We start from the raw sequence: 268,323 nt of genomic DNA, 5'->3' as shown, positions 1-268,323 counted from the left end.
TTTTGAATTTTGTATTTCAAAAAACCCTTTTTTGGCTTTTCTTTACTAGTGCCTTTAAGATATATCATAATGGATATTTAATATTAGGGAAAATCATACTTTTTCACCGTAAACTATTACCCTGATTATATATAACCTCCCAAATTATCAAAATGCACTGTCATCCTCCTAATTAAAAAAAAAAAAAAGTTACACTTAAACCATTATATACTATTTGTTTTGTTGTTAAGTTCAATGAAATTTAGCACTAAAATACTCAGTTGTCTGTTTTACAGAGAAGAATAAATTAGTTTTTAAATACTAAATTTAATTTGTCATACTTAACACTAAAATAGATGGTATAGAGACATTAAAATAGAGTTATAATTTTTGAGGGTCAATTGTATGTTTCAATAGTCTAAAGAGTTAAGTGTAATCAGGGTAAAAAAAAAGGATAAAAAGTTTAATTTTCCCTTAATACTAGATTTTCCAATAAATAATGTCAAGCTATGTATAAATATTAAAAAAAAAAACGTACAACTACACTTTTGCTTGCAAATCAATAAACTATTGATAAGTATATATATATATATTTTTTATAAAAAACAGTGTATTACTGCTCATAGTTAAACTTTTATTAATTCTTAACACGTGTCGTTGGAACATTGCTAACATGACTCTTCTTTGTAGCCACCTGGAAGTGTGGAATATATATTTTTTTGCTAAATTGGGAGTATGGAATATTTAACCACACTTTCATTGATGTAGTTTATTTTTAACAAATTTAATTGCAAGGGTCACCTTCGAATAAAGCCATGGTTCTCGAGTATATGTACCCATTTGCCACTTCCCGTAACTTCAGAAGGCAAATAGCTCGACTTCAATTGGAGGACATTAGCAAATCATTGGTGTTTAAAAGCGAACACGATCTAAAAGCTCCCACTTCCGTTTATATATATATATATATATATATATGTCAAAGTGTGACAATTAATTTTGCTACTTTTTCATTGTGCCACATTATCTAACTATTTTTAACCATTTCTTTCTTATTTTTAATTCTTATTTTTCTTATTAATTTCTCAATTTATTGTTTCACATTCTCCAACATTTTTAACTCTTTTTACATTTTTATCTACCCACTATTCTCTACCTTAACAACATTTTTTCTCTATCCATTTATCTTAATTTATTTTAGCTCTTTTTTTTTCAAATTCTTTTACTATAAATTTGTTATTCTGTTTCATTCTATGCATAATTTTTCCCACAAAAAATGTTCTCTCTCTCTCTCTCTCTCACACACACACACACATTTTTTTTTTTCATTTTTTGGTGGATATTTTTTTCTTGCATCTCTACTTTGCATCTCCCTCTTATAGTTTTGGTTGATTTTTGTTTGAGTTAATACCTGAGCATTCACAACAAGGTTACTAAAAAATATAGCTTTTAGCAACTTAAAATACTACTTTATCTATTTTAGCACCCCACTTTATAATACATCCAATATCGAATGATTTATTTTAGCATTCAACACATTAAAATAATATAAACAACACAATAAGATAATATATCCAACACAATAAACAACAACCACAACCATTACCATATTAAAATAATATATATATATATATATATATACTTTTTTTTTATAACTTTGGAGCTACAATAAAGTGTCAAAGATGACACTTTACTGTAGCTTAGTAGTCAAAAGTTTTAGGTTTGGCAACTTTGATAAAGATGATTTTTTTTTTTTTGGGTGCTAGAATGACAATATAGCAATTTTCACACCTTTGGTGTGAATGCTCTAAATTTATTTTGGAAGTGAGAATTTGAATTTATATTAAAACACAATCTTGGTTATGAATTTGAATGTGCCTATCAATTATTTAAGTAATATCTAATTTAATTTTATTATGAGTTTTGATTATCATGATAATCTCCTTTAAGAGAATGAGAAATTTGAATAATTTATTTGAGATTTAAAAAGTTTAGTTGTATAAAAAAAATAGCACTAAATATTCTTTTACTAAAATTTTTTTCTCTATCCGTTTATCTTCCTTTATTTTGGCTCTTTTTATTCAAATTCTTTTACTATAAAATTTTCATTCTCTCTCATTCTATGCATAGTTTTCCCCACAAAAAATGTTATCTCTCTCTCTCTCACACACACAATTTTTTATTTTTTATTTCATTTTTTGGTGGATTTTTTTTCCTTACATCTCTACTTTATGTTGATGAAAATTTTGTATTATTTAGAACTCTACTTTGGGTTGATGTGATTTAGTTTTGTGTTTTTAAGTTATTCTCTTTTTTCTTTTCTTTGATGTTAGATGTTATCCTATTGCATTATAATGATAGTATATAAGAATATAATGTTATTCTATTACATAGCATGACTTGGATAATTTGATATTTATTATTGTATCTTTTATTTTTAATCTTTTTCTTCTCATCTTATTTTCTTTAAATTTGCTATTATCTCTCTCACTCTCCCATGAAAAATTGGCTAATCTCTCTTTCTCTCTTAATATTTTATTCTTTTTTGCATCTCTACTTTACGTTGACGAATATTCATTATATTTTTGAAAACTCGGGTTAATACATTTTGGTATTGTGTTTTTGAGTTCCCCCATCACAAGTAGTATCTCTCCCTCTTATAGTTTTGGTTGATTTTTGTTTGAGTTAATACTTGAGCATTCACAACAAGGTTGCTAAAAAATATAGCTTTTAGCAACTTAAACTACTACTTTATCTATTTTAGCACCTCACTTTATAATATACCCAGCATCAAAGGATTTATTTTAGCATTTAATACATTAAAATAATATAAATAACACAATAAAATAATATATCTAACACAATAAACAACAACCACAACCATTACCATATTAAAATAATATATATTTTATATAGGTTTGGCAACTTTGATAAAGATGATTTTTTTTTTCTTAATTTGTGGTTTTGGTGCTAAAATGACAATATAGCAATTTTCACACCTTTGGTGCGAATGCTCTAAAGTTATTTTGAAAGTGAGAATTTGAATTTATATTAAAACACAATCTTGGTTATGAATTTGAATATGCCAATCAATTATTTAAGTAATATCTAATTTAATTTTATTATGATTTTTTATTATCATGATAATCTCCTTTAAGAGAATGAGAAATTTGAATAATTTATTTGAGATTTAAAAAGTTTAGCTGAAAAAAAAATAGCACCATAACATAATTTCGAAAAATATGGACAACTTCAAAAAAGAATGATATCAATTAAACGTACCAAAAATAATAGAATAATATATTGATTGAGATAAAAAGATGAAAAATAATTTTAGAAATTGTTTAATTTTTAAGAAAAACAAATTATTTTCAACAAATTTTAAAAAATAAATTATACATTATCCTACAATTACAAAACAATTATTTATTCTCACACATTTCATAAGTATACAACTAGTAACAATTAAAACAAGAATGATTATTTTTATATCCCTTCGTTTAAAAAGTTTTCTGGTGCAAAGATATTACTTGGAGTGGTTGGCAATAGTACCCTCCTTTTTTTTTTTTTTTTGCTGTGCCTATCGGCAATAGTACTAGTGCACTCAGAAGCTGTCTTTATCATAAATCAATCACCAACATAAAGTTACCAACATCATGCATGTGCTAATTAATCTGGTCCGTAAAATGATCATGTGGTTTTTTAGACTCATCCTTTTAACACAATATTTTTATTTATAAAAACTTTGGGATGCTTTGTAAAATAGTGTATAGCAATGGCATAACATAAGGTGACATTTTCTTTAAGGTGAGTGGCAGTTATTGGTCTTGAATCTTGTTCAGTGAGCAGGCAAGGAAGATGAATTGCAAACCCAAGAAAGAACAAATACAGTATAATATGTTTGATTGCTTAGTTTTATAGTTCCATTACTTCTGTCCCATTCAAATCGTACTAATCAAGAATATCCCTTAGGCCTTAAATTAACAATTTTTTTGGCCACTTTAGTTGAATCACCAAATTACAGAGAAGATGGCACGCCCTGACCAAGAAAGTGGAATTCCATTGGATAAGCCTATCTTTTTCAGATGTTTCTTTTTTATTTTCCCCCTATGCACCATTGATTTAAACTTTTCAAAGGGTGTGTAATGTGTTGTCTTTCCACTGATTAGTGTGTGGTGGAATTTCTCTTTATACTTTGTTTTCGTTTTGACACATTATTATAATTTATAACCTAAGTTTCACTGTCATGATCAAGTAGGTTTTATTTGCACTTGTGCCCGACGCGTGTTGTTTATTAAAACTATAAGCCAAAAGAAGAATATATTAAGAAAGCCAAGCATGGGATTGGCTAACAAAAACATTAACCTAGTTCGTAGATTATGAAAGAGAATGCTTGGAAACCGTAACCTGTCACTTACAATTATGCACTGATTCTTTATTTCAGATTGGTTACACAATTTTTAGAACTTGATTAGGACTTTTCATACCTACTAGTCACTAATTTTGGGATACAAATTAGTATATTCCTAGATTGCTTCTAATGGGAAATTGAGAACATGCTTATTGGGGTCCCCTCCTTTTTTATTTCTTTTAAATCAAGGGTCAAGAGCTTTTGAAGGTTTTAATGTCACAAGATTGCTCATCTAATCTGAATGCGGTGGACCTCAAAAAAACATACCCAAGTATGTTTTTCAAGTGCAAAGCATTATAATATCTTTTGTTTAAAGCATCTACAAATGCAAAAGTCACTAGGCCTGTGATTACAAATGAAGCCATCAACATCAGCACGAGGTGGATTGTGGAGACAATGATGTAGAATATATTCATTCTATATATTATAGGCAATAAAATAAATTCATTTATAATTCATTCCAAAAAAAAAAAAAAAAAAACCTGATTGAATGGTGATATATATATGTTGTATTACTTATTGGGTTGACATCATTTGGCTCTGTGACAGTAAAGAATAGGAAATTCTTCGGGTTGCGTCATTGACCACGTTTGTATTGAGAGGAATTGTGAGAATTCATGCCAGGAAATTTAGAACTAAATATAGATGTGTACCAAGATGTTAGATTTTGATCGTGCTTGTGTAAGAATGTAAAAAATACTGTTCACAATGAAATTTTGGGTAGCTTGTGGAGAATGCTTCTTTTCTGTTTTTTGAGAAAAAATTGGTTGTCTTTTGTGCTAAGCTGCTTGTTGTACTGGTGTTTTTGGTGTTTGCATAACTTTCTGCAAATTTTTTAAAGTGCATTATTCTTGAAGGAAAATTATTCAATACTCCAAAACAGTATTTAATCCTTCATATGATTAATTTTACTCGTATAAAACCCATTGTTAAATGATAGGAGGGTTATTATTTCCTGTGTACCAAGTAATTACTCATAAATCTTGGGTCCAAGACCAGTCCTCGCTTTTGATAATAAATAAATAACTACAGAGTAATTGCACTAATAATAATCATCACTACGTCCAACATACAAGTTTTATAGTTACTTTTAGATTAAAATAAATTTTGGGTCTTCATCACAAATAAATCTTGTGTAATTTATTACTTCTGATAACAACTACAGAGTATCCCATCCCCCCCCCCCCCCCCCCCCCCCAAAAAAAAAAAAAAAAAAAAAAAACAATGGTGTAATTGCACTGTAATAATCATCACTTTGTCCAGCATATGAGTTTGATATTTACTTTTTTAATGAGAAATTTTATACTATTTACTTTATTTTTATGGGTTTATACTATTTACTTGATTACATATGACATGTTAGAATGAGTGCCGATGGTTATAATTTAATCAATTGAATAGTGGCGTGTGATTCATTCTTATGCATTGACATATAGGCAAATTACAATTTACCCATATGTGGTTTGGACGAAATTTAAGTTATTTATCGATTGTTTGAAACTTAACACTTTACTCACAAGAAGTTTGACTGAAATTTAAGTTGTCTACTTGTAGTTTGAAATCTTATGATGCAAGTGTTCTACTAGATTTTTTTTGATCTTATTTAATCTTGTATTTTTATGTTTTTTGTGATTTTGGAGGAGAGAGACATAAAAGTGGATCAAAATTACATATTTAGTCATATTTTTAACAAAGTTACGTTACAAAATTTTAACTGAGCTAACCTTAGGTAGGTAAAGTATCAAATTTTAAACCTTAGGTAGGTAACTTAAATTTCGGCTAAATCACAGATGAGTAAGTTGTAATTTGCCCTTGACATATTGAAAAGCAAATAAATTTGTATTCAAACATTGTCTTAGAAAATATATTTCACAAAAATAAGAATTTTATAATTAAATGACCATAACCATTTTGAAAGATGAATTCAAATTCTTTTAAAAGACAATTATTAATAGGAAAAACGATTTGTTTACTTGAAATCATTTGATTTTGTGCTCATTGATTATATATATATATATATATATATATATATATATATACTATTTCAAAATACTCATTCAAAGAATTGCTTCATTTTAGTAAGAAGAAGAGTATTTTGTTAATCTATTTATATACTTAGTTTTATTTCTTAACATTAGTTTTGTATTATGTGAAAATGAATTTAAATTTTTTAAATATATATATATATTTAAAAAAATATATTTAATTTTAGTCATACTAAAATTTTTATTTTTTTTAAGAAGTGTTACGTCTACAACATTTTCACAATATTTTTACAATAAATCATAGGTGATAAGTTGTTGTTGGTTCTAATTTGAATCCACAACTTAAATTACTTTTTTGTCCAACCATAAAAATCAGTAACAACCTATCACTTAAGATTTGTAACGAAAATATTGTGAATATAACATTTTTTTTAAACATGATATTGCTGATAATTTTTTATTGAAGTGTCTACTTAAGTAAAATATAAATTTAAAATAATTTTAATTAGCTTTAAACAAGCTTAAAGTAGTTGTAAATGAATTAGAAATAGTTTCCAATTATAAGGATACTCGATATAAAAATAAAATTGATTAAAATTTAAGTTGAAATACTTGGCACAAAACTATAATATATATAAATTAGATTAATCCCTTTTTTTGGGAGTAAATATATATATATATATATATATATATATATTAATTCATGTTGTTATAAAGAGTGAAAAATAGAGGATTTTAACCATGATTTTTTTTTTTTTTTTTTGGGTTGAGAAGAGAACCATGATTCTCAGTCGTATAAAATGATTTGTTCCTTATTCCACACACCCCAACACACCCCCCCCCCCCCCCCCCCCCCCCCAAAAAAAAGATTCGTTCCTTTGGCAAAAGAAAAAGTACTATATTCATGTATATGTTTTAGTTGTTACTTGGATTCGAATCAATCAAGATCTTCAATTTTTGTTTAGATTAATAGAATGTCCCTTCATCAAATTAGGATCTAAAAATAGATTCTAAGCATTAGCATTGGAAAATTCCAATGCTACTCTATTTTACAATTCTAAAAAGCCACTTTATCATTATACCATACTATTTTACAATACCTCCACATCCCAAACTTCCATTCTCCTCTTTTACTCATTAAAATAATATATCTACATAATAAAATAATATATCTCAAAGTTATATCTTTTCTCTCCCATCTCTCTCCTCTCTCTCATTTTCAGCTCTCTTCCATCTGTAACTTCCACCGGAGCCTTCATTTTCGACAAGGTGGTGAAATAGTCCAACAATAACCCATCAACTCAAACACCCAAAACTTCATAAATCAACCAAAAATGCATCAATCAACAAAACCCACAAACAAAAAATCCTAAATTTCACAACTCGGCTTCAATAAAACCCAAAACTTCATTCGCTCCATGACGAGCTCATACTCGCACTGCTTCGGTTGTGGATTGCGAATTCGTGATATGGGTTTCGCCATGCTTGATGGTTGTGATCAGTGGATCGCGAATTCGTGATATGGCGTCGTCGTGTTGGTTTCGCCACGCTCGATGGCGTGATATGGTGCTGGGTTGGTTGTGCTCTATGGTGCTAGGTTGTGGGTGGCTGTTTCGGTTTTTGGGTTGGCGTGATATGGTGCTGGCTGTTTCACCGTGATATGGTTTTTGGGTTCAGCGATGGAGAGATAGAGGAGAGAGAGTCAGATAAAATATTATTATTTTTTTACAATACTTGTTACAGTGCAATTCTATGTTTAGAATTCCAAATTCTCTTAGATTTGGCATTAGCATTCCCCAATGCTAATGCTCCGCAGAATCAGATTAGACTGATATTATACTGAATCCACGCTCGACAGCCATGGGTTATTTATCTGCGCAATCGCGCACTATGTTTGGATGTAGTAGTAGTGACTGTACTGTAGTAGTGTAGTGTCAAGCTATTAGCACACGTTAGGGACCACTTGCCTAAGCCCAATTTAATTCTTTAAGGTGGATAAAGCTATTTCCACATCTTTTGTTAACTACTTTTCTTTTGATTTTTTTTGTTTTGTTTTTAGATTATATATAATACTTTTTTTATCTCTATCGTTAATTTCTTTTATGAGGAAAGATCAAGTTACACCTAATTTTTTATTAATTTTACACTACATGATTATTGAATTAAGTTTGCATTGAGATAATATTACTAAAATTTTCACTTTTATATTACATGTTTTTTCTCGCATATTTAATTTTGTGTTAAAACATTAATTAAGTTTTTTTTTTCAAAGAATATTAGTTTTAAAATATAATGCATCTAATGATGACCAAATACTATTTTGTTAATGAAATGATGAGGAGGAATATGGTGGCAAAAAATGTTATCCCTTGCTCCATAATTTGCCTAGCATGCATTTTCCATGCCTTTAAGAGGGGGACATGATGAGATATGCTTTGTCTACTTTGCTCCATTTTGTCTTGCCTATAATATTTAAATTATTTTTATACATATATTTAATATATTTTTTATTCTATTTATAATTTATTTTTTAAGTGCATATTCTATTATTATCCTTAAAACGCTTATTTCTTTGTATTTCGAAATACCTTAATATTGCTCTCTCTTTTCTATTTCATCTCTATCTTAATTGGCGACGTTCCGCCACTTCTACCCTGATTCGCCCCTCTCGTCTCGTAGAGGTTCTTTCTCACCCCCAAAGAAGGGAAAAGACACCCATAATTTGACTTGCCACTTGACTTCGTTCCATTGTCATCCCAAAGAGATTGAATCTATATATATAAAAACCCACAAAAGTAAAAGGGAAAGCAAGAACGCAATATTTGCTATATAAGCGAAATATGCCACCGATGGCATTAAAGTTATGGTGGTTGCATGGGTCACACCCATGCAGAAAATTGTAGTGGCATATAAAAAGTCGACCTCAGAGTCCAAAATTTCCCTTTCAATCGTCAAAATAACTGTTATAATTAATAATCTACCAACAACGTTATTATACAATAATCATTATCATTGGAATGGTTTGGAGCATGTTGTCCTGTAAGGAATGCGATAAATTAAATAATTAGAGCCTTTGAATTGGAACTACTTTAAGCCGCGAACGTTGATCATCATCAACCTGCTGGCTTCACACCAAGACAGAAAAGACTCGGTACTTTTTTTGGTTGCATGGCTTTACTTATCTTCAATGGCATTGGATACAAGAAGTTTGTTGCGTCTTTGTGAGCTATGGGTGCTTCATAATCTCACTAGCTACCACAAAGAATATACCATAAGAAATCGAGTAGAGCAGCAGATCATGACAGAAAGTAATTAAGAATCATCGTTATGTTATCAAATATCAGCATTATAGTATTACGCATTCCTGTTTTCCTCCAAAGTTTTGAGAATAAAATATATACTGATTCGATAACAAAAGTGCAGGAAGAAATGAAGCTTTCGGAGCTAGTTATGGCAGCATATCTAGGTCAACGGCAGAGTCTAGAATTTTTATTTGGGACTTGAACTATGAAGCAAATGTGCGAATTCGGGTTTGGGTGCGGGTGCGGGTGCAGTGTGGCAACTTGGAAATTTTTTAAAAAGTAGAGTGCGGGTGCGGCAGGCTACCTTTTTAAAAAATTATTAAAAATATTTATATTTATATTTTCTATATATTGCTAAGAATATTTTTTTATAAAATTGTAAAAATATACCAATTTAAGAACAATAGTAGATAATAATTAAAACATGATATTCATAAATTAGAATACAACCCATAAGTTTGAAACTAAAACATTCCGTGATGTTCGGAAATTATAATACAACTCACAAGTTTGAAACTAAAACAAAACAAAAGATAAGTGTTCAAGACAATCAAATACAACTGTCATCCTCATTGTCATCAATAGCTTCATTTTGAACTTCACTTTCACTAGTAGTAACACTAGTGCTAGCATTCCTAATAATCATGGCCTCCAACTTTGGCTTATCAAGTGTAAGGGTAGCATTCTCAAGAATTCCAGTTCCTTTATATATGTCACTTTCATTCCAAGAGTCTCCTGCAATATCCTACATCTTTGTTGCTGCATTTACGTATTCCTCATTGTGTCTTGACAAGAGTCGAAGATTAGAATGCATATATACCAAATCCTCAACAAGTGCAAGAGCCATTTTGTTTCTTTTTAAGGAATGAATGAATTTGTATGTGCTCCATTTCCTCTCAGCACATGAGGATGAACAAGGTTGTCCAAGAAGTTTAAAGGCAAGGGTTTAAAGTGTTGGTAATGAAGAGCCATGGTATTGCTACCAAATCAAAGGTTGTAAGACCCACTTATCTGTCAAGACATCTGATGAAGGAAACCTCCCCCCTGAAAATGTAGCAAACTCAACTTTCACCATCCTTAATTCATACTCACCTTCAAAGTATCGCTCCAAACTCTTGCTCCTTTCTATAAAAATTTCATGATCCTGATGTGGAGGGACGCGTTTTGGATTCTTTAAAAGCCATTCAATGGAGTAATACCTAGTTAAAAAACAAAAACAAAAAACAAATATAGATGGTGAAGCGTGTGTTTTACTAAAAGGGGGAACTAAGGAAAATAGAAAATGAAATTACTTATTTAGGATTTAAGGAATGAGCCAAGCAATGTAGTGATGTACAATTTTTAGTCCATCGATCAATGAGTATATCATACACCACATTAAAAAATGAGCTATACTCATCTGCTTCCAAGCCTTCATGCCGATATATTATTGCTTTCACCTTCTCTATCATTGAATCCCACATTTTGTACACAAGATGAAGACAAGGTCTATTTGTGTCAGCTTCTTGTAGCATATCATAAATAGGTGCTGTGAATTCGATGATATAATCAACAACATCCTTCCAATGATCACTTAGAATCAAATCTTTCACTTTTTGAGCTTTTCCAACATCATCCTCTCTATAAGAAGCCCATTGGTCACTAATAGCAATGGCTTGAAGGCATCTTTTTATCAACTTCAACCTTTTTAGCATAACAATAACCGAATCAAATCTAGTATCAGCAACTTGGAGTAGTTTTAATGGACAAAATTCATTAAACATTGCCAACCTTATTGAATGGTTCATGATAAAAACATGTATGAAGGATGCATCATCAGCAATACGTGTAATCCAACTACATTCCTCATATGTAACTTCATTCTTTTAAGTGTTTTTTGCTGCACAAATATCTTCAAAACTAGATTGAGAGTGTGGAAAACACATGGTGTCAAAAATATTTTGGGAAACTCACCTTCAATAAGAGCTCCAGCAGCCTTCATTACATTAGCATTATTAGTGATGAGTTGGACAACTTTTTCATGTATAATCTCTTTTATAGCATCCTTCAACACCCCGACAATAAAATGTTTGTCTTTGAACTCACCTGACCCATCAATTGCCTTTATAAACATTGGATCCCCATCTGATGCAGCCATAATATTAATAAGAGGCCTCCTTTATGAATCTAACCATCCATCGGAAACTATACTAACACCATTTGCAAGCCAAGAGTCCTTAACTGTTTTCAAAAGTCTTTCAACATTAGCTCTTTCTTTTTGCAAAAGTGTTGTTCTTAGGGCATTGTATCCAAGAGGAACATGACCTGGAATGTTATGGGTAGCAGCATATGCATAAGAATTATGATAATTTGGTTCCTTGCAAAGTGAAATGGAAGCCCACCAGTATAAAACATCCTAGCAATTCTACTATCCAATTCAGCTCTAGCACTATTCTGGAATGCTCTCTCCAAAGGAGAATTCGCAATCACCTTCCTCCTCTTACCATCAACCACTACATCTGTACTACCATTCCCTTCCTATCTTTAGACCAAGGGAATAGGCCCATGCAGAGGTGGGGGTAAGGGAATTCGACTTCTGCGTTCTCGCTCTAACTTATCCTTCTTAACCTGATCATGCACTCTTTGCATTTCCAATCTATGGCCCGGTGTCACATTCTTACATGCTCTAATACCTTTACCACTTTGTAATAAATGAGCCTTAACCCTAGAATAGGATCCCGCAAAAATTCTATCATAATAGTTGCACTTAAAATGTGTGTTTCCACCTGATTTAGAAGTAGAACTAGGAGGTTTTTCCAATTTAGTTACATATTGCCAAAAAGGACCATCTGATGAAAGTTCTGTGCTAGTAGCTTCATCCATTGAAAATTCAATAATTTCCATTTAAGTTGTTTAACCTACAAATAAATTGGCAAATATATAATAAGTAAATATGAAATCAAGTGATCAACCCAAGTCTCAACATTACAGCTTACATAAAAAATAAAAAAATAAAAAAAATCAGATAATAGATATAGATTGAGGGACAGATATAGAATGAGCAATAGAGCATGTGAGAGTATAATGGAGATTGGAGGGTGAGAATGAAAGCGAAATACTTGAGTGAGCTTGGGACTTGGGTCAGTGTCAGTGAAAGTTGAGCTTGAGACCAAGAGATGGAGATATTGAGATTGAGAGATGGAGAGATTGAGACTGAGAGAGCTTGGGCAGTGAGGCAAAGGAAAGTTTCTGAATTCTAAGTGAGTGGCGCCATGGGTTAGGGAGTGAGAGACGGGAGATGGAGAGTGAGAAAAAGAGAGAGGTAGAGAGGAATTGAGAGGGATTACGGATTAGGGTTTTTTTGTTTGTTTAAAGTTTGCTTCAAAGTTCAAAACAGTGAGTTTTGCTTTTGCATATATATATATTTTTATTTTATTTTTACTAGAATTTCAGCTTGAGCCAAAACCGGTTTTGGCCTGATTCGGTTGATATAGTTTGATTCGACTCGAATCGGTGCGAGTCAGCACAAATTTGAATACGAAAAAAAAAAAAAAACCGATGCGGCACGAATGCGCGGTCAGCGATGTTGCGCACTGCACGCCACGTCGGTGCGCGTCGAGTGCGAGTGCGGGGCCCTGGAGTTGCACTCATGCTTTCTAGGAATTAAATAATAATATTTATTTATTTTAATATATAAGAGAGAATTTGAAAATAATTTTATTTACTTTGTGATAAGTGCTCTTTATCAAAAGTCAAGATACCAACTTTTTAGTTCAAACGAGATTGATTCCAAGTCAATCTTTAATTCGACAAAAAACATTCCTGTTAAGCTATTTGAAATCCATTAAATTATAGTGTATTTTTTTTATAAGCATTAAATTATATTATTGACATACTAGCCAAGACAAATTCAAAGTATTTATATATATAAATATATGCACACACAGACACAAAAAGTGTACAAATATTAGTTTGCTAATACTAAAATGAGTCATAACCACTGTTTTCAGACCCGGACCAGACTGGGAGGTTGGACTGTGAAAATCGGGAACCGAATTGAAATCTGGTTTTTTAAGAATAAAGAATTGGGCATATGTGGCAATTCTTTGAACCCCTAAAACCGGGGTTGGACCGCACAGTTCATGCAAAACCAGTGGCAAGAACCATGCGGTCCAACCCCTTAGCAATTATTTATTTATTTTTTATAAAAACAACTTAACACAATTTTATTCTACTTAATTTAATTATCCATCTCTTACAAGGAATAAAAAAAAATTATAATTAAAATCCTTCAAAGATATTCAACTTTACTTCAAAAATTAATCATAAATTTTAATGTTTTCATAGTTATTATTTTATTTTATTAACTTTCTTATTTATATGCTTGAAAATCGTTAAATTTCCCTCACATATATAGATATATTAGTCAATTTTTTTAGTTTTATAAATTTAATATCTATATTTAGGCTTTAATTAATTATGATATCATCACGGTTCGATCCCGGTTCAACCTTAGTTCAACCTCAAAAACCTTGAACCTTTCATTTTTACGGTTAAATGAATGGTCCGGGTTTCAAAACCATGGTCATCACCTCAAAAGAAAACCTTTATAACTTATAAATATACTTTAGAATAATTTGCCAACTTTGATACATTATTATCTTCTTAAATAGTGATTGGTATAAAAAATTTGTTCATACCATTTAGAATACTTTAAATTACCATTATCAAATAGTGTCTGTGTTTGTATATATATTAAATCTCCATTATTACTTCAAACACTAATAGTCTATCATTTGTAGCATTAACATGTTCCTATTCAACTACTTCTTTAACCACAATAATGAATTTATCATTTCTCGTCTCAATTTAACATTGACACACATATACACTTAGATTAGGGTAGAGTAGAAACTCTATCTTATATAAAAAAAAAAAAAAAAAAAAAAAAATTGACAAACAATGGAAAAGTTAATCAACTAAATATATTTCCATAATTACAAGTTCAAAGATCAAACACATTACTCATAAGTCAAAAGGGAATTGAAAAAAAAAAAATTCCAATGGAACAAATGAAGTACTTAAATTTAAAAATGATTCAAAACTTAAATGCAAGAGCAAATTGTATTGCAAAAAAAAAAATCTAGAAAAAAAAAAGATGGAAAAAAAAAACTTGTTTTCAATTTTCATGCATAAAATTGAAAATGTTCAATTTCTGTCTCTTAAAATATCATTAAACTTATTTTTTGGTCCAAAACTTAAGAGAAATGTAAGGAGGGATGAAGTGATTTTTTTTTTTTTTTTTAAATTTTCCCTGAAAAAAGTAGAATTTTTAAAATTTTAAGGATGATAATAGACGTCAAGCCATACGCACAAAAATAATATTTTAGCAAAAAAAAAACTCTTGGGCTTTTTTTTTTTTTTTTGGGGGGGGGGGGGGGGGGGGGGGGGGGCATACAGCCAAATGAAATTCTTGAAAGGACCAACTCTTTTTTTTAAGGGCATCCTAAAAATAGGGGGACCATTGAATGTGCCTTTGCAATTTTTATTTTATGTTACAGGTATATATAATGTGATGTATATCGATGATACCAAATCCTCGTGACTTTGCCACTATATTAGGCTTTTACAATTTTCAAAAGTTTCTCACTCTTACTTTTAGGGGCAACCTTTGTTTGGTATTGATTATTATCTAGCTTAATTTTTTAGTTGGCAAGGTACAACTTTTTAAAATCCCCCTTATTATAGGTATATATAATAGATATCAATACTTTTATATATTTTATTAACAAAATAAACCAATTAAAATAAATTATAGTAGAGACACGCTTCACTTTAGCCCTTATTGTCTACTGGCAATTTCATAGAATCCGATTCATGTCATTGGTTCTATACAGATAAACAAATTCTCACTAAAATTAAGGACACGTTGAAGATGAAATTCAACATTTGCACATTGACAAGTGAGAACACTGGATATTTACAAAGATGTCAAAGTAGAAGACTAGACTACAAAATTTGAAAAGCAAATGGAGAGAGAGAGAGAGAGAGAGAGAGCTCTTTAGTCTAAATTGACAATTTGTGACTGAAAATCTCTCTCACGCAAAGCCTGCCTTCCTGCCCAACCTTAGTGCTCCAAAAGCTCTTGAAAATTACTAGTTGCTTTCATTTTTTTTTTTTTTTTTGCTTGGACCTGTCCTAACTCCTAATTGCAAATTTAAAAGTCAATTATTGACAAACTGAAATTCAAATTTTGACCAAACAAAGGTCCAAATTGACAGCCAATTTTGTGTTTTCCACTTTTCCTAATACAAAGTATAGAATCAATGCATGTTTGCCTTTCCACAATGACCTGTACCAAACTTCCTAGCACAAAGTATAAGCATGAATGCAATTATGCAAGTTTGTCTTTTCAAAGAGACTTGTGCATTTGGTACACTTAATTTTTTTTATTTTTTTTATAACTTTTTAAAAATTAGCTGTTTATATATATATATATATATATATATATATAAAATATCATTAAAAAGTTGTTCTTAAAAAAAAAAAAAGATTTCAAAGTGTAAAACCATTGAACCAAAATCTACTGATCCAACAAGACTGATATCCTACTACTCTTCCATTCGGCCTATTTTTACTACATTTATAGATCACATGGCCCAAAAAATAGATAGGGCCACAAAGGCCCAAACCAAAACTAATTCCAATCCAGCAGCAAATTCACATACAAACTCCAAAACACTGCTAGAACCAAGCCCAGGATTACCGGGTCAACTTCATAGATCCAGACCCAAATCCCAACCCGATAAGACCAAAATCAAAAGGCCCACAAAAAACAAACGAAAAAAAAAAAAGACTCAAATAATCGTTCTTCTTGAATTCTTCTTCATCATCATCCATGGCTACCTCATCCTCTTCTCTCTTCAACTTCCTCTCCTTTCTCTTACCCTCAAAACCACCCAAAACCCCACCACCCCAGCTCACTCCTTTTCAGACCCACAAACCCAGAGATGGGTTGGTTTCACTTGTAGCCCAGGAGGACCCACACACTTCATCTTCTTTACCTTCTTCATTGTCCTCTGTGATATGTCCCTCTCTGGCCTATTCCAACACTCTCTACTTCAGCTCAGCATACAATGTGCAAGTGATAGTAGATGACAATGAGCCCGAGGAGAGGCTTCTGGGTCGGTTCAGAAGAGAGGTGATGAGGGCTGGTGTTATTCAAGAGTGTAAGCGCAGAAGGTTCTTCGAGAACAAACAGGACGAGAAGAAGCGCAGGACACGTGACGCTGCTAAGCGAAATAAAAGAAGGTTTGGCCTTTTTTTTTTTCCTGAGGAAATGGAAAAGAGTATAATTTTTTATTTTTTTTTACTTTGCTAATTAGTCTTAATTGAAACAATCACATGGTACTGTTTGACTTAAGCTTATTTCTTAGTATTTTCTGTATTTGTGGTTGCTGATGATGTTAAAGGTTGATAAAATTTTGGTCTTTTTTGGGTTCAATTTAGTTGGTGTCCTTAGTTTGGTTGTTTTTTTTTTGCTAATTCTTTGGTAGTTGGTGTTTATATGTGGGATTTGGGGTTCTGTCTCCTTGTGCAGCTATCTGTAAATAATACTCAACCAATGTTGATGTTTGGTTGTCTGGTTGACATTAGGATTAAAACAATTGTGTCTTACACATAGAGTAATAGTGAGAGTTCTTCATTTATGGGGCCTCGGAGACATTTGTAGTATTGACAGTTTGGGGATAAGTTTTTCGGGGGTCTTGTGAAATGCCACCAGTTTCAGAGTTTCACCATTATATGATAGAAAGCAAGAACACTTCATTTAGGGTGCTGTCCCATGTTGTATTCATGTTATACCGGTGTTGTATCGGCTGTTTCATGTTATATTTTTTCAGAAGTTGCTTATGTTGCCGCGTCATACACATACCCATGTTCGTGTCTCGGTGTCTGTGTTTCCTAGATTATATGTGTGATAGTGTGAAACATTTTTCTGTGACTCTATTAGTGTGATAGGTTTGCACATTTATTTATAATACAATGAGGCAGTTCAATTTCCATTAGAAATCTTTTTTCTTTTCATAAGGAAGAGCAGTAGATATATTTGCAGTTTCTTTTGAAGTACATAATTAATATTTTGAGCTTATTGTTTCAAATTCACATCTCTCATGTCAAAGTGCAAAAAGGCTTCATCGATTGTGCTTTGATTTTAGGGTGTCCATGTTTAAAGCTTTTTATCTTTGGCTATCTTAGTTGGTGTGGGATGATTTTTGTGATTGTAGTGCATATTCTTATGGTTTTGTTTTTTTAGATCCTACAGAATAGAATATACTAACCTCTGATTAAACACCTCACCTACAAGCAAGCCATGAAGTGTTTCTTCTGTTAAATCTCTCCCTTGATAATGATTATTCACTGCTCATCTGTCTCATTCTATAGCAGGCGCCCTTTTTCAAGAACTCCACCACCGAACAGCCAGGAAGTCTCAAAAAACAAGAAGGAAGATGATGAAGAAGATAATTGGGATCTACCTGCTGGAGACATTCCCTATTAAATATTAACTGCGTTTCAACTTGCCTTTAATTTGTAGAACTCTTCACCTTTGAGTGTGAGAGGCTTTTGGTCCATGTAAGTTCATTATGTGAATCGTGTTCTTTAGTTGACTTGGTGCATTTATCCCTTTTTCATTTTATCAATCTAAAGTAATGATTTTTCATCTCGAGTCCATTTGAAGGCAATTTATGTGTTTATCTACCACAAATGAGAAGATAATTAATGTCAAATAAGGAGGGAGATTTCTTTGGACAGTAATAATTTCTTTTTCCTTGCTCAACTGAAAAGTAGAAGGTAACCTATGTCCAGAATGGGTGAGGCACTGCCATTTGACCCTATTTTAAGGTTCATCAAGTAATGAGAGATACTCAACTTGGGAGTCTGATGTTACTATTGATGGACTTCAAATGCTTTTTGAGAGTTATATGTTCTTCCATAATGTTATTGTATGTCCTTCTCTGTGTTTGTTAGCTATTTTTGGTCTTAGTCACACGCGCACTTGTCTGCTGGGGCTCAAGGTAAATTGAAGATTAGTCTCTTTCACATCCCAGTTGTTGCACTGGCAAGGAATTGATGAAAACATACTTGCGTCACAGATGACAAGTCTCAATGTTTCCAAATTATCTCTTATGGTAAAATAAAATGGAAATGAAGCAAGAACATTGCTGCTGACTTATCAAAATAATCTTGCATAAATTTTGAGAAAGTTGATTGATATTGCAGAATAACGAGTAGTGGAGAGCCTTCTACCAATTGCTCATCCGATGAACCTTCTATACAGTCAGGTAACAAATACTAATAGTAAGTAGTATATTGTTAAGAGTTTATGCAATTAATTAAGTTAGAAAAAAGCTAATAGGAGTATTAGGGAATAATATATTAATAAAAAATTATTACAGTATAACTACTCTTTCGGACAAACTCTTGGGATTGGTTATTACCCAAATGTCTGAGTTTGATAAGATTGTGATGATGTTAGATTAGAATCACAAGAAATAAAAATATCTTGATAGCAGCTAGGTGGGTCTGCCGCTTAACAAGCATTGAGAAACAAGGTATAGGTGTTTGAAGAAATTTTGGTTGTTTTTGGAGAGGAAGGGGTAAATTGTTTACACATCAAATAGAGAGAATTTTCATCTGGATGGCTCAATGAGAGGCATTGGAGAAGTTTTGACACTTTTTCTGAAGGGGGGAAGTTGTAAACTGCCTACTGAAGAAGGAAATTTTTGTAATTGGCTTCCGAGTAGCTCATACAGGGTATTGGAAAAGTAGTAACTAGCAGCAGAATGTATGTTGGTAATCACTGACCACAAAATTGTTTCCTGAAGCATGTTTAATGGAAGAAAAGTTGAAGCAGAAAGGAGGCTCGGATGAGCTTCTAGTGCTCCAAACAAAGGTTCTGTGTCACTGCACACAGAAATCTAATGAAGTAAGGATGGATTGCTAAAGCATGCATAATTTATTAATTTGCCACTTATTCAAACATAGCTGAATGTTTGTACGTCACCATTTTTTATTATATAAAGACGAAAGAAAATTTTCATAGATAAGGTCTGCAACTTAGCCTTAAGGAGAAATTTCAAGTTTCTGATCTAGACAAACTACCAAAATAAAAGGCAATAGTACTCATGATCAATAAGTTGCTACGTACTATGTTTTGCACAAGTAGATTTTAGAAGCTACCTGCTTGGAGTTCCAGAATAAAACTACCCGACTACAAATAGTTATGAGCTTCTTTAGAACGGCAACGTCCTTTGTTTATGAACTACATGGCGGAAAGCCCTTTTAGGCAAATGTTAACAAGCACCGTGCGGTGCTTGTTAAGTTTAAAATAATGTGGATTCCACATAATCAAAAAATTGGATAAATTGGAGAAAAAGAAAGACATGGTATAAAATTGACCCTACAATCTAAAAGGCTGGCAAAAATACTGACATAAAGTTGGGTGTTAACGGGCACTGTCAACAAAAATATTGACAAAAAGCTAAGTGTTAACGGACACTTTATGATATCCGTTAACACAACCCTAGTTTATTCTGCCTTTCAAGTTGACCTCATAATTAATGTTACAAGCAACAGAATAAGATCCTCTCAATTTTACTTTGCTATTATTGCAAGGCAACTTCATAGGGCTAAATTTAGGTATAAGCATTTTTTTTTATCCCGTGCATTTCTTCGGAGCTCTCCATGTAAAAGAGGATGGCTCCATGTTAGCATTAGTTGAAGTTTGTGCCGTGAAGTTGATCCAGTCATCAAGAACAAGCCTTAGGTCATGGACTTTACCTCTTGTCACAGCAGGTTGATTGCATAGTATAAACCTTACTCATATTCTTACTTGGCTCAGAAAATCCTCCAAAATAACCCGTGTCCATATATTTAGCGTGCACATCATTCTTGTGAGCGATATTGCTTGTTGTCATCTCACAGAGATTTGTACAGATACATGGGGTATAGAAACCTTTCAAAATGCTAGTGTTTTAAGAATTGGATGGCTATTGGACCAGATTTCATGTCTTTGCTTTAATGGCATCGAAGTGTTCAAATGGATCCCTAAGCCACATGATATCTGCTTCCTGCAACCAAAAATTAACATGCATATAGAATTATCAACCTTAAATTATATCATAACCATCATCTTAAATTACTTGAACAAAAAAAAAAAAAAAAATCTTACCGTGAAAGCAATATTGTAACCAAGTTCAAGCACTTCTAGCAAAAGGTCATATTTCTTCTTATCAAGCATGAGGTGATCCAGGCTTGTGAATTCCTTTCTTGTAGCTAGTTTGGATGCAAATGGTTTGAGTTGGAAGCAATGGGGATGTATGGAAGTGCAATATTGACATGCTTGATTATCGAAAGCAACAATCACTAGGTGATTCAAGACTTCAAGTACCGTTGGGTCCCTTGGCCAATTCGGAAGCTCTCTAGGAAGAGATCAAGGTCAGACTAAATAGCCTGGACTTGCCAATGTTTCATCAAGAATGGTCATCAGTATGACTATCCTGTCTTGCATCGATGCGCTGTTCAGCACTTGCAACAGCTCTCTGGATTCTAAATTCTAAAAACAAAAGCAGAAAATATCAAACATTATTAGATTTAGTTTATTTTGTTTAGCAAGATTTATAATGTTATCTTGAGAATTTGTCACATGAGATAAAGCCTAAAAGCCCGAGGTGGTGGCATAATATCTTGAGTGAACTTAATTTGCCAGGTGCAGCTATAATCTAAATACAATATTCTTCCATAGCCAAAATTAGAAAAATGAGTTTGTCTACTTTCAATAAGGCATTTCTATTTTTCTCCTTTCAATTACAAAAGTGAATTTGTCTACACAACATATTTCTCAATTTCCTTTACCCTGAACAGGAAAAGAGGTTTCGAGTTTTTGACTCAAAACCTCTTTTCTAGGATCACAACCAATTCTACACCTATTTTCACAACTATCTTATTTGGCATACTATAACTGGCTTCCTATCACTTTTTACATAGACCCACTATTTTTTTTTCTTTGTTGAGAAATACTATCTTCATAACATTTTCACAACAAATTCTAAGTGGTGGATTGTTATTAGTTGTTATGAGTGGGTAAAAAAGTAATTTAAGTTATAGATTCAAGTTAGAACCAATAACAATTTACCACTTATGATTTGTTGTGAAAATATTATGGACATAGCACTCCTATTTTTTTTCCCCAATATTCACAGTTAGTCATATGAAAATATGTGTGGAATTAGGTGTATTCATATAATTTTTTATTAATATTATAAAAAAAAATTTTTGAGAAAATTTTATAAAAATTGGTTGTATAGATCAAGGCCCATGAATATGTTTCCTAGTCTATAACAAGAAATTTTTTGGGATCATGGTTAAGACACTTACCTCTCATAAAATGCAAATACTAATTAATAATTACTATAGTTAAATTTTTAATACTTCCATATGAAAACAAAATCATAATAAATACTTATTAATATTTACCATAATTAAATATTTAATAATTCCATATAAAAACACATTCATAGTAATTACATATTAACAACTATCATAATTATCAAATATTTTATACAGATACATAATAAATGAGAGAAAATTATTTTTTTGAGATAAAATTGCATTTTAAATTACTAAAACATTGCCTAAAAAATATTGCCACTCTCCTATTGATTTTCAAATTGCTTTATTCATTTATAAATTAGATTCTCAAAATAAAAATTATATATATATATATATAAAATAAAACCACATTTTTTTTCTTCTATAAAAAAAGCCTTATCACACACATGAAGTGCGTGTGATGAGACTAGTATATATGTGTGTGTGTATGATTTACTTAACTATTCTTTCTCTTGCGTTCAAAAAAAATTCTTTAGTATATATATATATATATATATGTGTGTATAATTTACTCAACTATTCTTTGTGTTCAAAAAAAATTCTTTAGTATATATATGTGTGTGTGATTTACTCAACTATTCTTTCTCTTGCATTCAAAAAAAATTCTTTCTATTTGGCAGAAAATATGCATCACTGCATATTTTCTGTCCATAAACATTAAAAGATTAAACACGCGAAACAAAGGCACATGCAAGAATACTCAAAATAAAAGAAATAACATATATATAGCTATGAAGCACGGGTGCGTTTCTGGATTCGTGTGCGGGTGCAAGACTTGGTAATTTTTAAAAGGCGTAAATGCACTTTTAGTCCCTACATTTTGGGGTCATTTCTATTTTGGTCCATATATTTTCATTTTACCATTTTTAGTCCCTAAACAATTAACGCGTGACATTTAAGTCCTTAACGTCACTCAACTAACAGAAAAAACTGATGTGACTGACGGCATATTAAAATAATAATTAAAAAAAATCTATTTTGACATTAAAAAATGCCACATCAGCATTTAAATTAAAAAAATTAATTTATTAATTTTAATTAAAAAAAATTAAAAACAAGAACATCAAACCCATAATTAAATCCAACAATGACATCAAACCCAGAAATAAATCCAGCAATGACATCAAACCAAGAATCAAAGAGCAAACCCAGAATAAAAGAACATGAACATCAAACCTAAAGGAAAAAAAAAAAAAAACATGAACACCATCAAATCAAAAAGCATGAACAAGAGCAAAAGCGAAAGCGAAAGCTCAAGGACAACATCGAAGCTCGCCTCTAATACCCTAACCAGCCCGACCGATTCGCCGACTTCGAAATCGACCTCCACGACGACCTCCACAAGCTCAGCATCCTCGCCGGAGCTCCTAAGCTATATCCGGATCTCGTCAATCTCAATGCGATTCCTTCGATTTTGAACCTCCTTGCTCATGATAACACCGATATCGCGGTCGATGTGGTTTAGTTGCTTCAGGATCTGACGAATCCTGATGTGTTTGAGGACGATGAGGAGAGTGATGAGCCGGCTAGGGTTTTGGTTGACGCGCTGGTGGAGAACAATGTGCTCGAGTTACTTGTTCAGAATCTGCAATGGTTGAACAATTTCGATCTCGATGAGATGGTTGCGGTGTATAGCATGCTCATGACGATGGAGAATCTGGTGGAGGTGAAGCCTAAGGTGGCGGAGATGGTGTGTGAGAGGAGATTTTGGCGATTTTGTTGCAAAATAGTGCGGCGAATCAAAGGAGGGTAGGGCAGATGAACGGCGTGGATGTGGTGCTTTTGGCCGTTGTGGTGATGTTCATGCCGCATCCGGTGCATTGTCTACTATTTAAGAAGTGTGGTGGTCGGGTTCTGGGTTTCAATGTGAATTTGGTGATTGAAGAAGTGTGGGTTGTGGCTTCTAGGATTTGATGATTTTTTGGTTTTGAACTTTTTGGGCTTATGGCTTGGGGATTTGATGATTTTGTTGGGTTGAAAGTGAGGGCTTTGAGATTTATGATTTTGTTTTTGAGCTGAATTTTTTGGGTTTTTTTTTTTTTTTTTTTGTGTTTCTTTCTCAAGAAAATTTCTGGGGATGAACCCAAGGAACATGAACATGTTCTTCACAAAAAAAAATAATAATAATAATGAAAGAAATAAATTTTTTTAATTTAATTTAATTATCTTATTTTATTTTAAAAAAATTTAGAAAAAAGCAATGAAAATGTCTTTTATTATTATTATTTTATGCTGACTTGGCATTTATTAAATAATAAATACATTTTTTTATTATTTTATTCGCCACGTCAGCATTTACTATGTCAACAGTACACTCCGTTTGCCACGTTAGTTTTTTCTGTTAGTTGGGTGACGGTAAGGACTTAAATGTTACGCGTTAATTGGTTTAGGGACTAAAAGTGGTAAAATAAAAATGTAGGGACTAAAAGTGCATTTACACCGTTTTGAAAAAGTAGGGTGCGGGTGCGGCGGGGTGCATCGATTAAAAAATTATTAAAAAAATCTTTATTTATATTTTCTATATATTGCTAAGCATAATTTTTCACATTATATAAATATATATCAAATTTAAGCGTAATAGTAGGTAATAACTAAAACATGATGTTCATAAATTAAATACAACCCACAAGTGAGTGAGTGGCTGTGGAGAGATTAAGACCAAGAGATGGAGAGATTGAGACCTTGAGTGAGTGGCCGTGGCTTCTAAGGGAGTGAGAAAGGGGAGATGGAGAGTGAGTGAGCGAGCGAGCGAGAGAGCAGAGAGGCAGGGAGGCAAAGACCAAAGAGCAATTGGTGATAAGAGAAGGAGAGATTTTAGGGTTTTTTTTTTGGGTTTAAAGATGCTTCAAGTTCAAATGGTGCGTTTTGCACTCATTTTTTTAAAATTAATTTTTACTTGAATTTCGGCCTGATTTAAAGTCGATTTCAGCCTAAATCGGTCAATTTTGGCTTGAATCGGCTTGTTTCGACTAATACGATCCGATTCAACCCGAATTGGTGCGAATCAGCCTGAGTTGGCGCGTATCCGAAAATGAAAAAAAAAAAAAAAATTCCGACGCGGCACTGACGCGCGGGCAGCAGCGTTGCCCACCGCACCCTATGTCGGGCTGCATTGGATGTGGGTGCGGCACCCCTATAGCCGCTTCGGTATATATGTGTCAAAAGAAGAAAAATATTACTAAAAATCATATGATCAACTCCCAAAAAAAGGTTCCAAGATATGACTTATAATTAAAGTAATACTAAAGCCCTATAAATAAAGATTACGAAGAAAAGATTCTTACAGACTAAAAATTGAGAAGCCTTTTTTTTTTTTTTTTTTCCTGTCATTGCTGCTGGTATAGAAGATTGATACAACAGCAAGCATACCATACGAAAACGATTAAGAAAGCTACTACAGGCTTTATCAGTCTCGACGCTCCCATCTCTCTCAATGAGTGAACATTTCTCTGAACTTCTTGTGAAACAGGAGGAGTCTTCATGGTTTTTACAATCATAAGGAAGAAATTAATATAAAAGGAAATAGTACTCATGATCACTAAGTTGCTACGTACGTACTATATGTTCTGCACAAGTACATATTGGAAGCTACCTGTTTGAAATTCTAGAATAAAACTTCCCCGACTATATATAAATACTAGTTATGAACTTCTTTATAATAACAACAACCTCTGTTTATTTGGGATGTCACAAATAGTCCAATATGTACTATTTTACACGGTGCAAAGTCCTTTCAGTTTTTTTTTTTCCTTTCAAATTGACCTCGTGAATGTTCATCTCCATTTTACTTTGCTATTATCTGCAAGGCAACTTCATAGAACAAAATTTAGGTATAAGCAATTTTTTTTCTCATGCATTTCTTTGGAGCTCTCCATGAAAAAGAGGATAGCCCCATACTAGGCTTACTAGCATTAGTTGACATTCGTGCTGTGAAGTTGATCCAGTCATCAAGAACAAGCCTGAGGTCATGTACTTTACTCTTTATATTGTCACAGCATGTTGATTGCATGGTATAAACCTTACTTATATTATTACTTGGCTCACAAAATCCACCAAAATAACCAGTGTCCACATATTTAGTGTGCCCTTGAAGCTTGTGAACTGCCATCTCACAAAAAGAACGGTCTAGATACGTGGGGAATAGAACCCTCTTAAACTGCAAGAATTTTAAGAATTTGATGGCTTCTGCACTAGATTTCATGTAGAGGAGTCCCTTATCTTGGATTTTGGTTCCCCTTAAAGCACATGAAATTGTTACACGTGCACCGGGATCGAAGAGTACAAATGGATCCCTAAGCCACATGACATCTGCTTCCTGCAACAAAAAATTAACGTGCACATATATGGAATTATCAACATTAAATGTTAATGCTCAATTGCTCATAACCATCCTCTTAATTATTAGACCAAAAAAAAAAAAAAAAAGGAAGAAAAAACCTTACCGTGAAAACGATATTGTAACCTAGTTTAATCACTTCAAGCAAAAGGTCATATTTAATTTTTTTTAGCATAAGGTGATCTGGGCTTGTTGATCCCTTTCTTTTAGCAAGTTTGGATGTAACTGGTGTGAGCTGGAAGCAATGGGGATGTATAGAAGTGCAATATCGATATGTTTGATTATCCAAAGCAGCAACCACTAAGTGATTCAAGAACCGTTGGGTCTTTTGGCCAATTCGAAAGCTCTCTAGGAAGAGATCAAGAACAGAGCCTGGACTTCCCCATGTTCCATCAAGAATGGTCAGTATGACTGTTCTATCTTCCATGGATGCACTCCTCATCACTTGGAGCAACTTTCTGGATTCTGAATTCTAGTAACAAAAGTTGAAATTATCAAACACGTTTACATTTTCTTTAGCAAGACTCATAATGTCTTCCCGCGAATTCGTCACATGACCTAAAGCTCGAGGTGGTGGCATGATATCTTTATTACTAATGGTTTTGTAGGATTTTTTTAAGGCAGCTGTGGGTGAACTCTGTGATGTCTTTGAAAGACATGTTCTTTTTAATGCGATTTCAGTTGAGATTGTAAGAACATACTAGTATTTATCAAACTCCGAAGACCCAACTGTTGAGTCAGGAGCTTCTCTAGCATATGTTTGGGTCGAAAAGGAAGAGGGGTGTATATACAGGTTTGGACATAAACAATAAACACCCAAAACAAAGGTATAATAATTCTCGAAATCATTTAAATATACTAAAAAATCATATGTTCAACACCCAGAAATATGTTCCAAGATAAGACTTACAATTAAAGTAATACTAAAACCTTATAAATAAAGATTAAGAAGAAAAGATTCTTACATATTGAAAATTGAGAAGCCTTTTATTTCCTGTCACTCCTGTTGGTATAGAAGGTCTATAGAACAACCAGCTTACAACGAAAACGATTAAGAATGCTACTACAGGCTTTATCAGTCTCAACGCTCCCATCTCTCTCAATGAATGGACTTTTCTCTAAACCTGTTGTGAGAAAGGTGGAACCTTTATGGTATATACATTCATAAGGAAGAAATGAATCGCATCCATTACAAAAGGAGAAAGAATAATTTGAAAGGATACATGCCATTTATGTACAATCTAAAAGGCAAGTTGAAGTAAATGCTTTCTCATCCATGCACTTGAGATATATATATATATATATATATATATATATATATATATATATATTTATATTTTTTTTAAACCATTAGATTTAAGTAGATCCAACAATCAAAAAAAGACCATCATTAATACTAATAATTTGATTGATCTCATTTATTATCCCTATTTAATACATATATCCCATACTTATTTCTACACCCAAAAAAATTCAAACGTTCTCTCTCCATTGCACGTCTCTCTCTCTTTGCACAGCTCTTCCTCTATCTCCTCCAAGGCCAGGTCACCGCCAGCAATAAAAAAAAAAACCACAGCCTACCGTACTTTGTTGAATAACACAAATATTGCTGCTGTGTTGTTCTCTATCTCCACGTTTCTAACCAAATTAAATCAATGCGGTTTGATGCTTAAGAGAAAAGGGAAGGGAAAGGGGAGGAGTTCAAATTGGCAGTGAAAAGGAATACGATTTAATTTCAATCTAATTTGAACATGGATTTGATAAGGCTTGTTCAAATGCACAATCTCCATGTGAAAAGCCAATAAATTACAACTATACATAATACAAAGATAGAAACAACAAAACTCAAAATTTTAAGAAGCAAGGCCATAATGGCTTTCAATCGTCCTCCTAGCCATTATCCTTATGCAGTAATTATTGCTAAGACCTAAGTTGTGGAAATTCCATCTAAAAGTTGATGATCCAGTTACTCTTACGTCATTGGACAATGCTCAGGGGAAATAATGGAAAGACAATTTGAAAGCAGGTTTGGCTTTTTTTGAGGTAGGGTAGGAAGGAAATCACATGACTATTGTGAGTGTAAAAAATGAGCAGGTCAAATAAATATTATATATTTTTTACATTTATCATTCAATTAAAATTTTGCTATATAGTCTCCAAATGAAAATTTTGTTACATTTCTCATGTATAGGATTCAAGACAATTAAGTTCAAAAACAACACACAACCGTTCATAAAATAAAATAAAAACAGCACATAACCTATTATAATTTTAAAAGTATGGTTAAATTCAATCTCTTAGAATCGAAGAGAACCAAGGACCAAAAACATGGAGATCAGAACAACACGGCAGCAATATTTGTGTTATTCAACAAAGTATGGCAGGCTGTGGCTTTTTTTTTTTTTTTTTTTTTTTTTTTGCTACCGGTGATCTGGCCGTGGAGGAGATAAAGGAAAAGCCGTGCAAAGAGAAAGAGAGAGAAACATGTAGTGGAGAGAGAACATATAAATTTTTTTGGGTTTAGAAGTAAGTATGAAATGTATAAAATAAGGGATAATAAATGAGATCTGTAGGGGCGGGCTGTAGCTCTTAGGTTCAAAAGATGAATGGATTAAGGCCCAAAGAGCCCAGTATAATAAATTTGTAGAGAGTGGATTGAAAAACTAGATTTCAATGAAATGGACAACGCCTTTAATGGGCTAAGGATGGTAAGAGAATAAGGAAAAGCAATAAATAGACAAATGTGACACACAGAAATTCTTCCTCGGCAATGTCCAAGGGGAGTAGTTCTGGAATATATTTCTTTTAGCTTTGATTAAAGTTACTTTTCTTAATACTACAATGTTTTCACTACAGATTTTTTCCCCCGGCCTTTGGAGGGTCTCTCATATTATATAGCTCCCTTCAGGCAATCTTAGCCATCTATTTGTTGATTATCCAGTACACCACTTGAGTACTTGTCCCATTAGATACATTCCCAAGTTGCGGCGGCCATGACAACATTGTTCAGAGGTATTCTCTACATAAATGCAGCCATAGGGTTTGGTGGAATGCATTAAATGTGGGGCAGCCACCAACCCTTCAGTCATGTCAGGGCTAGCCCCGTTTTGAAGCTTTTTCTCAATAGTAGGACCTCCTCTGGTAATGTGCCACTGATGTGGCCTTATTGTCCGAGCGTGTGGCCGCCTCAACTTGGCAATGGATATGACACGTGGCACAAGTGCCTTATTTAAATTTTTCTACCCCACAAGATCAATTAGAATATTAGTATTAATGACCGTTGGATCTACTTAAATCCAATGGTATAAAAAATGTGTAACTCTTTAAAGTTACACCATATGTAACTTAAAACCATCTCTCTCTCTCTCTCTCTCTCTCTCTCTCTCTCTCTCTCTCTCTCTCTCTCTCTCTCTCTCTCTCTCTCTCTCTCTCTCTCTCTATATATATATATATATATATATATTAATAAAGTTTGGCTCTAAATATATTTGAAACATTAAACTCCAACCACCAATAAAAATATGATATTCATTCTTGTCACGCGGAATGCACATGACTCAATTAACTCAACAAACTAAGTGAATCATGTGCATTGTACATGACAGAATACATGTTATCCTCCTATTGGTGGTTGGAGTCCAAAACTCTCAACATGCTTAGAGTCAAATATTTTTCTCTTTTTTATAGGGTAGGTATAGTTGAACTGATGAAGTCTTACTCACTCTTGCGTTAAGAAAGGAAAAAGTTTAACTCCAAACTAGTTTTAAGCTATCTTGCTCCAACTTATAATATGTGGTTTTAGCCATATGAATTTTTTAATAATTTATGAGACTTATTTAAATAATAAACATTGATAGCATTATAAAATGCCACATAATGAGTTGGAAAATAAGGCTCTAAACTCCAAAAAAAGAGAAGCATTATCTTTAATTAGCTAGACCTTTATTTTTCCCATAAAATTTTAAGGAGTGGTGTCAATAGCTTTGTAGCTCAACTGGTTGGATCTCCTGATGTTTTTAATGAAAACTTTCAGGGTTTAAATCTCTCCTTCCTTAACTATTGAATTATAATAAAAAAATAAAAAAGTTGCAAGGAGTGGGAAAAATGAGATTTAAATACAGGTTCTCTTCATGAGAGACATACTAATGACATTGAACATAAGATTGTTTGAATAAGTTGTATTTGAAAAAAAGATTAATATCTTTGCATCTAGTTAATGGTGTAAAGATTTTGTGTTGTGTAATGTAGATTTGAAGTTATCGCTTAATTTATGAGGAACCCAAATCAAAGAAGCAATCAATAAGTAGTTTTTGGATTGTGATAAACGTACTATGCCTATTTGGGGTAAATAGTTGTAATTTTTCACTGCTCACACAAATCTAATTGCTAAGGATGGATTGCTAAAGCAGGCATAATTGATTAATTTGTCACCTATTCAAACATACCTGAATGTTTTGTACAAGGTTGTTTCTCAGGCCTCCAAGATATCAAGGAATTTTCCAAGAACACAATACCCAGTTAGAGATTTTCTAGTATCAGCTGGGCATCCTGCCCAATTTGCATCACAGAATGCTTTGAGCTACAAATCTGACTTTGCTGAGAAATAAATCCCTTGACCTGGTTTTCCTTTTATATATTGAAGAACTCTAAGTGCTGCTTTCATGTGAGTACAACACCATCTTATCTTATAAATAAAAATGTGGACAAAAAACAAAAACAAAAATCATAAATTAATAAGGTCTGCAACTTAGCCTTAAGGAGAAATTTGTGATCTAGACAAACTTCCAAAATGAAAGGCAATAGTACTCATGATCACTAAGTAGATATTGGAAGCTACCTGTTTGGAGTTCCAGAACAAAACTTCCCTACCTATATATAAATAGTTATGATCTTATTTGGGATGCCACAAATAATCCAATATATACAGTTTTACACGGTGCAAAGTCCTTTTAGTAAAAATTTTTCCTTTCAAGTTGACTTCGTGATTAATGTTACAAGCAAACGGAATAAGACCCTCTCCATTTTACTTTGCTATCTACGAGGCAACTTCATGGGACTAAATTTTGACATAAGCATTTTTTTTTTATCCCACGCATTTCTTCGGAGCTCTCCATGTAAAAGGGGTCGTCCCCGTACTAGCATTAGTTGACACTTGTGCTGTGAAGTTGATCCAGTCATCAAGAACAAGCCTGAGGTCATGGACTTTACTCTTTACATTGTCGCAGCAGGTTGATTGCATAGTATAAACCTTGCTCACATTTTTACTTGGCTCACAAAATCCACCAAAATAAGTTATGTCCAGATGTTTAACACTGTACCCTTTAAGCTTGTGAGTTACCATCTCACAAATCGAATTGTCTAGATAGTTGGGGAATAGAACCCTCTCAAAACGCAAAATTTTTAAGAATTCAAAGGATATTTCATCAGCTTTCATGAAGAAGAGTCCCTTATCTATCATGGTACTGTTACCCCCTTGTGGATTGGAACCACAGGCAAGTGTTATTGTTTTAACATTGTCGAAATGTTCAAATGGATTCCTAAGCCACATGACATCTGCTTCCTGCAACCAAAAATTAACGTGCATATATATGGAATTATCAACATTAAATAATGATCATAACCATCCTCTTAATTACTAGAACCGAAAAAAAACAAAATACCGTGAAAGCGAAATTGTAACCTAGTTTAACCACTTCAAGGAAAAGGTCAAATCTCATTATTTTTAGCGTAAGGTGATCTGGGCTTGTGGATCCCTTTCTTTTTGCAAGTTTGGATGTAACTGATGTAAATTGGAAGCAATGGGGATGTATAGAAATGCAATATTGATATGCTTGATTATCCACAGCAACAACAACTATGTGATTCAAGAACTGTTGAGTCTTTTGTCCAATTCGAAAGCTCTCTAGGAAGAGATCAAGAACAGAGCCTGGGCTTGCCAATGTTTCATCAAGAATGGTCAGTATGACTGTTCTAGCTTCCGTGGATGCACTCCTCAGCACTTGCGACAAATCATTGGATTCTGAGTTCTAGTAACAAAAGTAGACACTATCAAACATAAGAAGGATAAATGTCATCTTTTGGCTAAATTTCAAAGCCAAAATTAGAAAAATGAAGTGAATTTCATTTCTTACCATTAAAAATATAAGAGATTTTATCAATTAAGTTAACTGAAACTCCACTAAATAAAATGAATTTATTTTTTCACCATCAAAGTAAGAAATTTTATGCTTATTAATTTATTTGCCTATCAATCTATCATATTGACGTAGGAGACAATATATAAATTAATTTATTATTATTATTATTTTGTCGTAATTTTTGGAATTTCCTTTCACAGGGGTTTAAGTCCTTTCTTTGGAGAGTGGAGAGTCGAGAGTGATGTGATTGAATAGTGGGATAACATGATACAAGAGGATAAAGTGCATCAAGCATGATATTCGTTATTGGTAAAGAATGAAAAATATGTTGACTAATTTTCTTTTTCTCCGTAATTATTATGATGTATTCAATTATACAACTATTGATTATAAATATTTAAATTAGATTTATATGCAAAATATTATCAACCAATCAGTATTTGACATGTTCAAATACATTACATTTCAGCATTTCAAGCCAATCTTCATTGATGATCAAAATAAAGCATCAAGATTCCATCAATATATATAATATAAATTTATCATTTCTTCATCTAGCATCAAAACATAAAATGCGTCAATTAAAGCATAAACACACAATTGTCTACTTCCAACTTTGAGTTCAGCCCACAGTTTCCACAAACTCAAATCTATGCAACATCCAAGTATCCAACCAGGTCATCCAATCTCATTAATAAAGTAAAGGGCAAATTTTAGATACAGTATCTTAGGTGCAGTTCTTTAGATACCCTTCTTAAATTTTAGACATTTATCCATTTTAAACATCTCTCCAAACGGCGTTAAAGACATTTTTTTCCTATTTTTCTCAGTCTCTGGCTTGCTTTAGTTCTCTCTCTCTCTCTTTCTCAAAAAACCCAATGGCTTCAGATCTGGGCCATTGCAAGCGAAATCTACCAGGCCTTCCAACTCGTTGACTACATCAGCAATTCCTTCATTTCTTACAGCAATCTCAATCAGCAAATATAATAGTGAAAGACATCCATGAGAGGTGGTAATACAATTTTTGTGATAGTTTCTCTTTTGGCATCAATGGGAGCTTCTAGTGTTGAAATTGTCGGTCCAAAGAGAGAATTAGGCATTCAAGGTCTTGGAAGTTTTTGTACAACAAAGTTCATCTCTCCAACCAATAAATCCATTTTAAATGAAAATTGAAGTCAATGTGTTTCATAATTTCGAAAACAACCTATGGATTATGGATTTTGCTGAAGAAGTTTTTCTTCAGATTGGGTGTGAGAAGTCCGAAGAAATCTGGTCATTGGGTTTTTCAGTTTTTGTGAGATAGGAAGAAAAAATAAAAAATAAAAAAGTAAATAGATAGAGAGGATTTTAATGTTGTTTGGAGAGATGTTTAAAATGGACAGATATCTAAAATTTAAGAGGGATACTTAAGGAATTGTACCTGAGGTACTGTATCTAAGTTTTGCCCTAAAATATAATCTACCAAATTGCAAATATCAAGAATTAAAAAAAAAAATTATTACAAGGATAAATAACATGTAACCATTTATCTAGGGGTGCGCATAGGTGAGTTCGGGCTAACCCACAACCAATCCAATGAACTCACTAGGCTGAATTGGATTGAGTTAGTTTTGGTAGATTTAATGAATTGATTGCATAGTGCACACCCCTACATTTATCTACAGATCTTTCATAATCTGTTTATACTTGGGCATGGTGTAGTTCTAGAGAATCCAACTTCTTCTTGATCAACTGATTTTCTTTGGTTAATTTTTTTTTTTTTTTTTATTGTATTTATGAAGCCTTGCTTGGGTTATATTTCGAAGACATGTCCTTTATCATGCGATTTCGGTTAACTAATAAGAACATAGTATTTATCAAACTCAGAAAACCCAACTGTTGAGTGTGGAGTTCTCTAGCATATGTTTGGGTAGAACAATGGGTGTATATATACAGGGTTTGGATATAAACATTAAAACCCAAAACAAAGGTACAATTATACTCAAAATCATAGAAATAACATAAATAAATATAAGAGTTAAAAACAAGAAAAATATTACATAAATATATACTAAAATCAAATGTTCAATACCCAGAATAAGGTTCCAAGAAATGACTTACAATTAAAGAAATACTAAAAACCCTATAAATAAAGAGTAAGAAGAAAAGATTCTTACAGATCGAAAATTGAGAAGCCATTTTTTTCCTGTCACTCCCGTTGATAAAGAAGATCGATAAAACAGCAAGCATACAACGAAAACGATTAAGAAAGCTACTACAGGCTTTATTAGTCTAGACCCTCCCATCTCTTTCTCTCTTTCTCTCAATGAATGGACTTTTCTCTAAACTTGTTTTGAGAAATTAAGGTGAAGACTTAATGGTTTTATAATCATAAGAAAAAAATAAGTTGCATCCATTACACGGAGTAATCTAAAAAGATACTTGCCATATATATACATAATACATAGTATATGATGGAAAATTATTAGGTACTTCCCGAGTACTATAAATGCATAGTCTCATCTCTCACATAAATGATGGGTCCCACCACGAATTTAATTAGTGGGACCTATCATTCATGTAAGAGGAGGGATTATACATTTATAGTACTTTGGGAGTACACAATAATTTCCCATATATGACATACCCATCTAAAAGGGAGGTTGAAGCTAATTAATGCTTTCACATTCATGCAATTTTTTCTTTTTAAAATTATTTTTTGGGGCTAAGTTTTCTTTTAGAATCGGGTTAGTTGAAGTCTTGCATGTAAAAAATAGTACGCTTTCAAAGTTTAAAAGTTCAAACCCTTTTCTCATTGCTGGCTTTTTAAAATCCTCTCCCAGTCTCCCTTATATTTATTAATAATGTTTTTAAAAGAAAAGTACTTATTGGCCCTCCTTCTTATTTTAAAAAATTGTAAAAAAAACTCATCTAAAATGTTAATTTCTCATTCCTTCTAATATTCACTTTTGTGTCATGTATAACTCATTAATTGTAGAAGTATTTAAAGCATATGTTAAAAAGAAAATACATATAAGTATTGATGACCCCTTTCATATTAAATTAAAAAAAAAAAAAAACTGTACAAACACTCATTTAAAGGAAAATCAAGCAAAAAAAAGTATAATTATTAATGTCACATTTTTTTCTTCTATTATTCACTTTTTTTTTTTTTTTTTTTCATGTATAAATCATTTATTTTAGGATTATTTAAAGCATATGTTCATGAAAATATATTATCTAGGTAAACTCTCTAGTAAAAAAAAAAAAACCCTACTCTCTCTAGTCTGACTTTTTTTTTCCCCTAACAAATTGCAACAAGCGGGAAAAATGAGATTGAAATATTCAGGTTCTCTTTCATGAGATTGACTAAGAAATGTCATCAAGCCATTTTTGAATTAAAGTTGTATAGGATTTATATCCTTGCATGTAGTTAATTGTGTAGGGATTTTGTGTTGTGTAGTGCAGATTTGAGGTCATTGTTTAATTTATGAGGAACCCAAATCAAAGAGCCAATCAACAAACAGTTTTTGCTATAACTATACTGGGGTAAATAGTTGTAATTTTTTATTGGATAAAACCTGCCTTTAAATTGGATTGAAAGGAGATTCCTCCAACTTATTATGTGATTTAATTCTTAATTTATAAGATTATTCATATGTATTTTAATTATATATATTATTAAATAGTGTATTAAATCACATTAATATATAGTAAGTCATTTAATTAAAAGTATATGTAAATGTTCATTTAAATCACCATGAAGTTGGTTCAAAGAACTTTTCTTCAAACTTTATTATACTAGTCAACAACATGTGCTGAACACAAGAAAATTCTATAAAAAATTTTAAAAAAAGTTTCTCTCTCTTTTATTTTGTATTTAAACATTAAATTTGATAATTATAATAGTTATTAGGAGACATTTATTTTATTTGTGTTTGTATATGAAATATGAAATATAATAATTATGATGATTATTAATGGGAACTTATTATGATTGTGTTTTTATATATAACTCTTAAATATATCATTATGATAAAGATAATTACTAATAAATAATTATTATGACTGTGTTTTTATATGAAATTATTAAATCCCAAGGGAAAAGGAGCACACTAAAGTTGACTCCATGGTGGACAAATCTAAACTAACCACATCCCACCAAATTAAGCACGAAAGCCAGGATCTTTTAGAAAATGGAAGAGTGCATAACCGCATGGATTCCACCCTAGCCAATCACAACATACATTTCATAAAATTAAAAAAAAAAAAAAAAATCATAACGTACATTCAATCACTTTAATGCGTCAACTCGGTTACAAGCTAGTAAGCTCACGTTACTAAGCTCGGCTAAATTTCATTTCAATAAAATGTTATTTACTATTTAATCTACAAACTTATTTTTCATACATAAAAAAAAAAACTCAATACAGACGACTCCTCATTCTGTAACCTTAGGCTAGCAGGGGAAGGAGGCCTCCTTTTAGATAGTGAAGGTAATTGACTAAGGAATTTCTCTAGATCAATTGGTTCTGTCACGAGTTTTATAAGTGAATTATGGGCATCGAGAGGTGGGTTTACTTTGGTAGATGAATGTGGAGCCACAAACTTGCATTTAGAATTAGATGCAAAAGTGTGATAAATTTGCTGCAAGAAGTACTAACCTTTTAATGGCACACCTTCTTACTGATTGCATATATAACCTATAGAAAAGTGTCAGCAGAAACCAATTTTTAATAAAGCTTGGTCTTTATTAATGTTTACAAGTTACTTCAAATGAAACTTAACGTGAAAACCCAACTCAAAGTGGAATCTGACATCATAGAATAGGGTTTGGGGTTAGAAATGCCCCAATTAAGATGACTTTTTATTGCAATGCAGGTTACAAAGGAATATGAAAAACCAATTAAAGTGATTACAATTCCTTAGAAATTAAGTTCTAATTCATAAGTCCGTGTTATTTCCGGTGTCACTTATTCGAAGTGAATTATCAATAAACAAACTAACTCGAAGCACAATTATTCAAAGTAAGTTAGATCAAAGTGAATTGATTTGAAGTAAACTAATTCGAAGTAAAACCCAATAAGATCAAATCCTAAGCCATTAAATAGTTTAAAAAATGAGTTTATTGTAATAAAATTTGGAAATAATATAACATCATAATTTGATATTGTTTTCGAGTTAAGTTCTAGGGTTTTAGTGTTTTAGATGCCCAAATGGTTAATATATATGGATTTAATTATTATAATTTAACCATTTTATGAGTTTAACATAAGTGACATAAGTTGTAATTAACATTTATCAAATCACTAAAACTAATTATGTGAGAATTATAAGTGAAATTTGGCTATAAAAACAATATAACATGGCTTATTCATGTGAAAAAAAGAATATTGGGTGCCCTATTTGACATTTGACTCTTACATATGAAAAAAAACTACGAATATGTTTGGTAACTATTTTTTTTCCCCTTATTTTCTGTTTTTAAAAACAATTTTCTATTTTTGAAATTAAAAAACTTGTTTGGCAACCCAAAATGGATAGAAAATAAAAATTGTTCTCAAAACTCAATTTGTGAAAAAACTGGAAACATGCAAAAGACTGCTGTAGGGCCGGGGAGCTTACGATCCGGCCCACGCTCTATCCGGGCTCAGGGCTCATGCCGAGGAGGTAGTGTGCCGAGGACGAATGATCAAAGGCCGAGGGGTTAAGGGGAACAGCTGAGGACGACCCTATCCTCGGCACTCCAAGACTTTGATGAGAAGCGCAACTTCATAGTGAAGGTCATCCCCAAATAGTCCCCTGAAGGGGATGTGAGTGGAATAGGGCCCACATGGAGGTACGGTACAAAATAGGTTCAAGAAAAATACGTCCCCTCCGCATTAAATGCACCAGCCAACGTCCTGATCATGTTAATGAAAAAAGACGCTTGGACGGTGTAACTTTGATCCTCGCAACTAACAGAAAGTAAGAGGAGACAGCTGATGGGATAAGTACAGAAGTGAGCACCTGCCTGACCAACAAGTGGAGGGTCAGGATCAACCAAGAAGGACTATATAATGTAAAAGTTAGTGTGCAAAAAGGAGGCTGGGAAAAATGGCCAAAAACCAGAGCCTCCCAGCCCGCCTCCAGGAGAAAGACTCCAGGGGCGAAGACGACTTAATCATGTACGGATATCGCGAAAAACCCACCGCCTGGTGACCAAGGCCTAACCTTTCAAACCCATGCTCTACAAATGATATTGTTTGGGCCTTTTTACGAGCGAGCCCAACACTGTTGTGGTTTGTTACGAATCGTGTCCTTACAATTGGCGCCGTCTGTGGGAAGGGCTTGTGTGTTGGCATAGGCGGTAGGTCGAGAGAGTTCCTTTGTCATTTCTAACAGCTGGTTATAGAGTTCTAGTGTTAAGTTCCGCTAGGGGCTATGATTCCTGACTAGGGGCTACGCTTGGTAGCGTCAATCGCATGGATGGTTCTAGGGGCTTGGCCGAGGAGCTAATTCCCCTAAAGCCAAGGTCCCACGCCAAAAAAACCGAGTTTTGGACAGAACCAAGGTATTGTATGGTCCTCGAACTCAAGCCTATGGGGAAACCAACTACTTAGATGTGAAAACTGAGTTTTAGACAGAACCAAGACATTGCATGGTCCTCGGACTCAAGCCTATGGGGAAACCAACTACTTAGATGAGAAAACTGAGTTTTGGACAGAACCAAGGTATTGTATGGTCCTCGGACTCAAGCCTATGGGGAAACCAACTACTTAGATGTGAAAACTGAGTTTTGGACAGAACCAAGGCATTGCATGGTCCTCGGACTCAAGCCTATGGGGAAACCAACTACTTAGATGAGAAAACTGAGTTTTGGACAGAACCAAGGTATTGTAAACCAACTACTTAGATGAGAAAACTGAGTTTTGGACAGAACTATGGCATTGCATGGTCCTCGGACTCGAGCCTATGGGGAAACCAACTACTTAGATGAGAAAACTGAGTTTTGGACAGAACCAAGGTATTGCATGGTCCTCGGACTCCAACCTATGGGGAAACCAACTACTTAGATGAGAAAACTGAGTTTTGGACAGAACCAAGGTATTGCATGGTCCTCGGACTCAAGGCTATGGGGAAACCAACTACTTAGATGAGAAAACTGAGTTTTGGATAGAACCAAGGTATTGTATGGTCCTCGGACTCAAACTTATGGGGAAACCAACTACTTAGATGAGAAAACTGAGTTTTGGACAGAACCAAGGTAGTTTTGGACAGAACCAAGGTATTGTATGGTTCTCGGACTCAAACCTATGGGGAAACCAACTACTTAGATGAGAAAACTGAGTTTTGGACAGAACCAAGGTATTGTATGGTCCTCGGACTCGAGCCTATAGGGAAACCAACTACTTAGATGAGAAAACTGAGTTTTGGACAGAACCAAGATATTGCATGGTCCTCGGACTCAAACCTATGGGGAAACCAACTACTTAGATGAGAAAACTGAGTTTTGGACAGAACCAAAGTATTGTATGGTCCTCGGACTCAAGCTTATGGGGAAACCAACTACTTAGATAAGAAAACTGAGTTTTTGACAGAACCAAGGTATTGTATGGTCCTCGGACTCAAGCCTATGGGGAAATCAACAACTTAGATGAGAAAACTGAGTTTTGGACAGAACCAAGGTATTGTATGGTCCTCGGACTCAAACCTATGGGGAAACCAACTACTTAGATGAGAAAACTGAGTTTTGGACAGAATCAAGGTATTGTATGGTCCTCGGACTCAAACCTATGGGGAAACCAACTACTTAGATGAGAAAACTGAGTTTTGGACAGAACCAAGGTATTGTATGGTCCTCGGACTCAAACCTATGGGGAAACCAACTACTTAGATGAGAAAACTGAGTTTTGGACAGAACCAAGGCATTGCATGGTCCTCGGACTCGAGCCTATGCGGAAACCAATTACTTTAAAGAAACCTGGGCTCTAGGTAGGGAACTTACATAAAAGAGGAAAAGCGCTTCGGATAGGTTTTTTGTGCTGGAGATAGACTCGAATTTGGACGAAAATTCAGATGAACCCAGAATGTACGCGTTAGAACTCTTAAGTGTAAAACTGAAGAGGCAGATTCGTTCCAAAAAATCTCTTATACTTTCTAGGGTAACTGCATAAATTTTCCCGCCCATAAAGACCAAGGGATCACAACCGTTCGATTTTCATCGTGCCGTAGAACGTGGGAGACACAAAGCCGCCCGTATTTAATGAGGCCACGTTTCGCCTTCCAAAGGGCTCTAGGAACGTATCTAGGGCAGATAAAAAGCCTCGGGAACCGACAGGTGACAAGGATGGACAGGCATTGGCAGATATATGATGTCATCAAAACCGTCCTATCCGTCCAAGGAGTCGAATAGCAGGATTTTGAGGGGCTATTGTAGGGCCGGGGAGCTTACGATCCGGCCCACGCTCTATCCGGGCTCAGGGCTCGTGCCGAGGAGGTAGTGTGCCGAGGACGAATGATCAAAGGCCGAGGGGTTAAGGGGAACAGCTGAGGACGACCCTATCCTCGGCACTCCAAGACTTTGATGAGAAGCGTAACGTCTTAGTGAAGGCCATCCCCAAATAGTCCCCTGAAGGGGATGTGCGTGGAATAGGGCCCACATGGAGGTACGGTACAAAATAGGTTCAAGAAAAATACGTCCCCTCCGCATTAAATGCACCAACCAACGTCCTAATCATGTTAATGAGAAAAGACGCTTGGACGGTGTAACTTTGATCCTCGCAACTAACAGAAAGTAAGAGGGGACAGCTGATGGGACAAGTACAAAAGTGAGCACCTGCCTGACCAACAAGTGGAGGGCCAGGATCAACCAAGAAGGACTATATAATGTAAAAGTTAGTGTGCAAAAAGGAGGCTGGGAAAAATGGCCAAAAACCAGAGCCTCCCAGCCCGCCTCCAGGAGAAAGACTCCAGGGGCGAAGATGACTTAATCATGTACGGATATCGCGAAAAACCCACCGCCTGGTGACCAAGGCCTAGCCTTTCAAACCCATGCTCTACAAATGATATTGTTTGAGCCTTTTTACGAGCGAGCCCAACACTGTTGTGGTTCGTTACGAATCGTGTCCTTACAACTGCTTTTAGTTTCTAATTTTCAAAAGTCAATAAAAATATGCATTTAATTTAATGAATCTGTCTCTTTTAATAAGTTAGCATTAGAGTTCAAATCCTAACAATAACATATTTTAGTATTTTCTATTTTTTTCTTCAAAATTTTTTTTTTTTAATTTCAACTAATCAAACATGTTTTTAATTTCAAAAATACAAGAAAATTGTTTTTTTTTTCTTTATATTCCTCAAAAAAAGTTTTTGAAAATAGAAAATAACAACGGTTACCAAATATAACCACTTTTTTCAACTAATATGCTCACAGTTTTTTCCCACAATTTTCTTTTTTAACGAAAAAGCCATTGAACTCTTTTTTTTTTTTTTTGGGTGAAAAAGGAAATTCATTAAACTAAACAAAAGACAAAGTCTAAGGGCAACGCCTGTTAACATACAATCCGGAATTATCAAATTCTAAATTAGACTGAAGTTCCTGAGGGGAATCTTCACATAAATAGAAGTCTACAAGCTGCTGCTCTCCCATTCAGGCTAGCTTGTCTGCGCAACGGTTCACCTCTTTGTAGCAGTGCCTAACTCTGAGCTGAGGAACTTGGACCATCATCTGCCTGCAGTCATTAAGAATGGCAGATATGATATTGTTAGACTGGTTCGGGATGGTAAGCACATCAAAGATACTTTTAGCATCCAACTCTAACACTACATCAAGGAAGTTTCTATGCAAGTAGAGGGATAGTCCCTCCCTCACAACCCATAATTCTACCACAGAACTCGTGGTAATCCTGATTTTCCTAGAGAACCCAAGCAACCAATCTCCATTATCATCATGAAGAATCCCACCACACCCTGCCGGTCCTGGATTCCCTAAAGATGACTCGTCTGTATTTAGCTTTACCCACCCTCTGTTAGGCCTCTCCCAACGAATGGCTCTAAGGACCTGTCTGTGTTCAGTCACCGCATTAATGCCATAGTGAATAAATTCTCGAGCTCTTTGGATAATCTCAACATGCGTGTTGGGAGACACGGGTTTGTTTTGGAATAAAACCAGATTCCTTCTTTGCCATAATATCCAAATGCCAAATAGAAAAATGGTATCCCAGTGAAGTGGAAGGGTTGCCTTGACATTCTTAGTCATCCATAGTTTCAGCTCCCCATTGAAAAACTCTGTATCATTCCTCGCTACACCTAAATTGAACCACACTTCTCTCACTGTCCTGCAATCCCAAAGAGCATGGACAATGGTTTCCACCTCCAATTCACACAGAGGACATAACATGTTTGTACTCATCCCCCTTTTTGTGAGGCAGGCTTTGACCCTGACACTGTTGTGCATGCATTTCCAGGCAAAGAATTTGATTTTAGGTAGAACTTTCTCCTTCCAAATCCACTCCCCATCAAATTGGCAAGGCTCATTATCAGTGGCTAGACTATAGGCAGATTTGAGATCAGACTCCGCAGGGATTCGAAGACCATGAAAGTTTATCTTCAGTAGGTGCAATCATGGCAAAGGGAGTTGCTTGGATTTTCATCTTCAAATTCGTTGGCACTCCATGGTAATCTTAGTCCAATCCCAACTACCATAAATCAGTATATCCTTCACCTTCAACCTTTCGATGTCAGGTTCAATGGGGCCTTGAATGACACTTCACAGCAAGGTTTTCATACCCGGACCGTTCAAAGAACCGGAGAAGGGAGATGTTTAAGGTTTTTAAGGTCGGACCGAGGTCCAACCGAGGTCGAACCGTGATGACGTCAAAATTAATTTAATATTAATTAAAATACAAATAAATGTATTAAATGTGTAAAAATATGAAAATTTACCCTTAAAAAAATATTAAGCAATTAAAATAACTTTCAAATGTATTTTCGTTATTTTTATAAATTGAATAGAAAATAATAAATATAAACAAGCTTTAACAAATTGTATTTATTATTCTTTCAAATAAAAAAATGCATTTTAATTTAAAATAAAATCATTTTTAACATAAATTTACAATTTTCATATTCATATTTATTGATGTGAAAGAATAATCTTGAACCAAAAAAAAAAAAATTAGAAAATACTATTAAGTAAATAGTGATAAAATTAAATCCAAAACTATTAATCTTGTAGAATTAAAATAAATAAAATATAAGTTTCAAGGAGGACACAAGGAAGCCTAGTAGTTTAGTGGTTAGCGTGTTGGACAAAGGTCTAAATTCTTAGGAGATCGCTGGTTCTATTCCTGAAGCGTGCGTTTTTCCCAATTAAATTCAGAACTGACTTTCACTTGCTAAAGAACCGAGTTAGGACTCGGGTCATGGGTAATCGGGTCGGACCGTCGGGTCTGGTCCAGATTTCACAACCTTGCTTCATAGAGGACCCAGGTCTAACCACGAGTCACTCCAAAAATTCAGGTTGTCCACAGAGCATCTTGCTCCACAAGCAGTCTCCAGTTCAGTTTGGCTAATAAAGCGGTATTCCGACCTTTCGCTGTTTGAAATCCCAATCCTCCCTCTTTCTTAGACTTGGTGACTTTTTTCCAACCAATCCAATGGATCCTCCTACTCGAATCTGAAGTACCCCATAAAAAATTCCTATTCACCCTATCTATACCACTCAAAATCCGTTTTTCCCAATTAATTTCAGAACCGGCTTTCACTTGCTAAAGAACCGAGTTAGGACCTGGGCACGGGTAATCGAGTTGGACCATTCGGTCCGGTCTAGATTTCACAACCTTGCTTCACAGAGGACCCAGGTCTAACCACGAGTCACTCCAAAAATTCAGGTTGTCCACAGAGCATCTTGCTCCGCAAGTAGTCTCCAGTTCAGTTTGGCTAATAAAGCGGTATTCCGACCTTTCACTGTTTGAAATCCCAATCCTCCCTCTTTCTTAGACTTGGTGACTTTTTTCCTGCCAATCCAATGGATACTCCTACTCGAATCTGAAGTGCCCCATAAAAAATTCCTATTCACCCTATCTATGCCACTCAAAATCCTTTCTAGCAGATGGGCACACTGCATTACATAGGTAGGAATAGTGGATAGGGAAGACTGAATAAAAACGGCAGTCTCCAGTTCAGTTTGGCTAATAAAGCGGTATTCCAACCTTTCGCTGTTTGAAATCCCAATCCTCCCTCTTTCTTAGACTTGGTGACTTTTTGCCAGCCAATCCAATGGATCCTCCTACTCGAATCTGAAGTGCCCCATAAAAAATTCCTATTCACCCTATTTATGCCACTCAAAATCCTTTCTGGTAGATGGGCACACTACATTACATAGGTAGGAATAGTGGATAGGGAAGACTGAATGAGAATGGCCCTCCCTGCCATTGACAATAAATTAGCTTTCCAGCCAGCTAGCTTCTGCTTCATTCGGTCCAAGATGAAGTCAAAATCATGAGAAGAGGATCCGGGGTGCCTAATGGGAATACCAAGGTACTTACCAAGTGACCGGGTGGACTGGAATCCGAGGATGTCCGAAAGGGACTCTCTAGTGTCCCTATCTACATTTGGGGAGAAAAACACCCTAGATTTAGCTTCGCTCACTGATTGCCCTGCTTTTTCACAAAACTCATCGAGTACATCTCTAATGGTGGAGCAATTAACTTGATTTGCTTTGGCAAATAACACCAAGTCATCGGCGAAGAATAGGTGGGAGAAGGATGGACCACTTTTTGAGGACTTAACCGGGTTCCATAGTTTCTCAGCACATTTTCCTTCTATGAGCTGCCCCAGCCAATCCATGCACAAAATAAAGAAAAAGGGTGAGAGTGGATCTCCCTGCTTGATACCTCGAGAAAGGGTAATCGGGTCTATAGTCCCCCCATTGAATAAAATGGTAGTGGTCACTGATGAGATGCAGCTTATGATCAAGTCAATGAGGTCCGTGGGGAGATTAATATGGAAGAGTCGCTCCTGATAAAGCTTCATTCAAGCTTGTCATAAGCTTTTTCAAGATTAATTTTTATCGCCTTGTAACCTTCTTTACCTTTAGCTTTGAACTCTCATTTTGATAAAAATAATAATTCCAAAAAGTTTTTTTGATATTCTGTTTTCATTCTCACATTATTTTTTTGATATTATTGAAAATGAAAATGAAAATTTTCCCCCAAATCACAAATTCTGAATTCCTGACTCGGTCATTGTCTACAATTTACCACTTTTCACTATATTTCAAATGTGAAGATTATCCTTCTACGTTTTAATATGTGTGAATTAAACTCTGCATGCAATTGTTAATAAATATTGTGTGTCAAAAAAGAAAAAGAATAAAAACAGTGTGATAAAATATTTATGGCAGAGTTTAGTCTCAATAAGCCGTTAGTACACTACCCAAATCCCTGTGTTCTAACTTAACAACTAATTCATCTCAAAAAAAAAAAAAAAAAAAAATATTTATGGCAGAGTTCTATATATATATATATATATATATATAGATATTTATTTTAGCAAAAAAAAAAAAAATATATATATATATATAAATATATATATATATATATAGATATTTATATTTTTCACAGTCTGCACGCGGAGAGAGACACAGTCACCCAAGGTCATCAAACCAAACCCAAAACTCAAAAAACTATAAAACTATTTGATCGTTTCTGAATATGTTGCAGACCACTTGCTAACGTTTCCAACACTTCGATCTCTCATATTCACACTCCATTTATATCTTTCTCTTTCATTTTTTGGGTTTGTTTGCACTTTGCACAGAGAGAGAGAGAGAGAGAGAGGAATCGAGTTTGTGGGATTTGGAGATAAAACGATGGCTGCACCACCAGCAAAGGCTCGTGCTGACTACGATTACCTCATCAAGCTTCTCCTTATTGGCGACAGTGGTTAGTCTTCTTTTTCTTTTGTGAGATAGGAACTCTGAGATCTTTTTTTTTTTTTTTTTTTTTTTTTTATAATCTTTTTGTTCTTATAGATTTTAAATTTTGGTATGGGTGCATTACTGCATATGATTTGGTCTGTCAACAAATGGGTATTTGATCTCATTTTCTATTTGATTGGTTTTAGGCTGTTGGTTTCAATTAGATGGCTGTGATTTTTATGGGATTTTTTTTCCCTGATATCTTTGAGAAATGGGTTTGCTTGATTTTTGGTTTTCTCCAGCTTTGTACTATAATTTCCTACATGCTTTATAAGTAGATGGCAAAAAAAAAAAAAAAAAAAAACAAATAAATGGAGGTGAAATCATAATGGAAGCAAGGCTTGCTAAATCTGTGGGGCTAAATTTTGATGGGTTTGCTCTGGACAAATTTTTTTTTTTTTTTTTGGTTGAGAGAGATTGCTATGAACATCTCTATTGTGTTGTGCAGCCAAATGTGATGTATGATGAGTTATGTACAAGTTTGTTGGCATCATGTGTATGATATCTTCTTCTGCAGAATTGGAAAATATGATCAGCTCCATGTTTGTTTTCATATCTTTGCTTTTCATTTCCAGTGGATATTAGTGATGTTAAAAGCTTGAGGATTATTTGTTTGTATTGTCTTCTTCTTTTTAAACTCCTTAATCATGCAAAAGCCTTCTCTTGTTAAATTACCAAATCTTGTTTTGCGGGTTCTTGGTTTTTCCTTTTGTTACTCGGTTGCAGGTTGAGTGTCATGGATCCCTAGTCTTGATCTTTTGATTATGGACTCACCCAATGTAACAGAATCTCTAAATATATTATTCATTTTTATCACACGTATTTGACTTTAGGTCATGTTACTTGACATTTCTACCATTCTAGACAATGCATACTTGACTTAGCATCATATCTGCACACAAGATTTTAGCTAGTGTTTAAATTTAAGGATGGTCTCTGTTCTACATGCCTCCTTTTTAAGCTGGTCATGGGCACTTGAATATTATGTTAAAACAAAGCACTTCAAATTGCCAGTGGCCTAGTAGCATCTGCTGAGTTTCTCATGGAGGTTGCCAGGGTTCAAACTCCTAGAGGGATAGGTTGTACGTAATTGAAGGGCTTTGAGGGCATCTGGCCTATGGCCTTAAGTAGGCAACCTATATATCTAATAGACCCCCCTCCCAAAAAATATATATATACAGCCAAAAAAGAGGACTTCAAATTCCTGAAAATGGCCAAACGTAACATGATAGTTTTTTTTTTTTTTTTTTTGTTTGTTTTTGTTTTTGTTTTTGTTTTTGTTTTTTTGTTTTTTTGTTTTTTGTCTTGGTTATTTGACATTCTTATCAAATCTCTGCAGGTGTGGGCAAGAGTTGTTTGCTTTTGCGCTTTTCTGATGGTTCCTTCACAACCAGTTTTATTACCACCATTGGGTTTGTATCCCTTGGAACTTCAGTATTTATCCAATTATTAATTTTGCAAATTTGCACCTAGCAAAAACTGATACCAAGATGAGGATCGTGGGTAACTAATTGTGGCACCTCTTATGTGATTAGGGAAAAAATTAAGGACACTTGAATGATTGTTGGCCTTTAGATTCATTCTATTTATATTACAACATAAAAGACTTCAATAAATTGATGAAATGGTCTCAAAATTTCAGATGCTCTATAATCAATTGCTCATGCTCATAATTATTCTAGACACCTCTTTTGTTGAGGGTCATGACTTACATGCACCTTGCTGTGATGGCTTGAGGTTGAGAACTTGCATATATATGCATTTATATCTGTCTTGGTATTTCTTGTGATTTCAATATTAAATTTTCACAACAGCATAGATTTTAAGATAAGAACCATTGAGCTTGATGGCAAACGAATTAAATTGCAAATCTGGGATACAGCTGGTCAGGAGCGGTTTCGAACTATCACAACAGGTTTGTGTTTTGGATTTTTGTTTTTTGTGTCTTTGATTTCAACGTGGGTAGATTGTTGCTAGTTTGTCTCCTCATTATTTGCAGATGAGTGTTTCCTTGGACAATTGAAGCATTGTCCATATTCCAGCCTTGACATTGTAAACCCACCCAGCTGTTGAGCTTTTCAATTAGAGAATTAAGAAAGGTTGCATTTGGATTTTTGGTTTTAAAATCAAGGGATTTTTAAGAAAAATAACTAATATAAAATGCTTGATATAAATTTAACAACACATGATGATGTGAATTTTAGAGATTTTGCTCAAACAAAAACAGTTGTGACATGATGGATTTGAAATGATATCTTAAACCTAATTATTTCAAACCCACATATTAATAAAGCTCCAAGCCCTCCACAAATTTCATCAATTGGAAAATTTTGTTTGGCATTTCATACTCTATTCAAGTCATTTAAACTGAAAATTCAAATTCAAATCCTTCTCTATAAATACCTCTATCCAAATGAACCAAAAAGCATAGTTTCTTAAACCCTTTTTATTTTTTTGATCATTAAGATTTTATTTATTTAATTTTTTTTTTTTTGGATAAGTAATAAGAATATATTAAAAAGAAGAGGGGTGTCACCTGAGTATACAGGAAGTATACATCAAGGACAAATACAATCAAGTGCCAAAAGTACAAAAGTCCATGAAACCATGGACTAAAGAAAAAGAACAAAAACCAAACACTGTAACCCAATCCAGAAGAGTCTTAAGGAAGAAGAGTTTAAGATCTGCAATTGATCTCTCTAAGTCCTCAAAATGCCGGTTATTCCTCTCCCTCCAAATGCACCACATCAAACAATGGGGCACAGTCATCCAAATAGCTGAATTCAGATGCCTCCCCAACTTTCCTTGCCAACAAGCCAACAGATCCACCACTGTTTTCGGCATGACCCAATGAATGCCAAATAGAGTAAACACCATAGACCATAAATCAAAAGCAATAGGGCAATGGATAAGGAGGTGGTCAACAGATTCCCCATTTCTTTTACACATACAATACCAATCCAAAATCAAAATCTGCCGTTTCCTAAGATTATCAATAGTCAAAATATTCCCTGAAGCTGCAGTCCACACAAAAAAAGCAACTCTAGAGGGTACCTTAGACTTCCAAACAATCTTCCAAGGGAAAGACTGATCGACACTATTAGTCAGTTCCTGGTAATAGGAATGAACAATAAAACCTTTACCCCCAGCAGGATTCCAACACATCTTAGCGTCCCCAACTCCTTTCAAAGAAGCTCCATAAATCCTAGACATTAAACTGTAGAAGGATTCCAAATCCCAATCTTTGTTGTATCTTCTAAAAGTTAGATCCCAAAAGAGAACACCATTTGGGAACTTCATCAACTCAGCCACAGAGGCCTCCTTATTTCGACTTAACGAAAAAAGTCTTGAGTAGAGCACACACAAAGAAGCGTCCCCACACCAAATATACTGCCAAAATCTAACAGTAAAACCGGCCCCAACCTCAAATTGGATGTGACGAACAAAAGATGGCCAACCACGACTAATAGACTTCCACAAGCTTACACCATGAGGGCCAATAACAGGAAGAGTGCACCAACCTCCCCCTTCAAACCTTTGATGAAGTCCCACCATGTATTTGGTTCCTAAACATTTGTGCTTGCTGGCATATAAAATGGGAGGTCTGATATATACTTGTAAGGATGGTTCATTTTTATTTGAACTGCATCTTGCATTATCTTTAGATTGTAGAGGAGTTTTCTTATGTTATTTGTATCTTTTGCAGCTTACTACCGAGGAGCCATGGGTATTTTGCTGGTGTATGATGTTACTGATGAGTCATCTTTTAACAGTAACTTCTCTTCCTTTCTCTTCCTGTTTTAGTCTCAGCATTTGGAATTTGCATGGCAATTGCTAAGTTTGATAAGTTTATAGTATTTGTAGTTTGACGGATTTATCAGCCAATCTTGTGGGATATTTACTATAATGTGCATGTATAGTTTCATCTTTTGTACTTATCATTAAAAAAAAAAAGAAGTATAGTTTCACCTTTGTTGTGGTCATAGAGTAAAATTTCTTTTGTATATTTTCATTTAGGGTTGGTTGTTGTGCCAGTTGTGGTGCCTTTTTCTTTTTTGAGCTATTGCAATTAATTCTACCTCTTTCAATTCTATATGGAGCTGACCCATCTCTTTCTGTTCAGACATTAAGAACTGGATTCGCAACATTGAACAACATGCATCTGACAATGTTAACAAGATACTGGTGGGAAATAAGGCTGACATGGATGAAAGCAAAAGGGTAGGTGTTTTGTGATTAATCAACTTGCAGCAAATTCTGCCTTTTCACATGGTGGGCTGGATGCCAAGTTCATTGATGGGCTTTTCTATTGCATGACTTGCATAACTGGTGCAGTATATGCCATCCTGCATGCAATCACCTTAAAAGTATGAGAGAAGGATGACTTGTGGATCAATATGTGAGTCTGTAGCCTTAAAAGCTTGGGTGCTGACTGGGCTTGTATATGATCCTCTCCTCATTCTCTCTATCTCTGTCTGTATTTGTGTGCGTGACCATGTGTTCTATGATGTTAACTATAATGTTTTCCTTTCTTTCTCTAGGCTGTGCCTACCTCTAAGGGTCAGGCTCTTGCTGATGAGTATGGCATCAAGTTCTTTGAAACTGTAAGTCACAATATACTATCAAGATGTAATCTACTTTTGAAATACCAGTTGTTCTGTTCTGCTCATACCAAAAGAAATATTCTGCAGAGTGCAAAGACAAATTTGAATGTGGAGGAGGTTTTCTTTTCAATAGCAAGGGATATTAAGCGAAGGCTTGCAGAAACTGATTCCAAAGTTGAGGTATGTTTTGTGTGTGGGGTTCCAAATCCCTTTTTGACCCTGTGATCTATTCTTTTTCTCTTCTTAAAAAGCAGTAGATTTGTGCCATCAAACATGGTTATTTCATTTTCTTTTCTTAAAAAATATTAAATTCTAATAGACTTTTTATCTTGTCTGGTGCTTTCAGCCTCAAACTCTCAAGATTAACAAGCCAGACCAGACACAGAATGGTGGTCAAGCTACACAGAAGTCAAGTTGCTGTGGTTCATAACGAAGAATATTGGGAATTTTCTGATAGTGGCACTCATTTAGGTGTATTAGCGATTCTGATGACATTATGTAGGGTTCGTGTATCTGTCCTGTTATTTTTCTAATGTACCAACCTGTGTGGGTGTGTGTGTATTTTTTTCACTGAAGTGGAGTCCAAAATATGCCATGCTAAAAAGAAAAATGTTGTTTTGCCACAAGAGTAGTGTTCTTTATCTGAAGAGGAGGATGTAATGGCAGTATATTTATTCATACTCCCTCTTAGAATATTACTTCTTTTTAAGTAAAATTCATCAAGAAACTTATAAACAAGTCCAAGTAAAACTGAACTTGCAATCCATGTCTCCAGAACTACTCTGAACTTCTTTTATTTGTTGCAAAAGTGACAAATACAACTCTTCAAAGTTGGATGGTCTTTAATATGCAAAATTTGGTTGGCCTTCTTTGCCAGGTTGAAAACTATCTTCTTTCCTTTTATGATTCTTTGAAAAGCCAAATTGGACATAGCAATATCTGTTTCTGACTAACCAGTCTTAGTCTTTGTTGTGATACTGGATGTATGGTTGAATATAACAATTACTTCAATTTTTTCCCTAATAAAAAATTGAACAACATATTTACAACACTCTTTAAGTTATGGTGGGTCGCAGTATGATTTACTTTATTTTATTTTGACGTTTTAAACCGTGAGAATTTTTTGTCCATAGAACAATTCATAAAAAAGTTTGAACAGGTTTGACCTTCTCATTCAACATCGGAATTTGGTATACGCCATCTCACACATGCTACCTACTATCAAAAAAGAAATGCAATTTGCCCAGAGCTTTGTAGCTCAAAGCCTCAAATGATTAGCATCTCTTAGTATTTCTAACAAAAACATTTAGGATTCAAAAATATAATAGGAAAGAAATTCAAATTTTAATATAAGATGGGAAAAGAAGATTAATTAACAAACCCATAAAACATTAACATTTAAGAATTTTGGGCGTGCGCGAGGCGCTCGCACCGGGGGCGGGGGGGGGGGGGGGGTGTGTTCTAGCTCTACTATAGTATCAAACCCATGATAAACTCTTCTACAGATATAAGAATTTGCATAACATTTTTACAACAAGCTAAAGTGTGAACCCATTATAGGTGAAAGTAAAATAAAATAAGATACTCAAACTCATCACAACTCAAAACAAGGGTATTATAAAAGTATTGTGAGATTTTATTATACCCTTAAACTTTCACTATTTCGATTGGAATATAGTTGAGTGAAGTAATTTTTCTACAAATCAATTATGTTGTAGGAAAATTCAATCTCATAGAGAAATTCTATCCTAGAAGATTAGAGGAATTATCTGCAACCCATTGGTGGGCGTCTATGTTATTATTATTATTTTGCCTGATAAGATGGTTTCTTGATTTTGTAAGTCTTACTTGTCACTAAAAGGTTATGATGATCTTTGCAATTGTTCAATTGCTTTGTTGACTAACTGGAAAAATCCGTATTGAGTTTTCACCACTTCAAAGGATGGTAATCATATTAGGCTTGGGATGGAAACTTTGGAACCATGACGATTGAAGGACTCCACAACCTTTTTGAAACAAACTTCAAGAAATGAGGCTTTTACCACCCTACTCCTGAAAAAAGAAAAAAATTTCTCTGCAACCATATATGTTAAATACCATAGGAAATATGTACTTCTAAGGAAAGTGAAATCTACGGAAAGGAAGCCATTCCGATACGGCAAGTAAAAGGGACTAGCCAAGGGGCCAAGAATTCCCATCCTAGTCCAAAAGTATACTGTTGTGCAAATAACACCTCAGGATTCAAATTAATAATAGTAAATAAGTGGAATTTAAATAACTAGTACATACAAATAATACAAGAATTTACGTGGTTCAGTAAACTACTTACTTTCACGGCAACGACGGAGAAATTTCACTATAAAAAATAAGGAGATACAATAGTACACAAAAACACTCTCTATAAACTCAAATCTCAATTACACCCTAACACTCTCTCACAGAAACAATTAAGAATAGAAGCTGACTACCTCTCTTTTCTCTATTTTCTCTTATGCGGCTGCACTTACTAAGTTAATAGAATTCTCAAATTCTCTCTATATATTTGCCGTTTATCACAAACCTAATATATATATATATATATATATGTTATAGGTCGGCAATTACTAGGAATTATATTCCTAGTTGAATTCGGTCATACTTGACCAACATACAAATACTGGGCTTGTGGGCTTTATTGGCAATTCAAGCCACCCACGTCAACAGATACAAAAGAACAATCCTGCAGTACACATGTTGAATTAATTGTTTATATATATATATATATATATATATATATATATATATGGAAAATGTTAATGATTATCCTTAGAGTATTGATTAATAATCTATTTTAGAAAAAGTTTTAACATCACTTTTATGAAAAATAAAAAAAACTGTCAAAATATTAAAAAAAAAAATTTATCATAAAACCTTTCTTTAATTGGATTGTTAACCAATGCCTAAGGGTACTCATTTGCATAACCCTATATATATATATATATATATATATATATATATATATATATTTATATATGTACATACCAACAAAGAGGATAAGTAGCAGAAAGATTGAAGCATCTTGAACCGAAAACTTGACAAACCGGGACATTATTGTAAGCATATCCAAAGACAAAAAAAAAAATTAGATTCCAGGTGTTGCTTCCAAACCTAGCATCCATATTTAGTAGAGAAATGATATGTCTATAATATTTTTACAACAAGTCCTAAATGGTAGGTTGTTACTGGTTGTTATTGTTAGGGCAAAAAAGTAATCTTAGTGTTAGTATCAAATTTGAACCAATAACAACTAGCCACTTGTGATTTGTTGTAAAAATATTGTAGACGTAGCATCTCCCTATTCAGTAGTAGTGTATTGATACAAAAGATGAGACATTCTTCAATAAGTAAAGTTGGTCCACTTTTGAGTTCAGTTCACACTAATACTGCAGGTAGATATGCCTTTGTTTGGTTTGGGAGTCACTACTAGTCTACTACAAGTCTAGCGCCATGATTGGTTTCACAAGTGGTAGCACGCACTAATCTTTGACAAGATGCCATGATGGTCACCCAATTTTTGCTCATACCTAAAGTCAGGGGCGGAGCTACATGTTAGGGTGGGGGGCCATGGCCCGCCCGCCCCCCCACCCCCCCCCCCCCCCCCAAATTTTGAAATTTTTTTTTTACTATATAGAAATATTTAACATTTTAATAATTAGCCCTAAAAAATAGGACTTGGCCCCCCCAATTATTTGAATTGGTCCAATAATGTTCTTAAAAAAAATTGTCTAATTTGTCTAGTAGTTATAGAGAACATATTGTTTCTCAAATTCATTTTTTATGGTAAAATGTGTTCTCGTATTTTTTAAAGTTTTGGACCATTTATGTCTTTGAACACTTTATTAATTCAATTGAAATTTTTTTACCCACAATTGTAGACAATTTGGTAACTTATATTGAAAATGAAAATTGTAAAGATTTCACTATGGAAGATGGTGAAAGATTAATTTCATTCTATGAAACATTTAATTTTAAGGATTCATTATGAAATATACTAATTTTTTGTGTGTGTATAGAGACATGTGTTTGTGTATGTGTATAAAAATTTGTATAGACTAATAAATTAGCAACACAAATCGACCCCCTCAAATGAAAATTTCTGGCTCCGCCCCTGCCTAAAGGTAACTGTAAGTAGCTCATGATGAAAGGGTGAGTTGGATTTTTGTTACATACTTATTCAAACTACTTAGGGGTTCACCATACTCTTTTTGCTGTGGTTTAGGGGTTCACACAGTCTTCGAAGGGTATGCTTGCAACTGATGGTTTCATCAACTTTTTTTTTTCTTTTCCTTTTTTAACTTAATAAAAAAAAATAGTGGATGAATAAGTAAGTAGTCATTCTCATTTTAAGACTGACCAACACTTCTAGGCACTTTTGTAATTAAAAAAAGAAAAGGTAATATTTGAGTTCGATAACATTGCTTAAGGGTATTTTGCAAGTCTCAATGTGGCTATCACATTAAAATTCGGCTACTACCATACGTGAAACGCCAAGGTTTCACAAAAGTTGCAAGAGAAAAGATACAACGAATATATATGATTCCAAAATTGCTACAGGTCTCTTTTAGTTTGTGGTTATCAAAAAGTTGTGCTTAAGAGTATATGCCAAGAAGATCCTCCAACCAACCCCACTCTTTTCTACACCTACAAAAGGCCACTAAGTTTTTTCAACTTTAATTCTAAGGCTTCAAAAAATTGTCTTCCATAATGTCCCTTCACTTTGACATATATCCACTGTAATTCTTATAGGGATCCTATGGATTTGGAGCCTGCAGGAAGTAGCAGTGACAGTGAGGATGATGCCGATGATGATGACGACGACGACAATAAAAGAGACTCATCCTGGAAGTTAGCTCGTGACAGGAAGGAAACTTGCACGACGAGGGCAACTACTATCTTTGGCAATGTCATATGTAACTCTCACTTGAGATTATAATAATCTTAAATGTGCTCAACCCATCTTGAAGGTGGATATGTCATATTTACTATATCTTCTAATGGCCTCAAAATATATCTCAGAGAAATCTACTTCATGTACTCTTTATCATGTGAGTTTTGGATTTTAATGTTTATATATTTAACTTGTTTAAATGTTACCGTTGCTATCATATCTTTTATCCCTTCATTTTTAAAGCATTCACATCTGATTTGAAAAAGTTTAGCCAAATTTTACAAAAGCAACTTATTTTTTTTAATTTAGAATTTTCAATTGACCTTGCATATATTTCAATCTTCATTTTATTATAAATCCAATTAAAATAACACAAAATAATTTATTTATTTTTTCCACAACACCCACCATGCTCAACTCAACCCATGTCATATAGGGGCTAAATTAGCTCATACCCAACCTCATCGTAGTTACTGTAGAAATTAGCTACCTAGAATTAGATTAGTATCATCGTGCCACATAGTAATAACTTGACAGAACCAATCAACCCACAACAGAAATTTGACGAGAAGACAACACCAAATTGGCCACTACAGAAGATGTTCCACGACAATGATTCACAACCGCCTACGTTGGCACCTAACAACCACCGCTCATGAGAGAGAGAGAGAGAGAGAGAGAGAGAGATCTAACTTCTAAGAATCAAAGGTAAGAGGAGTTGAAGAGTATGGAATTGAAAAAGAATAAAAGGTAATTAACAAATGGATGAAAGATCTACAATAACTCATTTTAGCAATTTAAAAAAACAAAAACAAAAGAAATAAAAAGTTGTAGATATGATGTAGAACCAATTTTGTATATATATGACTATAATTTGATTAAAAAATGATATTAAGATTATTGCTATTAATACAATAATATGATTGATTAGAAATTTTATGGACAAAATTTTCTTGCAAACCAAATTGCCAAATATGTAAAAGTTAAAAATCTGGTCTCGTATCAACAAACACACAAATTTAATGCAATCGAATGTTGTTATTAAAGATAGAGTTGTTTTAAATGATGATCTGGTGATTATTCTTTAATTGGAACGGCTGGGATCTAATCAAAATAAAAGATTTTTAGAGAAAAAGAGAGGGAATGAGTTAAATTTTTTGATAATTCGATAATTATGATGAGGAAGGAGTTAAAGGTAAATTGGAACAGCTGGGATCTAATCAAAATAAAAAAAATTTAGAGAAAAAGAGAGGAAATGAGTTAAATTTTTTGATAATTCGATAATTATGATGAGGAAGGAGTTAAAGGTAAATTGGAACAGCTGGGATCTAATCAAAATAAAAAAAATTTAGAGAAAAAGAGAGGAAATGAGTTAAATTTTTTGATAATTCGATAATTATGATGAGGAAGGAGTTAAAGGTAACGAGAGAAATAAGTTAAAAAGGTAATGAGAGAACTCATCAGTGTAGCTTTGGATCAACTTTTCTCAACCCGCTTAAAAGAAATCCATGTAAAATAGAGCTTATGCCCAAACACCAATTATGACTAGAAATTATGTGAGGCTACTCAATTATAGCTAGTTTAGGGTTTGAAAGTATAAAATAGTCAATGTCGCTGATGCTTTTCAATTTTGTTGTTGGACGAAGTTAAAGTAACTTGATCTAATGGGCAATTTAATACGTTAAAAAATTACAAATCTAATTCAAGATTCCTTCAACACAGGAGCGAAAGAACTTCCAACGTAAAATATTCAAGCAAATTCTAACAGGGGAAAACCATCTTGGAAATACAAGGATGTTTTGTTTTGATATAGTAAAAAGTATTATAGAAGCAAATAGGATAACTAATGTCAATTGTTTTTAAATTTAAACCTAGTTTTAGGTATGCAGTAACCTTTTGGTCTACAAAGTGGTTTAAATGGGATAAGATACAAAACCAAAATAAAAAATAAAAAATAAAAAAGTTCTAATAAATTTACTTCAAAATTGAGCATTTAAATTTTTGGTGTTTCCATCTTCCCCTTGGAATTTTATTTGAAATTTTCACATGTATGAACTAAAATTGGTTCTGATTTGATTTTAGACAAACTTGATAAATAAGATTACTTAAAAAATAAACTGATTTATCATTTTAGTTCAGTTTGAATTCTGTAGCTTGCCCATCACTCACATAGAGGAAAACGATGACATAATTCATAGTTTCATACAATGACCAGGCCAAGTGGATACTTCAGTGATTTGGCCTTAAAAATTGCAGTAAATTGTGATTCATATATGATATAACCCGACTGAACGATAATCAAATATGTAGTCTCTTTAACGGTGAGAGACTGAGAGCAAATGAAAGGCAACATTACAGTCTTCATAAAATGTGGGTACACAAATTGCCACTCACACACACATCATATGAAACATAGAACCATTCTATATTAACCGAGTTGGAAATACACCCAAAAATTCCTCTCAAGCAGAAACTTAGAGATCAGTCTTGAAATTAAGCCTAGTAAAAAAATCCAAGCACTTTACCACCAACATTCTTTCTCCTAGCCTCTTCGTGATCCATGATACCAGCAGAAGTTGTCAACACAATATATCCAAACTGCAGTTTTCAGAAATATATCACTCAGGAAAAAAAAAATGGCAATCTGTATAACCGAATAAAATTAAAGAGATGTAATGCAGATCAAAGTCCATTTTAAAAAATATATATTTAAGTCATAGAGGTTCAATAAAAACGAGCAAGATAAAGTGCCATCCTAATACACAGGGCATATTAAAAGCATAGCAAAGAAAAGCAAAAAGGGGCAAGGAGAGAAAAAGACATAAACAGCTGATAACAACAACAATAACAGATTTGATCTCCTTAACCTATCCCAATTTTTTTGGGATCGGTTATGGATCCTCAACAGATTTGGCCATCCTTAACAAATTAGTCAAATGAGGCCATTAATTTACATTTAACATTCTTCATAAATTTAATCGTCAGTATCAGCCAATCATCTGAAGATTAAATTCACCCTAAACCAAACATTTAATGAAAAAGGAAATGGCATAATCATATTAAGGTAAAAAACATATCAGGAGACATCTGGCTTGAAGGCTTGCAGTAATAAAGAAACAGCAAATTTCCTGAAAATGACTTTACAAGAAGCATGTGGTGCTAACCTGTCTTGAGGGGAGCAGCCTTGCAGTCCAACCTTCAATCTCTTTGACACCCACATCAAAACGAGGACTAATGACCCCACATTTGTTGAGCCTCCCATTCAGTTCGACAACAATTTTGCCAGCCCTGTGGTCATCAACATACTCAAACTCTCCAATGTAACCTATAGAGTAACACCAAATATATTAAAAGAGAACTTAAAATGTCTATGAGTAAACAAAAAAAAAAAAAAAAATGAAGGTAACTTATGATAGTATACCATGCTTCTGCATAACCAGGAGAAATTTAATGATGACTTTTGAGGATGGCCTGATCATGACCTGGCGCTTCCCCCGTTTCTCCGCATTGTACATGCTCTTAAGAGCATCATTCAAAACACTCACTCGCACCATTGCTGCCGCTACATATTTTAATAACCATGTCAATGACTAAAACAAGGCTGTGGCACACAAAGCAAATATGCAAAAAGAAGTAGAGACATACACACAAAAAAGGAAAAAAGGATTTCTGAATCAAGTATGAAACATTCCATATACTTTTTGCCCTGGCCCTATATTTTTTTTGGGGGAAAAAATAAAAAGAAAAGAAATGACGAGTATTCATGTCAATGTAAAATATCACAACCACATTACCTTTAACCAATGAATCCTTCATCTTACATATATCTACCCAAAAATGAAAATAAAACCACAGTTCAAAGAAGTTTTAGCCATTAAGAACAAATCAACTATAACCTAGTCTTGTGGCCAATCATATACATCATATAGCAAAACTCGAAATCTCAGAATTGTTACAAAAGCCACTAGCTTTACATCATATGGCAAACCCAGAATCATGAAATCATCCAATTTAACAACCGTACCCAGAACGATGCAAAACCAATTATATAACACACATCTAGTTGCTAACAGAACATACAAACTCAAAGAATAAATGGAAGCAAATGTTTCTATTATGTATGCTTCAGAAAAAAAAAAAAAACCCATTTGCCTAAATCAGTTGTGCTCTAACCCCCACTGATCACCAATCCATTTTTAGATTGAAAAATTCAAACAGGCACGCACATATTATTAACTAAAAATCTAAAACCAAAAACCCAGAAACAAGAAGCGAGCACAAAAGCCAAAATGAAACAAAACCATACGACACACACAGATATATATATATATATATATATATATATATAATGAAACAAACAGATCGAATATCGAAATATTGAAAGTTTGAAACAGAAATCCTTAAACGCATCGTCGAAGTTTGAGGATTTTGTTTTGTTGGGTTTGTTGTTCTTACCGTAGGTATAGAAGTAGAGAGAGAGAGAGAGAGAGAGCTGAGCAGAGGCGCCTCCGAGAGAGAGAAAAGCTTAATAGAGTCTTCCTTCCAAATTCCTATATTTGGTTTTGGAAAAGAAAGACATTGATTTACCAATATGCTCTTCACCTCAGCTAGGGCTCCAATGGGCTTTTAAAAGTACTGGTGGTTTACCAGTGTGTGTTGGTCCAAGCTCGTCTTAATGCAGAAGCAATCCATAAGACTTTATAATGGGCCCAATTAAATGTTTGGAATTGGCTCAACTCACTATTTCTCTTAATTTGCATTATAATAATAAAATATAAAATAAAAACCAATTATCTTTTTTCTTTATTCAATTTTCTTATCTTTTTTATTTTTTTATTTTTAATAATTCAATAATTAGGAGATAAAAGATTTGAAATTTTGAACCACATCAGAAGAAGCTAACTGGTTGAGGCATAAAGCTCTTAACATATTCTTAGTTAATTTATAATTAGATTGTGAAGACAAAAAACTATACAACGAATGATAACCAGCTTTTTTTTCTTCCCCTTTGAGGCATTTCTATGCCAAACATATGATGACACATTTTGGGTTCAGGTAAATTTTTTGGGGGAATATGAAGTTTTGTATTGCTTGAAATACTAAAAGTAGAAAATTCTACTCATGGCTTCATTAGGTATCTTGCAACATTAGTATTTTAATTTTTAGCTTCATTCAGGGTCTTCCAAGCAATTAGAAAGTTGTGATGTGTGGATGTTAATTTCCAATAGGGATCTTGATGGTTGTTTTCCAATAAATGATATTTCTTGCAGGGCTCAATGGAATATCATTTGAATGTTAGAGAATTTATTGATTTTGTTACTTATGATAGTTTTTTTTTTTTTTTTTTTTTTGAGAAACAAAGAGTTCATATTTTGTAAAATCACATTGTGTTTTGGTATTGTAGACATGTGGGATTAAATTATTGGTATGGTGAATTTTGTGTTTTTTTTTTTTCATTTTTTTTATGGGCCAAAAATATTTGAAAAATTTTCTAGAAGTAATCAAATATTAGAAATTTGTTTTTAATTGATATTTTATTAACGGTCTTATAAGGTCTCTCTCTCATAACTTGTGAGACCTACATGTGTTGTGAGAGAGGTTCTCACATTACACCATTTTCAAAGATTTAAAAAAAAAATTAAATTAAATGCATTATTTTTCCCAAAAGCCCAAGATGAGAGGACGAACGACTAACAAATTCAAAAGAACGACGTGTCGTTCATTGTCGTGTAAGACGACAGTTCCTTCGAGAAGAATAAGATAAGGTTGCCCAGTACACACTCTCTTCTCTGTGTGAATCATTTTGGTTGAGAGAGAGAGAGTAAGAAAGAAAAATGGCGGCCATGTCCGTGACTATGAGCTTGAACTTAGCTGGGGCATTCAGAGGGCTAAGCTTAGCTTCAAGCTCATCTTCGTCCTCTTTCTTCAGAGGCGACTATGGTGGGTCCTTACAAATGGGTCCCACAAAGCTGGTGCCGGTCCCACGGAGAATTCCGCTGACCATTCAGAATGCTCACAAGAAAGGTGCCGGAAGCACCAAGAATGGCCGAGATTCCAAAGGTCAAAGACTCGGCGTCAAGATTTACGGTGACCAGCTCGCCAAGCCTGGCTCCATTATCGTTCGCCAGCGAGGTACCAAGGTATTTGTATTTATCATTATCACTGCCTCTAAATTTTTTGGAGCTTTATATTTTTGTGCTTGTGGGGTTTCATTATAATCACTAGTAATATTGCATATGAAAACTAAAACATTGTTACTTATTATATAATTTCACAAATTTAATATAAGGTCTTATAATTTCATGTTGAAGGATTTTTCATGTTCATATAGGTTTTGGTTATGACTTATGTGAATTTCTAATTGAGGGTGCAAATTGAAACAATTGAACAAATTTGTGGTCTTAATCCTAAACTTTTTAAAAAGCTCAGGTTTTAATTTGAAAGCACCCTAAATTATAAGAAAATTAGGTAATTTACCTAAGCTTTTAATAAATTTTAGCCACTTGGTGCAAGAAGAGTGTAACCACTTGTTGTAGAAAGAAGATAACCATTTGGCGTAATTACGGCTCCTAGAACTCAAATTTTATTATGTAGTATAGTATAGTATATGATATGATATGTGGGTTTGTGTCCAATTCGGTTTACCAACACTTGATTTGAAAATTTACACATGCCAATGAGTTCTAGCGCAAACGGGATTAGAATCCTGTACATGTCCTAGTGTGATTATCATGGAGTTTTGAAAATCTTATCCATCTATTTTGAAATGAACAGATTGTATTTTGCCATGTCATCAACTCTTAAATAAACGAGTGTCACCATTTGATATATATTTAAATTATTAATGTTGTGCTAAAATCTAATTTACTTCTATCAAAATGGATGGATAGGATTTTAGGAACTCCATGGTGGAGTTGCCCTAATAACTTTGGAGGATCGTTATGCAGCTCAAATGGCACCTTGTCCCCTCCCTATAGAAAGTGTGGACAGTATAGTTGTGGATTCAAATTTCACTCACTGGTGTGTGTGTGTACTTACCATTTTTTTTTTTTTTTTTAAGTAACACTTTCTGTGTGCATGAATTTTAATTGTATTTTCAATTGGTTAATGAATTTAATATATTGAGATTTTAATGAAGCTGTTATTTTGTTTACTTTTCAAAGAAAGTGATTTGAGTATATGATTTTTTAAAGATTTTGCGCTAATTTTGTTTGAGGATTTATTTTCACCTGTGTAAGTGCAACTTTAAAACCACAGGATGACAAATTGAATCTATCTCAAATTAGAGCTGTGTATGTGTAATTATCCCCCACTTTGGTTAGCAATATGCCAATATGAGAGGTACTTATTTTGCATGTGTTGGAGAAGGGCTAAAAGTAATAACGGTACTTCCTAAGTGCTACCTAAATTGCTGCCTTGGTTGATGTATTGGGAAATACCACCCCAATTGAATGTCTGGTGTTTAGAACTGTTTTGTTATAATTATTTTTCAATCATGATTTTTCTTGAAGTCGGCACGCTCATAAATAATTTAAGTTGCCACAGCTAATTCAGTTGTGCCTGGTTAGCTCTTGTTGAAACTGTATATACACGGGCATAGTTACTAGGCGCCCCTTTGACACTCATAGGTTATTAAGGTATTCATTTTTCATTGTTCTTGTGAGATTACTCATGAATATAGTTAAGAACAGGAAGTTACTGAGGCTAGCTGCGATGGCTAGCTAGGCAGGTTGTAAATAAGTAAAGGAATTGAAATTGCTAACAAGGGGAAAGGAATGCAAACAACACATGTTGATATTATAAGATTTGATACCACTTCACAAACTACTATGAGATTACACCAAGGGATTGATACAAACAACAAAGTTCAAATCCTTCCCTTGGAATTTATTAAGTCTGATCTGAATGCAGTTCTGTAGTATATACTGTATACACAGAAAATTTTAGATGTTATGCCTGTCTTTACCAGAGAAATTGCTGTGGTAAAAGAAGCTTGGTCCTAACCTAGTGCTCCTTGTGGGTCTTTGGTAGTTCCATTTATTCTCAGCTAGGATATGATACTCCATGGTTATGTAATCAGGACAAAGTACTCAAGTTATGTTCCTTTGGAATTGCATAGGTCCTTGTAAGCTGAAATTCATGAGGCTTACAATCTACAGGTCAGGTAGAGGATAGAACTAGTTTATGAGGGCTTCTTAGGAAAATTAAGGTATTTTGGTCTAAATTTTGCTTCCATCATTTGGTGATATTATGAGTTAGGATACTCTTTCTATTTGAGTTTGGCTTGACTGACAATAATTGGAACCATTTGAGAAAACAGATTGTTTCATACTCAACATTCACAGGTAGGTTTTGGGTTGCAAACCAGTTTGGTACTGAAAGCTACATTTTAGAGATAGATGTTTGAGGGATGCTTAACCCTTTACGGTACTAAAGAGCTTTTGGCATTATGGCTTCACCCCTTAGAATGGCTATTCTTATAAGTAGTGGGGGTAAAAATGAGGACAACATTTCTATGAAGAATATCCCTTGTTTGGGCGAGTTTGATACTTTGATTATGGAGGCTACATGATGTGCAGCTTTCAGTCTTAATTTGTGTCTGCTGATGATCGTGCAATTATATGCCAAGAGCCTTGCAGCTCAATTAGTAGCTCTTGGTGTTTCCAACTGTGACATTCAAGGTTCAAATCCATTCTCTCCTATTGTAACTCTCATAAAAGATGATTGTGCAATTATATAGAAATTAGAAAAGCAGTACTGCTTAGAACACAATGAATCACATGAATTTCCTTAGTAGAGATAAAAATCTCCATTCTTGTGATTGGCCAGCCGCCAGCATCATGTTCATCAAACTCAGTAGATTGATAATTAAATATAGAGGTTTAGTGGGGAAATTTGCGTATAACCTCTGTATAATTTTTAAAGTAATTCTCCACTTTCTTTACACAAAATAATTTCAAGCTTCTCTATTAGTATTTAGAAATTCCAAGGAGTTTATTTATCCCAAGAAAAGAAAAAGTACTTGTTATTAACAGTTCCTCATCCCTCAACGTTTTGTCTTCCAATGACACCTAAATGTTTTCTTTGCAACAATTCAGTTCCATGCAGGGAACAATGTGGGGCTTGGCAAGGACCACACGATATTCTCCTTGATAGATGGACTAGTTAAATTTGAGAAGTTTGGGCCCGACAGGAAGAAGGTTAACTTTAAAGTTATTAAACCGTACAGTTCTTGTTTTGAATAATTACATTTTAAATGGTGACTTAGACAATGAAACTCTATAATTGACAGATCAGTGTTTATCCGCGAGAACTACAGCCGGAGAACCCTAACAGTTACAAAGCAAGAAAGAGAGAAAACTTCAGGTTGCAACGTGAACGCAAGAAAGCAAGAAAGGAAGCTTATTTTGCCGAACCCCAACTAGTTATGGCTTCGGCTGTTGATGCCCAAGATAGCCATCCCATTTGCTAATTATGGCCGGCGTCTCTCTATCCTAATCTCTTTGCTTTGCATATAGATTTGAATCATTGGTTGTTATTTTTTGTTGTCCAGTAATTGTTGATATTCTTATTGAGAAGTGTCACTGGAAACATTTGCATCATATTTGCAGATTTGAGCTCCGATTTGTTTTTATTCTCTCTCCTTTTTGGAGAAGTGGTTCATAGTTTCTGGTACTCAGTTCAGGTGTCTGCAACGTTAAAGGTCTCTAAAAGTTATCATTACCTCTAGACTTTTGACAAATGGTTGGTCGTTAAAAGGTTGTCTCTTAAATTAATAAGTAAAGCTTTGCACCGAAAAAATTCATGACTCGGAACTCGGAAGTAAACAAAAGAAAAATAGCATAATTATATGGAATTGTTCCATTACATCTTCGAGGTGGGAATTATTCATATGCAGTGTAGGCGAATGTGCAATCTCATTTCCTTTTAGATAATCAACTGATAACCCATTGGCCTGTTGACACCATTAATTGGTGTAAAACCAACTAATTCACAAATACTTGGTGAGAGAACATATGATGTGTAGGATATACAAGTCACATAGTGAGGTAGACCATATTGTTGTCGGATATGGTTATTGTTCAAGTGATAGTCCAATAATAATGGTATTCTTTGTGATGCCCATTTCTTTTTTTATTTTTTGACTAAATGGAATAGAATAAAAGAGAGGAGCTACAGAGTTATGGCACTGCGCCTACCAAAAAAAAAAAAAAAGTGCCCAAGGCATCAAGCCTAAGCTTATTAAAATACAATCAGGGGGAGAATCAAAAACAACAAAATCTGGAAAACATATTAGTTCCACGATTAGCTATGTTGTCAGCACATCCATTGGCCTCCCTGTTATCATTATTCGGCAGATTTACAATAAAATAGGCATTTATTTCAACAATTAGAAATTGAATCTGAAGATGGATGCAAAGACTTAAGGCCATCTCTTAGAGCTCATAATTCAGCAACAACGCTAGAAGCAATTCCTATTGATCTAGCAAAGCCCCTTACCCAGTTAACATGCTGGTTTCTAATGATTCCTCCTCCTCCAGCTTTACCAGGATTACCAATGGAGGATCCATCAATATTCAACTTGAACCAATTCAAATCTGGTTTTTCCCAATTGATCCCCCTAGTACTGTCATTACCACGAGATAACATAGGAGAAACAATGATAAAAAAAATCCATGGCTATGTTATGGACCTCGGGATTAAAAGAGGGATTAGGTTTGGTATGCTTGAAAACCCTATTGTTTCTCTTAAGCCAAAGATACCAAATACCATAAAGAAAAAACAATTTCCAAAGGAATGAGCCACTGGGGTAAAGAAAGTTAGAGTAACTATTTTTATATGGAGCCAACTTTTTAAGTCAGGATCAAAGAATTCTGAAAAGGTACCTGGTAGACCACTTCTCAGCCAAAAGTTTCTAGCCACAGTACAATCACGAAGGACGTGTAAAATAGATCCATCAGATGTAGAGCAAGCATGGCAACCAGTATCAACATTCATGCCTCTATGAGCAAGATTATAGCTAAACAGGGAGACAGTTTAGCCAACATTTCTATGGCTCTACTCCCCCAGCATTTACTTATCTTAAAACTCGTTGCTTCAATTGAATCTGCACCATACATGCTGCTAGAGGTGGTGCTAGTGAAATATATGTAATAGAAAACTAAAGGCGGGGAAGCTTCTTTGAGGAACAAAATTCACAGGACTTATCTATGTTTCAGATTTTCCTTTTGATTTGGTTCAGTCCTTATAAAGTGTATGCCCATACACATAACTTATCATTATCTATTATTTATTTGTTAATTTCTAAATTAAAGCCAACAAGGATGATTAATTAATTATTATGGAGAAAACTACACAAGAAGAAGAAAGCATTTGTCCAAAAGTGCAAGGCTGACAAGTCAACAAACTTGTATTCCATCCTGACAAATTAAAGGGTTATAGACTTGGAATGAAACTTGCAATATAAACCAGCTCAATTTAACTCAAAAGTCTAATCTGAAAAGAAGACAATGTACTCAGATAATGTATTAAAAAATACAGAATACAGATCTTTGCTCTTCCCCGTGTGCTGTGACTACTCTACTGAGAACTTCCATCCTTCATGTTAGCCCTGCAATCTAGACTGACCAGCACATTTAACAAACATTTAGAAACTTACTTTCACCAAAAGAGCAAAAAAAGTACAAGCACACATTATATATATACACAATCAAATCCCTAGATTCTCTCTCCAAAGAAAAGAAAGAAAAAATGAAAATATATTTATCCAATTATCTTCAGAGTAGTGCCATTGTGTTAAAACAAAGCAAAGAGGGTTTGAAAAGTTCATAAACTTCAATCAGACTTATACAGTCCCAGTCAATCAAGTCATTCACAAACTTATAATAGAGAAAAAGGATTGTTTAGCACTTCCCATCTGATAAGAAATTCAGTGACAAGAGACAACCGTTAAATTGTACAAAATACCCAACCTCAGCTACAACACCAAACTGATAATCTATAGTTGATTAAAGCAATATTCTATTTCAAGGCTTAGAGATTAAGACTAGGCAACCAATTTACCGACCATAATTATAAACATATATGTAAACAAGTTTCATCAATAATGCTGTAATTAAAACTTAACGATGGTATCATTTGTCAAAATGCCACATTTCGTCCAATAAACATGGCAACAAAATGAGATGAAAGCTCCACAATATGATAATACAAAAAGGCCAATATCATATGTTGAACAACCTTAACAGAATATGATGATGATGACAACAACAACAAAATACATAATTTCTCATGTTGTAGAAAACAAGAAGCACTCATTCCATAGATATAAATACCACTCTGAGAATACACAAACAATGAAATCCTAATCTTATAAAGTTCCATAGGTTCTCAAAAATGAGTCAAACATTCATCATGGATACAATTTTTACAGCTTGTTTGCAACGTTGGAAAGGATTTAAAGACATTTTAAGGAATATTCTATCTATATTCCTGTTATGAAATTTGGTGTTAAGGAATAGAATGGCTATGAGGGGATGCAGAATGTGAATGCCCATTCCATTCCCTCTAAGCATTCCTCACAAAAGTGGGAGGAACACTCAGAAACAGAGCTGAAATATCAATTTTGAACATATAAAAGATAAAAGACATACTAGTAAATTTATGTTATTTCTTTCCATTCCGACCTTTATAAACTTTCGAACACGCTAGAGTCTAGAGAAAATACAACACCGTATTGCTTTCCATTCCATTCCATTCCATTACATAATTATATAAACTCCCAAATATAAGAAGATTAGTAAAGAATAAAGATTCAAAATCCAAACTTTCTATTCTTCTCTGGCATCAAATCAGCAAGAAAACAAATCATAAACTCAAAACCCGAATCTCATTAAAGTTAAACATCACAATGGACCAATGCATGAATTTTCCAAATTATTGATATAATAATATGTTATAATTCAACCATAAAGGTTCACAAACAAACAAACAGAAATCCAGAACTTAAGCTACACCCACCAAAAGGCAAGCTATTTTTTAAGTTTTAACCATGACAAAAATAAGTAGATACAGAAAAAAAGGAGAGAGATTGAGAGAAAGAAAGAAGCTGACACGTACATCAAGAGGAGCCAACGATGATGTTGTTGATGGGGATGAAGATGAGCTTGACGAAGAAGCCAACGAACCCCATAACCACGAACCCGATGGCCGTACGGAACGCCACCTTGGTGAACTCTACAGTAACAGTAACAGTAACACAACACATCAGATCAAACGTTAGGAATTAGAAAAGTCCAATATTTCGAGATCCAACATCGGATCCAAAAAACAAAGAGGTGGGTTTTGAATATGATTAGATAGATACCTTTGCGGTCGGGTTTGTGGCAGCGTTTGACGAGGCGGACGCTGTCCTTGGCGAATTCTCTGAGTGGATCGAACACTGAGTCTATGGCCTCCATCTCTCCCTTCTTTCTTCTCTTTTGATATCACAATCACAAACAAATTTTATTGATTTCGACGATATGAGATTGAGGATTTATTGAGGTGAGGATACTTACTATTATAATAGCTAAAACCCTTCAAGATCGTGGTGCGACACCGTTTTGTGAGATGTTGATGTTTTTGTTTTTGTTTTTGTTTTTTAAAGTAATAAAAGTTTTGTATGACGTGTAAGTGGTGTAACAATAGAGAGCCTGATGTGATCAACTTGCTCATCAGCTGATCCCCCTTGGGAAATTTTGTCGATCATCATTGATATTCGTAGCTTAATCCCTTGCTCCTCGGTTGTAAAATTTTCTTTTTGTTATTGTTCTTGTAATGAACTCGCCCATATGCTAGCTCGTTGGGCTTTTCTTTTTTTTTTTTTCAAATTGGAGATCCCAATTCACCTCTCCCACCTCTTAACAGGTCTTTTGTAAAGAAGTTGATAAGTCGGTTCTCCCATTTTGTTTTAATAATAATTTCTTACCTAAAAAAAAAAAGCGAAAAACACATTTTGGTCCTTATATTTTCAGTCAATTCCCGTTTTAGTCCTTAAGTTTTTTTTTTACCGCTTTTAGTTCCTCTCCTGAAAAACGCTTCCGCTTTGGTCCCTGCCGTTACTCATTTAACAGAAATATCCTACGTGGCAAACGGTCCAACAGTAAATGCTGACGTGTCTATTAAAATAATATTAAAAAAATATATTTGTATTTTTAAAAATGCCATGTCAGCAATTTAATTTTTGAAAAAAGCCACATCAGATAAAAATAATATAAAAATTTCTAACCTAATTATTTTTTTTAAAAAAGAAAAGAAATTAGTTAAATTAATTTTTTTTCCTTTTTTTTGGAAGAACATGAAGAACGTGTTCTTCATTTTTCTTCCCCAACTACGCTTGCCCAGAAAATTAAAAATTAAAAATTTTCTTTTCTTTTCTTGCATTTTCTTAGCCAATGTAATTAAGGAATCTAATGTATTACATTTTCTTCATTTGTATCGCATTACAAATTTATTTTTAGACTACACCATTCTTGGAGACCAAATAAAAATAGAGCAAAGATTCAAATTTTAACAATCACTTCTGGTGTTCTCTTTTCAGTCAAGTTATCAAAATAGCAAAAGAGTAAGCACAAATAGAACACAGAGCATTTCCATATCAGATCTGATGCAAAACCCAAAAGATAAACTAGATCTAGAACTTAAATCAAATCAAAATCTTATCTAAAAAAGACAAACACAGATCTAAACGAAAGATACGAATTCAAGCCGCCGTCACTGTTCTAGGTTGGAGAAGGCACAAAAGTCTGGGTTTATTTGGTCTTCGCTGCCCATACGTATGGGTTTTGAGAATTCAATACCCAAGCGAACAAAACCCAGAACAACCAATCTTCAAGCCGCCGTCACTGTCGCCTTCAGTCTTCGCTGCTGTTGCTCCGCCATCGTGCAGGCCGGAATCAGAATCTCGGTGCCGAGATCTGGTAGGAGCGTCACACCCATATCCGAAACTCAAAACAACCAAACAAAAGAGAATGAGATAAGAGAGAGAGAGAGAGAGTTTTCACAGTGGTTTTGTGTGTATTCGGTGATGAATGAGAATGTAGAGACTAGAGAGTGGGGAAATAGTGATTAGTGGGTTTGTGGCTGTGGGTTGATTTTCTTGGCCTAGGTTGTTGTGGGTTTTGTTTTGGTGGTTGTGGGTTGGCTTTGAGATTGGAATTTCTGGCTTTGATTAATTTTTTTTTTTTTTTTAAATAATTTCTGGGTTTGTGTTCTTGAATCTGGGTTTGTGTTCTTGTTGTTCTTGTTCAAGGCACACTTAGATCTCAATTCATAAGATTTTTAGTTTTTAATTCTGTTTTTAATTTTTTTATTTAGTTAAAATTAATAAATTAATTTTTTTAATTTAGATGCTAATGTGGCATTAAAAAATATTTTTTATTATTAATTTAGGACACGTGGACATTAGTTTATTATTATTTAACTTTGCCGTTTGCCACGTCTACAATATCCGTTTCTGATGTAACGGCAGGAACTAAAATGGAAGCATTTTTCAGGAGAGGGACTAAAAGCGGTAAAAAAAAAACTTAGGGACTAAAACGGGAATCGGCTGAAAATGTAAGGACCAAAATGTGTTTTTCGCCAAAAAAAAGAAGAAGAAGAAGGTACAAGTACAAACGCATGACATTATTTGCGTTCTCATATTAGGAATTTTAATTTATATTTATTTAACCTATATTACATATATATTATCTATGATTATATCTTACACATGGGGATGCACGGCAGGAGTGTGAGATATACATATTATTATGTGTCTATTTAGCAAATATTATTTTTGCTAACTTATTTTACTATTCAGCTTATTTTTACTACTATTCATGGGTTTCACAACACTTTTTGTACTATTTCAGCTATTTTTTACCTTTATTTACAGTACTTTTAGTAAAAAATTTTCAATTTCAACAAAATAAGTGGATCCCAAACAGACCTTATATATCACACTTACACAAAATACTAATCTTACCTATTAGCACAAAAAAAAAAAAAAAAAAAAAAACCTAATCTTACCCCCACACACATGAAGACAAAGTTGGTAAAATTGTGAAATATATCATGAAAGTCCTAAAATTATTCTTTTTTTTTAGTTTATAATGATAAAATTGACTAACAAATTCTTTTCAAACAAAAAAAAAAAAAAAAAAAAATTGACTAACAAATAAGCACAATTTCATAAACATACCATCATTTTTGCCGGGTATTATTTTTCTTCTTCATTGAAACAGTGTTTAGTGTTTAGTATTCACGTGCTATATATCTTTCAGTAGGAAGATAAATCTTAAGTGCATTTTACTTGAAATTATAAAAGTTAATTAATAATTATTCATTGAGGTAAATTAAAATAGTTTAGAGATTTAAAGTCTTCACCTTCAATCATTTTGTCAAAAATTATTTTTCTATAATTTCTTTCTACAATTTTCATAATTTGTTTCAATGAAAATTCTTGATCTACCAAAAAAAAAAAAAAAAAAAATACATTTCTTGGAGTGAAAAACGAAGAAGCTTAGGGCCCGTTTGGTTATAGAGTTCAAGTTTTATTGTTTAAAAAGATGTGAAAATTGTAGTTTAAAAAGTATTATTGAAATATATGTTTTTAGTGTTTATAAAACAAAAAAATGTGTTTGGTATCATGGTTTAAATAACATGTTTCAGTGTTCAAAAACATAAAATATGTGTTTGGTATGTGTGTGTTAGATGGTAAAAAAAAGCTGAATAAAGTACAAAATAAATATTATTTAAATCAGCAAAGTACAAAAAAAATATAAAATATTGTTTAAAAGCTGACCGGTACTGTTCACTGTGTGTGAAAAAGCTGACCGGTACTGTTCACCTTAATTACGAAAATGCCACTCAGCAATGTTTTTTGTTGTTCAAAATCACTCCCAAGCTGATTTCAAAAACTATTGTTTGAAACATATGTTTTGAGCAATATTTTTTAAACAATACTTTTTGAAATCAATGACCAAACATATTTTTTTTGTTTTTGAACAATATTGTTTAGTGTTTAAACACTAAACAATATGTTTTGAAATCAATAACCAAACACCCTCTAAGCAGTCAGTGCCATCATTACCAAACCATCAGCTTTGTTGCCACTACACCTGCATAAAATATATAAGCCTGGTGAGTGAGTTCAAACTCACATTTTTACATTTTAAACAACATTATGCATATTTTCACACACTTTTTTACCCATATATATTTCAAAAAACTCCAAACAACAATTCTCAAACTACTCTACCAAACACCTATGATTTTTGTGAGTCAAACAAAAAAATCTATTTTGGGACGGATTGAGATCCAATAGTCGTAGTGATAGAGATGTAAAAATTGATATTGGTAATTTTTTAAAACCATTTTAACTCTTGACCCTACTAGCTTTTACTTCTCAAATAGAGATCGTAATTGAATGGTATAATACCGGATCGAAAGGATTGAAGTGAAGGAAAAGAAGAGGTCGAAAATTAAAGAAAACATGCATTAGTCAGCTTCTTCTAGAGCCCAAAAGGATTTTTGTTTCCATACTTCACGTGGGGATGGGGATTAGAAGTTAGAACTCAAGTTCTCTTCAAATTAAAATCAGCCGCTCCTGACAAGCGATTATACTTCATTACAAGCGATTATACTTCATTACAATAATATCATGCACATAAATGATTCTTCTGAGGTCTCCATTTGAGCCTAGGAGGGGACATCTGTGATGCTATGGAAACCACATGGAGTCACAAAACAAAAGGGGGAAAGGAAAAGCTCAAACTTCCTACCAACTGATACCTCTGATAGAAATTCACAGGGTAGATTCTCAGAGAGAGAACCCAAACATCATCTACCACATTGAAAGTCTTTCTAATAACCTTCTTTCCCCCCTCTTTTTAAATCAGCTTCAAAAGCTGTAACAGAATCAATCAACAGAGATGGTGAGAGGAGAGGGTTTTATAGTGAACCCAAATTTGGCCGAAAAGCAGACTTGCTATCTCTTTGTTCCAGCTGATGTCGGATCTGGCATTTTTTCACGCTGAACAGCACGAGGGACAAAAGTCAATCCACGAGTGTGGCGGCGACCAAAGCTGACAGATGAAGGAGAGTCTGAAGTGCTTAGTTTGGAGATTCCTGAGATGAGGCCATCAATGGATTCATTATCTACTTCCATACATGAATCTTCCTCCCTCTTATGAGTAGCTTGTTTGCGTTGGAGTTTTTGCCTCTGCTTCTTTGATAGATGGGCCTTCTTGTAAAACTCAAATGAAGTGGGAAATTTATGCTTGTCCACTAGATGCCTTTGTCGACTTTTATAGCTCTTGAACTTCAAACCACAGCCTTCCACCAGGCATTCATACTGTCAAGCAAAATTTAGGAGGATATTTATGTGAAATCAAATGATAATGACTAAACATCAGATAAATGAAAACTGCACATTAAACATTAAAATACAGGAATTTACTACTGCTGCAAGTAATGATCATCAATTTAGATTCTGCAACCCAGAAAGCAAATAAATGGACAAAATGCAATCTAGGAAACATGAGACTTCAAGAGTCTTGATAAAAGAAAGGTTGCATCACCCTTAAGTATCCTGATTATTATTCATTTCATTTAATCTCTCTCTGCCTCTCCATCTCTCTCTTGGCATAGGTTTCTGTGTGTGTGTGCATGATCCTTGTGAGTGAGGTTGAGTGGACAAAGGTTGGTCATAGAGCATGTCCCATATAAGAAAATTGCATGTTTGCCCCAGATGACCACCCAAAAGGGAGAAATAAAGAAAACAAAGCATAAAACAACTAGAATTCTCATGTTTTGGGAAGTTGTCCTCGCACCACACACAATAATAAGAGTAATATCAATGGTGTAGGAATACAACAAAATGAAAGTTGAAGGACTGTCACATAAACTTAAGAATGACAAAGGTACAAACTACAAAGCACCATATCCTATTAAAGGTTTAAGAATAAGAAGTTTTTGTAAATATTCAGTCACAAACATCAACATATAAGATAGTAAAGAGAATATACCACGGCATAACCACGTGCAACTTTAGCCTGAAAGAACGAATCGTGTAGCTCAGATACGTGTATGCTAAGCAGACGCGATGTTGGGTAAACTCTAGAGCATACTGAACAGGAGGCAGTATGCCGTGCATTATAATGATCTTCGAAGTTCTCCAAAGAAGTCAAACGTGAACCACAACCAACAATTGGGCAAAAGATCCCCCTGCACAGACATTAGTTTTAAAGTTGGGGACATTAAGAACATGCACATGAACATGAATATATGTCAATGTTACACCATAAAGTTGAAAGAAAATAAATAAAAAAATAAAAAAAATCACACTCCTTTTTTCAAAAACCAGTCAGTTTTGGCCATATCAAAAGGAAGCAGTCCTTATAGTGACAATTAGACTTATATAACTATGGATGAATGAACTCTCAATGAAAACCATAACAAGTTAAACTCAAAAACTGCAAACTTATCACTCCTATCCCATGATTAAATCTTAGAATTGTATTACTAAATTAAAAAGAGGGGTGAGACAAAGAAGAAAACAAGAGAAAGAGAAACCCACTAACTTGAATTAAAGTTAGAAGGGTTTTTTTTTTTTTTTTTTTTTTTTTTCATGTTACACAACTGCCTTCCTTTTTTTGTGGCTGAATTTCATCGAGGCTCTCACCTCAAGCATTTTACAATCTGCCCAAGGCACGTGGGTGCTTGCCTACACTCTAAAAGCACCTTACCTCAAGGCTTCAATTCTAAAAGGTGCCTTAGTGGTGCCTATTTTAGCCTGAGCACCTGGGTGAGAGCTCAGCTCACCTTTGATTACACTAAAAGAACTAGAGATCGTTTACACCAACATGCTCAGCTGATGGAAACACTGAAACTGGAGTTCGATAACAAATGGACTTAAAAAAAAAAAAAAATCCTAACAAGCATATTTTTAAAACAGAAAACCTATCACATGACTAAGGCTTAAAAGCATCTCACTAGACCATGAATATTTGGTTTCTCAAACATCACACATGTGAAAGCTATTTACCTTTTGAACTCTTTAAAACTAAGCATCTATCAACCCTTATGACTTGACCATCAATTATTAGTATCTCACAATGAAGGAAGGATATAGCAATCACATAAACCGTACACTGCACAATAAACTTATAAACAAAGAATAAAATTACATGTAATGTAATCATTATTACCCGCCTTCCTCAACTACCATATTCTGAAGCTGATGTTTCTCATCTTCAGTTAAGTCCAATGCCACCTGCATATTAAAAGAAAATTGAACAATTAAACAATACTAAATATGAACATCAAATTTTAAAAAATAAAAATAAAATTCAACCAAAGTAATAATTAAATTGTCTCTTAGAAAACCAATTATGTAGGACACAAACAAAATAATAAATTTAAATTATTTTCAGTCATCTAGAGTTACAAAAAATTTCACAACTGCTACGGTGGCGAGTTGTTATTCGCAGTTAAAAAAATGATATCCGTAGTGGGTCCAAATAAAAACCAGTAAAAACTTGCAAACTCAACTGTTGTGAAAAACATTGTACATGTAGTCTTGTAGCATTACTCATCAATTTAACTAAACCCTGTAGTCTTGCAATACTAGCTTGATCTTAAGAAATGTTCAAAAAATCTCCGGCAAAAAAACAAAAAAATAAAATAAAATAAAACCTAGTTGGTTCAAACAAATTTTCTACATTTCTGAGCTTATAATAAATGGGACATAATAACATAATTGACAGCCCTGATTCTAATAGCCTAATACTCTACAACTAAGAGAAAATCGCATTAGTAAAATGATTTACAACAGGATTAAGAAAGTTAAGGACCTGTTTGGCGAGAAGTTCCCTCTCGATGTTTCCAGAAGCAAAGAAAGGAGAATCGGGTCCGAAACTTCGAGGAATCGATTTCCAGTACGAAAACCCTAATTTCTGTTTCTCTTCTTCATCATGTTCTTCCATCGCCATGCTCCTCTATCTACCACTGTGTATGAGAGAGAGAGAGAGAGAGAGAGAGAGAGAGAGGAAATTGGTGAATCTGAATTTCAATTTGAACGGTACCGAACCGTTAAGCAAGAAGGTTCCAGTGCAATAAATAAATTGTGGGTTTGGACCGTTTTGTTGTTCAGATCATAGTCTCGGCCCAAAAATCAATCTATGTTGGCCCATTTTTTTCGGAATTTTTTTTTTGATAAGATATTTTTGGGAGTTTAAGTGACAAAAAAAAGCCCAAATCATTGAGGCTTTTTTTTTTTTTTTTGTTGCTTTTATGCATTTGTGGGCTATCGTTCAAGACCCAACTAAAAAGAAAAAAAGGAATTTTTGTGGACAATAGTCACGTAGTTTTAAACTGTAAAACTGTAAAAAGTAAAAACACACACACAGTCATAGTCATGTAATATAAGATTGAAACTTTACCAATTATAGGGTTTTTGTCATTTTGGTTTAATCTAATAGGAAAGGGATGGTATAAGAGATGAAAGATTATTATTACAAATAGATCCTCTTGAGTCCTCAGGCTAATTATACCATGGAGATCTTCAAATCCTAATTTGGCAATTTTATTTTTTTGAAAAACAAACACACATAAAGAGAGGAAATGATGTTTTAACATAAAAACACACTACAAATTCTACTAAAGGAGGGTGGGGTAAAGTTATTATACACGACACTCTCTTAAGCAATATGGAATAATTACCCATCTTTTTCTTAGAAAAAAATATACACATAGTGGCGACTTTACATTTAATTCAGGGTGTGCATCTTAACTTGCAAAAAAATAAAGAAGTAAAAAATGGTAAGTAAGTTATACTATACATAACACTCTCTTAAATAATGTGAGTCGATTACCTTTTTTTTTTTTAAGAAAAAAATACACATACACAAGGGAGAAGGAATTAATTTCTAATATAAAGGCACATCACAAACTTCATCCAAAGTCATTATTGTTATGTTTGTTTGTAAAATTTTTATAAGAAAATTGATTTGTGATTTGCAACCTTATGGGCTTTGATTCAAATAATTAGTTTGTAATTGGACATTTTTCTTCATATATATTTTGTATAAACACGAGCTCATTATTGACTATGTGGTAAAAATAAAATATCAATTCACTCATTTTAAAATAGAATAATTAAAGAATGGAGAATTAAATCAAATTTACATATTATATACTTTTTAGATGAATAATTGTTTCTCTGAATTTGGGGTCAATTAAATGTGAGGGGTCAAAGTGTGCTTATTCTAATATTCAATGTCTCTGGTCATCTTTGTAGTCGCTAATCAGCAATAACCATGTGTCATGTTTGCGAGTAATAGAGCAGTTGGGAACGTTAATTGCAACTTGCAACTTAAATTGTCAATGCATTTATTTTTACTAAAGCTATCACTTAAGACTTAAGAAAGCAATATACGAGCAAATCAGCATAAGAAAGATTAAATACTCATATCTAACCAATTACTCCATGTCCATTCCATACAACGATGTGCAACTAGTCTAAAAAATTCATTGTTTTTGAGAAATAGTCTGTCTTTATTGATGGGTTCTAATAAGAAATTAGCCTGGATAATTTTTTTTTTTTTTTAAAGCTTTGGATATGCCACCCAATACAATTTAAAATTTGGGACCTTTACAAGTCTTCTTAGTCTTGTAATAGCGTATTGTTATACTGTCATTTTCATCGCTCTGATTTTAAAGCAATCTCAACTTCTATGTCCTCAACCTCCCATCCAAAAATAAAAAATAAAAAATTCTAAGTCCTCAACCCATCTACGCCAACACACCATGAAAAGATTCTCCCAAAAAAAAAAAAAAACCAAGGCAACACGTAACTGCTACCAAATTTAAACTCCAATCAATAAGGCCCAATACTAGGCTGTTGTAATATGAAAGCACTTTATCATCCCAATATGAAGTTGAAGGTGTGCACATCCTTCTAATCTAGGGCTTCATCAAGCTCTTGTTGGGTTTAAATCTGGAATCAAATCACCTTATCCTGTCCTTTGGTTGCAAACATTAATTAAAAAAAAGTGTAGAAAAAAAAGAAAGAAGTCATCACGGATATGTCATCCTACATTATTTTTTATTTTTTATTTTTTTTAGAAACCAGCCGAGGCTTTATATTAAATAGACAAAAAATTTCTGTCAATTATTACAAGATTGGTTGCATCGCGATGGATGTCTTCTAACCAAATTTGAGGATTAAGCGAGTACTTCGCAAGTTTTGCGAGCTTATTAGCCACTGCATTACAACAATGTTTTACATGAGAAAAAGATGCATATCGTAACCTTGAGACAAGTGACCGTGACTCCTCAACAACGTGTCTGAATGAGGCCAGGCAAGTCGAGTCAGTGGTGATATGTTTAAACACAACTTCAGAGTCTCCCTCGAAGATTACATCCTGTAGCCTGATTTACAGTGCTAAGGTGATCGATTTTCTGCAAGCCAGTGCTTCCAGATCGTCTACTAATGGGGGTAAAGGGACTCATTCCGATAATGCAGCAATTACCATACCTTCAAAGTATTTAATGACGACACCCAATCTGGCACAATTGACGTCAGGGAAGATTGCTCCATCGCAGTTGGCTTCATACTGTGCAAGCGATGGTGGAAGCCAGTGAGTAGGGTGAGTAGCTTCAGGTAGTGGCAGCGGGGTATCATTGGCCATTTGATGCTCTTGGAGTCGTTCCACTATGTCATCCTACGTTCATACAATAAGTTTAGGGGTATAACTTTTGCTATAATTTTTTCATAACTAGCTGAAATGATCTAATTGTGAGTTACAGTTAATCACTTTTAAATAAATTTATAATTTTTCTTCCACCACTTATAGATGATAATTTCAACAAGTTTGAAGCATTTGTGGCAAAAATTGTGTCCCTCCGCTTATTCACATTCCAATATCATATTAAATACCTTGAATTGCCATTTACCACTCCATCTATTTTTGTCTACTGTGGACAGTAGACAAGAGGTACATTCTAGAAAATTCTATAGGTTGATTATTAGTCGAGTTTAATTATGGTGTGCCTAGGTAGGCCCACCCCCGGACCAAGAAAAAAAAAATTCTAAGTTATCCAATTTAGGATGAATTGAATAGTTCTCATTTCTCAGAATTACGGGTTAATAAGACAGTTTGTATTCGGAGTACATGTATGTTTTTGGTATGCTAATACTTAATGAACCTCTTCCTCTATGAGTCTATGTAGCCATTGATGAACCGATGACTTTATTGATTACGAAAAATATGCAATTTTAATTGCGGGGTGAAATATGTCTTCAATATATGACGAAGTCAAAATTTGACTTGAGGGGAGACAAAATTTATAATTGACACACATATTCTTACATATACCTATAAACATGTTTGTCAAAATTCCGATTTGGATATTACAATCTTACAATTTTACGATCCCACCTGTCCAAAATGATTTGGATCTTTCAAGGATATTTGCGATCTTTCAGGAAGAGTAGGATCATACGATTCTAACAATCTTAAACGATCTTGGTTTCTTGTAATCTTCTTTAACTTGACAGAAAGTTCAGTTGGACCAAAATGAAAAATAACATTCTAATAGACCAAGTTTTGTCATTCCAATGTTGAGAGATAAAGTGTCAATTGGACCCAAATAAAAAATAACATCTCAATAAAATATCACATTTTGAGGTTTTTGGCCTCATCAAATGATGCTTATAAATGGATGTAATGATATATGGTAATTATATCAAATGGATGCAAATATTTGGTTTTTTATGAATGAATATATAATTTATGTGATTATTTAACATACTAATATGTATTTTTTGTTTTTTTCTCAAATAATGTAGGATCTTACGATTCACGATCTCACCTACCTCCCACGATCTTACGTAGGATCTCGATTTTTATAACCTTACAAGCATATGTAACTACACATATATTATGACATAATTCACACGCGTACGCACACACATCTATATATATATATATATATATATATATATATATATATATATATATAATTAAAGTTAAAGTTAAGAGAGAATCCAGTTACATTCTAAGTTGGATTTCAATTGTTGTTTAATTTTGTATCACATGTCCTATTTAAGTTTTTTTTTTTTTTTAAAATTTTTGTTCCAGGTGAGTTAATATTGTGCAAAAGATGAATAGTCTAATATAAATAAACCATAAAAAAAAAAAAAAATCCAAAAAAAGAAGAAGAGTAAACTCATGTGTATATATATATATATATATATATATATATAAACTAGAGAGAGAGTAAAACTCATCTGTGACTTAAAAAATGTGTAACTTTTACACTAGGTATAATTTGACCACAAATATATGTGCAATTATGATTGTTTTTTATTGTATTGTGCATATACACAAGTTATACCACTAGTATATATAATACATAAGATCAATTCATACATAAAATGACACTTATATTAATATTCTTAATGTTAAAAGTCCATAAAAAGATAGCAACTACATTCTTTTGAGTTTTTTGTTGGATTTATTTTCATATAAGAATAAACAATGTTATTTTTTTAATAGTCAAATTTTCACTTATTATTCTTAGGTAATGGTTTTTTCTTTTTAGTAATTTAAAAAAGTTAATTACAACTTATATCATTATATTAAACTCATAAAATGATTTTTTTTCTCAAAAAAAAAGAAAAGAAAAAGAAACTCATAAAATGATTAAATCATAACAATTTAAAATCATATAGTCATTTTACCATCTTAAACCTTAGAGTTTAACTTGAAAACAATATAAAATCATTGATACTATATTATTTCCATATTTTATTATTGTAAGGACACAATTTGTGACGACCCGTAATAATGTTGGATTCGCACGTAAAAAGGCCCAAACAATATCATTTATAGAGCGTGGGTTTGAAAGGCTAGGCCTTGGTCACAAGACAGTGGATTCTTCGTGGTGTTCGTACATAATTAAATCGTGATCGCCCTAGGAGTCTTTCTCCTGGAGGTGGGCTAGGAGGCTTTGGTTTTTGGCCATTTTTCCCAGCCCCTTTCTTGGTGCATTAACCTTTACATTATATAACCCTTCTTGGTTGATCTTAGCCCTCCACTTGTTAGTCAGGTAGGTGCCTACTTCTGTACCCGCCCCATTAGCTATCTCTCCTTGCTTTCGGTTAGTTGCGATGATCGAAGTCACCCTGTCCAGGCGTCTTTTCTCATTAACATGGTCAGGACGCTGGCGGGTGCATTTAATGCGGGGGGGGGGACGTATTTACCTTGAACCAGTTTTGCACCGTACCCCCACGTGGGTCCCATTCTACTCGCATCTCCTTCAGGGGGCTTTTTGGGGGCGGCCTTCATCGAGACGTTACTCTTCCCCCTGAAGTCCTAGAGTGCCGAGGACAGGGTCGTCCTCGGCTGTTCCCCTCGACACTTCGGCCTTTCCCCATTCATCCTCGGCACACACCCTCCTCGGCATGGGGCCCGAGCCCTAATAGAGCGTGGGCCGGATCATAAGTTCCCTGGCCCCACACTTACTTTTCCTTTTATATTAGCCCGTATCCCCTATCCAACGTCCACGTGTGAGTTTGATTTTCCAGGACTGATACTTGTCCCATCAGCCCCTAGCCAGAGTGGTTGGGGGTGGTTGTAAAAGCTGAAGAGTATGGCTCTGTCAGGTGTAGAGTATTGAATGGCAGTAAGGGCAGCTTTTCTTTTGTCCTTGGTCGTTATACTATCCAGCGTACCCTTCTCTATTGACCTAGATATTTTAGATTTTTTCCCAAACTGTTCCTATACCGTTTTTGCCCTTTTTTCCAAGGAGACCTCGGATATGCCGAGGACAGAATCATCCTCGGCTGTGTCTCAAGACTATTTGGACTTTTATTACCTATCCTCGACTATAACCTTCCTCGGCTCGAGCCTTGGGCCCCAATGAAAAAATGGGCCAGGGCCACAAATTATTGGACCCCATATTTTCTATTATCTCAAAAATTTTTTAAATAAAATAAAATGTCATAGATCTTAAAAAATTATATGAAAGATGTTTTAAATGGAAGATTGAGGGTAAGACTAAATTTTCAAAAGGGTTAAAATTGTTACACAAATTGTTTTACACATACCCTATAAAGCAATCAAAAGATGCACAAATTGTTTTACACACACTCTAAAAATCAATCGAATTTTTTTTAATTTTAGTTATTTTTGTACTATGTGTAAAACTGTGTAAAACTGTTTATATACGATAAAATTATTCTTTTCAAAATGGTTGGTAAAGAGACATTTTCATAGGCGCCTCTACAAAGTACCGTTTAAAATGTAGAAATTGATTGTTTATTTATTTAATATTTTAAAGCTTTTATAGGAGCTCTGAGCGTAGGAACTTGGAAGTCCACCATGCAATAATGGAATATTATAATGTGGCTAAATCTTACTGGGTAAGCGGTCCAATAGCACTATGACTAATACCCAATAACACGCTAAAATAAGGTTTGTTTATTAAAATGTTGAATCCTTAATTCGACGCTTAGACCAAGTAGGCTAAGCATGCATCTCTCTACGTTTCTTTCTTTCCTTATATATAACAGTCATCCATTTTGAGCTATAGCCACACACACACACACACACACACACACAACTGAAGAGGTGAGAAGAGAAAAGTTGAATATAGTTAAGCGAGGGAAATGGGGTTATGGAGAGGGATAGTTTTGTTACTGGCTTTTATGATCATAGGGAGAGGAGAGGGGAAACTAGTCAAAAATTTCTACAGTTCGAGCTGCCCAAACGTTGAGTCCATAGTGCAACAGGCAGTATCTACAAAGTTTAGCCAGACTTTCACCACAATCCCTGCCACTCTGCGTCTATTTTTCCATGATTGCTTTGTTCAGGTATCGAGTTTCTGTCTCAGTTGTATTAACTTGTTAACAATTATTAGGTGTTTGATATTGATACTCTTGACTCTAGAGACAATAATGGTACCACCAATATGCATCCATAGTTGTCTCGTGACACGGGGTCTTATTTGTTCATACAACAAGGAAGTTCTATACAGAAGGTGTAGTCATGGTGATAGTGGAAACCCAAAATTGCATTTTGCAGTGAATACGCAATACATGAGGCTCTGAATTACTGATTTTTTTATTATTAAAAAGATAAATTTATTTTATTTAATTATTATTGGGAACAGTCACAATTGGATGCTGTTGCATTCGTGCACACCCTGGCATAACAGAACTTTTGACTAGCTAGGAGGTAACTTGATATATCCAAGTAAAATGTTTGTGAGTTTCCTTGGCTATAATTCTTCTAGATTTGTCAATGATTTCTGCTTTCTAGACATGTGTTTTTCCATTAATTCCACAGGTTTGAAACTTTTACTCTTTGTTTCTTTTCATTCGTGGAATTTATATATATATGGTCATTAAAGGGATAGTGAGAAATTGACTTGAAATGGAGAGGATTCTACACGCATTTAGGAAGGTCACGGTAGAGTAAAGTGCACAAAAGGTCTATAAGGCTTTGTAAAACATGACACGCATATATATGCCTAGCCTATCTAGAGAAAACTTTTGAAACCTGCACGTATTTCAAATGCTATGATTGACTAATTGTTCATTAGTGTGTATTTGAGGAATGATTATATGCTTTATTTTATTTTATATATATATATATATATATATGTATTGTTTGCGGGTTCTACGTTATTTTTTGCCTCAGCTTTATTTTAAATAATTTAACTTTCAATATTTTGAAAATAAGTTAGTTTTTACACTTTTTGTCTTTATTTCATGCAAATATTTTACTGGAAATAAGCAATTTTCAAATGTATCCGGTAACAATTATAAATATGTTTAGAAAAAGTGTTATTAGAACACTAGACTTATCACATTCGCTTTGCGCGTGTAATAATAGTCTTTTTTATTTATTTATTTATTTTTAGTTTAATGTTATAATGTTTAAAAGTGATATATAAATAACTGTATGTAATTATTTTTTTAAAGAAAGATGTAAGGTAACGTGAAATAATGTTTAAAAATGAGATAAAAATAATTTCCTAAGTTTTAGGTTGAATGGAGAAAATAAAAGAAAAAATCTAAAACTTAAGAACAGTGAATTACTCTTCTAACCAATTTGTGTTTTTAATTTAAAATTATTTAACTAAAAGATAGTGGTATTTTAGAGAGTTTAAGAATTTGTGTAAGAGTATTTTAGTACGCAAAATGTTGAAACTCAAACAGAGAATCCTCTTATTAATAAATCCTCTTACGAGATACATATATACATGTGGTCTAAAACCGTTTACAATTGGCTATAATAATTCTCTATACTTTTCTTGGTAGGGATGTGATGCCTCAATCATGATAGCATCACCAAACAATGATGCAGAAAAGGATGCCCCAGATAATCTTTCCCTAGCTGGAGATGGGTTTGACACTGTTATCAAGGCAAAGCAAGCCGTGGAACAAGCCTGCCCTGGCAAAGTCTCATGTGCCGACATTTTAGCTATTGCTGCAAGAGATGTTGTTGTCCTGGTATGACTGGTTTGGTTGCTTATTCAATTATCTGTACTTCAAACCAAAGCTAACTACATTTCTATCTTACATAATCGAACTAATATATACAAAACTCTCAGGCTGGAGGCCCTTCATTCAATGTAGAACTTGGACGCCGCGATGGCCTTATTTCTCAGGCATCTCTGGTAGCTGGTAATTTGCCAGAACCAACCTTTAGTCTCAACCAGCTCAACACCATTTTTGCCAAAAACAATCTTAGCCAAAATGATATGATTGCATTGTCTGGAGCTCATACTCTAGGCTTCTCACACTGCAGTCGCTTTTCAAACCGCTTGTACTCATTTTCATCATCATCTCCTGTTGACCCTTCTTTGAATTCTACTTATGCCCAGCAGTTGGAAGGAGAATGTCCTCAAAACGTAGACCCCAACATAGCTGTTACTCTTGATCCTGTAACCCCACAAACTTTCGACAATGTGTACTACCAAAACCTGGTTGCAGGAATGGGCTTGTTAACTTCGGATCAGGTGCTCTACACTGACCCAACATCTCAACCTACCATCGTTGATTTTGCTAACAATCCTGGTGATTTCAATGGAGCTTTTATCAGGGCAATGAGGAAGCTCGGTAGAGTTGGTGTTAAGACTGGTAACGATGGAGAGATTAGGACAGACTGCACATCATTCAATTCATGAAGATAGGATATATCCTAGCAACAATTACAGGTTCTAGTGAGGAAAATATGATCATTGTGAAATAATACCCCCCCGAAGAACAGAAGTTAAACTGTAATCACAAAAATTGATTACTATATATAATATAGGTAGCAATTGCTGCACTTGTATTATTATTCATATAATTAGAATAAGTCGGCTGGGTTGTAAGATATATTCAATAATAACGTGTTCCATTATTTAATTCTCGGTTATAAAAGCTGGTAATAGATGCCTTACAATTTATTTATTAGAGTTGTTGTATTGGGTTGTTGAAGTGGTACCAATTGCATTATTTATTTATTTTTACATTAGTTTGTAAACTTTTTATGAGATTTTTTTTTTTTGGGTGTAGGAAGAAGATATTTCATTAAAACAGAGCAATACAAATTCAATACATCAGATTAATTTGGACTAATGATTTTGTAGCCTTCTGGCCCAAATAATTTAATTAGTTTGTAATTGGACATTTTTCTTCAAATACATTTTGTATAAATATGAGCACTAATTGTAGAATCCCATTATAAAGATATGAAAGAAATAATATACAGGAAATATGCATGAAACTGGCATGCATCCTGGCTCCCGAGACTCTTTCATAGAATTCCAACAATTTCTCCCGCTCCACCTTGACCTCATTCTGTGAAATTTTGGCCACAAACCGAATCCAAAAAAAAAAAAAAATATATATATATATATATATATATATATACACACACAGAGGCTAAGAGTCCAAACGGTAAAGTGACGAAATAATGTGGACCATGAGCCCATTTATGATGTAATTGAAATTAGATCGTGAGCCCATTCCCTAGAGGTGAAAACAATTGTGAACCATGAGCCCAACAAGAAAAGTATAAAAAATACTGGGCAAAGGCTCATCCCATGTGGTTGGATACAAGTTTGGGCCTCATTTGCGTTGAAGTTCAAACTATCTTGAACCAAAAAGCTCAACCTATGTGGCTGGATACAAGTTCAAATGAAATTACACCACATGGCATGAGAAAAAACAGCCTCAACACATAGCACCTTGAAAGCAATGGTAAAGAACAGAAACCAAGAACATACTGGGCAAGCATGTTTTATTCATTTGTGAAGCACAGTGGACAAAACTGGCAGTGATTCTAAAAACTTCAAGCCAATTAATGTTTGGAGAGGTAATAAATACAGCATCTCAACATTCAAACGAGAAAATCTCACACAACACAACTAAGCCCTTAGTGACCAACTACAACACATTACAAGGAGCAAAGTCTCACTCTCAAGAGAAGTTTTTGAACCATGCTTTCCTTCACATCATCCTCATGATGTATCATGTACGTTTATAATAACATGCAAGATAACTAGAGAACCTTGAACAAACCACAATAATTTGGATGATAATCCGGTTATGTAAGCTTAGTTGAACTCAATTTCCCGTAGAGGTGAGCATATACAATCTTGGTCCGATAAACAAGAATCATGCTTAATACAACCGTGATAATGCAGAATCCAGACATTATTACTGAAGTTAGAAAGAAGCATACGGCACCTTCGCACTTCAGTGGTTCATCCACACCAAACATGCCTGAGAAAATTGATCCCCAATTCTGCTGCTGGTAATGGTGTTGATGAGCTTGCTTCTCTGCTTCACAGTCACATATACTGCTAGCAATTAGGCCAGAGAAGACTAAAGAACCTGCAGGGTTTGCCAATGTGAGGAAATTGAACAAAGCCCCAAATTTTTTCAAACCAAACAACTCGGAGGCAGCAGCTGGCACAATCGCCCAATGAGCCCCATAAATAAGTCCAATCAACAGCGTACCAATGTACATTGCCCCAGGCCACTCCATTGCAAAGAAAATATGATCAATTGCCATAATGAATTGCGCCACAACCATTGCAACGGGTCTTGGATAAGCATAGTCCCTGTTGAATAAAATCACATGGGTGAAGGGGAAAAAACTCAAAATCAAAATTAAAGCTTAATAAACATCCAGCAGGAAATGAGATCAACTTGTACCTCACAATAAGCTCAGAGAAGTAACCACCACCAATTCGACCTAAAAAGTTCCAAATGCTGATCATGGATACAAATATATGTGTGTTATCATACCCTAGAGACTGGCTCATCTGACCCAGATTATCAATCACTGTCATCCCAGATCCAGAACCCAATAGAAGTGAGAAAAACATAAGCCAAAAGTCTGCTTTAATTAAAGCTTGCATCAGGGTGAAGTCCTCCCCTCTATGTGGACCCTTCCTCTTCTTGACCCTTACTGCTCCATCTGCAGCTGCCTGGAAGAGTCTTGCTTGCAAATGGGCAATTCGTTTTTGCCTCTCTGATGCTGGAAGCAAGTCCATTTCCTTAGGCTTTTCATCTTCCAGCTCACTGAATATTAGCTCACTAGACTCCTGTTGAAGTCCGTTAGGTTCTTGTTTCTGTGGCTCAAGCAGAAGTGCCTCTTCTTCTGGAGGTCTTGGATGTCACATCCCAAACCCGATTCCCGGATTTGTGACCATGACCGGTATGTTAATATCAAGCCTAAACTTGGTATTAACAAGAACCAACTAAAGTTTTTCAAAAGCTTTTACAAAAACTTCTCTCTTTCTTTTCATCTTTGTTTCTTTACTTAAATGATATAACTTTTCACTTGACATTCAGAGCATTTACACTATACTCAAAGAATAACATAATCCACCAATTACTCAAATTCTAAATTTCACATAATACATCTCTTAATACTTTAAGGTACACAACTTTCTTTAGATCCTAAAATACATAATACTACAAAGCTAAACATCAAATTGCCAATTTAGGATCTATACTTTTAAAACTAAAACCAACTCCTTCCAAAACTCGACTAAGACTCCCGCTGCTCCAATATAAAACATGTTGACTGAAAGAGTGGAAGGGGTGAGCTACACAGCTCAGTAAGAGTAAGATACACAAATATTTAATAAGAATGCATATAAATCAAATCATTTCATTTTATAAATATTCAAAACATGGAACATCTTTTCATGCATAGTATTTTATACTATTCATACTGATAACTTATACGCTTTTCGTAGGAAAATAATTGTTCTCCCTTTTCTTATTAGAATAATATTACCAAAACCTTTCAAATAGAATTTCTTTCATTTCTTATAAAGTCACCAAATATAATATTGATTATTTAAAATCACACATACATACATACATACATCCATATATATATATATATATATATATATATATATATATATATATATATATATTTTCATTACAAAATAATCATTTTAACTTAAATCAGATAATTGGTAACTTTGTCTTAACTAGAAACATCTTAACGAATAAGAAAACTTTTCTTTTATAAACTTCTTCTCATAAAATATTATAACTTTTATAGTCATAAAACTTAACATTTCATAAACAACAGATATCTGATAACTTTTTAATATAAACTTGTACTTTTATCAGAAACTTTACCTTTATAGAACACTAAAACTTTTTCATTAGATTATTTATCTTTAAAGTACAACAGAACTTCAGAAACTTTTATCTTTAAAGAACAGCTTTTCTTTTCATCATAAACTTCTTTTCATGAGAGCTTTTAACTTTTCATAATGCATTTAAACCAAATCATTCCCTCATGATCATAATATAATATAGTTGTTCATAATAAATTGGTTAATCCATATTTGGTAAGTCTGTACTTATTCTGTGGTGCATGTGCATGGCAGAGAAGGCCTCATCACATTTGGGTGCCCTCATATGCATGATATTATCCTCTTTAGGAGGCCTGATGACACATCCCCTCAAGGTTTTGTTTCTCCTTACTATCCGTATACATTGGGGAAAAGGCCCTGTACATATTAGAGTTACGGGCACCCCCATTTCCTCCAACTTTAAATGTCCAAATATATAACATTTTCCATGAAAAGCCAGTAATTTAACCCCTACTAGCCGAGTTCAGATTACCAGAGGACATAACCCGAAAACATTTCATACTTATATATCATACTAAAATTCATAATTTGCATAACATTTCACAATAATAGCATTTCCATTATTTTCTTTAAACATCATGTTTGTGGAATTAGTAATAGCATCAATATGCTTAAATCACATACATAGGGTTTCGAAAGCTCACGAACATATCTTTGTCTGAAACATGATTATATGTCATATCTCTAATCAAAAACCTTTTAATGCATCATATACTTTAAAATAACCTCATGACTTACCAGATGCCCATATAACTTATCACTTACCTGAAAGTAGACGAACCGAAAGCCTACAGTCAAAGGAGCTTAGACTTGGGTACTAGTAACACCTAAACCAAATATCAAAAATTATTACTGTCAATTATTTATAATCTTTACAATTCTTATTCAATGACATTATAAACTAATATGTTTATTAAATATTCTTTTATTAATTATAGAAAGAAAGTAGCTTAAAATAATAATAATACTTAACCACTCAAAAACATAGTTTAACTATACAATTGGGTCGGGGTGTTACATTGGATCTATCCAAAAACATAGTGACATAGGAATCACAATTGGAATCAAGAGAAGGATAAACAAAATTACAGTAAAAATTGTGATCATTGTATGGTTCAAATCAACCAGATCTTCAACAAGCATGACCCCCATCAAATAAGCAGCCAGTAGGATGCACACACTATAGATATATGTGAAGCATACACCATCAGTTGGCCGGACTTGTTTGTGACCATTAACAGGTCTAATAAGGAACATTAAAACAATAACTACCATTGTTGGACCAACTGCAACTATGAAAATCAGAGATGCATGATCAGGGGATATCTGAGTCAAAATTGCACCACCCAATCCAACAAATCCTTTCAGAATTCCAACCCCAGGACCCCTACTTTTTGGGAAGTTTTGCACGCAAGAAACTAGAGCAACTGTGTTGAAGTATGTCTCACCATTTGTTCCCACAAATATAAGAATGCACATCTGCATATTGATTTCTATTAATGATATAACTAGCCAAGAGGGTATATACGATTCAAAAGTTTTCTAATATCTCATACTCAGAAAACATAAGCACTAATGTTGAGCCTTTAGATAATTTTCTTAACATAGCAATACATTCTCGGAATCCAAAACGGGGGAAAAGAAAATCATTACGAGTGTGAGCCAAATGTCTAGAGTCCTTAATAGTAGTTAAGTTGAAAGCACTAGTAGCAGTTGTATACTTGAAGAAATTGAAGATAAGTTAAGTCCAGTCCCAACAGTAAAGAAGAAACAGGGCAAGTCAGACGGAGTCATTTCAAATAAATAGAACGCAGTCGTTTTGCCATGTTTAACTTAAGTGTTAGCATGTGTGCATGTGTGTTAGGCAGATAGAGTAGATTGGGTTTGTAACTGTATTTCCTACTTTAGTGATTTGGTATATATTAGAGAATGCTCATCTATATTAATGTTGAATTGATTCTTGATGCAATACAATTCTGTTAAGAGATTTTCCCTTTCTCTCTCTCTTTTCTGTTACACTTTATGGTGTGTGTTTCATAGCTTTCTCTGTGTTGTTACATAGTATCAGAGCTTTGATCCTTATCAATGGCTTCCACATCTTCATCTTCTACTTCTAGTTCAACCCTTGTTGTGACTAATACAACTTTACCTACAAATGCTTCATTGCTTCTTTTATCCAATATGTCTTCGATGATGATTGTCAAGCTTGACTATGGCAATTACATTGTTTGGAAGCATTAGATTGAGGTAATTCTTGAAACTTACTCTATGATTGACATTCTTGATGATTCAATTGCTGCTCCAGATCATTTTTTGAAGGATTCTTCTAGTAATCTCACTACTGAGATTAACCCTAGTTTCATTTCTTCGAAGAATCGTGAACAAGCAATGTTCACTTTTATCAATTCTACTTTGTCTCCTTCTATTCTTGCTTTTACTGTTGGGCAAAAATCTACTAATGGAGTATGGAAGGTGTTAGAAAAGAGGTTTGCCTCAGTGTCAAGGTCTCATGTTATGAGTCTTTGTAATGAACTGAGTGCAGTGAAGAAAGGTACTGATACAATTGATGGTTATTTCCAAAAGATTAAGCAGATTAATGATAAATTGGCTGTTGTTTTTGTTTTCTTGGATGATGAAGAGCTTCTCCATATTGCTCTTGATGATTTGCCCTTAGAGTATGATTCTTTTAGTTCTGCAATTAGGACTCGTAGTGATGTTTTTTCTATTAAAGAGTTGAATACTCTACTTAATGTAGAGGAGAGAGTGATCAAGAAAAGGTCTAATAATATTCCTTCTCCTTCAATGGCTATGAATGTGAATTTTCAGTCTCAAATCATGGTTTTTCTAATCAAAGAGGTAGAGGAGGTAGATATTCTAATCAAAGAGAAAGAGGTGGAAGAGGCAATTACAATAATCATAATGGTTTCAACAACAACAAAGGAGGATTTAGTAATTCTGGGTATAATACTAATCCAAGGCAGTCTTCTAAGCTACAAGGCACTCAAGGACCTCCAAGCCAGCCTCCATCAAATAGGCTATCTTGTCAAATCCGTGGCAAAGGTGGTCATTCAGCTCTTGATTGTTATCATAGGATGGATTTTGCATACCAAGGAAGGCATCCACCTGCTAAGTTGGCTTCAATGGTGGCTAACTCTTCTCAAGTGCAGGGTTGCAATGGTTGGCTTACAAACACAGGTTGTTCAAACCATGTTACTCTTAATTTGTCTCAATTGTCTCTTCATCAACAACCTGTTGTGGGCAATGAAACTGTTACAGTAGGCAATGGACAGGAGCTTCCAGTTACTCATGTTGGTCATGGTGAGCTTAAGACTTCTACTCATAACTTTAGGCTTAATAATATACTTAGGGTTCTTGATCTTGCTTCTAATCTCTTGTTTGTTCATAAGTTGTGCCTTCAAAATAATGCTTTATGTTCTTTTGATGCTCACAAGTTCTTAATTTAGGATTTGCCTTCGGGGAAAATCCTTTACAAAGGATTGAGTAAAGATGGTGTACATCCAATTCCATCATCTTCCCCACTCTCATCTTCCACTGCTTTCAACTCTACCTCAAATGTGTCAGCTTCTAAATCCATCAAGTTTGATGTTCTTCTGCTTTGGCATTACAGGCTTGGACATCCTAGTTTTAGGCTTTTATATTATGCTCTTAAACCTTTCTTTCATTCTATTACTTTGTCTCAAATTGAAGATTGCTGTTCTTCTTGTGAATATTGTATAAGTGCTAAGATCCACAAGTACCCTTTGACTAAAACTCCAATTGTGTTTAATTTTGTACTTGTTGTGGTTCATAGTGATGTTTGGGGCATGGTTTTAAAAACCAGTATAGTCAATGAACAGGTAAAGGGACTAATTACCGGTTTTATGGTCCGACCAGGGTCGAACCGATGGTCGAACCGATGGTCGAACCTATGATGTCATAAATAATTTAATTTAAAATATTTAAATGAATTTTATGTGAATTTTTATTTTTCATAAATTATATTAAGAAAATATTTAAAAAAAATAAAAGATTTTCTTTATTCTTCATTTTTTTTCCTAATTAATAATTGTTGAAAAAGTATAATTTGCTATTTAAGTTCCATATATATATATATATATATATATTATAAATAATATTTTTTTTGCTGAATTATATAAATAATAGTTTGATATTTAACTATCAACTTTTAACTATATATTAAAAAAAAAGAAAAGGGAAAACCAAAGTTCAAAAGATCAAAATGACTAGACAAGTCATTCATTACCTTTCTTACTTTCATAGCATACTTTCATAGCAATTGTCACACTCACTGACTCACACATGTTCACTCTTCTTTTCTTTTTTGTTTTATTTTTTTTGTTTCTCTTAAATCTATAACCACACATTACCACCCACCCTCAACCTCAAGGCCTCAAATCAGTTTCAAACTCCTTTTTCAAATTTTACTCCTCCTTAGTTTTCTTTCCACACTTTTTCAGTAATGCAGTAAATTTCGTCTCAACCACTCCCTCTCAAATCTCAAGTCTTTCTCTTTCTCAAGATAAGTTTTTGATGGTCTTTCTTTACATTTTATTTCAGTCAAAGCTTAAAGCACAGATTTCTTATACATATCATCCAATAGAAGTATTTCTTTTATTTTATTTTCACCACAAATTTTCCCCAATTTTACTTTAGTGCAATTCTAAGAAGTTTTTTCTATTTTATTCCAGTTTTTCTTCTTATTCTTCTTCAGATTCAAGAACCGGTTTAACCATAGCGGTTTTCGGTTTTTCCGATTTAACCGGCAATTTTTAGTTTTTTCTGGTTTTTCTTCTATTTTCGGTTTTTAATGTAACCGGACAGGATTGGTGTCCGGTTCTCAGTTGAACCGGCCAGTCCGGTCTGGTTTTTAAAACATTGGTTTGGGTTCCAGCACCTTTATCTTCTATTCTTGGCTTTTCCTATTATGTGATTTTTGTGGATGATTATATTCGGTTTACATGGTTATTTTTGCTCAAACATAAGCATGAAGTGTTATCTGTGTTTTAGCATTTTAATTTTTAAGGCACTTGTTGAAAATCAATTTTCTACTAAACTTAAAGTGCTTAGGACAGATAATGGTACTGAATACACCAATTCTGCCTTTCAAGCCTTTTGTTCCTAGCATGGCATTTTGCATTAAACTTCTTGTCCTCATACCCTTCAAAAGAATGGGGTTTCTGAAAGAAAACATAGGCACATTGTTGACACTAGTCTCTCTCTACTTTATAGGTCTCATTTACCTTACAATTACTGGTCTTATGCATTTTTCACTGCAGTTTTTCTCATTAATAGATTACCCTCTTCTGTCTTGAATTTCAAGTCTCCTTGGGAACTTTTGTACTCTAAACCACCTCCTTTTCAAGCTCTTAAGGCCTTTCGTTGTGCTTGCTATCCTTATCTTAGGCCTTACAATAAGAACAAGTTAAAACCTAGGTTTCAAGAATGCATTTTCTAGGTTATCCTCCACTGTCTAAGGGCTATATCTGCCTTGTCCTACCAGCAATAAGATCTACATTGCTTGTTATGCCTTATTCAATGAGTCCTTGTTTCCTTTTGCTTAGTCTTCCTTCTCAATTGAACCTCATACCCCTTTCACTACTACTTTTTCTCTTTGGTTTCCCAATTCCTCATTTGTTTCTTCTACTGATAGTGTCAGTCTTGTCACATCTAATCTTTCTGCTTCTATTCCTTCATCCACTTCTTTAGACCTTACTACTTCTTTACTTCCTTCTTTGTTACATGTCTCCACTCCTATTCCTGTGGTTCCTCCTTCATCCAATACTCCTTTTCCCATTTCCCCTATTTCTGATCCTAGTGTGTTTGCCACTGTTATTCCACCTTCTACTGACCTTCCTAATTCTAATTCTAATCCTAATTCTACTTCTAATTCTTCTTCCTCTCTTCCTATTTCTCACAATTCACATCCTATGGTTACAAGATCAAAAGATGGTATATATAAGCCTAAAGCTTTAGTAGTTAAGCATGACTATTCTAAGACTAAACCTCCTTCCTATGCTATTGCTGCTAAACACCCTCAATGGGTGGCTGCCATGGACTCTGAATTTCAGTCCCTTCAGATATAGAAGATTTGGTCCTTAGTTCATTTGCCTGCTAATAAAAATGTGGTCACTTGTAAGTGGGTTTACAAATTGAAAAGGCATGTTGATGGCTCTATTGCTAGATATAAAGCCAGGTTAGTGGCTAGAGGTTATCTTCAACAATATGGTCTTGACTATGATGAGACATTCAACCCTGTGGTTAAGCCTGCTACTATGAGACTTCTCTTGGCCTTGGCTGTGAACAATGGTTGGGAATTAAGACAGCTTAATATGAGTAATGCCTTTCTCCATGGCATTTTGAAAGAAGAGGTTTATATAAGACAGCCTCAAGGTTATGTTGATCCTTAGTTTCCTCATCATGTTTGTTTTCTTCACAAGGCCCTTTATGGTCTCAAACAAGCTCCTAGAGCCTAGTTTGAGAGATTTACGTCTTATTTGTATAATATTGGATTCTTTGCTTCTAGTGCTGATGGGAACTTATTCATCTACAGACATGATTGTCATTTGATCTTTCTTTTACTCTATGTAGATGACATTATTCTTATAGGGAATGATTTTGTCTTCACTACCTCTATCATTCAGCTTTTAAGTTCTGCCTTTGATCTTAAGGATCTTGGTCTTCTGCATTACTTTCTTGGCTTACAAATTGAGTACACTGATTTAGGTTTATTTGTGCATCAGACTAAATATGCCACTAATTTGTTGTCCAAGTTTGCAATGTCATATTGTAAGCCTTGCAAGACTCCTTGCTCTCCTAATCAGCATCTTATGCCTCATGATAGTCCTTCCTTATCTGATGCTACCTCTTATAGAAGTCTTGTTAGTGCCCTTCAATACCTTACCTTTATTAGGCCAAACTTGTCTTCTGCTGTTCAACAAGCCTGTCAGTTTATGGGTGAACCTACACAGAATCATTTGCAGGCCTCTAAACATATTCTATGATATCTTAAGAGAACACTTCACTATGGCCTTACTTTTACTCTTGGTTTTCCTTCCTTGTCTGCCTACTATGATGCTGATTTGGCAGGTGATCCAGTTGATCTTAGGTCTATTTCTAGCATTGTTGTTTTCTTTGGCAACTGTCCTATTACCTGGTTTGTTAAGAAGTAATCAACCGTTTCTAGATCTTCCACTAAAGCTGAATATAGGGCATTGGCTTCTATTGCTACTGAGTTGTTTTGGATTAGGATGCTCCTTCGTGATTTGGGCATATTTCTTTCCAATCCTCCTTTGTTATGGTGTGATAATGTTAGTGCTTTGGCCATTGCTTTTAATCCTGTCTTCTATGCTCGTACAAATCACATTGAGGTGGATTACCATTTTGTGCATGAGAAGGTTCTTAGGAAGGATCTTTTGGTCAAATTTATTTCTTCCAATGATCAGCTTGCTGATATTTTTACTAAGGGGTTGTCTCCTTCTCGGTTTCACTGGTTAACTTCCAAACTCATGTGGAAATTCCCATTTCGTTTGAGGGGGAATGAAAAGCACTAGCAATAGTTGTACACTTGAATTAATTGAAGATGAGTTAAGTCCAATCCCAATGGTAAAAAAGAAACAGGGCAAGTCAGATGGAGTCGTTTTAGATAAATAGAACGCAGTCGTTTTGCCATGTTTAACTTAAGTGTTAGCACGTGTACACGTGTGTTAGGCGGATAGAGTAGATTGGGTTTGTAATTGTATTTCCTGCTTTAGTGATTGGGTATATATTAGAGAATGCTCATCTGTATTAAGTGTTGAATTGATTCTTGATGCAATACAATTCTGTTAAGAGATTTTCCCTTTTTCTCTCTTTTTTCTATTACACTCTGTGGTGTGTGTTTCATAGCTTTCTCTATATTGTTACACAAGTAATGTGAAATAGTTTGCATCCAAATGTCACCCTAGGGGTCTCAGTAAAGTATGTGCACATTTAATTTGACAACTAGCAAGTAACATTGAAAGAAGAAGATGAACCACCCTCAATTTAGCTGGCCTTGGCTTAGTGATTAGTAAAGGATTATCGGCTTTACTTGCTTATGCTCGGCACAACTCACAGCTCATCTTTTAGAGCTCATGGGACTCACTTCACATGTGCACTTTAAGCGAATTGATAAATTACTTTTAAAACTAAATTCAATAGCTCTTATTAGACCAAGATAAACATAAAATAAAATTATATTAGTTTGATGGAGACAAATAAGAACTCAGAATCCTTTGCTCGATCAATCTGTAAGCATTTCTCTTTAACCAAGTCTTATGTCCTTCTATTCGGTTGGGAAGAGACAAAGAAAAGAAACTTCTCTCTTCTATCACCACATAAAACAAGCTATTTCTTGAAGATCACCCATAAAAAATATTCTGGTGAAATACATAGCCAAATAGTTAAGCATGTCACTAAAGTATCCAATTCTCAATCATGGCCTTGTATATGTAGTTACCAACAAAAGAAATGCTGGAGTAAAATAACCATCTTGCAAGAAGCAGGACTAACCTTTAAGAAGATATATACTAGAGACTAAGTGTTACAAAAGTTCAATTTAATATTTAGCATGAGAGCTAGTTTATTTATTTTTATGAATATGAGAACAACTAGTTGGAAAATATGATCTGATGGAAAGAACAAATTTCTAATTTAGCAACAATGTTAGAAATCTATATTTAATGCATTTAAGAGGCAACATACAAGTCAGAGACCAAACAATTTGGACCTACATCTTATAGATTCTCAATAAGAAGATAAAAACAAAAGAAGACAGTTGCCTTTGGTGCGGACACCAAATATGCCTATTGTACCTGATTGATTCTAAATAATCCTAATTAATGTTGATTGATGCTGATAGATGTTGAGCACTTTTAGCATATAATTAATGCTGCCTAAGATTAAAACTTTCATATGGCAATGCTTGCACCATAGTATTGGAGTTGGAATGTGTCTTGTTCAAAGATGTCTCAACACAAATGATGTCTGTCCTCTGTGTGAAAATGAGTTTGAAACAATTATACATAGACTTAGAGACTACCCTTTCTCCAAGAATATTCGGCACCGACTGGGCATAAATTCTAACAGCAACTTTTACGAGGATGACCTTTAGCTTTGGATGGAGAAAAATTGTAAAGACCAGTCCCACAAGCTGCAGCATCAGCCCCTTGGAAGATTATTTTTCCGTTTTCTATTTGGTGTATATGGAAGCATAGAAACAATGTTATCTTTTGAGATCGTTCTGCTCAAATTGACATTCACCGAGATATTGTCTTTAGAGCTTCAGAATTCCAATACTGCGTTCTTAATCCTACACGCATGGGCAACAAGACAGTGGTGCAAATTAGATGGGAAAAGCCCCAACCTAGGTGGATTCGACTCAACACTGATAGTTCAGCTCTTGGAATCCAGGTAGAGCTGGAGGTGGCGACATTCTTAGAGATGACCAAGGGAACTGGGTTGCGAGTTTCTCTAGGAATATTGGCTTCTCCACCAGCTTTATTGCGGAACTTTAGGCCCTTAGAGATGGGCTTACCCTTTGCAACAATTTAAATTTAAATGCTATTGACATTCAAATTGATACTAAAGAAATTATTGTCTTGCTCTCTAATCCTTCTTACTCTAACGACTTTGCTATGCCTATTGTTGATGATTGTAGGCAGTTGATTTTTCGGATTCCCCAAGTCTGGATTGGGCACTGCTACCATGAAGCCAACTCTTGTGCGAACTTCCTTGCTAGGATAGGTTCCTCTCAAAATAGAGATTTCATTTTGTACAATGATTCGCCTGTGGATCTTCAGGAGTTGTTTAGCGCAGACTCTGCTAGTTTTTATTGTAACAAACTGCTATCTAAGCCCCCTCTCCCCCCTTAATTTGTTGGTTTAATGAAGTTTCCTTTTGATAAAAAAAAATGCTGATTGATTTTGTGATCATTTATGTTTGGAATTAAATTGTATTTTCCACCCTTAACTATAGTGTAATCATAAGCCTAATCTTTCAAAAAAAGTTTCTTTGTCGCTAGTGAAGGTTGGGTTCCCTAACCTCTCCTAGGCAGTAGAACCACTGTCCCTCTTCGAAGGTGCTGTTTTGTCCCTTAGGGTAATAATGTTACACTAAGGTTTTGTTGTGGGTTTTCTTCTTCGAGGATAGGGAAACACTCATCATCTCTTGCACCATGGAGGTTCTCACTATACAGTGGAATGGGCTCTCTCTTTCACACAGGGAAGGACCTAAGTTCCGGTTACACTCAGATTTGGCTTCTATCGAATATACTATTATTGCAAAATTTTTGACGAAGCGAGCTTTAAACACTGATGCAATTGCAACAACTTTCAAGTCGTTATGGCAATCCAAAAATGGCTTTAGGGTGAAAAACCTTGATAACCATGTTATCTTATTCAATTTTGACAATGAGGAAGAGGTGGATACGATTATGGCCAATGAGCCGTGGAGTTTTGACAAGCATCTTATGGTCCTACAATGATATGGTAAGAACTCAATTGTGGAAGAACTACCATTTAATCTTACTCATTTTTGGGTGCAGGTACATGGCATTCCTTTAGGATTTATGAACTCGACAGTGGCAGCAGGACTTTGTGAAACTGTAGGGAAAGTTATCTGCCACCTAAAAATGCCCATTGAAGATGGTGGTGGTTTCATGAGAATGCGGGTTCTTATCGATATATCTCAACCCTTATATCGGGGAAGGGTTATTTGCCTTGAGGATGATAAAGAACTATGGGTTTCATTCAAATATGAGCGGCTACCCAATTTGTGTTATTGGTGTGGCCGCCTAACACATAATGACCGTGATTGTGAGTTGTGGTTAGACAGTGAAGGTATAAGGTACCCTTGAGGAAATAGATAAGCGGTATGGTCCACGGATACGAGCTCATCCTTTTGTGAGCTCACGCGCAAGTCAGTGATTACAGTACCGGGTTTCTACATCAAAAATAAGGACATACCAAAAGGTGGTAAATCCGACGGTTTATCACAGCGGCTGCCAACGACAAATGTGCTTTTGAAACGTACACAGGGAGCCTCTCAGACTAATCAGGAAACTACTGAAATGGTAGAAGTAATAAATGCAAATTCAAAAAATTCTTTCCTTACATAGAATGGTCGTGCTGGCCATGATCAATTAGGTTCAGATTTGGCGCAATCACAGGTTAGCATGGAAACGTTGGAGAAACAAATTGAGGAAATAGACTAAGAATTACGTAAGTTTGACTTACTTGGGAATAAAGTTCACGAGAAGAGTATGGACATTGAAGATACTTCCCCACAATATACCCCCCTTCAACCAAAAATATCCTCCCATAGCCCTCCCTTTACGCCTCCTTCCTTCCAGAACTCTAATGAATCAGCTGAACACCAACAAAATCCCAACCCGATCCCATCACCCCTCCATACTCCCAATATGGCCCCACCACCCATTAATACTCCCAACACTACCAAATATAACCCGACCCCACCACCCTTCAATACTCCCAAAAATCCCACAAATAACCATGCTTTTCCCATACTAGACGTAACCCATGTAAACACCCACCCCATAATCACACATACCCCCTTTCCCTCCAAAATTCCTAACCAACTTACTACATCTCAAACACTTCCAAACCCAACGTCACCACCCCATCATACCTCCAAAACTGCCTATGTTTCTTCCTCCAAAAATAGAGCACCAACTGACACCCCACCATCCCTCTATACTTCCAACATAGCCCCACCAACCATTAATACTCCCAACACTAACACAAATAACCCGACCCCACCACCCCTCAATACCTCCAATAACACCTCTGTTCCTCCCTCCAAAAATAAAGCACCTAATGGCACCCCTCCCTTGGCTACTTGGAAACGTATCCCAAGACCTGGAACACAAGAAGCTCTGATTAAGACTGAACCATTGGGGCAGAAATGTGCAGCTCCTCATCATGCACATCAATCTGAGTTACCAAGTAAGAAATATCTGGCTTCTCAAATTGATAATGAAAACATCTTGATATTGGCGGAGGTTGGTTCCCAGCCCTACTAGGAGCAATGAGTTTACTAGTATAGAACTGTCTTGGGCTTGGGAGCCTATGTACAGAAGATTAGCTTGTAGATATGGTGTGGGCAAAAGATCCCTCGGTTGTGTTCATAGCCGAAACATGGACCGATAAAGCAAGGCTGGAGAGAGTTTAGAGACAAATTCAATTCACAAACATGTTTGAATCACCAAGGAGAGATAAAGCGGGCGGACTGGCCTTATTTTGGAAGGAATATTTTCCATTAGACATTGAAACTTTTTCTTCAAATCATATTGATAGCACAATCAACAAAAATCAGGTTAATGAATGGAGATTTACGGGCTTTTATGGAGAACCAATTACACAAAAAAGACTCGAATTTTGGGCCAAACTATGACAGTTGAAAAATAGGAGAGCTTCACCATGTTTGTGCTGGAGATTTCAATAAAATTACTCGGCAATCTGAAAAAAGTGGTGGAAGACCAAGGCCACACAGTCAAATGCAACTTTTCAAAGATGTGGTGGACGAATGTGCTTTTATGGACCTTGGCTTTGTGGGCTTCCCTTTTACTTGGCATAAAAACTTTGCTGACTACAATATTTGGGAACGGTTAGATAGGGCTTTGGCTATAAATGAATGGTTCAGTATGTTTCCTGGAACAAAGGTCTGTGAGAGTGCCCTTTTGGTGACACTCAGACCCAAGGATCCCGGGCCTAAATGAAAAGGAGGATTTGGTGGACCGGGCCTTGATTCATCGCAGCTAACGAGCTGTTTAAGAATCAAGTGGGATGCAGAGAATACTCCTGACAATATAAAGAAAATGACAAACAAGGATATCGAAGAGTGCCAAAAATTAACAAGGTAAATTCAGAAGGAAAGAAACAGGATTAGCAAAGCGATAAAAATTAGTGCTGTGGGGATCCTGGGAAATATGAAGCAATGTTTCATTAATACACTATCTGTTTGATTACAGAAAGCTCACTAGGACGTGATACAAGGTTCAATCAAGCTCAAAAATTGCAGTCTTGAATGGCTATTTCAACCTTCAAAACTTGCAAAGTTTGATTCTCGTTGAATCCGAGTATGTGCAATAGTGGCTTTTACAGGATACCGGGAAGCAATACTTGTTTTTCCCTTAGTATTTTCCTTTCTGCACAGATTTTCTGATAGTTTTTCCTGGAGAATTTCTTCTTTCTTGTGTTTCTTTCTTTTCTTTGCTACCTTCTTCACAACCCATCCCCTCTTTTTATAATGGAGTTTTTTGGGCTTCCCGGGGAACCGTTGGTTCCCCTGTTTTGCTCTTTTGCAAACAGAGCATGTCCTGTCCCCATCGTCTCGGTAAGTCCCTTTTCCGTTTTTTCTCATTCTTTCCTTCTCTTAGCTCTAATTCTTTTGAAAGCTTCTGGTTGGCCATCTTCTTTGGGACGTGCTGAGGTATGCCCTTCTCGGCATCCCCATTTCTGGCGTCTTCCACTTTTCCCTTTTCTTTCCTATTTGGGCAGAATCCTGTTCTGCCATTTTTGAAAGTCGTTTGTTATCATTCTTCTTCCCTGTCCTGGTTCCCCGAAGCCTTTTCTGTCTGTGCCATGAGAGGTCGCTCGCGTTTTGCTTTTATTTCTTGTTTTCTTCTTCTGTCTTCTTTCTATCGATCTGTCCCAGTCTTCCTTTTTCTTTGTGCCTGAAGGGATCCGTGCTTATTGATGGTTCCTGAGGATCCTTACTTCTTATATTTTGCTGTGGTCCTCTTTTTTTGGATGCTTCTTTTTTTCTGGGCTTCAGGATCCTCTGGGCCTTTTTTTTATTCCCTCATGGGTCTCCCGTATCTATTACTTTGGGCTTAGCTTGAATTTTCCTTTTGGGCTTGACTTGTTCTTTTTTGGGCTTATTTCACTATGAGCCTTTTTTAGACCTCAACATTTAGCCCCCCGAGCTCGTGGGTTGCCTGAAGCCCATGCGTGAGTGATTTAGGTTTCCTAAGATTTTCGTGGGATCCCCTTTTTCTCAACTTCTACTGGGTTCCCTTCCTTTTTACTTGGGATCCCGGCCCTTTTCTGCTGCTTTTGGTCACCTCCTTTTTGCGTGTCGCATTCCCTTATAATTATTACTTTTTGCAGCTTCCTCTTTACACGGGACGTGGCAGTTGAGTATTTGAGGTAAAACTCCTCTACCCACTTTTCTCGTTTCCCGTTACTTCTCATTAATAACCGCTGATTAATCCCTTCTTCAAATTAAATTTTTTGGTAACTGGCGCGTCTTTCCATAAACTGTTTTCCCCAACTGCTATTTGCGCATTTATTGTAGCCGTTTCATCTTATCACTTTGCTTCTTTGAGTTTTTCACTCTTTGAGTTTCTCTTTCTTTTTCTCTTCTTCTCTGTTACTCTAGTCTTCCCCCTTTTCGCACTTTCAATCTCCTTTCTTCTCATAGTACGTGTTGTTCCGATGGCTTCTTCTTCTTCTCGAAAGAGGAGAGAGCGTACTCCCAGTCCTTCTGAGGGTGAAGGTTCTTCTGGTTCTGCTCTGAGTGATTCTCACGAGGTTACCGAACATCCGGCCTTCCCTTTACGGGATCCTTGGTATTCTCCCAGTTTATTTTTCCCTCATATATCTCATGGTGAGGCTCCTCCATCCCCTCATGTTTGGATGTTTTCTGGCCAAGCGGGTTTCGCTGATTCTGCCCAGGTTCCTGATCCTAGAGAGATTTTTGATCTTCAGATTAGACAAGGAATTCGAGAGGCGGTTCCTATTTTCTTTGATTTTGTTCCGAGAAAGATTCAGGGCTGGCCTATATGGGTAGACAAGGAACTGTCGGATGCTGAGTTTGTGGGTCGCTTGGAACGCACCGGTATCCTAAAAGCAGTGGCTATTTCCAGAAACCTTGAGGGCTTCAGAGACGCCAAAGGGCTCAGGCATCTGGTACGTCGTTGGTGCCCTTCCCTTCATACTTTTTTCTTTTCTGCTGGTTAATAACTTCCTCCTCCCGGTATTTGGTGAAGAGAGCTCCTTTGATATTAATCTTTTTGGTGAGGATCTCGTGGTAGAAGACAAATTGTTTGGTAATTTTGGTGGTCGCGCTGCCTCTTCTGGTGGTAAGCCGGCTAGGATGGGGAGATGGGTGATGACCCTCTCTCGTGAGAAAGATAAGGAAGTGAGGTGGGCCGGTTTTCTGGCTTTTTGGCTTAGTAAGTTTTTGTTTAGTGAGTTCCCTAGGTACGGAGTTAAGTCTTCCTTTTTTCCGTTGGCAATCAAGTTGGCTCGAGGTGCCCAGTATCCTTTGACCCTTCTGTTTTTGGGTCATGTTTACTCTCAATTGGACCAACTTCATGGAGATGAGACAGAGGGTGATTCTTGTTATGTGATCACTTCATCTCTTCACTGTGCTATTCTTCAGATTTTCATGTGGGACCGTTCTGCAGCTACTTTGGCCAAGTGCAGGAATTTGAAATTTGTGAAGGACAAATTCCAAGGATCCCCCGACATAGTGAAGGGTCTTTGTGGCAATTCTACCGATGCCTTTCCCATCATTTTTCGTTGGATTAGCTTGAAAGGTGGTGGCCTCAATCTTGTGGAGTTATTTGACCAAGCAGGGAGCTTACATTGGAGATCCCCTCGTGAGTTTGGTCCTGGCTTTGCGTGTGATTCTGTGTTGTCTTCTTTTTTATCTTCTACAGGTAATACCTTTGACTTGCGCCGTGGTGATGAGGGCAGTCTGGCTTATCTTGCCTGCATTAGCCCCTCCTGGCTTCCTGTGCCTTCTTCAAGTGGCCCAAAATATACTCATTATTCAGCACACCGAGTGCTCCGACAATTTGGTTTTGACCAAGACATTCCTCCAGTCTTTAAGGACGTGGTGCCATCCCTTCCTTCCTTGGATCCTTTCCTGAGGCTGCAGGCCTTTTCTTATTGGTCACGGAGGAGCCCCCAATTTGCAGTGCCTAACTCCCAGAGAGGAGTCTTTGCTTCTAGTGGCTACACCAGTTATTGGAGAAGAGTACAAAAGTCTTTTGTTGACTATGTTGGCTCTGGTACAGTTCGAGAAGCCCCGAATCTTAGCATTGTTTCTGCTCCGACATCCAATAGGCGTTTATCCCTTCCTACTGCTGGGATTGTTTCCGCTGCTGCAAGCAGTAAGACTGGGTTCGCAGAGTGGCATGCCTCCAGGGGAGGTTGGGTGACTTATGGACAGGATTTTCCTGAGACTTGGCTGGGTGATAGTCTCATCATTGGCGCTTCCTCTGGAGTGCCCATCAAGAAAGGTGCAGTGGAGACGATAAGTGCTGCCACTGCTCCACTGCTCCGAGTAAAGGTAAGGATGTCAGGTCGAAGAAAATGAAAGCTGTTGATGTTGATGAAAGTACAGGGGGTGTGGAGATAGGTTTTGAGACGAAAAGAAGAAAAACTGAGAAATCTCAAGCACACTTGGCATCTCAGGAAGGCAAGGATGTCAGGGAACCTTTGGTTTCAAGGACCCAGAAGAAGACCAAGGTAGAGTCTTCTTTTTCCCAGGTTCCTGTGACTGCTTCAGTCCATGGTTCTTTAGGATCCTCTGGTTTGGTATCCCAGCCTCCTTTAGGACCCTCTGGGCGTACTCGTAGTAAGCAAAAGACTTCCAGAGAATCTGTAGAAAGAGAGAGAGAGGGGCAAGACTTCTTTCCTTCTTCTTTTTTTTTTTTTTTTACCTGTTCACTTTGTTGCACTTATTTCTATTTCGCTGACGAGTGATGATTTCCTTTGCAGTCCAAGCACAAGTCTGATCACAAGAAGGGTAAAAGCCAATCTTCTGGTGACGACGTGGTATGTGTGCGCCCCCCCTTTTTTTTTGTTCTCTCCCTTTTGTTCTGATATTGTGTTGTTAGCATTTCCCGTTGTTGTTTTTTTTACTTGGCGCTGCCTTTTCCTCTTCTTCTTCCTTTAGGTGGAGGTATCCCCTCCTATGACTGGCAAGGCTCTGGGAGAGGAAACTGTCACAGCTCTTTCTGTTGTTTTTCCTGCTGTGGGGGAGGAGTCCCCTACTGGTGGTCCAGCTGAGGAAACCGGGCAACCGATGCAAGGTTCCCAGGATTCTCAGGATCCCAAAGCCTCTAGGATCCCTTCATCTCAAAGTCCTCATCTTGAACGTACTCCTAGTCCTATCAGGACTGTGTTTCCTCAATCCTTGTCAGATAAAGGCGCTTTGGGAGACACTCCTTTATCCAAACAAACAGGTAAGCCTTGTTTCCTTGAAATAACGTTATATCTTTATTTTCTTTTCCAGTTTTTTTTTTGAGTTCCTCCTTTTCTTTCTCCTTTTAGGTCAAACCAGTGAGAAATCCACTCCCAGTGTTGCCTCTTCTCTAGAATCAGAAAGCTCAGAAGGTGAGTGCAAGCTACTCCCATTGTGTTTCCTTTTCTTCTCTTTTCTTCCCTTCGCCCTTCTCTTTCCCTTTTTTTTTTTTATTTTTTTTTATTTTATGGCGAAGCCCCTTGCATCTATTCCTTCCTTTAGCCACTTTGCCATTGGTCCTTCACCTTTTCTTCAACTTGCTTTATGTTCTTTCCCAGAATCCTCGGGGAAGTCAGGGGATCAGGAAGAAGAGGCCCAGCCCCAAGAAGCCGAAACTGGTTTGTCCTTCTTTTTCCCCTTTTGTTTTAAGAATAAACCTGTTCTTCCTTTTCTTTTCTTTTTTTTGAATATTGATGCAGGCTTTGCAGGTTCTGAGCCTGTTATCCTTGAAGGAATTGTGAGACCCGTTCAAGTTGCTGACCTTCATCCAGAGCGAAAGGCTGCAAGTCCTCCTATCTCTGCAAGTGGTGACACAGTGATGGGGGACGCCTCGAAAGTGGCTGCCTCAAACTTGATTCAAGGCTTTCCTCCTTCCTGGCTCGCTTTGATCTCTTGGAATTCAACAGTCTTCCTACCAGCCATTTCCATGTTTTTGGGTCTTCTTATGGCAGCTTCCTGCGCTTCTCTGTTCCTGTGGAAGGTCTGCCGCTGCTAGAGAGTCTGCTCAAGAGTCACAGGGATTTCACCAGTGGCTTCAGGGGAGGCATTTTTCTGGGCAATATTTTGATGGAGTTACTATGTGCTGTGCTGGTTTCCCTGAGGAATTCCTCTGTAGATTCTTTGTCTGAAGAAAAGCTCCTGGAATGGAGAGGGGTGGTGCAAGACCTTCTGGAGGCCAAGTTCAATTTGTCTTTTCTGCTGGATCACTTGCGTCTGCTGGCTCATATGCTGTTTCAGAGGCAATCATTCAAGAGTATAGATACTGAGATAGCTGCTGCTGAGGAAGCTTTGACTCATGCTCACAAGATTTTACAAGACTTGAAGGTCAAGCGGCAGAGGATCCTTTCTACTTTGACTGTGCCTGTTATTTCTCCGGATGCCTCCCTATTGGCCGGCCTCATTCCTTAGCTTATTTTAGATTTACATAAACAATTTGGGGTTGTATAAGTTTTTTTTTTTGAACATTGCTTTCTTCTTTGTTTTTTTTTTTCAAAACTGCTTCTCATTTCTTAGCATGTGAATCTGCCTTTTTCTTTGATATATTGTCTTTTCTTTCCTATGACTTTTTTCTTTTCCTGAGTCCTGGACCATGATTTTCACAGGCTTCACTGTAAGTTCTGGTCCAGGTACCCGGTAATCTATTATGCAAGTACTGAACTGGGTACACTGGTATCTTTTCCTATACATATTTTTGAGATACGGTCCCAGTTCATGAACTTTGACAGGTTCCCCTTTTGCCAAGTGCTGGGCTAGGTATCCTGGATACTTTACTTTTATATGTGATCCTAGACCTATGCACTTGGAACTGTCTGTGGGATATCTGAAGTTATCTGTGAGGTGGATCCTGGGCCATATGTAAAAGGGGTATTACATACCTTTTTTTTTTTATTTGACTCAGGTATCCTTCCTTAAATCTATCCAAACTTGGTCTTTGCAGTATTTAAAGAAAGACTTAAATGTTGAAGAAAACAGGAACTTCATTAAAACATGGTCATTTTTTAAGGAACAAAGAAAAAATCATTTAGTGCAGTATTGACCACAAAGTTTCAATCTATCACATGTTCCTAAACAAAATCATCTTAGACCAGAATTCATGATAAAGGCTGAAAAATAAAAAGAAAAAAATAAAAAAGAACTTAGCAGATAGTGAAGCTAGTAAAAGGACCCTGAGGTACCGGGATCCCCTTGTCCTTATGCATAGTATTGCTTCAGCCATTTCCCGTTTATGGGTTCTGTCAGGACTGTCCCATCTTCTTTGGCAAGGTAATAATACCCACTCTCATGAGCTGCATTGATGATGTAGGGTCCTTCCCATTTTGGGGTGAACTTGGAAGGCCCTGACAGGTTCCTCCTCACGTGCTCCGCCATCCTTAGTACTAATTGCCCTTCAGTGAACACTCTTGAGCGTACTGCTTGTGCATATGCTCTGGTCATTCTTTGTTGGTATCTCTGACTCCTTTTCTTGGCCAGCTCTCTTTCTTCTTCTACCCCTTCCAGATCTGCTAGCCTCTTTTCATTGTTTGCTTCCTCACTTTCTCCTTGATTTTCCTCCAGAACTACCCTTGGTGTAGGAATGACTAACTCCACGGGGCTGACGGCTTCTGTTCCATAGACCAGGGAGAATGGGGAGAATCCTGTGGCTGTCTTTACAGAGCTTCTACATGCCCAAAGCACATCTGCCAGATGGTCACTCCATTTCCCTCCATACTCATGCTTCATTTTCTTAAGGATCTTCAACATTACCCTATTAGTAGCTTCAACTTAGCCGTTTCCTTGTGGGTAGTATGGGTAGATCTTCCATGCTTGATGTGGTATGCTTCAGTTAACCCCTTCATATCTTTGTTTATGAATGGGGTTCCATTGTCACTGATCAATCTTCTGGGAATCCCGAACCTTGTAATGATGTGGTCTCGAATGAAATTTGCCACAGCTGCTCCGGTAGCTTTTTTCAAAGGGATGGCCTCTACCCATTTTGTAAAGTACTCTGTGGCTGTCAGGATCCATATATAACCGTTGGATGGAGGGTTTATAGGTCCTATGAGATCAAGCCCCCAAGTATGAAAAGGCCATGACGTCGTCATATCCTGTAGGAGATTTGGGTGAGTGTGAATTGCATCTCCTAGGACTTGGCAAGCATGACATGTTTTGACCAGCCCTTCAGAGTCTCTTTTCATCGTTGGCCAGTAATATCCCAACAACAGTAACTGCTTGTACAGCCTTCTCTTCCCTGGGTGACTTCCACAATCTCCAAAGTGCACCTCTCTGACTATTTCTCTGGCTTCCTTTGGTCCCAGGCACCTGAGGGGATCCCCATGGTATCCCTTTTTGAATAAAATGTCGTTCTGCAGGAAATACCTGCACGCTAGCTTTTTGAGCTTGTGGGCCAGTTTCCTGTCGGTTGGCAGGATCCCCTGAGCCAGGTATCCTATGAAAGGAACCCGCCAATCTTCTGGAATAAACACCGCGTAGCTTTCTTCTTTCACTTGGGAGACTACAAGATTGGAATCTCCCAACACTCTCATATTCATATGTTTCACTCCTATGCTGAGTGCTATAGTCAACCTGGTTAAGTATGCCTCATATTCAGCTGCATTATTAGAGCATGAGAAACCAAGCTTGAAGGACAAGGGCATAATATCCCCATTTTCACAGCTTAGTACAATTCCTACCCCATTTGAAGTTGCTGTAGCCGACCCATCAAACCTTATGGTCCATTTCTTCCCTGGAATCTCCATCATTGCTACCTCACCAGGGATTTCTTCGCTCAGCGGGCCTTCCTCCTTTCTTGGAAATTGAGCTAGCAAATCTGCTATGGCCTGGCTCTTGACAACCTTGGGAGTTCTTATACCTATATCATATTGTGAGAGCAACACTAGCCATTGTGCTATCCTTCCCGTGAGAAGGGGCTGGTGCAGGAGTGCTTTTATGGGGTGGGACTTGGTTACCAAGAGGATTTGGTGAGCTGAGAAGTACCTCTTCAACTTTTGGGAAGCATAAATGATCACTAGGCAGGCTTTCTCTATTCTGGGGTACCTGGTCTCGGTATCCTTGAGTGTTCTGCTTACATAATATACAGGCTGCTCATTTCCTTGGTCATCTTCTTATGCCAGCAAAGCTCCTATTGCCTGGGAGTTTGATGCTAAGTATAGCAACAGAGGTCGCCCACGTACTGGTGCCTGGAGGGTGGGCAGATGATTCATGATGCCCTGAATTCTTTGAAAAGCTTCCTGCTGCTCTGTCCCCCAGGTAAATTCATTCCCCTTTTTCAATAGTTTGGATAGGCCTGCTGTAGCTGAGGCTAAACCAAGCATAAATCTCCTAATATAGGAGACCCTTCCTAGGAAACTTTTGAGTTCCCTAACAGTAGTTGGTCTTCTCATCGTGGCGATAGCTGTGGCCTTGGCTGGATCCATGCTTATGCCTTTGTGATGTACCAGGAAAACAAGGAACTTTCCAGCAGACACTCCAAAGGCGCACTTCATGGGGTTCATACGTAACTTGTACTTCCTGCATTTTTCAAAGACTTGCTTAAGTACTTGGAAATGTCCTGTTCTGGTTTTTGACTTGACCACAATATCATCTACATAATCTTCCATCTCCTTATGCATCATGTCATGGAAAATGGCTGTCATGGTCCGCTGATACGTAGCCCCCGCATTTTTGAGGCCAAAGGGCATTACAATGTAGTAAAAGTTCCCAATCGGAGTTCTGAATGCCATCTTCTCTGCATCTTTGGCTGCCATGCGGATTTGGTTGTACCCACTGTACCCATCCATAAATGAGAACATTGAGTTTCCTGCAGCTGAATCTACAAGGAGATCGATATTGGGCAAGGGGAATTCATCTTTAGGACATGCCTTGTTCAAGTTGCGAAAGTCTACACAGCAACGGATCTGACCGTTTTTCTTCTTCACAAGTTCAATGTTGGAAAGCCATTTTGGGTGTTGGATGGGTTTGATAAAACCAGCTGTTAGCAATTTTTTGACCTCTTGAACTATTTGAGCTTCTACCTCAGTGTGGAAGACCCTAGCTGGTTGGACTACTGGCCTCATCCCTGGGTCCACATTAAGGGAATGGACTACCAACCCTGGGTCTAGACCAGACATCTCATCATAGGTCCATGCAAACACATCTCTGTATTTTTGAAGCAAGGTTACTAGTTGTTCTCTTTCTTGCGCCACCAATTGACTGCTAATGAAGACAGGCTTTCGGGATCCCGATTTTGTTCCCAAATCTATTTCCTTTAATTCTTCCTCAGGCTGAATCTGGGCCTCCTTAACTAGTTCTTCTGGAATTTCTTCTTGGTCCATCATGCAGCTTGGTGGTCCGGGACCTTCCTGCACAATGCATTCAGGTCCCGCGCACCTTCACAAACGATAGATTAGCCTTCCCCCAGGTTCCCGCACCACCACACATTCTCGGGATCCTGAAGAGCTGGGCTCCCTTTTTTGTCTTTTTCTTTCCAGAAGGTTCCTCAGGTCACGGGTGCCTCTCCCTCCTTCTTCTTCTTCTAGGACAGGAGCCCCTGGGGTCCTCGGGGCTGAGTTTTCAACATCTGGCTCCAATTCATCATAAAACATCGTTTCTGCAAAGTTCACTTCTCCCTGGTTGAAAGGATTATGGTTAGCAGTGATCCTTATGGGCCTCCCATTCAGTCTCCCTTTAATGCATTGATGGAACATGGATGGAATAAGGCGATGTTTATGAAGCCACAGGTGTCCCAGCAACACATGATAAGAAACTTCTGCATTAATCACATGAAACCTTGTCAGGGCTACTATTGGCCCTACCCTTAAGGCTAGCTGCACGTATCCTTTTGTTGATTCCACCGATCCTCCAAATCCTATTATTTCCATGGGAGCCCCCAGGATCCTTCTGTCAACTAAGCCAACAGCTTCTAGGGTACTCAAGGTTATGAGATTGAGTGATGCTCCCGTATCCACCAGTGCTCTTCTGACTTGAACGCCGTTTATGGTGGCCATTAGATAAAGGGGTCTACGGTGGTCTGGGTGCTCAATCTCCATGTCTTCATCAGTGAAGGTTATTGTATTGGTTGTCTCCAGGAAAGCTCGACTAGCATGTGACTCTGCTGTAAAGCATTCCATCCCTGAATCTGCTGCTATGCTCATGAGAGACTCTGTGGCCACTCTTCTTGCTTCTGGTCCCAATCCTAATTGATTGAATAGTGACCTGAACTTAGGATTCTTCTGGAGGGTCCTGACTGTGCTCGGGTGGAAGGATCCTTCAGATTCTCTTGCTTCTGCCGGGTTCCCATGTATTACTACTGCTACCACCCCTTTTCCTTTGTGGTTAGGCAAGGGGTTCCTCTGCACTTCTGGCTTCTTCTGAGTGAGCTCCAAGGTTCCTTCTCTCAACTTTTTGTGGAAGAGTCTGCGAAGGGTCCAGCAATCCTTGGTGGAGTGCTTGACATAATTATGGATTCTGCAAAATAAAGGATTCTTCCTTTCTTCTTCAGTTGGTGGCCTGGACACAGTGAATGGCCTAATAACCCCATCTCCAATCCATTTGTCTAGGACATGGCTTAACTCTTCAGTTGTACATGGGATCACTGGTGGTTCCTCGAACACCTTCCCATCTGGTCTCTTCCTTTTCTCTCCTACTGATGCTGTCATAGCTTGGGACGCGGGCAGCCTTTTTGTCTTCATGGTTTGCGCCGTCCTTCTGGTTCTTTGTAGCAGGTCAGCAAATTGTGTGATACATAGATTTTCAAGGTTGAGCCTGTAATCAAAAAGCATGTTGGCTATACAGGTTTCCACGAGCTCCTTTTCTTCATGGTCCCCATAGCAGTCTAGGGACACATCTTCGAATCTTTTAATGAATTGAACAGGATCTTCTCCAGGTCTCTGCCTTACCATTTGCAGATTCTGGAAAGTGATTTTGTCTTCACCAGGGTAATATTTGGCTCAGAATTTTTCCATCATCTCATCCCAGGTTTTGATGGACCCGGGTCTCAGCGTGGTGTACCAAGTGTATGCCCTATCCACTAAGGATTTGGCGAATTCCCTTAGACATAATTCTCTGTCTCCTACATAGGGGTCCATAGTGTGGACAAACCTACTCACATGTTCCACGGCACTTCCATTCCTCCCATCGAAAGGATGGAACTTTGGGGGTTCGTACCCCTTAGGGTATGGTTTGCCAAGAAGTTCTGGAGGGAACGGGGGATCCCGAGAGAATTGCTTGGGGATCCCTGAGAGTTTTTCCCTTTCTTGCTCCAGGATGGCATTGACGTTTGCCAGTGTCAAGTACTGAGGGTTAGCTCTTCCTCCCACTGCTGACCCTCCTTCTGGCTGCGTCCCATCTTGGTGGCCAGTAAGGGGAACATTGTCTCTGATTTCCTGTGTCCTGCCCTCTTTGAGAAGATGAACTTCTTGCTCCAGATCCTTCAACATTGCTGTCATCCTGGCCATGAGGTCTGGTTCTTGCCTTGCGTGTCTTTATTCTGACACAACCTCCTGTTCTACCAAGGGTATCCCTCCTCCTTACCTGGAAGCTAACTCGTTTTCTCCTACGGGCTCAGAGGCCGTAGGTGGCACATTAGTTCCTTTGCTATTTCTTTGTCTTGGAGGCATTCTCTGTGAAGGGATTGCTTTTTCCTTCTTCTTTGCCCAGTCCCCAGTGGAGTCGCCAAAATGTGAGAGTGCCCTTTTCGTGACACTCAGGCTCAAGGATCCCGGGCCTAAATGAAAAGGAGGATTTGGTGGACCGGGCCTTGACTCACCGCAACTAACGGGCTGTTTAAGAATCAAGTGGGATGCAAAGAATACTCCTGACAATATAAAGAAAATGACAAACAAGGATATCGAAGAGTGCCAAAAATTAACAAGGTAAATTCAGAAGGAAAGAAACAGGATTAGCAAAGCGATAAAAATTAGTGTTGTGGGGATCCTGGGAAATATGAAGCAATGTTTCGTTAATACATTATCTGTTTGATTACAAAAAGCTCACTAGGACGTGATACAAGGTTCAATCAAGCTCAAAAATTGCAGTCTTGAATGGCTATTTCAGCCTTCAAAACTTGCAAAGTTTGATTCTTGTTGAATCCGAGTATGTGCAATAGTGGCTTTTACAGGATACCGGGAAGCAATACTTGTTTTTCCTTTAGTATTTTCCTTTCTGCACAGATTTTCTGATAGTTTTTCCTAGAGAATTTCTTCTTTCTTGTGTTTCTTTCTTTTCTTCGCTACCTTCTTCACAACCCATCCCCTCCTTTTATAATGGAGTTTTTTGGGCTTCCCGGGGAACCGTTGGTTCCCCTGTTTTGCTCTTTTGCAAACAGAGCATGTCCTGTCCCCATCGTCTCGGTAAGTCCCTTTTCCGTTTTTTCTCATTCTTTCCTTCTTTCAGCTCTGATTCTTTTGAAAGCTTCTGGTTGGCCATCTTCTTTGGGACGTGCTGAGGTATGCCCTTCTCGGCATCCCCATTTCTGGCGTCTTCCACTTTTCCTTTTTCTTTCCTATTTGGGCGGAATCCTGTTCTGCCATTTTTGAAAGTCGTTTGTTATCATTCTTCTTCCCTGTCCTGGTTCCCCGAGGCCTTTTTCTGTCTATGCCATGAGAGGTTGCTTGCGTTTTGCTTTTATTTCTTGTTTTCTTCTTCTGTCTTCTTTCTATCGATCTGTCCCAGTCTTCCTTTTTCTTTGTGCCTGAAGGGATCCGTGCTTATTGATGGTTCCTGAGGATCCTTGCTTCTTATACTTTGCCGTGGTCCTCTTTTTTTGGATGCTTCTTTTTTTTCTGGGCTTCAGGATCCTCTGGGCCTTTCTTTTATTCCCTCATGGGTCTCCCGTATCTTTTACTTTGGGCTTAGCTTGAATTTTCCTTTTGGGCTTGACTTGTTCTTTTTTGGGCTTATTTCACTATGACCCTTTTTTAGACCTCAATAGGTCCAACACTTAGACACAACAGTTTCAAACCATAGGCTAATTTGGATCAATCCTAAAGGCATGGAAACAAACTTTCAGAAATCTTTTTGCTTCGAACATATGTGGATGACTGACAAGGGGTACGGGGAAACCATCGAAGCAATGTGGATTGAAAATAGCTTAGAACCATGGGACACTAGAGTGCTGAAAAAAATAGACAAATGTGGCCATGAATTATTACGTTGGAGCAAGAGGCACTTTGGCAATGTATGACGAGAGTTGGAGAAGAAGAGAAAAGAATTACAGCAGGCAAAGAGATTTTCAGTTTGGACTGGAGATTCTAGACGAATGAGAGTATTGGAATCAGAAATAAAGATGCTTCTTGACAAGGAGGCACAAATGTGGAGACAACGGTCCAGGATTTTGTGGATGAAAGACGGTGACCGTAACACTAAATTCTTCCACAGTAAAGCATCTTAGCAGCGCTGGCGTAACTACATTACTAAATTGTATGACTCCAGGGGTAGGTGGTGCACAAGACAAAGCCAAGTAAATGACACCATTCTCGAGTTCTACAGGGAGCTCTTTACATCGGCAAACTCGAAAAACTTGGCAAATGTGTTAGATGTCATTCCTCAGGTGGTCACTGAATCTATGAATGACACACTTACAAGGACTTTCACCATTGAAGAAGTTGAAGCAACAGTGAAAAAAATGGCACCCTTGAAAGCACCCGGCCCCGACGGCATGCCCCCTTTGTTCTATCAAAGCTATTGGTCCCTGGTTGGTTTAAATGTATCTCAATTCATTTTACACTATCTGAACACAGGTACATTGCCACAATTTCTTGGTCATTCCTTTATAACTTTAATCCCTAAAGTAAAAAATCTGGAATATGTGTCTCAATTTAGGCCAATAAGCTTGAGTAATGTGCTTTATCGTATTTTTGCTGAAGTCTTGGCAAATAGACTGAAAAAGATTATGCCTCAGCTTATATCAGAACATCAAAGTGCTTTTTTGTCTAATCGGCTGATTTTTGATAATATTTTAGTGGCTTTTGAAACCTTGCATCATATGAGAAATTACAATAAAGGAAAGACAGGTTTTATGGCCTTGAAACTCGATATGAGAAAGGCCTACGATAGAGTGGAATGGTCTTACATGGAGCATGCTTTGGTTAAGATGGGTTTTCATAGTAGATGGGTGCACCTTATGATGCTTTGTATTACAAATGCATCCTATTCTATTTTGATTAATGGCGAACCCCATGGCAATATTACTCCTACAAGAGGACTGAAAAAAAAGGGATCCCCTATCCCCCTACCTCTTTCTCATGTGCACTGAAGGCCTACACAGCCTAATAAAAAAGGCAGCCCATAATGGCGATATAAGAGGAGTATCTATTTGTCAAAATGGACCTAAGCTAACTCACCTACTCGTTGCAGAAGATAGTGTGATTTTTTGCAAGGCCAAGGAAAGTGAATGCCAATGCCTACTTGATATTTTGTCTAAATATGAGAGTGCTTCGGGGCAACAAATTAATCACACCAAGACTACTCTTTTCTTTAGCAAATCCACATCCAAAGAGATGCAAACTTCAATAAAAAAATATGCTTGGAGTTTCGGTCATTCAACAATATGAAAAATATTTAGGCCTTCCATCACTTTTGGGTCGAAAAAAGAAGGAGAGTTTCACCCATATTAAGCAACAAGTTTGGAAAAAAATTAGCCGGTTGGGAAGCAAAATTCTTATTGCAAGTGGGAAGAGAGATCTTAATCAAATCCATGGCCCAAGCTCTACCCACTTGCACTATGACATGCTTCAAACTACCACTTTCCTTATGCCATGAGATAGAATCAATGATATGCAGATTTTTTTGGGGTCAAAAGGGTGATAATAGGAAAATTCATTGGGTGAAATTGCAAGATTTGTGTAAACCCAAAAGCCAAGGGGGTATGGGCTTCAAAGACCTTGCTTTGTTTAATGATACCCTCCTAGCCAAACAAACTTGGCGTCTACTTCATGACACGGATTCTCTATTCTACCAAGTTTTTAAGGTGAAGTTTTTTCCAAATTCTACAATCATGGAAGCAAAAAATCCGGCAAATGCCTCATATGCTTAGAAGAGTATTTTGAAGGGGAGGGATGTTATCAAGAGAGGTGCAGCATGGAGAATAGGGTCGGGCCTATCTGTCAATGTATGGGGGGAGAACTGGCTGCCTACTAAACATAATCCTAGAATCATCACACCTGTGGTGGTTGGATGGGAAGGTGCAAAGGTTGGAGATTTTATTGATCAGGTTCAAAAAATATGGAAGGTTGATTTAGTTGATGGAGTTTTTTTATGATTTTGAAGCATCAATTAAAAAAAAAATCCCCTATGCCGCTCCATTCAAGATGATGTTCTTATATGGCCATTCACGCCGAACGGAATTTACACGGTTAAGTTGGGATACCCTTTTTTTACAGGAAGCCTCTAGAGTGCAACAACCGGGTCAGTCATCAACCCAAGCTCTGAAACCGTTGTGGAACAAAATTTGGGCTCTTGATGTTCCAAACAAAGTGAATACACTGATATGGAGAGCATGCAAAAACTCTCTACCCATAAAAGCAAACCTGTTTCAGCGCAAGATAACACCTGATGGACGATGTGAGATATGCAAACAGGAAGATGAAGATATAATGCACGCACTCTACCGCTGTCCCGCCTTGCAATCTCTCAGAAATTCCATACCAGTGTGGAATCAAGGCTCTCTTAAACAGAGCACATGCTTCACTGACTTTATTGGTTTTATTTTTGCAGGTACAGTAGATCCGGCGCTCTTTTCCTTGGTGTTATGGAACCTGTGGAATCGGCGAAATAATCTCCGACTCGGGAAACCAACACTCCCACTGGACAAGGTACTGGAACACTCTTGGGAGTGACAACTTAAGTCCCATTCTAGTCCCATGACGTCCACAAAACAGAGAAGAACGCAAACAAGAACATGGACTCTGCCCCAAGATAATTCGTACAAGATTAATTATGACGGTGCCACATTTGCCAACGATAGAAGTTTAGGACTGGGTGTTGTCATACGAAACAATGAAGGCCGAGTGATGGCATCATTGTCTCAAAAAATCCCCCTGCCAATGTCAATCATCGAGGTTGAGGTTCTTGCAGCACGGAGAGCTCTTGAACTTGCTGTGGAGCTGGGTGTTGACCACATCATACTAAAAGGGGATTTTGAAATTTTACACAGGGCTTTGCTAGTAGAAGGTAGGAACTTCACACCCTACAGACATTTAGTGCAAGACATTGTATACCTTAGTAGTTTCTTTTCAGCTTTTAAAATTTCTCTTGTATGCTGCTCGGGTAATAAGTTAGCTCACTCTCTAGCAAGGAACTCAAAATCCCTCCATCATATGCAAATCTGGATGGAAGATGTACCACCAGATCTATTACTTGTTGTTCAGGCTGACCTTACTAGCCTACCTTAATAATATTCAGTGACCTTTTTCTATAAAAAAAAAGGTTTGGAATTTATTTTTATTTGCTTTTATTTTCATATTTAATGTAATAGATTCCTTCCAAAAAAAACAGAATCACATGAAAGTTTAAATACTCATATCTAATCAATTATTCCATGTCTATTCCATACAATGATGTGTAACTAGTCTAAAAAAAAGAGTCGGGATTTAAGTCTCTAGGAGGAAGTTTCACACACATATACACTTAGATTAGGTTAGAGAAGAAATTCTATCTTGTATTCAAAAAAATAATCTATGTTTATTGATGGGTTCTAATAAGAAATTAGTCTGGACATTTTTTTTTTTTTTAAAGCTTTGGATATGCCACCGAATACAAATTAAAATTTGGGACCTTTACAAGTCTTATAATAGTGTATTGTTATAGTGTCATTTTCATCGCTCTAATTTTAAAGCAATCTCAACTTCTATGTCCTCAACCTCTCATCCAAAATAAAAAAATAAAAAATTCTATGTCCTCAACCCATCTACGCCAACTTACCAACTCAAGATTCTCCAAAAAAAAAAAAAAAAAAAAAAAAAAACCGAGGCAACACATAGCTGCTACCAAATTTAAACTCCAATCAATAAGGCTGCTCTAATAATAAAAAATAAAAAAGAAAGAGAAAAGGACCATTTCAAAGGGTCTGGTTGTCACTTGGCCTAATGGACGCTGATACAATTTGTAACAATGGTTGACCATGGTAACAATGGGCTTTAAGATTAAAAAGGGGAAGAGAGAGGGACACTTTATATAAGGCATGGTCCTTAATCCAATTTGCTATCCCATAAGATTAGTAACATTACTTGTTTTTATTAAGATAAACCCAATACTAGGCTGTTGTAATATGAAAGCACTTTATCATCCCATTATGAAGTTGAAGGTGTGCACATCCTTCTAATCTTGGGCTTTATCAAGCTCTTGTTGGGTTTAAATCTGGAATCAAATCACCTTACCCCGTCCTTTGGTTGCAAACATTAATTAAAAAAAAGTGTAGGAAAAAAAAAAAAAAAAAGTCATCACGGATATTTCATCCTACATTTTTTTTTTTTTTTTTTGAGAAACCAGCCGAGGCTTTATATTAAATGGACAGAACATTTATGTTGATTATTACAAGATTGGCTGCGAGTACTTTGCATTACAACAACGTTTTACATGAGAAAAAGATGCGTGTCGTAACCTTGAGACAAGTGACCATGACTCCTCGACAATGTGTCCGAATGAGGCCAAGCAAGTCGAGTTGGTGGTGATATGTTTAAACACAACTTCAAAGTCTCCCTCGAAGATTACATCTTGTAGCCTAATTTCATGTGCTAAGGTGGTCGATTTTCTGCAAGCCAGTGCTTCTAGATTTGATGGGGGTAAAGGGACTCGTTACGATAATGCAGCAATTACCATTCCTTCAGTCTCTAATGACAACACCCAATCTGGCACAATTGATGTCAGGGAAAATTGCTCCATCGCAGTTGGCTTTATACTGTGCAGGCGATGGTGGAAGCCAGTGAGCAAGGTAAGTAGCTTCATGTAGTGGCAGCGGGGTATCATTGGCCATTTGATACTCTTGGAGTCGTTCCACTATGTCATCCTACATTCATACAATAAGTTTAGGGATATAACTTTTGCCATAATTTTTTCATAACTAGTTGAAATGATCTGATTGTGAGTGATAGTTAATCACTTTTAAATAAATTTTTAATTTTTCTTTCACCACTTATAGATGATCATTTCAACAAGTTTGAAGCATTTGGGGCAAAAATTGTGTCCCTCCACTTATTCACATTCCAATATCATATTAAATACCTTGAATTGCCATTTTCCACTCCATCTATTGTTGTCTACTGTGCACAAAGGTACATTCTAGGAAATTCTATATGTTGATTATTAGTCGAGTTTACTTATGGTGTGTCTTGGTAGGCCCACCCCCGGACCAAGAAAAAAAAAATTCTAAGTTATCTAATTTAGGATGAACGGAATAGTTCTCATTTCTCAGAATTACGGGTTAATAAGGTACAGTTTGTATTCGGAGTACATGTTTGTTTATGGTATGCTAATATTTAATGAACCTACTCCTCTATGTAGACATTGATGAATTGGTGACTTTATTGATTAAGAAAAATTTGCAATTTTAATTGCGGGGTGAAATTTGTCTTCAATGTATGACGGAGTCAAAATTTGACTTGAGGGGAGACAATTTATAATTGACACATATTCTTACATATACCTACAAATATGGTTGTCAAAAATCCCAATCTGGATCCTACGATCCTACAATTTTATGATCTCACCTGTCTAAAATTATCCGGATCTTTCAAGGATTTTTACGATCTTTCAGGATTAGTAGAATCGTATGATTATAACGATCTCAAACAATCTTGATTTCTTATAATTTTTTTTAACTGGACAGACAGCTCAGATAGAACCAAATGAAAAATAACATCCCAATAAACCAAGTTTTGTCATTCCAATGTTGAGAGATAGAGTGTCAATTAGACCCAAATAAAAAATAACATCCCAATAAAGTATCATGTTTTGAGGTTTTTGGCCTTTTCAAATGATGCTTACAAATGGATGTAGCGATGTATGGTAATTATATCAAATGGATGCAAATATTTGGTTTTTTTTATTTTTTTTTATGAATGAATGTATAATTTATGTGATTATTTAACATACCGATGTGTTTTTTTTTTTTTTTGTTTTTTTTTTCTCAAATAATGTAGGATCTTATGATTCTCGATTTTACATACCCCACGATTCTACATAGGATCTCAATTTTGACAACCTTACAAGCATATGTAACTACAAAAATATTATGGCATAATTCACTCGCGTATGCACACACATCTATATATATATATATATATAAAGTCAAAATTAAAAGAAAATCTAGTTACATTCTATAAGTTGGATTTCAATTGTTGTTTAATTTTGCATCACATGTCCGATTTAAGTTTTTTAATTTTTGTTCTAGGTGAGTTAATATTGTGCAACAGATGAATAGTCTAATATAAATAAACCGTAAAAAAAATCCAATAAAAAAAAAAGAGTAAACTCATGTGTATATAAAAATAAAATAAATAAATAAAGCTAGAGAGAGAGAGAGAGAGAGAGTAAAACTCATTTATGACTTAAAAAACGTGTAACTCTTACACTAGGTATAATTTGACCACAAATATATGTGTAATTGTGATTATTTTTTATTGTACTATGCATATACACAAGTTATACCACTAGTATATATAATACATGTGGGGCCAGAGAACTTATGACCCGGCCCACTTTCTATTAGGACCCAGGGCCCGTGCCGAGGAGAGTAGTTGTCGAGGACAAGTGGTGAAAGACCAAATAGCCTAGAGATGCAGCCGAGGATGACCCTGTCCTCGGCATTCCAAGACTTCAAAGGGAAGAGCAACATGTCGTCCAAGGCAGCCTCCAAAGCGCCCCCAGAAGAAAAGGCGAGTAGAATGGGACTCACATGGGGGTACGGAGTGGGAGTGGTTCAAGGAAAAGACGTCACCTCCGCATTGAATGCGCCCACAAACGTCCTGGCCATATTGATGGGAAAAGACTCCTGAATAGTGTGGTTTCGGTTATTGCAACTAACAGAAAGTAGGGGGAGACGGCTGATGGGATAGGTACTCGAATAGGTACCTGCCTGATTAACAGATGAAGGGTCAGGATCAACCGAGAAGGGCTATATAATGTAAAGGCTTATGCGCCAAGAAAAGGAGGGGACCAGAGACCCAAAAGAGGGAAAGGAAGAATATGAACATTAAGCTTTATGGGCAAGATCCACAGACAACCATAGCTCGTCTCTGCTTGTCCACTATGAGTACCATGACTAACCATCGTTCGGTGACCAAGGCCTAGCCTTTCAAGCCCACGTTCTACAAATTATATTGTTTGGGCCCTTAACGTGCGAACCCAAAATCATTTTAGGGTCGTTACAAATTGAGTCCATACAATTGGCGCCGTCTGTGGGAAAGGCTTGTGCGTTGGCACAGGCTGTGGATCGAGAAAGTCCCTCCATCACTTCCAGCAGCCCGTTGTTGTGCCCTAACATAAAGTTCCAGAAGGGGCTATGCTTCGAAGCATTAGTAGCGCGGACGGTTCTAGGGGCTTCCAACGTCAGATCGACGTCCCACACCTTGGCCGAGGGGCTAATTCCCCCAAACTACTTAAGGAAAATATCTAAGTTTTGGACAGAACCAAGGTATTGCATGGTCCTCGGACTCAAACCTATGGGGAAACCAACTACTTAAGAAAAATATCTAAGTTTTGGACAGAACCAAGGTATTGCATGGTCATCGGACTCAAACCTATGGGGAAACCAACTACTTAAGGAAAATATCTAAGTTTTAGACAGAACCAAGGTATTGCATGGTCCTCGAACTCAAATCAATGGAGAAACCAACTACTTAAGGAAAATATCTAAGTTTTAGACAGAACCAAGGTATTGCATGGTCCTCGGACTCAAACCTATGGGGAAACCAACTACTTAATGAAAATATCTAAGTTTTGGACAGAACCAAGGTATTGCATGGTCCTCGGACTCAAACCTATGGGGAAACCAACTACTTAAGGAAAATATCTAAGTTTTGGATAGAACCAAGGTATTGCATGGTCCTCAGACTCAAACCAATGAGGAAACCAACTACTTAAGGAAAATATCTAAGTTTTGGACAGAACCAAGGTATTGCATAGTCCTTGGACTCAAACCTATGGAGAAACCAACTACTTAATGAAAATATCTAAGTTTTGGACAGAACCAAGGTATTGCATGGTCCTCGAACTCAAACCTATGGGGAAACCAATTACTTAAAGGAAATCTAGATACCAGGCTCGGCCTAAACAATACACATAACATCTCGGATGATGCCTATATCTCCCCAGAAGTATGTTTAGACACAAGTTCAACGCCTTATGGGCTCGAGTAAGTTAGAATTCCGGGATATGATCCCAAATATATCATATGCACAACTATTCATACGTGTTAAGATAACTAGTTCAAAAATCAAGAGATCCGCAACAATAGTAAGTATCAGCAAGGGCAACTAACATGTAATTTAAAGGAAAACGGAAGAAAAGAATTTCATATATGTTGTCAATAAGTCCAACTGCAAGCAAATTATAAAACTTTCAAAACAAAAGGGAAACTAGTTAAACAATTAAACTAGAAACAAATACAAAGGTTGGCCAAGGCTTTTTACTTCTTTGATTTCGTTTGGGCCACATCCTGGGAAGGCTGATTGGGATTAGCCTCGAAGCCCTGGGAAACATCCCCTTCTTGGGAAGGCTTAGCAGGATCAACCTCGGTGCCCTGAAGGACATCAGTAAGGGGAATGGCCTGAAGGGGCTGAACCAAGATGGCTGGCTTCTTGGCACAGGAGATCTGGGCACTGACTGTAGACGGGGCGACCTCCTGAGGCATCTCGAGATTCAGGCCTCCAGGTGCTTCTGTCGCAGCATGAGGCTCTCCTCCTTCAGTCGACTTGCCAGGAGGGACGATGATCTGTGCAGCTTCTGACTGAGCATCCCTTGCCTCGTGTGGATCGCTCATAACCTCGGAGCTGGCGGAGGCGGTCTCACGGATGGCTGGAGGATAAAATATGCTCTCCGCCTTCCACAAGTCGGACGAAGCTTCCACCCCAGCTCGTTTGAGGGCCTCTTCCCAAACCTGGGAGCAGTGTAGCCTGCATACTCTCGGGATTTAAGCTTTAAGGGAGGCCTGGGTTTCAGCTACTCCCGTCTCGTAACCCTCCTCCTCAGCCTTGTCCCTAGCAGTTTCGGCCTCGTTTCTAGCAAACTCAGCCTCCTACTTGGCCCTCACGGTTTCGTCCCATGCAAACTCCGCCACGCCCTTAGCATTGTCTACCATGATCAGTTTCTTCTTCAAGTCACTGATCTGCTCCTTAGCTATCTGCAATTGCTCCTCGGCATCGAGTAGGCGCTTTGTCTGTTCCTCGGCCTGTTTTTGGGCGCCAGTTAAACCTGCCAAGGCACTATCCTTATCTCGGGTAGCCTCCTTTAAGTCCTCCCTAGCCTTCACGAGGTCAGCCTCGGAAGCTTTGAGGGTCCGCGCAGCATCTATGCGTTTGGTGCGTTCATCCTCGACGGCCTTACTCTACCCCTTAACTTCTTCCTCCATCCTATAGGTGGCCTGGATAGCCTGCCAATTGAGACAAGTATATTGTGAATGAAAATCTAGGAGCCAGAATTGACAGAGCCTTAGGTTTCAAGAGTCTTACCATACCCAGGTACCTCTTCACGCTGAGGAAAACCTCCTGCATCCTCATGTTCTTTAACTCTTCCACATCAGTAGGAAGCAGCATGGTTCTCCCTAATGCGTCGGCCACATAACCGCCATCGCCATCTCCAAGGTCCCTCATGGACACAGTTTCCAGCAATGGCTCCCAGTGGAGCATTGGGGCGGGAAGCCAAGCGCTCGGCGCAGATTGGGCTTCGATCCCTTTCCCCTTGCTTTGGGCGGATTGGGCTTCGATCCCTTTCCCCTTGCTTTGGTACCCAATCTTTAACTGTTTTTGAGCTCGCGGGGCTTCATCCCTCTCTGAGAGGATTGGGATTTTCCCCTATCCATGGGTTCCTTCCCCTTGGGACTCCTCTTTCTCTTTGAGTCAATGGGCTCCAGTTGAAGAGGCAGAGCTAATTGAGGAGGAGCAGGAAGTTTGGGGCGGGGAGATTATGGCTGCGACTTAATAGAGGAGGACCTAGTCTAGATGGGTTGGGGCTGAGGTGGTGGAGACGGAGCATTGGATTGCGGTTTTCCCTATGCACCCTTCCCCGGCTGGCCCTCAATGAGGTCGAACAGGCTGGTTGGGGGCTTTCTCTTAAGACCCATCTCGGTTCGGGAGGATGTTCCCACTGATAACAGTTCCGCTTCGGACAAGTCTAGGTCACCTAGATCACCAAAAGGATCCTCGGATGGGTCGGCTTGGTCAAATGCCCCAAAACCCTCCTCGAACAGACCCAAATTACCTTCGTCCTCCGCTGTGTGATGAGACGATGAAGAGCCCACCAATGGGATGCCCTCTGGGATTGGAGATCCTTCGGAGATCAAAAACCCTTGTTTGACTACGGTAATTTTTGGAAGTCGAGGACGGTTAGCGCTGATCACGTGCTTTGAGTCGGCAAATGACTTCTGAAGGGGAGCGTACCCTAAGATTTTTTGAGCGGCTCTAATTTGACCATCCTCGTCATTTACAAAAGCTGCTGCTTGAAGAACAGTTTCCAAATCAACCCAGTTAACCAGATGAAAGTGTCGATGAAAGGCGTTTGGATCTGCAAAAAAAAGAAAGACATGTACATGGTTAGTAACCGAATCGCATCAAATTAAAATGGCGCAAAGGATTGACACCCTTCTACTCTCTATACCCCACTTGGTTCTCCCTCCACCATCGGCCATGGAAGGCCATCATGCCATTCCCCGGATACGATAAGAAAGTCCTTGTTCAACCCCTTGTTGGAGTCGGGGAGGCATTGGATTAGCCGAACCCTATTGTCTCTCGTCTTCATGTAGTAAGATTTGCCCTTCAAATTTTGGAGATTGTAGCACCAATTTACGTCATGATGGGTTAGTCTTAGCCCCATTTTTTCGTTTAAGGCATCCACACAACCCAGAATCCTAAACATATTGGCAGCGCACTGGGTGGGAGCTAATCGGAAATGCTTAAGGTAACTCTTCATTACTGGTCCAATGGGGATTCTCATACTCTCCTCTACGAAGGCGAGAATGGGAATTACCACCTCGCCCGTCCTTCTCAGTAGATGTCACTCCCCCATCTTACAGTGCCTCAAACTCACGTTGGGGGGAATCCTATAATCGGCGATGAACTTTTCCATCGCCTCTTCAGTATCAACCAATTTTCTCAATCTCAATTTAACCATCTCTAAGAGTTACTAAGCAAACTCAGTGGATGACGGGAGAAGGAAAGGAACAAGAGAAAAATAAACCCAAAAAAGAAAAAGTACGAGTTAGTGAAGGCAGAGAACTTACAGAAAAGAGGAAAGGTGCCTCGGACAGGCTTTTTGTGCTGGAGATAGACTTGAATTTGGATGAAAGTTTGGATAAACCCAGGGTATATGCGCTAGAACTCTTAAGTGCAAAAGTGAAGAGACAAATCAGTTCCAAAAATTATTTATACCTTCCATCGAAAGTAACTGCACGAATTTTCCCGCCCATAAAGGCAAGGAAATCCCCACTGTTAGATCACCATCGCGCCGTTGAACGTGGGAAGCACAGAGCCGCCCGCATTTAATGGGGACACGTTTCACCTTCCAAAGGCTCCAGGAACGTGTCTCGGGCAGACGAAGAGTCTCGAGAACCGATAGGTGACAAGGATTGACAAGTTTTGACAGAGGCCTGATATCATCAAAACCCTCCTATCCAGCCGAGGATCCGGACAGCAGGATTTTGAGGGGCTATTGTGGGGCCAGAGAACTTATGACCCGACCCACTTTCCATTAGGACCCAGGGCTCGTGCTGAGGAGAGTAATTGCTGAGGACAAGTGGTGAAAGACCAAATAGCCTAGAGATGCAGCCGATGATGACCCTGTCCTCGGCATCCCAAGACTTCAAAGGGAAGAGCGACATGTCGTCCAAGGCAGCCTCCGAAGCGCCCCCAGAAGAAAAGGCGAGTAGAATGGGACTCACATGGGGGTACGGAGTGGGAGTGGTTCAAAGAAAAGACGTCACCTTCGCATTGAATGCGCTCACAAACGTCCTGGCCATATTGATGGGAAAAGACTCCTGAACAGTGTGGCTTCGGTTATTGCAACTAACAGAAAGTAGGGGGAGGCGGCTGATGGGACAGATACTTGAATAGGTACCTGCCTGATCAACAGATGGAGGGTCAGGATCAACTGAGAAGTGCTATATAATGTAAAGGCTTATGTGCCAAGAAAAGGAGGGGACCAGAGACCCAAAAGAGGGAAAGGAAGAATATGAACATTAAGCTTTATGGGCAAGATCCACGGACAACCATAGCTCGTCTCTACGTGTCCACCATGAGTACCATGACTAACCATCGTCCGGTGACCAAGGCCTAACCTTTCAAGCCCACGTTCTATAAATTATATTGTTTGGGCCCTTAACGTGCGAACCCAAAATCATTTTGGGATCATTACAAATTGAGTCCATACAATACATAAGATCAATTCATACATAAAATGACACTTATATTAATATTCTTAATGTTAAAGTCCATAAAAAGATAGCAACTACATTCTATTGAGTTTTTTGTGGGATTTATTTTCATATAAGAATAAACCATGTAATTTTATTTAATAGTCAAATTTTCACTTATTATTCTTAGGTAATGGTTTTTACTTTTTAGTAATTAAAAAAATGTTAATTACAACTTATATCATTATATTAAACTCATAAAATGATTTTTTGCAAAAAAAAAAAAAAAAAAAAAAAAAAAAAAAAAAAAAAAAACTCATAAAATGATTAAATTATAACAATTTAAAATCATATAGTAGCCATTTTACCATCTTAAACCCTAGAGTTTAACTTGAAAACAATATAAAATCATTCATACTATATTTTTTCCAAATTTTATTATAATATACGCACTTTTATAAAAAAACAGTAAATTATTATATAGATATTTGGGGGTCTGATTGAAAGATAACAATATTTTTTAAATAATTTTCTCTTCAATTAAAATGTTTGCTTCTTTTTTTATTTATTTATTTTATCTTGAATTATATTTTATAACTTTTGAATTGTAAAAAGGATTCTGTTGCATGTGATGATTTTTGACAAATAATATAGCTATATTAAACAAATATAAAATACAAAAAAAAAAAAAAAAAAAAAAAATTCATGCCATGAGGGGGAGGGGCTGTTTTGGGTGGGGCCCTACCTCCTCTGGCTCTGACTTTTATTTATTTATTTTTTTTTTTTTTTTGTTCCTTCTGAAAAACAAATACACACAACCTTGATAATGCATCTGCGTGTGTGTTTTTGTTTTTTTAATTATGGAGTAATTTAATTATTTCACGTCTAAAGTCTAAACCATGGAATGGAATGATGCCAAATTTGAAAATGAAATTAAACATCATTATTAAATATTAAGAAACAGTGCTCGTTTATTGACAAGTTCTAATAATATAGTTTAACTGTTTGCAATTGACCTCTAGAGACTAGACAAGTCTTCTTGAGCTAGCTAGTGGAACTTCCAGATTTATTTGGGATTTGTTATTGTGTCATTTTCATCTCTATATAACTTGCAAACAATAAGGTTATAAGGGTGATGCATCTAATCAATTCCCATAACTAGGGGCGGCCCAACATAATTTGGGGCCTAAGGCGAAAAATTTATGCGAGGCGCCCTTTAATATGTAAATATTAATTAAACAAAATTATTTAATACTAATCACATTATTTTCTTGAGAGACTAATACTAATCACATTAAGGTTAATTTGATACATTAAATACATAAATAATACCAATTAGACTAATGTTAATTTCATATAGAGAATTGAATATCATAGTTGAACTATAAATATTAATAAAAAGAAATAAAAATATATTGCGATCGAAAAAGATACTTTATTTTGGATATAAGACGATGTATAATTAAATAAAGTTGTAATATAACTTTTAATTTTATATTTTGATTTTAAGAGAGAGAGAGAGATAGATATTATTTGGTGTGTGACTTTGTAGGATATTAGTTTACAAAAATCAAAATTTCAAACTATTAAAGGAGATTAATTTATAATTGATGATTTAACACATTTGCAACATCTTTTTGAAATATTTTAGGGTTTCAATTGAGTTAAGGTTCTATTGATCTCGTACTTTGAGAGTCTTAATAGAAATGAAAAAGAAAAATGTGCTAATTAAAAACACTATAAAATATTCAAAATATAATGTGACATTGTCTCTCATTGATGAACTTCGTCAATTTAACTAATGAATGTTTATATCACTTTTTTGTGATTGATAACATGGCAATTTGTAAGCCAATAGTAAAATTTGTAGTATTCTTAATATCACTAATAAAAAAAAAATGTACAACCTTTAGAAAATATATATAATTTTATAAAAATTTGAGTCATTAACTATGAAAAGCAAGGTCTTTTTCCTTAAGGAAAATTTTGTTTTTTGGTGGGGCCTTAGGCCTAGGCCTAACTTGCCTAGGCCTTGGGCCGGCCTTGCCCATAACCCATGCATCTACACTTGCATTTATACCAAAAGAACAAATTATTCTTATTGGAGTAAACTGTAATACTTATTAGAATACATACAAAAATAGTAATTGTTCCCACAATAATAATAGCATTTTAAATCGGGTTTATAATATATTACATAACCAGAGTATAACTATAAAATGATCTAACTTTTGTAGTTGTAAACTGGAGTTATAAATAGTGAATACTAGACACACACAACCAATAGATGTTTGGTAAAACTATATAAAACGATTTGTGTATGATAAAACTATTCTTTTCAAAATGATTGGTAAAGAGACATTTTCATAGGCGCCTCTACAAAGTACCGTTTAAAATGTAGAAATTGATTGTTTATTTATTTAATATTTTAAAGCTTATTGGAGCTCTGAGCGTAGGAACTTGGAAGTCCACCATGCAATAATGGAATAATATAATGTGGCTAAATCTTACTGGGTAGGCGGTCCAATAGCACTATGACTAATACCCAATAACACGTTAAAATAAGGTTTGGTTATTAAAATGTTGAATCCTTCCACGCATAGACCAAGTAGGCAAAGCATGCATCTCGCTATGTTTCTTTCTTTCCTTATATATAACAGTCATCAATATTGAGCAATAGCTACAGAGAAAGAGAGAAACAACTAAAGAGGTGAAGAGAAAAGTTGAATATAGATAAGCGAGGGAAATGGGGTTATGGAGAGGGATAGTTTTGTTACTGGCTTTTATGATCATATGGAGAGGAGAGGGGCAACTAGTTGAAAATTTCTACAGCTCGAGCTGCCCAAACGTTGAGTCCATAGTGCAACAGGTAGTTTCTACAAAGTTTAGCCAGACTTTCACCACAATCCCAGCCACTCTGCGTCTATTTTTCCATGATTGCTTTGTTCAGGTATTGAGTTTCTGTCTCAGTTGTATTAACTTGTTAACAATTATTAGGTGTTTGATATTGATACTCTTGAGACAATAATGGTATCACCAATATGCATTCATAGTTGTCACTTGTCAGTTGTCACAGGGTCTTATTGTTCATACAACAAGGAAGTTCTATATAGAAGGTGTAGTCATGATGATAGTGGAAACCCAAAATTGCATTTTGCAGTGAATACGCAATACATGAGGCTCTGAATTACTGATTTATTTTATTATTATTAAAAAGATAAATTTATTTTATTTAATTATTATTGGAAACAGTCACAATTGGATGCTGTTGTATTCATGCACAACCTGGCATGACAGAACTTTTGACTAGCTATGAGGTAACTTGAAATACTAAATCACATAATTCTAAATGGATAGCGACATGTAACATTTAAGTCTTCAACAACTATTTGTTTGATTGAGATCACAAGGACACAAATAATTACTAGATAGTTCATCAAAAAAATAATTACTAGATATATATATACATATATATGATATATCCAAGTAAAATGTTTGTGAGTTTCCTTGGATATAATTCTTCTAGATTTGTCAATGATTTCTGCTTTCTAGTGTCTACATGTGTTTTTCCATTAATTCCACAGGTTTGAAACTTTTACTCTTTTTTTCTTTTCATTCGTGGAATTTATATATGGTCATTAAAGGGATAGTGAGAAATTGACCTGAAATGCAGAGGATTCTACTCCGCATGTAGGAAGGTCACGGTAGAGTAAAGTGCACAAAAGGTTTATAAGGCTTTGTAAAACATGACACGCATAAATATGCCTAACCTATCTAGAGAAAACTTTTGAAGCCTGCAGGTTTTTCAAATGCTATGATTGACTAATTGTTCATTAGTGTGTATTTGGGGAAGGATTATATGCTTTAATTTTTTTTAATGTATTGTTGGCAGGTTTTACGTTACTTTTTGTCTCAGCTTTATTTTTAATAATTTAATTTTTAACATTTTGAAAATAAGTTAGTCTTTATACTTTTTGTCTTGTATCATGCAAATATGCTATTGGAAATAAGCAATTTTCACTTGTATCCAATAACAATTATAAATATGTTTAGGAAAAGTGTTATTATTTTTTTTAAAAAAATGTAAGGTAACATGGAATAATATTTAAAAATAAGATAGAGATAGTGTCTTAAGTTTTAGGTTAAATGGAGAAAATAAAGAAAAAAACCTAAAACTTAGGAATAATAAATTACTCTTCTAACTAATTTGTGTTTTTAATTAAAAATTATTTAACTAAAAAATAGTGGTATTTTAGAGAAATTAAGTATTTTAGTACGTAAAATGTTGAAACTCAAACAAAGAATCCTCTTGTTAATAAATCCTCTTATTAGATACATACATACATGAGGTCTAAAACCGTTTACAATTGGCTATAATAATTCTCTATACTTTTCTTGGTAGGGATGTGACGGCTCAATCATGATATCATCGCCAAATAGTGATGCAGAAAAGGATGCCCAAGATAATCTTTCCCTAGCTGGAGATGGGTTTGACACTGTCATCAAGGCAAAGCAAGCCGTGGAACAAGCCTGCCCTGGCAAAGTCTCATGTGCCGACATTTTAGCTATTGCTGCAAGAGATGTTGTTGTCCTGGTAAGACTGGTTTGGTTGCTTATTCAATTATCTGTACTTCAAACCAAAGCTAACTACATTTCTATCTTACATAATCGAACTAATATATACAAAACTCTCAGGCTGGAGGCCCTTCATTCAATGTAGAACTTGGACGCCGCGATGGCCTTATTTCTCGGGCATCTCTGGTAGCTGGTAATTTGCCAGAACCAACCTTTAATCTCAACCAGCTCAGCACCATTTTTGCCAAAAACAATCTTAGCCAAAATGATATGATTGCATTGTCTGGAGCTCATACTGTAGGCTTCTCACACTGCAGTCGCTTTTCAAACCGCTTGTACTCATTTTCATCATCCTCTCCTGTCGACCCTTCTTTGAATCCTACTTATGCCCAGCAGTTGGAAGCAGGTTGTCCTCAAAATGTAGACCCCAGCATAGCTGTTGATCTTGATCCTGTAACCCCGCAAACTTTTGACAATGTGTACTACCAAAACCTAGTTGCAGGAAAGGGCTTGTTAACTTCAGATCAGGTGCTCTACACTGACCCAACATCTCAACCTACTATAGTAGATTTTGCGAACAATCCTGGTGATTTCAATGGAGCTTTTATCGCGGCAATGAGGAAGCTCGGTAGAGTTGGTGTTAAGACTGGTAACGATGGACAGATTAGGACAGACTGCACAGCATTCAATTCATGAAGATAGGATATATCCTAGCAACAATTACAGGTTCTAGTGAGGAAAGTATGATCATTGTGAAATAATACCCTCCGAAGAACAGAAGTTAATCTGTAATCACGAAAATTGATTACTATATATAATATAGGTAGCAATTGCTGCACTTGTATTATTATTCATTTAATTAGAATATGTCGGCTGGGTTGTAAGATATATTCAATAATAATGTGTTCCATTATTTAATTCTCGGTTATAAAATTGCTTCCAATAAGAGTGTTCATTAAGCTGGTAATAGATGCCTTACAATTTATTTATTGAGTTGTTGTATTGAGTTGTTGAAGTGGTACCAATTGCATTATTTATTTATTTTTACATTAGTTTGTAAACTTTTTATGAGTTTTTTTTTTTTTTTTTTTTTTGGGGGGTTTAGGAAGAAGATATTTCATTAAAACAGAGCAATACAAATTCAATACATCAGATTGATTTGGATTATGATTTTGTAGCCTTCTGGCCCAAAAATTTAATTAGTTTGTAATTGGACATTTTTCTTCAAATACATTTTGGATAAATAGGAGCACTAATTGTAGAATCCCATTATAAAGATATGAAAGAAATAATGTACAGGAAATATGCATACCTTGACCTCATTCTGTGAAATTTCGGCCATAAACCCAATCCAAGAAAAATATATAAATATATATATATATATATATACAAGCTAAGGGTCCAATAAGAGTCCACACGGTGAAGTGAAGAAATAATGTGGACCATGAGCCCATTTATGATGTAATTGAAATTAGATCGTGAGCCCATTCCCTAGAGGTGAAAACAATTGTGGACCATGAGCCCAACTAGAAAAGTATAAAGAATTCTGGGCAAAGGCTCATCCCATGTGGTTGGATACAAGTTTGGGCCTCATTTGCGTTGAAGTTCAAATTATCTTGAAACAAAAGCTCAACCTATGTGGCTGGATACAAGTTCAAATGAAATTACACCACATGGCATGAGAAAAAACAGCCTCAACACATAGCACCTTGAAGACAATGGTAAAGAACAGAAACCAAGAACATACTGGGCAAGCATGTTTTATTTATTTGTGAAGCACAGTGGACAAAACTGGCAGTGATTCTAAAAACTTCAAGTCAATTAATGTTTGGAGAGGTAATAAATACAACATCTCAACATTCAAATGAGAAAATCTCACACAACACAACTAAGCCCTTAGTGACCAACTACAAGTCTACAACACACTACACGGAGCAAAGGTCTCACTCTCAAGAGAAGTTTTTGGACCATGCTTCTCAAGAGAAGTTTTTGGACCATGCTTTCCTTCACATCATTCTCATGATGTATCATGAACGTTTATAATAACATGGAAGATAACTAGAGAACCTTGAACAAACCACAATAATTTGGATGATAATCTGGTTATGTAAGCCTAGTTGAACTTGATTTCCCATAGAGGTGAGCATATACAATCTTGGTCCGATAAACAAGAATCATGCTTAATACAACTGCGATAATGCAGAATCCAGACATTATTACTGAAGTTAGAAAGAAGCATACAGCACCTTCACACTTCAGTGGTTCATCCACACCAAACATGCCTGAGAAAATTGATCCCCAATTCTGCTGCTGGGAATGGTGTTGATGAGCTTGCTTCTCTGCTTCACGGTCATATATACTGCTAGCAATTAGACCAGAGAAGACTAAAGAACCTGCAGGGTTTGCCAATGTGAGGAAATTGTACAAAGCCCCAAATTTTTTCAAACCAAACAACTCGGAGGCAGCAGCTGGCACAATCGCCCAATGAGCCCCATAACCAAGTCCAATCAACAGCGTACCAATGTACATTGCCCCAGGCCACCCCATTGCAAAGAAAATATGACCAATTGCCATAATGAATTGCGCCACAGCCATTGCCACTGGTCTTGGATAAGCATAGTCCCTATTGAATAAAATCACATGGGTGAGGGGGAAAAAACTCAAAATCAAAATTAAAGCTTAATAAACATCCAGCAGGAAATGAGATCAACTTGTACCTCACAATAAGCTCAGAGAAGTAACCGCCACCAATTCGACCTAAAAAGTTCCAAATGCTGATCATGGATACAAATATATGTGTGTTATCATACCCTAGAGACTGGCTCATCTGACCCAGATTATCAATCACTGTCAACCCAGATCCAGAACCCAATAGAAGTGAGAAAAACATAAGCCAAAAGTCTGCTTTAATTAAAGCTTGCATCAGGGTGAAGTCCTCCCCTCTATGTGGACCCCTCCTCCTCTTGACCCTTACTGCTCCATCTGCAGCTGCCTGGAAGAGTCTTGCTTGCAATTGGGCAATTCGTTTTTGCCTCTCTGATGCTGGAAGCAAGTCCACTTCCTTAGGCTTTTCATCTTCCAGCTCACTGAATATTAGCTCACTAGACTCCTGTTGAAGTCCGCCAGGTTCTTGTTTCTGTGGCTCAGGCAGAAGTGCCTCTTCTTCTGGAGGTCTTGGATCTATCAAAAAACTCAGTGACACGGGAATCACAATTGGAATCAGGAGAAGGATAAACAAAATTACAGTAAAAACTGTGATCACTGTATGGTTCAAATCAACCAGATCTTCAACAAGCATGACCCCCATCAAATAAGCAGCCAGTAGGATGCACACACTATAGATATATGTGAAGCATACGCCATCAGTTGGCCGGACTTGTTTGTGACCTTTAACAGGTCTGACAAGGAACATTAGAGCAATAACTACCATTGCTGGACCGACTGCAACCATGAAAATCAGAGATGCATGATCAGGGGAATGAATCACTGTATATATCTGAGTCAAAATTGCACCACCCAATCCAGCAAATCCTTTCAGAATTCCAACCACAGGACCCCTACTTTTTGGGAAATTTTGCACGCAAGAAACCAGAGCAACTGTGTTGAAGTATGTCTCACCATTTGTTCCCACAAATATAAGAATGCACATCTGCATACTGATTTCTGTTAATGATATAACCAGCCAAGATGGTATATAAGATTCAAAAGTTTTCTAAATATCTCAGACTCAGAAAACATAAGCACTGTTTCTCAAAAAAAAAAAAAACATAAGCACTAATGTTGAGCCTTCAGATAATTTTCTTAATATAGCAATACATTCTCGGAATCCAGAAGGGGGGAAAAGAAAATTATTACGAGTGTGAGCCAAATGTCTGGAGTCCTTAATAGCATTCAAGTAATGTGAAATAGATTGCATCCAAATGTCACCCTAAGGGTCTCAATAAAGTATGTGCACATTTAATATGACAACTAGTAAGTAACATTGAAAGAAGAAGAAGAACCGCTCTCAATTTAGCTGGCCTTGGCTTATTGATCAGTAAAGGATTATCAGCTTCACTTGCTTGTGCTCAGCACAGCTCACAGCTCATCCTTTAGAGCTCACAGGACTCACTTCACATGTGCAGTTTTAGTGAACTGATAAATTACTTTTAAAACTAAATTCAATAGCTCTTAGACTGAGATAAACATAAAATAAAATTATATAAGTTTGATGGAGACAAATAAGAACTCAAAATCCTTTGCTCAGTCAATCTATAAGCGTTTCTCTTTAACTAAGTCTCATGTCCTTCTATTCGGTTGGGAAAAGACAGAGAAAAGAAACTTCCCTCTTCTATCACCACATAAAGCAAGCTATTTCTTGAAGATCATCCATAAAAAAGATTCTGGTGAAATACATAGCCCAATAGTTAAGCATATCACTAAAGTATCTAATTCTCAATCATGGCCTTGTATATGTAGTAACCAACAAAAGAAATGCTGGAGTAAAATAACCATCTTGCAAGAAGCAGGACCGACCTTTAAGAAGATATATACTAGATACCAAGTGTTACAAAAGTTCAATTTAATGTTTAGCATGAGAACTAGTTTTTTTTTTTTTTTTTTTTTTAAATTTATTTATGAATATGAGAACAACTAGTTGGACAATATGATCTGATGGAAAGAACAAATTTCTAATTCAGCAACAATGTTAGAAATCTATATTTAATGCATTTTAGAGGCAACATACAAGCTATGAAGCACGGGTGCGTTTCGGGACTCGGGTGCAGGTGCGGGTGCGGGTGCGGGACTCGGCAATTTTTGAAAAAGGTGGGTGCGGGTACGGCAGGACTCGGCGATTAAAAAATTATTAAAAATATTTTTATAATATATATTTAATATATTGCTAAGCATACTTTTACTTTTTCACATTATATAAACAAATACCAAATTTAAGAGTAATAGTAGATAACAACTAAAACGTAAATTTTCAGATTCACAAATTTATTTCTAAGCAATTTGAAAGAGAGAAATCGTAAAGAACAAAGAATAAAAATTCAAGAAAAGAGCAGAGAGAGCACACCTAAAGGCTGAAGCAGTGCAGTGTGCACACAGCAATCATTATGGACGGAGCACACAGAGATGAGGGACGAAGCAGTGAAGCACACAGAGAAGGAGATGAGGGACGGAGTGAGAGAGGAGATTTGGATGAAGTGTGAGTGACTTAAGGGGTCTGGGTAAGTCAAACGGTGCGTTTGCACCTTTTTTTTTTTTTTTTTTTTTTTGAATTTCGGCCTGACTCGGCCGTTTCGGCCGATACAGGCCGATACGGCCGATACGGACCGAGTCGGCTCGATTTCGGCCGCGTCGGCGCCGACTTTGGCCGCGTCGGCGCCGACTTTGGCCGCGTCGGCCCGAGTCGGGATCCGCCACGTGGCGCGACGCGGCACGACGCGGGACGGACGCACAGTCTGCGGCGTCCCTCCCGCGTCGCCGCGTCGGACGCGGGTGCGCCGGCCTGGGAGCCGCGTCCGTGCATCCCAGCATACAAGTCAGAGACCAAACAATTTGGACCTGCATCTCATAGATTCTTAATAAGAAGATAAAAACAAAGATTTTACTAACATGTGCCCTAAGACACACTGTTGCCTTTGGTGCGGACACTAAATATGCCTGTTGTACCTGATTGATTCTAATTGATCCTTCTTCTTTTTTTGATGGTGGATTCTAATTGATCCTAATTAATGTTGATTGATGCTGATAGATGCTGAGCACTTTTAGCATGTAATTAATGCTAATTGATTCTGTGATCATTTAGGTTTTGGATTTATTTTTATTTGCTTTTATTTTCGTATTTAATGTAATCAATTCCTTCCAAATAAAACAGAATCACATGAAAGTTTCAACTAAACTATAGTATCAGCAAAAATAATTCATTTCACTTTTTTGTAGTAAAACATCAAAACCAGAGAAAATCAAGATCTCTGTACAGAATATGAGTTCAAAAAAAGGGTAAAAACTAAAAACACAGAACGAATAAGATTGGTAATCTTTTGGATCACTGCAACTTTTCTTTTATTTTGAGTTCAGATACTAAAACAAGAATGGTACAGAGCAGGAAATTTTGGATATTCAACGAAAAAATTGAAATAAAAGTCTGAAAACATGTTGCATTAGAATTCTTCTCTCTTTCAAAGAAACATACAAACTGTAACACATGCAATTTTAAAATAAATCATCAACTAAATTTGTGATGAATAAAAAATAAGACACAGAAATTTAAATCATCGGAAGCTGAAATCATCAGCTAAATCTATGATGAATAAAAAATAAGAGACAGGAAAAAAGGCCATCTCTTGATTGAAAGTTGAAACTCACACAGTCACATGATCCCAAAAACATCAAAACAGCCAAACACGATCAACAAACAAACGAAACATCGAATAGACATATGGCAAAGCTCAAACAAACAAAAACCCAACAAAGAGAAAATAATAAAAATTCAAATGGAAGTGGTACTTACAGCCCACAAAGGCAAAGTTGGGACTCTCCCAGTGACAACAAGCCAAACCCAGCCATACCCAACAAGATTCTGGATAGCACCAACAAGAAGAGCAGCCCACAAGGGCAAGACCTCACACAAGCTCCCAGCCAAGAACCCAACACTGTCACCTAAATCCTTAGCCACACCAAGCCTCGCAACCTGCCTCTGGTTATAGCTAAGCGAGCTCTTTATCACAGGTGATATGCTACCAAACAAGTACCCAATCCCTGCACACGACTGCAACCACATTGCTGCCACAAACACCAGCCATCTGTTGTTCACAAACGAACATAAACTCTCTCTCCAAAAACCCACCATTGTTGTCGGATCTTTCATTCATTCACTCACTCAGACTCTCTCTCTCTCTCTCTCTCTCTCTCTCTCAGTCACTTCACACCATAGCTTCTGATTTAAATTCTCCGAGGAAAGAAAAGGTTGACGATTTTTTAATTATTGGGAACAACGACAACAACAAAAGCAAACAAAGAGTGAGACACAGAGAGATAGGTGGGGTATGATGATTGACGATGATGATGTGTTGGGTTGGAACACTGAACTGGGTGACAGGCTTAGAATTTTTTTTTTTTTTTTTCGAGATAAAAAAAGAGCTGGATTGGAATTATGTTCATAAATAAAAAGCCAAAACCAAAAGCAAATGTACTGTACGACAAAAATTAAAATTAATATGTATTCATTTCAGAAATTTACAGGTAATGACATTATGGTGACTCGGTGAGTCATGAGTGACTCGTGAGTGTTTAAAAATTAAAAATAGATGGGAGAATTGACAACGAAGCGACAACATAATATATACTGTATATTTTTATGGCACTGTGTGACAATGATGTTTATTTTTTTTTGGGAAGAAGAAGAAGAAGAAGAAAGACAAGGGTTACTGTTTATGGGAAGAAAAAAACTGAGGTGGTTGACCGTTTCCATGGCCGATACTCTTGGTTTCTAACCTCTTTGCCTTATTTTAAATATGGGATGACAAAGTTGAATTGGATACGCAATTTATATTTAGTACATGTTTTTAGATTTGTACTAATTGACATTGATTATTTCCTTTTTAGTTTTCTTTTCTTAATAAGACAAATAATAATAATAATAATAATAATAATAATAATAATAAAAAGTTAAATAAAATAAGTAGGTGGCCGGTGAGATATGCAAATGATTGAAAAAATAAGCAATAAACTTATATATCTCAAACAAGCACTAAAAAATCATAATATTATTACATGCTTTGGCTATTGATATTTTTTTTTTTTTTTTTTTTTTACTCTAACCTAATTTAAGTGTATATGTGTGTGAAGCTCCTTCCTGAAGACTTGAACCCCGGCCCTTACCTCCCACACTCCATAAGTATTTATACTTGTAGAGTGATCATCGCACCAAGAGTATGCGGTGGTAGGCTATTGATACTTAATACAAATCGAACAGTAACAAGAGTAGATGGGGAGGAATTTGCATTAATTATGGCAAAAATTTCTAGTATAAGAATCTAATTTTTCTATTTTACTCAACTACTTTGCAAAAACATCTACATTTGTTTATCTATTTTAGAATTTGTTTCAATAAAATATTTATTTTTTATTTACATAAACCACTTTTTAAAAACCGAAAAATGATATGAGAAATAAATAAAATATATTTTTACACCTAAACAATAGCTGTGTAAATTTACAAGGGTATTGCAATTGTGGGTAAGATATATATAATTTTAGACAAACTGATGTGGATGCTTTTTTTTTGGTTAGCTGGCCGAATTTTTTCATTTATGCCATTTTATATTAACTAATGCAAGTTCTCTAGTTACAACAATTGAGAATGAATGAAATTATGCTACTGAATTATAAACCTCTTTCATTTTTTTTTAAATATTTTTAAACCACAATTTTTTTCCCAAATATTTTAAGTATCCACTTTGAGAATTAGTTCATGAACATGGGCAGACTAATAAATTATTAAACATCTCATTTCCTCCTTTTGTTTATGGAATATTTCTCATGTGAAAAAGGGAAGCTATCATGACTCTCCCTACTCTAACTCTTTAATTCTTAGGTTTGTGTTTGTTAATTGGTTGGAGTTTATCCTCAGTTCTGCTTTTTATGCTTCTGTTTTTTAGGTAAATAGGGCAGATAAGGTAATAGGCAGATAATTATTTTGAGTGAGAGAAAGAACCTCCTCCCCATCAACAACCATAATTTCCATTCCTTTACAATCTACTTCAAACAACTCTCTACTAAAGTCTGGAAAGGAAATTTTCAATTTACAACTCACAAAAAGGCCACCAAGATCCAGCTTCAATTAACATGTTGTAAAACAAAAGATATGGTGGATTATGGAAATTGATCACTCTAATTTATCCTTTTGTTGTAACAGACCAAAAAATATGGCAAAGATTCAGTCCACAACGCTAGCGCATTGAAGCTCTGCACCCAAGTCAAGTCCAAAAAAAAAAAAATTAAAAACAAACGTTTTTATTTGGATTGGTGGAAGCAATATTCATCTTTGGTTTGTTTATGAAACCTGCCCTATTTTTGTATATGAGCAGTATATTAAGGATAGTTTTCAAATAGACACTCATAGAAAAGTGCTTGTAGACGTGTGGTCCTGTAATTTATTTTCTTTTAAATAAAATTCCTCTTTGCTCAAATATATATATATATATATATATATATATATATATATATATAGATCCATCATTGGTCGCAATAATTCAAATTAGTTACCATTTTGTGTACTACCTTTCCGCCCTTCAATTAATAAACATTATTACTTTATACTGCATTATGTACAAGCGGTCAATCTCAATACTGAGTGGGGGAGAGAAAATTTTATTTGTAATTGGAGAGTCATCATTTAGGACATGACTTTAGAAAACCCAAGCACTCATATGTCATTGTTTACGTAAATTTGTATTTGTATCCTAAAAAAATAGGTCTGATAATTGATATCCTCAACAATTATGATACTACTTTCGTTTTCGTGCTTTTTATCTTATTTTATTTTTTTGGTACGTGGTTGTGATTGTTAGATTACCAACTTGATTTGTTTATTTTCCCTCGAATGGTAAAATACACATCACAAGACACAAGCTAGCATATTTGCATATTACATTATTACCAATCCCATAACGTGGGAAGGTAGGATTTACTTTCCAAACCATGAAAGCTAATCAAAATATAGAATATATTTTTTATTTTTTTGGAGAATAAGAGTATAAAAGATGGGAGAAGTGCTATACCTATAATATTTTCACAACTCTTTTATAATAAATCCTATAAGTGGCAGGTTGTTTTGGTTATTATGTGTAGGCAAAAAAAAGTAATATAAGTTATGGATTCAAATTAGAACCAATAACAACTAACAACATATGATTTATTGTAAAATTGTTGTGAACGTAACAATTCTCTTAAGGATTGAGTAATAAGTTATATTGAATCATTGGTATAATATTCAAATTCAAAATATAAATTGATAATTTACCTATTTCAAATTGCATAAATCACTAAATCATAATATAAACGTTAGTTGCCTTGTAATGCATTATCAATTAACTAATTGAGTGATTGAGTGTCTTGTAGCTTAATTGACACGTTTTCATATACAAAATGGTTGTGGGTTTAGGGGAAAAATGTTTGAACTATGATGTTAGCAGTATATTGTAACTATCTAAAAAAATGTTATTATAAACATATTTATAGATAATGACAAAATTTGGTTACAAATTTAGTTATATCCAATGGCAACAACTCCCATTAAAAAAAATTAACATAACTATATATTTTGAATATAATTGTTAGATTGCATGTTCTTTATGTTCTTAACATGCATGTCAATCAAATGTTATTTACTATTCAATCCATAGATTTTAATTTTTATGCATAAAAATTTTAAAATTAAAAAATTTGATTTACGACATAGTTATTGATCTTTAATATTCTAAATTTTTTGCAAGTATGAAGGATATAAGAAGAAAATGTAATTTAATTGTGGATTTATCAAACTTTAAATTCAATAAAAAGATATTGAATGGAGTTATAGCCATTGATTACAATTAAGTTTATAGCCAAACTTTTTCCTATAGATAATACTCAAGTAAAATAAGTCATAATTCTCTCCAAATATTAAATTAAAAAAATTCTTCCAAATATATGTCAAATGATGATACGTGTATATAATAGGTTATAAATATGGAAAAAATTTGGCACTAAACATGTTTGTAGTTATTTTTTCTCACTCATTACGTGACGATTTATAAGACTACCTATGTGTATTATTTAAACAAGTCACATGACTTATTAAGAGAGTCATGTGACTAAAACAACACATGGATAGTCTCTTTGATCGCTATCTAATAAGTTGGAATAAGATAAACTCTAAACATATTTGAAGTTAAACTTTTCCTATATATATAGCATCAGTGCTTTTTCACCCTTTATTTTGTGTATAGTTTAGCAATATCACAAAGTGCTTGGGTCAAGAGAAAAATGATTCGAGCTGCATGATTAGTGATATATTGTGACTATCTTAAAAAAATAATAATAATAAAATAATAAAATCTTGGTCCAATGTACCATCAACAAATATATTATTAAAGAAAATGTTTCATATAATATTCGTGTGGCTTATAAATCACTAAGCACGTAACATGTGATTTGAGAAATATATGGAGGAACTATTCAACATATTTAAATGATAGTGACAGCTTAGCAAAAAAAAAAAAAAAATGATAGTGACAGAATTTTTTTTCTAAAAACTTTTTTTTTTTGTCAAAGAAGTATAATGATAAATGTTAAAGACCTGGAGTGTGTCATACATGTATAACATACAATTACAGCTAAGCAATCACCACCACAAGGATCTTTACATTTTGTCGAATTATACGAATAAAATAATCGGGTACCTCTTGGAATAATTTGTCAATTTTTTCATAAATGTAGAAAACCATGTGGGGAACATGGTCACGGGGTGGCTATCAAACAAAACTTTAGGAAATATGGGATTTTTTTTTTCAAAATAATCAAATCTTTCAAACAATTTCATTAGTTAACAAGGTTTTGAAACTATTTAGCAATCTAACAAATCAAGTCTGTTACACTTAATTTTGCTCTTTGAAATCAAGCGAGTTGGAGTTGAGTTGCAGTTGGAAATCGAGTGTCTCATACTCGAGTTTCATACTCGAGAGTGAAACACTTGAGTTCCATAGCAAAAACACCAACCCAAAGCAAGGCGGAAACAAACTCCCCAAATCTCCTTGTGAGGCTACGAAATCCAATGACCCAGACAAGACAAAAAAAAAAAACAACAACAACAAAGATCAAACATAGAGATGGAGGGCGTGGGTTTGTTGTTTTTGTTAAAGATCAAATGAATTAGAGGAAAAACATAGAGATGGATGGCAAACTTCCCAAATCTCCCTGCGAAGCTACAAAATCCAAAGACCCAGACAAGACAAGAAAAATAGCGAAGATCAAACATAGAGATGGAGGGCGTGGGTTTGTTGTTTTTGCTAAAGATCTGAAGGCGTCAGTTTGCTGTTGAAGGGAGATTTGGGTTCAAAGCAGGGCGTGGGATTTGGGTTCTTGTTGCGTGAGTTCTACCATGTTTGTTTTAATATGGAACTCGAGTGTTTCACACTCGATTTCCAATTGAAACTCCTCCTGGATCCAATGACCCAGACAAGACAAAAAAAAAAAAACAACAACAACAAAGATCAAACATAGAGATGGAGGGCATGTGTCTGTTGTTTTTGCTAAAGATCAAATGAATTAGAGGAAAAACATAGAGATGGAGGGCAAACTTCCCAAATCTCCCTGCGAAGCTACAAAATCCAAAGACCCAGACAAGACAAGAAAAACAGCGAAGATCAAACATAGAGATGGAGGGCGTGGGTTTGTTGTTTTTGCTAAAGATCTGAAGGCGTCAGTTTGCTGTTGAAGGGAGATTTGGATTCAAAGCAGGGCGTGGGATTTGGGTTCTTGTTGCGTGAGTTTCTACCATGTTTGTTTTAATATGGAACTCGAGTGTTTCACACTCGATTTCCAACTGAAACTCGACTCCTCCTGGATCGATTTCAAAGAGCAAATTTGAGTTTAAGGGATTCGATTTGTTAGATTGCTAAATAGTTTCCAAACCTTGCTAACTAATGATATTTTTTGAGGGATTTGGTTATTTAGAAAAAAAAAAAATCCAGAAATATGTCTTGGTCAAAATGCATGACGAGGCTGTTCTCCACGTTTCTCTCATTTTTTTAATGTTGTCCTGTATAGGAGCTATGGTTTTTGTGATCTATTTAGTGTTTGTTTTTTTTTTTTTTTTGGCTGAATAATCTATTTAGTTTGTTTGTTCTTTCAAATTGATATTATCATATTGTACTTTGCAATTGGAATTCGTTCCTAAGATTTTGAATTTTTGCATTACGACAATAATGTCTCTATAACATATAGTATTATTTAAAAACACTGACCAAAAATGCCCCATCAAACGGTCATATATCCCCAAGCCACGTACTTCTTCTCTAATTCATATCCAAAAATCTTCCATTTTTGGACCTTGAAATAGTTGCATACTAGTCTAGATAGCGTGGGATGGGGGCCTAGTTGGACTTTTATTTGGGCAGTATTGCTGCTATTGCATAATATTGTATTTTTTTTTTTTTTTAAATTGAAAAGATTTAATTAAATTATAATAATGGTAATAATACTCCAAAGGCAAAGAACAACTATCAAACATAAGGTTTGTAAAAATATATCTCAAACTTAAGGGCTTTTTCGACTCTAGAAGGGAAGGCTGTTGGCAATGGTCAACCAGAGAAATTACTAGGGAAAGTCCACTCTCCAAGAGCTTGATTTACTGATTTTATATTTCTTGCAAGTTCTAACTTCTAACCCATCTAAACAAGTTTTCAAAAAAGAAAATATTAATGGTCTGTTTGGATTGAAGGGGAAGGAGAAGGAGTAGAGTAGTTTTGCATCAAAATTAGCTTATTTTCAACCAATTCTACTATACTCACGTCCACTTTCTCTCCTTTCCCCCCCAATCCAAACAGGCTCTAAAGGTTTCATGGATGAGTTTTCACCCTATAAAGAGGTTACATAGAGAGAACATTGTTTTAATTACACCTATGTACATGTAGAGATTATAAACTAGTAAAAATACATGTTTCAATCACCTCGTACTCTTGGTGTGATGGTCAATCCACAAGTATAATATTCTTATGGGATGGGGGGCAAGAGCTGGGGTTCAGTTCTCTAAGAGGGAATTTCACACACATATACAGTTAGATTAGACTAGAGTATAATTTCTATCATGTATCAATATATATATATATATATATATATATATATATATATATGTTTCAAGGGTGTCATTTGCTAACAGAATGAGACAAAAAGACCGAATTAACTCATTTGAAGTAAGGGGCTAAATTGACAAAAATTAAACTTTAGGAATTAATTTGACAATTAAATTAAAAGTTAGAAGACTAAATTGAATTTTTGCAAAATAATCAAAATATTATTAGGAAACATCTCTCAATTTGGTTGCATTTTGGAGATTATTATTATTATTTTCATAATTGTTACAACTTACAACAATAATAGATAAGGTTTTTTGTTGTTGTTGTTGTTGTTGTTGTTCTGTGTGTGTGTGTGTGTGTGTGTGATATTGGAGTTTATTTTTGGGTCAGTCGCTAGAGTTGCATCCCATCAAAAAACACTTTTTCAAACCTTCTTCCCTAAGTTCCCTTGCCATATTCACATCCCGCTCAATTAAGTTTATTTCACATGAAAAACATTTAATCATTATATAATACTTTTTAAGTGGTACAGACCTATGGTGTAGAACTGGAGATACATTGGAACAAAATGATTGTTATTTAATATATCCTCTTTTTATTACTTGTAATAAATAATTCGACTTGTTCCTCAAAAAAAAAAAAAAACCGACTTGACAAATGCTCATACTCAAAAGAGGTGTAGCACCATTATAGAATATCTCCCATTGTTGTAACTTGTAACTAAAAAACAAAGAAGTGTAACATCCAAGGATGTTACATAATTCATATTTGATCTCAAGATTAAGATATATATATATATATATATATATATATAAAATTAAGTTTAAAATTCTTTAGAATTCTTACGGAAACTCCATCATAGAGTTTCCAAAATTTTAGTTATCAATTAAAAATATGTGAATTATATTTTGTCCAATTTGTTTAGGACCACACTATTTGTCACATCATGTTAGAATGGTTGACCGTAAATGATAAACAATCACTTTTATATAAATCAACTACTTTTTTTTCTCATCACTCTTGAGTGTCGACCATATCAGAGTTGTGTCATAAAAGTTGTGTGTATAGATTTTCTCTCTATTTTTTCTGGTCATTATAATGTTGATTCAAAATGAATTAAAATGATTTTAGAAATTTTATGGTAGATTTTTTATTTTTTATTTAGTTCGAAGGTTATGCTTATAATAATAGTGGAGGGAGGATTTGTATCTTAAATCCCTTTGTAAAGTAGAGTTGACATTATCATTGAATTATAAGGTCCTTGACTTTACGCTTTGTTTGTTTCAGTAATGACGTTTTCTAGAAAACGAGTCATTTTTCAAGAAATATTTTCTATAAAATTATTTCATTTTCTAATGTTTGGTAGCAACTTTAAATGAGTTAAAAAAAACCTCATAACTTCTCTTATTTAGCTTGCTGTGAGATATAGTTGTTTTCCAAAAAAATTTAATAGAAAATAATCTCTAAAAATAAGCCATACTTTTTATATTGACCAAAGATAGTTTTTCTTTAACTCATCTTTTTTTTTTATGCTACCAAACACTAGAAAACTTAGAAAACTATCTTTACACAAGGTTTTTCATCGAAACTAACGGAGCATTAGGCAGAATTATTTTCAAAATTCAAAATTCTTAAGAATGCTATCCCATTTGTTTCTCAAAAAAAAAAAAAAAAAAAAAATGCTAACCCATATCGTAATATAGGCTTATACACCCGTCGCATGGAGCGCACTTTATGCAAGCATGCATTGCGCTGCCTATTTGTGTATTCTATAATAGGATCACGTGAGGTCCACATCGTCTGAGCTGTCTCTTCCTATCCCTAGCATTAAAAAAAGGTTATGGAAAGCAATTCTTCAAGTGAGGCCTACAGCTACAGGCTACAGGGACTAAACACACTGATATTATTAGCACAATAATATTTAGGTTCGGACTTCGGATCAAGTGGGGTGGAAGGGACAAATTAGAGAGAATAATCAAATCAGCATACAGAATTTAAAATTTAAGTATTAAAGTGAAAGGGAGGTGTAGATTGTAGAGTATTAGTTATTATGATGATTTGTGTTCAAAATCAACAGATTCTGTAATATCTAGTAGCCTTGATTTTCGCTTATTCCCTGACGACAACAAAAAAGCAACTTCTTCACTCTCCTTTTAAAGCTTATCCTGTTCCCCACCTTATTGGTTGTTACCACTTACCAGTTACCAGTGTCGTGGCAAAAAGGGCCAAAAAAGGGCTGTGACATGTGACCAGTAGAGTCAAATTCCACACGGTACTATACTTAAGAAACAAGGGGAATTTTAATGAATTACTTGAACACTGCCACTAGTAAGTGACTTTTGTGTACATAGAGTTTGTTTGGGTTGGTTTTTAAAGAATACACACATATATATACTACAGTATATTGCTTAACATTAATAATATTTTGAACAAAGGATTTGTACTAAAAAGATTGTACTAAAATTAAAACAAAAGAGCGATTAAAAAAACAAGCGTCGATATGTCCGAGTGGTTAAGGAGACAGACTTGAAATCTGTTGGGCTTCGCCCGCGCAGGTTCGAACCCTGCTGTCGACGTAATTTTTTTATTTTCCCAATAAAACCAATAGGCCCCCAAAAAAAAAAAACTACTCTTTTTTTCTCAATCTGACGGCTGTGATTTGCCTTTCTTTTTTTGCCCTAGCAGACACAATCAAATAATAAAAGGCCCCACAGGAATTTCCAATTCTCAAAAGGTCACACACTTTTGCGAGACAGTAAGAGAGAGGAGAGAGAGAGCCGCAAAGCAAAGGTGAGAGAGAGAGTTGAGAGAGGATCGAAAAAAAAAATGAACCCAGACGAAGTGTCGAAGGCGTTTGTCGAGCACTACTACTCGACTTTCGATTCGAATCGATCTGCTCTGTCGAACCTGTACCAGGAAGGTTCGATGCTGACCTTCGAGGGGCAGAAGATCCAGGGCTCACCCAACATCGTAGCTAAGCTCACCTCCCTCCCCTTCCAGCAGTGCAAGCACCACATCACCACCGTCGATTGCCAGCCCTCTGGTCCATCCGGTGGCATGCTCGTCTTCGTCAGTGGAAATCTTCAGATTTCCGGCGAACAACATGCCCTCAAGTTCAGTCAGGTATTTCTTCAAACACCTACCATGCCAAACACGCACACTTTTTTTTTTTGATAAGTAAATCCAAACACAAACATTAGAAAGAAAACAAAAAACACCCAGATGTCCTCGTATCTTGTAATTGTATTCTGTTATATGATAGTCATATTATGGCTGCTTATTGTGAATTACGGAGCATTGTATTTGGTGAATGGATAATTATGTTTGGCATTTAAGCGTGAATGAATTGGGGATGCCGTGATCAATGGCAAAGCAAGGTTGGAAATAAGATAAGGGAAGTGAACTTGATAGTGAAGTTATGGTTGAGTGGAGTAAGTTAGGCTTGTTTTCAGGGTTGTGATGAGTGAGGTGGTGTCTCATGTAATGGGTGTATGCAACCTCTCTTTGACATGCATGTGAGGTCTAAAGATGTGGGTCGCATGCATTTGTGTGAAAGGAGCATTGATAGTGCAGGGAATGCGTTACTAGGGACTTGTCTTGTCTCTAAGCATGATGGGAATTAGAGGGTCTGACATTTTGTTTATTTAGGTAGGACTAGATGGTGTAGAGTATGAACTGAATGGGTGTTGAGGCTTTTGCTATGGTCAACTGATAAGCTGTATGAAACGAGTGTAGTTGCACACACTTATGTTAATTGTTGCTTGAAGGGTTCTCAAACTGCATATTACATTGTGTGGAAATTGACAAATATAAGAAAAGTGAAACTAATCTTAGATTGCCAATATTATTTTCTTCTTCTCCTCGGGCACTTTAATTGCCTGAAATATTTAGCGAATGCTTGTTATGAAAGGCATAGCCATCGATTTATGCATGTGTAAGTATTCTATATACCTTAGTCCTAAAAATTTTAAGGTTGACTATGGATCTTCAACAAACAAAGTGAGGTCAGCCTCATTTATTCTTCTACACCATTCTATTATAAGTATAACCAAATTCATACTCTTTGTTGCATGGTAAAAATGTCCATCTTTGTTACTTCTAGTGTTATTTTTAAGTTGTCCCTACCTATTTTTCTTCCATGTACTTGAATCAAAATTATTCTTCTTCATTGGTGCATTAATTCCTCTTTGCACATGACCAAACTATCTCTAGGGACATGTAAGTTTGGTTTGTTTCACTGTAAGCCCACTCATTAATCTGTTGCCATCTCTCCTTGTTCATGAGATGTAAATTTTGATAGGTTTTGTATCTTGGTTGTAGTACGTGCAGTGTTGTTAAAAATGTGTTTAAACATGCTTAAAGCTCAAAACCCCAGGTCTAAGCTTTTTTGCTTGGTTGAGGAGAAGCTTATTTAATGAAACGTGCTTCAAGCACACTTTTCTGGTGCCTTTCAAGGAAGCACAAAGCATGTCAAGGCTTTTTTATTTTATTTTAAAATTTTTACTAACAAATATTTGAATCATTAAAATTAAATGCTAAACCTTGAAGGCAATGACATGGACCATTGATTTCGTATATAAGCACTGTTCTTAAGGTGCTTTACAGCACAAATAATGTTTCTTTTACATATCCAAAGTATCGAACAAGGATAATTTATGATTTTTGTACTTTTTGGTCTTTGCCTTGTGGATATATTTTGATTGAGTGATATACTTTATTCTGATCATAGCTATCATAGAATTAAACTTTATATGACTAAATTCTTTTCATGTAGTCCATTTATTGAGATATATATATATATATATATATATTTTTTTTTTTTTTCAAATTTACTATAAAAAGTTTAAGAAATAGAAATAACTTGATGTAAAATTTGGGCTTATGAATCTTGTGCAATAGCACTATCCATTCGAGCTAAGACAGAAAATTTATTACTTTTTTGAGTTTTTAAACCTTCATATATATATATATATATATATATATTATATGTTATGAATCTTTTTATTAGAGGTTATTATATCTAAAAATGTGCGTCTTCCTTCAATTAGCTGCATGCTTGCTTGTGTCTAGTCTCTAAGAGGCATGTGTATTCAAGTGCACCTGACACCTCTATCAACACCAAGTACATGCTGAATAAGGAACACGAGTATTTAAGAGTATCTTTGCTGAGTCATTCTTTCTCAATCTTATTTGTTGGTCACTGTACTTTTAGAATTTAACTGTTATGTACATCTAATATACATTCTATGTACTTGGTGATTCCTTATTTCTAATAAAACTTATTACTTATATGTTAAAAAGAGGTGTATCTTTGCTGAGTCAAGAGCTAGATTTTTACTTCACACAATACTGCAGAATAGCTGGTGATTTTGATTGATTTTTCCAATGTGAAACTTACCAAAGGGATGAGATTTTGTTAAAAGCTCGCTACCAACCTGCCATAATGGGGGAACTTTGGGATTGGTGTGTTTACATTGTTTTCTGCTAGAATGGCGGGCACTTGGTGTTTGAATGAGTAGATCACTCATCAGTGAAAATGTTCTAGTCAGTCTGGTGTGATTCTTGCCTTCTAACCCTATTTACTGCCTTATTTCTGTGTAGATGTTCCATCTGATTCCAACACCGCAGGGGAGCTTTTACGTATTGAATGACATATTCCGCTTGAATTATGCATAAGGACTGTTAAGACATCAGAAACTCAACAGGAGGAGTTTTTTTTTGGTTTTTATTGAACATCAAAAAACAAAACCAAGTTGTGTAGTGTTGTTTAGATTTTATGCTTTTGGAATGGGTAAGGCAAACTTTATCTATGGTTGGCAGCTTTGCTTGTTTTCTATGTTTGATCATCTGAAAGAATACTAATTTGATTGCATGCATTGTTTTCAAGTAGTCCACTTGTTTCAAACTTATGAGAATGAGTTGTGCCGTGCATTTGGATAAAATATGTGATTTTTAGTCTCATCTTCCTTAATTTGGATGCAAGCAGTAGCTTGGGAAGGTTTCACTTTTGTCATACTTGGAAAAGCTGGGATAGCTAAATTTTTTGGATAAAACTTATGTATAATACCTTAAGTGTTATTCTTTAGGTTCCCCTCTAAAAATTCTGCCATGTGACTGCTTAACAAAAAAATACACTTTCATCCCATAAGAAAAAAGCCACATGGCAGAATTTAAAAGGGGGAACTTAAGGAATAACATCTAAGTCCTGTATCTAAGTTTTGCTATTTTTTTTTGGGTTAGTCAACTTGGCTAGTGAATTGTTTTGAACATCTTTTTATCCATGTTTTTCTCAAACTTTGGGGTTACCCCTGGAAGCGAACAACGGCACTGCCTCCTTGCCTTTTGTTATGGTCAGGCGGTCAAGGTTAGTTTGTTTGTATTTATTTAAAAAAACTAAAATTCAGTAGGTTACAACAATGGAGGTGCCTCCTTGCCTTTTGTTATAGTCAGGTGGTCAAGGTTAGTTTGTTAGTTTGTTTGTTTTTATTTAAAAAAAACTAAAATTCAGTAGGTTACAACAAATGAGGAGGGATGATTCAAACCTTGATCAATAAAGGAGAGGAGACTATTCCGCTGAGCTACAAGCCCTTGGTGGTCAAGGTTAAATTTGCATTGGATACAAGAAATGTATATTATGATTACTTCTTTTCCTTGAAGATATGTGATGTTCAAATTTAGATTCGTGGAAATACATACGGTTCCCATGGAATCAAATAAACATTCAATGTTATAATCAGGTTGGACAGATGAGAATGCAAATTTATCTATGGTGTACATTCTAAAATATTGGAGGGCTATCTAGAAAACTCCCAATAGCACCATATCTTTGGAGATGGGATTAGAGTTTGAATGGTCCCTGTTGGAACTTCATGAGAATCATTTCTTACTATACGTTTTAAACCAAATCCAGTTTGCGGCCACAACATCCACATTTCCGGTATGAACTATTAGATAACCGACAAATTAGACTATAGTTCTGTCATCTGTGTGGACTGCACAACTGGCTCGTAATTTGGTCCCACATCAAACTGCTAAAACATAGTAGTGGCTTGCTCATGGGGGTAGCTACGAAAGTCACCACTGGAATGTTGATCTCATGAGCAATCATAAAAAGTGCTTTTCACCCACAAAGTCTAATTTCCTCTCAAAAGCAACGAGATTATGGAAAAAAGAGGTTAATACGTCAAGCTTTTACCTATTTTTCGGATTAACTAATAGTTTTGCTAGGATCAATTCAATAATACACATGTACTATATGAGTGTTACTTTCGAAGTTTCCTTGACCGTAGTGCGTGTGAGGTGTATAATGTGAATGGGTATAGCTTGATGCTGTAACGTTCACTTTCCAAGTCATCAACTCCTTGTCTCTTCCTCTCTCCCAAAGCAAAACCCACATTTTATAATCATCTTTTAGTCTATATTTTTGCTACTCAAAAGACTTTTAAGAGAGATAACAAAAGAGATCTGGTAGAGAGAGAGAGAGAGAGATAAGGTGAAGAAGATGTCTGATTGGGGGCCGGTGTTTGTGGCAGTGGTGCTCTTCATATTGCTCACTCCAGGTTTGCTGGTTCAGATTCCGGGCAAAGGCCGATTCATAGAGTTTGGCAACTTCCAGACAAGTGGAGCATCCATACTGGTTCATTCCATCATCTACTTTGCTCTCATGTGCATCTTCCTATTAGCTATTGGGATTCACATGTACATCGGCTCATAGCATAGCCCCCCCCACAATAAACAACACCCGACATCCACAAGTTTCACAGTTAGTGTAAGATTGTTGTGTTCTGCTCTTTGTTATCATGTCCTCTATCTTTAATGGGATTGAAATTATTGAGAGTTAGTCATAAATGAATTTAGTTGAATTACAAGCTTGAAAATTCTCCATGGATTCTACCATTAACTAGAAATGGTTTTGTGTTTGACTGGTTGGTATATATGGTTCTTAATTACTCATCCGAATTTCAAACACAGGATGATATGCAATTTGACATAAATCATTTGTTCGAATTTTATCTTGGCTAATATGATTGTCAATTTTAAGGTAAAGAATTTTCTTAATTTGATTAGAATTCAATATATGTTGTTTGTTGCCCTTTGGTTCACTGATCAATATCTACTATGTGACTGTCTAACGTTTTGCTCGAGGATGTCCTTTCAAATTCATTGATGAATCTCTTTGTGAGTGAGTAAGCGTACTTGGAGTGATCCGAAAGGATCTGGCATTATAAAGATCACATAAAAAGTTCTATATCTTACAATGGGCTAGCTTCCATTCCCATTGTATTACAGGCAAATTTAGCAAAGATTCATTCCTGTAATTGTGTTGGCGATTTTATCTTGTTGAGAGGATAGCAGTTACATAAATAAGGTGTGTGTTCATTATTCAATCTCATGCATAATTGGATTTAGCAATAAATCAGTAAGAGGAAAGACTGGAGAGGAGACCTTATCAAGTTGTTTCATCGGTTCTGAAGGCCAAAATGGCAGGTTTAATTAAGAAACACTGAGTTTTGTATTGAGACTAGGGCATAGGGTGAAAGCAAACATAACAATAATGGGTTTGGCTTAACTCTAGTACTTTTTTAACTTGAGGTGTCCTTTTGTTTTAAATACACAATAACAAGTGCTAATGAGTTTTAATCTCCACTTTCTATTTAGTTAGCGGGTGATGTAACAATTTCTTATTAAAATAAAAAGAGATTCCAGTTAAAAAAAATATTGGAAGTAAGCCAAACCCATCAATAACAATGTTTTATTAATGAAGTTTTTAACTCTTGGATTTGGGAGATGAGGGATCAGTTTTGTAGTCCAATGCTAAAATTTGACGCTTATATGTGTTTCCTTTTTGAGATTAGACCATTGTTTACATTAATGTGAAAATAAAAGGCTGAATTTAGGATAAGCAAGCACATCTCACTGATAATTTTCCTTATTTTTACTAAGAGTATTAGGCTACTGGCAATCTTATTTAGATTGAACAAAGGCTTATTAAGGAGTGTGCCAAAGGCATATATAGAAAAGTATCAAATGTTCAATTATGAGTTATAATGCATATATGTTAAATGTTTAATTACGAGTTACAATGTATACATGTTAACTGGGGAAAAAAATTGCAATGATTCATCTATTTTGCACCCAAAACTTAAAAGTATTGGTTGGTTGTGTATGCTTTTCTTTTAAATGATTTGCTTTATTTTTTTAAAATAGTAAAAAAAATTATTAAATGCATTTTAACTTTGTGTTTTTAAAATATTCATTAATAATCCAGTGAGTTGAGCCTAATAATACCTACTTCCTCATATTTTAAATTAATGGGATGAGAGAACACGGGAGTTTAGAGCCTATTGAGGGGAGGATGAGATATTTAGGTAGTATTTTTAATCGGTTAAAAAAAAAAAAAAGGTACTCATTAATAAGGCTATTTTTTTAAAATAATAATAATAAAAATAATAATAACCCGTTAGTGAGCTCAAAGGCTTAGGAGCAGATAAAAATCTCCTGCGGCCCTGCCTATATTTGTACTTGTTCCCAAAACAACAAGGTCTCTCAGAAACCGATGCTTGCTAAAGAACATATCAAGTGAGGTTATTGCTAATTATTTGTCATTATCTTTTGAAATACCACACTGTGATTTGTCTTCCTACTAGTTCTTACTCAAATTGCTAGCCCAAGAAACATTCTAACCATGCGACAAGTAACTCTATATGACTCTATCATGAATGGCAAAGTAAATCTCTTTTCCCATAGTAATGATTAGCTTGACAAACCCAGCTGAAAATTGTGGGAGACTGAATGATAATTATAATCCCTTCATTAGCAAAAAGCTGATTTCTTGAGAGCTTACATAGACCAAAAGCAGAAAACAAAAATAGTATATATATATATATATAGCATAAAACTCTTTGTCCTAGTAGAAGCCTATTGCTTCCTAGACATAGAGGTGAATGTTAAGAACAACCAGAAACAAAATAAGAAGCAAACCGTAGAGAACCGTGTGCACAAATATGGAGCCAATACTAGTCTTCATGCCCATTAAATCAAGTGGCCGAGTCTTTCCGGGCATTTGAAACAGTGTTCCTGGTGACAAAAGTGCAAACAGTGCCGCAGCTATGAGTGGTGCAGCCCAATCGTTCATTCTCAGCCTTACAAAATTGTCCAAAACTTCACCTTCCAACACAGAAGAGGAGGAAGAAAGAAGAAGAAGAAAGAAGAATAATCACAAAGGCATAAAAAGTATTAAAAGGGCTTTGGATACCATATTATTACTATGTCCTCAAGACCATATAGGAGGAAGAATAGGAATCCCCTAAAGCAAGAACATTTAATTATCAATCGGTCACTTTATCCTTCTTTTGGGTTTTTTTTTTTTTGTTTTCTTTAAAGTTTCTAGTTGCTCCGTTGGATAAGGCAAAGAATCATTTTCTAATGTTATCAAACTCACAAGTAGGTTGAGTGGATGCATGATTTGCAGCTTGCAATTAATTACAGCATTTAAGCGACAACGTGGTTGGGTCACAATTCACCATCACCGTCCATTTTTGCTCACGTCACGCTTGCAGAAGTTTATTATAGGCATTCTTTTGAAAAAGAGGCTAGAGGCTAGGGGGAGGGTTTGGTCAAAATAAATAGCTTCTTTTTTTTTCTTTTTCTTTTTTTTTTTTGATTGGGTCAAAATAAATAGCTTGAAATAAGGAAGTGGGTCCAGTGAAATGGCTTTATGCATATGGAAGGGGAGGCTAGGAGCACCATTTTGCTCTCACCTTTGGGTTGATAGAAATTCGAGATGGCTATGTGAATGTTTGTTTTAAGAGGCATGGGCAATCATGCTTTTGTCCCTTTTGCTCACACTCCAAGGTCTCAATTTTATTTAATGGAGCACAGCTACATCAAAATTTAATTGTTTCAATGGCAATGGTAGTATTGAATCCTGATTTTTTTTTTTTAATTCAAATCAAAAAGTTAGAATTGATCAAATGACCAACTTTGCAAAAATAAATCATGACAATCTAAATATTTGTTTATATATATATATATATATATATATATTCACCGCTATTGCAACTTGTCTAGTGGAAAGAAATTTTTGATTGGTGCCTATTAGCCAAAACAACATTGTTTGCTATGCATGGTTGTCTTTTTCTATACAAGGTAAATAGTGCATAAATTTAGGGGTGTGTATGGGTTGCAAGGTTGGGTTGGAGGGTTTGTTCAACCTAACCCAAACTTGGTAGGTTGAGACATTCTCAACCCAACCCAACCCAACCCAACTCATCACATGTAGATACCAATGTAACCTATGTGGGTTGGGTCGAGGAGTTGTGTAAAAAAATGAACTTTCATTAATTATTTAAAATTGTTTACAATTCATATAATATACCTAAATTATATCACAAGTTTCCATCTTCATCATATCTAGTTCTCAAGATATTGATTCTAAAAAAAAAAAAATTAAATATTAAAATAAATCAAACTAAAAAAATTAAAATAGGAGTAGAAAAATAAACTTATATTATGATGGCTTGGATTAGATTAGATGACTTGAAAAAAAGTCAAAAAACTATTAATTTGAACTCAACCCAACTTGAGGGTCAAAATAAAATTCTATCCCAAACCGACCCACCAACCCACAAAAACCAATCTGAGACGTTAGGTTGGGTTAGTTTCACTAGGCTAGTGGGTTGGATATTCACCCCTATGCATGCATAACATAATGGAGAGAGAAAGAGAATTGACATTGGTAAAGAGAAAATATTAAAACTTAAAACTTAAAATGAAGATAAGAAAATATAAAATTGATATTTGAAGAGTCGAATTGAAATACTGAATACCAAAACAAATTCTTCATTTATTTTTAACACATATGAACATAATGTTTAGATTGTCATTACTTGTAACATTTGGGATTAAAAATGAAAAAAAAAAAAGGATTTAATTTATAGCAACGGAGAGAGGTATGCGGTTAGAAAGAATGGGAAAGAAGGGAGGAGAGTAGACTCAAATTCCATTGTTTAGTTAGAAGGAAAGACATGAGAGAAAGGAAAAAGGAAGATAAATGGTTTTCATGGATCCCAATACCTTTTTTTTGCTGATGACAATTAGAGGATTTGAACTTGTTGGAAATATTAGGAGGTATCAACTAATTGTACTATAAAACTTGTGGTAGGTCCCACCATTTTTTTATTATTACTTTCCCTCAAAATCCATAAAATTACTCTTAAATTCTTGGAAAGTTATAAATTTATTGTGAAATTACTTTCATATCATCATAATTAATTATTAATTTACAAGGATAAAATAGTAAAATAATATATATTTTTTATTTTTTATTTTCTTTCTCTTTCCTCTACATCTAAATAGGGGTGTCAATATTTTACACGACCTGTGAACACGATACGAGTTTTTACAGATTAGGGATGCGTCTTAGCAGGTTTGGGTCAAATTGAAAATGACAGGGTAAGAATTGTTTTCACAAGCATGTTGACTTGCAATTGATACTTTAACATATTAATTTATTCGTATCAACTTGAAATGACTTGTTTAACATGTATAACAAATAAATAATCATTTTATTTTAGATTTTTCAAATACATTTGATATCTAACCTATATTTTAAACTTAAAAATAAAAGTGAGTAATTAAAAAACCTTATTAAAGGATATAATTGAAACCTTAAATCTCTAAACCCTTCAATATGAACTTTTAAACGATATATTTTAAGTAAAAGTCCGAATTTGGTAAGGATGGGGTATAAAACCCATGTTTTATACCACCCAATAAGAGGTTGTTAAATCAGCATTTTACTTAAAATTTAATATATCTTGCCACACTTAATAATATCTCAATAAACTCCCAATCTGGTTGGATTTATATATGAGTATTAGAATTGATTAGGTGTGGTTGTGCTTATTCTTAAATATGTGATAAGATGATGTGACAAGTTGGGATTAGAGGGGTAAATTATGGGTTTTACACCACATCCTTACAGTATTTAATCTTTTTAAGTATTTGATGTTATTGTTAACTTTCAAATTGTATACTTAATAGGTATTTTAATGTTATGAGTTTGTATTAAATTTAAAACAATATTAATCAGGTCAAACATATTGGAATATAATGAGTTGCTTTTTTGAAGTGAGTGAAATGAGTATATTTATGTCAATCCAACTTGTTTAATATTAAGAGTATTAAGTTAGTCACGTCGTATCAACTTGTGTCATGATACAATTATTAAATGAGCTGTGTTCAGTTGAGTCATTTAGTTGAATACCCCTATCTCGACACGATATGTTAACATGAATTGACACCCTTATATCTTTTTTTTTTTTTTTTTTTGGTTGTTGATAAAAAGCTTTGACAAACTTTCATTAATCAGAACCTGAGTTCAAATAGATTACATCATATTGAATTTGATTAGCAATTATGGGCAGGGTATCCTCCACCCATATTACACAATTTGAGATTAACTTGCAGCATGTCTAGCCATAAGGTGTGCTGTAGAATTTCCACTTCTGCAAACGTGATTTGCCTTCAATGAGTTGAAATGGCACAAACCTAGTTTAGCTCCTTCATTCACCTTCTGGATGGTACTTGGCGGAGGACCATGCTCAATGAGGGCATAACCACCAGTTGGGAGTCACTTTCGATAATAACATCTTTGAGCCCAAGATCCCAAGCTAGGAGGGACACCCTTATATCTAAACACATGCATAGGAGTATTTTCCTTCCCCTTTCCTCGTCCTTTTCCTTCCCTTTTTTTTTTTCTCCTCTTTCGTGTAATCAAACATGATTAGAAATCTTACCACTTTTTATATTTCATCTTATGTTCTACCATTCAAAATTTGTCAAGTTTCTATTTTTTTTTTTAAATTTTAAACTTTTTGATTATTTTGTAATAATTTCTTTTAATAAAGAATGCATAATAAGTTATAAGGGATAAAATATAAAGGGATAATTATTGTAAACCCACCTGAGGTAAGGCCCGTTTGCGCTTTGCCTACCCGTGGTTTAAAACTTTACACTTTGCCCACCTGAACTTCAATCCGTTACCCATCTGTTACCCACCTCACCCCCAGCCGTTAGAAAAACACATTTTTAGGAAAAAAAAAAACATAACAAAAATAAAAAAAGCTAGGGTTTTGATTGCTTAAAGAACTTCTATAAGAACAAAGGGGAGGAATAGCACACAAATCCCACTCTGATCTTGGCTTCTCTCCCCATTGTATACCATAGCCCCTAAAACCTAAGAAATATATTGTAATCTTTTTAGGGTTATATCTGTCTGTTTGTCTGAGATAAACAAAAACAGAGGGTTCGTGTAATCGTGATCTTCCCATGGTGGCTGGGAAGGTGAGAATGGCAATGGGGCTACAAAAGCCTCCGGCGAGTTCGAAACAAGAAACGCCACCGAAGCCTCCATCGCCGTCGCCGAATCCGAGTCCGACTAATAAAGCTCCTTCGAAAGCCGTGTTCTCACGCTCCTTCGGCATGTACTTTCCACGCTCCTCCGCTCAGGTTCAACCTCGCCCACCCGACGTCATCGAGTTGCTTCGTGTCGTCGAAGATCTGCGTGAGCGAGAGTCGCTGTTGAAAACCGAACTCTTGGGGCACAAGCTTTTGAAAGAGTCAGTGGCTATTGTTCCTGTCCTGGAGAGCGAGATCTCATCCAAGAACGCAAAGATTGATAGAGCTTCGAAGCAAGTGGATGTGTTGGAGATTGAGAACCAAAAGTTGAGAATGGAACTGGAGGAGTTGAGGATGAAGATTGAATACGAAAGAGAAGAAAGCGAGAAGAAGTTGAAGGCAATGGAGGCTGAAATCTCAGAGTTGAAGAAAACGGCGTCGGATCGTAGTAGTAGTAGTATTCTAATAGAAAGCGAGGAGCTCTCGTCTTCGTAAAGGTTTCAAGGCTTAATGGAAGTCGCTGTGAAATCAAATCCCATCAAGAACTTGAAAAAGCAACACGGCGCCGTTTCGAACTTTGAGAATAATAACAACCAGAAACTTGAAGTGCAAGATTCGAAGAAAGACGAGGCTGATCTTTCTTAGAAACTTGAAGTACACGCCCCAAGATTTTTGTTAAGCAATCAAAACTCTAGTTTTTTGATTTTTGTTATGTTTGTTTTTCCTTAAAAATGTGTTTTTCTAACAGCTGGGGGTGAGGTGGATAACGGATTGAAGTTTAGGTGGACAAAGTGTAAAATTTTAAACCACAGATAGGCAAAACACAAATAAACCTTACCTCAGATGGATTTACTGTAATTATCCCTAATATAAAATGAAATATGAAAAATTTCCCTAAATTTTTAACAGAGAAGAGTGAAAGCCCGAGGCCCTTTCCTTCTGGACTTCCCCAGTACCCATCATTACTTGAGTTCACATGTCACATGTGCCCCAATACAGACAAAGCCCCATCCACATCCCCTAGTGACTCACCCATTCACTCACTCTACTATTAATAATTTAATAAACAATAAAACTCTATCCTATTCCTATTGACTTATTGAGCTTAACAAAAAAGCCTAATATTACCACCAAAAAAAAAAAAAAAAAGCTTTCTCTCACTTCCATCGTCCTCATCTTCATCTATCTGCGTTGCCTAAAAGCTACCACCTTCTCTTTACCCACAACCCCTACATAACCCATTTTTTGAGAAAAAATGGCTGACTGGGCCCCTGTACTAATCGGTGTGGTACTCTTCGTGCTCCTCCAACCGGGTCTTCTCTTTCAGTTACCGGGTCACAACCGACAGCTGGAGTTTGGCAGCATGAAGACTAATGGCAAGGCTATAGCTATCCACACCCTCATCTTCTTTGCTATCTATGCTATCCTCATCTTAGCTCTCCACGTCCACATCTACACCGGCTAAACCCGGTTGTCTCACTGGCCTTCTCAGGGGGTTTGCTTTTCCTGTTCAAGATCTGTGTATGTGTTATTCTTTTCCTCAGTTATATATTAACATAATACTTGGTAAGTTGGTTTATCAAACATGTACAAGCACAGATCTCTTTGATTTGGAAATGTAGCTTTTTGCTTGTGTTAATGTAGTAACTTATTATATTTACTTGGGTTAAATTGCTCTTTGCTACTATATAAATTACAGTTTTAACAGTGATTTTGATTTGAGTTGAATTGATAATGATATGTCATCTCGTGGTGTTGAAATTAGTCCAAAATCACATGCTAAAGCTAAACAACAGTGAAAAGTAAGCTTAAATCCAAAAATAATATCTCAATCTCATTATGATTTGAATTTATATTAAATTTGTAAATCAAAAGCAATGCCGGTGAAATATGGAGTAACTTTTTAGCTTGTGATTGGACGAGTTTACTTTTGTGGACTTTTGTATTTATTTAGAGTAAATTGGGTTTGGTTATCTCTGCCTCACGTGTTAGGACTTGGGACTTGGAAATTTTGTTAGTTTGGTAACTAATTAAATAGGCACCAAACCTTAATTCCAGTGCCATTGTTGCATCCGAGGTTGAGTTTATGAACTACGGGTGAGATCTCACAGGATGAGTATGCACATGTTACATTATATGATTTAAATTTATAGCGTTTATTTTATAATGCTTGCTATTTACGATAGGCTCAAAAATATCAATTGAATTTATTTATTTATTTATTTTAAAACTTGTTTAGGCCGGGTTTGATCACAGGTTTTCTAGAAGATAACTTATAACAATTTTAACAATTTAGTTAACTGAAATTTGAAACTCACAATTAATGCATTTAAAAAAAGAAGAAGAAAAAGAACACTACCAAACTAGCAATCGTATAGAAAAAAAAAAAAAAAAACAGTGTTACTCCTATTTCTGTGATACCCTTAATTACAGGTGAAATGGAGTCTTTATAAGTTGTAAGAGCAGTAATGCTAAAATACAATGTTTTATATATTTATTTTTCTTTCTTTTCCAATGTAAGACAATTAATGGATTTTTCTTTTAATATGAACCAAACCTACTAGACACCCGCATAACACTAAACAAGGAGTCAAGTAAGGACCATTAGAGTTACAAAGAAGGAGAAATTAGAACAACATCCCTGTCCTGATGAGGAAGATTAGAAAGGAAAAAAAAAAGACCAAAACAAATAGGGGTGAACATAGTTTGGATCCAATCATGATCATGAATATATGTGAATGCCGATTGCAATGATCAAGATGGTGACTATGCAAAAGTAAATAATGGCATGAACCAGAATGGCAATCCCGCTTGTGCTCATGTTCCCGAACTCTATCACCCTTACTCTTGACGGTATTTGGAAAAGCAACCCTGGTGACAAGAGGATGAACAAAACTACGGAGACAACGACTGGCCCCCAATCTGCACCCATCTCTCTCTCTCTCTCTCTCTCTCTCTCTCTCTTGCTTGAATTGAAAAGGAGATATATGGAGGAGACTGGAATTTCTCTTGGAGTGTGAATGAGAGAAGACAATGATATGCTAGCAACTAATATGTAGAAGAACGAGTGAGAGTTATTATCTTGATGGTGAAGGAGACGGGGATGCTAAACGTAGTGAGAAGGAAGTGAGTACAGGTTTAAAGGAGAGGAAAGGTATATTATGATACTGTGTTTGCTTTATGAAGATGGGTAGGAACACCTTTTATTTCATTTGCTTCTAATTGATAGTTGTTTACTACAAGGCTTCATTTCCCTCGCAAATAGGCTATTTTCTTGTCAAGACTACCTGTGTTTTGATTCTTTTGAATGCTTAATTCCTTGCTTGGATGACATATTTACATTAAAAGTAGAGAATAATGGGTGTAGTAGAAATATGATGAGGACCTGAAGGTTCTGAACTAGAGACCAGAGACGTTAGGTTGGCAAAAAATAATGTTAACTTGTGTTGGTATGTAGCTTGCAGAGTAGGGATTTGGACTCATGCAGGGTAAGGATTGAGCAACAAAGTTAAGGTAGTCACTAGTGGATTATAGATATGATAGGATTTAAATTTATGATCGTTCATTTTATAATGTTTACTATTTACCAATAGGCCAAAGCATCAATGAATTTTATTTTTATTTTTGGTTTAGTAAGAGTTTAAGTGGTGTTTTTAGGAATATCTTCCATGTCAATTATTAAGAAACTTAAGTTAAACAAAATTAAATTAAAAAAAAATGAATATATTAATATCAAAGAAAGAAAAGCATGCAAATACATGAAGTTTTTAAACATGCAAAAGAATAAAGTAAAATTTATAATTTTTCCAATATATTCAACTTAGGCATTTAACCATTATATTAATCATGTTCAATAAAACATTCAGGCATTATTTTATTACATATGTATATGTACAAAATGTAACACATAAATTCAACAAATCTATATATATCTAAAAGTTGAGACGTAGAGTTTAATATTGCTATACTCCTATTGAGTCTCCTCATCAGCCACACCATACTTAAAAAAAAAAAAAAAAAATCCTCTATGATTTTTCTATTTTATTTTATTTACATAATGAAATATAGTTTATGGACAAATCTGTTAATGCACTCCATTACTATTCAACTTGTTATTAATCATTTGTTTTAAATGCAAATATTTGACTATTCAACTACCTATATTAATTTCAACTTTTCATTTTCTTTTTTCTAATCTCAAGTAATTGTTTTTGGATACTAATTTCAAGTAATTGTTAAAATTGAATAATTCATTATTTTTTTAGTGGATATATGTACATGTTTGACTATTCATTACAAATATTACTATTCATTGGATTCAAATGTTTAACTATATTCAACTACCCAAATTGATTTTAACTTTTCGTTTTTTTCTTTCTAATTTCAAGTAATTGTTAAAATTGAATAATTAAACCTTTTCATCTTCCTATTCTTTAAAAAAAAAAAAAAAAAAAAAAATTCTTCTTCTCTTTCTCCAACCTTTCCCCTCTTTCTTTGCCTCTTTATCTCTTTACTACTCTTTATTTTACTATTAAACTTTCTTCATCATTTCCTCTTTCTTATATTTTAACTCTTCTTCTCCCCATCTTATTTTATATAAATTTGATATCATTTATTTCATTCAATCCATATTTTTTCCATACAAAAACTATGAGTACTCTCTCTCTCTCTCTCTCTCCTATTTGATTTTGGTTATTTCTTATGACTCTAATTTAGGTTGATGGTTTTTTTATTTAATTTTTTTGTGTTGTATTTTTTAAATTTCCATCACAGATCACTCTTATATCTTTGGTTGAATTTTGGTTTGGGTTAATGCGTAGTTTTTTTTTAATAGAAATCTGAGTTTATATCAAAACAAAATATACATGGTTATGAATTTGAATGTGCCTACCAATGGACTTCCATTGAACAGAGATGTATTCACAATATAGCTTCATATACTTCTTTGGTAATTTGAATTTGAGAAAGAGAAAAGGGTAGGCAAAGGATATATGGTCTTCCATAATCCCCTATGTCTTGAAGAAAGTGGAGGGCCTATTAGTCTCCCTTTTCCTGAAATTTTGTATAGAAAACCTTTTGCTATAAGTTCCTTGACTTTTTGTTATTTTACAATGAAATGGAACTAAAAGTTTTCTTTTGCCTGACTAAACAACTAGAGACAAATATACAAATACTTTTGGAGAAGGTTGATATGGCTCTTAAAAAGTATAATTTGCATATGGTTGTGGCAAATGAGCTTTTATCTCACAAAGACGAGGTTGTAGTTGTTACAAACAATGAAAAGATATCAGTTTGCCGTTACAAGACTCAGGTTGGTGATGTTGCGGAAAATCCCCTGATTAGACTTATTGTGGAGAGACATCCGGCTTATGTTGAGAAGTCGAATCTAGGATATCTTAGCCTAAAATATCATCAAAAGTTTGATATAATAGTCATTTACCAAAAATTGCTCTATGATAGCATGTCCTTATGATAATCATTTGGATTATTTGGTAGGCTGACTTGCCTTTGGGCAAAAAATGAAAAAGAAATAAAAAACATATTTTGATTTGGCAAAAAATGAAAAAGAAATAAAAAGCATATTTTGATTTCAATCAAAGTGCTTATAAAATAACCTCGGGGGGGGGGGGGGGGGGGGGAATATAATAAACATTTTAATCGCTCTATAGTCTATGCTGTGACAAAAAGGGAATAAAGTTGTTTTATTTGTAACGTATCAAAAAAGTCAAAAAATATTCAGTGTAGTAATTTTGTATTGTTGCATCCCATGTGTTTGGTAAAATTTCTAAAAAAAAATTTTATGTGTTTTTCTCAAATTTATTTTGGTCATTTTATTACAAATAATTAGCATCTCCACATTAAATTTTTAGTTAATTTGAACTTTCTTGGTAATCTTTTACTTTGCTTAGTTGATAATCTTTACTGAAAATGCTAAAAAGAGAATAAGATAAAATAATAATTTACTCTAGAACATCATTATGCTATTAATGTTTTTATATATAGATACTTAAGGAACTTTTTCTTTTTTCATTTTATTTTATTTTTATTTTATATCTCCACTTTATGATATATGATTTATTGATAATGATTTATTGCATTGTTATCTTTATTTACTTTTTCACTTTGTTTCAATTGTGAGGAAGAAAGAGATCGATGCAGATCTATGTTTTGGAGAAAAATATACCTATAAGAAATGAATTGCATATATCTGTATAGTAATAAACAAAGTATACGTAGTTATAACTTAGTCTAATAGTTCTCATACTATCAATTTATAAAATATATATATATATATATATTTCATTGTGTTTTCATACATATCTCACTATATATAATACCTGACTACAAAATATATTTTGTCACACTACAAAAAAATCTTCTAATTTAAAACATAATTTCAAATAACACATTGAGTTTTTTAAAATATACAAACTAATATATTAATTCAATAATTATCCAATAAAAAATAATCTTATTTTCCTTCCAAAAAAAATAAAAAATAATCTTATTAAATTTTTCATGCGAGTCTACGACTAGTTAAGCTAAAGACTAAAGCAAGCACTAATAGAGTAACAATTAAAATATACCAAATAAATTAAATAATGTTGTCAAACCACTAACAGTTAATTTGGATATCTTCTATAAATGTAGATATTTCTTTTGTGTATAAGGAGAGTAATGTGTGTGCCGATCTTTTAGCTTAGTGGGCTGTCCTTTTGTTTGTTCTGGATTGGGTTGGTCCCCATCTCCTTCTTGTTGCCTCCAATTGTCCAGCCCTTGGATTTTGGATAGAGGCAGTCTTAGGCCCAATTCTCTAGGTGTTATTCTGGGTGTTCTCTATTTCAATAAAGTGTTTATTCATTTAAAAAAAAAAAAAAAAACACTAACAGTTAAAACACTAAGAGCATTCTTATCAAGGATGGCAAATCCTAAAAGATGCTTTTTTTAGCATTTATAACCCAAAAATTTGCTCCATCAAAGATTGTAAATGCTAAAAAATTTACAATACTGCTACAGTGCGCTCTCATTTTTGAGATCGCACTATAACACAATGCTATCAATTTTTTATTAATTTCTCTCTCTCTCTTCCGTGCGCTCTCATTTTTTTTATTTTTTCTTTCTTCCTTTTCACTTTCCTTTTCACTCTCTCTCATGCTCTCCGTCCCTCTCTCCTTTTGGTGCTCTTCGTCACTTGCCGCTGCCGATCTCGTGCTCTCCGTCCACTCCTTTCCTTTTCACTGTCTCTTGTGCTCTCCTTCCACTTCTTCTTACTCTTTCTTTCATTTTCTCTCCGCCTCTCTGTTTCCCTTTCTCTTTGAATCTCGAGTTCGTGGGTCTTGGGTGTGGCCGGGATGTGATGCTGGGTGTGGTTGGGTTGCGATGGTTTTTCGTGGATCATGGATCTCTACGGTGGTTCGTGGTGGGTCTCTGCGGTCGTTTGGTGAGTGGGTTTTGCGATTTGATATCGGTGAGTTTTAATTTCAATGGTTTTGATTGATTTTGGTGGGTTCTTGATTTCGGTGGCTGGGTTCGTGGATTGATCGGGGTGGTTTTGGGTGCTGGGTGTGGGTTGATTGGGGTGGTTCAGAGATGGATGTGGGTTGATCGGGGTTGTTTTGGGTCTTTGTTGTGATTTTGTGATTCTTTGATTTGGATGATTCTTTGATTTTGTGGCTTTGGATGTGGAGGTTTTTTTTTTCTCTGTTGTTGTTTGTGGTTGTGGCGATGGTGGGTGGATGTGGTGGTTGTAAAATGGGTGGGTGGATATGGTGGCCGGTGGCTCTGGGTTGTGAAAGAGAGACATAGAGGAGAGAGAGTCAGAGAAAGAGAGAAGGAAAAATAAAAAAGAATAAAAATGATAAAGAAAGAATATTTAAATGAAGTCTTAAAAAAATAGAAGTTTTGATGAAAGGGATGTTGTAAAGTGGTGTGTTATATGTGAGTCCAAATCTTCTGTCTCATCAATTATGCTCCATTTCATGCTCCATCAATAAAATTTGAACAACTAACCTCTCTTATTAAATAAGATAACTCTCACTTTAATACTCCTGTTACTGAAATGTTAACGTTAAAATCCCTTTTTTTTTTTTCTTTTTTTTCTTCCGCAACTTTATTTCTTCCCTGTTCCGGCTTTTGGTTTCTTTTTTTTCTCTTCTCCATGTGGTTTGTCTCTTGCCGCAGCTTTTGGGATTGATTTGGACTCTTCCCCTTTTTTTTCTTCCACAGCTTTAATTTCTTCTCTGTTCCGGCTTTTGGTTTCTTTTTTTCTCTTCTCCATGTGGTTTGAGTCAACAAGAACTCTTTTGAGTTCTGTGTCTTGCCGTAGCTTTTGTTTTTGATTTGGACTCTTCCCTCTATTGTCTCATTATATTCCTTTCTCCCAAAGTGTTTCCGGCTTTTGCTTTTGTTTTTGTATGCCACAGAGGTTCCTTTTGTCCAGTGCAGATTTGTTTCAACTTTTAAGAGACTTCTGCTGAAACAAGCAACCTTCAAGGCTTTCAAGGTTTCTTTTTTTTCTCTTCTCTATGTGGTTGACGTCTCAGTGTTCATCTTCATCCTCACTTCGCCCCGGTTACAGACACATCCTCACTTCATCTTCAAGTGTTCATCTGCTTCTATTGGTTTCCACAAAACAAAAACAACATAGTTATTTTTTTTAATAAACAACATATATATATATATATATATATATATATATATATATATATACACACACGTTAGACACAAACTCACACAAGTATAAGAAAGTTGTTATAAATCCTAAAATAAATTAAAAAAAGAAATTTATTCACATTAAACCAAAAGAAGAGGACTTACCTTGTGACTGAACAATACGTACAAGCCTTGTAGGTTGCTTGTTGCAGTAGGAGCCTCTCCAAAGTTGAAACAAATCTGCACCTATAGGAGAATAGGACCTCTGTGGCATATAAAAACAAAAGCAAAATCCTGATTTTGATTTTGGGAGAAAGGATTACAATGAGACAAAATAGGGGAAGAGTCCAAATCAATCCCAAAAGCTGTGGCAAGAAACAAACCACATGGAGAAGAGAAAAAAAAAGAAAAAAGAAACCAAAAGCCGGAACAGAGAAGAAATAAAGCTGCGGAAGAAAAAAAAGAAAAAAAAAAAGAAAGGAATTTTAACGTTAACGTTTTAGTAACGTGAGTGTTAAAGTCAATGTTATTTCATTTAATGAGAGAGGTTAGTTGTCCAAATTTTATTGGTGGAGTATGAAGTGGAGCATAATTGATGAGACAGAAGATTTAGACTCGTTATATGTTATAAAATTTGGTTTTGAGATGGTAAATGCTAAATTTTTTAGAATCCTTGATAAGAATGCTCTGGATACATTTAGTACATTGAATATATATTACATTAGGAATAATAATCTTTATTACTGGGAATAGAAAACATTGTAATGAAATAACTATTACTATTCATAAGTTTGATTGTTACATATGGAAAGTTTGTAAATGATAATGTATAAGGAAACTTTATATTTTTGGAAATATATTAATTTTAAAACCTATTATAATATTACTTCCATTTTAAAGAGGAATAACTATTCTTCAATTTAAAGAATAGTTATTCCAATATAATAACTAATCCATGTAATAAAGATACAACCAAATGACCGAAGTGCTATTACACATGAATAATTATTCCATTACAGGAGTTATTACAACACCCATAGACCTCAGTCACCTCGCAATGACCCTTTTTTTTTGGACCGAATAATTGTTGATATATTCAAGTTTCTATGCTCACTGCTCACCCCTCAAGGCCTAAAACTTTCCCAAACCCTAATGTATTATCCCCAGCTCATACTGCAGTATTTGTAAGCCAAAGATATTTGGCAATTGGTATCCACCTGTGTCTAAATTCTAAATATAGTATTCCATCTTCAAATCATTTATTTCGTTTTGTATTTCCCTCATTTTATAACATGGGTATGCTTGGTTTGTTTTGCTTTAAAGTGATACTAGCTGAAATCTTGATGGTCCAAGTCATGGCTGAAAAATCTGAGGGATCAGAGCTGAACCTATTTGGGTTTAAGGCTCAAAACAAGGTTAGTGCACTTGGGGTTGTGGCTAGAGTTTCAGAGTCACCAGAGAGTAATAAGGATTAAGGAGTACTCTAATTCAAATGGCTGCTCTGGACAGTGGAGACTCTCTGCCGTATTAGGTTATTTTTTGGTAAAGTTTTTGGGCTAATTTGTGTTGTTGTTTGGACAATTTTTTTTGCTCAATCTTCAAGGGCTCAAGATTTTGGAGTATCAAATTTATTTTTAATGGGCTCAAATTTTTACCTAGGTGTTCAGGTAGTCTACAACCCATGTTACTTTAAAATTTTTTTGTCAGGTCTAGTGTTCATGTGAACATCTTGACCAACATGTAGTTGTAGACTTTTAACTTGTCAGGTCAGGTGTTCATGTCAACACCCTAACCCTGCCTTAATGCCCCTGGAGTTTTGATAGACTATGACAATTGAGTTGTTTGAAATTTGAAACCCACAACCAGTGCATTTAGAAAAAAAAAAGAACACTACAGACTTCAACAATTTGTTTGAAATTTGAAACCCAATATCAGTGATTCAGTGCATCTTTAAAAAAGGAACACTACCAATACCAAATAAGACAATTTATGGATTTCTCTTTTAATGAGAACCAAACCTACTAGGCATCCGCATAACACTTAATAAGGAGCCAAGTAAGGAACATTAAGAGGAAAAGTTACAAAGAACAGAGAAATTAGAAAAGTCGCAAAGAAAAGTTACATAGTTTAGATCAATTAACGTGTATGTGAATGCCAATTGCAATGACCAAAATGGTGAATATGCAAAAGTATATAATGGCATGAACCAGAATGGCAATCCCGCTTGTGTTCATGTTCCCGAACTCTATCACCCTTACTCTTGCTGGTAGTTGGAACAGCAACCCTGGTGACAAGAGGATGAACAAAACCACCGCGACAATGACAGGCCCCCAATCTGCACCCATCTCTCTCTCTCTCTCTCTTGCTTGAAATGAAAAGGAGATATATGGAGGAGACTATGAAATTTCTATTGGGAGTATGAATGAGAGAAGACAATGATGTGCTCCTAATATGCAGAAGAACCAATGAGTGTTATTTTCTTGGTGGTGAAGGAGACAAGCTAGGATGCTAAACTTAGTGAGAAGGAAGACAATGGGCTTAAGAGATAGGAAAGGTATGTTATGGCTAGTGGGTTTGCTTTATGGAGTCGGGAAAGAGACTTTTTCTTTCATTTGCTTCTAATAATTGTTCAATTCAAGGCTTCTTTTCCCTTGCTTTAGATATTGATGAAGGTGGAATCTTTATAAAAAGAAATCAAAAGAAATAAAATGGGGAAAGGAAGTGCAGGTGTAAAGCTAGTGTCAAGACTACGTGTGTTTTGAATGCTTCCTTGCTTGGATTACATCTTTAACAGTAAAAGCAAATTGAATGCATTAAGGAATGTAAGAACTAGTAAAGAGTTAAAGTAGGTAGAGAATTATTGGGTAGAAAAATGATGAGGACCCGAAGGTCCGAACCAGAGACTTTAGGTTGGCAAAAAGTGATGTTTACTTTTGTTAATATGTAGCATGTAGATAGGGATTTGGACCCATGTAGGGTAAGGACTGAGTGACAAAGTTATGTTAATCATCTAGGCAACATGAAGAACGCGTTGAAGCTATTACAAGGAAAACAGTATGCAAATTTTATCATAACATATTTACCGTTAAGCAAAGTGAATTGCAAATTTTCTCGTGCCATTAATCAAGTCGGAGTACTCTCAGAATATAATAACAACGTGCTATTCCTTCAGAGATGGAGACATGATTTTAACTTTGAGGGCCAAAGTATAACCCATTTAAAAAAAAAAAAAATTTACAAATCCTAAAGGTTTGTTTGGCTGGAAAGTGAAAAAGTGAGATGATAGAAAATATGGAGGGGATAGAAAAGTAGGAGGATAGAAGAGATTTAATTTTTTCCTATCTGTATTTGGTTGGAAGGATGGAAAAATAGAGAGATAAAAAACTTATTTGTTTTGTTGAGAAAAAAAATGAGAGGATGGAAAAATAAAATTGGTATAAATTTACAATTATGTCCCCATTAAATAAAACAAAAAAGCAACACATTTTTTTAGCAAAAAAAATTTGTGCATGTGCAAATAAAAAAGTAACACATTTTTTTTTTTTTTACAAAAATAATTGTGTATGTGCATGTGGACAAAAAAAAGAAAAAAGAAAAAAAAAGAAGAAAGAGCTACGGGACGGGAAAAAAAAAAAAAAAAGAAGCAAGAACAATGCCCATGTGCACTGTGCACATGGTGCACATGGGCATTTTGGTCAACCTAGGTGCACACATTTTTGCCCCCTCCCCTTCCCAGTTTTCTTCCAATTTTGAGGAGAAAATTTTCTGATGGGTCTTGGGAGAAAACACCTGGACCTCCACCATCTTTTTTTCCTCTCCTCCTCTTAACTAAACACCCTCCAAAAAGCTTTCTTTTATCATTTTCTCTCATTTTTTTTTTTCATCCTCTTTAAAATCCACTCTACCGAACACACCCTATAATTCAAGGTAAAAATATACTATGAAAAATAGACTAGTTTGCATATAACATTAAAAATATAAACACAAGATAATACACAAAATAATTATGTCTAAATACATTCTAAACTCGTCATTCATCAAACAGTAGCATTCTTTTAAATCCTAAAAGTAATCTATGATTAATTCTATATTAAATTTGGAGTATTTTCTCTCTTAATGTACAAAATCAAATAGTTCATTTAAAAAAAAATCATTTTTGTTGTGTTGTTGTTGTTATGAAACATAGTTTTGACAATATTTATGATTACAATGCTTGGCTTGTAGTTATAGTAGAAAAAAAAAGAATAAGAATAAGTACAATTACTCTATAAACAAATTGATAAATTGTTAATCTTTTAATCATTTCAAACCATTTTGGCACAATTCAAAAACAAATGATGAAGATTAAAAAAAAAAAAAAACATGTATACTTCATATCTATTATTATCCCATCAAAATTTTGAAAGTGACAAAAAAGGAAACAAGCATACGGACACTTAGACATGCATAGATCAAGATATTAATATAGAATAAAAATTTCTGATGGTTGAATAAGAGATCTGTGGTTCAATTCTTGTTTAGATCAAAAATTGATTGGTGTCTTGGTCTGATAATAAAGACCTATTATTAGGAGTAGATGTCATAAGCTAAAACTCTCTTTAAAAAAAAATAAAGAATAAAAATAAAAAGAGCAATCTTGCTCTTTTTATTTTGTTTCTTAGTTTGCCCTACTTTTTTACTTTTTTTTATTTATTTATTTAATTTTAGGGAAAGTGTTTTTGTTTACTACTAAAGAATTTTAGATGCATAAAACACAAAAAACGTATAAACATTGTCTTAAAAAATATTTTACGTTGAAAAAGGTTTTTATTTAGAGAAAGACCAAAAGTTATAAGTTAATTAATTTTGTTGGACTAAGTAAATCTTTATTAAGCTTATTTTATTTTATTTTATTGAGAAACAAATCTTTAGTAAGCTAAAGCAACAATGTATAATTATTTTAGTGAAGAACATTTTACTCATTAAAAGAAGCACTAGTCAGTGCGGGGAACAACCGCTGAAGTCATACTTCACACTATCTCTAATCTTTAGTTATAGTTTATCCAATATCCACTAGAATTTCAATATATCTCTCTTTCATTAAAAAAAAAAAAAAAAAGTAAAAAAATTTGGTTGGGGGAGCCTATTTGGGCCAGTTAACGTGGCTTCATTCCCTTCTAGTAAATGATGGATTTTACCGTGATTTTTATTAATTGGATCTAGCATTATGTAAGAGGATGAAATGTCATATTACTGTAATTTCGAAGTAATGAATAATAATTTGATGGGCATCAACGTTGCAAGTGGTCTAATGGCCAAGCTTTGGGACAACAAGACTTAGGTCTTTGGTTTAAGTCTTCCTGATTTCCACTAATGAGTGAGTTGGTGTCCATCTTCCTTCGTATTGCCCTAAGCGTAAAAGTTACCATGCTCCCCCTCTCACATATTTTTTATTTTACCAAAAAAAAAAAAAATTGTTGTGTTGGTCTTTAATTAATACTACTGGCTCTCTCTCTCTCTCTCTCTCTTGTGGGTGACTGGCTGGTGAGAGGGCAGACAGATTTAGATAGATAACTTTTGTAGTCTCTTTTTCCTCGTCTCCAATGTGCAAGCCCATACTAGTATTATCGTCTAGTCCATACAGAAAGCTCATACTAAAAGCATTAGAAGTCCAATATTTTGTTGAATACTCTTTTTTGGGCTGATCTTGGACTTCAGACAACTCGGCCCAAATTGCAACTTCAAACAAAAGATCCATACAACATGATCACATAAACAAGGTCGGTCCAAGAGCAAAGAGACAAAACGAAAATTAAAAAAAGGTCGGTCCAAATCTGAAATGTATGTATGTATGCCTATCTCTTTCTTTTCTTTAGTACTCAACAAATGTCACGCACACAACTAAGAACTATGTATCAATCAATCATAAGAAATTCTGCAATATACCGGATTCTTTTTTTTTTTTTTTTTTTTTGATACGCAATATACCGGATTCTAATACTTTTAAATTGCTCTTTTGATTTTACGACCACAAACTTTTTATCTACTTATATATATATCATGCATTATTATAATTAAACACAGCCGACCAAAGCGAGGAAAGATGCCACGTGATGCCAACCACTCGGACCATGGTGTAGCTATCAGAGTGGCGCCGAATCTAATGCTCTAATTTTGCCGATTTCGAACCATTTCTTTAATTTATCCCTTCAACACTCCAATTTGTCTTCATCAATTCTCTACACGCAACTCTATTCCTCTTACCAAAACAACTTGTTTTTTATAATGTTTCTATCGTACACTTCTATTGGATTCTTATAATATTTGGTCTAATTAGGGTTTAAACTTTGGTTTTATAGCGTTAAATTTACAACAAACTATTTTACACAATTTTTCATACATCCAAAAAGAAGTTGAAATTATTATTTGAAGTCATGATTTTTAATTTAGAATCGTGATTTCAAGTCACAATTTCAATTGTTTTTAAGAATATGTGTAAAACTATATAAAACAGTTTATATGTAATAAACACAGCTTGGTTTTATGGTCTAGTCCACACAACAGGATACACATACCCGGCCACCAACTTTAAATACTAGTGTGTTCGAGTATCTTAAACACACAAACTTTGGAAAAGAGGAAAAAGTGAAAAAGGGATGGCAGATTGGGGACCGGTATTGATAGCAGTGGTGCTATTTGTGGTGTTGACACCAGGGCTGCTGTTCCAGCTGCCTGGCCACAGCCGAGTGGTGGACTTCTGCAACATGAGGACTAGCGGGGTCTCCATATTGGTTCACACCATTATCTTCTTTGGACTCATCACCATCTTTCTCATTGCCATTGGTGTTCATATCACCACGGGATGATCATTGATCATTTCATACCACATCTATCTTCTTCATATCTCGGGTGCTTCCATTTCATTTTTCTTTTTTTCTTTCATCTTTAATTAGTTTATTGAAAACGTAGTAGCTAGTTAGTATGAATATGGAGTTATTGTAAAGCTGAGATCAGTTTTTTTTTTAATGTTCCTTTGGCAATCACAAGAGATGTAAAGTTGGAATGATAAGATCAATTAGACAGTAAAATGTTTGCAGGGTAGTTAAGAGTTGCGAGTAAATTGGCTTGGGCTGCAACTATGTGCTTCCACTGGTTATAGACAGAAATGCTCAAGTATATAAAAAGACATTGTGAAAAGTAAAGAGGCATTAGTCCAATCAATCATGGCTACTCTTTTTCCTTTTTGAGAATAATCATGGCTACTTGGCTCGTGTTAGATTCGGATTAGGCAAAATGATCCCAAATATACATGAAGAGTCTTGAGTCTATACTGCTAGTGTGTTTATACTGCTAAGTCGGTTGTAGTTTCTCTGTTCAATGAATTTCGCTTAATCAGGTCTCTTCACTTGTTCACATGCCCTTTTTTTTATTCTTATTATTTGCAGCTAATAGAACTTTGTATTGTCCATATTATTTTCTTTAGGAATAAATCCTTTGTTCTAAATTTTTGTAGGGAAATGTTTACAAATGCCTTATGTGTATTGGTTTAGTTATTTATTTTTTTTAGAAATATTTTATGGAAAAATGACAAAGCAATTAATTATTTTGACATCTTTTTATATTTCCCATGAAAGCACCTGTTAAGACATAACCCATTTTTGTATTTCACTTTATGTTCTATCAATTAAAACTTGCCATATATTTGATTGCTACTAATGACAAATTAGCACATCCTATTTTTCAAATTTGTGCTAGTGAAGAGTTAAGTCTAGAGGCTCCTGACCAAATCAACAAATTACCACAAAGGCATTACAAAATTTTTAAGAGGATTTGGAGTGACTAAGAGATTGGTTTTGCAATTGATGGATCGTTTTGTGGCATCAAGTGGTTATGAAGGAACAAGACAAGAGTTTACAATTGTTAGCAAGAGAAAGGAGTGTCTAACCACTTCTACATTGAAGTATTGTGAGTATAGTTTATACTTTATACCACAACAACCTTGATAGTGGATTTAATGATTTGGGCTTGTCCAACAACGTGTTTTTATAGTTTGGATTTTCACTCCGTGGAAAAATACATTTATATGTGTGCGTGTGTTCATAATTTATCCATGAATATTGTTGTTCTTGAAATTAACTACTTGAATTTGATTTTGATTAATTTTTAAAATACATAGTAAGTCGTACTAGGGGTCTAAACAATGTTTTTCAATTATTTTAAGAGGTTCGGTTCACTATTGTAGGATTTATTTCCTTGTATTATTCTTGACCGCTGTTGTCATGGATAAAGTTGTGTGGAAATATACTCATAATGGTGTTAGTCTTGTAAATGTGATATGATCAATTTTATAGTTGTAATCTTTACTAATTTAATTGATAATAATTTTTTTTATTATATAATAATGAGAAAAATTACTCTTTTACTAATCCTAATGTATTAGGGGGCATAATAGTAAATTTAGATATATTACTTTTTTCATCCACTCATTTTTTTTTTCCTAACCAGAAAAAAGAAATATATACTTATTTTTTCATCATTCCACTTTTTTTTATCTTTTGTACTAAGTACATGGTGAAAAACACATATCTTTTCTATCCTCCAAACCTTTTCCATTCTCCCGACCAAACAAGCCTTATAGCACTTTAGAATTTAGATACTATCACAAGAGCCTACAAGTTGCAACTTGCAACTTGCAACATAAAATTCTTCATTCTAAGAAACTTTCAGCCATAAATTTTCCTTTATACTTCAGATTCCATCACAAGAACCAACAAGTTGCAATATAAAGTTGCAATATACTATTACAAGAGCCTACAAGTTGCAATCAAAATTCTTCATTTTAAAATATTTTCATCCATAAATTTTCCTTTATAGTACTTCTGAATCAGATTCTAGCAGAGCCTACAAGTTGCAACACAAAATTCAATACGGCACAGTCACAAGGCAAATTTCAAAGAATGAATGCCAATTATTTCAACAGATTAAAGCATTTCATTATCACACTGGAAGCTTGGAATTGAATACCCTTTATATCAAGGGAGGTTAACTCATAGGACTCAATGATCTTGTTAGAAAAAAAAAAGACTGAAATAAATAAAAACACAGAAACTCATTTTTTGTATTATTCTGAGTGTCGAAGTCAAAAAACAAATTATATTATTCTGCATCCACACAAGATTTGTGTCATACTTAATGTCCAAAACTCCAGTTGGTTTGGGAGAGATGATTATTAGACAGCTTTATCTCTAAATTTTTTAGAGGGCCCACTCTAGAACTCAAACCTGCAATACACTGCTTTAGATGAAGTGCATTTGCAATCACACAAAATCCCAAACTCAATCCATAGAAAATTGCTAAGCCCAACAATATAACAGATTAACAGTTACATAACATTTACATGTATCTGCATAGGCGAGTACATCATTCTATTATTATTACAAGTGTTTTTGGCCACAGAAGAGAATCACATCAGTCCAATAAGAAACCAAAGATATCCAGATACACGCAGCTACATTGGGAGTACCTAATTGAGATGGGGCATACCCTGTTGGAGTGGAGTGGCGTAGTTGATATCATGGGTGTAAAGCTCCAGTAGTTCAGTTCCAAAAGATGGTGATGGGTAGTCAGGGATCATTGCTGCCATCTGAAGCCATAACACAGAGACAAAAGATTAGCCAGACTACAAAACAATTGGTAAAGTTCTCAAAGGTTTGTTTCTTTATTTACCTCTTCCATGAAAGTTTTCTCTTCACTCAGCTGTTTCTCCTGGGTGTGAAGCTCTAGTAGTTCAGTTCCAGAAGATGGTGATGCAAAATCAGGATTCTCCATGATCACTGCTGCCATCTGAAGCCATAACACAGACCCAAAAGATTAGCCAGATTACATAACAATTGGTAAAGTTCTCGAAGATTTGTTTCTTTTTTTACCTCTTCCATGAAAGCTTTTTCTTCACTCAGCTGTTTTTCCTGGGTGTGAAGCTCCTGTAGTTCAGTTCCAGAAGATGGTAATGCTAACTCAGGGCTCTCATTGATCATTGCTGCCATCTGAAGCCATAACACAGACGCAAAAGATTAGCTAGATTACGTAACAATTGGTAAAGTTCTCGAAGATTTGTTTCTTTATTTACCTCTTCCATGAAAGTTTTCTCTGCACTCAGCTGTTTTTCCTATTCAACATAGCAGATAAAGTTAGAAAGATTACATACAAGAAGTAGAGTAGTGAATGGGAAAAGCATGCATAAATCATTGGTATGATGGTTTCACCACACTCCAAAAGAAGAACAAACGCTTCACTACAAACTTTTCTACTCCACTTACACATAAACACACACCAATTCTACAATCATTTATAAATCTTTTATTTACTTATTTATATACATACTGCTATATAGAAATCTAAAAACAGAATTACGTTAGAAATATAGTTCTTCCCGTATTCAAACTTTGTAATTGTGATGATACTTTTGCAGTGTAAATCTCAATAAACAATTCTGTCTGGAGTTTGAATTTTATTGAAACGCAACAGACAACTCTAAGTCTGTCAGACAAACAAAATCCTAGTAGAGTCATGTCTGTTATGCACAAATAAGAAAATTGGGGAGAGGGTTTCTTATTCTAATAATTCTCTCGGTGCTAGATAGATAGTCTCATTTTCTAATAAGCTTTTCAATATACCCCAGTTAGGAAATTGACACACGTCCAAACCAATAATCAATCTACGACAGATTGACAAATTTTTAAAAGTTGAGGTTGATTTTCTTGTTTCTTTATCTTTACACATAAGAACACTACTGTCACAGTTCAAAAAAACGTTAGATACATTTAGGCTAAATTCCATATCTGATATCCCATAACAACTAAAGGTTTTCATTCAAGGGACACTTGACTGAGTCTTTCTAGCATCTTTTAATGAGAAACAAAACAAGGAATAGAACTACTACCAATTCCAAATAATAATCATTATTAACAAATTACAATTCAATCAAACAAGAAGATATTGAGTATTTCTAACGTATTAAGAGGAGCATAGTGTGTAAGTGCAAAACTTATACTAATTACCATGACTACAATTATGAACTAATACTCATTTGTCACAAATTTGCAAAAGTTGTAATAATTATAATGACTACCAATTATGAACAAAGATTCGTTTGTCACAAACATCTTTTCTACTATTGAATACTTTGGTTATTTGCAAAACCCACCTCATCCCTGGAATTGGAAAATTATGCCAATAGTAAACTTTGATCAATGCTTAATATTTCAATGTGATGCTACTCATGGATTAGCTTGAAACATTCTCTCCATTAATAAAACATCTTTTTTCTAATCTGTTAAAAAGAATATAAAGATTTCTTTTTGAGTTTTTCACCTTTTAGGTTGGGGGAGGAGGAATAAGAAAAATAGTACTTGAAGTCAAATGGGTACAACTAATCAACACTTCATCAAATATTCAGCATAATTAAACTGCCTAACCTTGACCCCCTCCCTCCATCCATAATCCAAAGTATTAAAAGCTCCCTCACTTAAATCCTAAACCTCCTCAGTTAACTACATTACAATATCAAGTTGGCTTTAATACCATTTGTCATTACCTAAGGGAGCGCTATATGTGCATTATGCCCCAAATCATTAGTTATAATTGTGGCTCATCTTAATCACATGAATAGCCTAAATGGATCTATAATACACGTTAAATGCGAAACTTAGGACATGTTGGTGTGGCACACACTCATACAATCTATCCCCACAATCTGGAGTATCACAACAACTATCTATAACAAAATTTTATTTTTATGCTACTTTGATTTCTTCAACTGTGACTACTGATTTGATGACACCTCAACACTACTAGTTACAAATCACGGCTTTAACTATTTCACTGATACATTTATTGGGGGAAAAAAATAGTAATTAACAGTTAGCTTGTAAGGATTCACCTTATGAAATCTGGTTTCAATATATAAGGCATCCAGTTCTTTCTCTAGTCTCGTGAGCTCTATCATGTTTAGCTGTTCAATGTTTTGTGCTTCTATATTCCTGCCAATAGCACAAAATAAATGCAAATTAGCTGGATTCATTGGAGCACATCTAGACGGTTCCTTAAATATGTCATGTAACTGAGGAACATAGAATTTGTGCAGACAGTACTTTAAGAGAGGACCCCGAAAGATTTTACCTTTGAATCATTTGCAGTAGGTTAGCTTCTGTCTGATGATCGGAACATTCAGCGTCATACTTCTACATGATGGGATATTATTGAATAAGAGAGAAATTTCATAAAAGGAATACTCATCAAAACATTAAAGAAAGATGTTTATAAGTTAATAACCACAGATGACTAGAAAATAAAAGCCCATGAAAAGTTTTGCACACATCTATACTATGTATAATAATTAAAGTGTTGCATTTAATTTTGCAAAGTTCATGTTGCACCACCTCATCATCTATATCACTCATTTTACTTAACAATTTTTCCTTTCTTTTTATTGAAAATTTTCCTTTTTTTTTTTTAATATTAAATATAAAGAAATATTAATATCTATACAATATATAAGAATAGAGATTAAGTAATTAAGTTTGCTAATCTTACTCTTCTTCCAACCCTTCTTCTCCATTTCTTAACTCTTCTTCTTCCTCATTACTTTCCTCCAACTCTTCATCCCCTTTTTTTGACTCTTTCTTCTCTCCATCTTATTTTTTATAATTTTATTTATTTATTTCATATAGATATTTCTCCTATTCATTCTATATTTTTCCTACAACAAAAAAGTGATTACTCTCTCTTTGTGTTCGATTTTTTTTCTTTCCTTTTTTGTTGGTGGATTTATTATTGGCTTTGCCATCTTTGCGGTGAATTTCTAATTCTTCTTAAAGCTCTGTTTTGTGTTGATGCATTTTGTTGTTTTGATTTCCCATCATGGGTTCTTTCTTATAAATTTGGTTTGAATTTAGTCTGGGTTAAGATTTAGTTAATTTAGAAGCGAGAATTTGAGTTTATGTCATAGCACACACAACTTGGCTATGTAATGAAATGTGTCTACCAATTATTTGAGTAATCAATTATTACAAATTCCATCTCTTATGGCTTTAACCACATTTTAATTTTGGGTTTTGTTATAAATTTTATAGATACTTTTTCTCTGTTTTGGATCTTAGGCAGAGAAAGTTTGGATTTTAACGTGTCATTGTAGTATTGTACCTTCTTTCAACGCACAACATCTTCCATAAATCGACATTGGATATTGCCATAGAAAACCAAAAAAATGCTACTAATTGTTGTGCCAATGAAGTTCAGATACCATCTTGTTAGGCAAAATTTAGCAAGATCTTCAATATTCACAGCGCTCTGTGATTATAGTACTCAAAAACCCCCACTTAGAGAAACCCATAAATTTATTTTCCTTGTGTGACTTGTACAAAAGTGAAAAACTCATTTCTTTCTTACATACTTTGGTGTGGGCGAAATGTGTTTTTTGCTAAATTCCTCATACGTACTCTCTCCTGTTTCAAATTTCAATGTTCTCTCTCTCTCTCTCTCTCTCTCTCTGTAAACTTTTCTCTTTTGAAATTCAGCTTCACCATTATGCATGGGTCAGAATCTAATTTTAACAAATGTAAATGGAAAAAAAAAAAAAAACGCTTTTGAGCTAGTAATTTAAGATTTTCCTGGATTTAAATTCTGAAATAGCAACATGGTAGCACTAGGTTAAAGCTAAAGTTTCAATTTTCTGGGCTAGAAGTAGAGACCTTTAAAAACATGGAAGAGATGGCTACTATCTAGTCTTCTTTTATAATACTCAAAAAACTTTGCATAGAGCTGGTAAATCTTGACTAACCTTTTTTTGATCAGCACTATTGCAGACAACAACTTTTTTGCTCACATGTCTCCTGTAACGCTCAAGGAGTTTTCCTATACTGTAGCATGAGGAAAACATAATATTAATATAACTTAAAAGGAAAATTCTTAGTTTATATATATATATATATTTGGTAAACTACAATATTATAAATCAAACAGAAACAGATAGAGACAACGAAACCTCCTTACAAACAGAGGCCAGAGAGGCAGGAAGATTGCCAGAAACAAAACAAAAAGAAACTAAGGAAACTAATGCGTACTTTGCTGCCTCATGAGCAGCAACATTTCCACTTCTACACACCCAAAGAAAAGAACATGAAAGGAAAGACTTAGCAAACAAACAAATATCAAACACCAGAGTAGAGATAGGCCATAAGGGAGAGTCCAAACAGTCCAGGATGACGTCAATGGTGAGCTTGGAATCACTTTCCACACAGATATACCTCCAATGTTCCCCCTTAGCAAGTTGCAAAGCCCAAAGAATTGCTTCAGCTTCAGCCCTGAGAGGAGAGGACTTTGGGATGATCTTTGTCCAGACTTTAATCACAGCACCAAACTCGTTTCTAGCAATGACTGCCAAAGCCGCTTTAGAATGAGAGATGGCTGCGTCCACATTCAGTTTGATAGTGCCCAACGGAGGGGTGGACCACTTGGTGACAGACAACCCAAGGGAAGGGGCTTCAGAACATGCAAAAACTTGAGAACATTCAATCATCTTCGTATGTATACTTTGGGTAGAGGCATGGAGATCAATGGGGCCACTTTGGTGAAGGACTACATTCCTGGTGCGCCAGATCTCTTCAAGAGCGAAAGCCATGGTGAGGGTCACCAGCCAACGGTCTTGAGCTTGATAGATTGCCTGGGGGAAGGGGGAGGGGGATCTAAGATAATCTTGATAATGTCAAGAGGGGATGCTGCTTGGATAAAATCTGGCTTGAAACCCCAGCAAGCAGAAAACCAAAGAGCTTTAGCAGCTTGGCATCTGAGAAAAAGGTGAGAAGTGGATTCCACTTCTTGGTTACAAAGCACGCAACAAGATTCCGAGATGTCCATACGGCATAACAGGTTTTCCCTTGTAGGAAGGGCATTAACCGCTACCCTCCAAATAAACATTTTAATCCTTTTTGGGCCTCTAATTTTCTAGATCTTAGACCAATTCACATCAGCAGAAGCCTGTGGCTAAAGGCTTGGGAGCAACTCTTTGAAGGCAGTTTTAACCACAAAACAGCCTTTGGAATCTGGTATCCAAATGAGCTTGTCTAGTCTAGGCCTTGAAGGGATAGGGATGGATAGGATAGCTTGGGCTGAGCTGGGATTAAAGAGATGTAGAACTAAAGAGGATTTCTAGGTGTGTAAATCATGATCAATGATTTGGGATACCTTCATAAGGATCAGAGCAAAGGTTTCATCCCTTGGGGATGGAATGAAATTCTGAATCCAAGGTACCCATGGATCAAGCCACATGTCAACAAACTCACCATCTTTAATAAGAAAGCAAGCTCCTTTCTTCACCACTGATTTTGCCTTCTTAATAGCTTTCCATATGGGTGATGCGAGCTTTGGAGGTTCTACCCAAAACTAGTCCTCTTTGACCCTATACTTAGCTCTAATGATACTGATGTAGAGGCTGTTTCTTTTGGATACAATCATCCATGCTAGCTTTGCCAACAAGGCAGAGTTTACATTTTTTGCTTTCTTGAAACCCAAACCCCCCACATTCTTTGGGCAACAAAGGTTGTCCTAGGATTTCCAAGCCATAAATTTGCCCTTACTCTGGTTGGGTTTCCACCAAAACCTTCTAGCTAAGGAGTCCAGCTTCTCACATACTTTATTGGGATGCTAAAGGTGGACATGGTGTAGTTTGGGACGGATTGCACCACAGCATTGATGAGGGTTTTCATCCCTGTCCAAGATAAGTACTTGCTTCTCCATCCCATAAGTTTTGCTTTGAGTTTGTCTTAGAGAAAAGTGAAATCTTTGGATGGTGCTCTAGTCAGAAACATCGAGGCTCCAAGGCATATTGCATCCTTTTTGAGGCTCTGTACTTGGAGAATTTCCTTGTCAGACCTTCGGGTTTGGTTTTAGGTGTGCTTGGAAAAGAAAACTCCCGATTTGTTTCTATTTATAGCCTGCTCAGACCAGTTGTAGTATTTCTCTAAGGTTCTCATTAAGCTTGTTGCATCTCTACTGGATGCTTTTGAAAACAAAACTATGTCGTCGACGTACATGACATGGGAGATGGTAGGACCGCTGATGCTAGTCTTGATACCAACAATATTTTTTAAGTTGAGTTCTTTTTCAAACAGCTTGGATAACATTTCTTGCCCTAAGATAAATAGATACAGTGATAGTAGATCACCTTGTCTTAATCCCCTACACAGCTTGAAAGATTCTGATTTTCCCCCATTGACGATCACTTCGAAGGAAACCAATGAAACACAGGCCATGATCCATTTAGTGAAAGTTTCGTTGAATTCGAAGTGGAGCAGCACCACTTGCAGGAACTTCCAATTGACCCTGTTGTAAGCCTTTTGAAGGTCGAGTTTGATAGCCATTAGCCCCGGATTTGTTTTACGGGTCTTGAAACTGTGGAGGAGCTCCTGGACAATTATTTGGTTTTTTGCGATCCACCTGTTTGGGATGAATGCCAATTGAGAAGGGGTAACCATTTTGTCTAGCAACGGCCGGAGTTTATCCACAAGGAGTTTGGAAATGATTTTGTAGACCACATTACATAGGCTAATTGGCCTGAAATGATTAACAGATGTGGGATTAGAAATCTTTGGAATAAGAACTATCAAGGAATTGTTTACCTCTTTTGGCATATAGCTCATGGTAAAGAAGGAGGTGACAGCCTTAACAACATCAGCACTCACAGTAGACTAGGCTTGTTTGTAAAAGAGAACTGGGAAGCTGTCCGGCCTCGGGGCCTTTAGGTCCTGCATCTGGAACAGGGTCGATTTGATCTCCTCTGGAGTGGGGATGGTTTGCAGTACTTCGTTTTCTTCCTCAGTGATGCAAGGCAGGATCAAATGCTCTAGGTGGTCAGGGAAGCAGGTATCCTCTTCTTCAAACAAATTTTTGTAGTTTTCCCGGAAAAGTAGTCTAATCAGGCTTGATTCATGGATCCAAGTTCCGTCTTCATTTTTTTATTGCATCTATATGATTACTTCTCCTTCGAATTATCGTAGACAAATGAAAGAATTTGGAGTTTTTGTCTCCCTGCTTCAGCCATAATTCCCTGGATTTTTGCTGCCATAACACTTCACTCCTGAGCAGCCATTCAGATAGCTCAGATTGGAGTGCACTCTCCACAAGCTCATTTTCCTGGGAAGGTATCTTGTCTTGCACCTCCTTAATTTTCTTTACTAAGGAGTTTATTCTGTCTTGACAACAGCCAAACACCTTCTTGTTCCATTTGAGAAGTGCATTCCTAGTAGAAGCTTGCTTCTTACATAGTTTGATGAAGTCTGACCCTGTTACTTAATGTTCCAGGTACTATCAATGACTGCCTTGCACCCATCATCCTTAAGCCAAACTGCCTCGAATCTAAAAGGCCTGTGAGCGAAACTATCAGACAGGTTTGTGTCAAGTAGGATCGGGGCATGGTCAGAGTTAATAGCTCCCAGGTGTTGAATAGTTTCTTTTGGAAAAGCCAATTGCCAGGAGATGCTTGCCACACCCCTGTCAAGTCTTCTTTTAATAGAAGCTTTTCCCCATTTCCCTTTAGCCCAAGTGAACTTGTTCCCAAAATACCCGAAATCCACTGCATTTAGCTCAAACATTAGCTCTTTTAGATCATTTGCAGCCGAGGATCCTCCTTTGTAGCCACCCATTTGCTCATCTTCATTGATAATGAAGTTGAAATCTCCAATGCATGCCCACGGCTCTTGGTGGGATTCAGTTAAGGCAAAGAGATTACCTTAGGCTTTTCTCTTTTTTGAGTGATAAGGAGGTCAATAAAACCCCACTAGAAGCCAGTCCATGCACTGATTAGAGACTCTGGCTGCTATAAGGTTTTTGTCAAATTCAACTTCACTAATGGATAGGCCCTCCTTCCACAACATACATAGACCACCTACACTTCCCTTAGCTTCAACAACAACTCTATAATTAAACTTAATAAAACTTTTAACGAATTCCATACGAACAACATCCGCTTTTGTTTCAGAGAGGAAAACCACATTGAGTCTTGCCCTTTTTATTTGAGCGCCAAGGGCTCAAACTATTGAGGCGTTGCAGATGCCTCGACAATCCAACCAAGAATCCTTATGGGGAGGTTGGAGGCATGATAAGGCCCACCTCCACGGCCGTAGAAATAGTGGTAGAAATAGCTGAGTTAGAAAACATAGAGAAAGTTTTGGGTGGAGCTCACCATGGTTTTTAGGTATGTTCTTTTCCTCCAGCAAGAAGGATTCCAGCCTTGACCTCGGAATGAAAATGGCAGTGACGAGGTTGAAATACACTGGGTCAAGACCTTCGATGGCATACCTTAATCTTTTGGAGAACTGATCTAGCACAGAACTGGACACCTTCCTTTTAAGAATGTTTGGGTGAGATTCTGAGGAGGTTGGTGATAAGGGGTCTGTGGTAGCGGTGTGGTATTATGAAGGGGTGTCGGATAGAACATTTGGGGTTGATAGGATCACAGGTTTTGTTGGATTTTGGGATTTAGGTCAGTGTGATCGAAAATGAATTGAGTCGTGGTGTTGGTAAGTGTTTTTGGGCTAGAAGATTTTGGACTTTGTGGTAAGGGATTTTTGTGTTGGTTAGTTTCATGGGATGGGTTTTGTGGTAAGGAAATCTTGTGTTGGTTAGTTTCAGGAGATGAGTTAAGTCGGGGGTTGGTAGGGGAATTAGGTGGGTTGGGGCTTTAGACAGAAGTAAGCCCAATTTTGACAGGTGTCAAGAGGATAAAATCATGATAGGGTTGGCTGATGTTGGTATGCAACTTAGGAGATGATAAGCCTTGATGATCGTGCGCTAGCTGTGTCAAATCAGCCCCTAGATTCCCGGTCCTTGGTGAGTCCTTGCTCTTGTGCATAGGTGCTCCTTTGTCACTAACGGTTTTTGTACCTTCCCCAGTTGTCCACGTGTCAACCATTTGAAGGGGACCACTAGAATGAATGCATGGTGGTGCTTTCTAGTACTTCAGTGTGGCAACTCCCTGCGGGTAGGAGGTGGATGATGTGTCATTGGACAAATCCTCCAAAACACCTTCTAGGATTTCTTAACTTTCTGATCTAAGCAATGGACCAGCTGCCTTAAAGGATTTTCCGGTTGGGGTGCAAAGGCTAAATAGCTCAGATGAGCAATTATTTTGATCATGCCTAATAACGCCACAATGAGAGCAAATATCCACAACTTTCTCGTATTTTAAACCAATCCACAAGTCCTTCTTGTTTGGCCAAGGCATGAACTCACCAGGGATTAATGGGGAGTCAATATCCACTTCTACTCTAACCCTTATAAATGTTCTCCATGCTCCACCAGCATCCCCAATCAGGTCCACATCCAGGACAGAGCCCACTTTGGAACCAACCTTCCTAAGGTTTTCCTCCGTTCTCCAGAGAGTGGGTAGACCATGGACTTGAACCCAGATAGTGGAAGAAGAGAACTCCACTTCCTACCATGTTAAATCTGGGCTCCACCTTTTTAGGATCATATGCCCTCCTCTGATGGACCATGGCCTCTTTGTGAAAACTTTGTTAAGGTCTACTTCATGTTGGAAGATGAACATAAGGTATTCTTGCCAAGCCTTTTGATTTTCGTCGGAAAAACCGGTTTCCACACCTTTAAAGTGACTTCTTTGACCATATTGAAATTGATGATTTTGTGGGTGATGATTTTTGCTACAAGGATGAGGTTAGGTAGTTTTTGGTTATCTTAGTTTAGAGGGAGCTCTATTATAATGTCTTTGTAGGAGCATTTCTCTGTCCTAGATACTAAGTCGGAGACCTCCATGGTGGAGGCTAGGACTATGATGAGATATGCTTGATTGTGCGTTTACAAGGAGAGAAAGGACAGGTATGGGTATGGTGGTAGAGGCTAAGAAAAGGAAACCAAAAAAGTACCAAAAAAGGGGAGAGACTGAGACTAGCTCAGGTGAAAGGGGAAAGGGGAGAATGTACCAAAAAAGTACGGAGAGAAAGAAAAAGAAAAAAACAGCTGAACCAATTAAAATGGTTGTAATATAGTGAATTTTAGAGAGGGAGATTCTTATTAGTTTATATTGTACTATTAATGTAAGATTTACGTTATTTCTAAATAAATGTGTACAATATAGTACACTTTCATGCAAATGTGTACAATATTGTCCAATCTACAATGTAAATTTTACATTGATAGTACAATGTAAACATATAATAACTGTCCATAACTTAAATATGATAACAATTAAGCTTAAATAATTGAGCAAATACAATGATAAACCAGTAACATATATTGTGAACTGATGTCACGTAATGTACTTAAATATTACCAAAGAGAAAACTCAATTTCAGAGAAAGCTTGAGGAAAATTGCCTTTGTTACAAGCCAAGGACTTGGAACCTAAGGTTAGAAACAATATTAACTCGTAATCATTTGTTAGAATTTGTTGTATTGCAGTGATAACGTAGATACCCAACAGTAACACGATGGAATGATTCTAATACATCTTGGAAACTTGAACTTTGCAATGACACAATGATGGAAGGGTTCTTTTACATGTACATCTTTGTGATAATTACACTGGTTGACATGGCTAGTAGATTATATCAGTATTATAGCTCTATTTTTTAATACCTATCCATGACATTAACATTAATAGTGAATGCTTATCAAAAAAAAAAAAAAAAAAAAAAAAAAAAAAAACATTAATAGTGAATGGTATATAAAACAAAACAAAGAAAGGAGACCGTAAAGTAAAGGACTAGGTGCGGCACTTTCTCCTTTTTATCTATGTTTCTATTGGATTGTACATGGCAGCCAACATCAATGAATAAAGGCAGGAGGCATCTACAATGGAAAAGATATAGAGAGTTTAAGATACAAATTTGACACTTATTGATATGATAGATTGTTAGTGGCAAATAAAAAAATGATGTCAATAGTGAACTTAAATGAGAACCAATTCAAGCTTGCCTATTCAATTTTTATAAAAAATGTTGTCAAAAAATGGATGGGTATGACAGGAACAAGAATAACAAGACTCAAGAAACTAAGCAAATCTATCCTCACTAGCAATGTATCATTATGTGTATGTATAAATAAAATTTCTACTAATTTGAGTAATTTTCATCCTTGGAATGCACAAGATAGAGGCTGGGTTGTGGTGTGATGGTGTAGACATCATGTTTCACAATCTCTATTTAACCCATCATAAAGGCAAAATCGCCATTTTAGAACAAAAGAAAAAAAATTGTAATTTTGACTTAAGAACTTAAATGCAAAATGAACCTAAAATTCCTTACCATCAAAACGATATATCATGTTCTTAAATAGGATCATTGAATTGCAAGATATAGAGCCATATCAAGATTTAACAATTACTACACATTCCTGTTATTAGGACTAAACACCTATTATTGTGATTAATTTGTTATGTTTGGTCCTATAAAATGATTCATTATTTATCATAATCCCATTGGTTTAGGCTTAAGAAAAATGTACAAAAATTAACATAGAAAAATAATTAATTCTAGTGGATAATTGGGATTTTTAAAAAATATTTTTAATTGATTTTCTTAGAAATAAGAGTTTCAATTAAAACATTAAAGCTTCTAAATATCCATTAGCATTGTCTGACCCTAAAAGGTTTTTTATGTTTTATATTTTATTTTTATTTTTTAAGTATCAAGTTGAATTTATCTCAAAAGCTGATAAAAAATTGAAAATGTATAAGTTTGAAGTCACTGAGTCAAAGTGTCATTCGGCTCTCAAAAACTACAAAACAACACTTCAGTGTCCTCACTTGAAATTTCCGCATTTTGCACAATTTTGTCAATAAGCGCACTTATCCAATCATTTTCAAAGATGAATTTAAGATAACTCTAGCTTTGGATAGTTTGTAATTCTCCCAAACTCATCCACCAATGATTTCAACATCTATAAATAGATAATGGATCCTCATTTTCAAAGCACATTCGACAATTGAGTCCTAAAGAGACCTTTTGAGAAAGAAACATTAGGTGAACACAATACTTTGTAAATGCTACCAAAGTTTTAGCTATAGAAGGCCTTAGATCCACCTCAAATTACTGCCTACCTGCCTCCATAAAACCTAGACACCAAGTCTTACTGTTAGGATTGCCCATCCATTCCTTAACCTATTATCAAGCCTTTACTCTGTGCATGCAAGTATAAATCCTATACCAGCTAGTGAAGATCTGTCATCATTTTTGAACATGAAGGGAAATCTTTCATATTTACTGCACACAACAAAACATAGAGCTGAAAAAAAATATAAGAGGAAGAATAGTTAATCCCTAACTTGTAATGAGGATGATTACGATGAAAGAGTAAATGGAGTAAATGGGGACAAATCAGGTCAACTTGTTGATTTGCTTAGTGTTAGAAAAAAAATATGGGAGCAAATGGGATTTCAACATTGAACGAGGGGCATATGCTTCAATAAACAAGTACAAACTTGACTTGTATCAAAATGTTACACCCAAAAGAAAGGTGTAAAATCTAAGGAAAGCTTTTTCCCCTTTGGTGAGGTTTGCCTTTATAAAGCTAACCTTGATCAAGTAGCTTACTTGGGCCTAGACTTTATCAAACTAATGTTAAGACTACTTATCTCAATCGAGAATTAACCTTTGAGCTTTGAAGCGCAAGATTTGCAAGCTCAAGCAGTCCAAATATGACCTAAAGCAATCATTTAGGTAGTATTACATCAAATTTCATTCGGTTGTAATTTTTAATTACTTCTAATGATTGAAGTGAATTGTTGCATATACATCGATCAATAGGTCCAAAAGAAGCAAGTTGATCTTATTGATATATGTTGACGGCATAATATTGGCTGAGAATGACAAGGAGTTCATTAAACCACAAAGCAGCGGTTGTTCTCCATCTTCGAGATGAAAGACACGAATGAAGTATGTTTCTTTGTCAGAATCAACATGTTAAGAGATTGTTCAAGAAAACTTCTTAGTTTGTTTCAAGATGTTTACATAAGGAATATGCTTCACCGGTTTTGGATCCATGAATTGTAATAACCCAAGCATTTTGGTGTAAATTCACAATTTTGAGTAATTTTATCATTAGAATAATATTTAAAATACAAAATATTTCCACAATCGAGCTACAAAACGGCACCGAAAGAATTTAATTTCTGGAATTCGTGATACTACAGATCAGTGGCAGACTGGTCCTGAGGAGATTGCGTCAGTTTTAATTAATTATAATCAAGGTTTGTTTTCCGCGGCTAGTACCTCTCTTATGCTTGATGTGTTAGACCAAGTCCCTGGGGTTATTACAGAAGATATGAACAACCTTCTTTCCGCTGAATTCTTAGTGTGTGAAGTTGTTTCTACACTTAAGCAAATGGCGCCCCTCAAAGCACCGGGGCTGAATGGGTTGCCACCACTTTTGGAGTACGGTTGATCATGATGTAGTCGGGTCAGTTCTATCTTGGTTAAATACAGGTACTGTTCCCCACCCTGTTAACCATACTTTCATTACTCTCATTTCCAACATTACAAATCTTGAACAGGTTCATGAGTATCGCCGCATTAGCCTTTGTAATGTTTTGTATAAGATTTTTTCAAAGGTCTTGGCAAATAGGTTGAAGAAAATTATGCCCAAAATTATCACTAAACATCAATCCACCTTTGTCAAAAATCGTCTTATTTCGGATAATATACTTGTTGCTTTTGAGACTTTACATTGTATGAAGAATCATAACTTTGGTGACTCAGGTTTTATGACACTAAAGTTGGATATGAGTAAGGCTTATGACCAGGTGGAAAGAGATTTTTTGGAAAATTTAATGCGAAAGATGGGATTCTCTAAACGTTAGATTGGTCTTATTATGATTTGTGTGAAGATAGTTTCTTACTTAATTTTGGTGAATGGTGAACTTAAGGGTTTAATCCATCCTTCTAGGGGGATTCATCAGGGCAATCCTTTATCTCCTTTTCTCTTCCTCCTATGTACTAAGGGTCTTCATGGTCTTATTAGCAAAGTAGCAAGGGTCAGGGATATCACAGGTTTTTCTCTTTGCAGAAGAGGTCCAAAACTAACTCATTAATTGTTTGCAGATGATAGTCTCCTCTTTTGCTGGTCAACCCCAGGGGAATGTACTAAAATCATGGACCTCCTTTCTACTTATGAGATAGCTTCTGGTCAAAAAGTTAAAAGACATAAAACGGCTCTTTTCTTCAGTAAATCTACTCCGGATCCCACAAAGGACATCATCAAGAATATTCTGGGAGTTCAAGAAATTTTTCAATATGAGAAGTATCTAGGCCTCCTGTCTTTGATTGGACGAGGTAAGAAATCAAACTTTAATTATATAAAAGAAAGGGTGTGGCGAAAGTTACAAGGATGGGAAGGCAAGCTACTCTCCCAAGTTGGTCGTGAGGTGCTTATCAAGTCAATCATTCAAGCTATTTCTACCTTTGCTATGGGGTAGCAAGATATCTCTTGCTTGTTCTTTCTCTGTTTCTTATCACATAGAGAGTTAGAGAATGTTCTAGAATCAAGTAGAGAGAGAGAGAGAGAGAGAGAGAGAGAGAGAGAGAGAGAGAGAGAGAGAGAGAGAGAGAGAGCTGGAGAGAGTGATCTGGAATCAAGTAGAAAAAGAAAAAGAATGGAGTTAGAGTGGATATACATGTGTAGTGGAGAAAAAACAAGAGAAAAAAAAAAAAAAACACATGGATGAAATTGAAAGGAAAAATAATATAAAGAATAAGAAATGAGAATTAAGAAATGCTACCACAATATTTTCACAATAAATTTTAAGTAATAGGTTGCTATTAGCTAATATTGGTGAGTAAAAAAATAATTTCAGTAGTGGGTTTAAATTAAAACTAGTAACAATTTTCCACATAAGATTTTGTTGTGATTCTTGTGAAAGTATTGCGAAAAATATTGTGAATATAACATTTCTCATTGAAAAATATAGTTGTTGAGAATGAACATATAAAAAATAAATGATGATTAAAAAAATTAATAAAGAATGAATGAAGAAATAATATTTAAATAAGATGGAAAAAAATCATAAAGAATCTGTTAAAAAGTGAATTCGAAAAAATAAATAAGTAAAAATTAAATATTACTATTTACTATTTAAATAATTCAAAATTTTAAATAAGCAGTTAAAGATGCTTTAAATGAATAAGCATAAATTCCTGGAATTGTTTCATTTAGATGGTTAGGCTTCTCGACGCATCTCACACCAAAACTGAACTCCAGGGAACTAATGATATTATTCTAAAGGAAAATAGGACTGTACGTAACGTCAAAACAGAGCAACAGACTTTGACCGATGACCAAATTATTTAGACCCATCAGCAAATAGGGCTGAGAAAGTCTATAGGTTAGTGGTAGGCAGAAAAAAAAAAATGATATTTGTAGCGGCTCTAGTGGGTCCAAGTCAGATTCAACTGTTGTAAAAAAAAATTGTGAAATTTTTTTGTACTTGTAACATTGCTTAGTAGGGTTAAGGGCTCTCAATTAGCAAGGTTATAAGCTAAAATTCATGTCTAGTTGAAAAAAAATATGGAAAAAATAGAAGGTATTAGAAAAAATATTGCAAAAAATACTGTTAAAAAAAATATTGCAGCTGTCTGAATTTTGAACCTCAAAGTAAGATATTGATGGTACGGAAAACAGAAAATTTATAAGATATTACTTTTATATACGATAGATACACAACTTTAACATTCTCAATGGTAAGGAGTAGAAAAAAAAGTAATGAGTACATTTGAAAATAATTATTGAACATTTTAATAAGTTGTGACAAAAATTATAATCATTGAAGAATTGTAGTGTAGCATAATGAGTTTTACAATCAGATTATTATTTATATGTTTTTCAAATATAATAGAAGAGAATTGTCGTTTTTGTATTCTTTCCTTATTCGTTGCTACGGTGGAGTTTATATTTATATATTTCTTCGTTTTAAAGTAAGATATTAATGAATACAAATCTTCTGTACTATTTTTGATATTCCACTTTATATTCTACCAATCACAATTTGTCATGTATTTGTTTAACTTTCTTTATAAAATATCCAAAGTTTAAAATGAAAAAAAAAAAAAAAAACACATGATAAATTATGATTAGTGAAACATAAAGAAGAACACAAAATACAGTACATAAGATCTGTATTCAATATTGACGGTATGTTAAGCAGAGATCAAGATACGAAAATTGAAAGCTTATTTTAACCATCATAGAGCACTGGTTGGCTAAAAATAATAATTAAAAAAGAAGATAATAAGTAATGTGAGCTAAGGAGTCCCAACAGTAAACTTGGTAATTAAGGGGAGTAGTGAAGTTGAAGAAAGGAGAGAACCTGTCGCTACTACAGTACTCATAGAGCTTTCCTGTTGAGGAAAAGATGAAGAGCGCAGCCTCGACGTCGCAGAGAATGGAGAGCTCGCGAGCCTTCTTCATGAGCCCATTCCTTCGCTTCGAGAACGTCACTTGCCGGCTGCTCTTGTCCTCGATTTGATTCAGCCGAAGTTTTCCTCTCTTCATTATTTTTCAACTCTCACACTCACAATATATTTTAGTCTCTTCGATCCCCTTCTCTCCTATATAAGAGCTAGAGAGTGATCTTGTGGAGCAATTTAAGATTTAACTTGCACAAAACTAAGCAAGTGGGTCTCTCACATAATTCCAAATGTTGATATTCTTCTGATAGACATGTGCCATACTGCCACTGTTCAAATTTCGTTCACTCTATGCGGTGGGGGTTACATTCGAGTGCAGGGTCACATCGACCATTGCGACCCATCAGAAGCGCCAAGGGTCCTCCTCTCACTGCCCTCTCTAGTCTCTATCTATCTTTGGGGTACTTGCATTGATTCTTTGAACTTTAAATATATATGCTTTTGTTCCTCTACTATTTTTCTAAAAATAGTACTACTACTATGTACTCGTATCTGTCTTTTTGTAGCACTAATTCAAGCCAGTGCAGTTACGCCTTGATCTGTTGATTAGGTCGTTTTGGACACACGCTAGTGGTGACTTCAATAGTGTAAAAGAAAGATGTCATGTAAATTCGAAGGCCCCATGTATCATTTACCATATTATATATTCATAGAATTTTCAAAGTGTCCTATGAACGAGAAGCTATCACATAATATGGTATAATGAGATCTCTTTCTCACAAGACACTGTCATCAAGCATAAAGTCAGGGTGTCAAGGTTGGGCAATTGCCCTGGCCGCCAGGGAAAAAAGATTCAAATATAATATATGGGCACAGGTGATCAAGCTGAGCAAGACAAACTATTCTAAACATTGAGCAATAGTCAAAAGCCGTTAAAGCTAATAGTAAAGTAGTTTTAAAAGGGCAATATTTGTTGCATACATTTTGGCTTAAAATCACATTTTCAGTTATACTTTAGTGGTGTGTAAATTTCCACTTGTGTGCAACATAATTTTCCTTTTTAGAAAATCATATATCAATGTGTAGTGCTCTCTTGTCATCCAGGCGCATGAGGGGAAAGCCAAGAATAGTTGACAGATGGTCCTCTTTTAATTCTTGAGGTTGACACATGTACGTGTAATCTATCTATAAATTGAAATAAACTTCTGCATTTTTATTAAAAAAAAGGTAGCTTACTACTTACTTATTTCCCCTCCCCTCCAATAATTATTTTTTGGTTAATTTATTTTATGTATTTCTTGTTGACATGTTAGATATTTTTTCATACTTATAATCAGCACGTTATAATCTTCATTCAAATAATGAAATAAAATATTTCATTTTTTATCATTTTTTTAAGGTTTAAAACCTACAAAAAGAAAATGAAAGTAAGGGAAAAGGAGGAAAATTAAATAATGAAGCTAGAGCTTTAAAGGGAAGGAAAGAAGAACACTATTGTTGTCTTTCAAAAATGATATTTTTGAATAAAAAAAATTAAATAGGACTATATAATTCATATTATTTAAGCGATAATTTATTCTATTTTGTAAAAAACTGCGTAAGAAGCAATAAAATTTTGAAATAATTTAATAATATATCGTAAATTTACCTAAAAATATCACTTAGTATTTAAGTGCATGTATACTTATTTATACAAATCTTGCTCCTCTTAAACCCAAATGCTAAGAAACCACCTAACATTTTTAAATAACGAAAAAAAAATTATGCTTTCATTAGTTAGGAGGAATAATGCTCTCCACACCAGATTAGTTTTAGATAGAAGGAAGGAAAGGAGGAGTAGAGTAGAATAGTTCCAGCCAATTCTATACTCTATTTCCAGCCCACTTAACTTTAATTTACCCCTCTTTGCTGCCTATCCCTCCCTCTTCATCCAAACTTGTTAGTGCTTGGGGTTAACGAGAGTCTCGGGTTCTAACTCTAGGGAGCATATCTAATAATTAATATTTCTAACCCCTCTACAAAGAAAATTACAAACAGTCAGCCATCACGTGGCCGGTGATATCTTATCACCAAGCCCATCCTACTCACTCCACTTGGCTACTGCTATTTTGAACAGTCAGTTTTTTTTTTTTTTTTTTTCCTGAGTGTTTCTACTTTCGTTCCCAGATTCTCGATGGTGCAGTGGTGATAAGTGATTACCTTTGTTTTTTTCCTCTCATAACAGCTAAGACTAGCTATCCAGTTCTCGACACGTTTCACAGACGAAAATTCCAAAAACACGTCTTAGATCCTCTTACAACTACATTATGGTGGGAGTTTGTAAAACAAATGCTGCCGACGCATTGGATTTCCCTTTTTTTTTTTTCCATTGTGGACCGCAACTTACAAAAGATAGGGAGGAATATGTGTCGCACTTGTGAGTTTAGAATAATGCCAATAAATCCTATCAAGATCAAAAAAAGAGAATAATGCCAGAGTCTCGTACGTATTTCATAATCAGTTCTTATCCCCAACATAACATTTGCTACAACTCCATGCACAACTTACATAATATTTACTACAACTCCATGCACAACTTATTGAACTGGTCAACATACTTAACTAACTAATCATATATTATACGAGACTTCAACACTTAATTTACCCCGTAACTCATAGTCACACTTAAATATTGTAACAAATTTGTCCCTCGTGAACCTTAAACAAAGTCATCACTGGCACTTTGGTTTGCATCCTCTTGAATAGAGCTTTTTTTTTTTTTAACAATCCAAATGTCATGTCTTACAATCACCAATAGACTGTTCTTTACTCAATCATGACCGGAGTGAACGTGGGAGTCTTCCTTGCACAACTATTGGAGTCACTAACATGTACCAAGTAAAAGGTTTTCTCGACCATGGGTGGAGCTGGCATGAAGTCTTTTTTATTCTATTTGATGGGATCCAATAATAAACACTTGCCTAATCATATCATCTACTCTGATATAGCCATGGAGTAGTTGATATAACATCTATATAATAACTAATAACCGAAACATTTGACTTTTTGTTGACCACGCCTCATTGCGCCACGTGGTTACACAAATTACTGCCACGTTTACATTTAAAAACACCAAAACATTGTACCTTTTCATTTAGTGAAATAAGAGTAACGTTTCAGAACTATTTTTTGCTACCGTTGTGTTCAATTGCACTGTTTCAGAGGGTAGTTATAAATTTTACACCTTTCCTAATAAGTTTTAGTTTATATCTCTTAAAAAAAAAATCAAAATCTTCTGATTCTTCACCCTGGGCACCCCTCTCTCTGTACTTTACTGATTAGCAAGATATTGCACCATCCTGCAAACAGGCGGTAGTTACGAAATTTGCATGCTTAAATATTTCTTTCAAAAAAAAAAAAAAAACCACTTCTTTCTTATTACTCTATATGTACACTCTTTGAGGAGAATTTCTCCATACAAGCATTTTTTAAAAGCCCCCCAAACTGAAAATCCTACGAACCCATGGCCACACACATAAAACTTTGCTCTTCAATTGCGACCTTTCTCTCTTACTCCAGTCTCTATCCCCAACGACCCATAAAATCCAACTGCCCATTTGCAAGAATCATAAGATTAATCAATAGTCACAACTTCAACCATTGATCTTCTTTGTTTGCCAATGTGGTGGGTTTGTTATTTTTCTTCGAGGTACGCTCGCTTTTCTCTAAACTTATGTTCTTTATCTGTTCTTTGAATTTATGTTGTTTATTGTGTTTCATTTCCTTTTGAATTTTTCTCCCTAACCCTTCTTGGGTGAATTTCCTATAAATCTCTACCTATTTTAAGTTTTTAACGATCTCCTTTCTCAGAAGTCAGAGGCATGTATTATCTCACCTTCAAATATTTGGGTTGAAGAAATGCCAGATTTAAAGGAGATTTTGCTTTTACATGTCAATTCCCAATTATTAAGACTACGAATTATGGAGCAAAGCAAATGAGGATGGCTTCAATTAACGATATATGTCTTAACATAATTGTAGGTATTGTTTTATCAAATTTTACTGTTTCTCTTTCTCCTAATCTCCCATTAAGTTATGCATTAAAATATGAACTTTGATAGTTTTAGTGACATGTAATGCAGCATCAAAATTGATTTTAAAAAATTATGTGTCCTGTTTTATTCGGGTCCAATTTCTTTGTCATATTTGTTCCCTTTAAGAACAAAGAAGGGTTTGGGGAAATGTTTATAGATTTTATTGATCAGAACCTATATGCTCCTCATATTGATACTAATTAATTCATCTAAGAAGACGTACTTTGTACCTTACAGATGTCAATTGAATTAATATGTATGGTTTTATGCCTATGCCAGTTTAGGAATGGCTTTTCCAATTAGGGCATTCTTGTGCTTCATTTCGAAACAATTGAGGTAATATATTAACTTTAATCCTTTTTGTTAAATCAATTGTTGTGTTGTAATGCTTGAACAAATTTTTTGACACATGGAAGTTATGGTTATTTATGTTTTCTACGTTGCTGTTTCAGCTTTGCTTGAAGCTTCAAGAAAAGTTAATTTTAAAGATTTCTTAAGACAAGGCTTGCATCTGGAAGGTATGATTTTATCTTTTCCTCCTTGTGGGATCTAAACATATTTATTTTTATAGGTTCTGTTTACATGGTTATGGCATAGGTTCTTATGCTTTAAGGTAGAAAACAAATATTTTTAGTAATCAACAAAGTGGCATAAGATAAGGAGGTGACATATTTTTTATTTATATGGAAAAAAAATATAGAGATTTTGTTGTAGCAAGAGTCTTAATGACAACTTAAGTTTGTTTATTAAAAAGAGTATTTTCTTTTTCTTTTTCTTTCAAGAAACAGATTAAACTTTGGTAAGATACAGTTTTATTTAATTAAATTCATAGAAACCGTTGTTTGCGTTGACTTTATATTTTTGTATGATGTTTTGTCAGTTTTGTTTACGAAGTTCGTCTACAAAAATTTCTACAAGTGAATTAATAGAGAGATTGAAAAATTAATTTGAAACTTAAGCAAACATATGACCTAAAATTTATTTTTTGTTCAACTTATCTATCATTCCCATATTTGATAAAATAGAGAATTAGGAGCCTCATTAAAAATCTGAAAGGATTATCAAATAGTCATAATACAACTATAGGATAGTTTATGTACCTTAAATTTGGTTCTCTACAATCCATTTGTTTCTTTAATTGGGTTTTGATCTTACGTTACGAGATTCCAAAAGTTTTGAGACTAGGATTTGTTTTAAGTTTCAATTTTAAGTAGAAGTTGAGTCTAATCTTGATGTCAAATATGTATTCTTGTATGATTAATTTTCTTTACTTTTAGATGAGTTGCATGAGGTTGATTAATAATCTTTCTCTAAATGTATGTCTTAAATAATTATATATACGATCAAAGTGTATTCTCAAGTGGTATTGTGAGTAGTACCTTTTGCTTCCAATATGTTTTCAGTGTTTTCTTTATTTCAAAAATTTCTTTCTTTTTTGGTTTTTAGGAAACAAAGGTCTCTTCTCACAAAAGCATGCAAGAGGAAGTCCTCCCTGCACAGTAGTTTGAGGTTGTTAACTAAAGGTACAAATAAGTTATACAAAGTTAGAGGTTGTTTTTAACTTTGTACGTGGGTAGAACAAAGTAATCAAATTTCTCATTTTGGTGTACTATTTTAAGAGATTTGAGCTTTTTATAGGGGTTTGAACTTCTATAATTACTCACGTATTTTTTAACATTCTTAAAAATAAATAAATAACATTATTTTAGAACTTAGCTTTAGTAGTTTTCCCGTGCATCACACGGGTTAGCGACTAGTATAAGCATACAACTGAAACTTAAACCAAAAAGTTTTGGCTTAATTATGTTACATTAATCACTTAATTGAAGTTTCTCTAATAATTATGCACTAATCACAGTACGTTACGGTCAATATTTAGAGTTGGAAAAATTCCATGACCTTTGTATGTGTAAAGATCAAGTCATTGAAGATTTGATCAAGTTCTAAACAAGACACTGCTAGAAACATCTCAAGAAAATCAAGTCTCTCAGAGTTTGAATGTTGTTCGATCGACTCCTACGTTATCAAATTTCGACAGCCTTTTGTCTGTTGCTCAATCAATCGAAAATTATGGCTGGCATGTTTTAAGTTTTAGAAAGTCTTTTGCTTTGGATTTCGTACCCCAGCTACTGCCAGTGTAAAATGGACTACTTAACACGATTTTCTAAGAGGCTTGAGAGGTTATAACTGTATCCTAGAGAGAGAATGATGTGGGAGATGCAAGAAAATTATTATTTAATCTTATTTATGTTTGCAAGTCAATTGTATTTTTATGTTTTAGGTCCTAGTAGTTTATTAGGCTATTAGTAATTTAATTTGGGAAGTAAGGTTATTTTTGTAATAAGGCAATTAGGGTTTCCTAGCCAATTAGAATTAGGATTTAGCAATCCTTTATAAGCAACCTATTGTACTCCTTGAGGAGATAGTTGATATTTTGATGAATGAAAAAAATGTTGTTTGGTCTTTCTTTGGTCTGGTGCTGACTCCAGGTCTACCCTAGGTGCTAACTCCTAGTAGTTTCTCCACTTAGTGCTGACTCCAAGCAAGGCCTAGGTGCTGACTCCTAGGTTATATCCTTTTATTTTATTGTTGTTTCAATTTTGTTCTGGTTGTCCTGCGTCAATTTTGGAATTAGAGCAAATATCGATCTGTTTGAAGCATCATCGCAATCAATCCAGAACCAAAAAAAAAATTATTGAACCACCGTCACAACCCATTAGAAATCCCAATCACCATTGCTTCTTACCATCGCTAGAAGACCCCACAAAAAAAAAAAAAAAAAATCCTGCCAACATTACCACCATGTCGCCACTATTGACAATTTGACATAAACATCCCAATCACTCCAAGACCCCAACCCCACGGCCACAGATCCTAAGCCCATTCACCAAACCAGTTGCAACCACGAAGATAGAGAAGTTCTATCATCGTTGACCCTATTTCATCAATTTTTGGTCTTCCTCGCACCGGAGATCCACCTCCATCGGTTCTCGCTTGCCGTCGTGACTACCACTATACGCATTCGCAAGCCCCAGTTGCAGCGACTCACTGCTAGCAGCTTCGATCCTCACCATCACCTCTGTTCCGCGCTACCATGATTTCAGTTTTGCCCATTGTCACACCGCTTGCAATCTCATCAGTCTCCATCGATCTAATCTTATAAGGTAACCCACTAGCCTTGTCTAAACCTATTCTTAAAAAAAAAAAAAGACCCAGCCCACGAAATCCAAACCTATCAACCAGCCCAGTCCCAACAACTATTTGAGACAATAGTCTTAGAAGCCTATTCCAACAATCTGTCTAGAGAGCATCACAGCAACTTAGGTTCTTGTTCCAACTTCCAACTATTTGTTGAAGCACTTTTTTAGAGAATCATGGTAATATTAGAAGCACCTTATTTTGATGGTTGTGAAACTTATCCACGAGATTTTGTCAATTAGATGAATGGGATGGAGCAATTCTTTGAGCAAGAAAATTTTGCAAATAACAAAAAGGTTAGGTATGCCAAGTTGAAGTTAAGAGGTTAAGTACAAAGGTTTTGGGAGAATCTTGAATATTTTCACTATATGCAGTATGAACCTGCCATTACTGTGTGGGAAGATATGAAAGAAAAGTTTTGTGATGAGTATTTGTTACCATACTATCAAGCTAAGTATCTACCCCAATCTCAGTGTGGTACTTTTTAAGTTGAAGCAAATACGATGAATCCTCATCCTCATCCCATTTCATGTCCTCAGCACACTTTTGAACAATCTACCAAGGAATTAAAGGAATTATCTGTAAAGCTCATGAAAAATGTTCAAGACAGGATTACTCATATGAAGCAAAAGAAGACTCAAACCGATTCAATTGGGAAACCAAGGATACTAGATCACAATGAACTTATTGCTGCCCCAATAAAAGACAACATTGATGATGATATCTTGGTCGTGGAGAATCCTCCAACAACATCAAAGCCTAATGTTGACACAGACGTACATGCCTCGACAAGTGTTGCTTTAACATGCGTGCAAGGAAATGAATCTATTGAAGAGCAGCAAGGGAAAGAGATGGTGCCTAAAGAGAGTATTATGTTAGAGGGTGCACATGATGTGAAAGTTGAAGTTGTTGAACGTGCTTCTGATAAACCCTCCATAGTCCTTGAAGATCTACATCTTGGTGAAGTCAAAGAGGTTAAAACCACAATGCTTCCTATGGTTCATAAGGTTCAAGAAGAGATTATACTAATTCCACACATTGATTTTGTTATTCTAAATGAGTTTGATGTGGTGGAATTCAAGGTTTTTCTTTTCCCTGTGCTCCCTAAGGCGATTTCAGACTTGAAGCAAGTGTTATTTGTCAGCATCCTAATCCTTCAATGCTTTAAAACTTGAGGTTGAGTTTTCTCCAACCAGAGGAGAATGATGCGGGAAATGCAAGAAAATTATTATTTAATATTATTTATGTTTGCAAGTCAATTGTATTTTATGTTTTAGATCCTAGTAGTTTATTAGGCTATTAGTATTTTAATTTGGGAAGCAAGGTTATTTTTGTAATAAGGCAATTAGGGTTTCCTAACCAATTAGAATTAAGGTTTAGCAATCATTTATAAGCAACCTATTGTACTTCTTGAGGGGATAGTTGATATTTTGATGAATGAAAAAAATGGCCGCTTGGTCTTTCTTTGGTCTGGTGCTGACTCTAGGTCTACCCTAAGTGTTGACTCCTAGTGGTTTCCTTGCTTGGTATTGACTCCAAGCAAGGCCTAGATACTGACTCCTAGGTCACATCATTTTATTTTATTATTGTTTCAATTTTGTTCTGGTTGTCCTGCGCTTCAAAGAAACAATACATGCAATAATGTTCATCCTCTGAGACCGAAATTGAGAGAAGATCTTATAGGGCAATTCATGCAATTGAGCTGTGAAGATTTAAACACATAGGTTCTAGTATTGCTGCAGTGAGGAAATCTCTCAAAAGTTCTATAGTAGTAAAATAATTTTACTGTACGGTGTCTAAGAGTCAATATGTTTCCCCTTCTAGTTTAAGAATTGAGATTATGCAATTTTTATTTAAGTTCAGTTCTATTGGATCTCGCCTTGGCTATTTTGTTAGTTCTTATGATTCGACTTGTTTCTTCATCAAGCAAAATGAGATGTCATTCTACTAGTGATATATGTTAATGACACGCTTATGACTAGAAAGAATTTGCTTGATACCATGGAGCTTAAATAGTTTCTTAAGCAATAGTTCGAGGTGAAAGATTTTGGCTCATTCAATTACTTTCTTTGTCTTGACATTTCCTCCTCTCCCTACAGCAAAATATGTCTTTGATCTCCTTTAATGTAGAGCCTAATACAGCTAACACACATCTAGAGCCTAATAACGGACTTAATACTCATGATGGATAAGATAACCACTTCAAGACACGCACTATACAAACAATTAGTTGGGAGTCTCATATATATATATATATATATATATATATATATATCATTGTGTACACGTCCCAACATTTCATATGTTGCTCATTTAGTCATATTATCAATTAGTTTTTATGGCTTTAACTATTTCACTCTGATATTTTTATTAAAAAATTAATAAGTAACTGACCTTTAAAATACGGTATCCACTTCTTTCTCTAGTTGGGTGTGCTCTGCCATGTTTAGCTGTTCAATGTTTTGTGCTTCACGGTACCAGCTGACTGAAAATAAATATGAATTAGCTTGTTCATTGAAGCACTTCTGCATGGTGACTCAAAGATGTCATGTTATTGAGAAAACTAGAATTTGTGCAGATAGGATGTTAATTCAGCTTATTCAGGTCGTATATTTCGAGAAAGTATCACGTAAAAAGGGAAACTGATCTCCAAGAAGAACTTACAGTTATCCTTGTTACACGAGTTGTTTATTTTCTCTGGTCAATAATTGCCCACGTATACTCGAGCATGATATTTCTGCATGATAGACAAAAGGTGAATGAGAGAAAAATTTCATAAAAAATAATCTTCAAAACATAAAAGGTTTGGAACGGAAGGGGAAGGAGAAAGTGAAAGGGTTTATTTGGAGTTTGTCTCATAGTTTTTTCCATTAAAGGAAAAAAAAGGGTTTTTCTCATAAATTTCTGTATTCTTATTTGTGATTCATATCTTGGCTTGGTGATTTTGGTAATAATGTTTGTTGGAGATTGATTTAAATTATTAGTTGATTTTTTTAGTTCACACAAGACTAGATTGGGACCCAACAGCTTCACCACCATGCATGGGTTAACATCTCAACGCATTGTGTTTTAGAATTAGTAATTCAGGATTTCATTGGATTTAAATCAGAAATAGCAACTGGTCGCACAATGTCAAAGCAGAAGTTTCAATTTTGTTGGCTAGAAGTGGAGACCCAAATTTTAAAGATAATATGGATATTTTTCGATCTTCTGTTATAATAGAAAAATGAAGTTTAAGAATATTTTTATGAAATGGGTTAAACAAGTTATGAATCTAAATTATTAAAGTTTTTATTCTTTTGTTTTTGAATGAATTTTTTGTTAAATATTTTGTTTATTGGTTCTTGCTTAGCTCAATCTTGTTACTGTTTTTTGCTGTTATTTAGGCTAATTTTTATTTTTATTATTTAGCCTTTCATTTTTTTTTTATAGGTTTAATGATAATGTTTAGGGGCCAAGATGATTTTTGTGAGAAATACTAAGTACACAACATTTTCACAATAAATTATAGGTAACAAGTTGTTATTAATAAATAAAAAAATAATGTTGACGGTGAATCTATCTTTAATACCAATAACAGCTGGCAAACTAGAATTTTTTTATTTATTTATGGAAAATAATGTTAAAGGTGTTGTGGACGTGCAAGTAGCATTATACTAGTTTTGTTGAACCCACAGTCTTTGTGATTCTCTAGTTAGGGTGATCAATAGTTTTTTTGTTAGGCAAACAAAACATACTAATAATTTATATAATTTATATTTTTGCAAGTTTATTTTTTTTGGGCAACTCAGGGTGGTCTGTGACTGCATGGTTGTAGCTTTTTTCTTTAAAAAAAAAAAAAAAAAAAAAAAAAAAAAAAAAAAAAAAAAAACTTGAGCCACAGAACAAAGGTGACTCAACAGGAAACTGAAGTTGAAATTGACCTTTATAAGTTCTAGCACAACACTCCTCCATTCCAAGATCTTATCCTCAAAAATTATCTCCAAGAAAGAGTTTTCCATGTCAGTTAGCACGACACTCACCAGGAAACGAAAGAAAATCACACGAGACCAGCCAAAGATCCATAAATAGTTTTCTGGGAAACAGTTATACTCGCGTTATAGTTAAAACAAGCAAGAAATGGCTGCAAATCATCACTTGGGTCTTCAACGGATGTAACTTTAATGGCTACGGTGTCACGCCAACTCCTTTCCCATCCTTGGAATGGGTGAACCTACAATGATATAGTAAGAAGGATAATGATCAAGAAAGAGGAAGAAGAAAACAAATGGAAAGGAGCCTAAGAAATGATAGAATACCTGTATCACTTGAATCAACGTCCGTCAATGTAGAAACCCCAATGGTCTATGTATCTTGTGCTACTGCTTCCCCCATGATCATATCGGCTTTGTCCTCCTTATATCAAAAACAGTTGTGTCAAGATCGTCCAAACTCATGTCAACCTCATTGGCTTATCTTGGGGATGCAAGTATGTTTGCAAAAGGAATCTCAAGGGGAACTCTCTTAGAAACAAACCGTCTAGTAATCATAAAAAATTAAGAGTAGAGAAGCAAGTGTAGTCATCACAGTAGAAAAGGGAAAAACATCAAAGGTAAGACCCTCACTTGATGAGGATAGAGGCTCGTCACTGGATCCAAGTAGGGCATCCTCTAAGCTTAGGAATGCATTTATACCCTCAAAGTAGGATCAACAACTAATTATTTATTGGATTCACACCACTCCAAGGGAAAGGTTTTACCATAAATTACCCAACCTCCCTCAGCTTTATGCCACTCTACAAAACCAAATTTCTAGCTATTAGCATAAGCCACCACGCTCTGATTAGACAAGAAACTATCATTTTTTCGAGGAAGGGGGAACACAAACCAGGTGGAGGGGTTTCACTCTTCTCTTTATCTTGAACAAACTCAACAAAATAAGTCATGACCTTCTTCAAATGTAAGTCCATATTACTTTTGTAGATATTTGACCTCTTGGAGCTAGGCATCATTACGAAGAAGCAAAGGGGCTTAAGAATGGGCCCATAGAAGGGAGGTGATCATGGTTGTCAAAATCTCAATCTGGATCCTACAATTTTACGATCCCACCTGTTCAAAACGATATGAATCTTTCAAGAATTTTTAGTAAAATTGCTGCAATCATTTAGGATCAGTAAGATCGTACGATCTTGATGATTCCAAACGATCGTAGCGATCCTAAGCCACCACGCTCTGATTAGACAAGAAACTATCATTTGTTCGAGGAAAGGGGAACACAAACTAGGTGGAGGGGTTTCACTCTTCCCTTTATCTTGAACAAACTCAACAAAATAAGTCATGACCTTCTTCAATTGTAAGTCCATATTACTTTTGCAGATATTTGACCTCTTGGAGCTAGGCATCATTACGAAGAAGCAAAGGAGCTTGAGAATGGGCCCATAGAAGGGAGGTGATCATGGTTGTTAAAATCTCAATTTGGATCCTACGATCTTACAATTTTACGATTCCACCTGTTCAAAACAATTTGAATCTTTCAAGAATCTTTAGTAGGATCGCTGCGATCATTCAGGATCGGTAAGATCGTACGATCTTGATGATTCCAAAAGATCGTAGCGATCCTACTAAAGATTCTTGAAAGATCCAGATCGTTTTGAACAAATGGGATCGTACGATCCTAATGATTCCAAACGATCCTGGTTTCTTGTAATCCTTTTTAACTTGACAGAAGGTTTAGTTAGACCTAAATGAAAAATAACATCCCAATAGGCCCAGTTTTGTCATTTTAAGGCTTATGAGGAAAAAAAATAGAGATAGAAATTTTACAAAATTTAAACAAAACAAACCCCCAACAATGATATCTACATGTTTACAAAAGCGAGATAAATACATATCAAGAAGTAATTTTTTTTTTTTGAAATAGATCTTTATTCTTCCTATCCATCAATGATTCATAGTTCATAATTAGAGAGTCTGAGTTGAAATGAAGGAGAAAATGAATAGTAGAAGAGGGAGATAAAGGAAAGTAAAGTAACATAGGAGAAAAAGGAGAATGAATGGTGGCGGTAGGTGGGAATGGGAATATGGGTGGAGAGTAGAGTGCCAAGTTTTGAGGTTTTTGGCATCTTTAAATGATACTTACAAATTAATGTAATGATGTATGATAATTATATCAAATGGATGTAAATTTTTGGTTTCATAAGAATGAATATATAATTTATGTGATTATTTGACATACCAATGTATTTTTTTTTCCCCTCAAATAATGTAAGATCTTACGGTTCATGATTCGAGCCTACGATCCACAATCCCACCTACCTTCCATGATCCTACGTAGGATCCCAGTTTTGACAACTTTGGAGGTGATCAACTTCATCAAAGTTAGCAGGAACATCTTGATCAAAACCAAACTATCTACCAACTCAACGGGGAGTCGGGGACAATAAGGCATAAATCGAAAAGAACTTGATTATAGAATTGGAAACCACCCCCAAAATTCGCAACTACAAGGCAAGTAAGGCTATTTTCATCACCTTGCTATAGATTGTAGGATTGACTAGCATAACTCAAAAATGGCACCAACACAGAATCACACACAAAACCATTTCCATATTCTCTAATGACACACCAATTCATATTGTTCTTCATATCAAACAACTCAACCAAGTCCAGTTTCAGAGCTTTCAAATTTACCCAACTAAATATGATAGGAAAGTTGTCAGCAAAGCTACCACAAAACCCTTTAATTGCAACAGGATATTTAGCAAACTTATCCTGGGTACTACAAATATTCTTACACTTGTGCAAGTACTCATTGGAGTGTTCCCACATGGACGCTAATAATGTGGTACAATGCAAAGAAAAAGTGACTAGATGGCAAGAATTTCCATTTATCTCATAATAAGGCAACTCATCCAACTAGGAATAAGATGGCCTAGAAACAGTTAAGCTAAAGGAAAGTTGGTACTCCTAGAGATTTTTATGGCTAAACAAAAAAATAGGTTTCACTACATAATGTTCGTGCATGCAAAACACAAAATACAAATCCAGGAGACTGAAAGAAGCACGACGGATTGTGGGTTGGCTTTTTCTGAGAAAGTTTTGATCCAACTGGTCAATTTTGCATTCTTTCCACTGTAAGAATGAGCTCAAATGATAGTAATCTATTGTGAGCTTTAGTGGGTACAGTTATCCTGAAAAGCATCCATACCTACTAGGTGAAATGGGCAGGGTGTGACAAGTCATCTTCCTCTAGAAAGAGCTAATCCAAGCAAGACCCAATGGCTTTTATGATCTTATTTTCACGGTTCTGACCAATGTCAACATTGTCTTGTTGTATTGCCTAGCTAACTTAAGGAGCATCTTCTTCCCAAAAAAAAAAAAAAAAAACCCTTAAGAAGGATCTCCCATATTAAGGTAAAATCATGAGGCATTTTTGTAACCTGTGTAGCATTGTGAGTTGTACCCTTTTGTGCCTTATGGACCCCACTATTGCGCAAGTGGGGTATGCAGTACACGATTTTCCTTGCTTCGAATTAAGCTCATTATCCACAATGAGCCCAGGAGTACACAGGTGCCTCTAAAAATAGAGGCACGAAAGAAGTCGCCATTTGGTTATGGGTCCAAGAACTATTTGATAACTCCATGTAGGTCTACATATTAGAAGAAGTCTAGAGTAAGGGTAAGATTGTGGGAAGAGATTAGGCACCTCATACCACCTAACCATAGCTTGCCTTCATTTGTTGTTATTGGTGGTCAAGTGAGGTCTACCTAATGGGCCTGTGTGAACACGCGCTTGCATCTAAGTCCTAGGGTTATCAACAGGATATGTGAATCAAGATAATTTAGAAAGATGGTGTGAATTATGTGAAATCAATCAAGCATGTGAAAGTCAATCAAGTATGTGAATAGTTAGACATGTGAGCAACCAAGCATGTAAGCATGTGAGTGTCCAAGCATATGAACAAGTGGACACCTAAGCAAGTGAGCATCCAAGTATGTGAACACATGAGTATTCAAGCATGAGGGTATCAAACAAGCTATGAGATCCTTAATTGGAATTAATATTTAAGTCTTATGAAGTACAGACATTAATACTTAAGTCTTGAATGTCTTCCCTTATTAAACTTAATTAATTAACTCAAGTGTTCTTGCCTTGTTAAGAAGTGGTCTTGGATGCTTAATTAATCATTAATGTTCTTTGAATTCAACCTCATTTGAATTCAAACCTCAAAGTCTTTTATGAAGTGTATGATCCTTAATTATCCCCAAGAATGATTCTTTATTTGACTCTTAAGTTTGAATTCAAATGCGATTCAATTCAATCATTAAATTTTAATTAGATTTCCTTATGAAAAATGGTTCATCTTTGACTTAGTCATTTAAGTTTAATGGATTATAATCTTGAAACAAGGTTTACCTATGTAAGAGGAGGCAAATTGTGAAGGTCGCATCGATTCTAAGTCCCAAATTTCATAGTTTTACAATCCTCAGGCTAAAATTGATAAGACTCTGAAAGTGGGGGCCAAGACTCTCTACAATGCAATCTGTTAGAGATATATTAGACATATTATCCCAATGTAATAGGCCCAAGCCCACTCGTACTTGAACTAGTAGTTTAGGGTTTAGTCTCCTATATATACTCATGTTATGGTTCATTGTAACATAGGTTATTGTACTACATTTTTACATAATAAAGATGTAGCCCTTAAGGGATTCCTCTATAAATGTAGGATGACAAAGCTGAACCATGTAACCCTCGTGCTTTCGATATTCCTATTTTATGCTTCCCCTTCCGCATCCACTCTAGCATATACAATATGGTATAACACATCATGTTGTTAATATATTTAACATGGTATTAAAGCTAAACTTCGTTCTTGGCATTAAACAACTATCTCTACAAAGCAAAGAAGTTTCCCATGTGCACAACATAGATCCACCACAGTGCCACTACTTGCCCACAAATTTGGACTCCACGGTTTCACACAGCTCCCACGGAACCACCGTTGTTGTCTTGCCGCCATGTCTCTAATCTCTCGAGCATGTCGTGCCTCCCCTTTTAGATTTGTGCAAATCAAGCTTTTGATTGATGAAACCAACCACACAAACATGCTCCTCGGCCTCCCGTGAGCAAAACCTAAAAATTCGGTAACCTATCACCTCCACACATGCCACCACGCGCTTCCATAGTTTTCACCAAAAATCACACGTGCCACTTTAGATTCCTCTTGCTCAAATCACCTTACAGTCACACGCGCTGCCCTGTTGGCCTTGATGTCTGCTGATCTGCATGTGGAAGAAATTCGGCGGTCATCCATTAAAGCACGTGCCTCCACACACCGGTAGATTTTTGGTCTCACCTCCACATGCCAGTAGACACCTCATGCGCCATACACACACCAGAAGACTCACTAACATCAAGACTGACGTCATCTTGCCATGTCATTAGACATGCAAGCATAGCCACGTCAGCCCTAATCCATGTCACTGACACGTCATCGTATGATGTTAACGGCTCTGAAGCCCAATCCGTGACCTAAACCAGACCGTGTAGACCGTTGACCGTGTTAACTGTTGACTTATTGCATTGACCTTTTACCAAAAGTCAAAATTTTCAAAATGACCTATTTTACTCAGTTTTTCGCGTAGATTCTAATTTTAAACTTCGTTTCTTCATTTAAAACTCCAAAATCAGTCAATTGCACATTCTTCATCGTGGTTTCTTCAAAGGCATTCTTCAATGCATCTCCAAGGAATCTTTTCATGCTTATTCAACCTCGAGCCTTCATCGAGCGTCCGCCTTGATTTTGAGGGAGGGTGTTAGACATATGTTAGACATATTAGCCCAATGTAATAGGCCCAAGCCCACTCCTACTTGTACTAGTAGTCTAGGTTTAGTCGCTTATATATACTCATGTTATGGTTCATTATAACACAAATTATTATATTACTTTCTTACATAATAAAGATGTAACCCTTAAGGGACCCCTCCATGAATGTAGGCCGACAAGGCTAAACCATATAACTCTCGTGTTCTCGATGTTTTTATTTTATGCTTCCTCTTCCGCATCCATTCTAGCATATACAATATAGTAGAACACATCACGTTGCTAATATATTTAACACAATTTGTATTATTATTTGAGCAGTATAATAACAAATCCATCGTTAGAGCATCTCCAATAGATTAGCTAAATCTATATTTTGGAGAGTAAGCCCAAAAAACTAGCTCCAACCGATTCTCTATATGCAAAACTTTTCCAATTTTTTTTTTTAAGTTGCCACAGTCGTTCTCTTAATCTAGAGAACACTGTAACAATTCCAAATGAATTTTTCTACTTAAAAAATTCATACATCTCAATAAAATAAAATAAAATAAACAATTCTTTCTCTCTCCTCTCACAGCTACAAACACAACAATCTTTCTCTCAAACATCTCTAAACTCAAGCATAATCTGATTATTAGAATACAAACTCAAAAACACAATTTTAAAATTAATCAAATTGTAACAAAAAAAAAAAAAAAAAAGAAGAAGAAGAAGAAGAAGAAAAAAAAAGAAGACAGAAGATGGAAGCCATCTGACCCATCTGGACTGCGTTGGGGACGAAGATGTGTGATGACACAGTGACCCATCTCTCTTGTTCTTTCTCTCTATACCTCTTTTCTTTCTTTTCTTGTCGCAGAGAGAGCTAGTGAATGTTCTAGAATCAAGTAAGAAAGAAAAATGAAAAAGAAGCCATCTAACCCATCTGGACTGCATTGGGGATGAAGATGAGTGACGACACAATGACCTATCTCTCTTGTTCTTTCTCTCTATACCTCTTTTCTTTCTTTTCTTGTCGCAGAGAGAGCTAGTGAATGTTCTAGAATCAAGTAAAAAAGAAAAAAGAAAAAGAGAGAGTTGGAGAAAGAAAGAGAGATTGAGAGCAGGATTTGTTGGAATGTTCTTGAATGAGGGAGAAAATGAAAATAAAAGAAGGGGGGGGGGATAGAGATAAGACACTGGACATGTGTGTGGAGGAGAAAAACAAGAAAAAAGAAATGAAACGTATGGATGAAAATGAAATGAAAGAAAGGAAAAATAATATAAAGAATAAAAAATCCTAATTGAAAAATATTGTGGACGTAACACTTCTCATTGAAAAATATAGTTGTTAAAAAAAGAATAAATAATGAAAGAAGAAATAATATTTAAATGAGATAAAAAAAAAAAAGATAAAGAATTTGTTAGAAAATGTATTTGAAAAAGTAAGTAAGTAAAAGTTAAACGTCACTGTTCACTGTCTAAACAATACAAAATTATGGAGAAGCTGTTGGAGAAGTATTATTGTCTCTTTTCTTGTTGGATCTTTTTGGATTTGCTGTTTGAGCTCAGGAACCCAACTCTCCTCTTGGCCTTAAAAACCCAAGATCCAGCAGGCCCTGAATCTAACCACTGAACTTGGGCTTGACAAGTTACAAAAAAAGGGCCGCACATAGTGCCAAACTATATTCAACTGTGGAAAAATTTTAGAAGCCCTAGAAAAACTTTTTTTTTTAAATTTTTTTATCAACCCTAGAAAAAATATTTAAGAAAGTGAGAGGGAGAGAACGTAAAAGACCAAAGTTTGAAAGGCTGTAAAACCTTATAGTGAACTAGTCTAATAAAAACATATTAACCCTTGTTCTACTACAACGACTCATAAAACCTTAATGCAATCTTGTTAAAATGCTGTCTTAAATTATAGGACCCTAGCTGTTTGTAAAGTTTAGAAAACTATCAGAACGAATACAATTAAAACATGGTTAAAATTAGATGGCGCTGCTTATACACTTATTATGAGCCCATATAGAAAGTGTCAACAAAAGTTAGAATTGAGATAGATTTGACTGCAAACGAGTTCTGGCATGAGACAAAACACGTCTAGGTGGTGAAATTTTAGATCGTTATTTCTACATCTTTGTAGTTTTACTTGAACTGTCATGATTAATTGAACTATTGAAGAAATAAGTAGCAATCTTTGGTTCAAACAACTATTACGAGTTTCTTGCATTTAATAATAAAATTTGGTCTCTCACCTTTTTGGGGAACTTCAAGCAGGTGCACTTAATATTTCTGCAAAAACCAAGTCAAAACCAGCTCCTTAGTATTCTTTGGTTTTAAACAAGGACTTACGATTTCAAACAAAAAGCAAAAGACTTGTGATCTTTTTTGGCTTAAAGAAGAACTTCCATCTGTTTCAATAATCACATTGGGGTTCATAATTTTATGGAACTTCTATGCAGTGCAATTATAAGAATTTAGGAAAAAAACAAATCTCAAATAATATAGGTTTTTTTTTTTGGTTTTTTTAGTTCAATACAAGGACTTCGATTTGACCAAAGATAGCTAAAATAAAGGAAACAAAGATATTCCATTCTAATAGATAGGTGGTAGACAATTAATTAGGCAATTTATAGTTGATGATCACCTCCCATCATGCAATCCTTTTTGCAACATGACCAGGTTTAAGTGAATTTAATCAAATTCTAGAGACCTGCAACCCAGAAGAAAAGGTTACCACATTCATTATGCACCATAATAATTGCACGATTATGTAATAAAACCCAAAGTATTACTATAAAATGTGCTTCATTCTTTGGAAACAAGAACTAGATGACTGGAATCCATATTCATAAAATTATAGATGCCATTACTCTCTCTCTCTTTCTCTCTCTCTCTTTCTGCGCTAAAATGAAGATTTAATGCGGAAGATAAAATTTTGTTCATTATTATTGTGCAAGAAGTTCACGACTAAGATACCATCCAAATGGGAAAAGAAAAAAGAAAAGTTTAAAAAATAATAATAATAATTTGTCTAACAAATGATAAAAGGATTTGACAAATAGAAAAGGCTAATCTTTTGTACACTTTTTTTCCCTTAGTAAATAAAGAGTAATGTTAGTATGTTACAATCACAAATTATTTTACAAACTATTGATGTGATAAAATCTTACTTGTTTTCATGTGGACTTATTACTACATCAATTTCTTTTTTACTTATCAATAACACTCACTGCATTAACAATTTGTAAAAATAAAAATAAAAAACTGTAAAATAATTTATAACTTTAGCATTTTCCTTAAATAATTTACACTCCTTATAAGGGTTTTACCGACAATCTTATCCATCACCCCTTCTAATGTTGGGAGCAGGAATCATTAGACCCAAATACCATTACATTTGTTGTTATCATATTTTTTAAATTCTCGGGTTTTCTAATACTATCAATTAATTATACTTGTGTGATTTAAAGTCTTTTAAGAGCTTGAATTAAGTTAAGGTAAATTATGAGATTTATAATTAAATAAAACTTATGTCCTCAAACATGATAAAATCAAGGGCTTTACAAATATCACATTACATTGACGTGAGTAGTATTCTCACATAATAGTCTTTATCAATTTTGTCATCTCCTTAGTCCTTATGCTGATAAATTTTCATTTTCATGTGAGATTTGCTTTCGTGAAAGTTTTCATTCATATTATAATTTGGAATTATAAGAATTATTAATGATACATAAATTTTTAATCAATCATGTTATATTAACATATGTCACATTACAATCAATAGATGCATGACAGTCAACAGAAAAACAAGCCTGAAAGTATTACCGAATAAATAAGCATATTCCTGAAATTGACTCGTTATAGCTGAGATGAGCATATTCTTGAAATTGACTCATGAAATTGACTCATTTATAGAGATGAGCATAATCCTGAGATTGACCTATCTATTGTTTGCACCATATTTCCTATGATATTTATTCCTGCAAAATGCACGTGTCAATGCCTGGTAAGAGTAAGTGGGTTAACAAAAGTTTTCTTTAAGTAAAAGTTCTAGACAAGTCCTCTCTAAAGTGTTGACACGTGTACATTTTTTAGGAGTTTGTGCAACTTAATTTATAGCAAATCCTTCTCTTTTATTTTATATAAATTGAGTCATTAAGTTTTTATTACTTATTAGTACACATTTGAAATTATTAAAGAATTTTTGTTTATAATTATTTGAAAAAATAAAAACAAAAAATTTTATGGACGGAGAAAGCCTACATGTCCATCTGACCTATATCTTCACACTCCAAAAACCTAACATTATTTTGATGAAAGATAGGACAGTGCTCGCTGTCAAAATAGAGTGACCGACTTGACCGATGAGCATATTATTAGCTCCATCACCAGGCAGGGTTTAAGAGCATTATTCCTATCCGCAAATGTTAAAAAAGATAGGTAAAAAAAATTACTTTATCTATTTTACTTATTATTTCAACAACTTATATTTTAGGCTAAATTACAAATTACACCCCTAAAATTTGAAGGTGATTGGATTTTACACCTTAAAGTTTTAAAATTTGGAATTTACCTCCTGAAGTTTGGCGGTGTTTGGATTTTATACCCTCAAATTCTAAAATTTCAGAATGTAAAATCTAAACAACTCCAAACTTTAGAGAGTAAAATCCAAACACTCCTAAAATTTAAAGGGTAAAATTCAAATTTTAAAACATTAGGATGTAAAATCTAAATATCCCTAAACTTTAGGGGTGTAATTTGCAATTTACCCTATATATATTTTATTAATAATAACAACAAAAAGCAATACCCATATCGCAAACCAAATGATCTAAATCCATTGCTACACAACCTCCACTGTCATAAATTAAACCCAAACCCAAATTGCACTAAAAAAAATTAAAAAAAAAAAAAAAAAAACCACTGCAGACACCTAGATCATGAAGGCACCAGTGGCAACTTTAAGATTTTATTTTTTATTTTTTATAGGATTGTCATTAAAAACTTAAATTATACAAAATTGAATAAAAATATAATTTCATATGTTGACAATGAAAAAAAAATACGCAAATACATAAAACTTATAATATCTTTCTACGAGTTTTCATATTTTGAAATCATTGTATAATAGTCTCATTATCAATACTGCAATCTACATTTCTTTCAAATTTCAGTTCAATAAAATATTTCTTGAGCTTTTTGTTTTTGTTTGAGAGGGCCTAATATATCATTAAGGGAACCAAAGTTTAATTTTGTTAGGCCTAAAAATATTAAGGGTGATCACAATTTTTTTAAGGGTAGAAAAATCATTAAACTTTTAAAATTTATATATAATATTTTTTTTCTAGGTCAGGATGGTCTTGTGACCACCATGCCTTCAACATGGAGCACTACCAACGCTCAAATTGCCACATCCAGATCAACTTCCAATGACGTGGCAAATGGTGGCAAATGGTGGTTGGTTCCTCTAACGGAAAGGGAGAGAAGTGTTTCTGAGAATAGAGATAAAGAGAATGATATGTGTGATAATGAAATATGAGAATTTTTTTTTCATGTGTTATAGTGATAATATACTTGTGTTGAATCTCAAGCTTAAAAGCTTGATATTGAGTTCAAACTTAGCTTGATTAATGAATCAAGGCGAGTTCAAACTTTTATAGTTTTTGACGAACTCACGCTCAATTATCATTTATAGGCTTGATTCGAGCTCAAGTCAAACTTGATCATTTTACATTCGTTATTGAACAAAGCTTAATCCCTCATTACTTGACAAAACTTGACTCCTAGAATAAGAACACTCTTAAGGGTTCAATCAGCTTGGCTAAATAGGATAGGTGTTTTTTTTTTTTTTTTTTTTTTTTTTTTTTTTTTTTTTTTTTTTGAGATAATTTGCGTGTTATTTATTCTTGAATTCATTTATGGTACGAGGGAAAAAAAAATGTATAAGCACTCAATAAAATAAACATGATTTAAATGAAAAATATATATATATATATATATATATATATTGGGAAAATAGTTGTCCTTAATATTACTAAAAGAAAAGTTTTTGTTAATGGATGCCATAAAACATAGTTTAAAATACATTTAATATTTCATTAAATAATATTTATATATATTTTTTCAGAAAAATAAACAATTTTTGTACAAATATATATAAAAAAAAATTAAAAAAAAAAACATACACGCATTAACATCAAATTCATGCGTGGAACTTAAATTAAAAAAATTATCTGTAACCCAATAATTATCAATAATAACAAGTGTATTATTTTATGTTTTTTTTTTTATTTTTTTTTTATTTTTTTTTATGGAGTGAAAGTTCGAGAAAGGCCAACCTGTCGTAGAAGAGCTTGCCTGCCCTTGCCTATATGATGAGCTAGCTTTAATTCGCTTCGATCGAGAACGTCACTGCTTTTGCAAGCTACTTCAGTCTCGTCCTTGATTCACACTTCGATCAAATTCACGAAACTCAGCATTCCTTTTCAATGAAGATCCAAACCCAGAGATTTTGACTTTGTGGACTGGAAGCCAATTTGAGATCCTGTTTCTCGAATGACACAGTTCACTCATCTGCCTCCTATATTGCAATACCCCAAATGGGCTTTTGATTGACACCCTCGAGCACAGCCTCACTCGTTCACTCTCTCGACTCACTCCCAATTGTTTTTTCTTTTTCTTTTTTAACTTAGCACTACATAACTTTTTCCGTTCACCAATCATAGCAACGGGAAGAAGATATTTTGTTTTTGTTTGAGTTATGCCTTACTAGTGCTTAGGGACCATTGGAAGGACCACATGAACCTTTAATTCTGATGAGTTCTGTGTTTCCTCTTGTGGTGCGGGTGTGGTCATCAGTTGATAACCTTTCCTCATATGACAACCTAAAATTTGGCGTAATATATGCCTTTGGATGAATTTCCTTTTTACCAAATATATATATATTCTTTTGGCAAAAGCCCACTTTTTTATTTTATTTTTATAAACAACTAGTTTGAGATACACGTGCTAGCCATTATAAAGATTAACAATTAAAATAAAATTTAGAATTCATTTATAACACAAATTAAAAATATAATCATTTGAGCGTTAAAGTGCTTAGAAATTGCACCATTAAATATTTCATTAATTTGATTATATAATAAAGAAAAAAAAAAATCTAAAATGACGCATAATACATCACAAGCTTGAGGAAACTAAAATCAGTGAAAAATTGTGGTATATCATTTGGAATTATTTAAAGTAAAATTTTCCATTATATAATTGGAGTAAATTAATACTACAAAAGCTAATCCTAAGGAAGAAAAAATGTAGCAAGAAAACTGAAATGAGATGAAGCACCAAAAATGAAGTACATTTGTTTGCCATTGCTATTTTTCATAGTATATAATTCAACTTTGCACTTTGCACATCCCCTTTCAGGAGGTATTAAGATATATTAGCTGATAACTTTCGAACCAAAATACTAAAAATGTTATGAGGGGTGCTAGTATCAAGGTTAACTTCATGTGTCTGAAACTTAACTTTTGCCAACCTTGCACTAACAAGGTAACACTCAACTATTCATATAAACTCATTTTCCTATTCTAATTAATCTCAAAAACCATAATTAGACATAAAATTCTAATAACAGTTAAGTTCATGCTTTCAACAATGTCTTAATCGCTTAAAGATGAAACTTTTTGGTAATATATAAATAATAATTGGTGGTATCTCAAAAGTTCCATAACAACTTTCCAAAGCTAAATCACGATAAACTAATCACTCCAAGACTACAATCTTAACAATATCAAGAGGTTAAAGAAAATCTAGCTATCATTCAAAGATTGATAAGGAAAATTATATTATGGAGGTGCATCAAGCTCAAATACACTCAAGAAGATTAACAATTTATCACTAGTATGTGGTTCCTTTCAATGACTCCTTTCCTCCGCAGTGTATTCATCTTCTCTAAGATTAGTTTAAGAAACATGCCCAAGCATTGTTGCAAATTTCAGCATGCCCTCCTGAACTTATGGAGACAAAAGCAATCTTTAACGTAATGCCAACCTTGTCAGCTACAAAAGTCCAGGCAAGCCAAAGAGCTTCAGCAAAGCTACTCTCACTGATCGCATAGAATCCCAATTTTCCAAATCTTATAAGGAATATTGTTGCCAAGGAGAAGTGCAAGCAACTTTGCATAAGGATATACAGATATAATACACATCTATCATGTACGCAACTCTCTTCTTCCAGGAAACCTCTTCTTTGATAATCTTTGTATACTCATCGAAAGTCTTTTCATTTGGGGAATATGGTCCAAATGCTCGTAACACAGAAATTTAATCAAGATTGTGAACACCACATAGCACAAGGCAAAGGTTCTACTATCAGCATTACCTAAATGAGAAATTGAACTTTTATCTTCAAATGGAAAGACCTTAATGGTGCCATTAAAAACAAAACCAAATTAAAATTTTGTATAAGACTCAACCAACAAAAAACAAAAGAAATGTCCAACACTTAATTATTATTATTATTTTTTGATAAGTGAAAATAGGGTAGAATATAAATTTATCATTAGGCTAAGAAGTAATCAATTTTTTGTGTAAATGAGATTTGAATCCTAAATCTCTTATTCAACAAATGCTTAAAAAATATACCTAAACTTTTGCAACTCTTTTTGTAGATAAATTGCATAAGGTACAGACACTATATAAAAGTGAAACAGAGCTGCAATAAAAATTATGAACAAATTATTACCAATAACAAAAATTGAAAAGCACATCCTCAACCATTGTCTTTGAGAAGCTCTAACAAAAAATAGGAAAAACAATTTGACATATCTACATCAATGGCTAAATAGTTTAAAGGAAAATTTATATTTAACATAAGTAGAGTCACCATGTTGTATAGATCTCCCTTGGAACCATGATTTGTATCAAGCAACCCCTTTTTACGAAATAACATATATAAACAGAATTATAAGCACAAAAGGAAGGAATCATACTTTTTTATAGTTCATCGTGTTTCTTAACCCTATGCAGTACTTGGGAGAGGGCTCCCAATTCTTTTTTTTTATTATTTTTTATTTTATACAAGATAGAATTTCTACTCTAACCTAATCTAAGTGTATATGTGTGTAAAGCTCCCTCTTGGAGACTTGAACCCTGACCCTTACCCCCCACACCTCAAAAGCATTTATACTTGTAGAGTGACCACCGCACTAAGGATGCGCAGTGGTAGGACTCCCAATTCTTAATTGACTTACACCAGGGTGTAGTATATTTATTATTTTAGAGGAAGTTTTTGTTTAAAGTAAAACAATGGGGTAAGTGAGTGTCAATTTCCCAAAATTCATGGGAGGTCATTATAATTTTCCGAAAAACAAAGTCCAAGCTATAATAAAGAGGGGTTGTTTGGCATGTCATGGAACTCGTCCAACTAAGAACAATATAATTGGTTTTAATTGTTTTCAGTTTGATTAAAAAATTTATTCAAAATTGGACCAAATATATAAATGCTCTACATGAACCAAAATATTTTCTTCAATCATACAGAAAGAAGAAACCATAAAAATAGCATCAAAGTCAACTGCCAAAAGAATCAAGTCAATGACTATACACAACTTTGAATATGAATATGACTCAAAAAGAAATAGCAAAGGAAATAAATAAAAAATGTAATTAACAAATAACAATCCACATCATGTTTCAAGCAAATGATCAATTAATACTTGAATTAAAACAAAATGAAATCACCAAGAATTGGCATTATAGAACATTAAGAATGTGGAATTAAAGCCTCCTGTTCATAGATCCCAAGTTAGAGTAGCACATGTTACAAAAAGCTAAAAAGATGTTGCACAAATAAGACCACAAAAACTACCCTCCATACAGATGGGTACATTATTGCCGGGAACAATTTCATCCAGCTAATATCCCACTACATAACTCCCAACAACAATATTTCTCACATCCTAAGCACCCTACTGCATATGATACATAATTATAATAGAAAACTACACTCAAATTTATCATAGTACATACACAAAAATTCTTCAAGGAGATTTACCTCATCAACACATGAAGAACCCAACAATGGATCTACATTTGCTATCAAGATAGCCATGTTCGTACTTTATTACCTCTAGTATTTTCAAAGTCAACCTTGTTACCTTCATTTTTTGCAGAAATCCTATTTTATTTCTTCAATTCCTACCCTCCATATAAAATTCTTAACTCACAATTCAGATTTAAGAATGTAAAGCTACACTATATATATATATATATATATATATAACTCTAACCTGGTTCACTTAGAAGACACTAAGCTACCTGTTGGATCAAAGAATAGAAAATGATTAAAAAAAGAAGGAAATCACGAATATACAAGAACAAAGAAAGAAACAAACCTTACAGCTCCATTAGGTTGCTAAATTATAAAATCTTACATTACAATGAGTTATTATTAAAACCCAAGAGAGAGATAGAAATAGAGATTTTGTTGTTGGGATTGAAGGATGAAGGTGGATATAGAAAAATGAAGCTTGATGATTTTTTATGGGACAGTGCACTATTGGTGCCTGAAAACTAACAACTCACCACAATTATATTAAGCAAAGAGCATGATCAGAAAAATTCAGTCTATAATGAATAAGAAGGAAATTAAACCAGTTACAAAGAATCTTAACTCCATATCTTTTAATGAAACAAGCATGTGCAAAAAAAATTAATCATGATCCAGTGTTTTAAAATTAAAGCGCAAAAGGATATTGTTAAGGAAGTTGAAAACCATAATTCTTGCTATTTGACATAAATTAAAACCATGATGGCTCAGAGCAAATAATTATATGAAATGGGTTGTGAATTTTGTGTTAGGGTTAAAAATTGAGAAAAACATAGGGCTTTCCTAAAGTTTCCATGACACAATTCCCTTAAGCAGCTATGATGGACCTAAGAAATGAGAATACCTACCGTATGTATGTTTGTTGAGTTTAAATAAATACCAAAACCACAACTAATTCCCTTTTTATCATCTACTCCTCTCTCTCTCTCCATCTCTTGTTGAAATCAAAAATGCAAGCTCAAAGAAGGTCCAGCAATGGTGGAAAGCATGCAGAGACGTGAAGGCATGCAAAGAGAGAGAATGAACATTCTGGAGCTTTGAGGAAATGATTCCGTATGTATAAATATCTGACTTTGTTTCTTTATATATAGCAGAAACAGAGTAACCAATTTAACCAACAATATTCAATCCCAAGTTAGCCAATACAAACATGACAAGTGGAATGTAGCTTAACACTCTATTTACAAACTACAAGATAAAACTACTAAACTAAACTAATATCTACAAGATATTCTATGCTGTGACAGATAGCTACAAGACTCACAGACTACAAGACTCAAATATCTACAAGATATTTAATACTCCCCCTCAAGATGAACCGTATATGTTAATAAAGTTCATCTTGGAAAGTAAGTGATGAAACTGCTTCTGCCCAAGAGCTTTGGTAAAGAAATCTGCAATCTGGTGCTGTGTAGGAATAAGAAATTTTTTAATAACCCCATCTTCAATCTTTTCCTGAATGAAATGGTAGTCTATTTCAATGTGTTTTGTTCGTTCATGATACACAGGATTAGCAGCTATATAGAGGGCTGCTTTACTATCACAATAAAGGAAAGCAGGTTGAGAATGATTTAAGCCAAAAGTTTTGAGCAAAGTAATGAGCCGAACCACCTCACTAGTAACTGTTGCCATTGATCTATACTCTGACTCAGCAAAGGATCTGGACACCACCTGCTGCTTTTTACTCTTCCAAGAGATTAGTGAATCTCCTAAAAACACACAAAACCCTGTGATTGACCTTCTGGTATCAGGGCAGGCTGCCCAGTCAGCATCGCAATAGGACTTCAATTGCAATTCTGATCTTGCAGACAAGAACAAGCCTTGACCTGGTGTTTTCTTCAAGTACTTGAGGATTTTGTAAGCAACTTAAAGGTGAGGTATTCTAGGTGAACTCATGAATTGACTTAACTTGTGGACTGAATAACAAATGTCAGGCCTAGTCAATGTCAAATACAAAAGTCTTCCTATTAACCTTCTGTACAATGAAGCATCTGGGACTACATCACCAACTGAACTATTGAATTTAGTTGATTGATCCATAGGAATGTTTGTTGGCTTATAAGCTAACATACCAGCATTAGACAGAAGCTCAAGAGTGTATTTTCTCTGACATAATAAGATTCCATTGGTAGTTCTTGCTACCTCAAGACCTAAGAAATACTTCAAGATTCCCAAATCTTTGAGCTTGAACTTGCTGACCAGAAATTGTTTAAACACATTCACAGCATCCACATCATTACTGGCAATAAAAATATCATCAACATAAACGAGTATGATGATCATAGAACCTCTCTTAATCCTGGTAAAAACAGAATAGTCTGCCTTTGATTGTACAAAGCCTTGATCCACAATTGTAGAGGATAACTTTGCAAACCATTGTCTGCTTGCCTGTTTAAGCCCATTAAAGGACTTTGTCAGTCTACAAACCTCCCCCTTGCTGCCAAACCCAGGTGGAAGGAGCATGTAAACCTCTTCATGTAAATCCCCATGCAAGAAAGCATTGTTGACATCTAACTGAGTTAAATGCCAACCATGAATAGCAGCAAGAGCCAAAAGAGTTCTGACAGTAACAAACTTAACCACAGGAGAAAAGGTCTCATAAAAGTCTATACCTTCAGTTTGTGTAAAACCTTTGGCCACTAACCTAGCCTTATACCTCTCAACAAAACCATCAGCCTTCAACTTGATTTTATAAACCCATTTACACCCAATTGGTACCTTACCAGGAGGAAGCTTGCACATAACCTAAGTATGGTTAGCTTAAAGTGCATCAATTTCAGCCTTCATGGCATCAAGCCACTTAGGATCATTCAAAGTTTCAAGTTCCTTAGCAATGGTTAATGCAAGGGCAAAGGATTTATGGGAAGAAGAAAGTTTGGCATAGGAAAGTGTTGAAGTAAGAGGATAAAGAATACCTGTATCACCAAGAGCAGTGGAAGCATCTGATTGAGGAAGTGAAACCGAGGCAGACACATGCGTAGAAGCCAAGTTGCAATGATAGTCCTAAAGATAACTAGGAGGTTTCCTAACTCTAGTGGACTGCCTAATAGGTTGATCATCAGGTTGGGATTGAGGAACATCACAAGAAGAATTAGAATGGTTAGAATTAGGATGAACAAGGCCAGGGAACTTATCAGGAGGTATCGCCAAGTCTGTGGAGAAAGAGGGAGTGAATTCTGCAGTGGGAAAAGAAGAAAAGGAATCTGGTATGATAGGTTGAGAAGGAAACATGTTGGGGTAGGAAGAAATGGGAACAGACTTAGAATTGGACAACCAATATTTAAAAGGAAAGATACTTTCTTTAAAAACAACATCCCTAGAGACAAAATAAGTTTTAGTAGCAAAATCATAAACCTTATAGCCCTTAGTGCCAAAAGGATAACCAAGGAACATACAAGGCTTAGCCCTGGCATCAAACTTAGTCCTATCTCTAGAAAAGGTTGAAACAAAACACAAACAACCAAAAATTCTTAAATGAACGTAGGAAGGTGAATGCCCTAACAGTTTTTCATAAGGAGTGAGATTTTGAAGAAGTGGACTAGGTGTTCTATTAATCAAATAAGTGGCAGTGAGAACACAATCACCCCAGAATTTGAGAGGAAAATTAGCTTGAAATCTCAAAGCTCTAGCCACAGTAAGAAGATGTTGGTGTTTCTTCTCAACAACTGAATTTTGTTGAGGTGTTTCCACACAAGACAATTGGTGTATAATTCCTTTAGAATCATAAAAGGAATTCAAAGCAAATTCAGGTCCATTATTTGATCTAATGACTTTTATAGGAAGTTTAAATTGAGTAAGAATGAGATTATAAAAGGATTGAACCAAAGATGAAGCCTCTGACTTGTATTTCATCAGAAACACCCAAGTGCACCTACTATAGTCATCAACTAAGGTAAGAAAATACCTAGAACCATTTAGGGAAGGTGTGGAGTAAGGGCCCCAGATATCAACATGTATTAAATCAAAACATGCAAATGAATGAGTAGAAATAGGAAAAGACAATCTCTTTTACTTAGCTAATGGACAAATAGAACAATCAAAGTTCTTATTATTGCAAGAAATGATGGTAGGTACAACAGATTGCTACAAATCAAGTCTTTTGGCAGAGGGATGACCTAATCTACAATGCCATAGACTAGTCGTATCAACAGAATTCACATCACAAGAATTAAGAGTTGTTATAGTAACTGTTACAGTAGGAAAAGAAGCTGAAAGCTTGGAAAGAGCATTGGAAACACATGATGGCAAACTATCTGGCAAGCTGCTTTGCAATGTGTATAATCCACCTTGATTTCTACCCAACCTAATCATCTTCCAAGGCTGTAAGTCCTGAATGAAATAGTATTGTGAAAGAAAAATGCAACAACAAGAAGGATATTGGGTCAGTTTACTAATGGAAAAACTAGGAATGCAAAGCACATTGTCAAGAATTAAGGTAGAAGATAGTTGCACAGTGCCAATATGTGTAACTTTTGCCATGTCACCATTGGGAAGTCTAACAGAAATTTGTACAGCGAAAGTAATGGAAGTGAAAAAGGCCAAAGAATGAATCATATGATCAGTGGCTCCACTATCAAGAATCCAATTAGTGGACTGAATATAAGTAGTACTGATGGAAGAAGAAAAAACTGAATATTCAAGAGAGGGAACAGACCATATACCTGATATCTCATGTCTTTGAAGATCAAATGAAGGCTGAGTGATGATATTTGCAACCTGATGGGTATTTGCAGCTCCCTCAGAAGGTCCTTAAGTACCAAAATGGCAGTTAGAGTTTAACAAACTAAGTAACTGCTGATATTCTAACTTAGTAAGGCTAACACCTCCACTTGCATCATCTTCAGGAGCAATTACATTGTTGGCAAAAGGTGGTAGAGTAGCTGCAACCTGGCCTTTAGTGGACTTGAACTTATAGCCAGGAGGGTATCCATGCAACTTATAGCATTTGTTAACCACATGACCCATTGCACCACAGTGAGTACATTGTGGCCTACCCTTCTTGAAGTTCTTGACATTCTTTGCTGCTAATGCTGATGCCAAAGCAGCTGCTATGTCAAGCTGCATTTTCTTGGCAGCCCCAACCTTCCTTTGTTTCTCATCTTGAAGTATAAGAGAAAACACCTTGCTCAAGGGAGGCACATGATCCATAATCAGAATCTGTCCTCTAACAGTTGCATAAGTCTTATTCAACTCCATCAGAAAAGACATAGTACACTCCTCCACTTGATGACCACATGCACATGTCCTATAATTGGAAAATTCATGCCAAAGTCCCTTAAATTTGGTGTAATATGCATTGATGGTTAAATTGTCTTAAGTCAAAGAACTAATCTCCTTTCTCAACTCAAAGATCCTAGGGCCATTGCCTTGTCCAAATCTAAACTGTAAGTCAATCCACACATCTCTGGAAATAAACTATGCTTGGTTGTAAATCCTTGGAGACAGAATTAAACAGCCAAGCCAAGACTGTGCTGTTACATTTACACCAAGCTCTGTAATAGGGATGATCAACAGATTGAGGTTTGGGAATAGAACCATCAATGAATCCTAATTTGGTCTTGGCATCTAGAGAAATGAGGATTGCCCTACTCCAGGTGCTATAATTCTCCTCAATGAGAGGTTGAACCACCAATGAAATACTAGGATTATCACCATTGGATAGAAAATAGGGGATAGAGGAATTTTCCCAAGGCTGAACAGTTGGAGCAGTAGCACTGGAAGTACTTTCAGTCATACTTAGTGCAATGTTTATCAAGAAAAAGATGAAACTTGATTGAAGATTCAAAGTCCCAAACAGGATTTAGCAAACGAAAAATCAAGAATTGTCCTTTTAGAGAAAAATCTTCAAGGAACAAGTAATGAACACTGTAATACAATGTAATGTCAGATCAAATCAAGATTCAATTTACAATCTTGATGAACTCACTGCAAATTGAGAACTGAAACCCTAAGATTGAAAGAAATCAATTTCCAATTATGAAGAGGGGAATCTAGATTTCAATATGCTAAAGAAATCAAGATCTAGAAGATGATGAACTTAGTGCAAGAATCAATCAGAAACACAATGAAGAAAATTTCTAATTGATCTGAAAGAAGCACCAAGAAATCAAAAAGAAAACAAAATTGAACTAGGAAGAATCAGAGAATACCAGACTTGAACGATTCTCTGAGTTAGTTCGGCTCTGATACCATGTTGAAATCAAAAATGCAAGCTCAAAGATGGTTCAGCAATGGCAGAAAGCATGTAGAGACATGAAGACATGCAGAAAGAGAGAATGAACATTCTGGAGCTTTGAGAAAATGATTCCGTATGTATAAATATTTGACTCCGTTTCTTTATATATAGCAGAAACAGAGTAACCAATTTGACCAACAATATTCAATCCCAAGTCAGCCAATACAAACATGACAAGTGGCATGTAGCTTAACACTCTATTTACAAACTACAATATAAAACTACTAAACTAAACTAATATCTACAAGATATTCTATACTGTGATAGATAGCTACAAGACTCACAGACTACAAGACTCAGATATCTACAAGATATTTAATATCTCTCAACCTCATGTCGAAACCCATCAATCATAGTATTAGATAGAATGCATGCACAAACATAAGAGTAATATATTATTGAAGGGAATATTATCTCGAGCAAAAACAAAACTGAGATTAAAGAATTAAAATAAGTAGAAATAAACTCAGAGAAATATTTATTGAAATAGTGCAAAATAAACCTGTAATGGCAAAGAGAGAATGATGAAGTTTTGGATTGTTGCAGCAAATGCAACAAGGTACTGTTTGGAGGAGGCGAAGCTTTGGCTGTAGATTGGATGAATGATTGTTCAGGAGTGATAACAGATAATGAAACATAAAAATCAAAAATAAAGGAGAAAGTGCTTACCTCACCTGGAATATGAAGATTGAGGAGATCGTAACACCAAAAATTCAAGAAGAAAAAAGAGAAGTAGAAGCCCATACTTACGGAGTAGTAAAATGCCCATACCCTATCATTCCATTCCCTTCAACTCTCTCTCCTCTCAATCTCATTCTCATCACCCAATTTCTATACTACCCTCAGATGGCAAAGTGATCTAAAATTGGGAAAGTTTAATACGCACCTTTTTGTCTCACCCACTTGGCCAAACCAAAACACTGTTCCTTGGTTCATTCGCATAGACAAGATCAGCCTTACTTCACTCTAATCTACCCATCCCCCATTGCTCTATTCAGATTGGCCGATATACCTTTCACTCCGATCTACCCATCCCCCATTGCTCTATTCAGATTGGCCGATATACCACCATAGACGTCCATAAATAGCCATTTGCAACCTTGGATTTGGAGAGCGGTTGATTACTTCTTTCGGAGAAAGCTCTCTCTCTCTCTCTCTCTCTCTCTCTCTCTCTCTCTCTCTCTCTCTCTCTCTCTCTCTCTCTCTCTCTCTCTCTCTCTCTCAGGTTCCAAAAATTCTCTGGACATTGAGAAAGAGAGAAAAAAGAGAGGTAGAGAGGCAAAGAGAGCTCTAGAACCAAGGTTGTCAAAAACGGGATTTTGCGTAGGATCGTGAGAGGTAGGTGAGATCATAGATCATAGGATCAGATTGTGGATCATAAGATTCTACATTATTTGAGGAAAAAAAACACATTGGTATGTTAAATAATCACATAAATTATGCATTCATTCATAAATTTGCATCCTTTTGATGTAATTATCACACATCACTACATCCATTTATAAGCATTATTTAAAGAGGCTAAAAACCTCAAAACGTGACACTTTATTGGAATGTTATTTTTCATTTGGGTCCAACTGAGTCTTCTATTAAGTTAAAGAAGATTATAAGAAACCAAGATCGTTTGGAATTGTCAGAATCATACGATCCTACCAATCCTGAATAATCGCAAAGATCCTTATAAGATCCAGATTGTTTTGGCCAGATGAGATTGTAAATCATAGAATCCAGATCGGGATTTTGACAACCATGTCTGGAACTCTAGCCCTCTCACTCACTATCCCTACCTTCATTTTCTCTTCTTCTTTTTTTTTGTTTTCACACTTCAGCCAAACGAACCATTTTGGCTCCAAAATTTTTTTTTGATTAAACAAAAACACTGTAGATTGAACACTGTAAATTGAGTGATTCGCTCTTTTTATATAGTTAGTATACATTCTATTTCATTCACAAGACAAAAGAATAGAATCTCAATCAACATGTCACTCTCCCAAGCTTCCAATGCGCACGAGAAGGGAGGGAGTAATTATTACACTTGAAATATGGGAAATGGAGACAAACAACCTTAGCTAGAACATGAGTTATAATGCACCATACACTTTTAACGTAATGATCAAACCATAAGTATAAGTGCTGGTGGGGAGTTGGGGGCAAGAACCGGAGTTCAAGTCTCTAAAAGAGAGTTTTATACACACAAATAGATTAAGCTAGAATAGAATTCTATCTCACTTAAAAAAAAAAATTTTAAAAAAAACATGGATTATATGTCTCTCTTAACTAGATGGGTTTTGTGTTGCTTTCTAATTATAAAAAATTAATTAATTAATTAATTAATTAAAAAAATCCAAGAAAACCTGGTGTTTAGGCATCATAACCTTTTCCACTGGCAATCTAATATTGTGTGAATTAAAAAAAAATCAATGGATAATTTTAATCAATCACCAAAAAATATTGACACCAAAATTACCAAGCCAATATATCAATCACACATAAGAACCCAAATTTGTGTGAAAATCCCCTTCTTTTTTAAGAGAAAAACCACGAAATAAACTCCAAATAAATCCACTATTATAAAATCAATTACAATATCTTCTCAAGTTTATGACTAACTTGAAATTCACAACAAATATAATAACATCTTCTCTTTAGGAATAAAAATTTCAAATCTCCTCTTGAAATACCCAAATTAAGAATTGTAAATTATGGTTGACACAAAATCCTACCAGCTAGATTTTGCAAATGAGACTAACAATCTAAAGTGAATGGACTAATAATTTCATTTCCTTCTAGTTAACATCACACAACTTTTGTTTAGATCAAAATACACTGTTAATATTTAAAGTTCATCTATTGAGTTAGAGTGGTTTTGATTTTTGAGATTTCCAATAAGTGTTATTGGTGCCTTAAATTTTAAAAAATGAGTGTTATTAATTTTTCTATCAACTTCCATTAGTTTTTGTACATATGTGTCCAATCAAATAATGATGTAAACATAATGTAACAACTCTTTTTTATATTACACATATGCTTGGGTTTAACCATTTAACAGAACATCTCGTTTCTATTTAGGTCTTTCCCTAATTCAAACCCAGAAGAACACAAATTTCCCAAATTTAAAAAAAAGAAGAAGAAGAAGAAGAAGAAGAATGTGTTTGTGGGCTAGTGCCAATATCCCATACTCCATAGCTGGTGCGAACTTCACTGAGCTTGCTTTATATATTTACTTTTGGGACACATTATTGGCCACTGCAAATCTCTTTAGCTTACCTATCACAATGTAAGAGCGTTCACATCAAAGATGTAAAAATTGCTAAAATGCTATTTTATAGCTCAAAACACTAAAACATGCTCCACATCAAAGGTGCCAAATCTAAAAAGTTTTAGCAACTTGCTACAGTAAGTTGCTAGTAGTAGCTACTTATTGTAGCAAGTTGCTAGTGTTTTTTATTATTATCTCTCTCTCTCTCTCTCTCTCTCTCTCTCCCACTCTCTCCTCTATCTTTCTTTCTGACTCTCCCTCTCTTTCTTTGATTGTTGATCTTTCTCCTCTCTCTGTGGGTCACAATCGTGGGTTGAGTTGATTTCGTGGGTGTTGGTGGATCGTTCTTGTTCATGGTTAGTGGATCATCCTTGTTCATGGTTCGTGGATTGTCCTTGTTCGTGATTTCATGGGTTTGGGTTGATTTTGTGGTTCGTGAGTCTTTGTTGTGGGTCGAGTGTGGCTAGGTTGTGGTGGTTCAGTGACTGTGGCTGGGTTTTAGTGGGTTTTGTGATTTGATTTTGGGTGGTTTTGCTGGGTTGATTGGGGTGGCTTTAGGTTGTGGGTGTGGGTTGATTGATTCGGTGGCTTTGGGTTGTAGGTATGGGTTGATTCAGTGGTTTGTTGGTTGTAGGTGTGGGTTGATTGAGGTAGCTTTGGGTTGTGGGTGTGGGTTAATTGATTCGGTGGTGGGGTTTCGATTTACAGGTTATAGGTGGCAATGATGGTGGTTTTGGATGATTATTATATTTTGGATGTAGAGGGTTGCAATTTCTTGTGATTGTAGTGGTTGGGGGTTGCGGTTATGGGTGGTGCTAGAGGTGGCTGTGACAATGGCTAAGACAGTGGTTGTTGTGGCTGGCAGTGGTTATTGTGGCTAACCGTGGCTGAGACGGTGCTGGTTGTGGCTGGATGTGGCTATTGTATATTGTGTTAGGATATATTATTTTATTGTATTGTTTATATTATTTTAATGTGTTGTATGTTAAAATAGAACATTTGAAATTGGGTGTATTGTAAAGTGAGTTATTAAAATAGATAAAGTAGGTTTTTTAGTTGCTAAAAGTTTATTTTTTTAGATCTTTATTGTGAATGCTCTAAGCAAGATATTATAAGTACTAAGCATTTGCATTGGGGGGGTGTAAAAACCCCCCCCCCAGTTGCTATTGAAGCAACCTACCCACTCAAATTGAGTTTTATCCAAGTGTGGGTTGCTAAACATTTTTAGCAACCATGAACAGCAAGTTTGTATTTATACAACTTACTATTCATAGGGTTGTAAAGAAAAAGAAATACAGACACACACACACATATTTAAATCTCTCACACTCCCTCTCTTTCTTTGATAATTAGTTTTTTTTTTTATTATATATTATTTGATGGTGTAATTTATATTATTTTAATAAGTTCTATGTAAAAATAAAAGTTAGGATGTTGAGTGAGTTATAAAATGATATGGTAAAATAGATAAAATAGGTTTTGAGGATGTAAAATAGATTTTTTTTTTTTTTTTTTAGGCGAAACTACACTATTAGTCCTTGAAATTTACGCTGTGTGCACAATTGGTCCCCCAAGCTTCAACTGAGCACAATTGGTCCCTCAAGTTTCAAAAATAAGTTGTATTAGTTATTTTGCTAACTACCGTTAATAATGTTAATTACGTGACTAACGGAACAATGACTTGACATTATTTTTAATGATGTGCCATTTTTTTAATTAAAAACTTACAATAATTAATTTCCACGTTAGATTAAATCTAAAGCAAACTGACCCGGTTGAAATCAAATCTAAAATCAAAACTAGTTACAAATTAAATCCCATATATTTTTTTTATTTTTGTTTCACAAAGGCTCGAAGGCACGAGAGAGAGAGAGATTGACGGACCCTAGACTGTCGCGACGCCGCCTCCCTCTACCGGCGACGGTGGCCTCTTGCCTCTAAGTGACACATCCTTCTCAACCACTATCTTCGTGTCATTGTTCTGTTAGCCACGTAATTAACACCATTAACAGCAGTTAGTAAAAGAACTAATACAACTTATTTTTTAAACTTAAGGTACTAATTTTGCTCAGTTAAAACTTGAGAAACCAATTGCTCACACAGAGTAAACTTCAGAGACTAATAGTGTAGTTTCACCCTTTTTTTTTTACATCCTCAGATGCTAGTGCTTAATTGAATCAATTTCCTATTGAAAATCATTAACAATTTCAATGACACACGCAAGAGAGATCAAGTGGCCTCATTCTAAGTTTGTAAGGAAACCTTCACGGGCAAACGCTCTGCCAAAGATCATTGAAGTATTTTATTTTATTTTTTAAATGAAGTAAATAATAATGTATCTTAGCAAATTCATATATTTTGGCTTAGTTGAGGTAAGCTTATTATTTAAAAATTTAAAAACTACAAAAATTGACAATTTTCTTTTTCAATTTTATTCTCAATAAGTAAACAGAACAATCAAAGAAGGATTCAGAGAGAAACAGTAACAGATGAGACCAAACCATCAGTATGCCTTGTTCTTTGTTGTTGGAAGGGAGAGAAATTTTCATTGAAAGTGTCAATTTTTTTTGGAAAAATTTAAAAATTGAAAAAAAATTATTTTGCAATTTGGGAATTTTATGTTTCAACGGATTTGAATTCGGAAAGACCCAAATAGAAACTTGTTGCTCCCAAGGATCCATTTGGCTAGGAGATGGAAAAGTGAGAGGACATAAAATATTTTATTTATTTTTTATTTGTGTTTAGTTAGGGGAGTTGAAAAGTGGAGGGATTGAAAATATGGTTTGTCTAAATTTACTCTTATGTCTTTATTTCATTATATATAAGAAATACATTTCTTTGAAATAAAATATTACTTATTCATCAATTAAAATTAATAAAATAGCATTTAATAAAAATTAAAACATTATACCTATTTTTTTTCTCTTTATTATTATATTTATTACATTTTTTTATAAAACAATGGGAAAAAAAGAGCATAGAGATGAGATGGGTATTGAATCAGCAAAAAGAAGAAAGAAAACAAACAAGGAAGAAAAAAGTTAAAAAAAAAAAAAAAAAAAAAAAAAAAAAAAAAAAACCACACACACACAAAAGAAAATAGTATATAAAAAATTAAAAGAGAGAACATGAAAACTAGAAAAGAACAAGCACAAAAAGGCGAAAAGAATGGGACATAAAACAAGAGAAAAAACGAAAAAGAGAGAGACTTAAGTTGTTAAGTGTAAAGAGGGGACAAATATGTATCTCCTTGGTTACAACTTTGTAACCCGTGTTTTCTCTCCAAATTGGAGAAAAAACATTTTGGTAGGCTTGGGAGAAAAGATTTAAGTCCTACCAAAATCCTTCCAACTTTTCACCTTAAACCAAATAATTTCAAAATCACTTTTCTCTCCTTTATTTTTTATCCTTTTTTGTTTCACCCCCTACCAAACGGACCCTTAGAGCCAAATAAATGCATACCTTTTTAATAATAATAACAATTATAACATGATTATTCTACTAAACATATAGTCAAATAAACCAATGGAAATTGGTGTAAAGACCAATAACCCTAATTTTTTAAACTTCAATAAACAAGTAATTTTAAAAATAAAAAGGTTGCAACGCCATTACTTCATTAGATGCATAAGGTAACTAAAGAAATTTGATTGAAGGATCAATCATTTGTAAAACTTTATAAACCAATATTGCTTATCTGAAACTTAAAGACCAAATGTACAAACTATGTAAACTTTAAGCGATTGACATTGTATTTCAGCCTTCTATATAGGATTATCCAAAACCCGATCAAGACCTGCAAAACCAACAGAACCAAAGAGGCCCAAACCGCTGCCAACAACTTCAGTAGTCAACGGCAAGCCTCCCTCTTCCATTACTGATTTCATCTGAATCCGATCTATCCAATCCATCTCCCTTTCTAGTCAACAACAGTTCTCTTTCTTCTCCACTAGATCTAATTGGGTTGGGTGCGGGTTGGGCAAAAATCCAACCCAAACCAACTAGTGGACACCCATACTTCTATATATATAAGAGGAAGGACAGTGCATTCATTAATTTAGGAAGGCCAAATTAGCCTAAACAACAAGATGAACATCTGGTGGTACACCTTCCATCTAAATAGTTAAATTGGGCGAGTTAATTGCCCTTCTAGAAAGAGAATGAGCTACATTATTCCCTTGATGACGAAAATGTGAAAAAACTTATGCAAGAAAAGAGAGGAGAGAGTATTTTCACATATTGAATTAAGTGTCCATGTAGAGCTAGAAAGGGTTCTCTGTTTATAAGATCAATAAAAATAATCTCAAAATCCCCCTCAAAAGTTGCACAATTGATTCCCACTTCTAGAGTGAATTCCACTGTGTGTTTTGCTGCCAGTGCTTTGACTTGAGAGAGAGAGAGAGAGAGAGAGAGAGAGAGAGAGAGAGAGAGAGGATCACTAGACCTTTAGAGTTGCGAATCACCATGCCTAACCCAACTTTGCTTTCCTTAGTGAAGAGTGCTCCATCATAATTCACTTTGAAGCTATTTGGACCTAGAGGTCTTTATAAGCTTGGCTGACCAATGGACTTTTTTGCCAAATAGCATAATTTTAGAAAAATTTTAGGAAAAATTTATGGAACTCGAGTTTGGTAAACTTTAGTTCCAAAAAAGTGCTACATAACTAAATAAGTTTGACCATTTTTTTGATGATGCCAAAAATTGTTAGTAAGTCGCGCAGTCCTCACATGCTCTAGACAACACCTATGAAATAAAAACAAAGAAGACCTTGTAGAGAGTACCAGTGTGGTACCGGCCAAATACCCTTTGAATGTCAAGTTAGAGAACTTTCACAACTCCAAAGTGACAGAGCTGGGGTAAATTATGCGTACCTTGATTTGTGAGGGTTTTGGGGTTTTTATAGTAGCGTAGAGTTGACATCTATTTCTTGGCAGAAAGGTTCTTTCCTTGTAAGGAAGATCCTCATTAATGCACGTATCTTGAGGGATTCTTTCCTTGTAGGGATCCTCTTGATTAGGGTTAACCGTGGAGTACAAGATGTTTCCTTATATACACATTCGTGGAGACCAAGCAAGGCCATACTGGACTCGTCACTTGTTTCTTTCTCCCTGTTAGTTTCCTTCCGTCAGTTTTGATAGTTTTTAGACCCCTTAAAAAACACACAATTGGATTAACCTAGGTAATTAGCCAAGTTATTACTTAGTCCAAATTCCAAATCCAGGTTATCACAATCAAACAATCATATCATGCAAAGCACCAGAAAAATAAATAAGACAATGATATGATCACCTAGGAAACCAAACCGGTAAAAACCTGGGGAGGATTTAACCTAACTATCCTCAAGGTAAACCTAAATTCACTATGAAAAAATCGAAGTTGTTCAATAGGACTTAGACCGCTAACATCCTATTGCTACCCACCAGTAGAAACTTGCTGACACGACCACGTGCAAGCTCCGAAACCACGGACTCCTTCTTTCTTGGATTCTCTAGCAAGTACAAGCACACCCGCTTGTGTTTCTTTAAGTTCTTATGGTAGCAACTGAATGATCATCAAGCTCTTGAAGAAATCTCCTTCTTGATAATCCTAAACTTGTGTAAAGGAAAGCTACTCACAGATCTCACAAGATATTTACACAAACAGCAATATGAGCAACAATAAAACGTGGCTAAGGTTTGCCTTATATACCTAGGGCAAATTAGAAAACCCTAAACGTTTTAAAATAAACTAGGGCTGAGTTGAAATTCTACAGAAAACGCATCTGACCCAATTTTTGAATGATCGAGCCTAAGTTTCGATCGATCAAACCAGGCCGAGAAGCATAAATAATTTCTGCATCAGCTTGTTCCAACTTTACATAAATGACCAACTTTGAGTAAGTCTAAACACGACTAAACATCTTGTTTTGATCATGGTTTGCCAACAATACACATTAGAGTTCTAAATACATAAAATCCTAAGTCTTTAGAACCTAACAAGTTTCCTATCTAGGCGTCCTGGTTGTCTTACAGACGTTGTTGGGTTGGAGGTGAAGTCGTCGGCTTTGAAAAGGACTCGTCGGCCTTACAATATCGTCGTTTTCTTCTCTAAAAGTATAGTATGGCTGACGGGTTCTTTGAGATTGACGGCTTCACCTTATGTGAACGAGTTTAACACCTTTTTTGGAATTACCCTTATCAACTGGCCCCTACTCTATGGCTCCATCGACTTTAGCTGACGGATTATGGGGTTTAATTTGTAGCTTTTCTGTTATTTTTATTTATTCAGGAAAATGGGTGTTCATTAATGGTTCCTCGAGCAGCCATCATTAAATGCTAGGACACGTGGCATAAGCTGCTTGGCCTCGTTTCTAAACAAAAGCATCGCTTCATTTCCTGTGTATTTTCATCCTATAAATATCTCATCTCCTCCTCTCATTTTTCCATATTTCATCTTTGCAAACCCAAAGAGAGCTGTCATTCTGTCATCTTTGCTACCGTCTACTTGCTAATCCCGTCACCTCTTCAGACTCATCTATTAACCTTGTAAGTCCTCTTCTCTTTTTCATTCCTTTTTTATTTCCTTTTTTCTGGTTGGTTGTTGCTACTATAGAAAGACCCGTCAACTTAGGTTCCTAGGATACCTTCGTTGCTTGTAGGTGAATAAATGTCAGGAGATAGTGAAGTGACGAGTGAGCAATCATCAGTTCATGAGGAAGCAGGCTATGATGAAGTCTTCCCGTCAGGTCATAGGCTCGAGGAGGGCTTGTCCTGGTCGTCAGAGAGGGAACCGTCTGCCCATTTTCCTGTCGGCAAGGAGGAAGACTATGACGGAGAGGAAGTAGAGGAAAGAGAGGGAGATAAGGATGAGTTTGACGAGGGTGAAGGAGAGAACGAGGGGGTGTTAGAGGGAGAAGATGACAAGGTTGAGGATGAAAGCGACAGGGGAGCTTTTGTAGAGGGAAGTTCAGGAAGCCCAGGGGATGGTCATACCCGTCCCTTCATTCTTCCCGCGATATGGACTGTCAATGACTTTAAACCGACGATGACGATCAAGATTTTTAACAACTTAAGGGACCATTACCAAATCCCTAATGACATCCCAATCCGTCTACCTGGAAAGTATGAAAAGTGCTACTCTGGGAAAACCGCAGACGTCAGCATGTATGATGCTATGTTCAAAGCAAGATTGAGATTGCCTTTGACAGTGCTACACCGTCAGTTGACCATTTTCCTTGGTCTTTCCATCAGCCAAATCGCCCTAAATGTTTAGAGGATATTCATAGGGGTTGAAATCCTTTGGGGTTATCTTAGTGGAGGGAACTGTCAGCTTACACTGGACAAGTTCTTTGGTGCTACAGACCCCAACATATCTCCTCGTCTCAGGGGATATATCATTTTGCAATGAGGAAGAAGACACTTAGGCTTGTGTTTAACATGCCCGACTCTAATAAAAATTGAAATGACATATACTTTTTTGTTCAAGGGACGGACTGGGTATGCCGTCGAAAAGAGTGAGTTACGATGCCCCATGGTTTTGACAATACTTGGGGTATTGTCAAGGATTTAGGTCTAGTACCGTCTGCATTTTCATTTATTTTTCAAGTGTTTAACGTCGTCTGTTTTTTTTTTTTTCTTTTATTTATTAAGTGTTTAATGTTGTCTACTTTTTTTTCTTCTTCAGGTAGCGTTCATCTACGCATAACCGATGAGTAGGAGGCTTTCATCTGTCAGGTGCTTGAGATCCCATTCGATGAGTGAAAGTGTAGGGACTTGATTACCCTTGGCTTGTTGCACGCCAACTACAATGGTCCTGCACTGAGCCTACAGCTCGCAGATTAAACACCTATTCCTGACGATGTAAGCTTGTATTTATTTATTTTTATTCCTTCTGTCTGCATATTTAACGTCCGTCTCTTACCCTTTGCAAAGATGGAGGCAGCGAGGTAGAGAGCCCTAGTAAGGGTGTCAGTTGCAGCTCGAAAGTAGAAAGAGAAAGAGGGGGCCTCCTCGTTAGCTCCCAAAGGCGTCACCAAAGGGTCGTCCAAATGAAAGAATGAGGGGAAGGAAGACCGTCCACTTAAGAAAGGACCGGCCCTCCTTGCAAGTGACAAACCAAAGAAGTTGTCACCTCCCAAGCCTAGCCACGGAGTAGGCAAAGGTTTAATGACGGCGACTGGTTTCATCACTCAGGGAACCGTCCATCGCCTTCTCACACACAAGGAACACGCCATTGAGATGGTTGAGTCAATCATCAAGGACACGGACTTGGATCCTTATGCTGAGCAGACAACAAAAGAGTTGGGAGCGTTAGGTCTTTTTGACCTTTCTAGGCTGTCTCTTTTTTTAACTTCCTTTTACTGTTGTTCATTTATTTGCTGACGGTTTTCTTGTTTTTTGGCGCTGGTGCGTATGAAGGTGCTTCAAGATAGGAGCGTTGCTCAGGAAGGGGTGATCAGCCGTCTGCGCAAGCATAACGAGACCCTGACCAATGAGCAAGAGCAGTACAAAGGGGTCCTCGATATATGCTTAACAAGGAGGTGACGACTTTAAATGAGAAGCTAAAGGAAGAAGCCATCTCCAAGAGAAGGCACAAGAGGAAAAAGCGAATCTAAAGGCGAAGCTGACTGCCATTTCTGGACAGGTAGAGACGGCTTGGGCTAACACCATAACATAGTTTAAGGCTTCCCAGCCTTTTATCGATGCCTGCACCGTCTACTATGGTGACGGGTTTGAGGACTGCTTGAAGCAGGTCAGGTCCGTCTACCCAAACCTAGATCTATCCAAGGTCACCATGGACGGCCCACTGCCGATGACCCCTACACACGGTGACAACGTCAGTGAGGAGACCGATGACTCCATTGAGTCAGAGAAGGATTCGAAAGATGATAGTGTGGTTCTTGCTCAGCCAACTATCGAAGGGCTCGTCGTTCCTTTGGCTCCATCTGCTAATAATCCTCCTGCTCATGACGCCCCGAATTCCACTGTCGAGGACGCCCCAAACTCCTCTACTCAAGACACCCAGAACCCAATTGCCTAAGATGCCCCAAACATTTAGCTTTAATCCTTAGTTTTTCTTCTTCTCCTTTATATATATATATATATATATATATATATTATGTATCCACTCTTATTTCCCAACAATAGTAAATGCCCTTGTTTTTGGGCTTTGTTTGTAAACACTTTCTATTTATGACGTCTATTTAACATTTTACATCCGTCACTTTTAGTATTTTTTGCTATGTGTTGATCTTTACTTTGAGATATGCGCATGTCCGCTCATCTTTGTGCATACAAGTTAGGATGTACTTGTCCTCTAAGATAAATAATTAGGATGAACCCATCTACTTTGATGTATTCGTCCACCTATAGACTCAACAATGAATTTGTCCACTTAACAATGAACTCGTTCGCTTGGACTTAATAATGAACTCGTCCACTTGTTTACTTAAATAATTTCATGGTATTCCCATGGGATGAACTCGTCCACTTGTGGACTTTAATAATTTCAAGGCATCCCTATCTGATGAACTCGTCCACTTGTGGACTTAAATAATTTCAAGGCATTCTCATGGGATGAACTCGTTCACTTATGGACTTAATGATAAACTCATCTACTTGTGTACTTAATAATGAACTCATCCACTTGTGGACTTAAATAATTTCAAGACATCCCCATGGGAGGAACTCGTCCACTTGTGGACTTGATGATGAACTCGTCCACTTGTGGACTTAAATAATTTCAAGGCATCCCCATGGGATGAACTCATCCACTTGTGGAATTAATGATGAACGTGTCCACTTGTGGACTTAATGATGAACGTGTCCACTTGTGGACTTAATAATGAACTCGTCCACTTGTGGACTTAAATAATTTCAAGGCATCCCTATGAGATGAACTCGTCTACTTGTGGACTTAGTCACAAATGTAGTTTTGTAGAGACATATATATACACAGGTCATATCTGAATAACTCCTCTTATTATGATAAATGCGTGCATAAGTAAAAAATTGTCCTTGAAAAAAATAAAAAGCTACCTTTATGGCTTAAAAAGTATTGTAGATAGCAAAAATTAACTAAAGGGAAGTAAACTGGTAGCAAAAATTAACTAAAAGGAAGTAAACTGGAAATGAGGAGTATTGTTCTTCATGCCATTGTCTACTGGTAGTATTTCTTCAAGTGCTTTGTGTTCCACGGGTTGTGCAACTTTTTTCTGTCTAGCGTCTCCAGGTGGTAGGTGCCTTTCCTCTGCCATGAAGCGATCCTGTAGGGTCCTTCCCAATTAGGTCCTAGCTTTCCTTGGGGGGGGATCTCTTGTAGCGCCCATCACTTTTCTCAATACGAGATCCCTAACCTGGAAGTCTCTGTGCTTGACTCTTGAGTTGTAATGCTTGGCCATGAGGTTCTGGTATCGCGCTAATCTTTGTTCGGTCGTTGCTCTAACCTCATCCACCAAGTCAAGCTACAGGCGCATAGCTTCGTCGTTCCTGCTCTCATCATGGTTTCCCACTTTGTAGCTTGTGAGTCCGACCTCAACTAGGATGACGGCCTCGCTCCTATACGCTAGCCGAAATGGTGTTTCTCCTGTAGGTGTCCTCGCTGTCGTCCTATACGCCCATAGTACACTTGGAAATTCTTTTGGCCATATACCTTTTGCCCGCTCAAGCCAAGTCTTGATGATCTTGAGTAAGGATTGGTTCGTAACCTCAACCTGTCTGTTAGCCTGAGGGTATGCGAGGGAGGAGTAGTGGTTCTTGATCCTTAACTGTGAGCAAAATTCCCTAAAGGAGTCATTGTCGAATTGCTTCCTATTATCGAAGACCAAGACCCTAGAGATCCTGTACCTACAAATGATGCTTCTCTGGATGAAGCTTCATACATTCTTTTTTGTGATGGTAGCCAAAGCTTCGGCTTCTAAACATTTGGTGAAGTAGCCTATGCCGACTATTAGGAACTTCAGTTATCTCATTGCTATTGGGAATAGGCCCATGATGTCCAATCCCCATTGAGTGAAAGGTCATGGGGCCGTCATTGGGGTTAGCACTTCTGTCGGCTGTCTAATGACGTTGCTGAACCTTTGACAATTGTCGCATGTTTTAACATAAGCCTGGGCATCCTTCAGCATAGTAAGCCAGTAGTATCTAGCTCGACTTAGCTTGTGCACCAAAGACCGCAACCCTGTGTGGTTCAGGCAGATCCTTTCATGGACTTTTCTCATGACATAATCTACTTCTTCGGGGTTTAAGCACCTTAGGTACGGGCGAAAGAAGCCTCTCTTGTACAAAACATCCTTTATCAAAACGAATTGTGAGGCTTGGACCTTCAACTTTCTTACGGCTTCCTTACCGTTAGATAGTGTGCCTTTTTTCAAATAAGAAACTATTGGTGTAGTCTAGTTGCTTCTTGAGTCTATTTCCTACACGCCAACATCATCTATCAAAGGTGAGAGCTGAACAAAAGAAAGTACCTTACTAGGGATGAGCATGTGTTCCGTTGAGGCGGCTTTGGCAAGGCGATCAGCCTTCTTGTTTTCTTCTTTAGGAACTTGGACGAACTTGGCCTGCAACTCACCTACTCATTTCCTCACCTGCTCCAGATACCTTTTCATCTTTTCCCCTTTGCATTCAAAATCACCATTCACCTGACTAGTGTCCACCTGGGAGTCGCAATACACAATCACATTTGTTGCCCTCGTGGCTTTAGCGAGATCCGGTCCTCCTACTAAAGTTTCGTACTCTGCTTCATTGTTTGTTGTAGGGAAGTCGAGATGAACCATGCATTCAATCTCGTCCCCTTTTGTGGAATGAAGCACTACACCAGGTCTACTAGCTTGTCTGTTAAACGACTCATCCATGTGGATGATCCACTGAGGATGTTCTTCTGCCCCCTGACCTTCCATATTGGTGAACTCTGCAAAAAAGTCAACGACCGCTTGTCCTTTTATGGCAATACGGGGGCGGTATTGTACATCAAATTCACTCAATTCTATTGCTCATAGCACCATTCGTCCGACAGCTTCGGGATTACTCATTGCTTGCCGTAGAGGCTTGACAATCAGGATGACCATAGTATGGGCCTGGAAGTAGGGCTTAAGCTTCCAGGCTGCAGTAACTAACGCGAAGGCGAGCTTCTCCATCGGTGGGTACCTTCCCTCTGCGCCTCAAAGTGCTCAGCTAATGTAGTATATGGGCTTCTGCACCCTGTCTTCTTCCCTGACTAAGGCGTCGCTGACGGCAACCGGGGATACAGCCAAGTAGAGGAATAATTCTTTCCCTAGTTTGGAGGGACTTAGCAATAGTGGGGAAGAGAGGTAAGCCTTCAAATCTTCAAATGCTTGTTGATCCTCAGCCGTCCACTAAAAAGACTTCTTCAGCGTGTGGAAGAAAGGTAGACACTTATCTGTTGCCCTTTATACGAACCTATTCAGTGCAGCTACTTTGCCGTTGAGGCTTCGTACTTCTTTCATGTTTTTGTTGGCGCCATCTCCATTATGACCCAAATCTTGTATGGGTTGACTTTGATACCTCTCTAAGACAACATGAACCCCAGGAACTTTCTAGCCGTCACCCCGAATGCACACTTGCTTGGATTGAGTTTCATGTTGCAAGAGAGGAGGGTGTCGAAGATCTCCTTGAGATCGTCCAAATGGTCATCCTCCCTTCGGCTTTTCACTAACATGTCGTTAACGTAGACTTGGACATTTCTTCCGATCTGATGTGCAAACATCTCGTTCATGTGCCTCTGATATGTTGTGCATGCGTTCTTAAGGCTGAACGACATTACTTTATAGTAGAAAAGGCCTTGGCTGGTGACTAACAAAGTCTTCTCCTGATCAGTTTCATCTAGTTTTATCTGGTTGTAGCCAAAAAAGGTATCCATGAAACTTAGCAACTAGTGTCGGGCTGTAAAGTCTACTAAGACGTCAACCCACAGGAGAAGGTAGCTATCCTTGGGGCATGCCTTGTTCAGGTCCATAAAGTCTACGCACATCCTCCACTTACCATTGGCTTTTTTGACGATCACCACGTTGGCCAACCAATTAAGGTGGTAAACTTCTCTAATAAAGTCTACATCTTGCAACTTGCGAACTTCTTCCACTATGGCTCGGTCTCGTTCTTAGGCGAATACTCGCTTCTTCTCACTGATAGAGGGAAAAGTAGGCGACATATTCAACCTATGCACCATAACTGAAGGGTCGATCCCGGGCATGTCTTCATGGCTCCAGGTGAAGACACCCTGGTTTTCTTTTAGAAACGTGGTGAGCACCTGACGGATTGGCGGACTAGTGAGAGTGCCGATTCTAGTCGTTCGCTCAGGCCTTGAGTTATCGAGGAGTACCTCTTTTAGCCCTTCGATGGGTTCTGCAACCATCCGCTATTCTTCTATGCTCATGGTCTGTAAATGGTTGTCCATTTCTAGCATCGCCATGTAGCATTCGTGTACTGCCACTTGGTCCTTACGTACCTTTCCTACTTCATACTCAGTGAAGAATTTTATCATTAGATGGTAGGTCGAAGTCACGACCTTCCACAAGTTAAGAGTAGGTCGACCTAGGATGGCATTGTAAGTAAACGAGCAGTCAACAACAAAGAATGTAACATCCTTAGTGATCTGTTGAGTGTAGTCACCAACTGTTATGGGCAATGTGACTGCGTCGAAGGGGTATACTCTTGTTCCTCCAAACCCAACGAACGGGGAATTGGTTGGAACTAGCCGTTCTCTCTCAATTCTCATCTGCTGGAACGCCAAGTAATAGAGGATGTCAGCAAAGCTCTCGTTGTCAACTAAGACTCGATAAGTGTTGTAGTCCCCTACTCGTATACTAACAACAAGCACATCATCGTGTGGGTGGTAGAGACATCGAACATCTTCCTCCGAGAATCCAATTATGGGGTTATCGACCTACACCATCTTTAGGACGAAGCCCATTAGTTGGACGTTCTAAACCATCCTGAGGTAAGTTTTATGGGCTTTTTTAGATGAGCCAGAAGCTGCAGTGCCTCCTACAATCATTCTTATGTCCCTTATAGGTGGCCTGGGGCGCTCGTTATCCTTTCTAGCAACCTGCTCCTATGGTGGATCTGCCCTTTCTTTGCTGACGAATCTCTGTAGTTTCCCTTGTCTAATAAAGGCTTCAATCTACTGCTTTAGGTCATAACATTCGGACGTGTTTTGACCGTGGTCCCGATGAAAGCGATAGTATTTATCCCTGGACCTCTTGCTAGGATCTCCCTTTAACTTGTCAAGCCATGTCAAGGCCGTGTTGTCCTTTATCTGCATCAACACCTGATCAATCGGGGCAATCAGTAGGGTGAAGTTAGTGAACCTTCCAGTGGGGGGTTTGGAGCGCCTATCCTCTCATTGGTCTTCGGTTCTAGCCATCTTCCGTCCCCTTTCCTGTTGGGTATCTTCTTCCTTTCCCTCTTCTTGGGCTTCTCTTCTCGAGCTAGTAGCACGTCTTCCGCATTCATGTACTTAGTAGCCCTATAAAGTACGTTCGACATGGTTTTTAGGTCGTTTTTGTATAAGGAAAACAAAAACTTCCATTTCCATAACCCATTGGTAAACGCAGCCACGAGTATTTTGTCATCAGCTTCATTAATCGAGAGGGCCTCCTTGTTAAAGCGGGTAATGTAAGACCTCAGCGTCTCATCCTCCCATTGCTTGATGTTCATTAGGCATGCAATGGACTTCTTATACCTATGTCCCCCCCCCCCCCCAATAAAGTGCGAGGCAAACTATGCGCTCAACTCCTTGAAGGTACTAATGGAGTTTGGCGTCAACCCATTGAACCATATCTTTGCGGGACCTTTCAACATAGTTGGAAAGGCCCGGCACATGATCTCATCTGCCACGCCTTGCAAATGCATCAGGGTTTTGAAAGACTCCAGGTGATCTAAAAGATCCTTAGATCCGTCATAGGCCTCTACTTGCGGCATGCGAAACTTCGGCAAAAGGAGGAACGAAGTAACGAATGCAGTGAATGGTGAATCCGTTTAGTGGACCAACTCATCAAGGTCGCTCAACACCCGTCCTCTGAGGGTGTTCATCATGAAGCCCATCCGCTTCTTCATCATCTACATCTCTGCTACCATGTATGGTGGAGCTATCTCTGTGGTGGATGGACAACTTGTATCCTGTTGCTCCGGTTTGCTTGGGGCATTGCTGCCTTCCGGCCCTTCTTGGTCCCTTCTCTCGACGCTGGTGCCCTCTTGCTCCTCCCCGTGACTGTTGGGCCCAACATCCCTTTGGCATAGTTGTTCCTCTAGGTCTTGGTTTTGCTTGGTAAGGCGCTCCACAGTCGTGGCTAGGGTTTGTATCTGTCTTTCAAGGGTAGCAATGTGTGGTTCTTCCCCGATATGGTTATTAGTTGCCATCGAGTGAGTGAGTACCATACAACTCTTTGTCTAGTAAGCAATAGTATGGTTATAAGAGACTCCCCACAGATGGCACCAACTGATGATGCCAAAAATCGTTAGTAAGTCGCACAATCCTCACGTGCTCTAAACAACACCTGGGAAGCAGAAACTTAGAAGACCTTGTAGAAAGTACCGGTGTGGTACCGGCCAAATACCCTCTAAAGGTCAAGTTAGAGAACTTTCACAACTCCAAAGTGCCAGAGTTAGGGTAAATTATGCGTACCTTGATTTGTGAGGGCTTTGGGGTTTTTATAATAGCGTAGAGTTGACATCCGTTTCTTGGTAAAGAGAAACTTTCCTTGTTGTGAAATTTTAAAATACTTGCAAGTGTACGAACCGTATCGAAGTATAATTAGACAAGAACGAGGTCGAACCCACAGGGACTTGTATGAACGTAGGAAAATTAATTAAACCTTAACCAAATTAATCCTAATCTAGTTTAATAACAATTGGTTGTTTGCAATTAAATAAACTAAGCAAATAATAAAATTAAGTAAACAGTTAAACTAAGCAAAATATATAAAGCAATAAAAAGATGTAAACAATCAAGGGAAAGGAATTAAGGTTTTGGAATCCGCCTTGTAAGTCATATCAGCATATATTTATGATCATTAATTTTTCCCAACTCACTACATGATAATCTAGAAATCAATCTTGCTATCATGAAAAATATCATCATTAAAACTTATGTTTAAAAATCTTAAGCATGTTCTTCTTCGCTTCTTAAATATAAAACCAAATCATTAATTGTATCTGTAGCCAAACAAATCACAAGATATATCTAATTCTAAAAATCAAATCATAAATTGTATCCATTGATAGACAAATCACAAGAGATATCTAATTTTATAATCAAGAATTAATAAACCAAGCATTCAATTAATTAAGACAAATCCTAAATCATGAGAAAAACATGATTGAACTCATATCTAGAATCCCATCTTAGTCAATTGATATGAAGCAAGAACAATTTAAATCATTAAAGAATACTCTTGTGGGAAAAATCAAATCACATAAATATTACTGAAAATCCTTAACAAGGTTTCATTCTCAACCTTAATTATAAATTTAGCTACTCATAGTAATTGAAGAAAAACATAAAAATAAAATACTAAACATGAAACTAAACAAATAAAATAAAGAAAGAAATAGTCACAGTGCTAAAGAAAAGTCATAAAAGAAACCACGTGCTGCTGCATGCTCTCCAGTCCTAGCCGTCCCCCTTATTTTATCTGTTTTGCTCTCTATTTATATGCTTACTTAGAGCATTTACAGCAGTGTAGCTATAATGCTATAATGCTAAAATTTAGCTCCACAAACACAAAAACCTTGCTGCAGCAGTGGAGCTAAATCTAAAAAATTTAGCTCCATTGCTACAGTGCACATCTATAAATAGATGTGCACTGTTCATAACATCTAAAAGAAAAAAATATTATTATATTAAATTTCTCTCTCTTCTTTTATTAAAAAAATATTTTTTTCCTTTTTCTTTCTTTTCTCTCTCTCTCTCCGGTGTCACTTCTTTCTTCCTCTTTCTTCCTCTTCCAGTCCTCCATTTTAATCAAACCAGCCTCTCTGCTCAGTCCTCCGAAGCCCAGCGCCGACCATTCCTCACTGCACAGCGCCGATCGCCGATCGAAGTCCATCCCAGCGCCGACCACTCCTCGCTGCCCAGCGCCGATCGCCGATCGAAGCCCAGCCCAACGTCGACCACTCCTCAGCACCGATCGCTGATCGAAGCCCAGCCCAGCACCGACCACTCCTCGCTGCCCAGCGCCGATTGCCGATCGAAGCCCAACCCAGCGCCCACCTCTACCATCCACTCCTCGCTACCCAGCGATGGTACAAGTGGGCTTGTGTTTGTGTTTGTGGCAGTGGGCTTGTGCTTGTTGTGGTTTTTTTTTTTTTTTTTTTTTTTTTTTTTGTTGTGGACTGCCGGTAGTGGTGGTGGTGGTGGTGGTGGTGGTGGTGATGTTGGTGGTGGTTGTGCCTGTGGTTGATGGTAGAGGTGGTTGAGGTTGGTGGTGTAATATTTTTTTGGTAGTGAAATATATTATTTTATTGTGGTGGTTATAATATTTTATTGTGATGTTTATATTATTTTATTATGCTGAAAGCTAAAATAGATCCACTGCTGCAGTATATGTGTAGGTAAAATAGATAAAGTAACTTTTGGTGGAGCTAAATTGCTAAAAATTTAGCTCCACTGCTGTGGATGCTCTTACACCGCCTGATACCGTGCCTCATCCGAATACAAGTGGAACTAGAGCTTTTAATGCTTGGACCACACGCTGACTTGAGGAGTTTCACAAGGTATAAACCCGAATGGCCCAGAAATACCTCTACTATATATTCTAACGTGCAATTCCTTTAAGTAAGAAAGAGGCCCACTTAACAACTATGCATAAAGACCACAAGCCCACTTGTAGACTCCACAATTAAACTCCTATTTCTTCATCACATTAGCTTAGCATTAATCCAACTCTTTTCAGTTTTATTTTTCTTTCCTTCACTTGTCTCCAGGCTTGCAAATTACAATTCTCTACAATTTGCCTTCTTGAATCAGTTGGCCCACCTCGTAGACTTCTTTTCTATTGTGACACCTGTGCTTGATTGTAGTTTCTTTCCTAGCAAACTTCATCCATGTTGAATTGCATCTTGGGCTTCGTCTTGAATTCACGCCTGGGCTGGATGCTCTACTTCTTTGGGCTGAATCTTTACTTCATGGCAAGCTCTTTCTCTTGAGTTGGCTTTATAATTGGCCTAACCCACCTAGCATTCAACTTGTGACTTGTTCAGCTTCTCAATTGTGAATAGCCTTTATTTTCCATAAAACAAATATAATATATAATTAGTCACAAAATAATATAAAAAGAAGGCTAACTATGCAAATCTGATGGTACTTTATTGTATATATTTCATGCACATCATTGGGGTTTTTATAATAGCGTAGAGTTGACATCCGTTTCTTGGTAAAGAGAATCTTTCCTTGTAAGGAAAATCCTCATTAATACGCGTATCTTGAGAGATCTTTTTCTTGTAGGAATCCTATTGATTAGGGTTAACCGTGGAGCACAAGATATTTCCTTATATACACATTCGTGGAGGCCAAGCAAGGCCATGTTGGACCCGTCACAAGTTTCTTTCTCCCCATCAGTTTCCTTCTCCCCGTCAGTTTCCTATCTAGACGTCTTGATTGTCTTACAGATGTCGTCGGGTTGGAGGTGAAGTCGTCGGCTTTGAAAAGGACTCGTCGGCCTTACAATACCGTCGTTTTCTTCTCTAAATGCACAGTATGGCTGACGGGTTCTTTGAGACCGACGGCTTCACCTTACGTGAACAAGTTTAACACCTTTTTTGGAATTACCCTTATCATTTTTTTTTTTTCCTTTTTTTTTTTTTTTTTTTAAATTATGCTATTTGCGGCTGACCGGTCCTAGGCTTCACAACCACTGAGTTTAAAAATTGATACTCTTCTCTTCGTTCATTTGTAATTGGTTGCGACGATTCCAGATAGCCCAACCCATAAAAGCCAACAAATCTAGATCCTTACCATTGGAGATGGCAAACTTGAAAAATCTCTAAAAAGCTTCGGCACTGCATATTGTGTAGCCACTGCGACTGAGGGTCCGAACTCCATACAGCCTGCACGTCTGAGCCGAAATAAATGGTATTTGAGCCATGCATCTTCTATATATATTATAGTTGCTCTGTTTTAACTCGCACAGCATATGCCAGGCTAGAGCCTAATCATTTATGGATATGGGCAAATTTGGGCCAAGCAGTGTCCAATTTGTCTTGCAACAGGCCCATATTATTTTTTAACTGGGTTTGCAAACTTCTGCAAAAGGACGTATGATTCGATTGATCCATAGAATGACCTGTCATCATTAGTTTTGCAATGGGCCCCTATTTTTAGGTTGGCTTCAGGGCTTGCATAGCTCTTGTCCAAGGAGGTACATCGTGTAAGTCCGTGTACCTGGTTCCTACTCCAAAATTTTGATATTGTTTTGGGAAAAAGGTTCAACAAAACTGAAAAATTGGTTAGTTTTTTAGACATACCAAACGGTCAGGTTGGGTTGGATTGAATCAGGTTGTAGGTCAAATGTGTTGGGTTCTAAACAAGTTGAAAATGGGTCAGTTTAATCAGGTTGCAAGCGGATTCGGGCCGACCCGTATTTTCACTTTTAAAAAAATGCCAAATTTTTAGAGAGAATGAATCAAATCAATCAAGAAAACAAATTGTACATAATACCCTTTTCTTTTTCATTAAGTGGGCACCTACTATTATTAGACTATTTGTGTTACTATTATACATGTGAAGGGAAAAAAGAAAAAAACAAATAAACTATAAAACATAAAACTTTCCATATCCTTCCAATTCTAATAGTTTTGTATATGACTAAAATTCTTTACATTCATAATAACAAAATCTTCCATGTTAATAACTCACAGGCATAATGCTTATAATTACAAATTTACAACTTGAGAGAGAGATAGATTCTAAGGAGCACAAAAAGTATATATTTTAAGTTTACATACTTCAAATTCAAAGTTCACTATTGATGTGGACTTTTTTTTTTTTTTTTAATTACTTTAGTTTTGTTTTGTGCTAGTTAGACTTAGGGTTTGTAACTTAGTCCTAGTATTTAACTCTACTACTTAGTATTTAACTTAGTGTTAAACATTTAGTAGTGTAGACGTGTAGTTGTAAATGATTTTGCCTTTTGTATATTTTTCCTCTGCTACTTAGTATTTAAATTAGCATGTGTGGGTATAGATGAAAAATGAAAATTATTTCACTATTTAGCTTATTTTTGTTACTATTCATGGACCTCACTGCACTTTTTGGCATTATTCATAGCTCTATTGTACTATTTCAACTAACTTTTACTTTTATCTACAGTAATTTCAGCAATAATTTTTCAATTTCAGCAAAATAAACGGTATCCAAACACACCCTTAGTATTAGACATTTAGTAGTGTAAACGTGTAGTTGTAAATGTTTTTGTCTTTTGTACTTTTTTTCCTCTACTACTTAGTATTTAACTTAGCAGGGATGGACTTACGATTTTAAGCTAGTGGGGATTAAATTATAAATAAATAAATAAATAAACTCCAAATAGACATCTATATAGTATTAAAAAATTTTAAATACACAAATTCGTTATTTCTAATACATTAAGATGTAATAATTTACAAACAAAGACAAAAACAAAAACAAAATAATGTTTTTTTTTTAATACTAGGTTGGCTAGATTTTTTTTTTTTTTTTGAAATTAGAGCATTCATAGTAGTGGTGGTGCTAAAAATTTTAGCTTTTAGCACCTCAAAAAGTTACTTTATATATTTTACCACCTCACTTTACAATACACCCGATGTCAAATGTTCTTTTTTTTTATCACTTCACTTAAAATAATATACCAACTCATTAAAATAATAAAGGAAGAGAGAGAATTTGAGTTTTTTAATTGAAGGAAGAGATATAATAATCTTAATAAAATATTGTATTTTATTTCTAACAACTTGCTACAGTCAACTGGTATTTATTCCAATTTACTGTAGTTGCAAAAAATTTAGCTTTAACTTCTCCAATAACACATGATTTTTTTGGTTCTTTGGTGGTAAAATAGTTTTTTTGGCTAAAATACAATAACCATTGTGAATATTTTTATTGTTTTTGTTAAGCTTTTGGGTTGGATAGTTGCTATTTGGGTGAGGTTAACTAGGCTTATTGAGGAAAAGGAAGGTCCAACTAAAAAAATAAAATATATATAATAACTATAAAAAATAAAAAAAATAAAAAATTTTGGACCCAGGGAGGCCCAGGCCCCCACTGGGTCCGTCCCTGTAACTTAGTGTTAAACATTTAGTAGTATAGATGTATAGTTATAGATGCGTAGTTATAGATGCTTTTGCCTTCTCTATTTTTTTTTTTCCTTTTAATTAATTTAAAAAAATAAATAAATGGGGGTTTGACCACTACCACCGGTGGCTACTAAATGGCTAAATAGTGTCAATATAGTGCTTTGTGCCTTTATGTCTATGCACCTAGCACCTTGGCATGTAGTCTAAATATTTTTTAGAAAGAAAAAAAAGTTTAAAAATGGGTTGGTCACAGGTTAGTTGGGTCAGGTTGGCCCATAAAAAATGTGTGGGCCACGGGTTAGCCCATTTTTTATTCAGGCCAAAAAATTGGGGTTTGAGCTACGTCAAAACGAGCAGGTTCTGGTCGAGTCAGCAAATTTTAGCCTGTTTCTCCATATCTAGTTTTTTATTATTTTTTTTTTCTTTTAGGGAAAGGGGATTTGAACCATGGATCTTGGATGTATTAATTGAACGCACAAAGAAGTGCATGATTAATGAATATCTAACATTAACTGACTATGCAACCATGTCTAATAATATTCTAAGCATTCACATCGAGGATGTAAAAATCTATTAATTGGACATCCTCAAATACTACTTTATCTATTTTACCAGCCTACTTGACAATACACTCAATATCCCAATTTTTATTTTTAAATGCAACCTAATAAAATAATATAAACAACCCAATAAAATAAATATGAGAGAGAGAGAGAGAGAGAGAGAGAGAGAGAGAATGAATGAATGAGAGAGGAAAGAGGAGAGAGAAGTGAATAAAAAATTATACAACCTTGCTACAAGAGTTGGTATTTTTACCAACTCACTGTGGCATGAATGTAAAAAAATTTAAATATACAAACCCAAATAAAGTAGATTTTTTTATATTTTAAGAATGTAAAATAGCAATTTGGGGGTTTTACAACCCTCAATGCTAATGCTCCTAGGGTTCTTCTATTTGGAAAAACTAGAATTAATTATGTACCAATTAATTGAAAATTATACTCCTATGTAAGTCAAAGAAAATATTTTTATAACGTAAGTGAAATTGAAAGAATAAGACAGATAGTTAAAATGAAAGAACAAGATTTACTTGAACTTACGTACAAAAACCAGTGTAAAATCAAGTTTTTAATTGAAAAAAAAAATTATTAAAATAATTTAAAATAATTCATGAAAATATTTTTGAAATTTTGAAACTTTTGGTAATTAATTTTAAGCCATAATAGTATACCAAATATGGCAGCTCCATCACGACACGTTGACGCCACCAAGTCTTGGCAGTTTTGATGACCCTCCAAAAATATTTATAAACACCCCATCCTCACCACAAAATGGCAAAGTATTGACATGCTCTTCTAGGAAAGCCCCTCTCTCGCCCTCAAAACCCTACCTTTTTGTAGAAAGAATTAGTCAGTCAAGCACGGCCACACTGATCTAAGTTCCAAACTTCACAGAGTCATATGCCCTTGCTGTGAGGGTTGGGAACCAATACCCTGTGGCCCAATTTGTTCCCTTTTTTTTCTTCAAAAGAGGAAGAAACACATTTATATTTATATGAGTATCTATAAGCATGCATGCATGTTAACCTATAGGAACTAAGGTTCACTTAATTAAATTCCTTTGGATTTTGGATAGTTGTATTTATGCGCAGACTGGTCTAGCAGAATAAGCTCATCTGCAAGAGAGTTAGGCTCAACTCACCCAACAGTGTAAACAAACTTGAGGCCTAATCTAGCAACTGTCCTTTAATATCAGGACACATGTTTAGGGCATAAAAAAAAGCCCCTACTTGACATTGCTCATTTCTTATTTATTAGCCCTCTAATTATATAATAATTCTATAATTGTACTTACTATTTAGTTATGTAGTCGTCTTTTCTTTTACTTTTTTTACTTAATATAATATAAGCTTTTTTATATATTTCAACTCAAGATACGAAAAAGTATTTTGAGTATCCTATTTCAGTTATGTAGTAATTTTTATTTTATATATGTTTTTATTGATAAAATTTTTATTTATTTATTTATTATTTTAAATAAAAAGAGCCTCTTATCTTATATCTTATAAGAAAGGGAAACAAAACAAGAGGACTATAGAGCATGATGAAGAAAAGTTATATATGATGGCAAATTATGGGAGAACCTTTTTGGATTATGTTGGGATCCTAGATATGTGAGACTTAAAACTTAGAACACATTGCCCTTAGATTATGGCTTTGAGTCTATTATTATTATTATTAACTACTTGCTTGCTTTTGGTAAGTGGAACTCAACCACTTAACCAATCATGTGAGATAAGGTTTGAACTTAGGAATACTTGCTCTGATACCATAATACATTATCAATTGTCTTAAAAGTTTAAGTTATTAAAAAATGATAAATTTAATCACTTAATCATCATCCAAATTGATAGGCCAAGAATGTATTGACTCCTTTGGTAAATTAATCAATTAAGTAGATTCAATTACATGCAATAAGCGTGATAGCACAAAAAAAATTACCAATTAAACTAAATGCAGCGGAAATTAAATTTGACATGGGTGATTTGTTTACGAATGGGGAAAACTACCAAAGCAAAACCCCACCAAGTAAATTTAAGGTCACCACTCCCAAGCATAGTTATCAATATCGTACGATACGCGATACATATCGTACAATACGTATCATATCGTGTGTAAAAAGTTCCATATCGTACTGGCGTATCGTAAGTGATCATGAATCGTACGATACAGTGTGTGTATCATATGAATTATATCGTATCATAAAATCATACGTATCGTACGATACATAGACAAATGCTTTAAAATGAGACTTTTTTTGTTAAAATTTGTACTTTTATTTGAATCTAACAAGTTGTTAGACTTGTTTTAAACATAAAATCATTAGGGTACTTAATTTAACCTAATAAAGTAACATATTCATAAGTTTCTTTCCCTCTCTTTCTTTTACAAAATTGGACTACACAGTATACATTTACACTTCACTTTAATATTTTCAAATTTATTTTCTATACTATGGATCTGTTTGGATACAACTTATTTTGCTGAAAACTGAAAATACTGTAGCAAAATAATTTTTAAATGTGTAAATAGTGCCGAGGGACCCATTTTTAATATTTTTTCTAAATAAAGTGGTTGTAGGTCCATGAACAGTGCATGAACAGCGTGTGAACAGTGCATGAACAGTGCGTGAACAATAACTTTGTCTCCCGTACAGTGTAATCACATGCATGAACAGTATTGGTTACTGTTCATAAGTGCTAAAAAAATGAAATGAAAAAACGTAAAATGTGCAAACGTGCAAACGCAAACACGGATCCAAACCGCACCTATGAATAAGATATTAATTGAAAATATAATTATTTTTTATTTTTTTTCGTTATTGTTATAAGTTCAAGAAACTAGAATGCTAAGCAGAATTTTTTTTTTAATTATTAAAATAAAAAGAACAAGAAAACATAGTAAATGTTAATGACGATGAAGAAATAAATCTGCAAAATAATAAACGTGATGACAGCATTAACTTAAACGGGGTTGATTAGCCAATATGATGAATATGATAAAATAAATTAATTTTTGGGTCATTTGTAATATATTATAACTTTTGAATTTAAGCAATTTGAATATGTATGTTATAAACACATGTTAGTTTGATTTATTTAGTTAGCTTGTTAAATATTTTTACATAAGTGATGAATAAATTATTCATTAGCTGAATATATTCAAAATTTATAATGAATATACTCTTTATATATGTATATCTATAATTTCTTATAAATTTTATTAAGTGTTTGTGTATCTTATGATACATGATACAATACGATACACGATAATAAAAAAAAATCAAAAATCGATTCACAATACGATTCACGTTTTGACAACTATGCTCCCAAGAATCCACTATTATCAAAACAAACGGTTACAAGTAAAGGAATATCAGTTGCTTTTACCAACTTACAGTTGAACCCTTACCCTAATACCCAATTGGACTTGTAATGTAGTGACAATCTCTCATTTCAATGCACGGCTCCAAGTACGTGATTAACCAATCGATGCACATATCCCAATACGTGACTAACACACCAACTTGTGAAGGATGTTGACTATAAAGTTCTTCAGTTTATCCACACGATGAAGATCAAGAAACTTCTTGGTTATAAAATCCTACGGTATACACAAACATAGCAGCTTCTTCAAGAGAAAGATGAACTAAGGCAAATTGTCTTCAGTCACAATATGCATGAATAAAACCTTTTCATCAAGTTTCATCAATTGAGACGGCCCTTAAAATAATCCTTATATATGTCTAGGGTTGTGAGAAAAGAAAACCTAAGCACATAGCATGGATATGCGTGAAAAACAGATCTAAAAAACTGATTTTCGTAATTCTTAATAGATACAGCTGTCGAGCTTATCTGTCGATCTTCGAAAAATTAAACCTCGATAGTTACATCTGTTGAAATATCTATCGAGTTTTAATGAACAACATCTCTTCACTTGATTTTTGGACAGATTTGCATAGCTTCAATACTTAGACTTGAACTCTTATTCCTTGAAGTATTAAACACATCCTAAATCTACTCAATTACAAGTAAAGTGCGTTTTGTCAAATGATTAGCCAATTCTAAATGACATATGTTTATAACATGTTCCACATATGTCCTAATACAAATAACCAAAGAAAGCAAATTTAAATTGAGGCTATTGGATTCTAAATTAATTTTTGCCTTCATAATAACTCACATAATGATTTCCTTGTTGAGAATAGGTAAGCATCAGATATGGATCCGTAAGAATTTCTTTTCCTGAACTAGATGTAGTACTAACCAACACAGACTACTAAGCATGGAGATACATGAAACAAATACAATACACCTTAATTCTCTACACAATTAATACTCTCTCTCCGGGTAATAGAGGCCTTATTACAAGGCTAAGCTATCACTCTAATACATGCTAGCAGGATAAAGGAAATCATGACCACTACTGCATTTCTTGACACATCTTTCATTCCGAGTTGATTCGTTCAAGCTGGAAACGTTCTTGAACAGAAGATATGTAACTTGCAGCCTTCGTATCGACGCTTTCATCACCAGGCATACCATAGAGGTTATCATATGGACTTATTAAGTCACGGCTGTTATCCTGTACTATAAATGCTACCTTCTGTTTTGGCTGAGCAAACACATAGTAGTCCTGGTGGACCAGAAACTCTACTGAAGCAGTTGATGGAGAAGACTGGCTTGGCTTAACCTTGGTAGTATATTGAACAGTTGAGGAAGGCTTGGCTGCTCTATAGAATGGCATCAACTTTCCCTTAACGAACCCTCTGCGCTTACCGCGATTTGCCTCCATGTTAACCTGAAGTTTGATCACTAATTCTAATTTGAGTACGTATTTTAGTACAAGATCAGGGGTCTATATATACCAGTTGTAAGGGTACTTTTTTTGTGTTGCAATTTGTACTTTGTAGATAGATATGAAAAAATCTGAATGGGTTGTGGTCCCCCAGCTAAATACATATCTTGAAGCATATAATCTTCTTTAAGATTATTTCCAGGTTAGAAATAAATATACCAGTTTTTTTTTTTTCTAACCGATTAAAAACTTTTCCAAGATATGGAGAAATACCAAAAACATCATATAATCAACATATATATTGTGGCATTTTCTTTATTATATCACTTGTTTTCTACAATGACTGTTTACCCTGTACTGTTACACTTGAAGGAATCAGACTTTGGGGGAGATGAAGGTAATGCTTTCAGAGTAAGGTTGCACAGTAAACTCCTATCATGCAGAATAATCTGTTCCCTTTTCACCAGTTTTTCCTTATTTAATCATGATGACATGGTGATGTCAAATTGCAACTTACAATCTCGCAATAGATATATCTACTATGTGATTTTATGATTCAATTTATTGAATTGTATAAAGTAAAAAGTGAACGAGGATATATATTGTATAGATAAGAATGATGTCTTTTTCAACACATTGTGCGCTTACGGATCATTTCTTTTCAGGTTGCAGGAAATGCTGAGTAAGAGATATAGGCAAGATGATCCAATTTCCACAGATTTGCATTTGGTTATGCAAGTGTGCACTTAATTATAATAGCATGTAATTATGGTCCGTTTGGATTAAGAGAAAAAGAGGGGGAGTAGAGTAGATTTAGTCCAAAATTAACTTATTTTTAACTAACTCTACTTTACTCCCCTCCTCTCTCCCTCCTTCCCCCTTCTATCCAAACAGACCCTTAATTAATTGTACATAATGAACACTGTAATTCATTGAGTGACCTTCACATTATGGGTTCAGCCATTCAGGGCCATTTGAGCTTAGGAAAGCTTTAAAGTTGTTCCACTCATGTAAGCTCTGAGAATTTTGAATCTTGTCCTCTCATTTTTATTTGATATGTATATAACTAAATTGCCAATGAAGTTTTGTTCTGTTTTTATTATAATTTTTTTTCTTAAAATTCAATAGTTACAATAAAGGAGGGGATCCACATACATATATATATATATATATATATATACAAAATCTGTAAAATGAAATATAAAAAATATAAAATAAAAAGTGTATAAATCTGAGTCTACTTTCCTACGATGGAGCAAGCTACGTTTGAGAATTTCTATACTAGTCTTGCAACTTGGGTTGCTTTGCTTTACTCAGACACTACACCCTGGCAGCGATGAAGTCATTGCGCTTTTGAACGTTCAAGGATAAGATATTCTACTTGATTTTCAACAATGTCAAGTCACACATCGCACCACTGCTAGTGGGTATTTGTTGGGTTCTTTAATCTTCTCTGGAGTTTTGGACCATTTTACATGCAAACCTGACTTATATAATCTCCTTCTTTTTTTTTTTTTTTTTTTTTTTTTTTTTCTTCTTTTTTTTTTTTTTGAGAAGAATGACTTTTATAATCTAAAACTCTACATTTCATCAAGATTTCATGGCATGTTTGTGGACAACACTGTAGCACTTTGTGAGGTGTAACATATATTTTCTTTTAAAGAATAGTTATTCATAGATAATGATTATCTCTTTAATAAAAACATAAGCAAACTACCAAATAGTTAAACTATATGAATAATTATTACATTACAGTATTCATTATAGTTTACCAAACATACCCTTAATATTGTAATTTAAATGGGGTTTATAATACGATAAGTTGGTCTTTTAATTCACACTTTTAACAAATTATGTGGTTTCCAGTTAACTCAACTAGTAAAATTTCTAATGGTTGAATAAAAGATCTAGGGTTCAATTCCCGCTAATACCAAAAACCGATTGGTATCTTGGTATTATGATAAAGAATTATCATCAGAAACGGACGTCATAAACTAAAAACTCTCTTAAAAAAAAAAAAAAAAATTCATAAGAAACTTAATGATTGACACACTATCTTGTAGCTAGATTAGGATCTTCTAGAGCTTTTAAAATTTTATCCATGAATAAATTGATATATATATATATATATATATATACATATATTTTATATCATTGATAATTTACATGAATAGTATATAAAATATTTTCTAAAATATTGATAACTTATTTTTTTGAGGAAATAAATATTGATAACTTGATAAAATGAAATATTTAAAATGAATGAAATGATTTTAATAACCCTACCATAAAGTTATTTAAGAACTTTAGAAGATTTTAATCCCTATTTTGTTTTCAAGCAATATTTCCTTAGAATGGCATAATTTACTGGCGAAGTACAAAAGGTTATGTCCTTCCACCAGTCTTTGTTCTGCTTTTTGATGCTTGGTAAAAAGCCAGAATCTTTTAGTGGACCAAAAGTAATAATGCTTATAATTTGTATATAATCCTTTTGGAAGCTAAGTTTTAGCTTACCTAGCAAATATATTAATTACTTGATGATGACGCTCTTGTTCATCTGCTTAACTTGCGGGGCAGAGAGCATCTCCAGCAGTTTCAGCAAATTTTTGTACTGTTTGGAGAATGAACAGTGACATTTAGCTTTTACCTATCCACTTTTTCAAATACACTTCCACCAGATTCTCTATCACATTATCTATCTTATTTAAATATTATTTATTCATTCATTTTTTATTCATTCTTTATCATCATTTATTTTTCCTATATTTATTCCCAACAATTATATTTTTTAATGAAAAGTGTTATATTTACAACATTTTTTACAATACTTTCACAACAAAATTTATGTGGAAAGTTGTTACTAATTCTAATTTGAACTCACCACTGAAATTATTATTTTTTCTCGCCAATATTGACTAATAAAAATTTGTTACTTAAAATTTATAGTGAAAATATTGTGGTAAAATTTTCCAATTAGGATTTTTTATTCTTTATATTATTTTTTATTCTTTCATTTCATTCTCCTCCACACACGTGTCCTCTATCCCCCTTCTTTTATTTCTTTTTCTACTTTTCTCCTCCAAAACCTTCCAGCAACATCTCATTTGCTCCTCTGTTCCTCAAAAAAAAAAAAAAAATTTGCTCTTCTCATCGGAGAAAAGATAGAGACAGAGACAGAGAGAGAGGAGAAAGACTGGGAGAGATTGGCTTGGCCTCCACCGCATGCATCTCCACCTCCATTCCAACATCTCCACCGCTGCTCCAGCATCTCCACTGCCAGGCTGGGTCAGATCGGCTTGTTTTTTTTTTTTTTTTCATACTTGCTTGTTCTGACTCAAATTTATTTTAAGAATTGGATTTTATTTTGTGGTTTGTGTTTTGTGTTTGGATTAGTTCTTTTGCTCATGAACAGGTCTCTCTCTTTTCTCTTTTCTCTTTTATTTTTTCTGATTTCACTTGGTTTATGAGGAAAAAAAAAAAAGCAACGACAACGGAGAGAATGAGAGGGAAAAGAAAAAAAGAAGGAAGCAACGAAGAGAATGAGAGAAAAAAAGAAATCTGGATGAGAGAGAAAAAATTGATAAAATAAGGAGTTGGTATAATATTTTAATACAAGAAATTCAATTGCTAATGTACAGTAGCTCATCAGATCTGATGAGCTACTGTTCATTAGCAAAAAAAAATTCCAGATATAGCTAAGCTGCTGGAGCATGAACAGTAGAGATTTTGAGCAAATATTAGCTATATTTTGGCTATGCATTGATTGCTAGAGATGCTCTGATGTTCTTTGTCACAATCATTAAAAGAATTTCATTTAGTTGTCCCTGCTACATGTAATATAAAACCACCCTGTCCCCGATTCATCATAAGATTTTTTTTTTTTTTTTTTTTAATTGAGAATCATTCAACATAGGATTTTAAACAAATACTTTATTTTATTTTTTATATTCTACTTTATACTCCATAAATTACAAATTTTCACGTATGATTTGACTTTCTTGACTTTCTTTTAAAATGTTTTTTCCGTCCTAAATTATTTGGCCTTTATTTTATTTTGGAATATCCCAAATTTTTTTTATTTTTAAGAGAGTTTCAATTTATGGCATCCACTTCTGATAATAGCTTTTTATCATCAGACCAAAACATCAATTGTTTCAAAGTGGATATCCCAAAATTAAGTCCACTTTGAAACGTCAAACCCCATTATTTTATGAGTCCAAAATTAAGTCCACTTCTGATAATAGTTTTTTATCATCAGACCAAAACACCAATTGTTTCAAAGTGGATATCCCAAAATTAAGTCCAATTTGAAACATCAAACCCCATTATTTTATGAGTCCAAATTTGGCAAGGATGGGGAGTAAAACCCATGTTTTACATCATCCAATGAGAAATTGTCATATCAATTTTTTCTTTAAAACTCAATACATCCTACCACATACCTAATAACACCATATCAACATTTTATTGAAAACCTGAAATATGTTGTTTATGGAGATTTTATTCTCTATAATCAAATGTATTTATGTTTTAATAATATGATTATGTAGCATATCCTTATTGGAGAGTGTAAACTAAAGGGTTTACACCAAGTCCTTATAAAATTTAATATCTTATTTTATTAACATTCTCATTATGCCCAAGAAGAATTTATCGGTAATTGTATTTGTAGGGACACGAATTGCGTTAAACCTCAGTTGAGTTGGGTTCGCACGTAAATGGGCCCATACAATATCATTTGTAGAGAGTGGGATCGAAAAGCTAAGTCATGTTTACCCGGCTGTGGTTTTCTTAAGATAATTATGCATGGTTCCAGTATATTTGCCTCGGAATCCCTTTTTTCTTTCTGTGGGACTAGAGGAGCCCCTCTTTTAGGTTACATATTTTTTCTTTTATACTCGCATGCGTTCAATTTCCTTCGTCCACGTGTAGGGTCGACCCTTTCAAGACTGATACGTGTCCCATCAGTCTCAGACTTAAGTCGTTGAGAGTTGTCGATAAAGTTCATGGATAAGGCTCTGTCAGGCGCAGAGATATGCATGGGGAAGGCGGCAAAGGAAGCCTCTCTTAGATATTTTAGATTTCCCCTGCGAGCACGCCCATTTACCTTTCTGCCCTTTTTCTTGGGTCAGCCGAGGACTTCACTGTCCTCGGCTACGTCTCCTGGCCAATTGGGCCACTCTATTCTTAAACTCTAGCCATGACCTTTTGGGCTTGGGCCTTTGGACCCTTCATCAGCAAACGGGCCTGGCCCGTCGATTATTGGACCCCACAATAGCCCCTCAAAACCCTGCTGTCCGGCCTCTGGGTTGGAGAGGGGGGTTTTGGTAACTCCGAGCCTTCATTACTGCTCATTTAATTCGGCCCTTGATCAATGTTGGCGACTCTTCACCTCCCCGAGGAACGCGCCGGTCTGCAAGATGTTTCCCTCGGTTTACGCGTGATGCGCTTATACCGTTTGGTTATCCGTAGCACGCCTTTAATTTCTTCCTTTTACGAGACTTCCCAAATCTTACGGTTACTGATAACGTGGGGGAACGAAACGGATGTGCATTTATTCGCAGATTTCCTTGGGGATCAGAACGTGTTACGTGCCCTTGTCTTGCTCCCTTATATAAAGGGAGAAAACCAGAGGTGATTCTTTCATATCTGAATCCCTTAGGCCCTTCTTATAGTTCACTTCTTCCGTCCGGTTACTCCTAATCCAATAATACATCCACCATAGTAGTCGGCCATGAATGAATCCTTCCTTTTCCAGAAACGCCATGCCCTAGTAAAACTTGAGATGGCTCGGTCGGGGCAAGGATGGCGAAGACTCAAGATGTGCCTCCCCCCTCTTTTAGTCAAAATCCGAAGCAGGGACTCGTCACACCCCACTTCCGGTGTGACTGAGTCGAAAACCTCCCTTGTCATCTCCATTCGCTCTTTCATGAGCATACCTAATATGGCTCCCCTTCTCCCTCTTTTGCTCCTTTTACTTTCTTTTCATTGCTTCCCTCTTCTTCTCCTCCTTCCTACTCATGTCCTCCATCTTCTTTTTCCCTTGCTTTCTTCAGCAACAAGAGCTTGTTGAAGTGCTTCCATGTGTTCCAATTCTTCTTCCTTGTCCTTCATTATTTTTGTATAAGGTTCTTCTCCTGATATGAGCAGTACTGAGGCATAGATTTCGGAGAGACTTTGAAGGCGAGTTCAGAAGACACTTGATGGTTTACTTATTCGTATTACGGATGTTGTCACTGTTTTAGCAGTTCATTTTTTGTATAGGCTTGTTTAAGCCCTTCCTTGTACGTTGTAACAATTTTCCATATTAATAAAAGTTGTTACTACTCTATTTCGTATGTCTTGTTTATATATTCTAACAAATGTGAAAGCGCTGCTCGGCATAACAGTATAGCATTTGAATCACTAATAACTAAGGCCAAAGTAATCGTTGATAAAAAGATGCCACGATAACTTTAACAAAATTATTCAACATAACAATCCGACCAGTGAGGAATGAGACTTACCTTAAAATTAGCCGTGATGGGTATTAAATGCCCGATAAGGTGTAAGATGTAGTTATCCGAGGACATGTTACCCACCGGATGAGTGGCCTCCTTAGGTTGACGATCATGAGGTTGTTCTGCTATCTCCATAATACACGAGCCTTAACCTTTTCCAGTATTTAAACCGAGAAATTTCTTCATTAGGGCAGTTGATTTCCCAAGAAGCCTGAGTCCGAGGACTTTGCAAAACCTGGGTTTTGTTCAGGACTTATGCGTTTTATCTTATGTACTTGATTTTTCCCTTTTAGCTTGAGTCCGAGGACCATGCAAGCCTTAGGTTCTGCCTTAAACTTAGATTTTTTCAGTACTTGGTTTCCCCATAGGTTTGGGTCCGAGGACCATACAAGGCCTAGGTTCTGTCCAAGATTCTTTGAGCTTAGTTTCTCCTCTTCCTCAGGTATTTCACGAGGTGCCGAGCAGCAAGTCGTCCTCGGAAACAGCTATTCCTCGGTGGGGGCCATTGTCCCTGGGCCTCCATGCAGAACAGGCCTGGACCGCGACTTTACTTGGCCCATAACTTTAAGGGTATTTACGTAGTTTATGGTTACGTGGTGCTTTCTGGCGTCCCAATGTTCGAGGTGCACCTTCCAGAGACTCCTTTAATCCCCTGGTTACAGGTGGCATTGGAGATTGAGCCTAAGCCATCTTGTCCGTAGCGTTCCTTGGGGCGCTGCGTGCATTAAATGCCACCACCTTATTTCTTTAAATAAACAGATAGGAGAGAAAATTATTTCACCCTCTCATCAACTCTTTAGTTTTCTCCCAAATCACAGCTCCTATAGTCAGTGTCGTCCTCCCTTAGCATAACCTGTTTGAGGCGAGAGTTGGGAAGAAAGAAATCCCTCTGCCACAGAAGCGCCGCACCCTTATGAGACTAAAAATGGTGAGGTATGGGCACAGGAAGCATAAGTTCAAGAGAGCGCTCCATCTCGATCGAAGGGAAAGGAGGTCTCTCCCTCTTTTAGTCAAAATCCGAAGCAGGTTCTGTTCATGCCAGAATCTTGGTATGTCAGAAGAAAGATTTTCCGCCATCAGCGCCTCTGCTTTGCGGCAGGCATATATTTAGAGAAAGCCCCACGATCTCCAACTCCCTGCACCTTTCCTTCAACGGTGTCAGGTTCAAGTTGGGTCTCTTTCGCTGTTTGAGTTGTGGGCAAGTGAGAGCATTGAAGAAGAGCAAGATCTTGGAGCTGTAGCCAACCTCTCCTCTGATCTACTTCCTCGGCTTTTACTTATTCTCTTGTATCTTCCTTTCTTTTGGTTATGTAGTGAGCTTTGACATAGACCGGTTCTAGCTTTTCATTGTACATTGTACTATCTCTATGCTTTAGTAAGAAATGACGATTTCTTTACTTATTTTGAATGCTGTTCCTTTGATAAAACTACTTTGTGAGTTGGTGTGCTCCATGTGTGTGTTTCTCCTCGGCAGTATTTAGAGCAAGAACTCTTGAAACACGATCCAACTAATTCTAATCTATGGACACTATCAGACATAATAATAACTCATAGTAAGTTAAACTTAGGAAACTAACCGAGATGACGGTTGAACGTTCTGTAATAAGCGTGGGAGTATTGTCTGAGGGCGACGAACTTTGAATAATTCATCCAAGGGCACGACCGAGCATTGCATGACTTCAGTTATGCTTTTGGAAACACGTTAATCCATTCCATACTAGTCCCTTTAGTGTTGAGGATTCAAAGGCAAACTAGAGAGTCACAACTTTTCATTTGAAGCAGTCGGTTTCCCCAGAGGCTTGGGTCCGAGGACCATACAAGGCCTTGGTTCTGTCCAAAACTTGTATTCTCCTTTTAAGTAGTTGGTTTCCCCAGAGGCTTGGGTCCGAGGACCATACAAGGCCTTGGTTCTGTCCAAAACTTGTACTCTCCTTTTAAATAGTTGGTTTCCCCAGAGGCTTGGGTCCGAGGACCATACAAGGCCTTGGTTCTGTCCAAAACTTGTATTCTCCTTTTAAGTAGTTGGTTTCCCCAGAGGCTTGGGTCCGAGGACCATACAAGGCCTTGGTTCTGTCCAAAACTTGTACTCTCCTTTTAAGTAGTTGGTTTCCCCAGAGGCTTGGGTCCGAGGACCATACAAGGCCTTGGTTCTGTCCAAAACTTGTATTCTCCTTTTAAGTAGTTTGTTTCCCCAGAGGCTTGGGTCCGAGGACCATACAAGGCCTTGGTTCTGTCCAAAACTTGTATTCTCCTTTTAAGTAGTTGGTTTCCCCAGAGGCTTGGGTCCGAGGACCATACAAGGCCTTGGTTCTGTCCAAAACTTGTACTCTCCTTTTAAGTAGTTAGTTTCCCCAGAGGCTTGGGTCCGAGGAC

The 268,323-nt window shown here is 35.4% G+C and overlaps 17 protein-coding genes, 2 long non-coding RNA genes and 1 other non-coding gene across 27 annotated transcripts; 8 read left to right on the top strand and 12 right to left on the bottom strand.

Moving 5' to 3' along the window:
* Positions 1–16,494: 16,494 nt before the first annotated feature.
* On the top strand, positions 16,495–18,372 carry LOC126714597 (30S ribosomal protein S21, chloroplastic). 2 transcript variants are annotated; one of them, XM_050414810.1, is made up of 2 exons: positions 16,495–16,964; positions 18,099–18,372. In XM_050414810.1, the coding sequence occupies exons 1-2, from the start codon at positions 16,552–16,554 to the stop codon at positions 18,208–18,210; spliced, it is 525 nt and encodes a 174-aa protein (XP_050270767.1). In that variant the 5' UTR covers positions 16,495–16,551; the 3' UTR covers positions 18,211–18,372. The 2 variants fall into 2 exon arrangements, with proteins under 2 accessions (XP_050270767.1, XP_050270766.1); XM_050414809.1 differs by having other exon boundaries at positions 16,496–16,964; positions 18,096–18,372.
* A 2,812-nt stretch (positions 18,373–21,184) lies between these two features.
* Positions 21,185–26,866, bottom strand: LOC126702157 (uncharacterized protein At4g15970-like). Its single transcript, XM_050400820.1, has 3 exons — positions 26,546–26,866; positions 26,010–26,418; positions 21,185–21,267 (listed from the first exon to the last, which is right to left on the bottom strand). Exons 1-3 carry the CDS (start codon positions 26,864–26,866, stop codon positions 21,185–21,187), a joined length of 813 nt encoding a protein of 270 aa, XP_050256777.1.
* Positions 26,867–31,340: 4,474 nt separating this feature from the next.
* On the bottom strand, positions 31,341–34,890 carry LOC126707037 (uncharacterized protein At4g15970-like). Its single transcript, XM_050406628.1, has 3 exons — positions 34,733–34,890; positions 32,100–32,465; positions 31,341–31,999 (listed from the first exon to the last, which is right to left on the bottom strand). The coding sequence occupies exons 1-3, from the start codon at positions 34,859–34,861 to the stop codon at positions 31,523–31,525; spliced, it is 972 nt and encodes a 323-aa protein (XP_050262585.1). The 5' UTR covers positions 34,862–34,890; the 3' UTR covers positions 31,341–31,522.
* Positions 34,891–46,152: 11,262 nt separating this feature from the next.
* LOC126714596 (ras-related protein RABE1c-like) lies at positions 46,153–51,884 on the top strand. The gene is made up of 8 exons (XM_050414808.1): positions 46,153–46,483; positions 47,858–47,930; positions 48,333–48,433; positions 50,225–50,290; positions 50,642–50,739; positions 51,060–51,122; positions 51,210–51,302; positions 51,469–51,884. Exons 1-8 carry the CDS (start codon positions 46,411–46,413, stop codon positions 51,550–51,552), a joined length of 651 nt encoding a protein of 216 aa, XP_050270765.1. The 5' UTR covers positions 46,153–46,410; the 3' UTR covers positions 51,553–51,884.
* A 6,415-nt stretch (positions 51,885–58,299) lies between these two features.
* LOC126714595 (40S ribosomal protein S15a-1) lies at positions 58,300–60,662 on the bottom strand. The gene is made up of 4 exons (XM_050414807.1): positions 60,505–60,662; positions 59,471–59,611; positions 59,214–59,374; positions 58,300–58,647 (listed from the first exon to the last, which is right to left on the bottom strand). The coding sequence occupies exons 2-4, from the start codon at positions 59,601–59,603 to the stop codon at positions 58,549–58,551; spliced, it is 393 nt and encodes a 130-aa protein (XP_050270764.1). The 5' UTR covers positions 59,604–59,611; positions 60,505–60,662; the 3' UTR covers positions 58,300–58,548.
* A 1,169-nt stretch (positions 60,663–61,831) lies between these two features.
* LOC126714593 (50S ribosomal protein L27, chloroplastic) lies at positions 61,832–65,683 on the top strand. The gene is made up of 3 exons (XM_050414802.1): positions 61,832–62,189; positions 65,148–65,249; positions 65,342–65,683. Exons 1-3 carry the CDS (start codon positions 61,884–61,886, stop codon positions 65,519–65,521), a joined length of 588 nt encoding a protein of 195 aa, XP_050270759.1. The 5' UTR covers positions 61,832–61,883; the 3' UTR covers positions 65,522–65,683.
* Positions 65,684–67,441: 1,758 nt separating this feature from the next.
* Positions 67,442–69,605, bottom strand: LOC126714594 (protein transport protein Sec61 subunit gamma-like). 3 transcript variants are annotated; one of them, XM_050414804.1, is made up of 3 exons: positions 69,416–69,605; positions 69,169–69,285; positions 67,442–67,677 (listed from the first exon to the last, which is right to left on the bottom strand). In XM_050414804.1, exons 1-2 carry the CDS (start codon positions 69,507–69,509, stop codon positions 69,170–69,172), a joined length of 210 nt encoding a protein of 69 aa, XP_050270761.1. In that variant the 5' UTR covers positions 69,510–69,605; the 3' UTR covers positions 67,442–67,677; position 69,169. The 3 variants fall into 3 exon arrangements, with proteins under 3 accessions (XP_050270761.1, XP_050270760.1, XP_050270762.1); XM_050414803.1 differs by having other exon boundaries at positions 67,442–67,672; XM_050414805.1 differs by having other exon boundaries at positions 67,442–67,667.
* A 3,941-nt stretch (positions 69,606–73,546) lies between these two features.
* LOC126714591 (uncharacterized) lies at positions 73,547–77,148 on the bottom strand. Its single transcript, XM_050414801.1, has 4 exons — positions 76,926–77,148; positions 76,281–76,345; positions 75,099–75,297; positions 73,547–74,425 (listed from the first exon to the last, which is right to left on the bottom strand). Exons 1-4 carry the CDS (start codon positions 77,061–77,063, stop codon positions 74,060–74,062), a joined length of 768 nt encoding a protein of 255 aa, XP_050270758.1. The 5' UTR covers positions 77,064–77,148; the 3' UTR covers positions 73,547–74,059.
* A 6,537-nt stretch (positions 77,149–83,685) lies between these two features.
* On the top strand, positions 83,686–133,822 carry LOC126714590 (peroxidase 55-like). 4 transcript variants are annotated; one of them, XM_050414799.1, is made up of 4 exons: positions 83,701–83,950; positions 85,403–85,594; positions 85,696–85,787; positions 133,117–133,822. In XM_050414799.1, exons 1-4 carry the CDS (start codon positions 83,747–83,749, stop codon positions 133,598–133,600), a joined length of 972 nt encoding a protein of 323 aa, XP_050270756.1. In that variant the 5' UTR covers positions 83,701–83,746; the 3' UTR covers positions 133,601–133,822. The 4 variants fall into 4 exon arrangements, with proteins under 4 accessions (XP_050270757.1, XP_050270756.1, XP_050270755.1 ...); XM_050414800.1 differs by lacking the exon at positions 133,117–133,822 and having other exon boundaries at positions 83,686–83,950; positions 85,696–86,494; XM_050414798.1 differs by lacking the exons at positions 85,403–85,594; positions 85,696–85,787 and adding an exon at positions 132,732–132,923 and having other exon boundaries at positions 83,708–83,950; positions 133,025–133,822.
* LOC126714589 (protein NUCLEAR FUSION DEFECTIVE 4) lies at positions 87,661–140,301 on the bottom strand. The gene is made up of 4 exons (XM_050414796.1): positions 139,404–140,301; positions 135,622–136,553; positions 135,151–135,527; positions 87,661–87,820 (listed from the first exon to the last, which is right to left on the bottom strand). Exons 1-4 carry the CDS (start codon positions 139,758–139,760, stop codon positions 87,678–87,680), a joined length of 1,809 nt encoding a protein of 602 aa, XP_050270753.1. The 5' UTR covers positions 139,761–140,301; the 3' UTR covers positions 87,661–87,677.
* Positions 140,302–149,224: 8,923 nt separating this feature from the next.
* Positions 149,225–149,306, top strand: TRNAS-UGA (transfer RNA serine (anticodon UGA)). The gene has a single exon. It is a non-coding gene; the product is annotated as a tRNA-Ser (tRNA).
* Positions 149,307–149,448: 142 nt separating this feature from the next.
* LOC126714588 (nuclear transport factor 2B-like) lies at positions 149,449–152,619 on the top strand. Its single transcript, XM_050414795.1, has 2 exons — positions 149,449–149,853; positions 152,332–152,619. Exons 1-2 carry the CDS (start codon positions 149,557–149,559, stop codon positions 152,404–152,406), a joined length of 372 nt encoding a protein of 123 aa, XP_050270752.1. The 5' UTR covers positions 149,449–149,556; the 3' UTR covers positions 152,407–152,619.
* A 3,900-nt stretch (positions 152,620–156,519) lies between these two features.
* On the bottom strand, positions 156,520–157,053 carry LOC126714587 (uncharacterized). The gene has a single exon (XM_050414794.1). The coding sequence runs from the start codon at positions 156,863–156,865 to the stop codon at positions 156,659–156,661; it is 207 nt and encodes a 68-aa protein (XP_050270751.1). The 5' UTR covers positions 156,866–157,053; the 3' UTR covers positions 156,520–156,658.
* Positions 157,054–163,602: 6,549 nt separating this feature from the next.
* LOC126714586 (uncharacterized) lies at positions 163,603–164,264 on the bottom strand. The gene has a single exon (XM_050414792.1). The coding sequence runs from the start codon at positions 164,060–164,062 to the stop codon at positions 163,853–163,855; it is 210 nt and encodes a 69-aa protein (XP_050270749.1). The 5' UTR covers positions 164,063–164,264; the 3' UTR covers positions 163,603–163,852.
* A 7,489-nt stretch (positions 164,265–171,753) lies between these two features.
* On the bottom strand, positions 171,754–172,547 carry LOC126714585 (uncharacterized). Its single transcript, XM_050414791.1, has one exon. The coding sequence runs from the start codon at positions 172,125–172,127 to the stop codon at positions 171,915–171,917; it is 213 nt and encodes a 70-aa protein (XP_050270748.1). The 5' UTR covers positions 172,128–172,547; the 3' UTR covers positions 171,754–171,914.
* Positions 172,548–176,287: 3,740 nt separating this feature from the next.
* Positions 176,288–177,168, top strand: LOC126707028 (uncharacterized). Its single transcript, XM_050406618.1, has one exon. The coding sequence runs from the start codon at positions 176,418–176,420 to the stop codon at positions 176,625–176,627; it is 210 nt and encodes a 69-aa protein (XP_050262575.1). The 5' UTR covers positions 176,288–176,417; the 3' UTR covers positions 176,628–177,168.
* A 1,910-nt stretch (positions 177,169–179,078) lies between these two features.
* LOC126714582 (protein MADS AFFECTING FLOWERING 5-like) lies at positions 179,079–196,533 on the bottom strand. The gene is made up of 8 exons (XM_050414790.1): positions 196,129–196,533; positions 183,599–183,677; positions 181,939–182,000; positions 181,700–181,799; positions 179,888–179,926; positions 179,688–179,804; positions 179,488–179,604; positions 179,079–179,404 (listed from the first exon to the last, which is right to left on the bottom strand). Exons 1-8 carry the CDS (start codon positions 196,311–196,313, stop codon positions 179,285–179,287), a joined length of 819 nt encoding a protein of 272 aa, XP_050270747.1. The 5' UTR covers positions 196,314–196,533; the 3' UTR covers positions 179,079–179,284.
* Positions 179,314–192,843, top strand: LOC126714584 (uncharacterized). 2 transcript variants are annotated; one of them, XR_007651633.1, is made up of 3 exons: positions 179,314–179,454; positions 179,539–179,654; positions 179,739–179,854. It is a non-coding gene; the product is annotated as an uncharacterized LOC126714584 (long non-coding RNA). The 2 variants fall into 2 exon arrangements; XR_007651634.1 differs by lacking the exon at positions 179,314–179,454 and adding an exon at positions 192,575–192,843 and having other exon boundaries at positions 179,547–179,654.
* A 19,214-nt stretch (positions 196,534–215,747) lies between the features above and the next one.
* LOC126714581 (uncharacterized) lies at positions 215,748–220,035 on the bottom strand. The gene is made up of 3 exons (XR_007651632.1): positions 219,565–220,035; positions 217,052–217,206; positions 215,748–215,933 (listed from the first exon to the last, which is right to left on the bottom strand). It is a non-coding gene; the product is annotated as an uncharacterized LOC126714581 (long non-coding RNA).
* A 38,822-nt stretch (positions 220,036–258,857) lies between these two features.
* Positions 258,858–259,508, bottom strand: LOC126707020 (uncharacterized). The gene has a single exon (XM_050406608.1). It carries the CDS (start codon positions 259,445–259,447, stop codon positions 259,100–259,102), a length of 348 nt encoding a protein of 115 aa, XP_050262565.1. The 5' UTR covers positions 259,448–259,508; the 3' UTR covers positions 258,858–259,099.
* Positions 259,509–268,323: the final 8,815 nt, after the last annotated feature.

The sequence above is a fragment of the Quercus robur genome, chromosome 2 (assembly GCF_932294415.1).
Source record: "Quercus robur chromosome 2, dhQueRobu3.1, whole genome shotgun sequence".
Lineage (NCBI taxonomy): Eukaryota > Viridiplantae > Streptophyta > Magnoliopsida > Fagales > Fagaceae > Quercus > Quercus robur.
Note: the sequence above shows the minus strand (reverse complement) of the source record. Positions and strands in the feature narration are given on the sequence as shown.

Excerpts from the sequence above, each read along its gene's own strand:
- LOC126714597 (XM_050414809.1), top strand. The coding sequence starts at position 16,552 with ATGGCTACCTCATCCTCTTCTCTCTTCAACTTCCTCTCCTTTCTCTTA. Across the intron at positions 16,965-18,095 it reads GCTAAGCGAAATAAAAGAAG|CAGGCGCCCTTTTTCAAGAA; the intron begins GTTTGGCCTTTT and ends CTCATTCTATAG.
- LOC126702157 (XM_050400820.1), bottom strand. The coding sequence starts at position 26,866 with ATGGAAGATAGAACAGTCATACTGACCATTCTTGATGGAACATGGGGA. Across the intron at positions 26,419-26,545 it reads GTTACAATATCGTTTTCACG|GAAGCAGATGTCATGTGGCT; the intron begins GTAAGGTTTTTT and ends TTTTTGTTGCAG. Across the intron at positions 21,268-26,009 it reads ACGAATGTCAACTAATGCTA|AATTTAGAATCCAGAGAGCT; the intron begins GTAAGCCTAGTA and ends TTTTGTTTTTAG.
- LOC126707037 (XM_050406628.1), bottom strand. The coding sequence starts at position 34,861 with ATGGGAGGGTCTAGACTAATAAAGCCTGTAGTAGCTTTCTTAATCGTT. Across the intron at positions 32,466-34,732 it reads GGCTTCTCAATTTTCGATCT|AACTCAGAATCCAATGATTT; the intron begins GTAAGAATCTTT and ends TTTTGTTACTAG. Across the intron at positions 32,000-32,099 it reads GTTACAATTTCGCTTTCACG|GAAGCAGATGTCATGTGGCT; the intron begins GTATTTTGTTTT and ends TTTTGGTTGCAG.
- LOC126714596 (XM_050414808.1), top strand. The coding sequence starts at position 46,411 with ATGGCTGCACCACCAGCAAAGGCTCGTGCTGACTACGATTACCTCATC. Across the intron at positions 48,434-50,224 it reads GTTTCGAACTATCACAACAG|CTTACTACCGAGGAGCCATG; the intron begins GTTTGTGTTTTG and ends TATCTTTTGCAG. Across the intron at positions 51,303-51,468 it reads AAACTGATTCCAAAGTTGAG|CCTCAAACTCTCAAGATTAA; the intron begins GTATGTTTTGTG and ends TGGTGCTTTCAG.
- LOC126714595 (XM_050414807.1), bottom strand. The coding sequence starts at position 59,603 with ATGGTGCGAGTGAGTGTTTTGAATGATGCTCTTAAGAGCATGTACAAT. Across the intron at positions 59,375-59,470 it reads CCTGGTTATGCAGAAGCATG|GTTACATTGGAGAGTTTGAG; the intron begins GTATACTATCAT and ends GTTACTCTATAG. Across the intron at positions 58,648-59,213 it reads GGCTGCTCCCCTCAAGACAG|TTTGGATATATTGTGTTGAC; the intron begins GTTAGCACCACA and ends TGAAAACTGCAG.
- LOC126714593 (XM_050414802.1), top strand. The coding sequence starts at position 61,884 with ATGGCGGCCATGTCCGTGACTATGAGCTTGAACTTAGCTGGGGCATTC. Across the intron at positions 62,190-65,147 it reads TTCGCCAGCGAGGTACCAAG|TTCCATGCAGGGAACAATGT; the intron begins GTATTTGTATTT and ends GCAACAATTCAG. Across the intron at positions 65,250-65,341 it reads TTGGGCCCGACAGGAAGAAG|ATCAGTGTTTATCCGCGAGA; the intron begins GTTAACTTTAAA and ends TATAATTGACAG.
- LOC126714594 (XM_050414804.1), bottom strand. The coding sequence starts at position 69,509 with ATGGAGGCCATAGACTCAGTGTTCGATCCACTCAGAGAATTCGCCAAG. Across the intron at positions 69,286-69,415 it reads CCACAAACCCGACCGCAAAG|AGTTCACCAAGGTGGCGTTC; the intron begins GTATCTATCTAA and ends CTGTTACTGTAG.
- LOC126714591 (XM_050414801.1), bottom strand. The coding sequence starts at position 77,063 with ATGGCGATGGAAGAACATGATGAAGAAGAGAAACAGAAATTAGGGTTT. Across the intron at positions 76,346-76,925 it reads GGGAACTTCTCGCCAAACAG|GTGGCATTGGACTTAACTGA; the intron begins GTCCTTAACTTT and ends TTTAATATGCAG. Across the intron at positions 75,298-76,280 it reads ATGGTAGTTGAGGAAGGCGG|GGGGATCTTTTGCCCAATTG; the intron begins GTAATAATGATT and ends ATGTCTGTGCAG.
- LOC126714590 (XM_050414799.1), top strand. The coding sequence starts at position 83,747 with ATGGGGTTATGGAGAGGGATAGTTTTGTTACTGGCTTTTATGATCATA. Across the intron at positions 83,951-85,402 it reads TCCATGATTGCTTTGTTCAG|GGATGTGATGCCTCAATCAT; the intron begins GTATCGAGTTTC and ends TTTTCTTGGTAG. Across the intron at positions 85,595-85,695 it reads CAAGAGATGTTGTTGTCCTG|GCTGGAGGCCCTTCATTCAA; the intron begins GTATGACTGGTT and ends CAAAACTCTCAG.
- LOC126714589 (XM_050414796.1), bottom strand. The coding sequence starts at position 139,760 with ATGAAAGATCCGACAACAATGGTGGGTTTTTGGAGAGAGAGTTTATGT. Across the intron at positions 136,554-139,403 it reads CAACTTTGCCTTTGTGGGCT|ATGTGCATTCTTATATTTGT; the intron begins GTAAGTACCACT and ends ATCAGTATGCAG. Across the intron at positions 135,528-135,621 it reads TTCTCTGAGCTTATTGTGAG|GGACTATGCTTATCCAAGAC; the intron begins GTACAAGTTGAT and ends TTTATTCAATAG.
- LOC126714588 (XM_050414795.1), top strand. The coding sequence starts at position 149,557 with ATGAACCCAGACGAAGTGTCGAAGGCGTTTGTCGAGCACTACTACTCG. Across the intron at positions 149,854-152,331 it reads ATGCCCTCAAGTTCAGTCAG|ATGTTCCATCTGATTCCAAC; the intron begins GTATTTCTTCAA and ends ATTTCTGTGTAG.
- LOC126714587 (XM_050414794.1), bottom strand. The coding sequence starts at position 156,865 with ATGAACGATTGGGCTGCACCACTCATAGCTGCGGCACTGTTTGCACTT.
- LOC126714586 (XM_050414792.1), bottom strand. The coding sequence starts at position 164,062 with ATGGGTGCAGATTGGGGGCCAGTCGTTGTCTCCGTAGTTTTGTTCATC.
- LOC126714585 (XM_050414791.1), bottom strand. The coding sequence starts at position 172,127 with ATGGGTGCAGATTGGGGGCCTGTCATTGTCGCGGTGGTTTTGTTCATC.
- LOC126707028 (XM_050406618.1), top strand. The coding sequence starts at position 176,418 with ATGGCAGATTGGGGACCGGTATTGATAGCAGTGGTGCTATTTGTGGTG.
- LOC126714582 (XM_050414790.1), bottom strand. The coding sequence starts at position 196,313 with ATGAAGAGAGGAAAACTTCGGCTGAATCAAATCGAGGACAAGAGCAGC. Across the intron at positions 179,805-179,887 it reads AGAAAACTTTCATGGAAGAG|ATGGCAGCAATGATCAATGA; the intron begins GTAAATAAAGAA and ends TTATGGCTTCAG. Across the intron at positions 179,405-179,487 it reads AGAAAACTTTCATGGAAGAG|ATGGCAGCAATGATCCCTGA; the intron begins GTAAATAAAGAA and ends TTATGGCTTCAG.
- LOC126707020 (XM_050406608.1), bottom strand. The coding sequence starts at position 259,447 with ATGGAGGCAAATCGCGGTAAGCGCAGAGGGTTCGTTAAGGGAAAGTTG.